A 288,358-nucleotide genomic window follows, 5' to 3' on the forward strand; every position below is an offset into this window, starting at 1 on the left:
GCCCCCCAAAACTTGGGTCCTCATTTTACCGACCTCGGAAGGATGAAAGACTGAGTCAACCTCGAGCCAGGGAGAATTGAACTGCTGGCAGTCGGCAGAATTAGTGATTCTAACTGCAATACTGCATTCTAACCACTGCGCCACCACGGTTCCAAGATATTTAGTTTGGAATTTTCCTCTTGGGTTATCTTAGGGTTTTGCAACACTGTGCCCTAGATTGCCGCTATCTCTCTTCTCTGATTCCACCAGTATTGTTCAGGCTTTGAAGTTCAATCAACATTCGAATCACATGGATGAAAATTGATTTTTACAAAACAAAATGAGAACACTGACATCTTTTCACAAGATGCCTTGTGAGAAATCTAAAATCTCTTGCAAGATCTCACAGAGATTACCAAACTCTTACAAGATTTGGGCATGGATGGAATGCTGTATTTCCCCCACAAAATCTATAAAGCTGTCCAGGGAATGGTCAGGAAAACTTCTGGACCCCTATTTTATGCCAGTTTTTATTAAAGAATGAGAAAAAGGGGCTTGTCCTTATTTTGCTCAACATTATGAAGATGTAATCTATTTCCTCTTTTTTTGCTGCTTCAGGAAAGATAATTTGGGAACCAGAGAGTTAAATTAGAATTCTGTCAGTATTAATATGGTGACTTTCCACTTATACCAGTGGTGGGTTTCAAAAATTGTTCGAACCTACTCTGTGGGTGTGGCCTCCTTTGTGGGAGTGGCTTGCCGCCCATGTGACCGGATGGGAGTGGCTTGCCGCCCATGTGACCGGATGGGAGTGGCTTGCCACCCATGTGACCGGATGGGAGTGGCTTGCCGCCCATGTGACCAGATATGAAGATGCCGACGACACTTGTCAGAACCACCTTAAATTACCTCACACACAGCACTGGCATGCATAAGAATATGATGTAAACTTGTTTTTTAAAAGGCATCTTTGGTTTGCGTTAAAACAACTTCAACACATGCAATGTTCTGATTGCACCACAAAATGCAGTAGTCATCCTTACCTTTCACAGAGGCACTGAGTTTTATAAATATGAGCATGATAGTGTAGAATAATCATATCCAAGGACCAGTGGTGGGTTTCAAAAATTTTTGGAACCTCTTCTGTAGGTGTGGCCTGCTTTTCGGGTCCACTGGTGGAACCTCTTCTCACTGGTTCGGTAGATTTGACGAACCGGTTCTACCGAATAGGTGCGAACTGGTAGGAACCCACCTCTGACTTATATATATTGTAAATACATTATACATCAGAAAAAAAAAATACCACAAGCTTGTAATGATCTCTTTTGAAAGAAATATCCATGAGTGACATGTGTAAATTTCTGACTGTTCATAGAATTGCCTTGTTTTGTTGTACTCTGCTATTATAGTATTGTTGATTTATCCTGGAACGCTTGAACAGAGGAAGAGAAAATGGTTTGATTTTAGAAATTTGTGGAATTATTAATTTTAATTTAATTTTAAATGAATGTTCTAAAGCAGGGGTGTTCAACCACGGGGACTTTGAGACCTGTGCACTCCAGCTCCCAGAATTCCCCACTCAGCCATTGTTGCCTGAGCGCTGAAGTCCACAAGTCTTAAAAGTTGTCAAGCTTGAATAGATAGCCCTGTTCTAAAGCAATGCTCTCTGTTTAGATTGGGTGTTTTATTGTCAAAATGAGTTCCTCGTCTCATGAGTTGAGCGTAAGCAATAGTTAAGCAAAATAAACAAATCCACCCAGCACTCTGTTTCTCAAATCACTCTTTTAGTGAATGTTTGAGAGACGTACCACGCGACACATCTGGCGCAAGCCAAACATTTTCAGTCGGTTGGATTGACAAGTTAATATTTGTCCATGAAATTATGGAGAGGCTTTACGAAGTATTCAAACTAGGAGGAAAGAACCTCAATCAGCTGTCTGGCAGATTTCAATCAAAGTTAGATCTGAGCCCAGGTGCCTGAACAATATAATCTTGGACTTCCAGGGCAGAGTTTGGCTCCTTGAACACTTAAGGCTCACTTAAAGCTTCATGTCTCATTTTCTTTGAACTTTGTCCTTCTTCCTGAACTTACTTTACCACCTGTTCCATTCAATAATCTGCTCTGCAGTAGGGACATTTTCAGACTTAGTTATTCTGAAGCTGCTGTTTTGAGCCAGAATTGATAAATGAATGCATTTGCTGGCATGGACGAAGCAACTTTTATGGATATGAGCATAAGGGCAAACTATCAAATCTCTACCATCTCTCTCTTTCCCTCCCTCAAATCTTCTACTTCTCTAATTTTCTATCTTTATCTATCCATCCATCTATTATCTGTCTGTCTGTCTGTCTGTCTGTCTGTCTGTCTGTCTATCTATCTATCTATCTATCTATCTATCTATCTATCTATCTATCTATCTATCTATCTATCTATCTATCTATCTATCTATCGTATTTGTATTATTTGTATTTTATTGGTCTTGTATGCCGCCCACTCCCGAAGGACTCCGGGCGGCTTACTATAAACAAAGGAAAGGGATAAATAGACAAATAGACAAACAACAAATTAAAATACACAACATTCACAGTTCCCATGGGGCTGGCTATTTCAACAGCCCCCCAGCCTGCCGGAGCAGCCAGATCTCCGTGGCTTTGCAGAAGGCCGGGAGAGTAGTAAGGGTCCGGATCTCCACGGGGAGCTCGTTCCAGAGGGCTGGAGCTGCAACAGAGAAGGCTCTCCCCCAGGAAGTCGCCAGCCGACATTGGCTGGCAGATGGGATCCGGAGGAGGCCTAGTCTGTGCGATCTGATCGGTCTATGGGAGGTAATTGGCAGGAGGTGGTCTCTCTCTCTCTCTCTCTCTCTCTCTCTCTCTCTCTCTCTCTCTCTGTATCTATCTATCTATCTATCTATCTATCTATCTATCTATCTATCATCTATCTATCTATCTATCTATCTATCTATCTATCTAATCTATCTATCTAATCTATCTATCTATCTATCTATCTATCTATCTATCTATCATCTATCTATCATCTATCTATCTATCTATCTATCTATCATCTATCTAATCTATCTATCCATCCATCCATCCATCCATCCATCCATCCATCCATCATCTATCATCTATCATCTATCATCTATCATCTATCATCTATCATCTATCATCTATCATCTATCATCTATCATCTATCATCTATCATCTATCATCTATCATCTATCATCTATCATCTATCTATCTATCTATCTATCTATCTATCTATCTATCTATCTATCTATCTATCTATCTATCATCTATCTATCTATCTATCTATCTATCTATCTATCTATCTATCTATATCATCTATCTATTTATCTATATCTGTCTGTCTGTTTGTCCTTCTATCTTGTCTATCTATCTTTCACCCATCTGCCTAACTTTATGGTGCTGGGTGAGCATATCAGCTATTTTCTTTGGATGATAGCTGAAGCCATCTTAGCTATGAAATAAATCATCCAGCCATGCCAGTAGAAGAGCAGACCAATAGACAAGGTTTCGGGTTGCTTTAAATCTTAAATCTGGCTTGGTAAAAAAAAAAAAGTCAAAATGGCTGGTTGGCTGCACAATACAAGCTGCATTTCTTTTCACCTGCAGGCTTTTCTTGTTAGAAGGAATGATGCTTCAATTGCAATATTAGGCCTGCCATTTTGGCTTTTTTCATCCCCACCCCCTCCACCCAGCTGCCATATTTCTTATCAATTGAGTTTAGTTAGGTTTGTCACTATGGGAAAAACCACTTTGCAAATCCAGTATAAATTAACCTTTAATTTCATTTAATATTCAGCCTCCAAAAATCTTGATTAGCAAGGAAAAAGTCCTTTATTTTAGGAGCTTGTCCTTCTAGAAATTGGTTATGCCATTTCCAGATATCTCATGCCTTCCAAGGAAGGAAACTCCATAGCTTCACAGGGATGGGTGAATGGCTGTTGATGTTTTTCTTTCTTCCATGGGTGGTGTATACGTCAGTAAATGTTGTAAATCAAAATTAGTAACTTTGTTGTGTAACCAGTGAGTAATCTGTAACAGGTTTTTTCCGGGGCACAGCCTTTCATTGAGGCTAAAATCCATCAATTTTATTACAGAACCAGCTGTTGAACAAGCTCTTTCTCTGTTAATCGTAGCAGCTGCATTGCAATCTTAAAGGTACAAAAATCTGAAGGAAGCCCAGCAAAAATCAATACTCCCTCCACACGGCTTTTGGGTTAACTTTTTTAAAAAACAGAACTTTTTTATTTTTCTTTAAAAAAAAAACATAAATATGTCATCATTTGTCAATCATTAAGACATTGAAGTACAATTTTTTTTGTTGTGTGTACCCCTCCCTCCCTCCACCCCCCCACCCCCCTTCCTCCTTCCCCCCCCCGACTTCCCAGAACCCGTACACGGTATGGATTTTTAACTAACACAGTCTAAAATCTATTGAGAAAAAAAGAAATAAAGAAATTAATGACATTCTAGATTGACCTTAGCTTCTTCTTACTGAACTGACTTTTAACAGTTTAAATCATTTCTGATCTTAAGCATAGGCTAACTGGAATTTCTTAGTCCCGTATTTATTTTGTATATAGTCAATCCATTTTTTCCAGTCTCGTTTATATCTCTCATTTGAATGATCTTTGAGATATGCCGATATTTTAGCCATTTCAGCTAAGTTTGTTACTTTCAATGTCCATTCTTGGATTGTAGGCAAGTCTTCCTTCTTCCAATATTGCGCCACCAACAGTCTTGCTGCAGTTATCAGGTGCAGAATCAAATTGGTCTCTACCACTGTAAAGTCCGTACATATACCTAGTAAAAATAACTGAGGACTAAACTTTATCCTTCTTTTAAAAACATTTTGCATGACCCACCATATTTTTATCCAAAATGCCTTAACCTTTTGGCAGGTCCACCATATATGATAATATGTAGCATCGAGAGAACCACACCTCCACACCTCTTGCTTTTGGGTTAACTTTTGACTCCTGGCGACTCCTAATCCCTGTTTGTGTTTTTTTTTGGCAAGAAAATGGTTGGTCCTTGCCTGCTTCCTAGGGCTAAGGGAAAATAACTGGCACACTGGCACACTGCGCCTACGGCAGGACCACAATTCATGATTCTCCTGATTTCTCGCCTGATGCTTTGACCACTACACCACACTGGCTCTCTCCAACAAGTATTTGGTATTAATTGTACAAATATAAGCTCTTGCTATAGTACCGAGGTGGCGCAGTGGTTAGTGTGCAGTACTGCAGGCCACTTCAGCTGACTGTTATCTGCAGTTCAGCTGTTCAAATCTCACTGGCTCAGGGTTGATTCAGCCTTCCATCCTTCCGAAGTGGGTAAAATGAGGACCCGGATTGTTGTTGGGGGCAATATGCTGACTCTGTAAACCGCTTAGAGAGGGCTGAAAGCCCTATGAAGCGGTATATAAGTCTAACTGCTATTGCTATTGCTATTGCTACTTTCCATATTCATGCCATTAAAATGGTTTTCAGTATTCCAGGAATGCTTCATGAGTTTCAGCTATTCTAACACAATATTTTTAGATTGGGTGAACCGTGTTTGTTTGTTTCCTCCTTGGGATTAGGAGTGCTTGTGAACCTTCCATGCCATTAAACTTATGTCCAATGCTACTATCAGCAGCTTCCCTTATGGCCAAAAAGGGCGCACCAGACTGAAGAACCTGGTTTTGATTAGGACAGTTTTTATGACGTCAACTCCAGTACAAGCTCCTCAGAACAGCAGATATCATATTTCCCCCAAAATAAGACAGGGTCTTATTTTCTTTTGACCCCAAAATAAGTGCTTGGCCTTATTTTTGGGGAGGTGTTATTATTTTTGAGGTGCGGAAGGCCCCTTAACCTCAGCCCATGGCCCACAGATCAGCTGGTCCAAAGAGGACCATATGTTCTGTCTCTGTTTCTGGCACACTCTTGCCAGTGCCTGGTCTTGCCACTCTTTTTGTGGCCACCACTAAGAGAAGGGGTGTGGTAGAGTTTGCAGTAGTGGCTTGTGTGAGGCTGTTCCACATGGATGACAGATTCTCCCCTTTCCCTCTCCAGGAAATGACAGGGACCGGCTGCATATGCAGTTAAATATTTTAGGGGAGGGCTTATTTTAGCACATGCACTCAAAAGCCCGATTGGGCTTATTATCTGGGGAGGTCTTATTTTCAGGGAAACAGGGTATTCATCCCATTAAATCTTCCTAGACTAATATTTCATTTATTTCTATGCCTTTATGTCAGTCTTAATTTATGATGTCTACCAGTGGTGGGATTCAAATAATTTACCAACCAGTTCTCTGCCCTAATGACCAGCTGGGTAGGCAGGGCTCGGTGGTCATGTGATCATGTGGGCGTGGCCAAGTCAATGTCACTCAGGTCGATGCGCACTTCGCCTTAGTTGTTACAATGGTAATAAGGGTTAACTGGAGAGGCAGTTTCTGTAAGCAGGGCAATAAAGATTAGGCTAGAAACAACCCCAGAATGTTTCATTCCTGCCTTCCTTACAGGATTAGCCCTGTAAAATGGGAAAAAACAAAAGATTTCTTCCAACAACCGGTTCTCCGAACTGCTTAGAAAGTTACCAACCGGTTCTCCCGAATAGGTGCGAACTGGCTGAATCCCACCACTGATGTCTACATAGCCAACTCTTTGCAATTTCCATGGCAATGTATTCAGAAATGTCTTCCCATGGCCTTCTTAAGGTTGAGTGAAGGGACTGGGTCCAAGTTACCAAGTTGGCTTGTATGCTTAAGGGAGGAATCAAACTTGGGTTTCCTTACATCCTATTATTTATTTATTTATTTATTTATTTATTTATCTATTTATTTATTTATTTATTTATTAGACTTATATACCGCTTCATAGGCTTTCAGCCTTCTCTAAGCAGTTTACAATTTTTTTAGCAAATTGAGTCAGCATATTGCCCCCACAGTCTGAGTCCTCATTTCACCCACCTCGGAAGGATGGAAGGCTGAGTCGACCTTGAGCCGGTGAGATTTGAACCACTGAACTGCATATCACAGTCAGCTAAAGTGGCCTGCAGTACTGCACCCTAACCACTGCACCACCTAATCATTGCACCAAACTTATTCTCTGATCAGTTAACACTGGCACTTCAAATAAAAGTGCATTGTATACAATCTTTCCATACCACAAAAACAAATGGTTTTATTGTGTCACTATTATTTTTTTAAATTGCATGTTCCTTTGGGCAGAAACGGGGTTTATTTGTCTTAGTAAAACGAGCTACTGGATCCTCTCTGCACTATTTTGAAAAAGAAAAGAAGACGCTATCCCTAATTCTAATTGTGCTTCCTATGTACCTTTTAATATAAATTCTTTTCAGAATATAACATTGTTGAATAAACATTAGTAAAAATATTGACATAGATTAATGAGCAAATATGAATATTAAATTATTTGGTAGAATAGAATAGAATAGAATAGAATAACAGAGTTGGAAGGGACCTTGGAGGTCTTCTAGTCCAACCCCCTGCCTAGACAGGAAACCCTATACCAATACACATTAATATTAACGTAAGTTAACAAATGTGAACATTTATGGTTTAATTAGCAAATATGTCCTTAATATTAATACATGTACATTAGCAAAGAAATATTAATATGAAAGTATCATATACTATGCTAAAGTGCTGGGTTACAACTCCTATCAGCTCTAATCAGCATACGCAGTTACTGTATAGAGGTTCTGTCAGGTATGCGGTTGGAGAGAGCAGCTCTGTTGTAACACCAATATTTGCACACTCTTAACCTGAAAGAAAGCTGTTTTGCCCACTGCAAGGCAGGTTGATTGCTACATTCTTTTTGAGTAAAAAAACCACTTCAACTGGTTTATCAGTAACGGACAATCTTGTCAGTCGTTTCTCCTTCCCAGTTTTTCTGCCATTCTGTTGCTTTTGATTTTCTTGTTTTCCTTGCAGATAAGAGCGAATCCAACTGTAAAACATGACGCAGAAGATCGTGGTAAAGCAAGGATTTACCCCTGGCTTATTAGTTGGATTGTTTTGAATCTCCCTCCCCCTCCCCGGTGTTTTCTAAAGGCAGCGTGCTTTTAAAGACCAGCTAATCTTCAGCAGATGTATACTGGAGTATTATGGTTCTTTTATATGGGCTCAACCGCACAACCCAACTGGGCTTCCTTAAAATCAGCGGGAATAAAATCGGGTTTTGATCTGTTGAGCTGCATTAATAGCTCCCTTGAGGATGGTCTTTCTAATTTCCTGACAGTTAGGACAATTAATCAGTAGAACAACTTGCCTCCAGAAGTTGTGAATGCTCCAACACTGGAAGTTTTTAAGAGGATGTTGGATAACCATTTGACTGAAATGGTATAGGGTTTCCTGTCTAGGCAGGGGGTTGGACTAGAAGGCCTCCAAGGTCCCTTCCAACTCTGTTATTCTATTCTATTCTATTCTATTCTATTCTATTCTATTCTGTTCTGTTCTGTTCTGTTCTGTTCTGTTCTATTCTATTCTATTCTATTCTATTCTATTCTATTCTATTCTATTCTATTCTATTCTAATGAGATTCCACATGAAATTTTAATCTTGTTTCTTGCTTTCCCTTTTTTGTAAGGGAACAGAGTTCCATGCCAAATAAAATTACATGATTAAAAATAGGCTATAAAAGATTTAGTTTTTCAACAAGGGGACACCCCTTGATTATTTATTTATTTATTTATTTATTTATTACATTTTTTATGCTGCCCGTTTCCTTTGCAACGTGACTCTTGGTGGCCTACGGTAAATATTATTTGAACCATTTGAGTAAACATTGCTGAAACAAGCAGTCTATTGAAAAAAAATGGCATACAGGAAGTCATCATTTTCATAGTCAACTGAAAATTGCAGGTAGCGTAGAGCCATTCTGAACCCTCTCCCTCAAAATAGCAACAGTACATGGGGGTAGCACCAGGGGTGGGTTTCAACCAGTTCGCGGCGGTCCCTGCGAACCGGTTGGTCGGTGAACCCGGAAGTAAGTAATTTCCAGGAACGCCGAAGGGAACCCGCCCGCCCGCGCTCCTTACCCGGTTTTGACGAGTTCTGCGCTTCCACGCATGCGCAGGACGCATACAGCACCTGCGCGATCCTCCAGGAGCAGCTGGAGCATCGCACAGACGCTAGTATGCATGCGTGCACGAGGACGCTGCCGGCCCCGTTCCAACCGAACCGGTTGGAACGGGGCGAGAAACCCACCCCTGGGTAGCACCTATGTTATTAGAATCAACTGGGGGAGGGGGAAATTGGAACTTTGGTTCTCTAATTCTGACTCCACTGTGACACAAAGACTGCTCCAGCTAGTTCCTCCTTATAAGTCAGAATCGGCCCCTTGATAATAAGCAGGAATTATGAGACTTTCTCTGATGAAGCCTAGTCAGCCAACATGGTCTGCAGTTTCATGTTCTGCTTATTTCGATTTGTTTCTATGCTCAGTGAAAGATTTGTATGATGATGTCAACCAATTGTTAGAAGTATCACTTAACTCCCCTCTCCAAGCCTTAGAAATGACAATTTGGTTTAGTCATACGCCAGGCCCTTCAGTCACACGCACACTTAAATTGAAAGATCACCCCTGAGGAGAAACACGTGAAAAACACTTTATATAAATATTTACTAAGACCATACTTGGAATATTGCACCCAGTTTGGTCATCACGTTACAAAAAAAGATGTTGAGACTTTGGAAAAAGGGCAAAGAAGAGCATGATGATTAAAGGTCTGGAGACAAAAACGTGTGAAGAACACTAGCAGGAATTGTTTATGGCCAGTCTAGAGAAAAGAAGGACCAGGGGTGACATGATAGCAGTATTCAAGTATATAAGGGGCTGCCATAAAGAAGAGAGGGTCAACTTATTTTCCCAAAGCATCCGAAGGCAAGACAAGAAACAATGGATTGAAACTAATCAAGGAGAGAGGCAACCTGGAATTAAGGAGAATCTTCCAAACAGTGAGGACAATTAACCTTGCCTTCAGAAGTTGTGGATGCTTTCATGTTTTTAAGAAAAGACTGGACATCCATCCACTTATCTGAAATGGTATAGGAAGTGTGGGATTCAGCTGGTTCGCACTGGTTTGTGAGAACCAGTTGTTAAAGTACCCATCCCCGCTATCAAAATGGATCCTGGGTGATGTGCCGCAATGGAGAAATGGGCAACAGAGCCGCTGGCGTGAGAGAAGGAGAGGGCCACTTTCCCTCTTTCTTCTCCCTGCTCTTCCTCCTTCCCTTGTGCTGGCTGTTCCATTGTCCATTTCTCCATTTAGCAATAGCAATACCAGTTAGACTTATATACTGCTTCATAGGGCTTTCAGCCCTCTCTAAGCGGTTTACAGAGTCAGCATATCGCCCCCAACAACAATCCGGGTCCTCATTTTACCCACCTCGGAAGGATGGAAGGCTGAGTCAACCCTGAGCCGGTGAGATTTGAACAGCCGAACTGCAGAACTGCAGTCAGCTGAAGTAGCCTGCAGTGCTGCATTTAACCACTGCGCCACCTCGGCTCTCATTTCAGTGCAGCGCAGCTCTCAGGATCCAGCAAGCGGGGGAGGGGGTGTAATTTAACAACCAGTTTGCCCAGGGTCAGGTTGGCCATTACGGGCCATGCCTCCCACGAAAGCCAACCTGACCCCGGGTGAACCGTTTGTTACATTATTTGAATCCCACCACTGGGTATAAGGCAGTGGTGAGTTTCAAAATTTTTTAGAACCTCTTCTGTAGGTGTGGCCTGCTTTGTGGGAGTGGCTTTCCAGCCATGTGACCGGGTGGGAGTGGCTTGCTGGCCATGTGATTGGGTGGGAGTGACTTGCCAGCCATGTGACTGGGTGGGCGTGGCCAACTTGTAAAATGTGGTGAAACTCACTTAACAGCGCTCTTGCTTAGCAGCCATAATGTTGGCTCAGAAACTGTGGCATTTGAAGCACGCAAGTCTTAAAGCTGTCAAGTTACAAGACCCTCACACCCCTAACCCTTTAGAAAAAAATTCCCAGGGTGTTCAAACTTGACAGCTTTAAGACTTGTGGACTTCAACTCCCAGAATTCCTCCTCTCACTTTTCATCTTGATGATGTGCGGACGGGCAGGGGGAGGGAGCTGGAACCGGTTCTAAACGGCACTATAGATTTGTGGAACCTCTTCTATAGAAGAGGTTAGAACTGGCAGGAACCCACCCCTGGTATAAGGTCTCCTGCCTAAGCAGGGGATTGGACTAGAAGACCTCCAAGTTCTCTTCCAGCTCTATTCTGATTGAAAACTGGTCTTACCAATAGTTATGGTAGGCAACTACTTCAGGTGGTAAATCCTGGGACACAACAATGGTATCTCCTGATTTTTCTTGAGAACTTCTTCTCCCCAGCTATATGTCTCTGTCAGAGGGCACAGATTCACTTGCCACCCAATCTATCAAACTCTCATTAAACTAGCCAGCTGCAGGGAAGGAGAACGTCCTTTTCAAAGTTAAAATTGAACTGCCTGTTTATTTCTATATGTGGAAAGTGGGAAAGACTCTACATCCTTCCTTGCTTCATAAAGCTGGACCACCTGTGCCATAATGCATACATCCCTGTTAGGAATTTGAAGCCTTCCTGGAAGTTCTACCAACCATGATGCACATCCCTCAATGCTGCATTTTCTCATTCATGAACCCAAAAGAGTGAAGTAGTTGGGGTAAACTCAGTTCTTAGTTCTTGCCTATGAGCTAATTCTTCTTTTTTTCATAAGGCTGCATTAACAGAATGTTCCAAGTCTGAAAATAAGTTTCTTCCACCCAACCCCCATCTTCTTTACATCCCAGGAATTAGGGAGGATCTCTTCTGAGTGTCTTGCCCCAACCACATTCCTTCTGTTTGACCAATTACATTTTATCTGACTGTTCCCTTGGTTGAGTCTCTGCTCATCTCCCAAGGTCAATCTCACATGCCATTCCATGCAAGTATTGGGCTGGCAATCTTAAAACACTTTGAGCAATGGTGGTATCCCCTTCCCTTCCCTACCAGTTTGCAAATGTGAACATGCGGTCCACGCATGTGCTCACCCTTCCTTCCGTGCATGTGCTTTGGCTAAAAAAAGTGCCTAAATGGGATGCCATAGGTGGGCGGGGCCAACCGCTATTTCTGCTACTGGTTTGGATGAACCAGTCTGAACCAGGAGAACGCCACCTCTGATTTTGAGTCTGGTTCATAGAGATGATGAAGGCATATCATTCCAGCATAAGGTGAACTTTCACAAGATGTAGCTCTTGTCAACGATGCATTCTCTAAACAATGTCAGATATACCACAGGATGTTGAATCTGATTTTTTTTTTTTAACATTTCTAAATAGATGCTGGAAATAACCTGTTTTAAATCTGAGTGCTGCTGTCAGTAAAGGTATAGTCGTCACTTATAAAGCCCTTCATGGTATTGGACCTGGGTACTTGAGAGACCGCCTGCTGCCAATTACCTCCACTAGACCGATTAGATCCCACAGATTAGGCCTCCTCCGAATCCCATCCGCTGGCCAGTGTCAACTGGCGACTACCCGGAGGAAAGCCTTCTCTGTGGCTGCTCTGACCCTCTGGAACGAACTCCCCTTGGAGATTCGAACCCTCACCACCCTCCAGGCCTTCCGCAAAGCCCTTAAAACCTGGCTGTTCAGACAGGCCTGGGGCTAAGAACTATTGCCCTCATCTCGAATTGGTATGACTGTTGTGTATTTTAAATTATGTATTGTGTCTGTGTCGTTTTTAATTTTCTGTTTGTATCCCCCTTCCCTGGTTGAGTTGTGAGCTGCCCTGAGTCCCCTTCGGGGGAAAAGGGCAGCATATAAATAAAATCAACATTCAACATTCAACATATTAGAAGAGCCGAGGTGGCGCAGTGGGTAGAGTGCAGTACTGCAGGCCAGCTGACTGATATCGGCAGTTCAGCGGTTCAAATCTCACCGGCTCAGGGTTGACTCAGCCTTCCATCCTTCCGAGGTGGGTAAAATGGGGACCCGGATTGTTGGGGGCGATATGCTGACTCTGTAAACCGCTTAGAGAGGGCTGAAAGCCCTATGAAGCGGTATATAAGTCTAACTGCTATTGCTATTGCTATATTAAGCCGCAGAGCAGAACAATGTTCTGGCTCTATTTGGCAGCTTTCAGGATCTATACACTATATGTTCATTTCAAAATATCCTTGTTTTGCACAAGAATGGCCTTGGATGCTGATAATTTGGAACCATAAAGTTAAAAATGGGTGGGCTGCACTGAATAAGTGACATATCCTTCTAGGCCCTCCTAATGCTATAATACACTTCTTTTTTATCATCTGATCCTCTTCCTCGATGTGTTCTTTGTACTTGGAATATTCCATCCAGATGTTAGTTATGACATATCTAAATATAGCCAAAGTACTCACTCAAAGAAGTTGTATGGCGTCATTTACCTCTTTTTAAATTAAAAGCTCCCCCCCCCCCCGGCACGCATTTTTTTTCTGCTTTCTTCATACATGTGGTGTGTGGTATTCTTCCATGGAAAGATTCCTTGCAGTTTGATGAGCCAAGTGCCAGTTGCTGCTGTAACTCTTCTGAAATCAGAAATGTTGCACCATCGATGAATATGGCCCAATGTTTTCCTCTTGTGAGTGGAAGTTCTTAACGTCCCCTGAAATATGTGCTTTTGGAATTTTTTTTAAAAAAAGCAGATATTGTACATCATCTAGCACCACTATTGTGATATTCCAACTAAGATGATAAAAGCAATTAAGATGGCTAAAGGCCTGGAGACTAAAATGTATGAAGAACAGTTGCGGGATTTGGGTTTGGCTAATCTAGTGAAAAGAAGGATTAGTGGAGACATCATAGCTGTATTCCAGTATTTGGAAGGTTGCCACAAATAGAAGAGGGTCAACTTATCTTTTTAAAGGACCAGAAGGCAAGACAAGAAACAATGGATGGAAACTAATCAGGGAGAGAAGCAATCTGGAATTAAGGAGAAACTTCCTAACAGTGAGGACAATTAACTAGTGGAACAGTTTGCCTTTAAAAGTTGCAGATGCTTCATCACTGGGTGTTTTTAAGAAGAATCTAGATAGCCACTTATCTGAAATAGTATAGGTTCTCCTGCTTGAGCAGAGGGTTGGACTAGAAGACCTCCAAGGTCCCTTCCAGCTCTATTCTAAATATTCCAGTTCCCTAGCAGCAGCATTCTTGATGGATAACATTGGGTCTTTCAAATGTTCCTGGACTCAATTTCCTGGCTTTCATGCCCACTGACCACATGGCTGGAGTTTCCATGAATTGTAATTTAGTAATATGTGAAGAATACAGATCTCTCATCTCCATTTTATTTTATAGCAATAGCAGTTAGACTTATATACCACTTCATAGGGCTTTCAGCCCTCTCTAAGCAGTTTACAGAGTCAGCATATTGCCCCCAACAATCCGGGTCCTCATTTTACCCACCTCGGAAGGATGGAAGGCTGAGTCAACCTTGAGCCGATGAGATTTGAACAGCCGAACTGCAGAACTGCAGTCAGCTGAAGTAGCCTGCAGTGCTGCACTCTAACCACTGCGCCACCTCGGCTCTTAAGGATTCTTAGCTATGGATTTTCTGAGGGTCACTTATTGGATTAAAGACATTATCCCAAATGAAGTTGATAGAATTCCTGGAATAACCAACAGATGAACCCAGAAGCCAGGGATGCAACACGTCAGTGATTCTAAAAGCTAAGGAGAGTTGGACCAGCTTGGGGTTTGACTGAGTGATTGCTAGGAAATCCAAGAGTGGATAGAATCCTAGGTGAAAGTAACAGCAAACAATGGTCATGTTGGCCAAGAAAACAATGTGGTATTGATACATCCCTAGCAATTGGACTTAACTCAAAAGAGTCTACTTTTGGAGCAACACCTAGCTTTTCAAATTGGTAGAAAGACCTTTTGAGGTTGACAGGTGTGGCAATGATCTACAATCTGGGTCTATATTCTTGTTCACAGAAGCAAGCTTTAATGAGGGCACTGGCCCTTGAGCGTTCTGATAGATGATGCCTACTGAAGGGGAGCTGGAATGAAGGACTACAGTGAAGTGGACAATTTCACTGGGAAGGAAGGAGCACATTCCAGAAAGGGGTAGAAAGATAAGAGTCAGCGTAGATAAGAGTCATCATAGTCCGTGAATGGATAGGTGATAGAAGAAGAGAATAAAGATATAACGACTTCCTAGAATCCCCCAAGGGTATATCCATTAGGCTGAGAGTAGTAAGAGTCTAATCTGACAAGATTCTGTCTGCGAAGTGTAAGCAAATAAAGAACTCAATTCTGAATGAATTGTTCTATGTCACTCTCAGGCTTAGCCCGACAAGCTCACTTTTTATCTTCTGCCATTAGTTGCTCTCTTGATTTAATTTTATATCCTCCTTAGTGATTCTCCAATAATTCCTAGTAGGCATTGGTCTTTGGTTGTTGTTTTCTTTCTATAAAGTGCTTCTTGGGCTGAGTTCCATACGTGACCCGTCAAAACCGCGCTCGACTAAACCGCGCCCGATTAAACCGCGTCGCTGACGTCATCCACAGGGCGACAACAGCCACCGTGGATAAAGAAGGGCGCTTTAAATAGTGCTTTGAAAGCAAGCCGATTCAACTTAAGGTAAGGGTTAGGTTTAGGGTTAGCCTTAGGGTTAGCTTTAGGGTTAGGTTAAGGGTTAGGTTTAGGGTTAGGATTATGTTTAGGGTTAGGTTAAGGGTTAGGTTTAGGGTTAGGTTTAGGGTTAGGTTAAGGGTTAGGGTTAGGGTTAGGGTTAGGGTTAGGGTTAGGTTTAGGGTTAGGATTAGGTTTAGGGTTAGGTTTAAGGTTAGGTTAAGGGTTAGGTTTAGGATTAGGATTAGGATTAGGCTTAGGGGGGTTAGGTTTAGGTGTTAATTTTAGGTTTAGGGTTTACAGCGTGCTTCTGTCTCCGCGCTGTTGTCGCCTGTTGATGACGTCAGCGACGCGGTTTAGTCGGGCGCGGTTTAGTCGAGCGCGGTTTTGTCGGTGAACCAGTTCCATAGCACAAGCTTGGGTTTATATTTCTTCCATATTCTCATTGTGCCACATGTGATAAAGAGGTTTTTAATAATCTACATTAACTTTAACATACCATAAATATCTATTGCCATCCAAACCTCAGATTGTGTTCTTCTAACTCTAAGAATCTTTTCTTTCTCTGCAACCTCATTCTTTCATCCAAACACAAAAGGAAGCAGCAAATACAATTTCAAATCTGGTAAACCTAATCTTTCTTTTTCCTCTGCCTCTGGTAAAACTTTGTATTTAACTTGTGCTGTTTTCCCCCCCTCCCCTCTTCCCATAGAAATTTATGTATATCTTTTTACCATTGATTGCTTGGTACATGATTGATTGTCAAAGCAAGCATTGTCTGAAACAAACAAATAAACATTCTAGGCAAAAAAAAATCATTTTTATCACAGGAATTCGGCCCAACAGCAACATTTTTAATTTTAACCCAGAGTGAGCCAGCCTGTTAAAAGGAACACTTTTGATTTCAAAGAAGTATTCTGTGGACAGTCTTTGCTTAGGAATCATCAGGTTAATTTACTAAGAAATGAAAAAAAGGGAGAACTAAGCTATGAAAAAGATACTTCTGCCCATGTGTTCATTTTCCCAGCCTTGCCTGCAGAAGGAGCTGGTAGGGAAGCTTCATCTTCATTGGTTAGCCATTCAAATTTTAAACCAGAAACTGTTTATTAGATGAACTCTGTAGCAACTGAACCTGTGGTTTCTTGTTCCTAGGTAGCAGACAAGATACTTAGCACGCAGAAGATCAGTCTGGTTCTTCATTCTAGGGATGGGAAAAACTCTGATTGAACTCATGGAGAATGCTGTAAGCCAAGGACTGAGTAACACATTATATTAAGTCATACTTTAGGCACTGCTGTTTGAAGGGAGCTGTAGTTTGTAAGTCGTGGGTTAAGATTAGTAAACCAAGACCTAGTACAATTATGATTGTGTAGATATGTCTGGTAAAGGGATGTGGTGGCTCAGTGGCTAAGATGCTGAGCTTGTCGATCAGAGCTTGAGAGACCGCCTGCTGCCAATTACCTCCCACAGACCCATTAAATCTCACAGGGTTGGCCTCCTCCGGGTGCCGTCTACCAGCCAATGCCATCTGGCTATTACCCGGGGGAGGGCCTTCTCTGTGGCAGCTCCGGCCCTCTGGAATGAACTCTCCGCAGGGATTCGCACCCTCACCTCTCTCCAGGCCTTCCGAAAAGCCGTCAAAACCTGGCTTTGCTGGCAGGCCTGGGGGTGATGAGTTCCCTCCCCTCTCGACATGTATGGTTGTGCGATTGTTGTCTACTTTTATTATTTGTATTTTGTCTTTTATGTTCCCCCTTTTTCCCCCCCTTGAATTGTTCGCCGCCCTGAGTCCTCCCGGAGAAGGGCGGCATACAAATAATAAAATACAAATACAAATACAAATACAGAAGGTCAGCAGTTCAGCGGTTCGAATCCCTAGTGCCACGTAACAGAGTGAGTTCCCATTACTTGGCCCAGCTTCTGCCAGCCTAGCAGTTTGAAAGCAGGTAAAAATGCAAGTAGAAAAAGAGGGACCACCTTTGGTGGGAAGGTAACAGTGTTCCATGCGTCTTCAGCATTTAGTCATGCTGGCCACATGACCACGGAGATGTCTTTGGACAGCGCTGGATCTTCAGCTTTGAAACAGAGATGAGCACTGTCCCCTAGAGTCGGGAATGATTAGCACATATGTGCGAGGGGAACTTTTTACCTTTACCTTTAGATACGTCTGAATGAGATGATTCAACAGTGTAATTTGATATGGGGCAGCTTCTGGAGTTTAAAAAAGATCAACAGAACATTTGATTTGCAAAGAGAAAATCTCATATTTATTTTCTTCTTCTGGAAAATGTCTTCTCTTTTCTTGTCCCGTCACATAAGTCAAATCCTTCATACTAGAATCAGGCTTGTTGAAAGGGTGGAAATGGCTCTCCAACATGAGGATCTATTCAGCAGAATCATGGTATGAAAAATAATATTTCAAGAAGAGCTAGCTTCAGCATCTTTACAGATCATCCAAATGAATCTTCCTTCTTGGGATTCTCAACTGGATTTCCAGAAGATGTGACATGTTGTGATGCAAAATGTGAAATGGTGGATGGATGGTCGGATAGATCGATGGATGGACTGATGGATGGAAAGGTACTTGATTAGACTAATGGCAAGACATACAGATGGGCAGATGAGACTAACAGACAGATGGACCAATGGATGGACAGACAGACAAATGATGGATAGACAGAGTGGATGGATGGACAGACAGACTGATGGTTGGACAGATGGATGAACAGACAGAAGGACAGACAAAGGGACCGTCCAACAGGCAAATGGACAGATAGATAGGCAGATGAATGGACAGACATCCAGATGAAAGAATGATTAGGCAGATGAATGGATGGAGAGATAATAGTAATGGCAGGAATAAAATAGATGTTTCCATAGTTTGACGTAAAATTAGAAGAGTTACTTTAGTAGCTCTTTCAAAGACAGTATGCCTCATTCCCCTGTACAGAATTTCAAAAACTTTTAACTATGAACATCACACATAGTTTTTGCGATCTTCTGAGCTATATTACATCTTGATTCTAATGTCAAGTCATGTTTAACCTAGTGGTTAAAGTTAGAAATTAGGAGCCTCTGGCTCTAGCCCTGCTTTAGCCTTGTAAGCCAGTTGAGTAATCTTGAGATAGTCAATCTCTCTCAGCTCACAGGGTTTTTGTTGTGGGGAAAATAAGAAGAGGAAGATGTGTTTGTTCTAACCTAGGCTTCCCCAAAAAGCATGAGGCAGAGTTCCCCTCCCAGACAAAATCCCTTTTTTTAAACTAATGTGAATTCCCGATCATTCACATTCAGCAAGGCCTGGCAAACAGTCCTTCAAAGGAATATTTATGAGTACAGACCTTATCTATCTTGGAAAGCTGCCATTTAAATATTTTTCCAAATGAGGTTCTGTGCAAGGAAAGACTGGGCACAGAGTCTCTGAGATTCATGGACAGATCTTCACACTCCTGAAACTAACGTCCAAACAAACAAATTGTTTCCTGCAAAAGCCCACTCCCCTTTCACTCCTCTTTTATTTACTATGGGAGGGGCAAATCACCTTCCGCCTGTGACGTTTACTCCCAAGTAAACGTGTTTTTTTCTTCTGGCAGTTCTGTGCATGCGCACACTGAGAACAGGCTCCAGCTGTTCCTCTGCCTCACTGCTGTCTAGCTCCAAAGGCAGCTGAGAACTGCCAGACGGCCTTGGCCCCCTCTCTGCCTCTGACACCGAGCTCTCATCTGAGCCTTCCACAGCCTCCAGGACTGGCCCATGCTCCTCCCCAACCTCCTCACTGTCCGACTCTGCTGACGGGCCACAACAGTGTTGGATATGTTCGTTGCCTTGAGTTATTATTAAAAAACAAAAGCAAAATGACATATAAATAAATAAAATAAAAACAGGGAGTCTGCATTCAGCGGTGTTACCTACAGACAGTGTGTTTTCTGGAATAAATTTTAACGGCACTTCACATTAACATTTGAAAGATACTAATATTTCTTCATCAGCTTCCTGAATATTATGCAAGTATCCTCTTTAACGGAAAAAAATCTCATTTATTGCCTCCCGGTGTCCTGCTTTCTCTTCTGCTCAATCAACCACGCTTAAGGATGGAAACATGCTTCTTAAGAGACCCTGGGGATGGCTCTAAATTTCGCTGGGCCTCTCAGTTCAGGGCTGAAATAGTGCCATTTGCCACATGAGGTGGAACAAACTATGTGGCCCCTTCCCATTTCTCTTTACACAAGCCAACTGGAGTTCTGGGAGTTGACAACATATTGCAGTGGCAATAAAATAGCATCTACCACTGGATCCAACGGCAGAAGACAAGCTACAAGATGCACACAGACCCATTTTCCAACACGTGATGTCAAGTCCATCACCTGCTTTCTGAAGCACCTGCCTCATTTTTGCTACCACAGAGGAACAGCATTAGAAAATGCCCCAAAGACTCTTAAAACATAAAGGGAATCCTGTCAGGTTAGGTCCCAGATGTAATTTGTCCACTACTGTGTTTCTATCCTCTGGCCAGGCAGAGGCTCATGGGAAGATGACAAGTAAAGGACAGGGACAAAAGTCCCATTTGGCTGTTGCTACTCAGCATGGAGTATCCAGAAACAATTGGGGAATCATAGTAAGTACTGAGCAGTGGTGGGTTTCAAATTATTTTAGAACCTCTTCTCTAGGTGTGGCCTGCTTTGTGGGAGTGGCTTGCCAGCCATGTGACCAGGTGGGAGTGGCTTACCGGCCGTGTGCCTGAATGGGAGTGGCTTGGCAGTCATGTGACTGGGTGGGCATGGCCAACTTGTAAAATGTGGTGAAACTCACTTAACAACACTCTTGATTAGCAACCAAAATGTTGGCTCAGAAACTCTGGCATTTGAAGCACGCAAGTCTTAAAGCTGTCAAGTTACAAGACCCTTGCACCCCTAACACTTTAGGAAAAAACCCCTCAGGGGTGTTCAAACGTGACAGCTTTAAGACTTGTGGACTTCAACTCCCAGAATTCCTCCTCCAGTCATGTTGGCTCAGGAACTCTGGAATTGAAGTGTGCAAGTCTTAAAGCTGTCAAGTTACAAGACCCTTGCACCCCTAACCCTTTAGGGGGAAAAAACCCAGGGGTGTTCAAACTTGACAGCTTTAAGACTTGTGGACTTCAACTCACAGAATTCCTCCTCTCGCTCTTCATTTTGATGATGTGCGGACGGGCGGGGGGAGGAAGCTGGAACCGGTTCTAAACGCCACTGTGGATTTGTGGAACCTCTTCTATAGAAGAGGTTAGAACTGGCAGGAACCCACCCCTGGTACTGAGGGAAAATGAATGTGAATGTGAGAGAAATTAACTTGGAACTTGGTCTCTATGTTCAGTCAGGCATGAAAAGGTTAAAAAAATTAAAATGTGGCTTCATTGTACAGGTAGTTTGTTTAGTGACCATCGAAAGTTACAACGGCCCTGAAAAAAGTGACTTATGCCCATTTTTCACTTTTACAACTGTTGGAGAATCCCCATGGTCATGTGACCAAAATTCAAATGCTTGGTAACTGACTTATATTTATGATGGTTGTGATGTCCTGGGGTTACGTATGAGGTCATCATTTGCAATCTTCTCACAAGCAAAGTCAATGGGTAAGCCAGATTCACTTAACAATTGTGTTACTAACGTAATAATTACAATGATTCACTCAACAACCATGGCAAAAAAGGTCGTGAAATGGGGACAAAACTCACTTAACGCTGTCTTGCTTAGCGACATAAATTTGGGGCTCAGTTGTGGTCATATATTGACTAATGGTACAGAGCACAGATTCTCCTGTTGGGTAACCAACGTGCTTTCATATGCAACATAGCAATCACTAGATCACCCAAACAATTGTCTCCCGGCTGTTAATTATCGTAAAACATTTTGGTTTACAGGCATCCCTGAAAGAAAGTTTAGTTGACTCTCCTGCAAATTCCTTCTCACTCAATACAAGGAGAATGCAATTTCCTGCACCTTTATTTCTGGTATCAATCAATCAATATCAATCAATCAATCAATCAATCAATCGCCTCATAACAACAGTCTCGTGAGGTGAATAGTGCTGAGAGAGAAAACAGCCAACCAAAAATTGTTCCACAGTAGTATTCTCCCTCGCAGAAATCCTGTAACTCTCCTCCCCCCGCTGCTTTTTGCACACTGAACTTAATGAACGCGTGTGGGAAATCAATCATAATTAATATCACTGCTTTGAACGAAAACATTTGGAGCCAGGCGAACATTTCAAAAAACCGGATTGTGCTTTGGATTCATCTTCTCTGCAGGACTGATTCTGGTCTGGGCTCTATAAAAAGCTGTGCAAATAGCTGCATTTCCTGTGGCTGTGCCTCTTCTGGGGCACCTCCTTGCTTCCAGTTTTGCTGCAAAAACAGAATAGTCTAACCCCTCTTCTCTTCATCTTTGTCCCATGATCATTGTGGTCACTCTTTCAATTAAAAAACAAGCATGTGAAAAAAAAAATATTCACATATTTCTAGGGTTTCTAGCTGAAGGTTTCCAAAGGTATTCACACATTCTCAGGACAGGTTTCACTGAAGGTTAATTAATATATTAATATCTTCAAGTATTTTTGAATCAGGATAGATAGAGATAGATAGATATAATCTAGATATAATAGAGTGATAGATAATAGAGATTAGATAGATAGATAGATAGATAGATAGATAGATAGATAGATAGATAGATAGATAGAGTAGTTGGTAGATAGACATAGATGATATAGATAAATAGATTAGATAGATAGATGGATTATAGATGAGAGAGAGAAAGAAAGAAAGAAAAGAAAAGAGAGAGAAAGATCATGAATATCCTAAAATGAAGGCATAGATTATCCTGTGAAGCATAAGGTGATGTTATGCTGATGCTTCTGAAATCTCATTTGTTGCTTAGAAATGTAATTTTTCATTCAGGGAGTAAATCATCTTTGGCAATCAGGATCTACTGAAAGTCACAGTTTCCAACTGGAATATCATGTGATCCAGTGGTGGGTTTCAATAATTGTTCGAACCTACTTTGTGGGTGTGGCCTCCTTTGTGGGAGTGGCTTGCTGCCCATGTGACCGGATGGTAGTGGCTTGCCACCCATGTGACCGGATATGAAGATGCCGACGACACTTGTCAGAACCACCTTAAATTATCTCACACACAGCACTGGCATGCATAAGAATATGATGTAAACTTGTTTTTTAAAAGGCATCTTTGGTTTGCGTTAAAACAACTTCAACACACGCAATGTTCTGATTGCACCACAAACACAGTAGTCATCCTTACCTTTCACAGAGGCACTGAGTTTTATAAATATGAGCATGATAGTGTAGAATAATCATATCCAAGGACCAGTGGTGGGTTTCAAAAAATTTTGGAACCTCTTCTGTAGGTGTGGCCTGCTTTCCGGGTCCACTGGTGGAACCTCTTCTAACCGGTTCGGTAGATTTGACGAACCGGTTCTACTGAATAGGTGCGAACTGGTAGGAACCCATCTCTGATGTGATCCACAGAGGACTCATATCACACATATCACACATGTATGGGGATTGCACTTTATTCTGGAAGGCTAGCCTTGAACCCCATATCAAATGGTCTGCTTAGTTCTTCTGAGAAAAGTCTGAACAAACAAATAAATAGGAGATTCTTGAGCCAAAGAGTAAAAGGAGCCAGAGAAAAATGCCAATAATCAACAAATTTTGATAAACTTGGGATCAAAAGGGACTGTGATGTCAAATGTGTCCTATGGTTTTGCTAATTTTGCAATGTTTTGATTTGAGTTTTTTGCAAAGGGAAACAAGTAGAGAAAACGCAGCTTCTCTGCCTTCCAGGAGCCAAAAGGTCTGTTGCAGGAAGAAGTTATTTCACCACGTGGAATTCAGTGACGTGCGGTGAGCTTTATGGCTGGCGAGGCAGCAATTTTTTTAAACTTGTGGACTTCAACTCCCAGAATTCCACAGCCAGGCATGCTCAGTTCCGATTTAAAGTGACAGCGTTTGTTTTTCTCCTTTGCTAAATAAGTTTCTTTCTTTCTTTTTCTTTTTCTTCTCCCTTCCCCTCCTTCCCCCCTCCCTCCCTCCCTCCCCCCTCTCTCAAACACACACACACACACACACACACACACACACTTGCATCAGTAGGTGAGGCACGTCATTCTCCTGCCGCCTCCTGTAGAGGGCGCTTTTTTAGAGGCTTTTCTCAACAGTTAAGCACTAAGCAGAGTCATCCACTGTGACTCTGGCAGCAACTAGCTCAGCCTGACCAGCTCTTGCCTTTTTCCTTTTACATTTTTATTTTATTTTCATGATGACAGTGGTGAGGCTCTGCCTCCCCTGCCTCCCCTAACTGCACGTTCCTGGTGGAATTAGCATTAGATCATTGTTCCATTTAAAAAAAAAACTTTATTCATAAGAGACACAGATAAAATGAAAGTCCAGCTTAGTCTTGTTTGGGGCAGTTTTTTTCTCAACCTTAGGGACTCTTAATAAATGTGAATAAAAATTCAGTGGGTTTTCTCAAACCACTCTGGAGATGCCAGGGCTGAACAAAGTGTTCCATATGTGAAGTTTGTGCCCTTCTTGTGAACTATAGTGCTGACTTCTCCAAAGCCCAAACTGATTTGGATTAACTTTTGGCAGACTCTGTGCCTTTCCTTATGCCCACCTTGCATGGCAAATGCTGCCTAGTTTTCTTCTATGCTCACGTTTTCGCTACATACAACCCCCTTGTGCTTTGAGATTATGTTTTGTTGGCTTTTGTTTTTTTCTTTTTTGCTCAAGAGGATGTTATTGTGGTTATAAAAAGAGAGAGAGAAGAACGATGCTTAGAACCTTTATTGGTGAACTGTATAAAATCAAGTTTGAAGAAATTTTTTAAAAGAAGTAAAACGGGAAATGTGGTAAATTTGATTTATTTCCACCTTCGTTCTGGGTATGTTGTGCTTTGCTTATTTGATGCTTAAAGGTTGGTTGAACAAAAAAAAACCAAAAAACCTTGTTTGATCATCTGGGAATCTCTGCTATGGCATATTTGCGGCTTTCATATTTGGCTCTTCTGCACCTAGTAGATTAAGATGAAGCCTAGAAGCTGAGTTCAATGTAGAAATGTTATTAACTTCTTTTTTTAAATTTCCTTTGTCTCAATTTATTTTAGACTGTGTTTGTTAAAAATCTATACCGTTTACGGGCTCTGGGAAGTCGGGGGGGGGGGGAAGGGAGGTGGGGTGTTAGGGGGGAGGGGGGGAGGGGGGATATATAGTATGTGCTAGATTTTAAAGTAACGTGACGGCACTTGTATACTGTTGCTCTTTAATTTCATTGTAAAAATAGGACAAGCTGAATATATTAATAGATTGTAGAAATACACCGAAGGGAGGAGTAGAGGGATAGAAGAAAGAGGGGTAGCGAGGGTGGGAGAGAGGACTGGAGGGAGGGGGAGAAGGAAGGGAGGGAGTGTATCGGGAGAGAGGAGTGGTAGAGGGGGAGGGAAAGTAGGCTAGAGGGGAATGATGGAGGGAAGATGGAAAGTTGGAGGGGGGGCGAGAGAAAGGGTGTATGGAGGGTCGAAGGGGTACATTGGGTTTCTATTTTGGGGGGTATTGCTGACAAGAGGAATGGCTGTGTTTATTGTTTAATGTTATATGGCCCCAGTTATGCACAATATATATGTGACTGTACGAAAATGAAATGGAAAATAAAAACACATTTAAAAAAAAAAAAAGATGAAGCCTGAACTGCCGAGAAATTTCATGGAGGTGTAGTGTCGTTATGGAAACTGAATGCAACAACCAGCCCAACATTAAAGAGTTTACTCAGCATTCTAGTGGTATTGAAATTTGGTTATAGCCGATGCCTTTTTTTTGGACCTTGGTATGTGATTTTCCTGGAACAATTCCAGTTCAGTAGGCATTCTCTGTTCAGTGCAAAATCATTTTTCAGCCAGTTTCACCTCTCTTCCTATTTTTCCCTTTAGATTTTTGGCCTTCTGGTTTTTGTCTATTTCTGCTGTGAGCAAAACTACTCATATTTTCCTGCCTCAGACTCACAGCTTGTAATTAAGTATTTTTTGTTGGCAGCTTCCTAGATTGCTTGTAATTTTTCCCCCTAAACTAACCCCTCTTATAAGCCGAGGTGGCGCAATGGTTAAATGCAGCACTGCAGGCTACTTCAGCTGACTGCAGTTCTGCAGTTCGGCTGTTCAAATCTCACCGGCTCAGGGTTGACTCAGCCTTCCATCCTCCCGAGGTGGGTGAAATGAGGACCCAGACTGTGGGGGCGATATGCTGACTCTGTAAACCGCTTAGAGAGGGCTGAAAGCCCTATGAAGCGGTATATAAGTCTAACTGCTATTGCTATTAATGATTCTCTTGTGGTATTGTCTCGATAACCTCTTCCAAACTTTCTTATACAGGTTGTCCTTGTTTAGCGACTGTCTTGTCTAATGACATTTGCCCAATGAAGGGGTGGTATTCTACCAAATGATCTCGAACAATCAGTTGGGAGCAAACTGGTTCTTTCCGACAATCTAGTTATTGCAGGTTGTTTTTCTTTAGTGACTACAATTGGAACCAGCAACTTGGTTGTCAAGCGAAGTTGTCATCGTATGAAACATTGTGATTTTGCAACCTTATACTTCAACTTTATTTTGCTTCACAGATCTTTGAAAGTTGTAAAGGTGAAGATCGGTCGAAATGTTATTTTTTCAACACTGGTATAACTACAATTGCTAAATGACGCTGTTCCAATTGCTAGATGATGCTGTTGCTAAACAAGAATTATCTGTAATGTTAATGCTTAAAGGATTGTGCATCACACTGAGAAGCTGCTGGCATGAATCCTGCAAACTTTGAATCGTGGCTCAGACAAGCCATTGCGAAGCCCATAAATGATCTTTTTGCATAGGAAGGAAATACTCTACAAAATAGTTCCATATTATTTATTTACGTATTAAAAAAAATTTAACTGGCTAATAGCTGGAGCCCTTTGGGCGACTTACAACAAAAATTATAATACAAGGAAAAACATATATAAAAAGTCAATTAAAATATAAAATGGAAGCGTCATACAAACTCAGCAGCGAAGCAGCCATTCAAATCGAAACAACCAGAGATGGGTTCCTACCAGTTCGCACCTATCGGTAGAACCGGTTCATCAAATCTACCAAACCGGTTAGAAGAAGTTCCACCAGTGGACCTGGAAAGCAGGCCACACCTACAGAAGAGGTTCCAAACTTTTTTGAAACCCACCACTGGCAAAGATCTTGTAACTTGACAGCTTTAAGACTTGCATGCTTCAATGCCAGAGTTTCTGAATAGCTACTTGGACCGACCTAAGTACTAATTCATAATTTCATATCCGGTCACATGGGTGGCAAGCCACTCCCATCTGGTCACATGGGTGGCAAGCCACTCCCACAAAGGAGGCCACACCCACAGAGTAGGTTCCAACAATTTTTGAAACCCACCACTGGAAACAACGCTAATAAAAATGCAATTAAAAGCCAATGGGGTGGGGGGGGGAAGCAGATAACTGACATATCACCTCTGCTTAGTTGATATTTCTCTTCCTTTGGTATTATTTATTTAGTCATCCTTTCCTTTATTTATTTATTTTTCCCTGAAGGTAGGCAAGGTTTATGGTCTTGAAGTGTTCCTAGGAAATCCTGCTCAGTGGCAAATCTTGATTAGGAAGCTGTTATCATTTTCTTTGAATGACGGGTGAAGTCTCAACAGGCTAAGCATCTGCTTGTTGTTAAAAAAAAAAGAGAGAGAGCAGCTTCTGATGAGTCAGAGCAAAACAGGAGCAGCCAGTTCCTTGGCTCCTGCTGATAACAGAGACCAATAAATGCTTTATCATTCTTTTTACTGATATAAAGAGTCCTATGCCACCTTAAGGCCAACAGATTCATTCTGGCCTAAGCTTTCATAAACTAGACCTCAATTTGTTGTATACGCAGACTTAGGATTTAGGATTTAACTTTATTTGTATGCCGCCCTTTTCCCTGAGGGGACTCAGGGCGGCTCACAATCCAGGGGGAGGGGAAGAACAAAACAAAATACACATATAAAGACATTACATCATTAAAAAGCGCAACAGTCATACTATTCGGGTGGGGTTAAAGTCTTTAGCCCCAGGCCTGTCGGGACAGCCAGGTTTTAAGGGCTGTGCGGAAGGTCTGGAGGGTGGTGAGGGTACGAATCTCCACGGGGAGTTCGTTCCATAGGGTCGGAGCAGCCACCGAGAAGGCTCTCCTCCGGGTAGTTGCCAGTCGACATTGACCGGCTGATGGGATTCGGAGGAGGCCTAATCTATGGGATCTTATTGGCCTAGTGGAGGTGATTGGCAGTAGGCGGTCTCTCAAGTACCCAGATCCTATACCATGAAGGGCTTTGAAGGTGACAACAAGCACCTTGAAGCGCACCCGGAGATCAACAGGCAGCCAGTGCAGCTCGCGGAGGATAGGTGTTACGTGGGTGAAACGAGGTGCACCCACGATCGCTCGCGCGGCTGCATTCTGGACTTGTGTTTTAGTTCCCTCTCTCTCTGACACAATGAAATACCCGCACGCACATACATTGTAAACTAAGAGTGGGCATTCTATAGAATGGCCAGGGCTCCATCCACCTTGCTGGGGATGGAGAGTGAAGGCAACATCCATTTTTCATATCAGTTCCTGTTCTTTGGTTTTCCCCCTCGCTGCAGGCTGACTGATTTGGGGTAATATTAGAATTTGGAGGCATTTTTTAACTACTTCATAGTTAGGGTGGGATTCGAGACCTCAAAAACTGTAGGGTCTTTGGTGCTGTCTGGACTTGATGGTTTTTATACAAACATTTTGTTAAGTTCTGGGCAAATGAATGGAGACGAAGCCAGAGTAAACTTCAACAAACTTGTTTATTAGGCCTCTCCATCTGACAGTGTTGCTTTTATAGGGAGCTATCAGACAGGTAGCCAATCAGGATGAATTGTCTTTCCCGCTTAAACAGCGGACCTGAGAGAAAACTTCAACTATTGTGAATACTTAACACCTTTCATTACCCAAACAAGGTAACATCAACAGTGCTAGCAAGGAGTGGGGATTGCTCTCAGTTTATATTCTAGTGCAGCGATGGTGAACCTTTTTTTGGCTCAGGCGCCATAAGTGGGGGGAAGATGGGGGGGGTTGTGTGCGGGAATGCCGCACCCATAATGCAATGTGTGATCCCCCCAGTGCGCATGCGCGCACTACAGGCACGACCCCCTATTTTTTGCATACTTTTTTTGCCCTCCCCAGGCTCCAGAGGCTTTATAAGAGCCTGAGGAGGGCGAAAACAGCCCCTCCACCCCGCCGGAAGCCCTCCGGAGGCTTCAGGGACCTTCATGAAGCTTCCCTGAAGCCTCCGGAGCAGTCAAAATGACCCTACGAGCAAACCGGAAGTCCGTTCTTGAACTTCCGGTTTGCTCGGAGGGTCGTTTTGAGCTCGGAGGGTCATTTTGAGTGCTCCGAAGGCTTCAGGGACCTTCAGGAGACTTCCCTGAAGCCTCCGGAGCACTCAAAACGACCCTCCGAGCAAACCGGAAGTCCGTTCCTGAACTTCCGGTTTGCCCATAGAGCCGTTTCTTTGCGCTCCGGAGACTTCAGGGAAGCTTTTGAAGCCTCCAGAGGGCCTCCGGGGGCAGCGGGGGAGGCTCTTTTCACCCTCCCCAGACTCCTATAAAGCCTCTGGAGACTGGGGAGGGCAAAAAATGGCTTTAAAAAAGGGTGAACTCAGCTGGCCAGCGCGTGCATGCGTGCTGGCCCGCTAACAAGCCAGCACCTCGCATGTCCTGACAAATGGCTCCACGTGTCACCTGTGGCACTCGTGCCATAGGTTCGCCATCACTGTTCTAGTGGCTTGCCCTATCAAGCACGGGGGGTACCAAAGACCCCTCATTTTAACCCTGAGCTACAAGTATTCTCCTTTATTGGTCCCAGAAAGTGTGTTTAAAAGATCATTGGCGTTTATCGGTCTTTGACTGTAAATGGTGGGGGAAGGTCAGGATGTAACATGTTCAAGTAGTGACAATTTTAATCTGCAATATAATGTTGCAGTGGCTTGATGGGAGGGCTCATTTGCAGAAGCCGATCAGATTTAACAAAAAACTAAAATCGCCAGAGGGGAAAGGTGAGAATAACTTTATATATTAATATCAGGGCAGTGAATTTGGGGGCAGCTTTCAGAAAATGGCTGCCATTCTGAAAGCAAGTATTATAACTGCTGCCTACCATTCCCCGCTAACCCTGCAGAATATCCTCTGCCACGCCTGGTTACTTTTGCTAGACAATTGGGCGCCCTTCCAAACAATGCAGTGGTCAGTAGCCAATCTCTGTTTGGAATGTTAAGATGCTATCAAGAGTCCCAGAGCAGTGGTTGGTTTCAATTTTGTTTACTACTGGTTTGCTCGTGCACATACGCTCGCTCCTGCATATGCGCAACACTGCTGCACATGCGCAGAAGTGTCTGGGCGGAGCCTCCCACCACCGCCACTATTGGTTCGCCCAATCCGGGCCGAATCGGGAGCAACCCACGACTGGCCCAAGGCAGTCTTGAGAATAAAGATGATATGCTTGTTTTGTAGCAAGCCAGCTTCTTGTCGATTTTATTTTAACCAGATGTGTCCCACATTCATTCGAAGGAGAAATTCTGTTCCTTTCATTTGAGTAAAAGGCAACACAAATCTGTACACATACGTTGTGCCTTTAAAGGCTTGTAGGATCCATCCCAATGGGGCGCTCCATGCTTTACAGGCTGATACGTGACATTCCAGTAATGCTTGTGAATGAATAGATGGGTGGCCTCCCTCTCCGAGAGCTGCTGACTACATTATGAGAAAAGCTATAAAGAGGGTTTTTATAGGCAGAACAAATGTATTGCCACACATCTCAATATTTTGTCCACCTTTTTTTTTCCAGATTTGGTAATGTGGAGTCTTGGTGCTGAGCTTTGTTGTTTTCTTGCTAGCCCTGGTGATATTCTTGGATAAGGAAATGTCTGCCAGCAAATAACCAAGCTCAAAGTGTCTACGGAGTTTCTCAGTCATCCAAGCAGTGGTGGCTTTCAAATTTTTTTAGAACCTCTTCTGTAGATGTGGCCTGCTTTGTGGGAGTGGCTTGCCGGCCATGTGACTGGGTGGGCGTGGTTGGCAGTCATGTGACTAGATAGGCATGGTCAACTTAATAACACTCTTGCTCAGCAACCAAAATGTTGGTTCAGAAACTCTGGCATTTGAAGTACGCAAGTCTTAAAGCTGTCAAGTTACAAGACCCTTGCATCCCTAACTAACCCTTTAGAAAAAAAAACCCAGGGGTGTTCAAACTTGACAGCTTTAAGACTTGTGGACTTCAACTCCCAGAATTCCTCCTCCAGTCATGTTGGCTCAGGAACTCTGACATTGAAGTGTGCAAGTCTTAAAGCTGTCAAGTTACAAGACCCTTGCACCCCTAACCCTTTAGAGAGAAAAAACCCAGGGGTGTTCAAACTTGAAAGCTTTAAGACTTGTGGACTTCAACTCCCAGAATTCCTCCTCTCGCTCTTCATCTTGATGATGTGCAGACGGGCAGGGGGAGGGAGCTGGAACCGGTTCTAAACGGCACTGTAGATTTGTGGAACTTCTTCTATAGAAGAGGTTAGAACTGGCAGGAACCCACCACTGCATTAGACTAACAATCAAGAAGCAAACAATATTCCAACCAAGGAATTGCCAAACTAACAGCAAACAGCAGCCTAACAATGAGAACATTCTCACCAATGTTGACAGACCAAGACTTTACAATATAAAATGACAGCACATCCCTCTAGCAGTGATGGTGTTACCTAATTTGGGTAATGAAATATCTTCAAAGAGCACCAAGGATTCCTTATGCTGTATTATAAACGCCACCTCCAGAAACAATACTTTTTATTCTTACACATTTTCTTTTCTTTTTTGTCTGTGTGTCAAATACCAAGGCTGCTCTAGACAGAAGGATGAAATATGGCTTGTTATTTTGTGGCTTGGTACATTATGTGATTTCAGGTACCATGTTGTGGTTAACATGATTCACTGTGCTGCATGATCCAAGCAGCTGCATTAACACTATGAAATATATGTGTAAATAATTCATGAGTTAGTACTAACAAAGCCATGTAGGCATTCGTAAAATTTCTCTATTTTGTTGGTGCAACAAGTAATGCCTTTCTGGGGGTGGGGATGGTAAATTTTACTTGTCTCCTGAGTTTTGATTCCTGTACTTTGAAATTGTATAATAATAATTTTATTTTCATTAATATATTCATTCTATCAATATGATTTTTTATTTTTGCTTCTATTTTGGGGGTGACTTATGTTGTTAATTTTATGCTGTTCTATGACCAAATTAAACTATTTATTTTATAACTATTGTCTATTGTTCCAACAAAATACTTTCCATTATTTTAATTAATACGGTATATGGAAAGGAAAGTTCCCAATTTACCTTCCTTGTAATTCAGATAAAGCAGTGATGTAATGTTTAAAATAAATTTAGTTAGGAGATATTAAGACTTCATCAATACAGACTTCCTACAAAATGTAACTCTGACCTTTGCAAATCAGCCCCAAAGATAAGATCCATTTGACGCTGGAATTAGCCAAGAAAGTATGTCTAGACAATGCAGATAAAATGGCATTGTGTAACAGTTGGGTTCCCCAAAATTGGATGCAAATTGCACCACATCTAGAGAAAAGGTCCGTAAATTTTCCATCTGGGCAATATTGGCAAATGTTTGGTGGCCTTGTATTGGATAATGTAGAAACTTGAGAGACCGCCTCCTGCCAATTACCTCCTCGAGACCCATTAGATCTCATAGATTAGGCCTCCTCCGAGTGCCATCTGCCAGCCAGTGCCGGCTGGCCACTACGCGGAGGAGAGCCTTTTCGGTAGCAGCTCCGACCCTTTGGAACGATCTCCCCGTGGAGATTCATACCCTCACCACCCTCCAGACCTTCCGCACAGCCCTCAAGATCTGGCTATCCCATCAGGCCTGGGGGTAAAGATTATAATTCGCCCCCACCCGAATGCTGAATGAATGTTGCTTATCTTTTAATTACATGTTATGTTATATGTCATTGTATGTATCCCCTCCCATATAAGTTGTTAGCCGCCCTGAGTCCCCTCAGGGAAAAGGGCGACCTATAAATAAACTTATTCTAATTCTAATTCTAACTTTCTTTTCAATGACGGTAATCCATCCTATTTTAAATCTCTTTATTACACCCACAAGACCGTGAAGGAGCCAGGTTGATGAAAAGAGAGCAGATGACCGAAAGAGAAAAGGAACACTCAGTGGCGTGGGAAGAAAATATCTATATGTGAAGGGGAATTATAGAGGAAGAAGTTGCGATAGATAAAAAAAAGAATAAACAATAGAAAATGTGACTGGATGGTATATAGCAGAGAGCTTAAATGAATGACTGCTTGGAATGCTGAATGCAGTCACACATACCTGTCCAGCATGCAAAAATCCCAACTTCAAGCCTTGACAATTTGAAAATAACTTAAGGATGCAGAAGCTGTTACTTTCTGGATCAACAGTCAAGGATGATGGGACTTGTAGCTAGTAATATTAGGTGGGAAAACTCAAGTTACTTCAGTCTCTGAGTTAATGGATTTCAGATGATAGGCTGAGAAAACTACCAACATACACTGATAAAATATTTGGCATATTATGAAAATCCACTTTGGAAAAAAATGAGTTGAATTCCTTGTTTCTCTCCAGAAGATGTGAGAGGGCTAAAGATACTTTAGTTTGCATCCTAGAAGCAATTAAATAAAAGTTCATAAATAACATGAAAAGTTAAAGATACAGCAGGAAATTGATCAATATCTCAATTCAATAATGGCTTAGTGTTCTGACTCCCGTCGTCCCACACCAACACACTCCGAATCAAAGATACTTTACGGAATTTATTAACAGAAAGACAGGTCCTTGGCAGCAAACCCGCACAGATAAGCTTTGGCAGCAATCCAGCCTGCCAGGCTCACAATACTGTTCTCCAACATTCGTTAATGTGTTGACTTCTGCAAAAGGGGTGTGTGCACAAGCATTCCTTTTATAGTCTGGAGAGGAGCCTAATTACCGGCAGTTGAGTGCAATTACCTCCTGTAACTGCACAACTGTTCCTTACGTCTATTAGCTCTCCGGTGCTAGGCATCCAGAAACAACTCACTGCTGACATCAGGATCACACTCCCTTGTCTCCTCCCCACTGGTCCAAGGCCAACCAGCCTCTCTGCACCCTGCTCGGAGTCGGAACCCTGTCCAGGGTCCTCCACATCCTCCAGAGCCGACTCATAGGGCCCCTCGCTGTCGGAGTCTGGTGGCAGCTCCAACGGCTCCTGCTGGGCCACAACAGCTTAGTATGTATAGTTCTCAGGCTGATTAGATTTAGAAAAACACAGTGGATGACACTAAGTAAGTCATTATCTGGCAGAATTTTGTGAAGATACCTATAGGCTTACTGGGTGAATAGGAAATGCTACTACTCTACAATCATGTTAGGAGTGCTGAAGCAATTCCAGATTAAAAGGATTGAATGGTGACATCACTATTGCCTGGGGGTGCCCAGTTGGGAGTTCCTTTACATTCCCATTAAGTTGCACACTGAGGTAAGTACCTATAGGAAATGATGTCAAAAACTCCTGCTCTAGCATTACTGCTCCATTCAAAACCTCTCATTTATGCCTTCAAAAATTTTATACCATGGCATAGATCAACAGACCATAGAGTTGAAAGGGGTTGTTTAGGCTACTGATTTCAACCACCATTGGCAAACAAAACATTTCAGATTGCTTATATCTCAGATAAACACAACCAACTAAAGAGAGTCTATAAATTCTGAGTAATGAGTTCCATTATCTTAGAAGGTTTTTTTTTAAAGATACAGGTAGTCCTTGAGATATGACTGTCATAAAGCCTTCCCATCATAGTCGTAATTTTTGATAGTTGTAAATTGGGTAACCCTCATAACCGAACTGATTTTGCAACCTTTTCTGCAATGGTCATTAGGTGAACACTGAATTCGTTAAGCGAACCCATGCTTCATCATGGGCTACTTTTGCCAATAATCAGAAGGAAATGCTGGTTTGGGGCAAAACCTTTATAAAATGTGGTCAAATGACCACAGGATGCTGTAAATGATCATAAATGCAGCCCAGATGCTAAGTGCCCACAGTGTGATCGCATGACAACAGGGGAGGGCAACCATCTTTGAAGTTCTGAATTATGCCATAAAATCTGTGTCATAAGTACCACCACAAGGTTTGTTGTAATTTAAAACTATTGCTGTCCAACCAGTCATAAGTCAAGGAACACTTGTATTGTATAAGTGTCATTTGCTATTAGTAATCTAAATCCTTGCTTCCTGAATTCTAGAAAGAAGACTAGCTCCACATGATATCATTTCAGGTATTTGATGATAAAACCCATTCCCAATCTCTCAAGGTTTGTAGGAATTAGTTTTTAGTCTTCTGATCATAATTACTGCTCATTCTCAAAATTTATTCATTTCTCTGAACCTTTATTAAGAATGGCTCCAGAACTGAACATAACACTTAAGGGTAGAGTCTGATGTGTATAAAATAAAGTGAAAATCTTAATCCCATAATTGAGAACTTTACCTCTCTTGATGTGGGCTAAAACCAAACTTTTCCTTTTTTGGTGACATCACTCTGCATACAGTGGAACCTCTGGTCACGACCGTAATCCGTTCCAGGACTTCGGTCACAATCTGATTTGGTCATGATTGGAAGGGAGACGGGTTGCGCATGCACGCACAAAAAAATTGGCGGGAAAATCGCTGGGGCTGTGTTTGATCGCCACCCGAGATGTGTTTGCGACCAGAGTTGAACATTTTATAATTTTTTTAGTCAGCACCCGATTTGGTCGTGGTCAGAAACGTTCGTGACCCAAGGTTCAACTGTATTTACATTCAGTTTGCAATCCCATACTATTCCAAGATCTATCCCACAGGTTCTGATACCATCACCCATTCCACATCTATACACCAATTATAATATTTTTTTGTGATTATATCAAAATTATAATCTTTGACAGGGGTGCGTTTCAACCGGTTCGTGGTGGTCCCTGCGAACCGGTTGGTCGCTGAACCCGGAAGTAAGTAACTTCCGGGAACGGCGAAGGGCGCGCCCGCCCGCAGTCCTTACCTGGTTTTGACGAGTTCTGCGCTTCCACGCATGCGCAGGACGCATACAGCGCCTGCGCGATTGTCCAGGAGCAGCTGGAGTGTCACGCAGATGCTAGTACGCATGCGTGCACCGCGTGCGTGCACGAGGACGCCGCCGGCCCCGTTCCAACTGAACCGGTTGGAACGGGGCGAGAAACCCACCCCTGATCTTTGAGTTAGGTTTTCTCATCCATTGATTGTGAACCTAACTAAAGAACCCTTTAGATTTTTATAAAAAAACCACCCTAAGGTTTACATAATGTTTCATGGAAACCTTGGCTTATTTTCGTGAAATAAAACAAAAGAAGAGCCACTTCTTTACTAAATAATCTCTACATTTGTTTATTTTATCATCTAGCCTTCTTTGTCTTTCTATCCTGAATCGTTACAATCTATACCTGTGAGTAAGACTACATAATTCAGAGCTTCAACGATTTCATTTCAATTGACATAAAATATTGAAAACACACAAACGGCATGTATTAGCAAGTCTTAGGTTTCTGCACTGAGCAGCAGATGGTATATAAGACAGACTCAGACTGTCTATAAAATTCTTTTATTTCCCTGTTCCTTTACCATCTGACGGCTTATTCTTTTCTGACTTCACTGATTAGATCCGAGGATAGATATTGGAAATCACATGCTATACTTTTTCTCCATGTAGTGTTTCCTATCTGGACGTCAACTAGATAGCAGTAAAAAGAAAATTCAAGTGCAAGGCTGGGGTTTTTATATGAGATATGTTGGCAAAAATTGGAGTAACAAGGTATGCTGGATTCAAAGATCATCTTGGTTTGAGACTCTATTCCTGGTTTAAATAACCTTGCTACTGTCATTCCTTGAAGAAATCACATTGAAAAGAAACACATACAGGACAATGAAATAAAATTGTAGGAGCCGAGGTGGCACAGTGGTTAAATGCAGCACTGCAGTTCAGCAGTTTGGCTGTTCAAATCCCACCAGGCTCAAGGTTGACTCAGCCTTCCATCCTTCCGAGGTGGGTAAAATGAGGAGCCAGATTGTTGTTGGGGGCAATATATGCTGACTCTGTAAACCGCTTAGAGAGGGCTGAAAGCCCTATGAAGCGGTATATAAGCCTAACTATTGCTATTGCTATAAAATGTAGAAGGCAAGTGGACACCATGTGTTTGCAAGTAATCCCATGAAAGACTTCAGAAGAACCACTAACTAGGTAAAATTGACTATAGGTCTACTTTAGGTCAGACAGCAGGCAAGAGCTGGTGTGAGTTGGTTTTTCATAGTTGCAAAAGAAGGATGTGGACAAATCTGAGAAAATTCAAAGAGGAAGAAACCCCGACATAGTTGCTGGTTTGGAGGTAAGGTTGACATAAGATGACCTTTATCATCAGACCTCTAGATCAGTGTTTCTCAACCTTGGCAACTTGAAGATGTCCGGACTTCAACTCCCAGAATTCCCCAGCCAGCATTCGCTGGCTGGGGAATTCTGGGAGTTGAAGTCCAGACATCTTCAAGTTGCCAAGGTTGAGAAACACTGCTCTAGATGGGAGACAACTAGCAGCCAACTCACACAAAAGAAACAAAGGGAAGGAAGTTGAAGGAACAAAGATCTCGAATGTTAGGTCCCTCAAATGAGGTTGAAGAAACTACTCAGTGTAACTTCTAGAAAACTAATGCATTTCACTCTTAGTTCTTCTCAAGGAGTTGATTTGTCATAGTAGACAGGTGAAACTCCCTGGTTTTTTTTTTGGCAAGACATGTACTTGTACTTGTACTTGACGCCTCTTCACCCATCGTGGGTATAGGCGACTTCCATGGAAATTTGACGCCACTGTTATACGGCGATCCATGGAAGCTGTTTCGGCTGGATATACCCAAGGGGACGCCAGTCCCAAAGGTCGACAGAGCCCGATTGGTGGGAACGGGGGGCACCATGTGAAGGCCGGGTTGTCGTTTGATAGTTGAGAGGCTTTGCAATAAGCGTTGCAATGTATATTTTGCGCATCAACTATCCTTGCCCGCCCTCAACTATCCTTGCCCGCCCGAGCAAGACATGACCATCTGGATCACCTTTTTTCATTACATCTAACTACTGTTTTTTTTAATTGAAAATTTAAAAAAAAAATCTTTTACAAATGTTTACTTCCCTCCCCCTCCCCTCCCCACCCAAACCCCTCCCCTCCCAACCTTCCCCCCCCCCACGACTTCCCAGAACCAATACAGGATATAAATCTTTAACAAAAATATTCTAAAGTAAACTTAAAAGTAAAAAATTAATATCCTCTATCATTTGAGCTTTAACTCCTCTTTGTTGGCTAACTCTAAACAGATTATGTCACTCCTTATTGCCTCAGTCATAAGCTATCTGGAATTTCTTAGTCCCATATTTATTTTGAGTATAGTCAATCCATCTTTTCCACTCCAATTTATATCTCTCATTGGAATGATCCTTGAGATATGCTGATATTTTAGCCATCTCTGCTAAGTTTGTTACTTTTAATGTCCATTCTTGAATAGTAGGCAAATCTTCCTTTTTCCAGTATTGCGCCACCAACAAGTCTTGCTGCAGTTATTAAATGCAAAATCAAGTTAGTCTCTATAACTGTACAATCAGTAATTATACCTAACAAAAATAACTGAGGGGTAAACTTTATCCTTTTTCTAAGAACATTTTGCATAATCCACCATATTTTTATCCAAAATGCTTTAACCTTTTTACAAGTCCACCATATACGATAGTATGTAGCATCAGCACAATCACATTTCCAGCATTTAGGTTGTAAATTCAGATACATAGAGGCCAGTTTTTTAGCATCTAAATGCCATCTATAAAACATCTTATAAAAGTTTTCTCTCAAATTTTGGGCTTGTGTAAATTTTACATTTCTTACCCAAATTTTTTCCCATGTATCCATGTATCTAACTACTGTTGATCTCTTTGAAATCGTCAAATTTTGCTTCTAGTGCTTGCTCATTTCCCCCCTCCCCATATTAAGAAGAGACTGATAACATTATAGGCGCAAATAAGAAAGTGAGAAAGAATTGAGCTGCCTGCCTGTTTGCTCCTTAGGTGATGGCACCAAAGATTGAGTAAGTGAAAATAGCAGCTTCTGTCTTGCCTTTTTTTAATCAATCCTGTTCTCCAACTCCAGAGTGGAGAATAAGCCGGGTGATCCAAACTTAATAGCAGTAAGAGCACAGTTAGCAGTAAGAGTACAGACAGATTTTCTGAATGGGCCACTGTTAGATCCTCAGTAGTTATCCAATTATGCCAAGTGTAATCATGAACTTTGTAGACAATATTTCCTAAAAGCCAGTTTTCTATGAGCAGTTTTCTCATGATTTCATCCAAGCGCAGAAGGAACAGCCTAGCATAATTTTAGATGAAAATAAGCCAAAAAGAGACAACAGTTATGAAAGATGGCTGAAACTATCTCTAAAATGCAAGTAATGTGGTTATCTTCTCAGAATGGATTTAAAAATATGAATATCAGGCATACCAATCTATTTGACATATTTATAATATGTCTTTGCCACCTTTCCTCTAAGAACTTCAGGAAGTCTTTACAGAGAAAATAAGTTTATAGTGTTTCTAGGTTATATTTGATTTGGCTTAGGTATACCTAAATTAGAGTGTATACATATGAAGTACTAATTTAGGGATGGACCAGATTATATTTTATAACTTTGATTTGATTCATTCATGCTTTATACTTTTACTAGAAATCTAAACTTTTATTTGGGAGTACACAAATAAGTACTAGGATGTTGTTTTTTTTTTCTTATTTATTTAAAACCAAGCTATATTTTTAAAAAGGTAACATCTATACTTGGACAGATAATTACTGAGGTGATACACTTAATTCTTAATTAATATCTTTAATTTCACCTTTTTCTAGTTCTTCCATGTGTGCTACTTGGAACAAATGCATGAAATATTAAACATAACTGACCAGGACTGTGCTTTTTGGGGGGGGGGGAGAGATAAGGCGGTTTTCATATTTCAGAGTGATCACAAATTACTGAAGACAAGGAACATTTGTGTGTTAGAAAATTCCCTTTTCTATACAATTATTATTATATTTGGGCACCATTCTTCAGTGGGACAGTAAATATTCGTGTACAGTTTCTTTTGCCGATGTAAGCCAAGTATTTTTATTCAACAAAATAAGACAGCATATATTACTGAAGCATGCATTTGCAGATCCTCATTTTAAAGTAATGTTTAAACACACAATCATACGTTTTAGGGAATGTTGATTGCCTAAATCCAACTTCAGTTACATCCAAAGAGATCATTGTGTTATGCTGCTGGTACTCTGTAACTGTTTAGGTTCCAATCTGAGTCAGTCAATTGTTTAGTATCCCTATTCAATCCCCTCTCCATGTGCTTATCTGAAGGTGAAAACAGACACATAAAAGAAATTCAAGTATACAGTATGAGACCCATTCAAAGTGGTGCATAGAGACATAAGAGTGTTGTAGAAATTTGCTGCAGAAAAAGCAACACAACACACATGGTTTCTGAAACCCACACTGCTTCTCAAAACAAGTGGTTTCCTGGATGAAGTGATGGAAATAGAAAAGTACCTGAAGATATGAGAAGAGTACCAAGCTGGGACTGGCCCAAACTTATCAGAAGTTAGAAAAATGATGGGAATGATAGACTTCAGAATCATCACATAACACACATCATAGTCAATGGAAGTTTAACAGACTCTTTTCAAATTGGAAAAGGTACAAGACAGGGCTGTCCTTTGTCCCCATTATTGTTTATTATAACTGTGGAAGTATTGTTGAATAAAATACGGGGCTTGGATGGTTTAAAAGTGATCAAGATTAGGCAGCAAGAATACAGAGTGTGCGCTTTTGCGGATGATTTGGTTATAATATTGGAACAACCGCAGGAATCCAGTATGGTCTTAATGAATACGATTAATCAATATGGTCAAGTGTCTGGTTTTAAAATAAATTTAGGAAAAACAAAAATATTAGCTATAAATATGAATACTAAACAACAGGAAGAATTAGGAGGGATGCTAGGATGTGAGGTAGTTAAAAAAGTCAAATATCTTGGAGTTAACATCTTAACTTCAAATAGGAAATTATATAAGCATAATTATGAACCACTTTGGCATAGTATACAGACAGAGATGAAAAAAATGGGAGAAATTGCACTTATCTTTGTTGGGTAGTGAAAATGAACATTTTACCAAAATTTTTATTTCTTTTCCAAATGTTACCTATACTTAAAAAAGATGCCAATCTTTTAGAATCAAGAGTACTTTTAATGGTCATGAGTAGATAGCAGCTAGGCAAAGCAAGATCTGAGACAAAAGCGCGCGTAATCATAGATATCAATATGTGACCCAACACCCTCCCCTTGGTAACCCCATCCCATAGTCCAATCCATACACCCTTCAGGTGTCATGTGGGAGACATCTTCAAAAATCATCATCAGGTTGGTATGCCGGACAGTTGGCCTTGGCAGCAACTCCTCTATCTGCAGCATGCGCAGTAGATGGTGAGAACAACTCCCTTTTTACAGTCACTCCTGCACTGAACAATTCCCCCACCCAAATACCATGCCCCCCTCCCCGTTTCAATGGCAGCCGAAAGCAAGCAGCAAAACAGAGGCTGACACATTCTTTGTATAGCAAGTGTCCCCATTCTTCTGCAATTTAGAAAGTGAACAATAAAATGTTGTATATCTGCATTTGCTTCTATGTGCGTGGTCTCTCTAGATAAATAGGAGCAAGTAGGTCTATAACGCTTTCTGTTACAACTACTTTATGGTATCTGTGACTATAAATAGATGCAGCAAAACCTCCAAGGTAGTGGGCATATAAGGGGAGACAAAGGCCAACCTGCCAACTGCATGTAGAGGGGTGATGGTGATATGAATATTATCCACGTATCATCTACCTCAAGATATTGGAATGTCCACCCATAGGGAGACTATATCACATTTTTTCCAGGAGCCCTTCTTGAACTGATTTTTTTGAGCAATGTACGGAAAAAGGACACACGGCTTGCAAAAGTGGACATTGATGAACTCACGACTTGTGGTAGATACCTTTCTTTCAGAATTACTTTGTCATTCAACAAGGCTTTATACAAAATGAAACAGCTCCCAACCCACATCCTATGCCTGCGTTCAGCTTACTTTGATGCTTTAAAAGGTACTGTAGAAGGTATGCGGTTTTTTTTAAAAGCAATCACCTCTATCCGCTATTTCTGGCATAGCCAGAGACTTTTACAGATCTTAGCATATACAATTTAGAAAGAAATCAGATTTGCAGCAACGAAGGCAACTGTTTTATTTTTCCTTAAATTCATTTGAAGAAAAGCTTAGGTTGCTTTGGTTTTGAAATAAATTTTCCAGTCTATGGTTCAAATAATAGTTCTCGTTTCAGAACTTATGTTGAAAATACATAGGGAAAATGCATTTTCTTTATCACGCTTGCTTGAAGGCTGCAAATTTGAAAGAAAGCTTTTGTTTTGTTTGCCATAAGCCTTTCTCAGCTACAAAAAATTGGTAATATTAACTTATGCACATAACAATAATTAACGTAAGAAAAATCCTAAAGCCTGCACTTCATGGAACTAAACTATAAAAATTTGCAAGTGCATACAAAAGCTTCATTGATCAGTTACTAGAAGGAAACATGTTATAGGCGCCTCCCAAATTTAAGAATCTTTCACATTTCAATGGAAAAATATCCCTAGCATTTCTGTTGAATTCAGTGTGATTTAATTATATAATAGAACTTTCACAAACTTGTTGAGAGTTGTAAAAGTGGTGGCAGATTAGACTCACTGGTTACAATGAGTCACAAAGATTAATCATGATCCGTGACCACTAAAAACAATGTCCCACAGTGGAACATTTAGTTCAATCTGACTGATTATTTAGAAATTTCATTGGTTTCAATCTTCCTGCCCTCTTGTAAGCATGGAATCTTTTATCATAAACCAGCTAAACTGAGTGGTAGAGTCTTGTCATATATTTATAAAAAGAATTAGCTCCTAAAGGTGATGATTAATGTCTACACAACACTTAATTCACAAGTGTTCATATGATCTCTTTAAAAAGGTAAATACATTGATGTAAGTAACGCAAAAGCTGTATAACTGACTTCTAGTGGGTTTTCCTTACATTGATTGTCACATGACAGGGAGAATAAATTGGACTTAGAAATAATTATATTAATTGTTGTGGCCCAGCAGGAGCCGTTGGAGCTGCCACCAGACCCCGACAGCGAGGGGCCCGATGAGTTGGCTCTGGAGGATGTGGAGGACCCTGGACAGGGTTCCGACTCTGAGCAGGGCGCAGAGAGGCTGGTTGGCCACCAGGAGGCGCCTGAGCCTTGGACCAGTGGGGAGGAGACAAGGGAGAGTGAGCCGGACGCCAGTAGTGAGTTGTTCCTGGATCACGGCACCGAAGAGCTAATAGGCGTCAGAAACAGTTGCGCAGTTACAGGAGGTAATTGCACTCAGCTGGTGGTCATTAGGCTCCTCTCCAGACTATAAAAAGACTACTTGTGCACACGCCCCTCTTTGCAGAAGTCAACACAGGATTGAATGTCGGAGAACATTGTTAGAAGCTTGGCAGGCTGGATTACTGCCAAGCCTTATCTGTGCTGGATTGCTGCCCAGCTTGTCTGTGCCGGTTTGCTGCCAAGGACCTGTCTGTCTGTTAATAAATTGCGTAAAGTATCTTTGGCTCGGAGTGTGTGTTGGTGTGACGAGGGGGGTCAGAACAATTAACTATATTATTTAATTTAGGAAAAGTCCCTACAGAAATAATGGAACATGATAGACTGTTTCTGCAACAAAGGCAGAAAGAGAAACTTTATGACCATCTAAAAATACATTGTGGGGTATTTTATTTATTTTATTGTCTACCTCACCTAAGTGGCTGGGTGACTAATAGCAACCACCACCTCTGCTGGAATCATAAAAGCAATCATTAACACAGCCTGATGGGCTGTACCACATACTCAGGGCCCCAGGCTTGGGCAGAAGTTTTCAAAGCCATGGGAAGGGCCAGTAGAGTCAAGGCCAATCTGACCTCTGAAGGGATTGTGTTCCAGAAAGTGGACATCATGGCAGAAAAACCACTCCTTCTTGGGCCACCTGCGGACAGTCTTTAGCCAATGGACCTGGAACAGACCTTTCCTATATAGTGACCATACAGCTTTTATTCCAAAGAACAGTCCTGGCATTTCAGAAAGCTGCCCTTTAGATTTATTTTTCAAAAACTCACGTTTGTCCTTAATTTGGCCAAACCATTGAGGAGAGATGCTCTTGTAAATAATTCAGTCTCTGTCCGTGAAAGGTTTGAAAGGTGATTTACTTGAATTAGACATGGAACAAAATGGGAGCCAATGGTAGCAGTTTGTGGAGCAATGATGTCATACCTGAAAATCTATTTCAGCATTACTTTATCCGGAAAGTTCTAAGTTGCCCATCCATGCTTTCAATGAGATATATATTTTTTGTATTGCCCTATATCAGTGTTTCTCAACCTTGGCAACTTGAAGTCCTGTGGACTTCAACTCCCAGAATCCCCCAGCCAGCATAGCTGGGGGAATTCTGGGAGTTGAAGTCCACAGGACTTCAAGTTGTCAAGGTTGAGAAACACTGCCCTATATGGTAAAACTTTTACCTAGTCACTTAACCATAACCTGTTTGGAGCCAATCAGGAGCCCTGATGGCTCAGTGGTTAAGTGCAGAATTGCAGGCAAACTCTGCCCATAGCCAGGAGTTTGATCCAGATAGGGTTCTTTCCCTCCTTCTGAGGTTGGTACAATGAAGGTCCAGATTATTGACAGTACTATGCAGATAATGCTTCTACTTTGTAAACTGGCCAGAGAGTGCTGTAAAGCACTATGTCAGTGGTTCCCAAACTTGGCAACTTTAAGACTTGTGGACTTCAACTCCCAGAATTCTCCAGCCAGTTCTGGGAGTTGAAGTCCACAAGTCTTAAAGTTGCCAAGTTTGGGAACCACTGCACTATGTGATAGTATGTAAGCCTAAATGCTATAGATATTGCTATTCATACTACAACAGCAAAGTATAAGGCAATACATAGATAATTGTATGCTATTAATAGCTGTCTTGCTTAGTCCAACACATAGTCCATTTTCTGCCTTTACCAAGTAAGAATAAATGGAGTGCTGAAAAAACCAACACCTAACTCTCTCACACACATATACATGCACTCACATACCTTCTATAGGAGCTAGAAAGATCAAGTTAATCTTCCATGATAAACAAGGGGAAAGGGTGGGGATGAAAATGTGTTATTTTGTCATAGTGAAATTTGCAAATCTAGCTCTTTAAATATAAGCAATCCTCATTTTGTAAAAGTTGAAATGTTTTGAAAGATTAAACATTAAGGTGTAAGTCTAAAATAAACCTGCAAAGAAAATCATGCTGCTAAACTAACAGGAAATGTACGAAGTAAACCTGTGAAAATCAAGAGTTTGGAGTTGACAAAACCACCTTATTTTGCACCTTTATGGATCTTAACCACTATACTCAAGCAGTCGCCTTCAGTAAATTCCATCCTTTTTATGTGGCTTAATCTCTGAATAGAAAGATTATCCAGAATAAAAGTGCCAGATTCAGAAGTCCTACAATGCAGATTTGGAGAAGCTCACTTGGCATCTGTAGAAGGCTTGACATGGCGGCTTCGTTGTGAAACTAAACCATCATGCAGCTGATCTAAATGCAAATATTCTGAATCAAATCACACATGATTTCGAAAAGCAAGATAAGAATCAGCTGTTGGGAAACTTGTCAAGCCTTTCCGAAATGGCAGGCACGATCAGGAAAGAAGACCTACATGGATTTCTGGAAAGATCTTGCTTACTAGTAAAGAATGGTACAGAATCTTGAAAGCTTATCCAAATAATTATCCACTCTATATATACCTAATATAATTAAGCACTACTTCCTCCTTTAACTGTTTTCTGCCTCTTCTGTGTTCCTGTGAGCTGTTAGACATTCATAACATTCATAATAAATTTGTATATATCCATACTATTCATAATAAAACTCCAAAGTAAGTGTTGACTCAACATTAGGAGAAATCTTTACACAAAACACATTCTTTAAAAATGGAAATATCTTGGATGAAAATGTGCTTCCCATGATTCAGTATTTTCTTGAGATATTAAATTATTTGACATTCTGTTGGTGTAGCAATAAAATAGCATAGATATTCTTCATCTTGAAAAAGTTTAATCTAATGTTGTAAAATTAAATTTATAAAAATAAAACAAGCAACCACATAAAAGTTCTTATTGTGTGTGTGTGTGTGTGTGGTTTTTTTTTTAAACGTGGTATTTTTTAAATACTAAAATACAAAAAAAAGTTTCTAGTTGTTTGATAGATCCAGTTGTGTAACATTAATTGAATCTCTCTGGTCAAAAGAGAAGTGAAGGGATGATCTTCTTATTCTGTAAGTAAAAAAATGAACATAAAAAGTATAAGCAGTATCATAATAAAACATTTATTAAACGTCAAATAAGCAATTTCAAAAACTTGTCCATAAAAATACAAAAATAACACTGATTGAAAATATACATATAAAATAAAGAATATAAAATCTCAGGGATTTCACCTCCCCCCCAATCACTACCGCAACACAAACATGAAAGAGGTGACTAGAATTACTCAAAATAACATCTCTTCAACTAATCTCTCATGCTTTTTCTATCATTAGTGTTAAAATACAGAACCAAGAATAGTGCTCCAGGATCAGCATTAAGTCCATATATCAGTAGTTCTTCGGTTGCAACCTGGGATTGCATTTGTTAAGTGATGCAATTATAAAGTGTAATATCACATGACTGTGCCATTTAGCAGCAATAATTTACAGAAGTCGCAGTTTCTGTTGTAACCCAAAGATGTGTGAGTTGTTAAGTAGCAATAGCAATAGCAGTTAGACTTATATACCGCTTCATAGGGCTTTCAGCCCTCTCTAAGCGGTTTACAGAGTCAGCATATCGCCCCCACAGTCTGGGTCCTCATTTTACCCACCTCGGAAGGATGGAAGGCTGAGTCAACCTTGAGCCGGTGAGATTAGAACCGCTGAACTGCAGATAACAGTCAGCTGAAGTGGCCTGCAGTACCGCACCCTAACCACTGCGCCACCTCGGCTCTTAGGAAGGGGCAGAAGATCCAGAACTAGTGCAGGGGTGCCAGGAAGTGCTGGGGGAAGGGGAGGAGGCTAGGGGAGATCATGTGATCCATGACCCAGTCTATGGGCAAGTGCGGAAAGGCTGGGGGAGGGAGGGTACTGCACGGTGCAAGTTCCAGAAGGATGGAGGATAGAAGATGTGGCACAAGTACAGGAAGATTGGGAGACAGAGGGTGCATTTAGTGACCGTCCAAAGTTATAACGACCCTGAAAAAAACGGACTTATGACTGTTTTTCACACTTAGGAACTCTGTAGCATCCCCATGATGTGATATGAAGGTACAGATGCTTGGCAACTGGTTCATACTTATGAATGTTGCTCTGTCCCAAAGTCATGTGATCACTTTTTGCAGCCTTTTAACCAGCAAAATCAACGGGGAAGCCAGAGTCACTTAACAAATGTGTTACTAACTTATGAACTGCAATGATTCACTTAACAACTGGGGCAAAAAAGGTTGTAAAATGGAGCAAAACTCATTTAACAAATGTATCACTTAACAACAGAAATCTTGGGCTTAATCGGGGTCATAAGTCGAAGACTACCTGTAAGTACCATTCCTCTAGTGCCGTCATAATTTCAAATGATCGCTAAATAAATGGTCAGAAAGCGAGGACTATCCTTTGACTTAAGAGAATTCACGCAACCTGCTCCTGACTTGTTGAAAGTTTGGGTCCAACCATTAAATACCTTATGATAAATTGGAAACTATGGTTAGCCTTAATAATAGTCCTCATTTAGGCTGTTTGCAAGGGGATCTTATATGAAGAGAAATAAGAAGAGAAACACAAGAGAGAGAGAAAAAATTACTGACCAGTGAAGGAGTCAACCACTTTTAAATATTTTTGTCAGACTTTTCAGATCTTCGGTTTCGATACATAATTCTTCCAGCAAGGTAGCAAGGAACTGTGTATATCCTTTGTTTTGCTGACCATGTGCAAAGGCAGGAATATTTTCTGACAAGCTAAAAGGCAAAAATTGAGGGCTTTCAGAAAGATGTAATCTTACTACGTCAAATAGGTAGATATAAATGTCAAATATGAAACAAGAAGTAATCACAATATTAATCATGTTGACAATTAGTCACTTATGGAAACATTTTCTTAATTTTTTTTAAAAGTTCCCCAAACAACTTAATTAGTAACAAATTAAAAACAAAAACAAGACACTTTGAAATAGCAGCAAATACGGTACTTGAGAGACCGCCTGCTGCCAATTACCTCCAATAGACCGATCAGATCCCACAGATTAGGCCTCCTCCAAATTCCATCCGCCAGCCAGTGCCGACTGGTGACTACCCGGAGGAGAGCCTTCTCTGTGGCTGCTCCGACCCTCTGGAACGAGCTCCCCGTGGAGATTCGAACCCTCACCACCCTCCAGGCCTTCCGCAAAGCCCTTAAAACCTGGCTGTTCCAACAGGCCTGGGGCTAAGGAGCTTTTGCCCCCCCCCCTCGAATGGTATGGTTGTTGTGTGCTTTTAAATTGTGTATTGTTTTGTTTGTCTTTTTATCCCTTATCTGTATCCCCTTCCCTGACTTGGATTGTGAGCCGCCCTGAGTCCCCTCCGGGGAAAAGGGCGGCATATAAGTGCAATAAATTCAATTCAATTTAATTCAAATTCCTATTATGTTTTCCAATAGTAATTAAATAGAGAAAAAGGCAACTGGGTGACCTTGGGCCAGTCACTTTCTCTCTGCCCTAGGAAGGAGGCAATGGCAAATGACTTCTCAAATCCTTGCCAAGAAAGCTGCAGGAGCTTGTCCAGTCAGTCTCTGGGATATGAGTGAATGGAAGAAAAAAAAATCAATGGACAGAACAAATCTCTAAATTGAGCCAGCCCCCCCCCCCCAAAAAAAAATCTTGTATGAGATTGTGTATCTATTTCAGAGGATTTGCAATCTCTCTCATACATTTTAAATGTGCAGCCTTCAATTCCTCCTCCAAAATACTCACCAAGAGCAAAATTATTGCTTATAGTTTTCGAAAACTGCTTCCAGTCAAATTGGACTGATCTGGAGGGATCAATTGTATCAATAATTATCATGTTGAATTGTAGCCAATTCTTTATATACAAATTCCTATTCTCACTCCACAATTACTTTTTGGATTGTAGTGTAAACCACAGAAGCAACAACTTACATTATATATTTCCTCATCCTATGAAGCTTTGACTATTTACTCTTTTTTTTTGGTATTGTATGGGTGGGTGCCAGAGGTGGGTTCCTACCAGTTCGCACCTATTCGGTAGAACCGGTTTGTCAAATCTACCGAACCGGTTAGAAGAGGTTCCACCAGTGGACCCGGAAAGCAGGCCACACCTACAGAAGAGCTTCCAAAAATTTTTGAAACCCACCACTGGTCCTTGGATATGATTATTCTATATTATCATGCTCCTATTTATAAAACTCGGTGCCTCTGTGAAAGGCAAGGATGACTACTGCGTTTGTGGTGCAATCAGAACATTGCGTGTGTTGAAGTTGTTTTAACGCAAACCAAAGATGCCTTTTAAAAAACAAGTTTACATCATATTCTTATGCACGCCAGTACTGTGTGTGAGGTAATTTAAGGTGGTTCTGACAAGTGTCGTCGGCATCTTCATATCCGGTCACATGGGCGGCAAGCCACTCCCATCCGGTCACATGGGTGGCAAGCCACTCCCACAAAGGAGGCCACACCCACAGAGTAGGTTCGAACAATTTTTGAAACCCACCACTGGTGGGTGCCTTTGAGTCAGTGTTGATTCCTGGAGACTTCCTGGACAAGTTTGTGCCGTTTTCTCAGCAAGTTATTTTTTTTCCAAAAGTGGCTAGCCATTTGCCTTCTTCCTGGGATTAAAAGGCGTGACAGGCCCAAGGTCACAGGCTTTGTGCCTGAGGCAGAACTAGAACTCACAGTCTACCTACCAGTTTCTAGCCTAGCGCCTTCACCATCTACCCCAAATTTGGTTCCTGCACGAACAAAACTGCCTCCATTCTGTTTTTCCTTACTCAACAGAACAGGCTTTTCTGATCCCTCACTTAAGCTTTCAGGACAAGATAGATGAAAGTCATTTTTCTTCCAAGAGTGATTATTCGATTAAATTTCTTTACTGCTAAAAGTAATGCTGCCCAATACCTGTCTGATTGCCTGCGTTTTATACACGAGGAATTTGAGACACATGAATATGCTGGTACAGAAAAGCACCTTGTGTCTGATTTGGGATGATTCAGTGACGCCCAAACTCTGAGCAGCCAGGAATCTACCCAATACTTACAACGTGGCTCTGCAGAGAAAGATCACTACTTTCCCTAGTACTGATGGAAATGGGTGGCCAGTATTTTGCAGAGCGATCACTGGAAGGAAGAAGGTTGCCTTGTGCTTTCCCTGCTCCTCCCAAAAACCCTTTCAAGGTCATTGGCTACTTGCAACAGGCAAAGAGAACCCTACAAGTCCAGCTCTGATTGTGTAGGGTGTAATTATTGCTAGGTTTCCCCCCCTCCCCAGATGTTTTCTCCATGATTTTCAACAGAGCAGGGGTATGCCTATGTACAGTTGCAAGAAAAAGTATGTGAACCCCTTGGGATTACATGGAGTTTTGCATGAATTTGTCATAAAATGTGCTCTGAACTTCATCTAAGTCACAACAATAGAAAAACAGTCTGCTGAAAATAATACTACACAAACGTTAGATGTTGACATGGTTTAATTGCACATAACATGTAAACATTCACAGTGCAGGGAGGAAAAAGTATGACGACCACACCTAGGGAGAGTAGCAAGAGTGCTAAACTTTCTCCATTTGTAGACAGTCTGTCTTACCATGGACACATGAACATCAAGGCTTTTGGAGATACTTTTGTAACCCTTTCCAGCTTCATGCAAGTCAACAATTCTTGATCGTAGGTCTTCTGAGAGCTCTTTTCTGCGAGGCATGGTTCACATCAGACAGTGCTTCTTGAAACCAGTAAACCCACAACAGGTGTGTGTTTTTAAAGGGCAGAACAGCTGTCAGCAACACATCCAATATCATCACACTGATTGGAGTCAAGGTTGGCTCACTCCTGGCTCCAATTAGCTCTTGGAGACGTCATTAGGCTAGGGGCTCACATACTTTTTCCTCCCTGCACTGTGAATGTTTATATGTTATGTGCAATTAAACCATGGCAACATCTAATGTTTGTGTAGTATTATTTTCAGCAGACTGTGTTTGTCTATTGTTGTGACTTAGATGAAGTTCAGAGCACATTTTATGACCAATTCATGCAAAACTCTATGTAATACCAAGGGGTTCACATACTTTTTCTTGCAACTGTATGCATATCAAAATGAAAGGAAGAAGTGGGCATAATTGCTCCTATATTTTGGAATCTTATAGATTTCAGGGTCAAAACTACATGAACCAAAAAAACCCCTAGAAGATATAAAATAGGGTAATTTCATTATGAGTGAAAAGTACAGCATAATCTCGACATACAGAAATTTGGAATCTATTTTACACTGAAGAACAAAGAGTTCATGCTCCTTTTCCATATCTAGCCAGCTAATCTCAGTTCTCTCTGTATACCCGTGAAACAAAGATTTCTGATTTTTGAACTTGCTTCTTCTGTGTCACAGATTTCTACAAAAAGCTTGGACTCTTCGCCACAGAAGCTTTTCCAATGATTATTTAATTTAGCTTTACCCACTGCCATGGGGCACATAAAATATGAATAGAACTCTCAGAAGCTGCAGGTCAAGGGAAACAAGCGAGTAATCAGAGCAATGCATTTTCTGAGCTGAGCTCCCATTACTTGAAGCAATCAGCAAGTGAATTTAAAAATAAATAAATAAGCACGTAACACATGAGGGCTCTGAACTTGTGGTAGCAACACAAACACCAGCAAATAAGATCTGCAAATCTAGATATCATTTGCTCATCCAGGATGTAGTTCCATAGACCTAGGAGCAAAGATGCCTAGGCTGATTATTTTAAAGAAATCACCTTTTTCTTCAATTAATAGCACACCACTTGGTGAAAAGCTTTTCCAAAGCTGCCTGAGAGTTCAATAATAATTGGTGTAGACAATTAGCTCCTTGGTTAATGGGGGCTGTTGTGCCTAAGAAAGTACACCTCCCGATAAGTATTCCACAGGTGTCCATACAGGTAGTCCTTGATTTACAACCGTTCATTTAATGACCATTGGAATTTACAATGGCACGGAAAAAACCAACTTACGACAGTTTTTCACACTTAAGACCATTGCAGTTCCCAGTGGTCACATGGTCAGAATACAGATGCTTGGCAACTGGCATGTGTTTATGACAGTTGCGGTGTCCTCAGAGTTATGTGATTACATTTGGCGACCTTCTGACAAGTAAAGTCAATGGGGAAACCAGATCCATTTAACAACTGTGTCAGAAAAGGTTGTAAAATGGGGCAAAATTCACTTAACAACTGTCTTGCTTAGCAATGAAAATTTCAGGCTCAACTGTGGTCATAGGTCGAGGATTACCTGTATTAAACTTTGGAACTGTTGTATTCACTGCAGAATTCCATCATATTATCCAACCTGGACCAGAATTAATCTGCACTACTACAATAATAGCAATAGCAATAGCACTTAGGCCATGCTTTATAGCCTTCTGTAAGTGGTTTACAGAGTCAGCCTCTTGCCCCCAACAATCTGGGTCCACATTTTACCCACCTTGGAAGGTAAAATTCTTGTTAGGGATACTTGCCATTGCTCTCCACCATCTTTTAAATGCTTTCCACCGCCTTGCCCACTCACACGTGCAGCTCCAACCCATGTGACCCGGATGTGTTACAGATTACTCATAATTGTAGACAACGCCCTTTCAGCCCTCCGTTGGCCTGCCACTCAGAAGCACACTGGGCACGAAGCATACTGAGCACAGAGGAATCCCATGGTTCCCCTTGGTTGGGCCGTCATCTCAAACTTAAACAGCTTAAACAGCCCCTGAGCAAGACGGGCTGCTCCCACACTGCTGCTGCTATTCCATGGCACCTGCTGATGACATCATGCCCATTTTGCCACCTCTTAGCGGATTGTCTGCTTCTGAGCAGCAGCCCCGTCACCCGCATGCTCTAAGAAATGCCACCACTTCCTCGCCAGCCTGGGAGGTGAATGTGTGTGTGTGTGTGTGTGTGTGTGTGTGTGTGTGTACGATCACCACCGCTGCGCACTCCCCCGAATAGCAGCTCTAGGCTTGTCGGCACACCGGAGCTGACAATCAGATGGACAGAAACCAATCACATTTGTCTCCTTGATCAGGTGATCAAAAGTTGGGTGTTTGGCAACTGCTATGTATAATGGATGCAGTGGCCTGGGGTCATGTGATCATCATTCGTGACCTTTCCAGGTTGGGGGTGGGGGAGGGAAGCAAATTCAATAAGGAAAGCTGGATTTGCTTAACAACCAGGGCAAAAAAGATTTTAAAAAATCAGGTATAACCCATTTAACGACTGTTTCATTGAGCAACAGAAGTTGTGGTCCCAATTATGTAGTAGGTCAAAGATTACCTTCTTCTTCCTAGCATTATCCCCATACTATGGCAGGGTCCACTTAAGTCAAAGACTATAGCAATAGCAATAGCAGTTAGACTTATATACCGCTTCATAGGGCTTTCAGCCCTCTCTAAGCGGTTTACAGAGTCAGCATATCGCCCCCACAGTCTGGGTCCTCATTTCACCCACCTCGGAAGGATGGAAGGCTGAGTCAACCTTGAGCCGGTGAGATTAGAACCGCTGAACTGCAGATAACAGTCAGCTGTAATGGCCTTCATACTGCACTCTAACCACTGCGCCACCTCGGCTCCCTATCTCTATCTCTATCTCTAATACAATAATGAAGGTTACCCAGTTCTCATTTCCCCCTCCAGTATTCAGTCACAGAAAAATGCTGGGAATATTCTGGTACATTTTCACTTCACAGGAAGTTATATAGCAACCCAACAACCTAAGAGCTGAGTAGGTACCTCAAAACAGATCTTTTGTAACATATAGTTCAACTGTACGTAGTCAATCCGGAAGCATTACCTGAAGGTTGAAAATGTGTCAGCCAGCGTGGGCATGATAATTCAATCAGTATAGCAATAGCAATAGCAGTTAGACTTATATACCGCTTCATAGGGCTTTCAGCCCTCTCTAAGCGGTTTACAGAGTCAGCATATCGCCCCCAACAACAATCCGGGTCCTCATTTTACCCACCTCGGAAGGTTGGAAGGCTGAGTCAACCCTGAGCCGGTGAGATTTGAACAGCCGAACTGCAGTCAGCTGAAGTAGCCTGCATTTAACCACTGCGTCACCTCGGCTCTGTGTTGTGACCTTTAGTTTATTTACAAGTAGTAAGGTAATTTGTTTTTCAAATTTGTCTGAAAATAATCTTCCTTTACCTGGAAATGGCACTCCAAGTTTGCATTACGATCCAGTACATCAACGTATATTGCATTGATGTGGTTTTACTCTCTACATCTGATATAAACAATGTTAATTTCATTTCTCAACCTAGTGCCTGCTGATACAGAATGCATAATCCTCCAGTCAATATGGCCTTGTCTGGGCTAATTGGGTATTCTAGGAAATCAAACATATTTGGATAGCATGAGTCTGAGGAATGTTGCTTTATATCTTTCCATGCACCAACCAGATGGAAAATAGGCCTTCACAAAATCGAAAAAAGTTAAAGTCTCAAAAGGTTGTATAGCATGTTATATCCGTAATCAAGCTGTCTACTTCACATATGTTATACAAGAAAAGACTGAGTAAAAATTCACGTAAGATAAGCAATAACAATGGGCTATTATTCAACAAGCCATTAAGTGCCATCTGCTTTACATGAAAGATATTTAGAATCCCTCTTCCTCTCTTCTCTACCAAAATGAAGAAAATGGGAAATAAAAAAATGGTTAATACATTTGTTTCTTTTTAAGCAGAAGCCGATAAAAGCCACGATAATGCGCAATCAAATATTCTAGCAATAGAATATTTGAATCGTTCCTCTAAGAAATAAAAACCCCTGAACGCTTCTGAGCCATTCTCCACAACTGAGGTCCTCATTGGACTAGATAAAACTTGAGTGGCAGTTGCTATAAGGAAGAGCTTACGATCCTTGGAATGGCTGGTGAGAGAATAAGTTAGCTTATATTTTCAAACTGTAGCATGCTATCTATTTCAGGATGTTTGCCTTCCCTCTTATAACGAATCATGGAAGAGTTAATTAGATTTACATCACTTTGAATTCTGGCCTTTTGTTCTAGAAGTTTATGTATTTGTATCCTGCCTTTATTAGAGCCAAGGTGGCGCAGTGGTTAAATGCAGCACTGCAGGCTACTGCTAGATCAGCAGGTCAGCGGTTCAAATCTCACCGGCTCAGGGTTGACTCAGCCTTCCATCCTTCCGAGGTGGGTAAAATGAGGACCCGGATTGTTGTTGGAGGCAATATGCTGACTCTGTAAACCGCTTAGAGAGGGCTGAAAGCCCTATGAAGCGGTATATAAGTCTAACTATTGCTATTGCTATTGCTATTATTTTCATATATAAGGCAGCAAACATATATCCAAAACACCTTCCTTCTCTTATTTTCTCCACAAAAAATCCTGTAAGGAAAATGTGTATGTAACTGGCCTAGAGTCACCCAGCTGGCTTTCATGGCTAAGAAGGGACTGAACTCACGGTTTCCTGCTTTCTAGTCAGGTGCCTTAACAACTACACCAAACTGGTTCTCTATGTTTCTGTTTGATGGGGCTATGGCTTCTAGGGAAAGAAGTATTTTCTTCCTGTGTATTTAAAATTTAAAGTCCTATTTGACCACTGACGGCAATTACTGTAATTTTGGGAGTATAAGACGCACCAGAGTATAAGACGCACCAAATTTTGAAGAGGTAATTTTTTTTAAAAAAAAAAGTTTTTACACTCTGCAGACCTCCCAAACCCTCTGCATGCCTCATTTTTTTGTGAAAAATGGGGCTTGTAGAGAGTTTGAGAGGCCTGCAAAGTGCTCCTGGCTCCTAGGGTGTGTGTGTGTGGGGAAACCAAGCAGAAAACGGCCCAAAAAAGGAGCATGCATAGCCTTTAGGAGACTGCTCCTGGAGGCTGGGGGGGGGGGAATGAGCAAAAATGGCCCGTTTTACGCTCATTCCCCCCCCCCCCGGAGCACTTTGCAGGTCTCCGAAGCCCTCTGCATGGCCATTTTTGTGAAGGGGGCAGAGTTTCAGGAGGCCACAAATGCTGTATTTAGTGTATAAGACACACCCAGATTTTCACCCTCTTTTTGGGGGGAAAAGGGTGCGTCTTATACTCCGAAATATACGGTAATCCACAATGGTAAATGGACTAAGAGAGACAGAAAGACAGAGGTTAAATAGTTGGTAGGAGAGATTGAAGAATTAGTCTGGTGAGAATTATAAACATACATAAGAGAACACAAAAAGTATCTTTAGGCTGATTACTGGTTTGAAATATGTGACTAGCAATTCCAAACTATTGGAAAGTGAATCATAACCATCTAGGGGGCTTTCTACTTGAGTAGGATCAATAAGTTCTTCAACAGTAGTATTCTGGCTTTGTGTGTCTTAAAATAATATGTGTTTTTGTATGTATAAAACCTCAGTTTTATCTCCTGACTCAAGAAAAATACCCTAACAATATCTTCTGTCTTCTATTGCTTAGTCTTAGCTCATTGGTTTAAGGCCAAAACCCACCACAATATAGCAATTAAAGATAAGCTTGTTTTATTAGGCTGAATAAGGCTTCTTCTAGGAAGATACGTTTTATTGTAGAAATACATTATCAAATTCTTATTTAATTATATGTTCATAATTATAATGCCTAGCTGAAATAAAACCATGTTAAATTTCACTGTTTTGCATGCTCCCCTATACAATTTTTAAAATTGCAGTGGCAGCAGTATTAGGGAAAAGGACCAACTTGAAATAGAAAATAATGAAATTCAAGAATTCAGTAGCAGAATGTAGATCAGTATATATTAACACATTTTAGGAAAATCTGTTGTAGTATATATAAGAAACCAATATTTATAAATTAAATAACAAAACACACTCTCTCTCATTCTCTATATTAGATAGAGGAAATATTTAAAAATCCAGGAATAAATTGATGGTAGAAAATATCAAGATTTGGTCTTCTAATAACATTAAAAGAATCCTTAATATTATTGTCAATAAATAATCATTTTAATAATTAGTTAAATAAAATGTAATGAAATTATTGTGCTTATATTATATCCGCATTGGTCCTTAGAATTAACAAAATGCTGCTTTGCCAAATATTTGCATACCCATCATTTTGGTGGATCTCAAACTTCTAGTAAAAAGATAAAAGTTAATCAAATGTGGGAGATACTTCCAATGTAATCTACCGAAACCCCTTCATGGATTGCCCTTGTGGCTATGTAGGGCAGATGGGGAGGAAGCCAGATTGCAAGAACACAAGCGAGCAGTCAGACTTGGAGACGTTAACTCATTGGTAGCCTCACACTGCAATGAAGAAGGACACACATTCAATTTTGCAGCTGCTAAGATTGTTGGACGAGCAGGCACAAAAACAGCCAAGGAAGCGACTGAAGCCCCAAACAGGCCCCTTGTCAGTCAACGGGAGTGCTGATTTACCACCACCTATTAATTAGAAGCCGAGGATTGGGCAGCATAAACAAATGATAGTTTGCCAGCAATCAACACACCCCAATCAACATCTAAAACAACCACTTATAACAGGCACTATAAATACCACATACAGAACAGCACACTCTCTGCTAGAGAGAAGTTGTCTGAAGATGGGCTCCAGCATGAGTCTGAAAGCTCGGTAGACAAAACTTCTGGTCCCAGTGACCGACCCAGATTGGATCCTATTAATCAAATGTATTCAAAAGCCTGCTCTCTTTTATTATCTAGCCACCACTATTTCAACATTTTAAAACGGTTCATGGTTCATGAGCATATGAAATTTCTCAAACGTAATATCCCTCAATAAAAGGACAGGAGTGAAAATGAGCTTTTGTGAGATACACAATACGTAAGTAATCCAAGGTTTGCAACAGGCACAGTTCCTCCAGGAGATGAATGTAGACTGAGCATGTAATGCTGTAGGACTGTTATGACAGGGGACGCAGAAGAGAAAATTGAAAAGGAGTAAAACAGAATATCCTGTATGACATACGGTAATTTAGAGATGTCCCATTCCCCAGCAGAACAAGCTATTCCAACCTTGTAATACTTTAGTGTGTCCTACATATAATAAAATATGAAAATTAGGAGCAAACACTTAGGGGAGATTGCCTGAAAGCACCCGGATGTAGGACAGTCTATCCCGCCATTATGGGATACTAACTTGGAGAGAAAGAGCGAAAACAAAACCAGGCAGAAGAAAGAATGAGGAATTTGGAAGAGAGAAGTACTCTTTTTTTCATTTCATTTTGCTTTATTTGTATGCCGCCCTTTTCCCTGAAAGGGACTCAGGGCGGCTCACAACTCACGGGAGGGGAAAAACAGACAAGTTATAAGAAAACCATACACAATTAAAAAGCACAACAATCATACCATTCGGAGTGGGGCTGCAAGTCTTTAGCCCCAGGCCTGTCGGAACAGCCAGGTTTTAAGGGCTATGCGGAAGGCCTGGAGGGTGGTGAGGGTACGAATCTCCATGGGGAGTTCGTTCCAGAGGGTCGGAGCAGCCACAGAGAAGGCCCTCCTCCGGGTAGTCGCCAGTCGACACTGGCCGGCTGATGGAATTCGGAGGAGGCCTAGTCTGTGGGATCTTATTGGTCTAGTGGAGGTAATTGGCAGTAGGCGGTCTCTCAAGTACCCAGGTCCAATACCATGAAGGGCTTTGTAGGTGACGACTAGCACCTTGAAGCGTACCCGGAGATCAACAGGCAGCCAGTGCAGCTCGCGGAGGATAGGTGTTACGTGGGTGAATCGAGGCGCACCCACGATCGCTCGCGCGGCTGCATTCTGGACAAGCTGAAGTCGCCGAATATTCTTCAAGGGCTGCCCCATGTAGAGCACATTGCAGTATTCCAGCCTAGAGGTCACAGAAAGAAGTCTGTGGGACTTCTTTCAAAAGAAGTACTTGCAGGACTGCAGCTCTAGTTCTACAACGCAAGAGTTGTCAACAAAAACCATGCCTTCAGAGAAAGCAAGCCTAAGCAGTTAATGAGATACCTTTGTGGAAATACGGCATTATTTATTTATTTATTGAATTTATAGGCCGCCCAATCCCGAAGGACTCCGGGCGGCTTACAAAGAAGGAGGAAAAAAGAAAAAGAAAATAAAAAAGAATGGTTTAAAATTCACAACACACATTCGTTCTAATCGGGGCTGGACCTTAACAATAAGGTCAACAGCCCCAGGTCTGCCGGAACAGCTAGGTTTTAACAGCTTTCCTGAAGGCCATTTGAGTGGGCAAGCCCGGACCTCTGGGGGTAGGTGATTCCAGAGGGTCGGAGCAGCCACAGAGAAGGCTCTCCTCCGGAGGCCCGCCAGCCGACACTGACTGGCTGACGGCATCCGAAGGAGGCCCAATCTGTGGTATCTTATCGGCCGTTGGGAGGTATGTGGCAGTAGGCGGTCTTGCAGGTACGCTGGTCCTAAGCCATGTAGGGCTTTAAAGGTGATAACCAACACCTTGAATTGCGTCTGGAGACCAATTGGTAACCAATGCAGCTCGCGGAGGACAGGTGCAACATGGGTGTACCTCGGTACACCCAATATCGCTCGCGCGGCTGCATTCTGGACTAGCTGTAGTCTCCGAACGCTTTTCAAGGGTAGCCCAATGTAGTGCATGTCCTAAAAATTCTGGTCAATTTTTCATGTGTAAACAAACAAAACAATTTACATTTGTTTGTTGCCTAGGCGTTTTAATAAATCATTGCCATAACGTTATAACTGAGCAATCTAATAGGGAAGAGTTTAAGGCTTGTTTATTTAGAATGCATATTTCCCTCCAAAATCAGACACTGTGCATTTGTTAGAAGCATCCCAAGAGGTTGAGTGAAACATAAACCCCCAATGACCCATCATGCCTTGGCTTAATCACGTTAAAAGGTTGTAATGAAAAAGATCCTCTGCCTTGTTTAATGTTTTAGCGTTCTGTTTTTTTCCACAACACTACTCAGCCAAATCTGAAAGAGAGACATACATCATGGCCTTAACCACCCTAAAAAAAGGTTAATTTATATTGTGAAAAGGTAAAGAGCACAACTCTCAAAAGTTACGTGCCACTAAAATCAGAGAGATTCACTCTGAAATATAAAGGGTGGCAATTTGAAAAATTCAAACGAATTGAAGGTCTTTTGTTTTTAGTAAGAAGAGCTTTCTGTTTTTTTCACTTAGGCGAAAAAGATGACTTATGCCTAAAACTCGAAATGTGTCAACCTACGTAGTATTGAATAACAGGATTCCATTCAGAAGGGGAAGGAAGATTTATAGCATTATATTTTTATGTACTGACTGGATAGCTCTGTACCACCAGACTGGTATCCTATGATTTCAACTTCCTTCTACACCAGTGGTTTTCAACCTGTGGGTCGGGACCCCTTTGAGGATGGAGCGACCCTTTCACAGGGGTCGCCTAAGACCATCGGAAAACACATATTTTCGATGGTCTTAGGAACTGAGACACCAATTTTATGGTTGGGGGTCACCACAACATGAGGAACTGTATTAAAGGGTCGCGGCATTGGGAACCACTGTTTTATACCGTGACCCGTCAAAACTGCGGTAGAAAAAAGCACGCTCGACGAAAGCGCGTACCTGACGTCATCAGCAGCGCGACGAAAAAAATTAAAAATAAATTAAATTGAAATTAAAATAAAATTAAAGCAAGCCGATTCACATAAAGGTAAGGGTTAGGTTTAGGGTTAGGGTTAGGTTAAGGGTTAGGTTTAGGGTTACGTTAAACGTTAGGGTTAGGTTTAGCGTTAGGTTAAGGGTTAGCGTTAGGTTCAGCGTTAGGTTAAGGGTTAGGTTTAGGGTTAGGTTTGGGGGGGTTAGGGTAAGGTTTTCGCTTTAATTTTAAATTTACCGCTCACAGCGCAATGTTTTCGTCGCGCTGTGATGACATCACGTACGCGCTTTCGTTGAGCGCGCTTTTGTCTACCGCGGTTTTGTGGTGGAACCGTTTAATACTAATATTACAAAAAAAGTAAAGGGCTCAAGAACCCTCATTAAAGAAATGCAGTTTGAGCATCATAAGAAACTGGTAGGAAAATCTGCCTGATAAATATCTCAGAGATGGTGGCTGATTTTAACATTTTACAGTACATTTGTGAATACTCTCAATACCAATTTCCTTTGCCTTTCTGGAAATGTAAGCGTAGAAGTGTAAAAAGACTTCCCACTTCATTTGTACTGAAAACAATACAAAAATAGGCACAGATAAACACATACACATAGGGTCATGTTTGAAATAACATGATTTCAGGTCCCTATGAAAAACTAAATGTAGTTTATTCCTCTGAATCATTTTATCATGCTAAGCATACTTTTGACTGGGGAGAAAATGCAAGGCATTGAAAATATATATCTTTTTTTTTTTAAGGAAGGCAATCGTTCTACAGCAATGAGGCCAACTCTATAAAAACACGTTTTCTGATTAGTGACTATAATTCTGCCATTTGTACATTTTTGTTGTTATGAGTTAGCTTTAAAAGACTTCCCACTTATGACTTGTGTTCAAGTTTGAAATAAAAGCTTGACAAAACATTCTGACAAAAATCTCGTTAAAAGCAAAAAAGAGTTGCCTCTAGAGAAGATTTTCCATTAGAACACATTAATATTTGATGGATGGTCTTGAATTGGAAGCTTCTAACTTACAACAGGCTGCATGTTTTAAAGACAAACTTGGAACTGGATTGTAGTGCAATTTAATCAACCCAGTTTTATCTGAACAAAGGTAATTAAACTTCTTGAAAAATGTTTACCTTAAATATTTTGCTTAATCAGGACCAAGAAAACAAAAGGGGAACAAGGGAAATGGTTTAGTTATATCACTCCCACCCATTTAGATTTTTATCAACTAGGAATATTTGCTGCTGAATTATAAAAAGAGGTAGGCTACATTTAGAATTTCATAATACCCGTTGTACTAACAGATATTAAATTTCCTTAAAAAGAAAATTCCATTTTACTAATGTTAAATTTCTTTTATCTTAAAAGAAAAAAAAAGCAGTGGGATCTGTGTTTATTTAGATTTTCAATTTATTCTTAAATGCTAATGAATGAATATGGTCTGTCCTGAACTGACATAGGGAGTCTTTTAATCCTATGATTGAAATAAAATCTATCGTTGATGTTGTTTTTGTCCAGTTAAATCAATGAAGAAGATGAGGAAAAGGAAGAGCAGATTTCAGGCTAAGGGTTTAAATTCTACCACTCTTTGAATCTGCAAGAAAGTGAAGTTGGTTACTTGATCTGATTGCTCCCACTGCTGGCAGCGTCACCAGATGCAGCCGAGTTCAAAACCCATTGAATCACACAAATGTCGATTATTTTCAGAACATTCTACAAAGATTAGTTTGTAACACACGCCCAACTCGGAGCAGGAAAGAATAAATAAATTTTCAGAGATTTATTTGGTCTCTAAGCTCCAAATCAAAGCAACTCGAATGATCTGAAAGGACAAAGTAATTAAACTTCACTCTTTATATAAGGCTTTGCAATAGGCTGTTGCAAACATTAATTGCTTAGTAGGAAGGGGAAGGAAACGGCTAAACCGTATCTTCTATATTTGAAATTAACAGACAATCTTCCACAGCCTGCACTGCAGCATCTAATTTTTTTTTTTTTTGCCAAAAATCATTCAAAACAAAATCCAGAAAAATAGGTTTTATGATTTTCAGTTTTAAAATTAGAAGCAACTTGTATTACTCTGAGACAATTTTTTTTAAAAAAACAACTCTTTTTAAAATAAAATTAAAAAACCCAAGGAAAATTCTGACTTGATATCTGCAATTGCTTAAATTGTTCGTAATTCTCAGAGACTGGAAAAAAAAGTTTACATAGTCTTTTATTCATAGAAAACCTGCCCATCCTTGATTATGTCCTAAAGCAGTGATGGCGAACCTATGACACGCGTGTCAGTGCTGACACGCGTAGCCATTTGGGGTGACACACACAGGATTTCATGCGATTCATCCTCGGCTCCTGCACGGCCGCCGAGGATGAAAGAATCTGTGCTGGAGGAAGGAGGGGGGCGGGACGTGTGTTCTCCCACGCCCACACTCACTCACTGTATCACCGCCGCCCCTTTCTGAGCGCAGGGGCTGCTGGTAAGGCGTGCGTGCCGTGCGCACACACGTCATCAGCGCAGCGAGGGAGGACCCGCAGGAGAGGAGCACGGGAACAGTGCGCGCCTCTCTCCAGTCAGGCCGGCACAGAGAGTCTTATGTTTTTGTCGAAGTGACACACAACACGAGTTATGCTCGATTTTTGGCCGATTTTTGACACACCACGCCAAAAAGGTTGCCCATCACTGTCCTAAAGCCTATATTTGAATCTTTATGTCACAACCTCAAAGAAGAATGATAAAAATTAACATTTAATCAGGCACGTGATTGGAGGGAGTTAAAGGGCACATTGTGTTTTTTCACATTCAGTCATTTCCAACTGTATATGACTCATTGGACAATAATTTGCCAGGGTTATCTGGCATAAGGTACTTTTTTGAGTATTTGTAAATTCATGATCTTGAGCTGAGAGTTGGACCAAAAGGCATCCAGAGTCTCTTCTAACTCTGTTATTCTGTACATCAGTGACATCATCTTGCTATCTTGTCTTCCGCCAGTCTCTTTTTTCTATTGCTTTCCGTTGTTCCAAATATGTGGACATTTCTCCTGCCGAGGTGGCGCAGTGGTTAAACGCAGCACTGCAGGCTACTTCAGCTGACTGCAGTTCTGCAGTTTGGCTGTTCAAATCTCACCGGCTCAGGGTTGACTCAGCCTTCCATCCTTCCGAGGTGGGTAAAATGAGGACCCGGATTGTTGGGGGCATATTGCTGACTCTGTAAACCGCTTAGAGAGGGCTGAAAGCCCTATGAAGCGGTATATAAGTCTAACTGCTATTGCTATTGCTATTGCTGTATCCTGTATCCAACTTTTAACTTCATTAGTAACACCTTCTGTGGGTGGGTGGGTTTTATTTATGGCACTGAATGGCCCTTTCTCTTTTCTATCCATGGGACTCTCAACAATCTTCTCCAGGACTAGAGTTTATTATTTTCTTTTAGCCTTTCTGGTGATCCAGATTCCCAAATTACAACTGGGAAGACTATATCCTTGACCACACTGTATTTTATCTTTGGTTGGCAGTTTACATTTCAATATGTTATTTATTTTTATTTTATTTAGAAATCGCTCATCTCCCTCACAGATGTTTGACATTTTCTTTCTCCCAAGAAATTGTTAATATTTCCAGGATTCATTCATTTATTTGCATTGGCTCACAATTTACATTTTCCTTAATGTTGAGCACCAAAACAGCTTCTCCCTCATCTTTCCTCTTCAACAACTGGTTGTCCTCACTCTTCCTCATTTATAGCCACCAAAAGGCAATCATCAGCAACTTATTTCCTATTTTTGAACTAGCATCTTGCTGTCTATTTCATTCTAATTGCTGCTTCCTGATCAACATATAAAATCTGCAATATGCAGATGAGGTGGTCTGTATACCCATTTTTAAGAGGTGTCCACAACTTGTAATCTATGCAGTCAAAAGCCTTAGTATTCTCAATAGAGTAAAAAATAAATGTATTTTGGAACTCTCTTATCTTTTCAACCATCCACTGATGTTAATGGGATCCCAGGTGCTTTTGTATCTACTGAAATCTGCTTGTTTCTCTGATAGTTCTCCTTCCATGTGTCGCAGAAATCTGGATTGTAGAACGTTGAGCTGATTAGCATGTAAGATCAGTGTAAATCAGTTCAGCAGTTGCCTTTTTGGATACAGGAATAGATCTCAATATTTATCCTGACATTTCTGCTCTGACCCATCAAATTTGCCTTCGGTCATGATTCTGACTTTCCATTATCAAATGGCACATACATCTTTGCAACATTATTTTGCCTTTGGGTGCATCAGCAATTGAACATCCTTTCTACTCCAATCCAGCCACATCATAAAATCAGTGTCACTCATATTTGTGCTTTGCTTTTTCCCAGTAGTTCTTTAGATACCTTCTGACCCAATGGGTTCATCTTTCAGTACAATTTAAGACTATTGGGGTTGCAAACATCCATTTGAGTTTCTTAGCAAGTTGGGAGACCTTTATATACCTTTCATTCTATAATGTTTATGGCCTAAAGTCTTTCCCACATTTGAGGATGGAGCATTACTTTTACCCATTTGTGTAGAAGGCAGCAGTTCTATGATAATCTCTTACGACTGAATTACTACAACGCATTATGTTTGAAAAACGTTAATTAACACCTTTCAGAATATTTTGAAAAGCATTTTCAAGCATGTAAAAATGCACTACTACAGATTTCTTTAATAAAGTCATTAGATATAAATTATATATAAAGGACTAAATTCAAGGACACCTGAATATATATGAAATAAATAACTATTCTAATCCAGCTTTCTAAAAATACAAACTTAGCCAATTCAGAATTTTAATCTCAACATTTTTGGAAGATACAAAGTTAAATAAATGATATTCTGGGTGGGCAAGGATAGTTGATGCGCAATATACATTGCAACGCTTATTGCAAAGCCTCTCAGCTATCAAACGACAACCCGGCCTTCACGTGGTGCCCCCCGTTCCCACCAATCGGGCTCTGTCGACCCTTGGGACTGGCGTCCCCTTGGGTATATCCAGCCAAAACAGCTTCCATGGATCGCCGTATCCATTCCAAACAGCCTGGTCCGACCTGGAAACGGCCAAAAGGAGGTGTTCGTCTAACCACTCTGCGTCACTTCAAACGGAAAGCCGAAGATGTGGTCATGCGCCCATTCAATCTTAGCCGAAAATCATATGATAGCGACTGGCTGCACCACCTGACAACCCTAGCCCAGGACCGAAGGCAGTGGCGTCAAATCTCCATGGAAGTCGCCTATACCCACGATGGGTGAAGAGGCGTCAAGTCAAGTCAAGTCAAATGATATTCTACCAAGTTTTACCAGCTGCTAATCTATGCCCAGTCCTACTTTGAAGTCATGATTGCAATCTTTTAAACTCTTAATAAACTGGGCTAGTAATCTTAAAAGCAGTGTCTAGAACTATACTATCAGGAATGTATAGTCTTTCTAAGGCTCTGTCCTTTGCCCCACTACAAAACCCCTAAATGTAAAACAGCATATAACATACACAGTACTTTCTGCTATATGGTTGACAAGGAGAGGCAAGGCAGACTTGCATGATTAATTTTCAGTGTATTTTTGAATACAGCATCTAAGGCTTCGGTTTTTGTGACATACTCAGAGAGCATATGTTAACTGAAGTAAGTTTAGTAATAAATAAAAACACTACGAATTCAGTGGGACAGAATGACAATAGCAGCTGAAAGAATGCTAGACTTAATCCATTTGGATAAATAAATCATTTTGACTTTATGAATTTGCTCACCTGTACCTCAATTACTATGGAAACTATAATCATAACATTGTTCATAGTTCAGTTCACAATGATCTAAAGCAATAATCAAATAATATTTATTTCCTGACACTAATAAACAAATTCAACACTTACAAAGCAGCTGAATAAAGAATTGAAATTGCAGAAACTGAACCAAAATCCCAAACTACTGTATTTTTTGGAGTATAAGATGCACCTTTTTCCCTCAAAAAAGAGGCTGAAAATCTGGGTGCATCTTATACACTAAATACAGCATTTTTGCCTCCCGAAACCCCTCCCTGTTCACCAAAATCGCCGTGCAGAGCCTCTAGGAAGTTTTTAGAGAGCTCTTAGGGGCTGGGAAGGGCAGAAATGAGCAAAAAATGGCCTGAGCACTCTATAAGCTTCTCAGAGGCTACCCATGCCCTTTTTAAAAAAATGAAAAACGGGCCCGTTTTTTGCTTGTTTCCCCCCCCCCCCCGAGCACTCTGCAAGCCCCCTAAAGGCTATTTATGCCTTTTTTTGGGGGGGGGGAAGGCCCGCTTTTGCCTCTTCAAAACCTTGGTGCGCCTTATACTCCGGTGCGTCTTATACTCCAAAAAATATGGCAACCTAAAAAAACCTGTATCCTTTAAAATGAAACCCAAAGAGCATTCAATATCACAAACCACAATATATATTTGATTTACTTAAAAAATACTTTTAGATATTATGTTTAAAAATATTTTATTTTAGTAATGTAGAAAATTCAATTCCACTGAATTTCATTATCACTGGATAAGAGAACAATTTTTACTGAATTATATATTTTTAATTTTATTGCTCAATACTTTGTGGATCCTTTTCTAGATTGAGAAGCATCCCAAGACATAAAACTATTTATTTCAATACTTATAAGATTCTTCTGGAAAAGCTCTGTAAGGACAACTATGCTTCAGGTTAGGTATCACTGTCAAAGAGTCCGTGCAGTAATTTAATTTTATGGGATTGAGTTTCCCATGTTCCCTGGAGAAAAGAAGCAAAATCCAAACCCACTGTTGTGGCCCGGCAGGAGCCGTTGGAGCTGCCACCAGACTCCGACAGCGAGGGGCCCTATGAGTCGGCCCTGGAGGATGTGGAGGACCCTGGACAAGGTTCTGACTCTGAGCAGGGCACAGAGAGGCTGGTTGGCCACCAGGAGGCACCTGAGCCTTGGACCAATGGGGAGGAGACAAGAGTGAGTGATCCAGAAAACACCTGTAAGTTGTTCCGGGATGCACACCGTCGAAGGGCTACTCGGCGTCAAGAACAACAGCGTAATTACAAGAGGTGATTATGCTCAGCTGATGCTCATTAAGATCCTCTCCTGATTATAAAATAGACTGTTTGTGCCACGCCTTTCTGCAGAAGTCAAGGTTAAGGATTAACAAGAAACAAACCTGGCAGGCTGGACTGCTGCCAGAGTTTGTTTGCATTGCTGCCACATTTTGTAGGACTTGCTGCCAGAGTGCTTATCTCCTTGTTTATGTGGCTTGCAGCCAACGAGAGTCTGGACTGATTAAAAGAAACATTCTCATTTACATTGGTTTTGGCTTTCGTTCCTGGACGGAGGAGGGGGGTCAGAACAGCCCACTAATGGGCCATAGCCTGATTCAAACCGGGCCACATAAGTAAGTGTGTGTGCACGAAACTCCACTCGCACGAGCAGCAGGAAAGCACACATGCATGAAGCTCCACTTGTCTGAGCGATGAGCCCTTGTGCTCCATGCAAAGCTCCACTCACACGAGTGGAGGGGGCTTGAGCGGAGGGCACTTGTTCTTGCACGGGAAACTCCACTCATGTCAGTGTAAGTGTTTTATTCACATGAGTGGAGGGCATGTATGCACGCCGCTCGCACCAATGGAGCTGTGCGCATGCGTGTGCCTACCACTCAATCCCCCACCCCAACCCCCTACGACAGGCCCAGCCACCAAGGCACAAAGGTTGGGGACCATTGCTCTAAACAAAATCTGACTGTTGGTAAGTTACACATTCACAAAGTTCTAATTTTTCAATGTGCCTGAAAAGGTAGCGTTTTTTTTTGTAATCTTTGTAATCTGCTGGATCAAATAGGGCTGCTTATAAAGCTTTCAACAGGTTTACTAGAGCCTTTTTCATTCCAGGAACTAAAGCTGCTCTTTATGGCTCACCATTACATATAAAGAGCTATGCAAATTCCCCTGTATCTGTTGCTATACGCCTGCAAAGCAAACCCCTAGAGTCCCTCCGTGTGCAACGCATCTTTCTAAAGTGCATGTCTTACTATGGGTTTTCTACAGTGATCATGGGCATTTTGAGTTGAACTACCAAAGCCCAGTGCTTTACTGTACTACTCCCAGAACATTTAAAAAGTCACTAAAGCTTTTAAGGGGGAAGGGTGGGGGCGGAATCTAGGCAAGTGCTTTGTTAGATGAAGCTGACCACACTTCATTGGAAACCAGCCAGATCAGGTAAATAAAATGAAACCGACATTTCTGGAGCTATCTTGAAAGCTTTCCATTAGACTGTGCCAGGGGTATTCACTAGCAGTAGCCAAGTGCCAACCCTTTGCCAATTCTAGTATGTGTTTCCAAAGACTGTACTTTATTTGTATGTATTGAGCAATGTTCATTTGGTCCTGGGAAAAGGCTCTTTGGGGAATAACTCACATTTGCCTCAACCATTCTGTGAATACGATATAAACACGTTAACAGTATGATACAACACTGGAAGACCATTCAAAAATGAAGAAAGGGGATAATTTTCAGCAAGTAAATTGTTGGAACCAGCTTAGCTGTCTTCAGGAGACCTTGGTGCACTGAGCTTGGTTGTTTTCTTGAGGACACTCCATTACCCAAACAAGGTAACCAGTGGTGGCATTCAAAAATGTTTACTACCAGTTCTGTGGGAATGGTTTGGTGGGTGTGGCATGGCTTGGTTGGCATGGCGGGGGAACGAGCTCCCTGTTGAGATCTGGACCCTTACTACCCTCCCGGCCTTCCGCAAAGCCACCAAGTTCTGGCTGTTCCAGCAGGCCGTGACCCGTCAAAACCGCGGTCCACAAAAGCGTGCTCGACGAAAGCGCGCATTTGACGTCATCACAGCGCGACGAAAAAAATTAAAAATTGAAATAAAAATAAAATTAAAGCAAGCCGATTCACATAAAGGTAAGGGTTAGGTTTAGGTTTAGGTTTAGGGTTAGGTTAAGGGTTAGGGTTAGGTTTAGAGCGTTAGGGTTACGTTTAGCGTTAGGTTAAGGGTTAGCATTAGGTTTAGCGTTAGGTTAAGGGTTAGGTTTAGGGTTAGATTTAGGGTTAGGTTTAGGGTTAGGTTTAGGGTTAGGTTTGGGGGGGTTAGGGTAAGGTTTTCGCTTTATTTTTACATTTATCGATCACAGCGCGATGTTTTCGTCGCGCTGTGATGACGTCACGTACGCGCTTTCGGCGAGCGTGATTTTGTCGTCCGCGGTTTTGTGGTGGAACCCCAGCAGGCTGGGGGGCGGGGGGGGGCTGAGAAGCATTTACCTCCATGGAAATTGTGAATGTTGGTTTTGTTTTTAATATGTTGTCTTTGTCTCGTTTTCCCCCTTTCCCTTGTCTTTTGTGAGCCGCCCGGAGTCCTCCGGGAGTGGGCGGCATACAAGACAAATAAATAAAATAATAAATAATAATAATAATAAGGACACTGTAAAATCTCCATTCCCACCCCACTCCAGGGGAAGGTTATTGCAAAATCCCCATTCTCTCCCTATCAGCTGGGACTCGAGAGGCAGAGAATAGATGGGGGCGGGGCCAGTCAGAGGTGGTATTTGCCGGTTCTCCTAACTACTCAAAATTTCCGCTGACCAGCAGAACTAGCCAGAACCTGCTGAATACCGCCTCTGAAGGTAACATCGTCATTACAAACAAGAAGTAAACAATACCCCAATCAAGGAACTGGCAAACAAATTAACAATAACCAGCCCAACCAAAGAACCTCAAAGACCACTCCCACTGACAGGACAAGCCATTAGAAGATAAACTGAGAGCAAACCTCTACTAGCACCCCTGAGTTACAACTATACTGCTTTATTAGCTGTCTTCTACTGTCTTGGTGGTCTTTAGATGTGTTAGAACTGTAACTGCCAAAACTGGCTCTTAATGGACCTAGTTAAGAGAAGTGAAACATGTGGTACAGGTAGTCCTCGACTTACAATAGCTTACTTAGTGACCATTCAAAGTTACAACGGCACTGGAAAAAGTGACTTATGACTGTTTTTCACACTTATGACCATTGCAGCATCCCTCTGGTCACCTGGTTAAAATTCAAACACTTGGCAACTGACTCATCTTTATGCCCCAGAGTCACATGATCACTTATTGAGACCTTTTGACAAGCAAACTCAACAGGGAAGCCAGATTCACTTAACAACCATGTTACTAACTTGAAACACTGCAGTGCTTCGCTTATCAACTGGAGCAAGAAAGGTTGTAAAATGCAGCAAAACTCACTTAACAAATGTCTCGCTTAGCAACATAAATTTGGAGCTTAATTGTGGTTGTAAGTCAAGGACCACCTGTATTGATGGCCCTGATTGTATGGATGGCTGATTCATTTATTTACTTCGTGAATAAGCCATCAATTATCTCTGTTCCATCCGCCAGTCAGTGCCGACTGGCGACTACGCGGAGGAGAGCCTTCTCAGTTGCAGCTCCGACGCTATGGAACAATCTCCCCGTGGAGATCCGCACCCTCACCACCGTCCAGGCCTTCCGCACAGTCCTCAAGATCTGGCTATCCCGTCAGGCCTGGGGATAAGACTCTACTCTCGCCCCTCCCGAATGTTGAATGAATGTTGTGTTTTTACCGCTAATTATTTTTACTCACATTTTCTTTTGTGTTTTGTCCTGCACTCCCCTCCCCTATTATTGTAAGCCGCCCTGAGTCCCCTCAGGGAAAAGGGCGGCCTATAAATGTTTAATAAAACTAAAAACTAATAAAAACTGTACCTTTTCCTGGCAAGTGGATCTTATTTAACATGCCATCCATAAGAGCAAGGTTGGATTTTTGTTATTTACTACATATACTCTGATCGCACTGGAACCGTCTTGCTAGTTTCCCTTCCTAAATTATATATTCTCTCTTACCTCTATCAGTTCTGTATCGAAAACCAGTTCTAACAGCATTCCTCTTAGTTGCGAATGGCTAGTTAGTGGCTCAAGGATATTTACTTTATTGTATAAGAAACATATACAATCTTGTTGAGGATTACATTGAAAGTACTTTAGAACTGATACTAGAAAAATGAAGAAAAATTTTATCCATTCAATAAAAAAATACCCAACACAATATGAGCCAACCAACTCCATACTTAGTCCTCCAGTTCACTAGGTCACTGTGGACCAATATTGTTTCTTATTCTATTTATTAGACACAAATTTGAATTGGAGATAAAAATAGGTTAATTTCCGTGTACTCCATCTCTTAACATTCTTAAGAAAAACTCCGGATACAAAAATATTTGCCTAGTTGTAGTTTAACATACTGCACTGCTTATTTAGCATTGCTGCCTTTGCTACACAGAGAAAGCTCCAGCAAGCCAATACTGCTTTTAATTCATTAATATGGCAACAAGGGTTATCTGTCCTTAGGAAGGGTAGTCGTTTAAAGCATTTACAATTCATCACCAAGACATACTACATATTTCTGAAGAAATCCAGCACTCTTTTATTAACCGAAGACGTACTTGAAAAATTCATAGGATCTGTTTCGCACATTAGAAACTCAATCAGAAAAGTGTACAGAAAAAGAGACAAAAGATTTGTTCTTACAGCTGATAAAAAATTTATATCAAGGCATTCAAGTAAAGTTATTTTCTGTGTTCTGATTTAATGAATCATTTGAGCAATATCCAGCTAGGGTGACACTGATGTAAGGCTCATTGAAGCCTGCTCTAATGCCCACTAGTATTGCCTTTCCTGGGATAAAAAAAGGCAGAAAAATGTGTCAGACTAAAGCAAGATCAAAGTAAGTGCAGTTCTAGGGACGCAAGGAGTTTGATACATTTCTTGATATATGAATGGCTGGCCCACTATTCTATAGATTTCATTGGTTCATGCAATTCTTAAAGGAGGAAAATCAATATTACAGCAGTAAGGAATTTCTAAAATATTTTTTTGCTATCTTGTAGTTTGAACTGACAACTGGACAATGATTATTTGATGTTTTCTATCCTATAAAAATCTAACAATAATTCTTAATGGAAAAAAAGTAATTTTGAATTTCTAGGCCGCCCAATCCCGAACGACTCCGGGCGGCTTACAGAAATGAAAATATTGAAAAAGAATTTAAAAACAATCGGACACAACAAAGTTAAAAAGAAGCACAACATACACCCAATCAGAGGAGGGCTGGACTTCAGTCAAGAGGTCAACAGCCCCAGGCCTGCCGGAAAAGCCAGGTTTTAATACCTTTGCGGAAGGCCATGAGAGTGGGTAGGGCCCGGATCTCTGGGGGCAGCTCATTCCATAGGGCCGGAGCGGCAACAGAGAAGGCCCTACTCCTAGGCGTCGCCAGCCGGCATTGTCCCGCTGAAGGCACCCGGAGAAGGCCCATCCTGTGAGATCTTATTGGTTTAAGGGAGGAATGTGGCAGAAGATGAATGAATTCTAAGATTTTACAAAATGCTTTTTGATTCTCAGAAACCTTCCCCCCCCCCAATATTTAAAGTTATGGGTGCAATCTGTAAAAAGGAAGAAGAATACTTTTGTTATGCTTTCTGCACCCGCATCTCTTATTATGTAGTTCAAGGCAGGCAAAAACACAACTGCTATTTAAATTTCCTCTAATTCTGCTATTAGAGCGGAATGGCTTTGCTAGATCACGGATCCTCAACCCCCGATCTGTGGACCGGCACCAGTCCACAGCATGCCAGAAACTGGGCCACGGAAACAAGCGAAGCCCCATCTGTGGAATGCAGGTAGCTCGCGAAACCATGCCCCCTCCGGTCCACAGAAAAACCTCTCTCCACGGAACCGGTCCCTGGGGCTCAAAAGGCGGCTGTGCTAGAGCACTGTGTGTGCTTCTTTTGTGTGGGGACAGGAGGTGTCAAAATAGGCAAGATAGCATGTATAGTGGTGTAATTAATACCGGTGTATGAGGTCAATGTGCATACAAAAGGATCAGGGCTTGAGTTGCACAGTCACAACTACCATCTTGCCTGTTCCGACTCCCCTGCAGACATTACAACCAATTGGCTTCAATCCAATTTTGTTCTCAACTGATTAGTTCTAATTTTGCAATCATGTGTAAGCAGTAAGTTGCAAGGTATTTTGATTATATATTTGAAGGTGATAATACACAGTGCAGACTTGTCTGGCGCTTCAGTTCTGGAGGCCTAGGCTCAAGTTAATGCCTATAGTAAGTTACTGTGCTTTTCTTCAGGTGTCAGATTTCCTAGGAAAGTTGGTATATTCCAAATACTAGCCATCATCTTTTGTTTTATATGTTAATTATATATAGGTTTGTCATTTCTTCAGTTCTGTCACACTCCAACGTATTTTTTTTCAGTTACTATCAAAAGAAAACCAACATTAGGTAAATTAAGAATGTGCTAATTCATATAAGAGGAAGAATAAGGTAGGGTCACCGTATTTCAAGGAATCCAGTTGAATACTTACCTAGACAACAGCACAATGGTAATTAAGGTCCATACTGGAGCTTTGTGGATTATATTTGTATTTGTCAACCTGGGGAGGGGAAAGCCAACATTATTAGCAATTCTTGCATTTCTGAAATTGTTAGAGCAGAATGGTTCAATAGCTATCAAACAGTAAAACCTGGAATGCAACAATATAAATGTGTCTCTTTATGTTTATATCCTGATGTACTGATGTATAAGAAAAGATAAAGGTTCCCCTCGTACATATGTGCTCATCTCTGTTTCAAAGCCGAAGAACCAGCGCTGTCCAAAGACGTCTCTTTGATCATGTGGCCGGCATGACTAAATGCCGAAGGCGCACGGAACCCTGTTACCTTCCCACCAAAGGTGGTTCCTATTTTTCTACTTGCATTTTTACATGCTTTCGAACTGCTAGGTTGGCAGAAGCTGGGACAAGTAACGGGAGCTCACGCCGTTATGCGGCACTAGGGATTCGAACCATCGAACTGGTGACCTTTCTGATCGACAAGCTTAGCCACTGAACCACCGCGTCCCATATTAATATACACCAAGTTACTTTAAACAGGATTATAGGCAGGATCAGACTAATGTATGTTGCTGTATAGATTATAAATAGAACTCTCTTTCCACTCCCCATATCAGAAGAAATCTCAAAGGCAAATGTTTCCTTTTTACAGTGTCCAATTTCCTTCTTTACTTGTATTTATTCATTTAGTGTGCTTACTGAGTACATTTGTCTTCCTTCAAAGCAAAGGGAGATACTGTAAAAGTTGCTTCCTTGTCCCCTATCTCCTGATCAAAACATTCTTTATTTCAAGATCAGTTAGCCTGAGACAGTGAATGAGCCCATGTCTGCTCAAGAAATTATATGGCTCAATAGGATTTGATTCTGTCTTTCCACATGCATGCTCAGACAACTGAGGAACAGTTGGTGCTGAACATCACAAATCACCAGGTGTATTTCTATTTGGGATGAAAAGTTTGTAGAAGTCTTAATAGACTGGAGGAGCCAAGAAGAACGAACATAGAAGCATCATGGGTTCTCTCAACTGATGTTAAAACTATCCATGCTGTTCAGGACCTATAGTTCAGGAATATCTAGAAGTCTACAGATTCCCCATCCTTACTTTGAAGAATAACAAAGTAAAGAACCTTTCAGAATTTGGGCTAAATTAAGTATGCAACCGGAAGACTTTTGTCTTATTGGTGCATTCAGACCTTATGCGACTAGAAGCCAATAAGGTAGACAGGGACAAAAAGAAATAATTTCAAAACGCATTGTGGATGAACATTGTCTTGTTAACAATACTAGTTATTTATGAAAATGAGCATGTATTGGTAATCTCGTTATTTTTTTTTAGTGTTGTAATATTGTAAATTAAAAGTTTAACTTATAGTAAAGAGCTCTTTCATTAAAAAAAAAATTCTAATAGGGTTTAAACACCAAATAATAGGTATACATAAATAACCTAATAGCAACAACTTAGATTTACAGTATATATCGCTTCACAATGCTTTACAGCCCTCTCTAAGCGGGTTACAGAGTCAGCATCTTGCCCCCAACAATCTGGGTCCTCATTTTACCGACCTTGGAAGGATGGAAGGCTGAGTTAACCTCGAGCATAGTGAGAATCGAACTGTCAAATTGCAGTCAGCTGAAGTAGCCGGCAATACTGCATTCTAACCACTGGATCACCATGGCTCTTTGCATACCAAGAAACTTCATTAAAATGCATATAATATACGCGGAATTTGAAACGGTTTAATCCCTAGAAGTGTATTCAATACTGAATTTCCATGTGCAGTATCTGTGATGGGCGACTTTCACATTTTCTAAAGATATTCAGGATAAAGATCTTCAGAATTCTCGTGATTTCTTACTCCAACAAGTTTTTTTGTTGAAAGGGAGATCAAGTCACGGTGGCTCTCAAGAAATTCAATGCCCGAAATTAATATTTCGTATGTAGCCTTAATATAGCTAAAGTATTAATATAGTTTATATTCCTCCGAATTCCATCTTCTAGCCAGTGCAAACTGGCAACTACCCGGAGGAGAGCCTTCTCGGTGGCTGCTCCGTCCCTTTGGAGCGAACTCCCCGTGGAGATTCGGACCCTCACCACCCTCCAGTCCTTCCGCGCCGCTTTAAAGATCTGGCTGTCCCGGCTGGCCTGGGGTTAAGATTGTAGCCCCACTCGAATTGTGCGATTGTTGTGTTTTTAACATGCTGTATTGTCTATTGTTTGTCTTCTCCCACTCCTTCTTTTGAATTGTGAGCCGCCCTGAGTCCCCCCAGGGAAAAGGGCAGCATACAAATAAAGGCAAAACAAAACAAACAAAAAACACATTGTTTAGGTGTGATGTAGCACAATAGGATACCTCATAAGAGCTGAGGTGGCGCAGTGGTTAAATGCAGCACTGCAGGCTATTTCAGCTGACTGCAGTTCTGCAGTTCGCCTGTTCAAATCTCACCGGCTCAGGGTTGACTCAGCCTTCCATCCTTCCGAGGTGGGTAAAATGAGGACCCGGATTGTTGTTGGGGGCAATATGCTGACTCTGTAAACCGCTTAGAGAGGGCTGAAAGCCCTATGAAGCGGTATATAAGTCTAACTGCTATTGCTATTTATGTGTCTTTTATGGAATTCAGTTAAGTTGATTTTTAAAAAGCAGCATAGCACAGGACATGAACAACCATAGCTTTTTAAGAATTGCATTAACGGTTCCTACTGACACTTATATCTGTAACAGCAACCTCAAATGCCATCCTACTTTTTACCAGGTTGCAAACATAATAAAATTAGCAGGATTGCAATAAATAATAACCTGCTAAATTGATACCATCCTGACATTACAATTGAGATTTAATCCTTATATTTCCCATCCCCACCTCTCCTCTGCGCAGTAGGGAATCCTTAGTTATAACATTCTTGCTCTTCTATACCGAAGCGATGAAATCAACTATTCTATCTGCAGTTTCAGACCCTGGACTAAAGAGGATTTGCATGAATCTTTAAAAGAGATAAAGCGATCTGCTCTCTATGCAGCTTACATAGTTGGCACTTGCTAAACTGCTCTATTGAGTTTGTGAGTTACTGACAGAAACAAAGGATGAAGGTCTAGATTAAACACTGATGACAGGAGTAAACACTTAAGACAAGATGCCTGACAGAATCATCCTGACAGGCAATTCATATGTAACTTTCCAGTTAAGCTGCCCTGATGAGATGCAGTGGAAGAGACAGGCCTCAAATCACTGGGGAGAACTCTGTCAGACAGGAGAGAGGAAAGCACCTTTGTTTCAATGCCCTACAAGGGGAGCCATTACTGATCATGGATCAAGAAGGAATCGTTGTTGTGTTCCAACTCCAAGAAGTGGTTGTTTGTGTCAATTAACTCTTATTAAATGTCAGTATTGATTGGCAAGGTCTCAACACTAGTTGTTGTCATCAATATGGTACTTATAGCAGAGGAAGCCCGGAGACATCAATAATGTGCTCAGTGGAACTGAATACAGAAGCAGATAGTGAGCTAAGCTATCACTAGGCTGGAGAAGCAGTTAGGACTCCCTGGTCAAAAGCTTTTTGGCTACAATTTCTGTCCCGGATGAAGTTTGCCCGGTCATCCTACAAAATCCCTGATTGCCTGAAGCAAATGACCCACAAACATGAAACCTTAGATCAGTGAATCTCAACCTTCCTAATGCCACGACCCTTTAATACAGTTCCTCATGTTGTGGTGACCCCTAAACATAAAATTATTTTATGTTTTCCATCGGGACCCGACAATTGCGCGATAGACATATGCGCGCCGACAAAATGGCGCCGATTAAAACGCGATGTCAAAATCGCACCCACAAATTCGCAACATCAAAATTGCACCGACAAAAGCGCGATGACAAGCACAATAAAATCGAAAAAAAATTAGGGTTAGGGTTATAACGTATGTATACGCATCCCACTATGTTAAAGGCCCAGCACACTCACTGGGCTATCTATAGTTTGTTGATGACGCGATTTTGTCGTCGCACATTTGTCGTCGTGATTTTGTCAAAAGCCAATTAGCGATTTTGACGGCGCTCATTTGTCCATCACGGTTTTGTCAGCGCGGTTCTGTCAGAGCACATTTGTCGGTGAACTGTTTTCCATATTTTTTTGAAAATATGTGTTTTCCGATGGTCTTAAGCGACCCCTGTGAAAGGGTCATTCAACCCCCAAAGGGGTCCCGACCCACAGGTTGAGAACCACTGCCTTAGATAATCAGCAAAAGAGAGAGGGCAATCACCTTTGAAAAATAAGGTGTGTTGAAGCTGAGGTTTCAAAAGAGAAAAAGAATTGGTCAGGAGCTATGCAGAACGGGTTCACTACAGTACTCCCACCTCTTATCTGCAGATAATGCTTTTTTAGAACAAGTCCACAATACAGATAGTCCTCAACTTACAACAGTTCATTTAGTGACCATTCAAAGTTACAACACCACCGAAAGAAGTTGCTTATGACCATTTTTCACACTTAGGACTGTTGAAGCATCTCTATGGTCATGAGATTTACATTCAGATGCTTGACAACTGGCTCATATTTATGACCGTTGCATTGTCCCAGCATCACGTGATCCCCTTCTGACAAGCAAAGTCAACGTGGAAACCAGATTCACTTAACAAATGTGTTACTAATTTAAATTTACTAACTTAGTAACAACTGTGTTACTAATTTAACAACTGCAGTGATTCGCTTAATAAACGTGGCAAGAAAAGTCGTAAAATGGGGCGAAATGCACAACAATTTCTCATTTGACAACATAAATTCTTGTGGTCATAAGTAAAAGACTATCTGTATTGAAAATGAAAAAAAAATCTACCAATTTTAGAAATGTATGTGTTCTTGTTACGTCAGATAAAAACACATTTTTTTAATATGTAAAAAGTGAAAGACACAAAATGTGAGGGTGTATGGAATGTTCTTGGAAGTTTCCAAACTATGCCAAAAATGAAAACACATCAAGAAAAAAATGTTTGAGGTGATGGAGCTCCTTTTCGTTTTGCATATGCTGATTGACTTTATCAAAGCTTTATCAAGTAGTAAGATAAATTGGGTCTAGGAAAAGATACCCCATCTCAACATATTTATTTGTTTGCATATAAAGTTCATGCGCAACAGAAACCGAGAGCTTTACTCTTGCTACACTTTGCTCTTTTTGCACTAAGTTCATATATGGTCTAAAAAGCGAGGGAAAAAGTGAACCACTCTTACAACTGTCTTACCCCATCCCTACTAGATCTTTACGCTCTGAAAGGAAAAGTAGAATCCTTCCAGAAACAAACACATTTGGGGCTACGTGGACTTTGTTGCTAAGCAGTGCATTCTGGCTCTTCCTTCCTGTTGTTAATATGGAGCTCCAAAGAGTTGCAGCAGTTGGAACAGCCCCGATGCCCATAACATAACAGCAGCATTATCTAATGCAACCTGTCTTTATTGATGCCTTAGAGCAGGGGTAGTCAACTTTTTTATATCTACCGCCCACTTTTGCTGTAAATGTGTTTTTATTTTCCATTTCATTTTCGTACAGTCACATATATACTGTGCATAACCGGGGCCATATAACATTAAACAATAAACACAGCCATTCCTCTTGTCAACAAAACCCCCCAAAATAGAGACCCAATGTACCTCTTCGACCCTCCATACACCCTTTCTTTCACCCCCCTCCAACTTTCCATCTTCCCTCCATCATTCCCCTCTACCCTACTTCCCCTCCCCCTCTACCACTCCTCTCTCCCGATACACTCCCTCCTTCTCCCCCTCCCTCCAGTCCTCTCTCCCACCCTCGCTACCCCTCTTTCTTCTATCCCTCTACTCCTCCCTTCGGTGTATTCCTACAATCTATTAATATATTCAGCTTGTCCTATTTTTACAGTGGAATTAAAGAGCAACAGTACACAAGTGCCGTCACGTTGCTTTAAAATCTTGCACATACTATATATCCCCCCTCCCCCCTAACAGCCCACCTCCCTTCCCCCCCCCCCCGACTTCCCAGAGCCCGTAAGCGTCTACCGCCCACTTTTGTATCTCTGTTAGTAGTAAAAAAAATTAACCACCCACCGGTTCCATATTAATGGTGATTTATAAAATAGAGAAGTAACTTTACTTTATAAAATTTATAAAGCAGAGTTATAGCAAACCTCTACCGCCCACCATGAAAGCTGGAACGCCCACTATTGGGTGGTAGGAACCAGGTTGACTACCACTGCCTTAGAGATACCATACTCTTATCAATCAGAAACCAAACTATCACCAACTGTGCAGGCTGTAAATAATGGAAGTTGTAGGCTAAGATTACTGATTGAAGAATGCTAATCTACAATTGAAGGGGTGTACTTTTTCATCATTTCTTCAGGACCCATAAAACTACATTGTCTTTCAAAGAATCTTATTATGCATTTAGATTTTCTTTGCCAACAATCTGTGGTCTATCATGGAGAAAAGCAGAATATAAATACTTTAAACAAAGCTTTGTTCAAATCTGAAAAGGGAGAAGATTTGGACCACTTCTCCAACAAAATGTTCTGTAGCTGGGTTGAATTACAGAATTACCCCTAGAATTCTCATTCAAAGTGACCCCTGGTCAATCTGTTGGGAATTCTGGGAACTGTAATGCAATATATTTGAAGGATGCCAAGGAGGCCACATTGGAAAAGGCATGAATGAGCACAGAAACACGCCCTTTCCCAAGGCAGATATGCTAATTCAATCAACTAGGCAGTCAACACCTAAAAGAAGTATGTTAATAAAGTACTTGTAAGGTTTAAATATTGACAGTTCTGTCTCAGTGAATACATAACGTCAATCCATGGTTTACTGCAGCAAAGCGATCATCCCACTTCCCAATTAAAATTTCATGCAAATTAAATCTTTAACCAGAAAAACATAGTTTGATCCCAAAAGTCTGTCCCTTCCAATAGCATTTATAAGTATTTAAATGCATTTAAATAGCATCAACCGAAATCACATTTGCCAACTTCTGTATTCAGCCTGGATTTCAATGTTGTCTCCCCCCCCCCCCCCCAACCCTTCCACATCATTTTTCCAGCAGAACACTCTAGACAACCCTGGAGATTATTTGACATCTCAGTTTGTGTAACAAAAGCATACAGGCACTCAGGGACTTGGTTAAAGAACTATAACTATCCTATAATGTCTCCAGAGAACTCTTTAGTGTACTTTCCAGCCGTAGTGACTGAACGAAATGGTGCAGATCAGAAGATGAAATTTTGTGCTCCTTTAAAAAACTGATGGAGCTGAAAATTGCTGCTGCTGAGTTTACCACGTGCTTTTTTTTTAACACGTTATGTTTTAAGGCTGAAACGCTTCCCCCCCTCCAGTCTCCATTCTAGCCTCTCCATTCTTCCAGAAATGACCATGTGTTTCATGTCATACAACAGGACTTTTCTTGAATTTCATCTGAAGTTTTCCAGATCTAATTCTTTTTAAATTTTATTTTCCTGTTCAATAGACAGGATAGTTTAATTTTTCTTTCTCTTTCTTTTTTTTTAATTGAAAATTTTGAAAAAAAACTTTTACAAATGTTTATTTCCCTCCCCCTACCCTCCCCACCCAACCCCCCCAACCTTTCCCCCCCTCCGACTTTCCAGAACCAATACAGGGTATAGATCTTTAACAAAGATATTCTAAAATAAACTTTAAAAAAGTTAATATCATCTTTCATTTGAGTTTTAACTCCTCTTTGCTCGGCTAGCTCTAAACAGATTATACCATTCCTTGTTTCTTCAGTCATAACCTATCTGGAATTTCTTAGTCCCATATTTATTGTGAGTATAGTCAATCCATCTTCTCCACTCCAATTTATTCTTTTCTTTCTCTTTCTTTAGCAAATGGTTGCTACAGTTTTTAACTTAATCACTTCATAAAGACTAACATGCCAGTCTTTCCCAGGGGAGGCAGGAGAAATGTACTGTTGCAGGCAAGCAGGTCACTAGTGAAAGAAGAAATCTGAACAACTAGAGGACCAGACAAGCAGAATTGTTAGTCCTCTATCACCTACTTTCAAGTTAACGTGGCCAAACCCTTCTAGTCTTTTCTTATAGAGGGCAATTCAAAACCTTCTCCGCACTTTTTCCAGCTCTGTTATATTCTGTGGAGCCCAGAACTATCAAGTAAATATTTTAAAATATAGAATGAAACATGAGACAATTCTCAAGATACTAAACTTTGCTTTGTAAAGCCAGAATTTGTACTGCACATCACTAACAGCACAAAATTTTCTATGTACTAGATAAAAAAAATTAGAAATATTATGTTTAATTTCAAGCTATGCTGCCTTAAGAAAATTGGTCAGACAACGTGATCTGTTATTGAATTGTAGGATTCTAATTCTTCAGTCAAATTCTCATAGTGTCGGGCCTGCATTTATATTCCTTTTAGAATTTTGGCCTGCCACACTTTCTCTTATTTCATTATGCTGTTTCTTTAAGTACAGTCGATGGGAGGGGGGAATAGAAGGAGTAGGATTGGGGAATGCATTATTTTCATTCTTTACTAGAAGCCAAGGCCATCCTTTGTCTCCGCACTTTTATACCTGACTGGAAGCAGGTGGCTGGAGACCCCAGCGTGGAAGAAGAAGATTGGACCATGTGTGGACTGTGGGTGTGGGGACAAGATCATGAACTTTTAACTGGGTGGGATTCTGATGTAACTTCCAGAGTTGGAATCCCACAGCACGATGCCAACATGCCTGTCTTATTAAATTGGAACTTTAAGCATAGTTTTGCCTTCGACTCTGATTTAATTCTGCATGGTATTTGGAACGCTGACACATAGTACATCACTCTTTAGTAAGCATCAGCCTATCATTGCTTAATGTTAAACCTTGAGATTCTTTTATATTATTTTATATTTACCTAAATGTCTTTACAAGATTTCTCAGTTCACTATAAACATCACCAAAAGGAATCTTAAGAGGGCCCAAAACAGCAGGCAATCTGAAACACGGAGGGAGAGAGAAAAACAAAACAAACTTAGTTAAGTATTAGAATATGTACTTTGCTTAAATTCCAAATGAAAACTTTCATCTATAAGTCATTAATCATATTTCCTTTACACTTCACCAGATGTCAAGTTAAAGCTTAACATTTTGTCATCTCCCAAACTATCACAAAGATATTAATGCATTTGATTAATGTATAAGGGATTATTTTGCTGAACAAAGAACAATTCTATCTTGTACATGCTCAAAATTACACATTTGTTTTCTTTTGTGAGTATCCAGAAGAAATGTATGGAATATAAAACAAACATGGAATAAATCAGGACTTTGAATTCAGCTATAACAAAGAGAAACAATCCAGGATTTAAATCTAATCTGCAGAAATTAACAGCTTGATTAGCAAAACATCAACACATGTTCATGGTTGCATATGGCATTAACAAGGATTTATTAAACAAACCATGGTTTCAATTTACAGTGGTTAAAAATGTTTTTAAGACAGGTTGATGACATTACAATTAATGGCTCTGAAGCATATTATCCCTTCCAAGTTACCTGTTTCTGTATATTTAGTTTTTTGAATGTATATATATCAACAGCTGATGCAAAAAGATGCTTACGCTTTTTGTAGCTTTTCAAGCACAATCCGTGTCCGTATCTGCTGCTGTGCTTTAGAATCTACAAGTGGCAAAATGGGAGCCCACTGCTCATTGTCCTAGATAATGTAAAAACGGCACAACTATGACAGAGAATATAACATTGAAAAGACTATAACAAATAGTGTATTTTTTGAGCATAAGACACATTTACCCCCCTAAAAGTGGGTAAAAATGTGAGTGCGTCTTATACACCAAATGTAGCCTTGCCCACCCACCGGCCTCCACCCTTTGACCTCTGCCACCCAGCAATTTGCCTCCTTGCAGCAAACTGCGAGCAGCCTGTTTCAGTTTCAGCACAGTCTGAACACAAGCAGCTGATTATCGGTTGGATCGGCCTCCTGATGATCAGCTGTTTCATACTGCAGGGATTGCCATTGCCTATTGCCACCTCTGTGCACATCCTATTTTTGGCCTCTGCATGCCCCGTTTTTGGCCTCCACGTGCCTCATTATCCATCCACTCCAATCCCTGCTGCCTGAAACCAGCAGAAAATGGGGGGTGCGGAGGTCAAAAATGGGACTTGCGGAGGCTTAAAATGGGATGCAGAGGCTGAAAATGGGGTGTGCGGAGGGGGCAATAGGCTATGGTAGTGATGGCGAACCTTTTCGGCACTGAGTGCCAAAAAGGGAGCACACGCGTGGCTCTTTGCTGTCACAACCTGGAAGAGGAGATGGCCAGGGGGCATGCGCATGCTGCAAAATGAACTTCTGGTTTCCGGCGCTCATATGCCGGCCACCAGCCACATAGTTTTCCGGTTACTGGCACGCATGCACATATGCCGATCAGCTGGCTGGTGCGCATGTCCATGCCGAAAAATGGAAGACCAGCTATTCCAGTTTCCAGCATTGCTGCACGCAGAAAAGCCAGCTGATCGTTGCGTGTGCATGCACGCCAAAAACCTGGAATAGGAACGGCCGACTCTACACATGCCAGACGAAAGGGCTCCAAGTGCCACTTCGCCAAGAAGCCGAGGTGGCGCAGTGGTTAAATGCAGCACTGCAGGCTACTTCAGCTGACTGCAGTTCTGCAGTTCGGCTGTTCAAATCTCACCGGCTCAGGGTTGACTCAGCCTTCCATCCTTCCGAGGTGGGTAAAATGAGGACCCAGATTGTTGTTGGGGCAATATGCTGACTCTGTAAACCGCTTAGAGAGGGCTGAAAGCCCTATGAAGTGGTATATAAATCTAACTGCTATTGCCATCATGGGGCTATAGCAATCCCTGCAGCCTGAAACAGCTGATCGTAGGGAGGCCTGACAATCAGGTGCCAATCAGGCTGAACTGAAACTGAAACAGGCTGTTTGTTGCAAGGACACAAATTGCTGGGAGGCAGAGGCAGATTTTTCCCCCTTGTTTTCCATCCCAAAAGCTACATGTGTCTTATACTTCGGAGCATCTTATACTCTGAAAAATACAGTAGGTTAAAATGGTATCTCTGGTGGCAAAATGCCTTTGCCTTTGATAAATTATAAACCAAAATGAATATAGAAGACACTGAATAATTGTGAGATAAAATAATTTACTTCAACAATGGCAAACAAAAAAGCTTTTTATATGGGATCCTTCCAGAATTCATGAACTTGCTGCTATTCTTGGAAAAATAAAAATTAAATAAAAACAAAAGCCAGTTTGATCTACCAGTTAAGGTGTTTGCCTGGAAACCAGGAGACGGTGAGTTCTAGTCCTGCCTTAGACATGAAAGCCGGCTGGGTGACTTTGGGCCAGTCATTTGTTTCTTAGCCCAACCCAGCTCATAGGGTTCTTGTGGTGGTGAAAATAAGAGAAGGATGGAGTATTAAGTGCCTTCTTCGTTTCTTTTATAAATACCTTGTTATTTATACAAATATTAAAGGTTGGATAAAGATAAAGATGGGATAAAAATATTTTTAAAAATCTGCATTACCACTTCAAGCTCAATTTGAGCAGCATACAATCAGTAAACCAACCCCCAACTCTCAAAATACAATTGAAAACAACAAGAGGTAACCAGAACCGAGATTCATATTGTATTCCTCCAGGGAGGAACTCCATTCAGCTTGGCCCCAACACCTGAAGGTTGACATTATAACCACTTCCTTTATTTTCAGGATACTTACTTGAGACTTCCCATTCTGCTGTTCCCTTTCTGATTGCATTGCCAAATCCTCCTCTTCGGTGACGGTGAACTTTCCTTTGTAAAATTCGCTCACCTTTAACTCCAACTGTAATGTCTCTTTTTTCAATTTTTCAAAGCTGGGTAAAGGTTTGGCAGCTGTCCCGGGGTCCCGGAAAGGCAAAGACTGATCTAGGCTGTTTAAAGTGTGTTCTTGGGGTAGAGCTTCACTGCTACTAGCATTTTCCAAATCATCTTCATCAAGATATTCCTTCCCAGAGTCCTGTGGCTGGGTGTGCTGCAGTAGATAACCGGGGGTGCTGCAAGAGCCATGGAGAAGCTTTAGTGTCTCTTCACTTCTCCATTCAGTAAATGTCTGCCAGAGGCTCTCTAACAAGCTATCTTTGGCCACAAGGGAGTCTGCTGGACCTCTGTCAGTCAGTTTTGATTTAGCAATTAACCTTTTAAATTGGTCTGCTCCTTTTTGGCTCACTCCCAGAAACACTACCTGCGAGCATCTAGGGCTATTTCCAAGATTTTCAGAGACCTGCACATTTTCAAGAACGTCCGGAGAATGGCAATGTTCTTCCCCCTGAATAGTACCAGGAAAGCCACCCTCTTCTTGTAGAACATGTGATCTGCCTTGGTTTAGTTGGGCTGAAGTCTCATCAACCGTCTCTTCTGGGGTGAAGAGTTGAGGCTTGGCTCTCTTGGTGGGGCTTTTTTTGAGGATGCTTTTGAGGGGTTTCCCGGCCAATTTCTCTGTATTTGAGAGATTCTCTTGTAGAACAGAGGAAACAAACTCCTGCTCAGCATCACTGTTGCTTTCACTGCCTGAGTTAGAGTCGTGATGGATTTCTGCAGGAGTAGGGTTTTCAATGTCTAAGGCTTCAATTCTTTCGCTGACTAATTTTATTTCCTTCCCATAGTAGCCACTGTCAATACAAATAAAAATGACAATAAGAGGAGGGGGGTCGGGGGGGAGAGGGAGGGACATATATTAGGTTAGACACGATGTGTTAGATCTCAGTGCAATGTGACTTCACATGTATACTGTTTTTCTCTAATTTTTCTTTAAAAATAGGATAAGCCAAATACATTAACATATAATGGAAATACACCGAGGGGAGGAGGAGGAGGAAAGAAGAAAGATGGGTAGAGAGGGATGGGAGAGAGGGTGGGGGGGAAGGCGAAAGGGAAGGGGGGGAGCGGATCTGGAGAGAGGAGTGGTAGAGGGTGAGGGGAAGTAGGGTAGAGGGGAATGATGGAGGGAAGATAGAAAGTTGGAGGGTGGTGGAAGAAAGAGGTGTATGGAGGATGGAAGGGGTATATTGGGCTTTTATTTCCTGGGGCATTGTCGACAAGAGGAATTGATGCAATTACTGTTTAATACTGTATGGGGTATACATGTGAGTGTATGAAAATGAAAATAAAATATACTAAAGGGAAAAAATAAAAAAAAATGACAATAAGATATGCAAAAACGGTAATAAATAAAAGGTCTGCTTTAAAGAAGCATGTTCCTTGACTGAACGCCACAAGTAAATTGTGCCCCGGATGAAGGCCTACTTTCTTCTGTTTAAAGAAGCGGGAAATACATGTGGAAGTCAGATACGCCATCATCCGACCTGCCCTTCCTTGGGTTTCCTGTCATAATTATAATCTACAGCCCTATGTTTAGGCCGGCTAGAGGAGAGGAAGCAAAGACCATGCTGCAGAACAGATTACAAAGAAGAGCAAGGAGGAAAAGAAGGAGCAAATTTGGACCTTTTCTTGTTAATGTAGCAATTTTTTTAAAAAAATCTGCCATTTAGCTAGTTTATACAAACTCTCTCTCTCTCCCACTGTGATGTTCCCATTGTGATGTTAGATAGTTAAAGTTGATGCTGGCTTTAAGTAGTTTGGTTATTTTAATTTAAAATAATTATGAAACTGGACTGTAAAGTTAAAGAGGTTTTTTTTTAAAAAAAATTAATATCTATTTTTCCTAACAAAAATCTTTAATCTTACAAATTGGAAAAAAAAAATACTAACCGAAGATACAAACTACAAAAGAAAAAAAAAGGCATTTTCTCACTAGTGCAATAAGAAAAACATCAACAATCTGGTTCTGTCCATTTCAAAGAGTAATTTTCTTTTCCTTTCCTTCACACTGCCTTTATTTTATTTTCCTTTTGTAAGTATAACTTATATTTTATTGTCTATATAGTACATAGACACTTACTGGCAGATGCTTAAATAAATAATTTGGCCTCTCAGACATCAATAAGCCATCGTTGATAAAAACTTTAGAGATGTAAATATTAAAATTTTATTAAATAAAATAAGTTTGAGATGGAAGGAGTACTGCCAAATTGCTGAGTATAATAAGATGTCTGGAAATTAAATTGGGTAAATTTAATCTTTAAACTCTGCAGACCTTTATAAAAATTTCTCTAATGGCCTTTATGTGAAATGCTTTAAGTGGAAGGATTATTGCAAAATAAATTTGGTTTAGGGATTTCTTTTAACTATTATTGAGAAAAAGGAAAAATGATTGCAAAATTTTTTAAATTCAAACTGCCTCCAGCTGAAATGCTGAGTTTTGAGTTCAGATTCCTTTTTTTTTAGACTTACTACCAGTGCTTCAATGCTATTCTGACTTTGAAACCTAGCTGTTTCAAGCAGGAGCTGTCAACATAAAATGCTTTCAGTAAACTTTGGATAACCTGTTTTGATATAAAATCAGGCTTTTTTTAGGATCAAATATATATTGAACATGAAACATTTTGCACAGGAATACAAAGGAGCTCTTTTATGATTTCGAAGTCACATAGTCACAGCACCCAAGACTCAACTAATCAATTCTCCAGAACTTAGATTTAAGCAAGAGACCATGCAAGCTTTTATTAGGAGAAGCAACATTGAGGAATAATTACCAATTATGGTTAAAAATGCTTTGCTCTGTTTGGTGAATAACAACAACAACTACTACTACTATTACTACAGCAGCAGCAGCAACAACATTCTATCTCTGGGTAACTAGAAATTTATAACTGAAAATCTCTAAAAACCTAAAGAATTTATCCCTATACTAGCATAGGCTATCAGTTGTCTCTATCTAATTTGCCCCTTCTGAGAATAAATCATTCTACTTATTATCTGAATGAGTCAATTCATCCCCACACAGAAATTCAATGGAACTACCCATGTTCACATTAAAAAAAACTTGTCTAAAATCACTCATTCTCCAGTATTTGGACAGAATATTAAGTGCTAAATGGACTGTCTATGGAAAGTCTCATTCATCCAGATCATCGTTGTCCCAAAGGTGTTTTTTCAAGAGGCAACTGAACTTTGTGGGATTTTTTTCTTTGAAGACATTTCGCTTCTCATCCAAGAAGCTTCTTCAGCTCTGACTGGATGGTGGGGAATGGAAGGATTTTTATTTTTTATTTTAATTAATATTTGTATGCCGCCCTTTTCCCCAAGGGGACTCAGGGCGGCTCACAATTCAAGGGGAGAGGGAGACAAACCGAGTTACTGCTATTGCTACTGCTATATTACATATAGGACAATACATCATTAAAAGCACAACATTCATACAATTCGGGTACGGTGAAGGTCTTTAGCCCCAGGCCTGTCGGGACAGCCAGGTTTTAAGGGCTTTGCGGAAGGTCTGGAGGGTGGTGAGGGTACGAATCTCCACGGGGAGATCGTTCCATAGGGTCGGAGCTGCCACAGAGAAGGCTCTCCTCCGCGTAGTTGCCAGTCGACATTGACTGGCTGATGGAACTCGGAGGAGGCCTAACCTGTGGGATCTAATTGGTCGAGTGGAGGTAATTGGCAGTAGGCGGTCTCTCAAGTACCCAGATCCAATACCATGAAGGGCTTTGTAGGTGACAACTAGCACCTTACATTTACAATACATTTATATGCCCTTTGCAGGCAGCTGGTCATTTGCCAGCTTTTACATTTGCCAGAAGGTGCCAGTTACCCTTCCTTTTTTGCTTTGAAAACCATGATTTTAATACACTGGTTTTAATCCTACTTTACAGATTTAGCAGCCCTATTATTTAATCAAAAAGCGCATAAAAAAAAACCATTGCCACAGATTTCCCTCCTCCACCGCTAGAACAGTATGTACCATGAATTGGCTTTGTATTTTAAATGCAGACAAGAAGGACTTCTAGCAAACACAGCCATTCTATTAAAACACACAGATTGCAGATACAGCCAAAGCTTGCTTTAAAAAAAACACACACACACACAGCACCAAATGGACCTATTTATTTAATGGATTATCTAAAGATGTAAACAAGCTTTCAGCACATATAATTGGCCCCGTTTCTTTTGCAAAGAAAGCCATAGACAAAAACTGCAGCAGCGGACTCAAAAGCAAACACTGCACTTGTGTCATGTTTCAACAGGTTCAATTACACCACTAGGGCCAGCTGAAAATCATACAGATCAAACAGGCTTTTCAGACTGGAAGAAAAATACCCCGCTAATCAAGGCAAGCAGCAGGGCTTTGTGGGGATGAGAATAATGGTGGCTCTTTGACAGAGAAGCGGAGAGTAGGAAATCAGAGACTTCATTCAACTGTAGTGCAGCTCTGAAAATGAAATTAAGATTTTGGCCCTACCTTGACTCTTTCTTTAGCAGCTCAATAGTTGGTGGCCTTGAAAGAAAGACAAGAAAAATATATTCTGTGACAATTCTGATTGTGATCATCAACGAACTCATCTAAATTTTGCATGGGTTTGGTTCTGCAACACGCTAATAAACAATATTAATCAACTGTATTTTTAATTAATGGATCAGTTATTCAAATATTATTTATTAGGTTTTGAAATTATTTTTTAAGGTTGAAACAGTATTAAACATTTACCTGATGTAATGAACCTGAAAAAGTGGGGAACTGATAATTAACATTCAGATTATTAAAATGACACAAATTGTAGATGCAATCTAATACATATTTATACAGTAGTAAAGTTGCTTAATAATCAATAAGCTTATTCCCTAACATGCATATTTAGGATTGTAGCCTGAAATTTAGGTTTAAAACAGTTCTGTAGAAACTACTAATACTTCTAATGTTCCAAACTTATTTGTACCTTCTCACATCTCTTATCTGTGGTCTGTCCTGGCCATCTGTTCACTAAAGTTGACTCGCTGAACCCCAGATCATCAAAGACTTGGAAGGACCCGCCCTTTCACTCAAGACGGGAATACCATTAAGTTGTCTCCAACAGATTGCTATCTAGGCCAGGGGTCTCCAACCTTGACAACTTTATGACTTGTGGACTTCAATCCCCGGAATTCCCAGCATGCACTGGCTGAGGAATTCTGGGAGTTGAAGTCCACAAGTCGTAAAGTTGCCAAGGTTGGAGACTCCTGATCTAGGCTTCCCATGATCAGAACCAATTAGAGGTCTGTCATCTCTTTGGTTGATTTTATTTATTGCATCAAATTTACAAAGCTGTCCCAGCCAATCAACTTTGGATACTTACAATAAAAATTAAAGAACAAAATGGCATGAACCAATAAAGCTATAAAAGCCAAAACCATCTGGAGAAAGAGAAGACTTGGAGAAAGAGCCAGATCTTCAAAATTCAGTGAAAGGATACAGGATGAAGGACAATATGAACCTCTGAGGAGATGCCATTTCAGGCGGCAGGCACCATGACAGAGAAGGCATGCCACCTGAGATCCATTAGATGATACTACAGATAGTCCTCATTTTACAACTGTTCTGTATAACAGCCATTAAAAATAATGATGGACCCGAAAATGTAATCTCATGACCAATCCTCACACTTTCACCTGTTGCAATGGTTTTGTTGTCAGGTGATTAAAATGTAGGCATGTACAACTCTCGCAGTATTCTGTAGTTACATGACCACCATTTGCAAGCTAGCTTTCCAGTAGCAAGTCAATGGAAAATCTGGCACTAAAATTGCACCTTGCAGTAATATATTCTCAATCAACAACCATGCTTAGCAGTGGAGTTACTGGTCCCAATTGTGATCATACAGGTAGTCCTTGACTTATGACCACAATTGAGCCCATAGTAATTTCTGTTGCTAAGTGAGAAATTTGTGAGTTTTGCCCCATTTTACGATTTTTCTTGCCACGTATCTTAAGTGAATCACTGCAGTTGTTAATATAGCAACACCGTTGTTAAGTGAATCTGGCTTCCCCACTGACTTTGCTTGCCGGAAGGTTGCAAAAAGGGATCACATGACCCCAGGACACTGCAACGGTCATAAATATGAGCCAGTTGCCAAGCATTCTAATCTTGATCATGTGATCCTAAGGATGCTGCAATGTTCTAAGTGGGGAAAATGATCACAAGTCATTTTTTCCCCAGTGCCGTTGTAACTTCAAACGGTCACTAAATGGACTGTTGTAAGTCAAGGACTATCTGTATTTTGAAATTGGGATCTGAAACATGCCTACTCTGGGAAAAATGAAACATCAGGTAACAAGACTATATGCTGGTTATATATCACAACCAGTGCTCTGAATTGCACCCAGAAGCTCACCTTGGTAACCAATGCATCTTGTGCAATACAGTAGAGGAATCATAGGTTTACCAATGCTTGAACATAAAGGCCCCCTATAGCTAGGGACCGCTTCCAAGTGCTTTTCAAGGGAAGTCCCTTGCAGAGAGTGATTTGCAATGTGAAGTGATTAAGACATGAATGACTATGAGAAGGGAATTCTGTCAAGCAAGGATTAAATCAGCATATCAGGTTAATCTCTTCTGCCTTAGATCTATCAACGTTCTTCAATGTATGAAGGAAGGAAGTGAACCTTTTAAGAAATACATAGCTTCTGAATATTATGATTATCTTGAAATATTTCTGGAACAGTCTAATTGAAATAGATTTTTTTCTCTTCTTCGAACTTTAAATTAAAAATATAATTGTTCCAACTGCATAGGTGTCTAGAAAAAATTAATTATTTTTAATGTTATAATATTTATCTTTGCTTTTTTTGCTATAGAATGGATTTTGAGTTCTATTCATTAAATCCATGTGGCTTTATTTCTTGGTAACAGTTATACGTTATGAGACATTGACACCCAGTGGATACTGGGTTAGTTGCAAGTCATAATTTTTTAGTGTAGTCATAACCCTGTTCTTATATTTTTGGACAGTTTTCTTTGATGTCTTGATCTTGTTTGCTATAAACTGAATCCAAATCAGGGGCATTTAGTGCTACAGGCAAAGCACACTATTCAGCTATATTATTTACATGAAAGGGAAAATAAAGAGCAACAGGAAACATAAAAAGAGAATTCCTAATGGAACAAATATCTAGATCCCTACATCCCCTTTAAAATTATATGAATTATTATATATAATAAATGCTGCTTGTGGAAGCATGTTAAAGATGGCAGTCCTTGTTTGGTATCATCACTAAAATTAGAACAAGTAGTCCAATAAGATTAGGCAAGATAATCCCATTTTCAGGTGAAAAGGTCTTATCTTATCTAGACTATAGATATGGCATGGTTTCCAAATCAAGTAGGACAGTGCTGACTAGCATTTCCCTGATCGCTGTTGATAACAAAAATAAAAAACCCATATTTTTCGGACTATAAGAGTTTAAGGCACACCAAGATTTTGAAGAGGAAACCAAGAAAAAAATATAGTTTTGCCCACCCCAGCCCCCAGGAGCACTCTGCAGGCCTCCCAAGCCCTCTGCACATTTCTGCAAAAAATGAGCCCTTTTTGGCCTCCCAAACCCCCCACGCATCCCGTTTTTGCCCTATCCAGCCCCCAGGAGCACTCTGCAGGCCTCCCAAACCCTCTGCACGCTCTATTTTTGTGAAAAACTGGCCAATTTTTGGTGAAAAAGGGATCCACAGGGAGGGGTTTTGGGAGGCCAAAAATGGCCATATTCGGTGTATAAGACACATCGACATTTCCACCCTCTTTTTCGGGGGCGGGGGGGAGTGTCTCTTATACTCCAAAATGCATGGTACTTTACAGTTCTCTGCATCCTTGGAGAACATTTCTCCCTTGCCTTTTTAATTACGATTAGGCCGATCACCAATACTTAAAATGGGTCCTTCCCATCTGTACTTAACCACAGAACAAACATCTCCTGACTATATAATTTTTCTGCTTTGTCTTCATAACATTGCCTTCATTTTGTTTTCAGTCCATGAATAAAGAAATGCTTAAAATGATCCTTCGATGTGCCAATGGTAAATATTAATAGTAGTATTTTCCCCTATCCAGGACAGGCTGAAGAAGTATACAATCTGCTAAACCTTGGAGGAAATCCAGTTAATAATCTAAAACAAAAGCAATCAATCTAGGATATGGATTGACAAACCATTAAACAGCAGTCTGCTTAGCCATAGTCTGGGGATGCCTTTGTTCAGCCTTGTCTGGTATGCCAGTTATAATCCTGGCATATGAGCCGAGGTGGCGCAGTGGTTAAATGCAGCACTGCAGGCTACTTCAGCTGACTGCAGTTCTGCAGTTCGGCTGTTCAAATCTCACCGGCTCAGGGTTGACTCAGCCTTCCATCCTTCCGAGGTGGGTAAAATGAGGACCCGGATTGTTGTTGGGGGCAATATGCTGACTCTGTAAACAGCTTAGAGAGGGCTGAAAGCCCTATGACGTGGTATATAAGTCTAACTGCTATTGCTATTGCTATCCTAACCAGACCAGGATGCTTTGGAAACTGTACTTCATTGAGCATTGCTCAGTTCAAGTTTCAGGTCTGGGAAAGGAATGCGTGGGTTCATATATCATGTTTCTTAGTAAGTCAGTCTGAATTCACACAACATGCTAAATGAGATCCAATTATGGCTTAAAGTGAGGTAAATCTATGTTAGGAAGCCTGGAAGATTTCTGTCAGACAGAAAAGTACTAGATACTAGTGAAATCCATAACATAATCTGATTTGTCATAAAGCAAATTCGGGGGACTTTTTTTAACATTGTCATGTAATATGAATTTATATGGATCTCCTATTTAAACATAAACATACCTGCTATCAATAGGACACATTTTTATAATATAATAATATGGATTATATTCTTTGACAAATAAAAACTGTTTTTTTCTTATGTTTCTGGTTTTCTTCTATTAACATCCATCAACATCTGTTTTTCCCCATTAACAACAGTCCAGGACATCAAATTTTATAACAGAAAATCCCTAACATTAAAAAGCAGCAGTTGGCTTGAAGAAAAAAAAAATCTAACATACATATTGGTCAGATAAGACAATCTTTACAAATAGTGCATGATCTTTTCAATTTCTAAGAAATCAGAGGAAGAAATATGAGTTGTCTAAGTACCTTTCTTCTTCTCGAAGCCACACTGGAGTTTTGGATATTTGGCCTTCGAAATATTTTGATGCTTTGTAACAAAAATTGCTGCAAAACCGCTGCTCCCCACAGAAAGAATAAAGAACAACAGTTATTTCTTTAATATAACAAAATAGAGATGGTGCAAACTTAAATTGAAAGGTGGATACAAAGACTGAATTACCTTTCTCTCGGTAATATCGTATACTTTGTTTGTTTTTGTGGAAATTTTATACTGTTGTTTTGGCACCTTAAAAGTAAGAAATGGAATGAAGTTAATTGATTAACATAGTTCATTAACGTAGCTAGCTCAGCATTCTTCTCTTTCAAGTAATATATTTATCCCAGTTTAAAAAAACCACTATGCTACCTCATTCAATTACTTGTATTAACTTTAGGCACTCTCTCCCTCACTTATCTTTTTTCTTTATGGTACTGTATTTTTCTGCTGCCTGTATCAGACCGTGACCCGTCAAAACCGCGTTCCACAAAAGCGCGGTCGACGAAAGCGCGTATGTGACGTCATCACAGCGCGACGAAAAAGATCGAAAAATTGAAATAAAAATTAAATTACAGCAAGCCGATTCACATAAAGGTAAGGGTTAGCTTTAGGGTTAGGGTTAGGTTAAGGGTTAGGGTTAGGTTTAGAGCGTTAGCGTTACGTTTAGCGTTAGGTTAAGGGTTAGCGTTAGGTTTTTCGTTAGGTTAAGGGTTAGGTTTAGGGTTAGGTTAAGGATTAGGTTTAGGGTTAGGTTTAGGTTTGGGGGGGGTTAGGGTAAGGTTTTCGCTTTATTTTTACATTTTTCGATCTTTTTCGTCGCGCTGTGATGACATCACATATGCGCTTTCGTCGACCGCGCTTTTGTCTACCGCGGTTTTGTGGTGGAAGCGTATCAGACTGACTGTCTCATTATCTGTATCTAACTTTTTAGTATGCATGTGAAGCATATTATGAGCTAAAGGTCTACAGAGATTTTCAGTCATCCAGGTCATGGTTGTCCCAAAGGTGTTTTTAAGGCGGCAACTGGACTTTCCTGTTTTTCTTTGAAGATGCTTCGCTTCTCACCCAAGAACCATACAGTCAGAGCTGAAGAAGCTTCTTGAATGAGAAGCGACACATCTTCAAAGAAAAAACAAGAATGTCCAGTTGCCTCCTGAAAAAAGCAGCTTTGGGACATATTATGAGCTACTAAATCAATGCCAAGCATCTCAAAATGAATCAGTAGGAAGACAGCATCCTTCAGGAATAATATTACTAGTGTGTTGCATGAAAATTTTTCTTCTGTCCTAGAGATTCTTTCATTTAATTAAACAGGAGTAAGATTTTCTAAAGTGCATCTTGTAAAGAGATTGACTCAGAATAGATTACAGGGGATAAAGGAAACTTCTGCTGCTGCTCTTTTCATTCTTTCTTCGCATGGATTTAATGAGAGGGAAAGAAAAGTTTGCTCTCCTTTCAGTTAACAATGATCTAGTACAATATCTAAACCCTGGAGCATTCTGTTGCTGCTGAAATAAAGCGCCTTAATAACCACAGTTGCTGAGAGTTGTACTTCATTGGTTTCCCATCTCTGAACTGCAATTGTTCTTAACTCTGATTCTGTAAAATAATCTAGCTTCATAAATGACTAAAGTTTGTTTATTGTGCTAATTGAAAAGGAAAAACAGAAATAATAAGTAGATGTTATTACCAAATTGGAAACTTTTAAAAATGGCAAAAAATATGTCTCTCGTTGAATTTAAATTATGTGTAACATGGATTCAATGGTAGGACCCTCAAATCCAATCCCAGGCATATCTACTTAGGAAAAGTTTTTTCCTGAAATCCGGGAAACTTGCTGCTAAAACATAGACATTGTTGGTCTAAATCAGGGCTGTCAAACTCCTGGCCCACGGAACGAGTGCATCATGTGCTGTCCAGCCCACACTTGGTTTAGCAAAGGGTAAAATGTCCCAATAGATCGTGTGACGCCGCTGTGACAACTTCAGCTGGACACCTCTCGTTTAGATGGTGCAGTGATCTAACTTCATCACTGGATTCATACAACCTAAGAAGCTATAATGTGGTTTTGCTGTTTAAGCCTCAGCATGACATGGAAATCCAACCAACCAGAGATGATGTAACAATCCCGATTAAAATCATAACACAATGCCTGAACCCTTGTGGATTCTACAAAATGACTGTTTGTGCATTATATGCATTTGAATAACATCAAATCATTTGGAGCCAAAGATGCTGGGCCCCTCTTTCTTCCAGTCAATTTAATTTAATTAAATTTGGGGCAATCCTAATCTCTACATAGAGAAAAGTGTGGAGAGAGTGAATTTCAATTGATCTCATTTAACCAAATTAAGCAAAAGACTAGTGTGAGACAATTCCCTGGAAGCGATACATTCTGAATGAAAAATGGTAAGAGCGCACACCCCGCGCATAAACTCTTACATTCTGTAGCCTATTTTGACAGAGAGGATAGCCACATAGCTTGACGATAAATCGTTCTTCCACCACATCCAGATAGTGAGAAGGTGTTATAAGCCTCCCCTGAAATGACAAAACCAAGAGGATTCTGTTAAAATTATTTTCATCTGGTAATAAAGGCAAAGTTTTTAGACACTATAGCAATAGCAATAGCAATAGCAGTTAGACTTATATACCGCTTCATAGGGCTTTCAGCCCTCTCTAAGCGGTTTACAGAGTCAGCATATCGCCCCCACAGTCTGGGTCCTCATTTCACCCACCTCGGAAGGATGGAAGGCTGAGTCAACCTTGAGTCGGTGAGATTTGAACCACCGACCTGCAGATAGCAGTCAGCTGAAGTGGCCTGCAGTACTGCACTCTAACCACTGCGCCACCTCGGCTCTTAAAACCAAGGGGATATTTAATATAGCACCATGGTTCTAATGTTTTCAATAGCCAAAATTCAGTTGACAAACCCCCAAAATTTCAGTCTTACTTAAAAAAAAAAAGAATACAAATTTAAGTTAAGGCATTAGGCCTCTCACAGGGAAAAAACACGGCTTAAATCCTCTCACATGAAAACAGAGAGAGGAATTTCCCTCTTGCTTTCTCCAATGACATTTTTATATTTCCTTCTGTAACTTTCAGATGTAGAAAAAGTTTTCTAAAAACACAAGACTTGTTCACAAAAAACAAGTGGAATGGTCTCATCCATTTTGTTTTACCAGCATGAACGAATTTGAGGCACCAACTACTGGTAAAAATCTTGCCTTAGTGTTAGTGAACATGGTCACTATAATACACTTTATATCTTTAGCATTTAGACTTATATACCACTCTATAATGCTTTACCCGCTTCAAAGTGCTAGTCGTTACTTTTAAAGCCCTACATGGTACTGGACCTGGCTACCTGAGAGACCGCCTCCTGCCATTTACCTCCCAACGACCAATAAGATCACACAGGTTGGGCCTCCTCTGGGTGCCGTCGACTGGACAATGCCGGCTGGTGGCTCCCCGAGGGAGGGCCTTCTCTGTAGCTGCACCGGCCTTATGGAACGAGCTACCCGCAGAGATCCGGACCCTTACCACTCTCCCGGCCTTCCGTAAAGCGACCAAGACCAGGCTGTTCCAGCAGGCCTGGGGCTGCTGATTAAAATCCAGCCCCACGTGATTGAATGGATGATTTTATTTTAAATAATTGTTAATATTCTATGTTTTTGCTTTTGTTGTGAGCCGCCCAGAGTCCCTAGGGAGTGGGCGACATACAAATCTTATTAAAGTTACAGCATTCTGAGTGGTTTACAAACATCAGAGCCGAGTGGCGCAGTGGTTAAATGCAGCACTGCAGGCTACTTCAGCTGACTGCAGTTCTGCAGTTCGGCTGTTCAAATCTCACCTGCTCAGGGTTGACTCAGCCTTCCATCCTTCCGAGGTGGGTAAAATGAGGACCCGGATTGTTGTTGGGGGCAATATGCTGACTCTGTAAACCGCTTAGAGAGGGCTGAAACCCCTATGAAGCGGTATATAAGTCTATTGCTATTGCTATCAGCATATTGATCCCAACAATCTGGGCTCTCATTTTACTGACTTTAGTAGGATACAAGGCTAAATCAACCTTGAGCTGATCAGGATTGAACGCAGGGTTATGGGCAGAGTTAGCCTGCAATACTGCATTCTAACCACTGTGCTACTACAGGTCCTCTATCAACTCCACACATGATAAGCACAGTCATGACTTATGACTAAAGGTGAACCCAGAAAATTGACAACATCATCACATTCAAGCGTTTAATATTTAAATCAGCATTTTTCTGGTTTGGAATTTAGGGAGTTGCATTCCTAATACACTTGGGAACACCAAAAATTTAAAGAAAAGTAAGTTTAGGAAAGAACTTACACAATCCACAAATAATTCTTCGGTAATGTTATCTTCCAACAGGTGTTCAACAACTTGCAATGCTTTCCGCTCACACTCAATTTTTTTCCTAATAGCAGCTTCAAGTGCTGCTTTCCTAGAAATGAATAAGGATTTAACAATATAGTGTATATAATATTTTGACAACTCATATCAATTTGCTTAAAAACGTTTGTTTATTTAAATAACGTATATTCATTACATAAAACCATCATTCTGTTAGGTTTATTTTGAAACTTGGTTTGAATTTTCTGTCATGCTTTTGAAAAATGGCTAGCAGCTGAGCACGAAGGGGCCTTGCCAGTTAGAATATATTTAATCTCCCCAAAACTTATTCACAAAAATCATAATAGGATCCAACTATCTTCCTTGTAATAAGCAAACTGGTTAAATAAATGCAAACGATAATCCTATAATCACAAACTTTAGAGCAAGTCTCCCACAGAACTTACAATAGCAGTAGACTTATATACCGCTTCATAGGCCTTTCAGGCCTCTCTAAGCGGTTTACAAAGAGTCAGCATATTGCCCCCAACAATCTGGGTCCTCATTTTACCCACCTCGGAAGGATGGAAGGCTGAGTCAACCCTGAGCCGGTGAGATTTGAACCGCTGACCTGCTGATCTAGCAGTAGCCTGCAGTGCTGCATTTAACCACTGCGCCACCTTGGCTCTTGGCTACAGGGAGCCGACTTTGAATAAATAACCCCCCAAAGACCCACAAATGTATTTGTGTCCTCTGGTAATAAACCATTCTCTATAAAGTCCTTATCTTATATATAAATAATGCTCAAGTTACAATTGCAATGGAACCTGCCCATTATTGTCATATAACAATTTGGTCATGTAACTGACTCACTTTGACCTTTTTTGAGGTTGTTATTAAGCAAATGCAGCAGTCGTAAGTTCGAATGCTGCAGTCATTAAGCGATGTGTGATTTATTTAGTTGTTCACTCATCCATTATTCACAATGACGCAATTTTGCTAAAAACCGTAAGTTTTCAGCAAAATTGTACTAAATCAAGGTCACGTGACCCTAGGGCGCTACAAATTGCTGTGCTGCTAAACACCTGAAGTGTGGTTGTGTGACCATGGAGGGCATATATGTGTGTGTGTGTGTGTGTGTGTGTGTGTGTGTGTGTGTGTGATCAGAATTTCAGATCCAGGTCACAAGTCCTCTTTTTCAGATAGGTTATAACTTTGAGGGGTCTCTAGTGACTGATTGTAAGCTGAGGACTACAGTACTATAAGTATCATGAGCAATAGGGATAGTTAAGACAAGTAAGTCTTGTTATCATGCTTGGAGTTATGATACTTCATATATTATCTCTACAATACTATGATGTAGGTCAAAGAGAGAGGCAATCTGCAGTCCCTAGACCAGTGTTTTTCAACCTTTTTTGTGCAAAGGCACACTTTTTTCATGAAAAAAATCACGAGGCACACCACCATTAGAAAATGTTAAAATTTTTTAACTCTGTGCCTATATTGACTATATATAAAGTAATTCTCCCACGGCACACCTTACACTATGTCACGGCACACTAGTGTGCCACGGCACAGTGGTTTAAAAACACTGCCCTAGACCACTGATAGTGAACCTTTTAGACATCGAGTGCCCAGTAGTGGGTTGCCAATTTTTTCCCTACTGGTTCAGGTGCGTGCGCAGAAGTGTCCGGGCGGGTGGGCGGAGCCTCCTGCTGCCACTACTACTGGTTCACCCAATCCAGGCCGTGTGTGTGTGCGTGCATGCCCAAACTGAAAGGTATGTGTGTACATGCGTGGGCATGTGCGAATGTGTGCATATGCAAATGTGCATGAGCACATGGATAGGCATGCACGCATGCGCAGCAGAGCCCCCAAAACCAGCTGGCCGCCGGGAGGCGGGGTATCCCAACACCGGCAGCGCAGCAAGAGGTAAGATCTTTTCTTTTGTGAGTTTCTGTTCCGTCGTTTGCATAGAAACAGAAGCTCACGAAAGAAACACATGGAGATCAGACCTGGGGCAATGGTGCGCGTGCCAGCAGAAAGGGCTCTGCGGGCCACTATTTTCTCCATCACGGCCCCAGACACTAACTGCAGAAAATTGAATTTTCTTTCACTTTTAAGATTGGAAACAACTCAAAACGGAAGTGTTAAAACTTTTGTCATAGAACCCACAACACGTTCAAAACTCAAATTAAAAACCTGCCTTGTTGACAAATGCATGTGGCCCTCAGATATAAAAGGTTGTCCACTATGATATTCAAGATGAAAGTATCCAGGTTCAATTCCTCAACCAACTAGGGAACTCTGAACCACAGAATCACAGCTCTTTGAATCCCAAGCATCTTCTCTGTTCCAACTCCAAATACCTGCATAGGACACCTTTAAGACCCCTCTGGGCTCTTTTATATAACTGTCGCAAGGATAACATGAGAGGAGATCCCTGGAACTCTTTTAGAAGTTCGGACATATCTATAAGCAAATAATATTTAGAAACGATACCTTTCAGCAGCATCTTCATCTTTTAAAGGTGGTTTGTTTCCTAATATAAAGGACAACAAAAAGTTAAGAACAAATCGCAGAAGCCAGGAGATGGCGAGTTCTAGTCCCACTTTTGGTATAAAAAATGGCTGGGTGACTGCGGGCCTGTCAATGTCTCTCAGCCCAGTCCACCTCGCAGGGTTGTTGTTCTAGGGGCAGGGAACCATGGCCTCTTCTATGACTTGTGGCAATGGGACATGGTGGCTCAGTGGCTAAGACGCTCAGCTTGTCTATCAGAAAGGTCGGCAGTTCGGTGGCTCGAATCCCTAGCGCCGCGTAACTGAGTGAGCTCCCGTTACTTGTCCCAGCTTCTGCCAACCTAGCAGTTCGAAAGCGTGTAGAAATGCAAGTAGAAAAATAGGAACCACCTTTGGTGGGAAGGTAACAGTGTTCTGTGCGCCTTCGAGGTGGCGCAGTGGTTAGAGTGCAGCACTGCAGGCTACTTCAGCTGACCGCAGTTCAGCAGTTCGGCTGTTCAAATCTCATCGGCTCAAGGTTGACTCAGCCTTCCATCCTTCCGAGATGGGTAAAATGAGGACCTGGATTGTTGGGGGCAATACGCTGACTCTGTAAACCGCTTAGAGGGCTGAAAGCCCTATGAAGCGGTATATAAGTCTAACTGCTATTGCTAACTGCTATTGCTATTCGGCATTTAGTCATGCTGGCCACATGACCACGGAGACGTCTTCGGACAGTGCTGGCTCTTCAGCTTTGAAACGGAGATGAGCACCACCCCCTAGAGTCAGGAATGACAAGCACATATGTGCAAGGGGAATCTTTACCCTTTATGACTTGTGGACTTCAACTCCCAGAATTCCTGAGCCAGCCATAATTCTGGGATTCTTGAACTTCACCAGTCATAAAAGGGGCCATCGCTTCCCACTTCTGTTCTAGGGGAAGTAAGGAAGCAAGGAGCATTAGGTATGCTTGCTGTCCCCTACTCTACATGAGATCCTGCTATTAAAGAAAGTGCACATATAATGTAATGTATAATATAATAAGTGTTAAGTATAATAATGAAGTGCATTTGGGAAGATCGAGGTTATTGTTATTATTATTAGAACAAGCCGACCAACCAAAGGCATCTCTTTCCGACCACTACCCTGGGAGTATTATCTGGATGTTGTGATTGTAAGATCTCCTGGAGATCCCCATACTATCTCCTGGCGATCCCCATACTATCTCTTGGGAGATTCCCCATGCTATAGCGCTACACTGCACACCGCCTCCTCCTTCTCTCATCTTGCCATCCCCAATCCCTAGCGCACCCCTCCAGAGCTGCGGAATGGTTTGATCGCCCCGCGGACTGAGTCGAAGGAAGTAGGAAGGAATAGCCCATGTAACGGGGAATGGGGGGGGGAGAGTAATAGACGGTGGTTATTTTTTTTTTTTTTTAATGAAAACGAACCTAAGCGTCTGCGCCCGTTGGAGGGACTTCGCGGCGCTTCTTCCGCCATCATCCGGAGCCTTTTCCGGCGTTGACCTCTCACCTCCCCTCGGCGGGAGGAGCTTGGGGAGAGGCGGGGCTTGGAAAAAAAAGGCGGGGCGGTAGGAAACGCTCATGGAGAAGCTGCAGAGGCTCGGGCTGAACGTGTGACAGTCGGTCCCTCTTTTCTAGCATCCCAAACGGTAGGGAGGAGATAGCGTGGTATGGGGCTGGAAGCGGGGGAGGAGGAGGCTCGCGTTGTCAGCTCAATTATTCTCGGGTTTAAGAGACAGGGATGAAGTGGGGCGGAAAATAGCTACTCCCCGTCGATTTGCACCCTGTTGATGCCAAGTAAAGGGCGCTGCATGGTATCCCCCTCCTAAATAAACTTGCATGGTGGGTTTACGGTGGTATTTATAAGAGACGCTGGAGGGCCAGTCTGGCTCCCGTCGGTAAGCACTGAGTCTTTAATAAGAAATTAAAAGGAAAGTCTTTACTTTCCCATCTATTACTTTAAAAGCGGGGAGGGAAGGGGTGCAACTCATCACATTTGTGGAAATGAGGTTTTCAGAGGGGGGACTGTCTGCCTATGGAGATTCTCATTGAGGTTATGGTTGACCCAAAGGCAACTGGACTTTTGGGGGGTTTTCTTTGAAGACTTTTCAAAGCCTTCAGTTGCCTCTTGAAAAAGCAGCCGTGGGACAGAGGGGGAACTGCCTTTATTAACTGCTTTTTTTTTTCCTTCCTTCCCTATACACTCTGGTTATTCACCAATTTCATTCTTCATAGCTGTTGCTTTTAAAAACTGCTGAGGAGGCTGTTTGCGGTTAGGACACTTTTCATCAAGGTGTGTGGATACAGCTGTGGAATTACAGTAGGAATCCTTGAATTAGTAAAATGCTGGCGTTGGATTCAACTGGTGAATGGTTTTGTTCCGATTTGTCTACGTGTGCATTGATTATGTGCAAAGGAATTGGTTTTCTCATGTAGCTTTGCTTCCCAGAGTCTATTGGAGTTGGATAGCCAATGAATTTAAATAATTATAATAAATAACCCCTTTCAGGGTTTTACCAACCAGCAGAAAAAACTTCCGCCAGTCATATAGACTTGCAGCAAGGTTTGGCTCTGTCCAGTCTTAAGCTTGTTCATCTGCTCCTACCCACATCCCAAGTCTTGTGGTCTTGGGGAAAAGGAGAAGTAAAATTGATTAACTTCTGGGCAGCCTTATTGTTATTCCCAGCTTGGGAGGGGGTAAGAGACTGAAATTGATAAGATTAGTTCAACTTCCTTATTCTCAAAGTGCTGTACTAAGGAATATGTGGGTGGCTGCATTTTATATTAATATACATTTGAAAATATTTTAATGTGGAAGAGTGAAAAGCTTCCCATCCTTTATTCCAGGGGTAGTTAACCTTTTTATACCTACCGCCCACTTTTGTATCTCTGTTAGTAATAAAATTCCACAGTAGGGAAGTAACTTTACTTTATAAAATTTATAAGAGCCAAGGTGGCGCAGTGGTTAAATGCAGCACTGCAGGCTACTGCTAGATCAGCAGGTCAGCGGTTCAAATCTCACCGGCTCAGGGTTGACTCAGCCTTCCATCCTTCCGAGGTGGGTAAAATGAGGACCCAGATTGTTGGGGGCAATATGCTGACTCTCTGTAAACCGCATAGAGAGGCCTGAAAGGCCTATGAAGCGGTATATAAGTCTACTGCTATATTGCTATTGCTATAAAGCAGAGTTGTAGCAAACCCCTACCGCCCACCATGAAAGCTGGAACGCCCATTAGTGGGTGATAGGGACCAGGTTGACTACCACTGCTTTAATCTGAATTAAATTATTAATGCATATTCACACATTTGTGGTACAGTGATATAAATCAAAGGCATTCATTGAATGTTGCAAAGGCTGGGAGAATATGGCTTTGATAAAGACTGGTTAGAGACCAGAGTGGAAGAGTTATGCCTTCCTCTTCCAACACTGCCAAGCCATCCCTTGCATCATGTTTGAAATGGGCCAGCTGACTTTCCCTCTGGAAAAAATGAGTGATTTTACACACCTTGATGTTATTGTTAGATGATGCTGGGCTAAAAAGTAGCATGCTAATTTTGTATTTGTATTGCTACTAAAAACCTATGGCCATGCCATTCGTGGGCTAGGGATGGAACAAGGACTGTGTTGTGGAACCGAAAGGGAAAATTAGTACTATCCAAGTAAGATTGTGTTGTCTTAATGGCAGATGGGAATAGGCCCAAAGAGTAGACTTCATCACAGTTGTAGCTGATATTCCCTTAATTAGCTGCCTTTGCCTTAGTAAGCTTCCATATCTTTAATTTTCGTACTGATCAGGTGAAAGAATTTTTTTTTAAAGTTGAAATTGTGTACATTTCTTTGGTAAAGACATTGTGACTATAATTGACTTAGTAGGCTTATATAAGGCTATTAGCCACTGCTTCCTTGGAAGCATATCCTGTTTAATTCAAAGGTTAAGGCTGGCCTACATTACTTTTCCAAGTGTGAAAATGGTTTCAGATTTCTAAGTGCTTATCAGATGCCGAATCCTGGTTTCTGAAATGAGATAAGTTTTCTTCTGTTATCCCTGCATATCCTTTGAGTGCATGCAATCTTTTGGGTTGTGACATTTGGAAACTTGAGAGGTGGGGTGAGCACACTCACAATTTCCCCAATGTAGGTTTGCATATCCACAAAAGCCTCAGGGTGGGGGTGAGGGCATTGTCAACCATGGAACAATTACTGATTAGAAGGCAAGTTAGGCTCCCTTGGATGCTTTGTAACATTGCATTGTTCTTGCAAATAAATAAATTTGAGATGTTGGATGAGTGGCAAATTTTCTAAATAAGTAAGATAAAAATTATCTTTTATAAATGAATAGGTTATGCTAGATTATTTTGGTTTGCAGCATGGCAGAGACTTGGTGGCACCAAGAGATGTGTCTGAGGACACACTAATTTCCCCAAGCACGTTGTTAACCACAGTTCAGTATTCCTTGCTTAACAATTATTATTATTATTTTACTATTAATACAATACAATAGCAGAGTTGGAAGGGACCTTGGAGGTCTTCTAGTCCAACCCCCTGCCTAGGCAGGAAATCCTATATCGTTTCAGACAAATGGCTATCCAACATCTTCTTAAAGACTTCCAGTGTTGGGGCATTTACAACTTCTGGAGGCAAGCTGTTCCACGGATTAATTGTTCTAACTGTCAGGAAATTTCTCCTCAGTTCTAAGTTGCTTCTCTCCTTGATTAGTTTCCACCCATTGCTTCTTATTCTACCCTCAGGTGCCTTGGAAAATAGTTTGACTCCCTCTTCTTTGTGGCACCCCCTGAGATATTGGAACCTCTAGTCCTTCTTTCTTTTAAACTAGACATACCCAATTCCTGCCAACCATTCTTCATATGTTTTAGTCTCCAGTCCCCTAATCATCTTTGTTGCTCTTCTCTGCACTCTTTCTAGATTCTCCACATCTTTTTTACATCGTGGCGACCAAAACTGAATGCAGTATTCCAAGTGTGGCCTTACCAAGGCATTATAAAGTGGTATTAACACTTCACGTGATCTTGATTCTATCCCTCTGTTTATGCAGCCTAGAACTGTATTGGCTTTTTTGGCAGCTGCTGCACACTGCTGGCTCATATTTAAATGGTTGTCCACTATGACTCCAAGATCCCTTTCACAGTTACTACTGTTGAGCAAGGTACCACCTATACTGTAACTCTGCATTTCGTTTTTGTTGCCTAAATGTAGAACCTTACACTTTTCACCATTGAATTTCATTTTATTAGATAGTGCCCAATGTTCAAGTTTGTCAAGATCCTTCTGTATTTTTAGCCTATCTTCTGGAGTGTTGGCTATTCCTGCCAGCTTGGTGTCATCTGCAAATTTGATGAGTTCCCCATTTATTCCCTCATCCAAATCATTGATGAAGATGTTGAAGAGTACTGGGCCCAAAACAGAGCCTTGGGATACTCCACTGCATACTTCCCTCCATGAAGATGCAGTTCCATTGAGGACTACACGTTGAGTGCGGTTGGTGAGCCAGTTACAAATCCATCTGGTGATTTTCCCATTTCTGCTTCTTTAGGGCTGAGATAGAGTATCCCAAAGTCACCTGGGTGGCTTTGTGCCAAAGTCAGGACTAGAACTCAGATCTCTCAGTTTCTACTTTGATGCTTTAACCACTGTGCTGTAATGTAGCGTGTCCCTAATCTGGTTGCTGTCAAATGTCCCATTTGTAATGTTGGAATAACATCTAGCTGGGAAACCAGTCAGTTTTAGTATATGCAATGCGGAATAGCATTGTTTTCGGTCAGGCTTCACCCCAGGAAATCACAGCTCTGCAGATACTTAAATTTGGTAATTTGGCTTAACTTGACAGAACTGTCTCCAAAGTAACAATGATTAGAATCATTTTGAAAACAAAATGATTGGTCCTCATCAGTGCAATGAAGTCCGTGTAGTTATGTTATCTGTGATGTAGAATTTAAACTTGAGAGTTTTCCTTCTACCTGAATTAATAGATATTGGCTCATTCTCTCAATAGCCTTGAGACACGGGTGAGCTATATTTTATATAATGTTTTTCACCTAAATATGTTGGGCTAGCTGTAACTAGGATGGGGCCCAGTCTGAATCAAAACCAAGCTTCATGTCATAAAATAGGTGACCATGCCACCCTAGGGTACTCTTCAAGGGTGGATTCCGGCAGGTACTACTGCCGGTTCACTCGTGTGCGCCTTAACATGCACGCTGTATGCACAGTGCAATGAAAATTGTTCTGTGCATGCACAGAAGTGAAAAACAAGATGGTGGGGCCCAAAGAACTGGTTCGGGGTTGTGACCCAGACTGCCAAACCACTGCTGGTTCGGCCGAGCCGGTCCGAGCCGGTAAGAACCCACCACTGGTACTACTCCAAGTTAAATCACAGCTTGCCTTATAATACACAACCTTGTTCTCCCACACTTATGAGTATGCACACTAGCTCTGGTTCTTCTTGCACTGCCATTGGCAAGGTCCAAGGGAATTGGATAGGGTTCCACCACAATACCGCGAAGCCCTTATCCGTGGAGACATAAGCGCGAACCCTAATCCGCGCTGTCCGAATCGCTAAAGCAAATGCGACCTTACTGCGCTGACATAAGGGGGGAGGGCAAATCCGCGCCTTCCGAAGCACTCAGCACCCTAAACCTAACCCTAAACCTAACCCTAAAGCAAACCCCTAAACCTAATCCTAACCCTTACCTTAATTTAAATCGGCTTTCTGCTGCCGCGCTGTTTTAAAGCGCCATTATGTCGCCGCGCTGTTGTCGCGGCGGTGATGACGCGCGGTGATGATGTCGCGGCTTTAGCAAAGCGGTTTTATCACCGCTATTTTGACGAGCGCGGTTTTTTTTTTTTCTCAAACATTTTATTTTATTTCATTTTCATTTTCATTTTATACAATCACTTATATACTGTGCATAAAAAAAAAAGAAAAAAGGAAAAAAAAAAAAACCCCACATAACACTTCATTCCCCCATACACCCTCTCTTCTCCCCCTCCAACTTTCCTTTCACCCCTCCAGCATTCCCCTCTTCTACTTCCCTACCCCCTCAGACATCTCCCCCTCCCTCCATTTCACCCTCCTTACATTCCCTCTCACTCCCTCTTTACTTCTCCCTTCTCTTTCCCTCTTCTCCTCACTTTGGTGTATCCATACAATTCAATTTGTTTTTTACAATAAAAGTAGAGAAAGAAAAAAAGAAAAAAAAAAGAAAAACGAGCCACAGTACACAAGTGAATTCTTATTGTTCTAAGGATTGAAACTGTAATTCCCCCCTCCCCCCTCCCCTCTATAATCCCCCCTCCCTAACCCCCTTACGGCTTCGCAGGTCCCATGCCCGGCATAGTTCTTTAACAAGCATTTGAGTATAATAAGGTCAGCTAACTTTAAAATTAAAAAAATAAGATAAAAGTAAAGCCAAAAAGAAAAAGGAAAAATAATAGAAAATAAGAAATAAAAAACAAAAAAGAAACACCCACACTCACACACAAAAAGAAGAAAGAAACAAAAAGGGTCAATAAACCCACTACGTTAACACAGCTTCCCATTATCTGTAAATCTTAAACAATGTGATTCATTCCAAATTTCGATTATTTTGCTACTTGCAGGGTTTCAAACTATATTAGAGCCAGGTAAGTTGATCAATTAGAATTCCCCAACTAAAAATCTCCTTGCTTTGTCTATCTATTCAGACCTTTAATTTATCTCTTTTTTATCCAAATATCCAAATCTTTCTATAACACCGTTAAACTCAAATACTTCTTTCATTTTTCATTTCCAACACCTCCCTTTCTATCCTTACCCACCTCCACATATAAATTTTTTACCTTCCACCCTGCCTTTATCCATATCCACATATATATTTTATCCACATTCATTGCTCCTCCCATGTTTACTCCACTTTCCTGAAGATTCTCCGACCAATCTTTCTTAACCTTATATTGATATAGCAACTCAAACAAACATCAGCTTGCATTCTAGCCCCAGGTAATCTAATTAAACTTTCGCTGCCCTTCCCTCTCCCACACACCTCCCAACTCCGTTCGTTCCAAACCGCAACTCAAAAAGATCACAATTTCCGTTCTCCTTGCCTAAGAAAATAGTTCATGCACAATTTGAGTTAGAGTTCAGACAAAACTTCTGTAGAATATATGTCCACAATCAGCAACGCTTCTTTCAGTCTCCATGTCTCATCATCAATATGCCACTTTTCCATTTTATCCCAGACGGAAATCATAAAGCTTTAAAAACATCGCTTAGTCTTTATTCTTTAGTCTTCTGCCCTTCCGGAAGAGGAAAGCAACACCCTCCGCCTTGTAGCCACGTGTCTCGCTGTTTGTCTTCTCCTTCTCCTTGTCTCTCCCCAGATCCGGATGAATCAGGAAGTCCCGCCTTCAGGGTCTCGTAGTAAAATTTTCGGGCTTCACAGACGGAGTTAATGCGGTGTTTTTGGTTGCCAAATGTAACTGTAATACCATCTGGGACTTCCCATTTGTATGAAATCTGAGAGTTTCTGAGCTCTTCGGTTAAGAAAGCGTACTGTCTTCTTGTTCTTAATATTTGAAATGGTATATCTTTAAAAACAATCAAGTCGTCCCCATCAATTCTCAACCTCTTTCCGTAGAGCCTCTGTATTATCTCATTTCTAGATTCCCTTGTAGTAAAGTATATTATTATGTCCCTCGGAAGCTGTCGCTGTTTTGCTACCCAGGAATTCTGGCGGTAAATTCTTTGAATCTGCCAATCAAAGACCTAAACCTAACCCTAAAGCAAACCCCTAAACCTAATCCTAACCCTTACCTTAATTTAAATCGGCTTTCTGCCGCCGCGCTGTTTTAAAGCGCCATTATGTCGCCGCGCTGTTGTCGCGGCGGTGATGACGCGCGGTGATGATGTCGCGGCTTTAGCAAAGCGGTTTTATCACCGCTATTTTGACGAGCGCGGTTTTGTCGTGCCACGATTGGATAGACCATGTATGATCTTTCACTCATATGTAGTTCCTCATAATACTGGAATGGGCCGGGAAAGGAATACTTAATTAATTTGATTTAATTTTATGTACCTTTATTTTTATAAATAACTAACTGATAATCTGGTGTTGCCCGGGTATTTATTTATTTATAGGGGGAAACCTAATTTCTTTCTTTTTAAATAAAGATTTTTATTAACAAACATGTAAAATACACACACACAAAAGTTAGACGTACACCACATTTATATAATGCAGGAACTTCCTGTTTTTTATAATAGTAATCAATTGATACCGCTCACCTTATATTATTTCCCCTTCTATTGTATTTCATTTGGATTTCACCATTCTTAACCCTCTTATTTTACTCATAACTATTATTTTTGAGTTTTGTTATATTCCTTCATTGATTTTTGTTTCTTTCCTCCATCCACCTATACCATTTATCCCATATCTGGTAGAATTCTCATTCTTCCTTTCCCTGGATTTCTTTAGTTAGTTTGTCCATTTTGGCACAGTCCATAATCTTTCTTACTATTTCATCTTCGCTTGGGATTAATTGGTTTTTCCATTTCTGGGCAAAGACAATCCTTGCCGCCGTAATTATATGTAGTATTAAATACTGGATTTCTTTTTTGTATTTCACAGACATAATTCCTAATTTAAAAAAACTTCAGGTTTCCATTCTATTTTAACCCCTGTTATTGCCTCCAGCCAATTTTTGATCCTTTTCTAAAAAAAATTTGCCTCCTCACAGGTCCAACATAAATGGTAATATGTTCCGTATATTGATTCACATTTCCAGCATTTTGGGGAGGTACTTGTTAAATTTTTAGCTAACCTTGTTGGTGCCAGGTGCCATCTGTAAAACATTTTGTACTGGAGGGGGAAACCTAATTTCTAATGTTGGATTTTCCCCTTTACCAGAGAGAGCCCCCTTGTGGAATACTGTGAAGCCGTTACCATGGCAGCTCCACTGTGCTTTACAGTAGAAGCCAGTATGGCACAACAGGCTGCATCTTAACAGAATACACACCCCAAGGGACGTTAGGGGTGTGTTACCACCACAGTATTTTTCTCCAGAGAGTAAGTCACCTATGTACCAAGTTTGGTTGAAATTGCTCAAGGTGTTCCAGAGTTATGCTGGAACCTACACACACACAGAGCCGTTTTTATATAGATAGATAGATTCAAGGTAGAGAACCATACCTAATACTCCTTCCTCCCATTTTACCCACCAACAACAGCCCTGTGGGGTGGGTTGGTCTGAGAATGACAAAATCACCCATTTGCTTTCATAACTAAGGCAAAACTAGATCTCATAATCTCCTGGTTTCTAGCCTGCTGCCTTAACCACTAAACCAAACTGGCTCTTATTTATTTGATTCTTAGTCCCATAGGTGATTTTTCAAGAGGCAACTGGACTTTCTGGTTTTCTTTGAAGACATTTTGGTTTCGCCGAAGAAGCTCCTTGGATGAGAAGTAAAACGAAAAAACAGAAAGTCCAATTACCTCTTGAAAAATCACCTATGGGAATACCATAACCGGGATGACTTAGAATATCCATAGACATTTGACTCTTAGTCTGCTCTGCATTTGATAGTAGTATATCTTTAAAATTGCAAACAAGGTGATACAGGTAGTCCTTGACTCATGATCATGACCATACTTTCTGTTGCTAAACAAGGCAGTTGCTAAGTGAGTTGTGCCCCATTTTACAACCTTTCCTGCCAGAGTTGTTAAGTGAATCATTGCAATTATTAAGTGAGTAACATAGTTACTAAGTGAATCTGGCTTCCCCATTGACTTTGCTTGCCAGATGTTTGCAAAAGATGATCACATGATCCTGGGACACTACAACGATCATAAATACATGCCAATTGCCAAGCAACCAAATATTGATCATGTGACCATGGGGATGTTGCAATGGTCATAAGTGTGAAAAATGGTTGTAAGTTTAGGACTGCTTGTTCGGCTAGGATAGAGACCTAAATAATAACTGATCCTGGAAGCAAGGCATCAGCTGTAGACACTAGTAAATTATTCAGTATCCTAGAGGCTGTGAAAAATTGTACAGTATCTGAAATCCTGAATATTGTTAAACATAGGCGGAATTAAGCTAAGTGGACCAATATGCCAACTCTGCATAAAGCTATATCCTTTCTCACATCTTTCTTTCTCCTTAACTTTTTCATAATTTTCCTTAAGAAAATTCACAGCAGTGGGGGTAGAGGGGAGGGAGAAGGAAACTTGCACTTGTTCACATCTGTTTTTATTTCATAATAGGATCCTTGAGAAGCAAGAAAAAAATGGCAAAAGAACTTCAAGAAATAATACAAAGATGTGTAAGTACTTTATTGCTTGCCAAGTTATCAAGTTTGAAAATATTGTTTTCATCTTGAAACATAATTAAATCTGATCTTCATTTTTTCAACTTCTAATTTGGGGCTGAATGTTCATTAAACTAATACAAAGATGGAGATTCTAAATGTGTCTAAATGATCTTGGATTAGACCCTGATATTTATTTGTGCTGTTAATAATCTTTGGAGTGCATCTCATTGTGTAGTCCATACTGAAAGAGCATGTTTGTATTAATAGTAGTTTGAATAGAATACTCTGTAATTGAAATATTAAGAGACTTACAAGTTCTTATATCTTCTTTAAAATGTTTGCAATAGAACAATATCAATATCATATGTTTCTGAATACCTTTATATTGTGAATTATAATTAAAAGATATATTCTTTCAGCAATTTCTTGACGAAAAGAATTTTAAAGGGGAAGATTATAACCTTTTTCAAGTTGCTGCACATAAATGTTTCGAGGAAGGGAATATAGCTGAAGTATTGGAAATTGTACAAAATGAAAAAAATGTGGTAAGTTTAAAAAAAACATATTTTTGTTTTATGTCGGATTACAAACATGAAAAAATAGGAATTATGTATGTTCTTACTGTAAAACAGAGGCTAAACATCTTAGTATGTTATTCAATTTGTTTATTCAATTTGGATGCTGCTCAACTCCAAATCTGGTGGCTCAATACATCATCAATACATAACAAAAACAGTGGGATGCCAAACATGAGCTGAAGCAAGTACAAATATAACCAGAAAATTACCACAATATGGTAATACAACGACAAAGCAAACCTGCAGGTAGTCCTCCATTTATGACTGTAATTGAGCCTACAAGGTTGATTATACTTGTGGTAGTCCATAAAGCAGATCACCAAATGACTGCACTTGATTTTACAACCTTTTTTTTGTGGTGGTCATTAAGTGAACAGGGTGGTTATAAAGTGAATGCTGTAGTCATTAAATGGACCATTGTTTGTTATGGGTTGTTATTTGGCCAGAAATCTGAAGTAAAGACATAAACCATGGTTACGTGCTCTACATGGGGCAGCCCTTGAAGAGTGTTCGGAGACTCCAGCTGGTCCAGAATGCAGCCGCGCGAGCGATTGTGGGTGCACCCCGGTACACCCACGTTACACCTATCCTCCGTGAGCTGCACTGGCTACCTATTGGTCTCCGGATACGCTTCAGGGTGCTAGTTATTACTTATAAAGCCCTACATGGTATTGGACCTGGGTACTTGAGAGACCGCCTTCTGCCGATTACATCCCACAGACCCATTCGATCCCACAGATTAGGCCTCCTCCGTATTCCATCTGCCGGCCAATGTCGGCTGGCGACTACTAGGAGGAGGGCCTTCTCTGTGGCTGCCCCGGCCTTTTGGAACGAGCTCCCCGTGGAGATTCGGACCCTCTCCACCCTTCAGGCCTTCCGGACGGCCGTGAATACCTGGCTGTCCCAGCAAGCCTGGGGTTGAGTTCCCCCCCCCCCACTCGAATTTGCTGTGTCTGTTGTGCTTTTAAATTGTTCGTATTGTGTGATTGTCTTTGTCTTACTTTGTGTAATTTCCCCTCCCTTGGCTTTGTTCAGCCGCCCTGAGTCGCTTTGGGGAATAGGGCGGCCTACAAATTGAATAAACTCAAACTCAAACGTGCTTTGGGGCACTGCCAGCAGCCCATAAATTGGGCCAGATGCTGAGTGCCCAAAAGTCAGTCATGTGACCACAGGGAGGGATGTTGGTACTTCAGATCTGAGTTGTACGTCTCTTTTTCGGGGTCCTTACTAACTTCATATTGGTTGTAAATCGGGGACTACCTGTAAAACATCATAAATGGGAACCACTCTACTCCAAGACCTGTATGAATAGCCAGAGTTCTTTGGGGCTTTCTGGAATGTCATCAGGCATTTGATACCCATTCAAAAGGACCAGTGGGAAAGGTCCATGCATGAGATGGATAAATTTGTTTTTAAGTCAAGCTCCTTGGTGGTCTCTGAGCTTAGTTTGTTTTCTTGCAGGCGTTTCATTACCCAAACTAGGTCAACATACTGATGATGTTACCTTCAGTAGTTTTGGGTAATGAAACCTCTGCAGGAAAGTAACCAAACTCAGAGAGTATCAACGACCTCTCATTTCAATCATGAGCTACAAATATTTTCCTTTATATTGTCTTTGTTCCATATGTTTGATGATAGCATGCATCCAGTATGTAAATATTCAGAGTTTTAATGGCATATGGCCAGAGGTGGGTTCCTACCAGTTCGCACCTATTCGGTAGAACCGGTTCGTCAAATCTACCGAACCGGTTAGAAGAGGTTCCACCAGTGGACCCGGAAAGCAGGCCACACCTACAGAAGAGGTTACCAAATTTTTTGAAACCCACCACTGGTCCTTGGATATGATTATTCTACACTATCATGCTCCTATTTATAAAACTCAGTGCCTCTGTGAAAGGTAAGGATGACTACTGCGTTTGTGGTGCAATCAGAACATTGCGTGTGTTGAAGTTGTTTTAACGCAAACCAAAGATGCCTTTTAAAAAACAAGTTTACATCATATTCTTATGCATGCCAGTGCTGTGTGTGAGGTAATTTAAGGTGGTTCTGACAAGTGTCGTCGGCCTCTTCATATCTGGTCATATGAGCGGCAAGCCACTCCCGGTCACATGGCTGGCAAGCCACTCCCATCCAGTCACATGGGTGGCAAGCCACACCCACAAAGGAAGCTACACCCATAGAGTAGGTTCGAACAATTTTTGAAACCCACCACTGCATATGGCCATAGCTAACTAAATATCCATAGCATGTTTCCTATGTTATTTTGTTAGGAAAAATATTAACTAATCTTTTGTTAGGAAAAGTATTTCATGTGAAAAGGGATAAATACATAATGAAGATTGGATTTGCATACTGTAGCAAGCCATGGGCAATTGAATAAATTGTAATTGATTGGGTTTGTACAACATGCTAAGCAATAAACCCTTTTTTATGCAGCTCATTGGTCAAATTGACATAACAGGCTATGGCATAAAACAGATTGCATATTTTAATGCACTGTATAAATTCAATCTATGTTTGAATTTATCACAATAAGTGTATCTATTATAATTAGCCTTCTATAAAAGAATCTTGTTTGCACCTGAGGCTAAAATCTTATCTTAATAGAGCCGAGGTGGCGCAGTGGTTAGGGTGCAGTACTGCAAGCCACTTCAGCTGACTGTGATCTGCAGTTCAGCAATTCAAATCTCACCGGCTCAAGGTCGACTCAGCCTTCCATCCTTCCGAGGTGGGTGAAATGAGGACCCAGACTGTGGGGGCAAGTTGCTGACTCAATTTGCTAAAAAATAATAATCTGTAAACCGCTTAAAGAGGGCTGAAAGCCCTATGAAGCGGTATATAAGTCTAATTAATAAGTCTAATTAATAATGTCGTATGAGCAAACCTGTGAAATTCTGCTGCCCAGCTATAAGTTTATTTGGGAAGATGCAATTTAACTGAATTAACATGAGCAGAATGGCATGAAACAAAGATATTTGTTGACGTTTCCTTTTTTTAGACTCTTAAATGCCAAAATATGATTTTTTTAATGTGCATATTTGGGGTTGAGAGGTAAAGTTTTTGATCTTAGCGTATTCCTCCTAATTTATCACAGGCCTTGAGAACTTGGTGCTTATCATCAGATATTCTGAACTACCACTTCCAAAATATTGTTTTCTGAACCTCAGTAATTAGAGCTAATGAGCTCTGCAACATCTGGAGGGCATTAGATCATCTATCCTTGTAATGGATTTTGGAGAAGCTTCCTGATTGATATGTGACGACATAGAACAGTTTGAATGTAGAGCACTGTGTTTGCCTTTGATGTCTATTTTTAATTTTTTGTCTGCAACTGAATTTTCTCTCTCTACAGGTTATTATAAAAAATATGGGCTGGAATCTTATAGGACCTATGCTCAGATGTATGCTGAAACAAGGGCAATATGATGTTGAGAGACAATATTGTATGAAAATACTAGGCAAGTTGGTAGAAGTAAGTTGCAACTTTTGTGCTGTAAGCTGTTTTGTAGTAGTGTTTTTAAAGATTGTCCTTTGGTTGTGTTCTTTCATGCTGATATAGACAATAGACATTCTCAGATTTGTAGGCAACTGATCAAGAAATGGGTACAGAACTGAAGAAGCTGGAACATTTAATGTCCCCATTTCCATAAACAGAGTGAAAAGTGTTTTGAGAATGTGAATGAATGAAGTGATACTCAAAAGAATAAGAGCATCGTTTAGACGTGTCGGCCACTTATGTTGCACGATCAGGATTTCTAATAGAACATAATGTAAATTGGCCGGTCAAAACCTCTCATTTGAATTGCTATTGATGTTATTTAAATAGCTAAATAGAATCAATTCTGTTTTCATAGAAGTAGAATGGTGACATGTATTTTATTTCACCAGTTATTAAGTAAAAAAGATCCCACAGACTAGGCCTCCTCCGAATTCCATCAGCTGCCCAGTGTCGACTGGCGACTACCCGGAGGAGGGCCTTCTCTGTGGCTGCTCCGACCCTGTGGAACGAACTCCCCGTGGAGATTCGTACCCTCACCACCCTCCAGGCCTTCCGCAAAGCCCTTAAAACCTGGCTGTTCCGACAGGCCTGGGGCTAAAGACTTGCAGCCCCACTTCGAATGGTATGATTGTTGTGTTTTTTAACTGTGTATGGTCTTTATATTTTGTAACTTTGTTTGTTTCCCCCTCCCTTGAATTGTGAGCCGCCCTGAGTCCCTTTCAGGGAAAAGGGCGGCATACAAATAAAGTAAATTAAAAAATAATAATTAAAAATTAACTTCATGTGTAACTTTTAAATATCATGCAAAGTATATCCATATAAAATATCTTTAACATGGTAAAGATGACTATATAAGATAGAAATTAAAAATGAAGTTGCCTTCAAATCTGCTCAATTTCTAGTGGAATAACGACCAGGTAATTATTTTGGCAGCCAAGAAAAGCGGCTTCCCCTTATTTTCCTGCAATCTTAGAAGTTTTGTTCTAGCTTTTCTTCTTTCTTGCAGTTGTGCAGTGCAAAAGAGCTTATACTGGGCTTCCTGGAACAGATTGAACAAGCTTCTAGGGAACAGACATCCTCCGTTATTTTACTTCTGCTTAAACCTTTGCAAAAAGGTAACAAGTGTCTTACTTTTCAAACTGAATTGATAATAGATGGACTGCTAATTTATTTGCAGCCGAAATACTTGGGAACCCTTTGCCTGATAGCTTATCCAGTTGCAGTTAAGTGGTATCACACAAGGTTCTCAAAAGTCTTCCAAGGCTATAACTGTTGGAAAATACTTAGAGCATCCTTTATAAGTAACAGGTATTCAATTTTAGTTTCTTAGAATATGTCCAAATCTACTTATAGGAAGGAGAGGCAATTGAATCCCACTTAGTCAATTAACCTTTTGAGATGGGTGGAAGGAGAAAGTTCTAGGATGCTGAAAATCGGCCCTTGTACAATATAAGTGAAAATCCTGAAGTGTTTTTTAGAAAACAATCTAAAATCACTTCTAAATCTCTCCCAATATTCAGGAAGTGATGAACTATAAGGATGGCAGTATATTTTATGGTACTAGTTTACTACTTGTTAAATCATAATCCGATTAATTCGAAGCCAGAAATTTTCTAAACATATGGCTGGTTTAACACCTCCTGTTTCACAATTTGCTTTAATTACAGTTTGTTGAACAAGACAAAAATGGTTCATGTAAAATGAAGCAGAAAACATAGTTCAGACATAGTGTTCAAATGCGTGGCACGACAAAACCGCGCTCGACTAAAGCGCGCCCAATTAAATCGCGTCGCTGACGTCATCAACAGGGCGACAACAGCGAGCGCGGAGAAAGAAGGGCGCTTTAAATAGCGCTTTAAAAGAAAGCCGATTCAAGTTAAGGTAAGGGTTAGGTTTAGGGTTAGCTTTAGGGTTAGGTTTAGGATTAGGTTTAGGGGGGTTAGGTTTAGGGGTTAATTTTAGGTTTAGCGTTTACAGCGTGCTTCTGTCTCCGCGCTGTTGTCGCCCTGTGATGACGTCAGCTACGCGGTTTCGTCAAGCGCGCTTTAGTCGAACGCGGTTTTGTGGTGGAACCGTTCAAATGTCATGGCAAACTAAACCAAGCAAATCACATTATGACTTGATAGCTTTGAAGCTAGCTAATGGTTGTTCTTTTCTTAGACCTGTATGCCAAAAGTATCTCGGTGTCTATATACTCAAATAATAAACTTGAATGTTCTCTTAACAAGTATTTTGCCTTTTTTTTTAGCACTTTTTAAACTGAATACTAAGAAAGCCTATTCAGTGGGGTTGTCACTGTCTACCATTTTGAGCCAACTTTCCCTTCTGCCCATTCCTTACACAAAACAGCAACTACAAGAAGACCAGCATGGACTTTGCCAGTGCCTCAATGCTCTAGCACAGTTTGTCAGACCATTTGTCCTTGAAATTGTTCAACACGTGGACATCATATCAGCTGGCAATCGCAACGATCTAAAGGAGGAACTACTAGGATTGTAAGTAAACCACTTTCTTTCGCAGGGTCTTTGTAAAAAAATCCAGCACCATAGGTTTTACAGCTACTTGTAAAGTTGCAAGTACCAATTTCAGAGACAGATCTGCAAAAGAAAATGTAGGCTAAAAGCGTTTTGGCTCCTCTTCCACCCTTTTTTCTACAACAAATGCTAATTGTATTGTAAAAGTGCCCAGTTGTCTCAATGACGGGCAAGAAATAGTTCTAGAGGACAGGACCATGTTGATCATAGAGTGTGGACGTTAAAAAACAGGCCACGTTTCGATCATATTGTAAGATCCCAGAATATGTTTAAGCCCAGACAGAGCCAAAATAAGAACTTAAACGGAGGCTTGAGAAAGAATCAGCATTTAATCTTTGATCAAAGTTTAAGTCTGGGTCAACGGTTTCAATACATACTAGAGGATATGCAAGGAAGAGCTACACTTAGAAAAAGTAAGATTCCCCTATAGTTAAAAACATAAGTCACTCCCCCATGGCCAGTGGTGGGTTTCAAAAATTGTTGGAACCTACTCTGTGGGTGTGGCCTCCTTTGTGGGAGTGGTTTGCCACCCATGTGACCGGATGGGAGTGGCTTGCTGCCCGTGTGACCGGATGGGAGTGGCTTGCCGCCCATGTGACCGGATATGAAATTATGAATTAATACTTAGGTCGGTCCAAATAGTTATTCAGAAGTTAGTGGTTAGAAGCAATTGTAAAGCAAGATATGGAATTAAAACCAGAAATATTTTGTTGGCTATTTGAAAGGGAGTATAATATATATTTAATTTTACACATGTTAGCAGCTGCTGGAATTGTGTTTGCACAACAGTGGAAAAACAGAGATATGTAAATGAATAAATATTACAATGTGCAGGAATAAATAAATTGACAATTAAAATCAAGAAAGCTTTGAATACTTTTTCATGTGGGATTGGTTTTAGCAATTGCCAAATAATGGAAACAGAAATTAGAAATCCAAACGTATGAAAGAAAACACCAATTATGTAAGGAAAGGTCCCTAAAATGTATAAGGAAATATTATTAGATCATTATTAATGCGTAGATAAATGCGGGACATTACACACCCACCAGTGGTGGGTTTCAAAAAATTTAGGAACCTCTTCTGTAGGTGTGGCCTGCTTTCCGGGTCCACTGGTGGAACCTCTTCTAACCGGTTCGGTAGATTTGACGAACCGGTTCTACCGAATAGGTGCGAACTGGTAGGAACCCACCTCTGCCCATGGCCCAGGTGTAGGTTTTAGGGATGTGGGGCAACTCCAACCTGAGATACTGTATGTGCTAAGTCCTAGATTGCAGGAAGAAGGTTGGCAGGAAGGAGATTTGATCAAATCTTCAGATCAAATGGCAGGAACTAACGTTTGACAATTACCAGATGCTTTTCAGAAGCCTAATACATCAGGAAGTTAGTTACAGGAAACAAATATATAATATACGATACATGTGTTACAAGAAACAAATGTTTACATACTATATGTGTGTTACAAATACAGAAGTTTACAGAACAACAGGTTTCTACTAATTTTAGTATACCAATATTTTATATTCTGTATTATTTAGTATATCCTTATTATTATTTCCCTACAAAAAGAGCCGAGGTGGCGCAGTGGTTAGAGTGCTGTACTGCAGCCACTTCAGCTGACTATTATCTGCAGTTCAGCGGTTCTAATCTCACCGGCTCAAGGTTGACTCAGCCTTCCATCCTTCCGAGGTGGGTGAAATGAGGACCCAGACTGTGGGGGGCGATATGCTGACTCTGTAAACCGCTTAGAGAGGGCTGAAAGCCCTATGAAGCGGTATATAAGTCTAACTGCTATTGCTATTGCTATACAATATCATCATGGCCACAGTCTTAACTTTTTCTACCATATGTGTAGAAACGCCAGAGGCTGCCTCTTATCCATCATTTTTTAGCTGGAAAAGAAATCAGTGTAAAACCTAATGCTTGAATTCATACTTGTGCTAAACTCAATGCATACTGTTTCACTTAATATGTTGCATGAAATTGTTTTGTAAATCATGATTCATAGTTTAGCGCAGGTAAACCAAGGCAATAGGGCGTATTAAGCAAAACATCAATTCTTGTCTATTTGTGAATTTGTGTTACTTTTTTTCTTTTTAGTCCTTTTTATTGAAGCTCAATTACTTTAGTTCTATTGTGAAATTGCTAGCTTCATTTTCATTATAGCCAAAATATACCAGCTGTGTCTTAACTCATATTTTGGGAGGAGAGAGGGATTGAGATACTGGTCCACAATGTTTCACTAGTTTCATGTTGATTCTGGATAATACTAATAGATTCTGTAAAGAAAAGTTTGAGATTACGTAACTCTTTCTTCTTTGGCCATCCCACTGGTTCTTAGTTCTAAATAGCAATAGCAATAGCAGTTAGACTTATATACTGCTTCATAGGGCTTTCAGCCCTCTCTAAGCGGTTTACAGAGTCAACATATCGCCCCCACAGTCTGGGTCCTCATTTCACCCACCTCGGAAGGATGGAAGGCTGAGTCAACCCTGAGCCGGTGAGATTTGAACAGCCGAACTGCAGATAACAGTCAGCTGAAGTGGCTGCAGTACAGCACTCTAATCACTGCGCCACCTCGGCAATACCTCAAATAACAAAGACCTGTACTGCTGCTCTTATTATTTAGTGTCTTGACTGATTCTCTGATATGCTCTACTTTTGTTTTCAGTTGCCTGAAAAGTTTAAAATATCCATTGCTAATGGCAGAGCTTGATCCATTGCCTGAAGAGATGGCTGAGAATCCGCTAAGGCAGTTTGCAGCTGAGATAGTTGTAAGTACACCTTGGGCGTGTTATCTTCTTTTTCTGCCCCCAGTTGTAAATGGAGTTAACAGTTATTTGTAAAATGATTTGCAAACTTTGGCTTCCTATGTGTATTGATCAAGTTTTATGAACTCCTGAAAGCAGGGTGATTCAGATAAGGGAACTACAAACAGTCCCTTGAGGTGAAGGCTTGTGAAGATAGTTCAAATGAATTTCACTTTACCATGCCGAAAGAAGTCCCGATGAGAGTTTGTTCTATGCAGCTTCATTAGTAGTATCTGCTGGAGGGGAATCACAAGCGGTGGGGAATCACAAACACATGGTTACGCCATCTCAAAGATGTTTGTTTCGTATATAGATGGCATTACATAAGCATGCCATTTGTGCAATGCCATCAGAATGTTATTTTTTTGCATCATTGCTTGCTTCGTGACCCGTCAAAAGCGCGGAGGACAAAATCGTGCTCGACGAAAGCGCGCATGTGACGTCATCACAGTGCAACGAAAAAAATTAAAAATTGAAATAAAATTAAAATTAAAGCAAGCCGATTCACATAAAGGTAAGGGTTAGGTTTAGGGTTAGGGTTAGGTTAAGGGTTAGGGTCAGGTTTAGAGCGTTAGCGTTAGGTTTAGCGTTAGGTTAAGGGTTAGTGTTAGGTTTAGCGTTACGTTAACGGTTAGGTTTAGGGTTAGATTTAGGGTTAGGTTAAGGGTTAGGTTTAGGGTTAGGTTTAGGGTTAGGTCTGGGGGGGTTAGGGTAAGGTTTTAGCTTTATTTTTACATTTTTCGATCACAGCGCGATGTTTTCGTCGCGCTGTGATGACGTCAAATGCGCGCTTTCGTCGAGCGCGATTTTGTCCTCCGCAATTTTGTGGTGGAACCGCTTGCTTATACTGTATTTGCTGCTGATCTGATTATTTACTACAGTATACATTTGTCTATGTGCTTTTTATATCAACATGAGCTTACATATACAATTGACTTACTGGTACTGCCACACCCACAAAGCCACGGCCACAGAACCGGAAGTAAAACATTTTGAATCCCGCCACTGATCCAGTGTGTTTAGGGCAGGTAGTCATTCAATTCTTCAGCTTGGTTTGCGTTCAGTCTGACCTTCCTTTCTAAGCCCAGATTTAGCAGGAAAAGATGCTTGCGTTCATCTCGCAACCTACATGTAGTTTGCAGCTCAGTGACTAAACTAGAATAATAATTATAATAGGGGGTGCATTGGCTCAGTGGTTAAGGACGCTGAGCTTGTCAGCTGGAGAGCTGACAGCCTAGTTTGAGACCCGAGCTATCTCCGTGCAACAGGATGAATTCCTGTTACTTGCCTCAGCTCCTGTGTACCTAGCCACTCGAAAGCATGCAAATGTAAGTACAGCTATGTGAATAAGTCCTGCACGCTTTATGGTTTACAGTTTATGACATTTTTGGACAGGCCATTGATTTTATGATATTTTATGCTAGCTGCTATGCAAATATTGTTATTTAAATAAATACTGGTTTTTAAGTGAAAAGCATAAGCTTTTTGCAATTTGGTGCTGCTTGCATGGGGATTGTGAATTTTCTTGCATGCTTACAATGCATGCTTACAATGACTATAAAAACAGATTAACTGATGCATACCCAGTGGCTTATGTGGTATAGAAGTCTTATAATTTAAATATTAAGCTTGGGGAAGTGAAAAATGAAAGTTCATTTTGTCTTTTTGTAATCAAATGCCCTAAAACTTTGCATAGCTAGAGTAAGACACTTAGCATTGATCCAATCACAAAGGACATCTCCAACATCAGTCTCCTGTAGAACAGTATAGAGAGGGTAGAGTTCCAGTGAAGGTTTAAATATCTTTAAATGGGACAAAATGTATATAAATGGAATTTGCACAAAGGCAAAAATTTCTCTTTTAAAAATCAGATGCAATTTTTGCAAACTGATGGACTAATAACACCAGAAAACAAAATACTATAAACACAAATCCACGTCTAAAATATTTGTTAGAGATAGTCCTTCCTTAGCTTTCTTTTCTTGGCTAATTTTATTTATTAAATTTGTTTGCCACCATCTCTCCACAAAGGTGACTCCATACACTACATCTTTGTGATTCCTGTCTCCATAGATGGCATCCTTCAGGTGAAGCTTCAGAAACAAATTGCTTAAGCTTTTGATGATTCCCGAGAGACATTTAGGTCATATTTCAATGTTTCCCGCATTTCCTATCCCAGGGAACTTTAATTGTAAGAGAAGAGAAAAAAAAGCTCAGGGATAGACTCTGGATTTCTTGGTGCTGTCTGAGCTTGATCGTTTTCTTGCAAACGTTTCATTACCCAACTAGGTAATCACATCAGTGTGAGTGCGGAGTTTGCTGCCTGTTTTGCTTAGTTTTGCTCTTGTTCCTGGCAGTTCCAGTTACAGGCACTCTGCCTAAAGCCTTCCACTTGAGCATTGCTTTTCTCTGCTTCTCAACTTAGAAAAACCAGTTCATCTTTTTACTTTCTGCATTATGCATACAACTTTTCCTCCCCTCCTTTTTCTCCCAAGCATTCTTCTTAAGTATTCTCCTCTTTCTTTCAACCCAAAGTTTTTATCCAGCAACGAGGAGTAAAGGATGTTGGGCATGCTCCAGATTACTTATACTGGTTTTTTAAAAATGCTTGAGAATCTCTTTCACCTCTTTCTCTTTGCTTGCCCTTCTGCAGACATGTACGGTATATCACCATAAGAGGGAGATGTTTCTTCACTTCTCTTACTCAGTGAGACTAGATTCCAAATGAGTGGATTTTGGATCTAGGTAGCTAAAAAAGGAAAGGCCATAGATCTATTTCCCTTATGTCTTGTATTTGAAGTCATTATGAACTTCTTGCTCTGGCATCTGAGCTATGGTGTTTGAAGCCTGAGGATTTTGATTTTCATGAGGTACAAGGTTCCGTGAATGAGAGCTGGCACATTACTACGCTGTTATATGCAGTAAAAACTATGAATGTCCTTGAAATATTATATAAAGCAGTGTTTCTCAACCTTGGCAACTTGAAGATGTCCGGACTTCAACTCCCAGAATTCCCCAGCCAGCATTTGCTGGCTGGGGAATTCTGGGAGTTGAAGTCCGGACATCTTCAAGTTGCCAAGGTTGAGAAACACTGATATAAAGAGATGAGATATTAAATAAGGAAGGCACGTCTATTTTTCTTTATAATAGTTTTAGGGGAAGTGAAATTCATGCTTAGACATTATGTCTGGGTCAATATGTTTCAGTATTCAGTCTTTATTTGCAGTACGAGATATTTTGTTTCTTTTAACAGGGAATTTTAGCGGATATTAAAGAATTATTTCCACAAGTGCATTTTCAGCCAATATGTAAACGTGAAAACTGGAATGATGAAGACATATCGGAAATGACCGAGGAACAATCTTCAGATGCTTTAGCGTGTCTATCTTACATAGTATATGTTCAGGACTGCTTTGGTGTTGACGGTCTCCCAGTAGTTTTCAAGTAAGCACAACATTGCTTTTATTTTTGTTGGCTTGGAAATGACTATTTGGCTAAATGGCTGAGGCATATAAGACTCTGCGTGACCCGTCAAAACCGCGTTCCACAAAAGCACAGTCGACGAAATCGCGTATGTGACGTTATCACAACGCGATGAAAAATATCGAAAAATTGAAATAAAAATTAAATTACAGCAAGCTGATTCACATAAAGGTAAGGGTTAGGTTAAGGGTTAGGGTTAGGGTTAGGGTTAGGTTAAGGGTTAGGGTTAGGGTTAGAGGGTTAGCGTTACGTTTAGCGTTAGGTTAAGGGTTAGGGTTAGGTTTTTCGTTAGGTTTAGGGTTAGGTTTAGGGTTAGGTTAAGGGTTAGGTTTAGGGTTAGGTTTAGGGTTAGGTTTGGGGGGGTTAGGGTAAGGTTTTCGCTTTATTTTTACATTTTTCGATCTTTTTCGTCGCGCTGTGATGACGTCACATATGCGCTTTCGTCGACCGCGATTTTGTCGTCCGCGGTTTTGTGGTGGAACCAGACTCTGTATTCCAGACCAGCTCAGCAGGTAAGATCATTCTCATTGGGGGGGGGGACAAAATTAAGGATCAGGTGATGGACAAGCAGACAAGAACTATTTAAGGCAGTGTTTCTCAACCTTGGTAACTTGAAGATGTCCAGACTTCAACTCTGGCTGGGGAATTCTGGGAGTTGAAGTCCAGACATCTTCAAGTTGCCAAGGTTGAGAAACACTGATTTAAGGGAATAACATTTACATCAGGCCCCATAGGCAATTTTAGTATATACTTTATTTTAAATGTTCAGATTAGTTACCATAGCTCCTTACTTGTTTGATGCATCACCTTTGAACATTCCTAAGAGCAATTATATTTTCTCTGAAAAAAAATCAGTAAAATGTAGTGGTTGGCATACAGTAGCTAACTTTGGTATACCCTGCCTATAGTTTTTGAAAGATACTAATTTTAGTGGATTTTTAAACCATCCCTTCCTTCCATAAGAGCATGAAGACTTGGTTCTGTCAGTTGGCTTGGAGCTCCAATGGAGGGGTATCATATTGAAGGTGGTGTATAGCTTAATAACGGATACAAGGCCCCCTTTGCATCATACTCCCTCTCTCTACCTTTTTAACTAGGTTTATTTTTTATAGTATTACATTTATACATACATACATACATACATACATGCATGCATGCATGCATGCATGCATACATACTTAATATAAATTCACAATATACCCACACATACCCATATAAATGTATTTATATTCGATAGCAACTTTATATAGTTTTATATTGTAGCTGCTCAGAGTTACTGTGCAGTAAGGTGGGTGGCTAATGAATTTTACAAATAAATCAATAATCGCATATAAGTAGTATAAAAATTAGTAATAGTTGAGAAAAAAGGTCATGCCTTTAATTTTATTTAAGCTACTGCTAAGTAAATCAAATGCCTAAAGGTAGAAGTAATATCTAATCTGAAATATTCAATTCTATTGTCAGATATTAAAATAAAGTCAACACAAAGTACAAATCCTAAATTTTTACCTACTTCTTTAGGAAGTTGTTATCGATTCGCATGGTATTAGATTTATTGTAAAAGTATTCTAATCCCAAAATATTTTCCACACAGCTACCGTATTTTTCAGAATATAAGACGCCCCTTTTTGCCTCAAAAAAGAGGCTGAAAATCTGGGTGTGTCTTATACACAGAATACAGCATTTTTTTGCCTCCCGAAGCCCCGCCCCCTTCACCAAAATGGCCATGCATAGCCTTATGGAGACTTTTAGAGAACTCCTGGGGGCTGGGGAGGCCAGCATCACCATATAAACTTCCTAAAGGCTATGCGTGCAATTTTTTGACAAAAAACGGGCAAGTTTTTGCAAAAAATAGACAATTTTTTGCTTGTTTTTGCCCCATTCCCCACCCCCAGGAGCACTTTGCAAGCCCCCTAAAGGCTATTCATGCCTTTAAAAGGGGGGGGCATTTTCACAAAAAACGGGCTGTTTTGGGGAGGTTTGCAGAGTGCAAAAACTTTTTCCCCCCTTTCGGAAAGTTAGAGTGGTTGATGAGAATTACATTACAAGTGCTTCGCCAGTAGAAACAAAGTCTTAGGTGCTGCAAATTGTCAGCGATTTCCTTCTCCACCACATGGATAAATACACCTGGAAACATCTATCTACCTACCTACTCCGTCTCTCTCCCTCCCTCCCTCCCTACTATATTTCTCTCTCTTTCTCTCCACCTACCTACCTTCTCTCTCTCTCTCTCTCTCTCTCTCCCTACCTACCCCCCCTCTCTCTCCCCCTCCCTCCCTCTCTCTCTCTCCCTTTAACTACCTAACTACTCACTCTCCCTACCTACCTACTGTATTTCTCTCTCTTTCTCTCTCTCTCTACCTACTTTTTGTTAAAAAAAAATTGCCTCTTCAAAACCTTGGAGCATCTTATACTCCGGTGCTCTTATACTCCGAAAAATACAGTATATAGTTTCCACAATTTTAAATAAAAATAATTTATAAGTACCAGAAATATAATCAGTATTTAGCACTGACATACATTCAAAATCTGGTCTGCAGTCCTTGAATGTGGCAAGATTGTTTTATTAAGTGTCTGAAAGATTACTTTATTAAAATTAGCAAAAAGTGGGGGCATTCTTGGCATGTGTCCTGTCTCATTTTTATTATCCCTTTAGGATTATCTCCTCCACAATAAAAATGGGACAAAGTTACTTCTTTTTACAGAAATAAATTGTAAAGAAAATCCAATTTCTTTATCACTTGTACCAGAAACTTGAATTACATATTTTCAAAACCTTTTTCTGCATCTAATGATGCCAAAAACTGCTGCTTCATTTTCTTTCATTGTGGAATTATAATAAATCTACTAGTAGTCTGATATGCCCTTTCATAAAGCCAGATTGTGCAGGATGAATTAATGAAAGTAATGCTTTCGTTAAGCTTTGCCAAAGTAGCTGTTTCTGGAAGATTAGCTCTATTTAAAAAGGCTTCCCTCTGGGACTTACAATATTTCCAGAATATATAGTCTTATAAAATTCCAAAAAATGACAATTAGTTTCTGCTTGATCACTATGAATTATCCCTATGTATCTCTTATTGTTGATGTCTTACTTTGTTCCAATTGTTTTAAATGAGAAGTTAATAGTGTAGCAGATTTCTGCTTAATATGCTGCAATATATTCAATTTTTAAAGTATATAATTAATCAAACTCCAGTTAACTTGATCTAAAGCACAATGTGCTTCCAGAATGCGAATCATAGCATACATGGTTAAATTGTCATGTAGAAATCCTTTAAAGGCTCTGTATAGTTGGGAAAAATCCATTTTTTATTGTTGATCTTAAGTTTATCTGTTGTAATATTACTTCCATTAGTTGAATTTTTTCCCCATGATCAGCGATATTACTTGCTTGTGATAAGTAATTGTAATTTTCACTAATTGAGCATCCATCAAGGTCCTTAGAAATAATGCCATCATAAACATGTGTCACACACAAAAAAGTATAGCCTTGCTTGTTTGAATATAACTGCTATTATATATCAGGTAGATTACACTTCTGGATGTAAGCTTGAAAGGTATTCTAACTCTGCAGACTCCCCCCACCGCAAGTCTTGTCTCACTTCACTAACACCCAAAATTAAATCAAATTCCCTAGGAATGATAATCTGCCCAACTTAATAATTCAAATAAATTTGCAAAACAGTTATGTTAATGTGATATCATCTTCAATTTATAAAAATCTTCTCCAGACTTAGTTATGCCTCTGATTTAACCAAAGAAAAATCAACAGTATAAATATTTATTGTGAGGAATGATGATTAAACTAACTTTTGGTTAAAATACAAATATTCTAGCAGTTGAGACCTCTTCATCACTGTCAACAAATATAATGCAAATGTCATATAATACAAACTCCAATTAGGATTTCTATTTATCAGCATGTTTATGAATAGTTATGTATTATGTATTATGGTAGGAACCATAGTCATAACTGAAGAACAGCCTTCCTGTTTTTATATGAATAAACAAAAGAAAGAAGAAAGAGATATTATTATTCTCATTGTTTAGATGTTAAAAGTGACTGCCTTTATCTGATAAATTATTCTTACATGAATATATCTCTCTTTTGTAGCCCATCATATATTTTGCAATGCAACATGGTACATATTAGAGTCCTGTTGAAAAAGTAAGTACGCACTGTTTCTTGTTTATTTCACATGTTTCCAAAGATTTAAAATACAGTGTTAGGGGGAAAAATAGGGCAATTAATAGTAATTTGTTTGGAAACAAGGAACATGTATACTTCAATCTTATTAAGCTAAATTGTGTTTTAGTTCATATATAGGTGAAACTCAAAAAATTAGAATATCGTGCAAAAATTCATTTATTTCAGTAATGCAACTTAAAAGATGAAATTAATATATGAGATAAGACTCATTACATGCAAAGCAAGATAGTTCAAGCTGTGATTTGTCACAATTGTGATGATTATGCCGTACAGCTCATGAAAACCCAAAATCCACCATCTCAGAAAATTAGAATATTACATGCAATCAATAAAACAAGGATTGTACATAGAACAATATCGGACCTCTGAAAGTATAAGCAGGATATAGTCAAATAAAGGAGGGATAATGACAACAACATATATATGTATGTATGTATGTATGTATGTATGTATGTATGTATGTATGTGTACAATATAAGGAAACTGGATGTAAATTGTAAACAGTAATTTGGAAAGGAGGATTAGAAAATTTTGTTCCTAAATATTACGGATGTTTAGCTAGAATAGGACATAACGATTCAGTGTTATTGGAGGATTTTAGAAATAGTAAATGAAATGCCAGTATGTGGTTATGTATTAAATCTTGGTATATTTTATGATGAAGGACATTTAAACAATTATAGTCAAATGAAAATGGAGGTATGATGATGGTAACATGTATAAATATCTGAGTTAAAGTATTTGAGTTAATATGAATTATGCTTGATGACTGTGGAAGAGATGCACGAAAGTCTTTTGCAACCAATTGATAAACTTTCTACAGTATGTAAAGAAGGAAGATTTTTTGTGTTGTGTTTTGAAAATTAAAAATATTTTTTTTATTAAAAATATTTAGTTTGAATTTGCACTGAACTATAAAAGCTCTCTCCTTAACACTTGAATTTGAGAACATGTGTACAGTATTCCATTTCAATAGTTGTGAGAGGACTTGACAAGACATGCTGTCATGGATAGCTGGCCTTGAAAAATATGATCCAATAATCCTGTCCTTACCTCTATAATCTATTCTCAGAATAGGTTTAATTTGAAAGTCTGTGCTGTGTCTTGTTAAGGAACAGACCATATACCTTGAAAACATTACATTGGTGACAAGAATCTGACATTGTTTCTGAAAAAGACAACAAAATAAAAACTTTAACAAACTAGGTGTTATTTATTTTGCAGGACAGAAGAACCTGTTTTATCAAAAGGACTTGTAAGTATATAATATGCATAAATTATTTTTCCTTGAGTTCTCAGAAAATAAAAGTTCATTCCAACTTTCTTTAAAATTGAACACGCTTTATAAGCAAGCTTGAATTCATGTCAGCTTGCTTGAAAATGAATCGGATTGAATTTTTAGGTTCAATTACGCTGAATTACTCTAATCTGACATCTAATTTCATGGGTGGTTAATAAAGGCTCCTCAACTCAAGCTTGACTTCTGGTGCCTATGTAGTTTTTGTAGCAGCAGTATAAAAGTGATTTTACCATGGCCACTGATTTCATCTAGTATGCATTTTCAATTTCCAATTTAACCTGGGATTTTTTTGAAAGTCTCTAGTCCAAATATTCATTACATTCAACCTCACTTAACTTTTTAAAAAAATAGTCCAAGTTAAACCAGATGTTTAGATATATACTACATGGATTTTATATATTGTTACAGTATAACATGAAATTATTCCTAGAAATATAATTTATTGTTAATCGGTGCGGTTGTATAAGGTGTCATATGCCATATGATCTAACAAAGAGTCAAAACAGACTCTTTAGCTGGGTTTGCACACAGCCTGAAGTTATAGTGTAGTTTGAACTTAAGATTTTGAATGAGTTGAGTTATTGGGACTTATAAAACAGATCAAGATTAGAACAATCTATTTACCTGTTATAAAATTAAGCTATAAAGCATGGTTTACAGATGTTGGATTTACGCTATCAACTACATTCTTATAAATTGCTGAAATTGCTTGATTGCAGCAGTTTAAAAATTGGATAATAGCAATAGTTAGACTTATATACCACTTCATACGGCTTTCAGCCCTCTCTAAGCGGTTTACAGAGTCAGCATATTGCCCCCAACAATCCGGGTCCTCATTTTACCCACCTCGGAAGGATGGAAGGCTGAGTCAACCTTGAGCCAGTGAGATTTGAACAGCCGAACTGCTGAACTGCAGTCAGCTGAAGTAGCCTGCAGTGCTGCATTTAACCACTGCGCCACCTCGGCTCTAATGTAAATGTAATGTAAGTAAAGGAGAAGAATTTATTTTTCTCCATAAGGAATCTGAATACATTTAAAAATAAAATACTTCCAGTGTTCTGTTCTATATTTGGGGATTAATATACTGGGAGAAGCGTCCATAGTTTTTAAAATTAATACATCCATTTAACTTATAGGCTCTTTTGGAGAACTGTCTCCTGAGATTGGAAAATAATAGCCTTTTTCGTCAGTATTTGGAATTGGAAGGTTGTATTACAACACCTCAGGTAATGTGGGAAAACCATAAACTTTTAATTATATGAATGCATTGGGTTGATATTTCTTAAGATGATTGTCAATAGTATTTATTTAGTGCTGTAATGGGACTAATTAAACAGACTAATACAATGAGGGTCAAACCCCCCATTTTGTTAAAGAATTTAGTACCTTTTTAATCTTGTGTTGTTACTGTCATTTTAATAGAAAAATCATCTTTACATCCCAAAATTTATATGGAGCAAAAATAAAGCTCTGTCTCCAGACACTGATACTGTACTGCACAATATGCTTTCTACTTAGATAAAATTAATTAATTCTGCTTCTCCTAAAGGAGAGGTGAAAGTGATCAAATATTGTAAGTAGGCACCAATTTTTATTTCAGTATCATACAGAGAACATGAAGTATTGAATAATACTTGAGAGACCGCCTACTGCCAATTACCTCCTCTAGACCAATAAGATCGCATAGATTAGGCCTCCTCCGAATTCCATCAGCCAGCCAATGTCGACTGGCAACTACCCGGAGGAGAGCCTTCTCGGTGGCTGCTCCGACCCTCTGGAACGAACTCCCCGTGGAGATTCGTACCCTCACCACCCTCAAGACCTTCCGCATAGCCCTTAAAAGCTGCTGTTCCAACAGGCCTGGGGCTAACGACTTGTAACCCCACTCGAATGGTGTGACTGTTGTGTTTTTAACGGTGTATGACTCTAAGTTTTGTAACTTGTCTGTCTCCCCCCCCTTCAATTGTGAGCCGCCCTGAGTCCCCTCAGGGAAAAGGGCGGCATACAAATAAAGTATAAATGAAAAATGAAAATGAAAATAAAATATTTTGTATCCACTTTTGGGACATCAGTCCACATTTTTAAGTACAAATACCAGTTGGCATTTATATTGGATGTTAAAAAAATTAAAGTGGCGTGAAAGGCCAAATTGATAGTGTTGTGATATTAGAAGCAAGAGTTTTTGCACACTGTACAATATTTGATTCTGCTTTCTTCTAAACATCTGCTATAATTTTCTGGCTGACTATGGTATACAATATTGGGCTTGATATTTCGAACACTTATTCCACAATACACTTCTTTCTGCCTTTGTTGTAAATCATATTCTGCCTTTCCCTCTCCAAGCAATGTGCTCTACATGGGGCTGCCCTTGAAGAGCATCCGGCGACTTCAGCTAGTCCAGAATGCGGCCGCGCGAGTGATTGTGGGTGCACCTCGGTTCGCCCACATAAACCTATCCTCCGCGAGCTGCGCTGGCTACCTGTTGATCTCCGGGTGCGCTTCAAGGTGCTACTTACCACCTACAAAGCCCTTCATGGTAGTGGATCTGGGTACTTGAGAGACCGCCTCCTGCCAATTACCTCCTCACGACCCATTAGATCGCATAGATTGGGCCTCCTCCGAGTTCCATCTGCCAGTCAGTGTCGACTGGCAACTACGCGGAGGAGAGCCTTTTCAGTAGCAGCTCCGACCCTTTGGAACGATCTCCCCGTGGAGATTCGTACCCTCACCACCCTCCAGACCTTCCGCACAGCCCTCAAGACCTGGCTATCCTGTCAGGCCTGGGGTTAAAGATTATAATCCATCCCCGCCCGAATATTGAATGAATGTTGCTTTACTCTTTTAATTATGTATTGTCCTATATGTCACTGTATGTTTCCCCTTCCTATATAAATTGTAAGCCGCCCTGAGTCCCCTCAGGGAAAAGGGCGGCCTATAAATAAATTTAACCTAACCTAACCTAATATATGTAGTGCAGCTTAAGAAAGGAGTCTTTTGTTTTTGTGAATTAAAGATGGTTCCCATTGTACTTCATAATTACATTGCCTAGCGAGTTTATAGGTAAAGTGTAACATATACTATATTGCTGGAATAATTTTTATTTTGTATTGTTTTTAATGGCAGGATTTGGTCAAGGTTATGACTCAATGCCCTTTTGAATCTCTGGTATGTAATAAAAGTTTTCTATGACTTTTAAAATTGTTGGGTTTAAAATGCATATAAATCTCACCTGTTTCATATTTGTGTTTCTATGTAGAGAAAAAAGACCCTTAAGATTTTGCAGCTGTATTTAGATAAGTTTGATGAAGAGGGAAAATACATATTATTTAGGTATGTCTCATATTACTAAGTATTTTAACCGGAAATATAGCTAATGTGATTGTAGTACTAGTCTTTTATACATTCAAACCACAATCTTTAAGAAAAATTATACCTGATTTAGATTTTCCACAATTTTAGTCTGAAAATTCCATCACTTGGCATACCAATTGTCAGAAATAATGAAACCACGAGGATGGAGAAAAATGAGTTGGAGCATAATTTTTCTTTTCTTTCTTGGGTCTTCTGGTTACAGATGTTTATTGAAGACGAGCAACCATTCTGGCGTGGAAGGACACATTATTCAGAATATTAAAAATCAAATTGATTTGTCCTTAAAGGTGAGGAAAACTAATGAAGGCAACGTAAGTGAAGGAGAGAGATTTAAATCAAGTTTGGGATGTAAGAAGCACAATGTTGTAAATGCAGACTGAGGGAGAACAAATCAATTTTTCATTAGAAGCACAAATGAAATTGCCAACTTATCATACTTTATGATACATTGTATCATAATGGATTGATTTGTTCTATGGGTTCCACCACAAAACCGAGGTAGACAAAAGCACGCTCAACGAAAGCGCGTACGTGACGTCATCACAGCACGACGAAAACATTGCGCTGTGATCGATAAATGTAAAAATAAAGCAAAAACCTTACCCTAACCCCCCCAAACCTAACCCTTAATCTAACCCTAAATCTAACCCTAAACCTAACGCTAAACCTAATGCTAAACCTAATGCTAAACCTAATGCTAACCCTTAACCTAACGCTAAACGTAACCCTAACACTCTAAACCTAAACCTAACCCTAACCCTTAACCTAACCCTAAACCTAACCCTAAACCTAACCCTTACCTTTATGTGAATCGGCTTGCTTTAATTTTATTTTTATTTCAATTTTTAATTTTTTTTGTCGTGCTGTGATGACGTCAAATGCGCGCTTTCGTCGAGTGCGCTTTTGTGGACCGCGGTTTTGATGGGTCACGGTTCTATGTTCCATTTGTTTTCTTCTTATTTAACATTTTCAGTACACTTGTGATGGAATGCAATAGGCTGGATTCCCAGGAGGGAAGGGGTACATTGTAGAGGAATAAGAGGCAGGTGAATCCAGATGTTTTGTGTGAGAGGAAGAGAGGGGAGACAGCTCCTTCCTAATAGTACTCAGAGTCTTTGGTAAAGACAGATGCTAGAGAGCTTAGTCTGGCAAAATTCTAAAAGTGGGTGTAGAGAAAATAAAGAAATGAGCTTGAAAGTATCATCATGTCATTCTTGGGGCTTGAGCCTGACAACACTTCAGTCAACTAATTATTACTGATAATGAATAATGCTACAAATAGAAATACATATTTCTTCTATGCTGTCTGCTAAAATACATATATTTTCAGTGAGTCCAGGTAAATAAAAGAAGAATGGAAGAGCAGAATAAAGTATTCAAGTAAATATTTGTAAAAGGAACTACGATTTATTATCCTTTTTGGTTAATGTGGGTTAACAATACAGAACAAATTAATGTTTAATTAAAACTGATGATAAATAGCTTAACAAATCCACATAGAGCCACATGCTACAGTGTTGTGACTCAGCAGATGTCTGCCGCGAGTCTTTTCAGGATACAAGATTCATTATGCAGCTGGGGCTGGTTAGAGGCAAGTTTGGAGATAAAAGGACGGATGCTGCCACGCCCTAGTGGCAGGAGTCAACGTTCCTTCATGCGTGCCTTGGTTTGTACAACATTGATCATCAGTCGTGGTTTCTGTAAGATTCACTTGGATAAGTGCTCTGTATTTCTGTAACCCTGATTCATAGAGACTTTGGAAGAAGTGTTTTGCTTTCGTTTTGTTCAAATTGAGTTGCCGTAAGAAAGATTTGTTTTCATTACGTTATCTGGTTAAAGACTTTATTTATGTTAGTTTTGGGCTCGAAGCCAGTCAGAGCCGAGAACTGATAAAGAAAAATCCTTTTAAGTTTATTTGTCTGACTGTTTGTTAAGAGCCGTGAAGGGGGGACAGAACACTATAGTATAAAATCCAGATAGATCCACATGCTATAGTATAAAAAAAAGTTCAATTCTCAACTGAGATTTCAACAGAGACTTTAGGTGGTAAGATAATTTTCAGCTATTGCAGGATTGTGAAAAGATCTTTGGGCTTCATTCAAAGATTTGAGAACAAAAATAACTGGATACCTCATATTTAAAAAATTTCTTTGAAAAGTATGATGTATCCTTCTAACAAATGTGTTTCTATGATAGTGAATTGCCTTAACATAATCTGGGCAGAGCATAATACCGGATTTATTCTGTCCTCATTCAAATAAATGGCTAAAGCTTATCAACTGAACAAAAAAAAAAAAAGGAAAAGCTGAAATGCAATGGGGTCTCTAGCAGATAATATTCTGGCAGAGTTAATACTTCCATATATTAGTGCTTCTATAAAAAGCACTAAAAATATTTTTTCCTCTCTTACTCTGAAGCTCCTATCATGCTTAAATTAAACTGAAAAGATTGCTATTCCAACATTATATTAGTTGTAGAATTAGCTGTGAAACTTCCCCAGCCCTCCAGCCAATATAACCATGTTGAGTTGTTTAATTTTGTAGTTACAGAGTGAACATTAGTTTTGATATATCCCCCCCCCCTTCCAAACCCCAATTTATATAAGGCCAGGCATCATGTCTCTGCAATTAGCATTATTATTATTATTATACAATTGTATCACAGCGGCCAGTTGTTTCACCGGATTTGGCATTGGTGACTAGTCGGGCCCCCACCCAGGGGCCTAGGACGTCGTAACGTATTTTAGTAATATGCGTGCAGATCCAAGCAGTGCGGCTTTTTGCATTTGACTGATGGTGATTTTGTCAATTTTTAACTGTTTTAAATGTAATTCCAGTGCTTTTGGAATAGCACCCAGTGTGCCAATTACCACTGGCTTTTTATAACCTGTTCAGTCCCACCTCTCTGTTTCCTGTTCCTGTGTAAGAAATGTATTCTGATTGGTTGTCAGACTCCCATAGGGCCATGCAGGGGCAACTCTCTGGGCTGTGTTTTGAATCCAGGTTTAGTTGAGTTCTCAGATGCCATGTGGTCAGTTGAGTAAAGGGCCAATATTATCATGCCTTTACTCCCACCCCCCCTGGGGCTGCAGTGGAGAAGTCTTTATTATGTAAAAGGGACTAGCTTGGCCTTCTTAATGGCCCATTAACAGTGGGGATGGGCAGGAAGCTACAGGCAACTATTCTGTCTTTTAAAGCATGTTTCTTTATTTTTCATATCCAGAGAAATATTCTGCCTTTTCAATATTTCCTAGGATATTTCATTTTTCTGGGAGAGGGCTGGATGATAACTTCCCACAATAGGTAGTTGGAATAAAAAGTAAATTTGTTTTCAGAAACCTTTTAGCTATAATAGTAATGCAGGCAGCATATGAAGCACTTACTACTGTTTCCTGTGTTATATTTTTTCTCCCCAGAGGGAAGAAGGCAGTAAGTTTTTTACTGGACTCCAGCTGGTCTCTCTGTTGGACATGGTGCTCTCACTTCCTGAAGGTGCTGAAACTGATCTTCTCCAGCACTCAGACAGGTGAGATGTGACAAAGGTCACATAGAAGTATCTCTTTGTAGAGCTAGTCCTCGATTTACGGCCATAATTGAGCTTGGAATTATCGTTGGAAGTCAGTGTGATTGTTAAACAGGTCACCAGGTAACCACAGCCAATTTTATGATTTTTTTTTGTTTTTGTGGCGATGATTAAGTGAATACCATGTTTATCAACCTTCCATCCTTCCGAGGTGGGTGAAATGAGGACCCAGACTGTGGGGGCAAGTTGCTGACTCAATTTGCTAAAAAAATCTGTAAACCGCTTAGAGAGGGCTGAAAGCCCTATGAAGCGGTACATAAGTCTAATTAATTAATTAATTAATTAATTAATTAATTAATTAATTAATTAATATTAAACGAATCCATTTTATCCAATGGGCATTTTTTTTTGCTAGAAACCAGAAATAAAGGCTAGAAATGGCTAAAAACATAGAAAATCATGGTCACGTGATCCTGAGATTCTGGCCATGAAAATGAATTGGTCCCAAAATGCCCAAAATGTGATCATGTGATTGCAGGGGAATGTGTGGCTATTAGAACTTGGAAATCGGGCTTATAAGTACCTTTGGGCGGGGGGGGGGGGGAGGTCACTCTTATCTTTGAACAGTTGCTAAGCTATTGGCCATTAAGAAAGGGCTACTTGTAAAGGGCTGTGAAAATAACCTTGAAGAACAGGACTAAGAACTGCAGCAAAAGCAACTGTCATATTTTTAAAAAGTGAGTGCGAAGCAAGAGTGGAATTTGAGAAAATGTCTCCAATTTGACTCTCCATAGTTCTCGCTAGGATAAAGACAGGCAGGTAGGAGGTACATTCAGGCTTGCAGAGTTCTGTTACTTCAACCCTATAATGAAAATTAGTTTTAGTATCCATAACTTTGGTGTTTAAGCCTGGTCTGTCGCGAAGGGCTGACCTTCTCTGAGGTACTTCATTAAGGTTCTTATAATTTGTTAACAAAATAACTTTCTAAGAGTTCTTTGGCTTATTTGAAGTTTCACTGGAGTTTATAAGCAAATTATGAACTCCTGGTGCCAAAAAAGGCACTATTAAATCAAAAAGATAATCTGTTAAAAATCTCTTGAATAATTGATTCACTAATCCAAATATGTCATTTTGCCTTTGCCATTCACTTAATTAGAACATTTATTGAGATGCTAACTATGAAGCCATTCAAATGTGTTTCAGATTTCAGATTTAATTTATTTGTATGCCGCCCTTCTCCGGGAGGGACTCAGGGCGGCGAACAACTCAAAAGGGGAAAGGGGATACAAACACAATACATATAATTAAAATACACAAGAGTCATACGGCCATACAAGTCGAGAGGGGAGGGAAACTCATCAACCCCAGGCCTGCTGGCACAGCCAGGTTTTGACGGCTTTCTGGAAGGCCTGGAGAGGGGTGAGGGTCCGAATCTCCGCGGGGAGTTCATTCCAAAGGGCCGGAGCTGCAATAGAGAAGGCCCTCCCCCGGGTAGTAGCCAGATGGCATTGGCTGGTAGACGGAACCCGGAGGAGGCCGACCCTGTGCGATCTAACAGGTCTGTGGGAGGTAATTGGCAGAAGGCGGTCTCTCAAGTATGTAGCAGATCTGTTGCAGATGTAATGCTGTATATTATAGATATACATTTGACAACAAGCGTGAAGCATATGTTATTTGTAGGAACTCAACATATGCTCAGCATTTGCCAACACTCTTATTAAGGGTGAAAAATTGAGGCAGGGTACGAGGCTGCTAGGTAAGCCGGGAAAAAAATTCCTAGTAGAATAGTAAAGATCAAAATGTTGTTACTGTTACTGGTCAATAGCAACAAATAAAATATCTGGAGGAATACACATTCATCCAAGGGAAATAATAAGAATCCTATAATACAGTAATTTTTCTGTATTTGATGAAAAATTTATGGAATTGAGAATAGTTGTCACAAATTAATATATCAATGCTTGATGAATAACATTTTACGCAGCTGACTATTTGACATTTCTGATTTTCAGAATAATGGCCTCACTGAATTTGCTGAGATATTTATTTATTAAGGATAAAGAAGATGACAATAAGGTATTGTTTTAAGAAAAACATTATTCTGTAGTGATTGTATGGAAAAAGGTTACGTTGCAAAGATTGATCGTGTCATTGTAAACCTTTAAAAATGGTACAGCTGAAATATATTGAAATATTGGATTATTCTTGAATTTATTAATCAACTTTAAAAACTGCTCCTTTCTCTCACAGCAGGTTTCTGGGTGATGTACAAGTAAAATATAAAAGTGTATATAAAATTGTATTAAAAAGCAAACATAGTTAATATTCAGAATTAAAATACCAAGGGAATGGTGTTATGGGCATTTACGAGCCCCATGGTGCTCTGCTTCTATGGGAGCCCCAAGCAAGGAGGCAGAAATTCTTCCTTTGATTTGCATGTTTTAGAAATTCAGATTACAATTTTATTTGTGTTTTTTGAACAGCCACATATAACAATTCTTTTGAGTGATCCAAGAAACATCTTAAAATCTTTCCGCAATTTGTATCTCATGTAAGGATTTCTGCATGTGTCTTCATTATTATTATTATTATTTTTAAAAAGATATTTCATTATATAGTTAGAATGGAATGCTATATCTTTTTCCAATCTGTGTATGGAGAAAAACAGCATTAGGAGCAGTTTATTCGTGCAAACTTTGTTTCAAATCAATAATTTTTAGTCCCATGAAAAATGATGAAGAACCTTGCTTTTCAAACTCCTGTTGCAACTTCATTCTCTAAACAAGTTCAGTTTGAACTGAATTCCCATGGTATAATTTGCTAAAGAGACCCCATCTGGTGTGGTGATTAAGACACCAGGCTAGAATCTGGGAGACTGTGAGTTCTAGTTCCTCCTTAGGCACAAAGCCAGCTGAGTAACCTTGGACCAGTCACCCATTCTCAGCCCCAGGAATCTTTAGCTTCCAAGATCTTTCCAAGAAAACTGCAGGGATTTATCCAAGCATTTGCCAGGAGTCAACATTGACTCAATGGCCCACACAGAGAGATTTGCTAAAAGGAATAGCATGATTGGTCTGCATATATAAAATATCCATATTTAATCAGTCTATGGTGAATAATTCCTGATACAGAAATCAAAACGCCATCACTGCAGGAGTTTCTTTTCGCTCTCCAATCGATTTGCTCTAATCTTCCCGATTAAGCCTGTTTGAGAATCTGCCCTTCTTTCCTCTGAGAATCATTATAGCAGTTCTTAGCATACCCTCTCTTAGGTAAGATGTAGAATCGAGGATGCCTCAAGACAATACGAAGGGTAAATTTAGCATTTCAAGCATATCTTTTGAAATCACCCAAGGGAAAGAAGAAAGAGGGGACCAAAGGAGCCAGGACACAGCAATATAATTGCTGCTGGTAAATTATGCTTTACCAAACAGTCCTCCAGAGCTAAATCTGTTCTGCTGGAAGGTTGATAGCTGCCAGGAGCCTTTTTTCAGAGTTCAAGTCTGCTCCAGCAGATATTTTATGCCTCTCAAGCAGCAAGGAGGGTATTGCCTCCATTTCTGAATTATTTGCTGCTCTTCTGTACATTCATCTCCTTTTATTGTTGCAAGCTTTACTCCATGACCTGATTTTCAAATGTGCTTCTTTCTGTAACTAGTCAGTCAACATAAACCAATAATGCAAGCTATCTGACATCCCTGTTCTATTAAAAACAAATCACTGTAATTGCCCTGAAGTAATGTTGATTACTGAAGTGTAGAACCTTGCATTCTGATTCTAGCTGCATGTACTAAGAAATAAAAATCTGGCTTTAACTGGATGTTTTCAAGTTTACTTCATCGGTTAGGCATGGCTCAGATTCACTTGGAAACTCTGGGATTCTAATACAAGATTGTACGTTTAATGTTTCATTTCAGTAGCACATGCTGGGTAGCCTGTGTCTACTAGGAAATTAATCTTATTTTTATTTGGAAAACAGGCCTCATCTCCATCCCAATGGGACTGGATCTAGGCAGGTTTGCTGGCTCTGGCTGCCTATCCCGCCTGTGTTTAGCAACAATACTTCCCTCTCTTTCCCTCCAGCTATCATAATTTTAGCCTTGACTCAAGGTCTTACACATTGCTGCACCTAAGAAACCTCCATTAATCTTCTATGCTGTCATCAGACATAATACATCAAAGATATGAAGCTGCTTTTCTAGCTATAGCCAAAGATAAATATAAAGCCTCTATGGGAGCCATGCTGAGCCCGTAAACAGTGGGAAACAGTCACTACCAACAAAAACGCCAAAGGGTTTGCTGTGTTGGTTCCATCTGAGATAAATCCATAAATAGATGTAGGGCTTGCTTAGTGGTAGTTTTACCACTACTTTACTATGGAAAATAAAAGGATTTTCCATAGTAAGAGCGTCTGGAGATTCCTAAGAGATTCTGGATCCAGAAAGAAAAGGGGTGACAGGGAAATTTAAAAATAATTAAATAATTCAAAATGTTTTTTTCCCTTAATCTTGTAAGTCAAGGAAAATAATTTAAAAATAAGATTTCACTTCTGATTACCAGTAGTTTTTACATATTTACAAATAAAGCATAGTAGGTAAATGGCTTTTTTAGGGTGGGGGGTGTATTTATATAGAAATTATTTCAGTATTTTTATATGACACGGTAAGACTCAGCTGCTTTAGCAATTCCATCTTGCATCATTTTTTTTATAATGATGCTTATCCAGCTTAATATTCAGCGGTGGCAGCAGCTTTTCATAATGATTGATCTGTATTTTTTTTCCAAAGCTTCTGCCTTATGCAGCTGGTATATTATGATGGGCAAATGGCTTGTGATAATCAAGGGAACAGTTTATATTAAAATTTTGAAACCAATTTTGATTGGATTTCCTCCCCTAATGTACTCTGAGTTTATGTTGTTCAGTCATTATTCATTAATCATGGGGGGGGGGGGTGTTGTTGTTGTTGCTAATTTAGTTCTTTGTCAGGCTCAATCTGAAGAAAGGGAGTTATTCCAAAACCACCAACGAATTCTATATCAACTTGAGGCTGAACATCTAATTAATTAGGAAATAGCAGGTTAATACTGCACAAAACAAAAAAGGGGAGAACTTGTCAATAAAGTAATATGCATTCTGTTGCACTGTGCATTTTTCCTCTTAATACTGCAAATAGAACATTTATAATAAAACATACTTAGTGTTGGTTTTGAAATATAACATCTATAAAATTTCTTCCTTAAGCTTAACTTGATTTCAAGAATGGAAAATCGCAATTGATGTGATTTTAGGGAGCAGCTGTAGTTTATTTTGCAATTTTGGTTCCATCTGAGATAAATCCCTAAATAGATATAGGGACCCAGATTGTTGGGGGCAATATGCTGACTCTCTGTAAACCGCTTAGAGAGGGCTGAAAGCCCTATGAAGCGGTATATAAGTCTACTGCTATTGCTATCTTTCTTTCTCTCAACAGTTTTTTAAATTCCTTATAGAAAGTTCTAACATGTTTCCTCCTAGTCTCTTCTCATTCTTTGTCAGGTCCCTTTTGTAATGCCAGTGGGGCAACTGGGGCAAATTTCTATTGTAAATGAAATAAAACAAAATAATCCCATTGCTGTTCTAATTTATTATTGGTATAACATTTAAATGTTTAAAACTTTGTCCAATTTCACTTGAAAATCCATTATTTCCTTCTCTTTCTTGTAGCTACAATTTTAAAGCCCATTTGTAAGTCAATTTCAGTTTTATTCAGTGGTGTTTGTTCCTTTTCAACATTCTGATTCCATTATAGAGTTAAATAACTCAGAGATCTACTGTACCCCTTCAGTAAACATTTCTTTTGAGGTAGCCATCTGTTGCCCTCTAGAATCCAACTTTCAAGGATCATATCAGCTTCCCAAGAAAAACGAGGAAATTTCCCCAGGAGAAAGAATCCTTTCAATTAACTTCAGCATCTTAAATCAAGTCCATCTGAGCCCTTAATCTGTTTACAACTTTCTAAGGCCAACAGTAATCTTTTATAATCTCCCTTTTGCTATATATTTGAAAAAGACTTTTGCTGATTTATATGAAAAGATGAGGTTTTAGAGATACGCTTATAGAGAATGGGGTGAGGTATGTAACAAAGAGGCATTTGGTTGTATTTTAAGAGATAGTGATAAGTTGTTGTTAACATTGATTATACTCTCTGGGAATTAAAGAGGAGACTTTTACTTTTACTTTTCTTCTTTTTGCTCTTTTTCTGAACTTTTAAATTTTTAATGTTTCGGTATTATGTACTTGAATTTGTAGTTGATATAATCTTTAATAAAATAATATTATTGAGAAGAAATCCAGTTCTTGCTACCTGAAATGGTACATCAGTTTTATTACATTTATCTAGTAATGGATATAGCACATTCTGTGATTACGGGAGCTACGCTCAGCTTAATGAATCACAATTCTCCAGGTCTGATTTGGAGGACATGTCAAAAACTGTGAAAAGATAATCTGAAGTTCAGTTACGAATAAAAATAAATGTTACATTATGACACTGGATTAACTGATTAAAATGCAGCTTAGCAATGCAGGTTAGGTCTTAAATCCTTTTCTTTTTAAAACCAGCAAATCATGTCATTGAAGGAAATATTTATTAAGACGTATACTGTAAATTATGGTGCCACTAATCTTATTTAATATTTCCTTTTTCACCCGAGACTTGTGTATGGACAGAACTTTACAAAATAGAGAGCAATTTCTTGAAGCCTTTACACACTGGACTTAATATGTCAAGAGCACACTATGAAGCAGAAATAAAAAGGAAGAAAGAAAATAAAAAAGGTTAGTTAACTTCATTATTTTATACATGTCTTAGTTTCTACAGGCACAAAGGAATACTGCACTTTAGACTAAGATATTTGGACTATGTGAAATTTAAGTAATAGATAGAGTAATAAATCTATTTAAGGAGGGTATGTGAAGCTTCTCCTTTCCATATGTAAATAGAGATGCCCAAAGCCTCAAAAGGATCTTGACGTAATAATTGATTTTAGGTTTGAACCAGACACCTTTGGCAAAAGTACTGATATGTCATTAAATGTGACGTTTCACTATAAGAGAGAACTATTCTTTTCCATTACAAAGAGCAGGAATCTGTGACTTTTTAAAAATAGTTCAGAATAGTTTTGTGTATTTTTGTGAGTTGGCTATTTAGCTAATAATACAGGATTTGCATTCTAATTTTTATTACATATCTTAATTAGAAGTCTGGTGTTAAATTCTATTAATGGTCCATTGCACAATATAAAGCGTGAAACACATTTTCCAGATGGGAAAGAGATATTCGTTGTCTTGCATAATGCTTGACTTTAGCATGACAAAATTGCTAATCCCCAGTAACTCTGTGAAAGAAGTTATAATTTTGGTTATTATCTCAATACCTTTAACCTGTTCACTGTATGGAGGATACCATATACTTGGATACCAGTTTTTGTTTTGTTTTGGGGCTATATATTCCAAATTTGAATTTAAAAGTATTAGAGTTTATACTCTAATATAGTGTTGGGTTGTAACTTTGAGTCAGTGTTGATTCTGCAAGTCTCTGACGTTTTCTTTGCAAGGGTAACTATTAATATTTTAGACAGCAAAAACAACTAATTCAATGTCAGATGTAGTAAAAACACCAACTGCTCACTGGAAACAACAATAATGCAATTAAAATATTTGGAGCACATAATGCTAAGATAACAGACATCAGTGAAGGCTGATGGTTGGAAAGTACTAAAAAGAGTCTAACAGAGTGGGCAGCCAATGAATAACAAAAGTAACAAATTAAGTTAAATAAAGGCTGACAGAAAACATGGGGGTTAGTATTCTCATTGAATACACAAGTGTAAATTTACAAGGATTCAAAAAAACTGTTATATGTATCCTGGGGAAATGCTGTGCAAAGAGTTATAGATAAATGACCAACTGAACAAACATTTCTAAAAATAGTATGCATGTAAATCATTGGGTTACACTTGCCTATATTTTGTAAAATTCAAGATGATGTACATAGTAAGTAGCCCAGAGTTACCTGATCAACTTCCATGCCAAAGGGAGCACTTACAATCAACCCATTATTAACTTGCCATCCATTGGGTTGAGATGGATGGCTATAGAAACTGAATGAATACTGCGAATGAGATTCGTACCCTCACCACCCTTCAGACCTTCCGCGCAGCCCTCAAGAACTGGCTATCCTGCCAGGCCTGGGGGTAAAGATCTGATCCGCCCCCACCCGAATGTTGGATGAATGTTGTTTACTTTTAATTACGTGTTATGTTATATGTTACTGTCTGTACTCCCCTCCCTATAAGTTGTTAGCCGCCCTGAGTCCCCTCAGGGAAAAGGGCGGCCTATAAATAAACCTATTCAATTCAATTCAATTCAATGAATGAATGCTATGTTAAGAGTTGTCCTCTAAGGAAGGCCAGGTAAGATTGACGTCAGGGATACTTAAATATAGAAAGTTTGAAGCCAAAGTGTTATATATTAATAGACTTTATTCTTTTCCATAGCAGAGCCTCACAGTTCTAAACAGTCCCTTACTCAATTGATAACTAAAGCAAAGATGTCAGGAATCACAAAGGACATGGAGCTTCAAGTGAGTAATTTGGTTTTAGGGAAACTATTAAAAAGTGTGTCTCCTTTTACTTAAGAATTTGATACATCAGCATTCCCAAGATACTTCTAAATTTATAATGTCGATCTGTTTCAGGCTCTTCACTCTGCACTTTTCACATTTGATTTAATGGAGAGTGTTCTGGCGAGGGTAGAAGAACTCATTGAAAACAAAGGCTGCAACTGAAGAACCCACTGGAGTCAAATAAAATCTTTATCAAGTTGGACTGACCGAAATATAACATGCCAATTTAATGCTGGTCTTGTTGTATCACTATGTAGTTTCACAGTAACATGTAACACTACCTATTTATAAAGGCATACTATGAAATAAAGTAGCAATAAAAAAGGAAGCAAGAATTACAAAAGATATTACTTGGTACAATCAATTTTATTCACAAGATTTATGATTAGATGGATTGTTAAAAATTGAGGAAAACTATTGTTCTGCTTGAATCCCATGAAAATCAGATGCGTAGAATTAGTGACTTTCTCCTGGGCAGTTTGAGAAAGGGGTAGAAAATAATTGGCAAAAGTTGTTTGCTTTTTCTCGATCCTTCCCCTTCTAGACGCAAGTTTCAGTTAGATTGTAATTTGTTCTATGAATAGTAGGGCTGCTTCCATTAACAGAATCCAGCTGGTTCTGGATTTAATCCCATAGAATTAAGTCTCATACTAGTGAATCGATTGACAAAAGCTGCTTATAATTTAATTCCTATTTTTGTCACAGGCTTATATACAGATGTGTTGGTAAAAAGATTCCTGTTACTTAAATTTCAATCGGTTTGATACAAGTCCCCATGGTACAGTAGTACAAAAAGAAGAAGAATAACATTGCTAAAATACAGAATAAGAATTATCAAAAAGCAAAAATAGAAGTGAGTAAACAACTATTGTGATGTAAAACTGTAAAGTTAGAATCATGTCTATCAGCTGCTCTTCTGTACTTTTGAATAATGACCATTCTCCCCTGAAATTAATTAGATGATATTGAGATCCTTATATACAAGCTTGTGGTTTATATCTGTCCTTCTTTTTACTATTGAAAGGAAAATGTATAAGGGTAATATTTCTTTCTTTATACTGGAGATTAAACATCTAACAACAGAGAGTTTTTTTATTTTGAACATATCTACTAAAGTATATTTTCAGACAGGTGTTGATTTTTTTGTTGGATATGTTTTTTTAAGCACAAAATAAACATGGTCAATTTTTTGAATAATTTGGATGGTGTTTAACTTCAGTGCAATTGACTCTGATGAAGCATTTTCCAAACAGGGCTTTGTTCTATAATCTGTGTCTTTGCCATTTGCATTCTGTAGTGAATGTTGTCCAGATAGGATTTTGAAGAAGTCTTCCAATAAGAGAAATATTATAGTTATAGTTGCCATTTATGTATTATGTCATCAACAGTTGAGAAAGATTTGAAGATTTTATCATCCAATATTCAAGCAAAAGTTCTACAAATAACATTATTCAAGTGGTTGAACTCTTGGGCTTAATTCTGATTTTATATTGATATGATCTAAACAGAAATACCAGTAATTCAATACTATCTGCTCTTAAAAGCATATATTAAAATATTCTTGTAACACAATGTTTATAGGCATATTGAGAAGTAAGGTCTGTTGAAGTAATTTGGGACCTGCTCTCAAAATGGATTTTGAATGGGGCTACTGGATTGTAATCCAAAATGACCAGGTGGCATTCTGGGAGGGAGGAGGGAATGGCAGATTGAACTGAAAATGTCTGTGGAAAAGCAGAGTCGACAATTGCAGTATAGAAGACAAAGGGCAATGAGATTTTGTGTATGCTCAGCCCAACCAAATAATTGGGTAAAGACTTAGTATTATTTGTCTGTCTTCATTTTAAAGAAATTTTGGATTGGATGCATTTATAATTAATATTATAAGAAAAAGCTATCTTGAAATCGAAAATCTCTACTATGGCAGCAACCGTGCAGTTATGTTCAGTACTGCACAACAAATGAATCTATTTTGAGTGTAAATATTTATATTTATATATTGCTATAGACATAGAATTTTTAAAATACAAATTCTGCACTTACCTTTGCTATGGTCAACATTAATTTAACAGCTTCAGCACTATTATGGACTGGCACTATTCGTAAATTACTGCCTAAAAATCTTAAGCAGAGATTTTTTAAAATAAATATCCATTTGTACATTACATTTTTAGTACAGATAAAAATAGTATAACATTACATAAATATATATGATAGTAACATTTGGGGACTTCATATTTCTTGGCTAAAATAGTGGGAGGTAGATATGTACATGTTTAAAATGGGAAGTAGGCTGTTTTACTGATTATTTAATAAATGAAACACTAGTTCACCTGCCTCCATTTTAGTATAGTAAATACAATCTGTTGGAAAACTGAAAGGCTTACTTGCACCTTAACCCATGACTATTCTACGACAAACATTTTTGTGCCCATCCTTTCCTAGATCTTTGATCTGAGATCCTTTTGAGTTGTGATGTCAAAAATTGAACAAACATTCATGCAAAAAAATGTTATATTGTTGGATGCTATTGTTCTGGCAATGTTGAATGTTAGCCTATGCTCTAGCCCAGGGCTGATAAACTCACGTTGTCACGGTGGTGTCACGTGACATATGAGGACTTTTTCTCCCATTGCTAAACTGGGCATAGGTGTGGCCCGTGCATAATACATCTGGCCCGTGGGCCAGGAGTTTGACATCCCTGCTGCTGCCCCATCACTGTCAGATGATGAGTTAGAACTCATAGTTTAGTATATTCCTGGACCAGTGCATCACAGAAGACATAGTCTTGTATTTTTTCAGGATAAATGTTATCTGGAAATTATTATTTTCCCTGAAAATGTACCACTCCTTTTGCCATTATTGGCTTTGTACTTGCTGTTAGTAACAAATATGGACACCAATCTTTCACAATTATTTATGAGTTAACCTGTGAAGCAAGAGTTTCCAGCCTTGGCAACTTTAAGACTTGTGGACTTCAATTCACAGAACTTTCTAGCCAGCCATGCTTGCTGTCGAATTCTGGCTATTGAAGTCCACGAGTCTTAAAAAGTTGCCAAGGATGGAGACCCTTGCTATATAGCATAGTCACCCACTCTCTTTCTTCCCTCCTAAAGCAAATAGAGCAGTGGTCCCCAACCTTTTTATCGCCGCGGACCAGTCAGCCTTTGATAATTTTACTGTGGCCCGCTGAGCGCGCGCAGGGGTAGGGGGGCGTTGTTCGCGACGACACATTGATTGTTTATATATCACGTGCGTACCAGCGCGGGGCTCTCTTCCCTGGAGCCTTTGTGCACGGCCCAGGAACTTTTGCGCACGGCCCAGGAGCCTTTGCGCTGCAGCGATCATGTCCCCCAGCCGCTGCAGTGATCATGGCCCCCGGCCGCTGCAGCGATCATGGCCCCCGGCCGCTGCGCGGCCCGGTGCCAGGTACTCCACGGCCCGGCACCGGTCCGCGGACCGGGGGTTGGGGACCACTGAAATAGAGGACCTAGCTGCATGTTCACCTATTAGTTGTAGTTTCTTTTGCTGCTTCGTTATCTTCCCTCTACTGAAACAATGTTAAAGCTTCCTAAATCTAGCAGACTATTGTTTTGGTTATATTATTCTGTAACAAGCCATGTACTTCGATGACATAGAATTACATTTTGTTTCTTCAGATAACAATGCATTCTATAATGAGAACCATAATTAAGAACCAAGTGCAAGGATGTCATGGTTTTACAATGGTTTAAGTTCCAACATTTCTAAATAAAGGGATCAGGAAATTGAAGTAAAATAGAATTTTAAGTAGACTGTCCCTTAACTTCTGCCAGTCACGATACTAGTGAGATAACGAAACAAAAGTTACACCTAATGTGATAAAATAAAAATGCCAAGTTGACAAGTATACAAAAATAAATTCCTTATACATATTGATATTATCTCTGCTAGGGCCAGTCTTCTATGCAGAAGTATTTATTCTAGAATATACATCCTACTTTTCATCCACTATAATATCAGGCTAGTTAGTTTGAGCTGATGTAGATCAATTTAAATATTTCTGTGTTGCTTTTCAGCTGTGAAACTCACAGCTGTTTTATAACAGTAGATTAAGCCCTGGAAAACCTTGTGTGTTTGAACTGTTTTATGAACTAAATTTGCATGTCTAATTGCTTCCCTTTCAACAAAAATATAGAAATGCCAGCTGCTGCAATGAAAATGGTGATTCGGGATTGTACTCTTGCTAGCATAAAACCATGGATGGAGGCTTGAAATTAGGCAAAGATTGGTCATGCTGGCTATGTACATATGATATCTTTCTTATCCTTTTCTCTAACTTTCCATATTCTAAACTAGAATAACTAATAAGTTATATTCCCTTCCTTTTGGAAGGAACTGCATGCCTTAGTTTCACATATGTCTATACATTAGTATTCCTGAATTTCCTAGGAAATATAGCTGTTGCTGTAATACAATTTGCTAGCTGCTAACTTAATTTTAAAAACTTCTAATAAAAGATTATGTTGAATTTCTTGGTGCTTTCCAACCCACAAATTTAAGCACAAATTTGCAACATCATCAGGATATGTTCAGCTCCTGTAATATTCATAGCATGCTCCTCTTGTCATCCTGGATTTTATACTATGCATTTTGATTGCTTCTTAATTGGAAGCAAGATCATCCATTGTCAAACATAGGTAAATGTATGCTGGAAGTTTTGTAAATATTTACTTGGTAGTATATCTCACTGAAACCAGACTCCTGCTTTACATGAATGTATATTTGGGAACTGCTAATTTGTTAAATTTTCTATGCAGGTCTTCACAATCTCCAGAAAGCTCAAGAGGGAGAAAAAGTGATGGCAGGTCTTACTGATTACCTCTACCTGAATGCTCTAGGCAACTAACTACGTCAACTCTTAAAATAATGATACCCCAAATACTTATTAAAAAATCAAGAAAGATAAAAAGTAGAAAATATGGTTCCACCACAAATGCGCGCACAACAAAAACGCGCCTGACTAAACCACGGTGTCTAAAGCGCGGTGACAAAACCGTGCGACGAATGAGCGACGAATTAGCCCTAAAGCGCGCCGACAAAAGCGCGCCGACAGAAGCGCGCTGTAACGTAACCCTATACCTAACCCTAAACCTAACCCTAACCGTAAACCTAACCGTAAATCTTACCTTAAATTAAATTGCACTTCTGTCGGCGCGCTGTTGTCGGCGCGCTATTGTTGGCGCGCTTTTGACATCGCGGTTTTAGCGCCGCGGTGTTGTCGGCACGCTTATGACGTTCGCGCTTTTGTCGGGTCACGGAAAATATAAATGCCCTATGCCCACCATCCGCCCGGGCAAGATGGAATGGATATTTGCAATCTTCAGCTTTACTAAAGTGTAAAAGATACAAAAGATGCCTACATCTGGGAGGGAGTTCCAAAGAAGCAGAGAAGCTACTGAAAACATCTGCTTTGGACACTCTTTGTCAAGTACTGAACCTGGAGGGAATTAACCCTGATCCGGTTCAACAGGCAGATGCACACAGAGGGCAGACCTTTAGACAAAAAGCACATGGGGCTTTAAAAATGCAAGTGGGAAGTCACATCTCGAAGCCACTGGAAACATGTAGCATTCAAGGTAGGAAGGAATAGCCTACAGACATACACACAATTCTAAATGTTCTTTCAAGGGCAGGTCAACGCAGAATCTGTTACAGTAGTCCAAATAGGAAGCTTTAGGGCATGAGTGATTGTGAACAGGGCTTTCTGATCCATGAATGGTCACAATTTAGATAGAACTGTGCAAAAGCCTCCATGCCACGGCTGTCACTTGCTCTTCAAGTAGGAACTATGAGCCTATAGGAACTTGATTATGGGCCATCCCTGAGCAACTGCTCAGAGCCAGAGATGGAGTTTTCCTGAAATAATTAGGTCGCAGATCCAAATCTATCTTGAAGGCATTTAACAGCTTTCAGCCACTGAGCCAGCCCTTTCATGGCAATGCTTTGGCCTGAGAATTAGACTGATCTCTCCCATCATCACCAACTGGCAACACAACTTCAGAAAGGAGGGAAATCGCTGCAGAACAGTACCATCCCCACCCCCAAATCCTTTTAGAGACCATCCAGAAGATTACAATGGTCAATGGGAGACCAAGGAGGACCAGAAATTTTGCATTTTCCCCAATCGCGGCCTCTCCAAAGGTTATCCACAAGAACAAAAATGCAATTTCTATGTAGTAACCAAATCTCAGCTATGACTGTAAAGGATCCAAATGATTGAGAGTCTATATATTATAACTTGCAATCTAATAATGTAAAGTGCTTTTATTATTTGGATTGCTTTCACTGAATGAACAGGAGTTATCTTAAATAGTACGAATCAGCAAATGCTATAGATATATCCGTTTTCCATTAGTGGTAGAGCAAATTTCAAATTTTGATTTATTTCATACCTCTGTTGAATTCTGAACATCACTTCCCATTCTTTTGGTCCATGAAGGGCAGCTGATAAAAGTAAAAATCCATTCCTGTGTATGGTCATGAACTTTTTTATTCTGTCAAAAATGACTTGGCTGTTTGTCAATAGCAAATCTTGAGTGTCGACAAGCAAAAATGCAACACCTAAGCAAAAAGAACTTTTTATTAAATATACTTAACTGTTGATTTAAAAGAGTACACACAGTATATGGTTTGTATATGGTTTGGTATATACAGCTGTTGAAACTGAAAAATCTATATAAAGCTGCATCCTAAATCCACAATACTGAAGATTAATAGATCTAGAAACAAAGATGAAAAATGGCAGTGGGCATTTTGGATAATATTTGTTACGATCGTATTTTATCTTGCAAGTTTTGTGCAGCAGTCCTAAAACTAACGCAACATAAGAGAATTGGCAAGGCTCAAAAAAACAACCCAGAAAAACTGCTTTTCCAATTCAGAACCCCTCATCATCTTTGTATTATTCACTAATCATTTCATTATTATTTATTTTATAATAATAATCAAATCATTTATACTTTTCAAAACATTCTTTTCCGATGTTTGCATTAATATATTTATATGTACACCACCCATATATATGTATTCAAAATAATGTCTTCTTTCCAAGTGGAAATTCTCTCAATGTTTGTATCACTTTTTTTGTGAACTGAACCCATTCCCATTCATGTCACCTAACAGAGTAATCTTTTTACACTGGATCATATTCATTCACAATGTTTTGTAATTTTTCTCCAAATTCATGTTTAATTTATTTTCATCATTCACTGGAGTTATAGCATGTTGGTCCATGAATCTATGAACTGACATTTTCATATGCATCCACAATAATTTATATGAGAACAACTACTTTCTGACATACTGTATTGTACCTGCTTCACTCATATGGGTAGTTCTCATTTAACAAGGGCAATTGGGAGTGGAATTTCTGCCGCTAAGCGATTGTATTGTAAAGTGTGAGGTCGCATGACTGAGTCCCTTAGCGATGTAATCCCACCAATTCCTGTTGCTGTCACCAAATGAGAATCACAGTAATTAAGTAAGGAACCATTTACGACTTCTTGCCAGCTTCCAACAAGCATAGTGAATGGGGAAGCTGGCAAGAAGTCACAAATCCTGGGCAGCTTGCAAGCAGGCTGGTGGGGTGGCTAAGTAGCTGCTTTGACATGATACGAGCCTGGCTGAGGGTGGTGGCAGTTGTGATGGTGCTGACAGGCAGGAGGATGGGCAGATAGCTGGTATTGCATCAACATGGCTAAGTTGGCACATGTTATGGAGTGTGAGTAAGTAAGAGTGCTGCAAGAGGACGCATGCTGTGGAGTGGAGTATGACATCCCTGGATCTTGTACTCCATAGCTAGGTTCCTCAGGAGTGGTTACAAAGGGAGAGACTTACAGGAGTGACTTGCAACCTTCCCTGCCAGCTTACCCACCGACTTTGCTTATGGATAGCTAGCAGGAAAGGTTGCAAATGGCAATTATATGACTGTGGAACATTGCAAATATTGTAAGTGCTGGCTACTTTCCGAGCGTGACCCGTCAAAAGCGCGGTAGACAAAAGCGCGCTCGACGAAAGCGTGTACCTGACATCAGCAGCGCGACAAAAAAAATTAAAAATAAATTAAATTGAAATTAAAATTAAATTAAAGCAAGCCGATTCACATAAAGGTAAGGGTTAGGGTTAGGGTTAGGTTTAGGGTTACGTTAAGCGTTAGGGTTAGGTTTAGCGTTAGGTTAAGGGTTAGCGTTAGGTTAAGGGTTAGGTTTAGGGTTAGGTTTAGGGTTAGGTTTGGGTTAGGGTAAGGTTTTCGCTTTAATTTTAAATTTACCGCTCACAGCGCGATGTTTTCGTCGCGCTGTGATGACGTCACGTACACGCTTTCGTCGAGCACGCTTTTGTCTACCGCGGTTTTGTGGTGGAACCACATAATCACATGGTCACAGGCATGCTGGAACAGCTGGACCTTTGAGGATGGATTATAAGTATCTCTTGCTCAGTGCCAAAGTATCTCTGAAAAGTCACTGAATGAATGGTCATTAACTAAAGAATGCCTGTAATTAAACCTACACTTTCACTTAATGTAGGAATAAATTTCACTCTCGTGAGATCAGTACGTTTTCATTTTGATCTATTATATCCTTTCCATTTCATGGAGAGTAGTTTCAAAATGCATAAAGTACCCATTTTTCTTTCCTTTTTTTCATAAGGTTTGTGCTTGTTAATCATTTATCCCATTTAAAGTAAGCCATTTTGGTGTAGCAATTAAGATGCTGGCTTAGAAACCAAGGGACCATGAGTTCTAGATCTCCCTTAGGCATGAAAGCTAGCTGCTGACTTTTTGCCTGTTACTCTTACACAACCCAAACCTTGCTGTTGTGGGAAAATGAAAAACTATAGTAATATACCAGAAAGTGAGAAAATAATAGATCCATCTTCCACTGAATCTGAATAACGAACTCGGTGTTGCTGGTTTTGTAAGGTTGTTGAAATTTCATGATCCTAAATAAGTAACAAAATGATATATTAAAATACACTTGGTTCCTTAAGTAGAATGGTGGTTATTCACAATAGTTTTAATATATGAAACTACTAATTTTAAAAACCCTGCACTCTTTGTTATGCCGGATCAATCCAAGGCTCATCTAGCCAAGCCCTCTGTTTGCAAAAGCTGATAAAAATGTTTATGGATGTTCCAATCATGGAATAAAACTAATTATATTGTCTTTTCTTGTAGGGAGACATGCTCTCCTTGCATATCAAAGTATAATTTGGATTTGTTAGCTGAGGGTTATCAGATCTACCTGGAATTTTTTTCTAACTTTAAAAAGTAAACAAAATTACTGTCTAAAATTCCACACTGTTGGAAGCAAAGTGTATAATTGAATAATATGCTTCATACAGTGCTTCAATTACTTGGTTTATGAGAAAATATTTTTTCCACACTTTTTAGTTTTAAAAATATATTTTCACCTTATTTTAGCCCACTAAAATAAAATGCTGTGAGGCTGCAGTGTTTTATTTAAAAAGTTGGAGCATTTTATCAACAACACAATTTCATTCTGAGTTGTTTTGAGCTTTCTAAAGAATTCAATATCATTAAAAACATGCAAGCAAACATAGTTAGATGTGCTACATAAGTATTATCATCTTGAGATAGGCTAATTACATTTTCTCATTTTTTTCCTACTTATCTATTCAGAAAGGCCTTTAAAAAAGTATTAGGTATGTTGCCATCTTGGGTTATTTATAAAAATAACTCTGGGATGCAAAGTAAATAAACAAATGGAATAATAATAGAGATAAACATTACAGATGTATCAAACTCCTTGAAAGCAAAAAGAATCTAGATAAATTTTTTTATGCAATTTTCTCCATTGCATCTTTCTCATTAGACTATTCAATGTGCAGCCTGATTGCTATTAGCTAACTAAAGGAAGAATCTATAAGAGAAAAGATGAGAAAGACAACACATAGGTGAGCATCATCTCTATTCACAATTAATAAAAACAAATTATAAACTTTGTCAGGTAGCAAGAATAGTCTAGTGTGCCGTGGAAACATAACCCACTATTCTAAAATATTAAATAGCTATGGCTGCTTCTCTTCTCTCCAAATAGAAGCAATAATGTGATTCTTCAATAGTTATTTGTTTGTTCCAGTAACATAATTGCATCTAACATTGGGATAGGCAATCTGATAATACTTGGGTTGGAGATTCCATATAGGATTAGAAGCATTACAGCTGAAACAAGGATGAGTGTCTGCAGCCCATGACTTAATTTAGATATAAACCACTTCCTCAGAAATAAACAAATAAAAATAAATTATATTGACGAGCATATGTGAGGGCCAGAGAAGGATAAGGAGAAGTAACATCACCAACAAAACTTTTATAAATTAGTGTTTGGTGTCTGGCCTTGCTGTTTCTATGTAACAAGTTTATGAAGAAGCAATCCTTCCAATTAGCCTTTTGGTGAGAGCATTTATGACATATATTACCTGGAAAGATGAACTCAGAATGATTGTAGTAATCCATTGTATTTTTTCTTGACCACAACTTGTAGACATTTTGACAATCACTACTATTCCCGGAATGCAATCCTACTTAAAGTTACCTACTGTTGGACAAAATAGTAAAAAAATATTATTTATATGTTGTAAGGAGCACGTGCATACGTTGTGATCCTTATTTTTAGTTGCCAAAATAATTATAGAAGCTGAGCAACACAAACAAGAAACTCCTCGCTGCCACAATTTTAAATGTGTTTAGGAGTATGTTCCTCTGGATTTTAACAAGATGGTGGTGTTATTTAAAGAGAGAACATCTGCATATCCAGAATTAAGATAACTTCTTGTGGATTAACTTATAATATCTCATGACTATGTTGCTCTTGCAATTAGGACGTTAAGGGGCACAGTAAAATGAATTAAAGACTGGGATTATAGTATAGTTTAGTCTCTCAAGCTCACTGGATGATGTGGGAATAACCACTATTTCTGAGCCTGGTTAAATGGATTCATACATAGAAGCTCAATGAGAAAAAGCCCTCCTCTTACTATCAGCAGCAGTAATGACAGGCAGAAATTCACCAGGTTCATTCGGTCTGGCATGCAGCAAAGAAAATGCCACAGAGTGGAGAAATAAAAAGCATGCACCGTCCATTCCAATTCTCAGTTCAATTTACTTACAAAAACAAGACTGTTAGGCAGCATTAATTAACACGAATAAAAAGTGAGGTAGAATCCAAGGATGATGCAGTGTAAGCTTCGATATGGGCAGTGGCTTAAATCTTTCTAACTCATTTAGTCCCTATTTTCGCTTCAGGCAGTTCATTTTTAAAAATGGAGGCCAGGCCACGATTAGGATCCCTCTCATTCGGCTAAGAAGGGGCTGGAAATTGGATTGTTTCGGGGGCCCTATTTACTTACAGTCGGCCTTTATTATTTTTCAAAATAATGCCAGGCAGCAAACATATCCAACTTTCCTCCTCCTTATTTTCCCCACCATGTCCACCCTTTGAGGTGGGTTGGGCTGAGAGAGAGTGATAGGCCCAAGCTGGATTTTATGGTGAAGAAACCCAACATGGCTGCCTGTGCCGAGTTTTCCACACTGCTGTTTTTGAACTTAATCAACAGAAACCTCCAGATGGATTTCATCTAATATGATATGCTAGTGAAATGAGGTAAATAACAGGTAAGTAGACCATGTAGAATAATGTTTCAATAGAATTTGCAACCTGCTGACTAAGCCTGGAGTTGTTGTTATTGTTGTTTGTTATTATTATTGTTGTTGTTGTTTGCTAGTGGAAGAAAATTGAGTGGATCACTGAAGAGACTCAAAGGTTTTCAAAGTGTGGTCTGCATGAGATTTTGATTGGGTTTTATTGCAAATTAAGCCTCCCCTCTTCATAATAACAATTATGATCTAAACAAACTGAAATCAATCCTTTGCTAACGGTATGAATCAAGCTAGTCAGCAGTTCCACCTCTGGCTCCCAGAGGTACGCATTGTGAATCTCCCAGAGACAGCGAAAAAATGCAAAACTCTCATTTTTATACACAACGAAAGGTGGAGAATGGCTGGAGAATATTTGTGTTAGTGATGGTTAATTACAACAAAATATAATTAAGTTAAATAAAATTTGTCCTAGGCTAAATCAGTTTTTGCTCCCAGCATGCATCTCAGTAACTAAGTGCAACCTTAAGTTAAGAAACAGTTTTACTGACAGAAATCACTTCCATTTGTGCAAAATTTGGCGCCACAATAAAGAGAACACTGCTGGAATTTTCTAGGAGCAAGGAAAGTATCAAAGGTCAAAGGAAGGTTAGCGTAAGCCACTGGGTGCCTCCATGAGAAAGTTTGGAAATCCGCCCAGAGACAGAGAAAGTTAAGGTGTGCTGTGAGGTAAATGTATTCAAACAATCAGATCTGATGAGGTAATCCGAGACCTGCTGTGAGGATACGCGGGGCAATCTTACTTTGTGGCTCTAATCCAGTGGTGGGCTTCAAAAAGATTTCGAATCTATTCTGTGGGTGTGGCCTCCTTTGCGGGAGTGGCTTGCTGGCCATGTGACCTGGTGGGAGTGGCTTGCCGGCCATGTGTTTTCTTTCTTTCTTTCTCTCTCTCTCCTTCCTTTTGTCTCTCTGTTCCTTTTTCCTTTTTTTCTTTCATCTCTCTCTTTTTCTTTCTTTCTTCTTTTTTTCTTTCTTCCTTTCTTTCTCTTTCTCTGTGTGTGTCTGTGTGTGTGTTTGTGTGTGTGAGTGGTGGGTTTCAAAAAATTTTGGAACCTCTTCTGTAGGTGTGGCCTGTGGTAGATTTGACGAACCGGTTCTACCGAACTGGTGCAAACTGGTAGGAACCCACCTCTGCTCTAATCCCAAACATTAGTTCTTGACTTCTGTATAGAAAGAAAGTTCTTAATATGTTCCCACTCATCTCTGTCTGATTATTGGCTAACTAATTCACGCCAGATGAAACGAACCACCCAGTTTTGGCCTGGACTAACCCAAGGGCAATAATAACGATCTCTCAGAAAAAAAATGGAGGATTGGCGTTGTTTGCAATATTTTAACAAAGATTACCAAATGCGAACCTGTGTTAATGGAAGCTGTTGTGTTCTGCCCAGCCTGGCCAGCAGATGGCGCTGTGTGAAGCGCCTCTGATCGGCCAAAATGCGCCTAGCGGCCGGCGGGACAAATAAGGACATTCCATTGGTTCCCATCTGACAGCTACAAGTATAAATAGCTGTCAGACGGGGTTTTGCTCGCTTTTTGCCTGTTGACAGTTCTGTTAATAAACTGTTGCTGTTTACTGTTCTTGCCTCAGTTACTGACTCTCAAGACACAAAAGAAGCAATGGCTTTGGGTACAAAGAAGTACTTTCTGATAGAGTTAAAATACTATTGTACAGGTATGAAAATTTAACTACCAAACTCTGGATCATCAATAGGCAGAATTGTAAAGATAAAGAAAACTCTGCCTTTTTTTAAAGACATGATACAAGAAGTCCTCATCTTACGACCACAATTCAGCCCAAAATTTATGTTGCTAAGTGAGAAATTTCTTGAGTTTTGCCCCGGTTTACCACTTTTCTTGTCACATTTGTTAAGTGAATCACAGCAGCTCTTAAATTAGTAACACGGTTAAGTGAATCTGTTTTTCCATTGACTTTGCCTGCCAGAAGGATGCAAAACATGACCCCAGGACACTGCAACCCTCATAAATGTGAGTCAGTTGTCTGTTATCCAAATATGAATCATGGGATACACACCCAGATATATATATATATGGGTATAACATAAGGAAACTGGATGTAAACTTTAAACAGTGATTTGGAAAGGAGGATTAGAAAACTTTGTTATTAAATATTATGGATGTTTAGCTAGAACTGGACATAAGGATTTAGTGTTAGTGGAGGATTTTAGAAATAGTAATTGAAAGGCCAATATGTGGTTATGTATTTAACTTTGGTATATTTTATGATGAAGGTCGTTTAAACAATTATAGTCAAATGAAAATGGAGATATAATGATGGTGACATGTATAAATATTTGAGATAAAATACTTAAGTTAATATGAACTATGTTTGTTGACTGTGGAAGAGATGCATGGAAGTTTTTTTTGTAACCAACTGATACACTTTCTATAGCATGTAAAGAAGGATAATGTATTTGTTTTAAATTAAAAATTAAAAAAAAATATTAAAAAAAGAAATTATACAGATTTTTATTGATTGTAAATTAATTCTGTAATTTTAAACATTTATTCAATTGGCAAGGTTGACACATTTAAGTTTCTAAATCTTTTCCCCCTGGGTGTTGATATCTGTATCAATAAGCAATTATTACTGCTTGCTTATTAATACTGGCTTAGCATATCTTACATCTCCTGCAATAATTTCAGAGCAGACTTTTCAAATAACAATACTCAATGTTTATAACATTGGAACTGTGTATTGGAAATACTTCACACATTCTATCTCATTATCAATATAAGATTATAACCATGCTATAATATCTTATCTTTAATTAGTTTCCACTACACACAAGGAGCTTTTTTGGATTTATTATAACCGTATCAGTTGTGTAAAAATGTTGAGTTGTCTAGGAACACATAAATCAGATTTCTCTGACATGAAATTTGTGGAAATCTAGTCCAAACTATCTGGATAGTACAGATTGGGGAAAACAAAACTGAAGGGTTTAGAAAAATAACCTTGTTTTTAATATCCTAGAGCTCAAGGCATTAATCCCTGTGCTACAATTATTTGTAGCGGATGAAAATGTGGGGAAAAAAACATATTCAATCATCTGAGATTCAATCATCTCAAACTCCTTTTATGATTTGAAGTGGGAATAGTCAAGATTTAGGTTCAGTGAGTTAGATGAGGCTATATGAATTGCCAGCAACTTTTATAGCTGAGTGGTAGTAGAATTCTCATATCTTTGTGGAATTTTCTAAGTGGAAAGGAGTGGAGTGTTGACTTACAGAATTTAATTATGTACCTTGCTGTACAGTACATGAAGTGGAGACCAATGGGATATTTATGGGTTTATATGTATGTCACAAGCATAATCCACTATTTATAAAGCATTATCATCTAAGCTCACTTCAAAAACTTGCTTCAATATAACTGAGCAAGCGGCAGAGAAACATTTTTTGTTCCCTTCAGTATAAATCTATGAGCCATCCTCTGAGAATAGCAGTACGAATGTGGTATGGTATCATCATAACAATTTGCGAACAATGCAACTACACACCTACACAATTCCACTCCTGACCCCAGAAACCAGTGAAAATAGAATTTTCATCTCTAAAGACTCAAAATATTAGTTGGCATTGATGAAAAAAAGAACCTATCAAACTTAAACTGTGCTCATCTGTAGAAGGAAGCAATAAAACAATGCCTGTAAAAAAGCTGACCATCAGGGACAAGGATTCTAATGGATTATATGGTGCTGTTGGAACAAGTTAAGAATACTTCAAAAAAAATGGACCAAAGCCTTAAGTTATCCTAATCTTAAAAAAACAGTATCTAAAACCTGTACGATTGTTTCATTATCTATCTAGATCTCATTTCCTCCCGTAATAAACATTCAATTAGTCTGTAGTGTTCCAAATTTGGCTCCTGTATTTTTTTAAAGTACAGTTGAACTTAAAAATGTATGCATCCAAGATATGAAAAGCAGAGTTGTTTATAAATATCATTTTGGGCATTAATATTCACTTGTGATACAATTACTATGTCAAATACCACAATGAAGATCACCAACAGAGCTCTCTACAATTTCCTTCAAAAGCACACTGTTGGGATACTGTAGTTTACAATACTTTCATTATAACAACATAGGGAAGCCTAGTAGTTCCATAGAAAGGGAGGAAACCGGTGGACCCAGGAAGCATTCAACATATTGTAAAAGAAATAAACAATTTTCCACACTAAGGGGAGAATACAGCTATATGGCACCAAGCATACATCTTGCCGTAAGTAAGCTGGATTGCAAGTTTCATCCTCAGTGATATTCCAAAAGAAGTCTCTACGAAGTTTTTTAACCATAAAAATATGGTAGCCATATTGCTTTGTTCCTGCACTTGCTCAAATCAATTTCCTGTAGCAAAGTTATCAACTGTAGTTCAAGAGAGACATACATGCGTCCTGTTTGATAATTGCCAGTCACCTTCATTTTCTCCAAAAAGAGGAATTGTTAATTACTGTATGCTCTTTTAACACTACATGTTTTTTCTATAAAATACATATCATACATTCCAATAATAGCTATGTGTAGCCTTATTTTTAAGCAATTTAAAAATTTATTGAAAGTTTTCCGAACAAAAAAAAGATACAAAAACAAGTCAGAGAAAACAAATCTACATGCTGCTACTTATAAATAAATTCATAAACAGTTGCATCAAAACTTTCCTGCAAATTCAAACATAAATAGGTACATGTCTAGGATTTAAAATACCGTTGGCACACATCTTGACATAATCACTGTGAATTTCTTATTTGAAGCTACTAAATGCAGAATGATACAAGAAAAAATTGGTAGCACGACTTTTTTTTTTGCATTCCTATTTTAATTTATTGAGCATCCAGGAAGGTATGACTAAGTGCTAAGTAAGAATACACTAAGCCAAGAGTTTGTCCCACACAGAATTCTTCCTAAGATATCAAGAAAAACCAAAAATGGCTGCAAATGCTTTTTAGAAACATCCACTTAAATGATTTTACCTGCAAATAAATTTTTATTTAGAATTGGATTGTTCATGCTTGACCAATATAATAGTTATCATATGGAAATATTGCAAAATATTTACTTGCAGAGGGAGGGAGAGAAAAAGAGAGGAGTCCTGTATCAAACAGATACCTTAATGATGGGTTTCCAGTTCAAGAATTGTCCACTCCCCATGTGGGGAAGAACAATCTTCTGAAGAAAAACTTGCCACGGTGATACTTGCTGAAGAATCATCCAGTGGAGATATTAATTCAGTCCACTTACTGAAAGTGTCAAACTGTGCTTTACCCTGAGGTTGTGAAGTGTCTCGCGCCAGAAATAGTGTTTGGTTGATGAGATACTGTGCTAAGTTAAGGTCTTCGGGAACAGAATTTTTGATGTCCAAGTTTGATTCCTGGTCAGATAGCAATTGCCTGAGAAGAGTCCAGTCCTGTTCGGCAAACTGGTGGTCTTCAAAATCCATATCTAGAAAATTCACTTCAGACTCCATGCTCTGCTCAAAAGCTTCTCCAACATCCATCTCGTATATTGGAGAAAGGGTTTTTGGAAGCCGATGCTCATACATGCAGGTTTGTGTCAATCTGTCACAATCATCTATGTCTCCTGAAATAATTCATAATACTACACATTGTAAAAATTGTACAAGTTTTCACTTTCTTTGTAGCGCTTCTGTACAGGTTACTTAATTCAGTGCAGGAGGACAATTACAAACCAATAAGAAATAAGAAGAAAATGTAATTGCATACAAAGTTCACAAAAGATTGTAACTTTTAAGTTACGTATTTTAAGAAAAGTTAATGAAACAAAATATGGCTTATACATAAAGTTACCATTGGCAATTAACAATATACTGTACCTTCAGAATTAGAAAAAATTCTAATACAGAAAGAGGTAAGTCGTGTAAACCAACATTTAATGCACATGGATTTCTAAACCACTGAAGCTGCAACTTAAAATAGGAAGAAGTAGAGTATAAAGAGGAAAGTGGAACAAAAGGAAAGGAGAAAGTAAAGAGAAGGAAGACATGTTCACCGAGAACAATGACTTCAGCCAAGTCATCTTCAAAGGTGACAAAAACAAATATTTCCCCTGCTCCCATAAGCTTATACTTAAAAGTAGTATACTGTACATGCAAAGGAGAGCTGCAAGCAAGAACAAGCAAGCAAACAAAAAGAAGAGTTACAACTTGATCAGTTTTATCATTCAGAACACAAATTGTTTTAAATGCTTTGATACACGGAAATGTAAAAAAAAAAAACCACATTCAGGTGCACTTTGTGTATTGGGATATTGAGCTGAATTCCTGTTTCAAGAAACAGAAAAAACTAGACAAGAAGTTAGCTAACTATATGAAGCAAGCGTAGTACATTTAGATATATTTGTTGGTTTCTAAAGCATAGTCTTTCTCTTTCTTAAAAACTGTTCTCCTAGCTAGCATAATTTTAAGAATATCCTGAAAGTATTTCAGGTCGAAGACTAGTTTCCTCTGAAGTCCATGTTAAAACAACAGTACAAGACTAATCCCCAACTTTGTGCAAAACAGAAACTGTAGTAATCAATATATCTATTCAGCTTAACAATGCGGAACACTTTAAATTAACAAATTTATTGCACATCCCACTTTAATAGATTATATATATATATATGTAAGTATATTTAGGAATCATAGTTTTTCAAACAAATGGATAGATGAGCTGCTAATGTCCTTTTGGAAAAAAAAATAGGCTCAAGAATAGAACCGCAGCCTCCTCTTTATTTTATCCAAGATCACATTACCAACTACCCACCGGAACTGCAAGCTACAACATATTCTTGACTATTCAGAATATGAATTGTATAGGTGTCTGCATAAAATCCCCAAGGGATTTACTAGAATTGAAACTCAGTCCCAGCAATAAACTCTAATATTCCATTAACACTTAATATTTCAAGGAATTTAACTTTTTTTTATTTTTATTTCTGTACATTACCTGCAAGTAAAGCAGTGTCAGTGTATTCAGGGGATGCTGACTCTTTCATGGTATCTTCCTGAGCCAGGAAGTGAGTCTTATAAGGATCAACAGGTTTTGTAGAGCTGTTCTGTAAGTCAGTATTATCACGTTGATGAAGATCCAAGTGACAAGGTCTTCCTTGGGTTTTCGTATCATTGTCTAAAAGTTTATTGCACTGAAAGCCATTACTTCCTTCACACTTGACTTCTGCGGAAAGTTGGCCGTCCCCTATTTTCTCAGCTCTCTCCATGCATGTTTGCTCTGTAGCCGAAGTAACTAGAGTATCTTTTAGTGTTTGATCACTGTCCTGAGGATCTACAAAGGGCTTTTCATTTTTGTCATCTCCTTTGCAATCCAGGAACCCATCCTCAATGTCCAGTGAGTATCTTGAATAGAACGTTTTGCTGTGAGGCTCGTGGGAAACGCTGTCAAACACATCAGAAGGCGTCGCCGCATCCAGAGTACATTGCAGAGGAGTATGAACCTCTACGCCATCATCAGATCCCAGTTCTTCACATTCATCCACCGACAGTAGTACGGAGCGCTTAAAATTTTTAGTGGCGGAGAATTCTTGACTTTCAATATCATTTTCCGTCGCATCATCAAATGCTAGATTCACTATCCCATGGAACTGCTGAACAGGAACTTCCGGTGGAGGCATTTTGTCCGCAGCATTTTCATTTTCAGACTTTTCCTCCTCGGTCTCATCCGCCGAAGAGGAGACCTGATCAGCTTCTTGAGGAAATTGTGTGGTGGCAAAATTAGTATTACCACCACTGGATCTACTTGGTCTTTCGCCACCCTGACGCAACCATGTTGTTTCAGGCTTTTTTCTAGGGATTTCCTCATCACTTGTTGATATTACCCGAAAGAGTTCAGAGTTTTCTTTTTTCATTTTTACTTCTATTCTTAGGCTTGTATCATACATTTTTAGTTCTTCAGGTGTACTTGTATCACTACTGCTTCTGCCAAGGAAATCATGGCATAGCATGGTGCTGCATTTTGAAATTCCCCTTTCATTTGATCCCTCATCATCCTGAGATCCTCCCGCGTCATAATCTTCGGATCTTGGCTTTATATCATCCGATGATGTTGTTGCACTGCCAGTATCTGACTCAGGACTTTCTTTTGGATCAAGTCTGCTGGAACTTATATTCCATTGATCGGTAAAAGGAGCTTCTGAATTTTCATGACTTTCTGGAGTTTCTGTAGTGTCAGTATCTTTCGACGAGCATTTTTCTGCCGCTTGCTCTACGTAAGATTTTGAAGCAGGCTCTGATTCCACTGTAGCCAACTGCGAATCAGTCAAGGCAGACTTATCAGACAGTTCATCCGCACTTTCAGAATCTATCAAAAAGGTTTTTAAAGTAGAGGATTTTTTCTCTTCCTGTTCAGAGTTTGAACCATCGGATGAGCCATTCACCTGGCTAATATCCTTTTCGGCTTCCAAGGTATCAAAAGAGACAACTGATTTTCCTTGTACCAAATGGCTCTCATTTTTCCTTAAAGTTTCTAAGGAATTCTGGCAAGCCACAGACTCCGGAAGTGTTTTGCATTTTTCCATTTCATTTAAAGTCAAATGTGTAGCATTTTGGTTAATGTTTCCACGTGCAACACTCTCCCGACATTGAATAGGATGCAATTCAAGGGTACATTGCTCCATCTTTTTATTTATGGGAGATTTATCATCCTCATTTTTATGAATTTGTTCGGCTGCCTCATCATGCTTCATTGACATGTTCCGCTCTGACATGCAAGGTCCCAAATCTCTCTTGCAGGCCATTTCTTCAAGGGGAATATTTCCCCCCAAAATAGGTGTATTCTGCCTTTGTAATTCAGGTAAAGATGTTTCACTATCATTTTTGTCCTCTGGATTGAATTTAGGATCGCCACATGGTTGATCTTCCAAACTAGGGTGTTCAAGTTTAAGATCTGAATTCTTTTGCTCTTCTCCATGTATGTTCTTTGGAAGTAATGATTCACTTCTGGGAGGTTTCTGGCCTGATGGAAGTTTTAGAACACTAACTGTTTTCTGTTTTTGTTCCTTATTGTTTGTCATTTCAGTTTTCTTTGAATGAGTTTGGGTTTTGGTGGTTACTGTTTTTGCAGTAGATTTAACTGAGGTTGCTTGTGAAGATTTAGCTTTTTTCTTCAGGGAAGTTAATGTCATATCTTGTGTCATACCATTCTCTTCATTCTGTTTTGGAGAAAGAGCAGCCTTAAGTGGATTTGACAAATCTCCCTGTAGACCTAAAAAGGCAACATGTTAGACTTACGTTACATTCCATTCATCAAAGTTTATTATTAAGACAACCCCATATATCAAAAGAACCAATAAATTATCAGCTGACAAAAACAGTAATATTTTATGTTCCTCCTTCAAAAAGGGGGAAAAGAGACAAAGACCAGGAAAAAAGGATGTTCAAACAGACAAAGCAAATCAATATTTCATATTCAAAAGAATTAGCAGGCACTGGGCCAAAATACAAGCATGATTAAGAATTATCTTTTTTGAGGTATACATACATTCTGCTTTATAAATCCTAATATAAAGATTCCAGTTGAGAAGCCACCAGAGCTAAAAGCTATTGTTTCAATGGTTTCTTTTTATCAGTGAGTTTGTAAGAAAAAAGACAGAGAGGATGGATATGAGAAGGTAAAGTATGCCAGATGATGTCTATAGCAATGGGCTAAATCATCTCGCACCATGAGATGACCAGCAATGGCATTTTAGGGACTATGAAGAGTAGAATGCATTTAAGGCAGTAGGATATTGGGAGCAAACTCCTTGGGGATCCAAGAGAGAAAAAAATGGAATTTGCTTTGGCCCAGCATTTTGATGATTCCCAAATAATCTTGTAAGAAACCAAACCACTGAACAGATGTTTGAAATTAAATTAATAATTCAAGTAGTACAGTTGTCACATTAAAATACATTTTTTAAAAAAAATATGTAAATATACATAATTATTTTTACATGAATAGGTTTTGTTACAATTTTCTCTTATTTATTGGTTGTGCACTTAGCCTCCTATGTAGTGAAATGTACATTCTTACAGACTTGAGAATATACGACTATGATGTATCCATAATTATTATGCTTTACTGCATAGAATGCAGTTGTCATGGAATCACATTGCTAATTTTTAAAGAATATCCATTGTGCCACATATTCACAATCTCCCTAACTTTTTTAGTAGGTTCCAATACAACCGTGGCACGACAAAACCGCGGTCCACTAAAGCGCGCCCGATTAAAGCACGTACCTGACGTCGTCAGCAGTGTGACAAATATGACCGCGGAGAAAAAAGGGCGCTTTAAGCAGCGCTTTTAAAGCAAGCCGATTCACGTAAAGGTAAGGGTTAGGTTTAGGTTTAGGTTAAAGGTTAGGGTTAGGTTTAGGGTTACGTTAAGCGTTAGGGTTAGGGTTAGGTTAAGGGTTAGCGTTAGGTTTAGCGTTAGGTTAAGGGTTAGGGTTAGGTTAAGGGTTAGGTTTAGGGTTAGGTTTGGGGAGGTTAGGGTAAGGTTTTCGCGTTAATTTTAACTTTACCGCTCACAGCGTGATGTTTTCGTCGCACTGTGATGATGTCAGGTACGCGCTTTCGTCGAGCGCGCTTTAGTCTACTGCGGTTTTGTGGTGGAACCCAATACAACAGCCTGCTATCTTGGAATGGATCCCCTTAATTCTTAACTAAGAAGTTTACGCACACAAAATATACATAACATTGTCCATTCAGTTGTTAGACCATTGTGAACAAAACTTCCAAAATAGAAAACATAGTCAAATCATAGTCAACTTAAATTTACCTTGATTTTTTGTAGCATTAGCTATATTCTTTGTCTTCTGCTGAGGTACAGAACTGCCAGCTTCATTTGCCCTTTTCTTCACAACTGCTTGTGGTATGTGTTCATTGTTGCCTTTCCCAGTACATTTCTTTGTAACACTGAAATTATCAGACACTTTGTTTTATTTGCAAGTTTAAAGACTGGGAAATTTTGGCCTTCTGATTATCGTCAAACTATAGTCCCTAACCAAATGGCTGACTAAATTTTGAGAGAGCTCAGCACCCTTTATATTTTAAAATTATAAATGAGAAAGGAGTTCATAAATCTGCATTTAAAGAGAGGATCCATACAGCCATTGATTTTGTGCTCTGGCTATATGTAAAGGGAGTTATTATTATTTTTTTAGTTTAAACATGACTGAAACAGAAAATTTGGAATTAAACACATGTTTCTACTAGGTAAACTTGATGCGATTTATTTTCAGTAGGGATTTAAAAGCACATGAAAAACAAATAACGTACCTGTTCGTTGGACTATTAGCCTCGAGCTCATTAACGTGTTTTTTGGAAAGGGCTCCATTAGTCATCTTCGTACCAAATTTTGTTTTCAAAGCTACATAATAAATAATAAAAAAAAGAATTCAGGAAGCAATGAGCATTTGCTAAAAGTGTACGTATTTTAGCATGTGTGTGCGTGCGCGCAAAAGTATTTGCATGTGTACATTCTTATTTACTTAATAAACTGTCGTTCATGTCAAGATATGGGACTATGGAGGACCATATACATCTTGTATAAATGTGTATAAACAAGCTTTAAACCTTTTCTTATTCATGTTACAAACACTGATTATCCAAAAATCCTTCTAGCATTGAAGTTATTCCTATTTAATAATATCTAATAATGATTAAGATTTTTTTAAAAATCCTCATATTATTCATTTGATTGATATAACAAGAAAAATATATTTTAACACTAATCAAAAGTATGTTCATGCAGCTTCCAATCTGTCTGTATTTCCTAAGAGGCCATCTATATTTACCATTGCCATTTTTCTTTTTTACTTGTGAATTAAACATAAAAAAATGCGATAATTACAACTTCTTCATAGAGCCGAGATGGCGAACCTATGGCATGCGTGCCACAGGTGGCACATGGAGCCATTTGTTAGGGCAAGCAAGGCACTGCCCTGTCAGCTGGCCAGAGCCCATGCACGCACTGGCCAACTGACTTCACCCTTCTTTTGAGGCCGTTTTTCGCCCTCCAGATACTTCCTTTAAGCCTCCGGAGCATGAAAAACCGGCCCTATGTGCAAACCGGAAGTTCAGGAACAGACTTCCGGTTTGGCCATAGGGCCATTTTCACCCTCCGGAGCCTTCAGGGGCCTTCAGGAGGCTTTCCTGAAGGCTCCGGAAGTCGAAAATTGGCCCTATGGACAAACCGGAAGTCATCATTCCCGAACTTCTGGGTTCTCCGTAGGTCTGTTTTTTGCCCTCCAGAGCCTTCAGGGAAGGTCCTGAGGCCTCCGGAGGGCATCCGGGTTGGGGGGAGGCTGTTTTCACCCTCCACAGGCTCCTAGAAAGCCTCTGGAGCCTGGGGAGGGCAAAAAACCCGTGCCAAATGCGGTGGGGGCAGGGTGTTTGCTGGTCGTGCGGGCATGAGCGTTGGGTGTGTGTCCCCCTCACATAGCATTACGGGTATGGCATGCCTGCACATAACCCCCCTGTGCTCCCCCCACTTTTGGCACAGGAGCCAAAAAGGTTTCACCATCACTGTCATAGAGGAATAAGAAAAGAAAATAATTTCAGTGTAGCGCTGCAGCAAATTAAAAGGGACTCTACCTGATTGCTTTTTGCTCTCATCTCCTTTTTCCTCTTTGGAGTCATCTTTTTCAATGGACATCCGCAGATCTGGACTTGAACTGTTTGATTTGCTTAGAGTATCTGTGCTCACGAGAGAAGGAGATTCCTTTCCAACTGATTTCTTCACAGGTTTTGCTTTAATTTGTACATTTGAGATTCCTGCAAATACTTTGGGGCGGGCACCTGTCGTTTTACCTTCTTGGTTTTTTGACATTTTGCTGCTTCCTGCATTTTTGTGCCCGCTAGAAGGTAAGGGCCGGTCAGAATCTTGTTTGGCCAACAGTGTTTCATTCTTAGCATTTCCATTATTTTCAACTTTGGGCTTTATAACAGCTCTAGCCTTCGGTGAAGGCATTTTCTCTCCTATTTTGGATTCCTTCATCAGCTTACAAACTGCTTTTTTGCTGTCTTTCCCCTTTAAATCATCATGCTTCAAAGCTTTATTATTGCTATTCCGATTGGTAGCTGAGGTCTGTCCAGATGCTCCTAATGCATCAGATTTCATTTTATCCTGATTAGCAGAGGGATCACCACAAGGGTTTTCCTTTTTACTTGCTTCCCAAGCAGTCTGTTTTAGAGCACAAGAACCACCAAAGCATCGGCTTAACTGAAGGAGAAGGGAGGAGAAAAATATAATAAATGATCCAAAGTCTGGGAGGATCACTGTTACTTGCCATAAAAAAACCATTTACACATTTCAGCATGAATCATAATCACAGTATATTCTTATTTTTTGAAAAATTCTGTATTTAATACGCAATGAGTTATTTTGCAAAAAATTACAATATATAATACTACATATTATAACATATGTATAAAAATTCATTCAGCCCTATTTTAAAATAAACTTTGACTACAAGAACACAACTAATCAGTCTTTCCATTAGAGTTCTCAGTAGAGAACTGGTTCATAAACGGAAAGTAAATCCATATCAAGAATTCCGTATTTAAGTCTGGAGTCTCTTTTCAATGTTGAAACATATTTCTCTTCTTCTGCCTCCTATGTTCAAAAGGAAGAACATGAGGTCCTCTGGATGCTGTTGAATTACATATTCCAGCAGTTCCAGTTAGCCCGGCTAATGATTAAAGATTACGCGAGATGCTGTTCAAAATTATTTGGAAGACACAAAGTCGCCATCCCTGTTAGAAGAAACTATACAATAATTCCATGTCTAAAATGCAAAAAACTACTGAAGGGATACTAGTGCACTGTCAAGATGAATGTTTTTGAAAGGAACAGGTAGAATCCCCCCCCTCCACAAAATAAAGCACCAGCTTTAGGTCACCCTCATTTACGCTCTACATGGGGTTGCCCTTGAAGTGCATCCGGCGACTGCAGTTAGTCCAGAATGCAGCCGCGCGAGTGATAGTGGGCGCACCGCGATTCGCCCACATTACACCCATCCTCCGCGAGCTGCACTGGCTACCTGTCGATCTCCGGGTGCGCTTCAGGGTATTGATGACCACCTTTAAAGCACTCCATGGTAGTGGATCTGGGTACTTGAGAGACCGCCTTCTGCCGATTACCTCCCTTCGACCGATTAGATCGCACAGACTGGGCCTCCTCCGGATTCCATCTGCCAGTCAATGTCAACTGGCGACTACACGGAGGAGAGCCTTTTCTGTTGCAGCTCCGACCCTGTGGAACGATCTCCCCGTTGAGATCCGTACCCTCACCACCATCCAGACCTTCCGCACGGCCCTTAAGACCTGGCTCTCCCAGCAGGCCTGGGGATAAGTTCCTAAATTACCCGCCCGAGTGTTGACTGTTGAATGCAAGTTGTGTTTTATTAATTATTTAGTTTACTCACTGTTTGTCTTTTATTACTGCACCCCCTTCCCTGTGGTTGTAAGCCGCCCTGAGTCCCCTCAGGGAGAAGGACGGCCTATAAATCTTAATAAATGTCTAAATGTCTAAATTTACCAAATATTTCTGTTCTAAGTTAAATGATTAACAAATGTAATCAACTACATAGCTCGGTATATTTTCCCCTCTCTCTTCATGCATATATTGAGTTCGATTCCCTTGCAAGAATATCTCTCAAAAGATGGATGACATCACAGGTAAGTAATGGCATGAATGAAGGGAATAAGCTCCATTTACTAGCTATCATACCATTTACTCTGCAACTGAGAGTACGGCTGAGAGTTACTCAGCAGTAGTCTGGAGATGCAGCAAGAGAGTATGCAATAAATTTCTGCTATCTGATATATTGTGAGGTTGAATCTCAACATGATGCAATGAAATATTTCTCTGAGCATGGAAGTCAACAGATAGATATTTGCTTGTTAAAGTTACACAATAATTATATCCGCCTCAAAGCCATGTTCAACTTCCCAAATAATCACACATCATGTTTGAAAAACATATACAAATGTTTACGTACAGAAATGTGAATATCTTGTAAAATTTGAAGTTTTTTTTTTACCTGAGAACTACTGAATATGGGCTTATTGGTAGGTCTTCTGTCATCTCCTTTGTCAACAGCAGCTGCATAAGAAAAGGACATATATTTTTTTTTGTAAATGTGTTTTTATTTTCCATTTTCATTTCGTACAGTCACATATATACTGTGCATAACCGGGGCCATATAACAATAAACAATAAACACAGCCATTCCTCTTGTCAACAATACCCCCCAAAATAGAAACCCAATATACCTCTTCGACCCTCCATACACCCTTTCTTTCGCCCCCCCTCCAACTTTCCATCTTCCCTCCATCCTTCCCCTCTACCCTACTTCCCCTCCCCCTCTACGACTCCCCTCTCCCAGTACACTCCCTCCCTTCCTTCTCACCCTCCCTCCCATCCTCTCTCCCACCATCTCTACCCCTCTTTCTTCTATCCCTCTACTCCTCCCTTCGGTGTATTTCTACTAAAGGACATCTTTTTTTAAGGATATATTTAGAGAAAAGTGATGGAGGAAACCAAAGCTTTAAGAATTTTCTTCTTCAGCAGAAGAAGGACACATACACTTTTTAAAGTGCAAATTAATAAGAAACAAGTCATCCCAAACCTGGAGATTACAACAATGGGAATAATAAACACCACCAAATGCCTACCCTAGGTTCTTGGGAATGACTTAATGGGTAGATAAAAATGTCAAATCCAATTTAAATATCTGGCCGGTTGTACGACAAACAATAATGGATAATTATAAGTTTATAAGAAAGAAAAAATCCTAGTTAGTGGACATCGAAGTGCATGGAAACAGCAGAATAGAAGAGAAAGAACGGGAGAAAATCACAAAATAGAAAAATAATGACAAAATAGAAGTAGAACGACTAGTAAAATAAAACAAAGAGAAGAGTATCAATAGTAGTAGGTGCTTTGGGTGCTATTCCAAAACATCTGGAACATCACTTGAACACCATCAACATTGACAAAATCATCATCAGTCAATTGCAAAAGGCAGCTTTATTTGGAACAACTTATATCCTGCAATAATACTGCTAAAACCATCAAATAAATTCTGCCTATCCCAAGGTTTTGGGGAGGATTGAACAGGTGGATAAAAATGCCAGTCTAAACATTTGGCTTATTGTGCAACCAACCACAATAATCATTCTTTTGATTTATACATCTTTAAATAATGTACACCCCCTGCTCTTTCCACATACAAAGTTGATTGCATGTTGCCAACTGATCTCATGTTTTTAATTTAAAAAAAGAAGGCTTTCCTCTTATATTGATACAGTAATATGCAATAAAATTATCTATGCTTTTAAGCATAACTGAAAATGAAATACTGTTAGTAAGCAAGTCCAGTCTTCAGACAGTCAGTATATGAAATTTTCAGATGGAAATTGATTGAAACTCTCTGAGAAGGCACCCAAAATCAGAACTGATCAGAACTGATGAAGCTTCTTGGATGAGAAGTGAAATGTTTTCTTCTTTCTCAAAGAAGAAGTCCAGTTGCCTTTTCAACAAAAAAAAGGCACCTTTTAAGACAACCATGACTTGGATGAACTGTGAGAATCTCCACAGATATTACACATATTAAATTTCTGCAATGCAACATCTTACATAACCTATACTAGAAAAATGCAGACTGAGGAATATACTGTACATATAACATCCTTTGCCAAAATCCTATTTTTATCTATCCCAAATAATTCTACAAAGCATACAGTTCTACCAACCTATTTATCGTTGCCTGCAACTATTATTTATATATTTTATGAATATAAAACCTGTAAGAGTCAGCTGCATTCCCACCCTGCAGCGAACCTCTGATTTCCTAAGGGATGGCATGAGGCTGAAAATGGCACCTGGGGTGGCTTTTTTATTTTCTTAAGGGAATAAGAGTGTATGTTGCATATGCTGCATGAAATATAAATTAAAAAACATGTTCCAGTGGGAACCAATACCATGCACCAAGTAGTGTTGGAGGCAGCATTTAAGCTTCCTAGTCTAATCTTTTTTAATGTATGGGCACTGAAAAGGAATCTGAAGTAATCCCTAAATGGTGTATTTTTAAATTGCATGCTTCTTTAAAAGTTTATGTACCCAAATAGCTCACATAGAAAAATAGGTCCTGCTCTGATTGTACAAAACAGACATGCAATTACACAAAATGGAATATTTTTTTAAATCTCTCTGGATATTGTAATCAACCTGCAGTAATTAATGCTGTAGACTTTTTCAAGCAAAAAATCATCTGGATAGTTATCACAGCTGCAGTTTGGGTTTCCCAAATTTATCACAATATACTCTAATTAATCATATCAAGGAAAGATAGGAATTCTGGTCAAAATATATGCATGGATTTATATGTATATATTAGAAAGCATTATTTAGAATGACATCATCTAACAACCCAATAAAATTGTATTTTTGGACATGACTGATCTGATTTCGATTTCCAGAAAGAAAGAAAAAAAGCTTAAAATACAAAGCTCGTAAATAACACTTTACAATGCAGGATATTGTGATAAGAATCACACAAAAAATTATTCGTTTATATTACATTGCCATTTTATGTTTTTCTATGGAAATTCTTTACAGTAAGCTATAATCCTGAGCATGTATCCACTTCACCATACTAAAGAAATTACGTGACAACAGCAAAAATATTCAGGGATGCCCTGAAGCCATTTTCAATTATTTCATCTGCAAGATTTTATTCCATACATTTGAAAACAAAGGAGTCGAAGGGGGGGGGGAATGAGGGGGGTAGCAGAGAAAAGTGGGGAGGAGAGCAGAACAAGACTTCTTTTGTTTAGCTTCAAATTGTGCTGCTTAAATGTTTAAAGGCCACTCTGCAGCTTCTTTGATGAATCTTCCACAGCAGTCAGACAGAATCATATCATCATATCAATCACGAATTCAAGGGACCCTTCATTTTCGACACAAATGAGATCGGCTGCTAAGCAAGGCATAGAACACACATTAACACACACACACACACACACCCAACTACCCCAATCATGAAATAAATGTATAAAATTCTATCATTCCTACGTACTTAACCATCCTAATGAATTACTTTTAATCATTCTAAAGGCAAAGAAAAAGACAGCCTACCTATTTATAAGGCTTCCGTATAGCTGCATAATAACGTTCGTTCACAATAGGGAGGTGCAACCAGCTCGGCTTCCATACTTGAAGCGGTCTGTTTATTTTAATTGTTTATTTTTCACAATTCTTACATAATAACCGGGAAGCAGAAGGCTCATCAACAATTCCAGTTAACATTAATTACCAGCTCCGTATACCAGCTTCTCTATAATAAAGGCTCAGCTGTCATGCAAAGCCCTCAGCTCCAGCGATAGCTTGCCTACCTGCTTGTATTCGCTCCTGATCGGCTGCCTTAAGCAGTTTCCAGCCCTCTGTATGTCGAACGGCAAAAAATGACTGGAGCAGAAAGACCCACAGTTTATCACGCAGAGCCTGGATCCTGCACAGAAACCCCTATGAAAAAAAAATCAGCAGCTGGGGAAAAACCTTATTGTCATAGCAACCAGTCATTATTTCCTATAGAAGGTACTTGCTCCTTCAACTGGCTTAGATATTAATTGCTTAGCAATCATTTAGATATTACGATTGCTGAACAGATGTCGAGCTTCGCAGAGGCCAATTGTCCTGCATCATAATTTTGCTCCGCTTGAAGCCAAGCCACTCCCACAGATGCTGTAGCTCAAAAAAAAAAAAAAAATCACACCTACCTACTACTCTCCCCACTCTTCCAATTTTACACACAGATCTCTTTATAGCTTTGTACCCTTGGCTTTGTCACCACAAGGTCAAATCCTCTAGGGCCCAATAAAGCATCTGGTTAAATTTTCACTCCTGCTAAATTAGTAAACAACAGAAGAAATCTGCAACAGTATGGAGAATTTATATGTGTATGTATATGTGTGTGTCTGTGTGTTTGTATGTATGTGTGTGTGTATGTGTGTATGTATGTTTTAAAATATGCCACCTGTCCATTGGGTCCCTATTGCAAAAATATGGTAATTTAATAAAGATAATAAAGTTTTCTAAATATATATATTTTTAGTAGAAAGCCCCTAAGAATCTTTGTTTCCACGGCTGAAAAATAATTATCAGAAATATTCAGTTTCCAGAATATGAAACCAAGGGAATGAGCAATTGCCTGAATAATAATTCCTTATTTTTTATATTGCTGATTGCTATTCACAGATAGAAGCAGTGCTATCACTAGAATATAATTTAATAGAAAGAAAGGCTCCCACTGGCCTGATCAATGTTCTATTTAATTTGCTACTATCTCTCTGGACTGTGATCCTCAACTCTAATTTTAGAGAATATCCATTGAGTTATTGATGGCTCAAATCTTTCATCTCCCTCATTTTGAAGCTGCACTTTTACAGCATGTGCACATACATTTAAAGAGATTACAGCGGGGGGGGGGCAGGATGAAAACACCAATTCCTGTGATTTAGAGCGAATTAATCCCATTTTATTTTTTTAAAAAGCACATGAAGACAGATGTATAAGCAAGCCTGCTTAAATTCGAATGCAAGCGCTAATGATTTCAGCTATCTTCAGGACTAGTTTAGTTTAGTTTATTCTAGTTTATTGGGTTTGTACGCCGCCCACTCCCGGAGGACTCCGGGCGGCTTACAATATTTAGGATGATTACTTTAAGCAGCAAAACGTCTCTTGTCCTACAAATTCCAATTGTTAGGGGCAGCCAGATGATTGTTCATTGTACTTTGGTAATTAAAATAGGACTCGGAAGCACATCAGTATTAGTTCTTACTTTTAATGCTTCTAAGAGTTTCAGCTCCTCAGCTTCCTTTTAAGGATCCCACCCTTATTTTTTCTCAATGTGGTAGCTCTTCCAAAAGCTAAAGAGGTCAGGCTAAAGAGAAATTGTAGTACTGTAAAGATGAAGCATGCAGGAACAAAGAGTGAAGAAGGTGAATTAAGAAAAGAGCAGCGGATGAGGAGAACTAAAGGACTACAGAGAATGGGTGGACAGCACCATCTGGAATGTAAACCTAGCTCCTTAGTAGGGTTCCACCACAAATGCACGAACGACAAAAGCGCGCCTGACTAAACCGCGGTGACAAAACCGTGCCGACAAAACAGCACTGTAGCACGCTGACAACAGCGCCGCGACAGAAGCGCGCTGTAACCTAACCCTAAAAATAACCCTAAACCTAACCCTAACCCTAAACCTTACCTTAACTTAAATCGCGCTTCTGTCGGCGCACTGTTGTCGGCGCGCTTTTGACGTTCGCGCTTTTGTCGGGTCATGCCTTAGTAGACCAATCCTCAACCCATGCTCTGGTTAAGGTGAAGGCGCACAAACACTGGCCCCTTATTGAATTCTTAACAGTGGCAAGTACTGAAGAGATCTACTGTTGGTAACTGGATGTGGGCCAGGAACTGGCAGCTACGTATGGCCTATTCACAGGCATTTGAGCCCCCCCCCCCCGCCCAGCACTCATCATGGAAGTACTTTTCTCTCAGGCACAAGAGTAAAGCAAAGCTTTCACAAGGGATCATCATCCACTATCACTAAAAAAAATATGCTGTAGCAAGGATGTGGCAATGACACCAGCTCCCATCACTCAGTAACACACCACATTTCAGTCCAAAGGAAGAGTACTGAAGTAACCCTCTGTGTCAGACCAGAAGACCAGTTAGAGAAAGCAGCTGGAAAAGGATTCTTACATGGGAAGTGTGAACTGTCTATCTTGCTAGAGGCTTTGGTGAGGACCATTTAGGATAGAAGAACTTGAAATATTACATACAAGGAAATAAAATATGAAACAATAAGAGAAGCAAATCCCAAGTAAGGAGTGTAGGATTAAAACAGTCATATATATAAAATGTAAGTAACAGAAGTCATATAAGATAGGTTAGAAGATGATACAGGAAGGCACTTAGGAAAAGTTATAGTATTATTAGGAAAAACATACGGCAAATACTTATAAAATTTTGAGGGACATGGGTGGTTTAGAAATGTGAAAGATAAAAACAAACAAACAGGCTTCTTATTATACAACTTCAATTTTGGATTCAAATCTTTATTTTGTACAGTTTTCCAATAAAGCCTTTCAACTTAAAAGAATTGCTTTGCCTCCTGACTGGTTCTGTTACCATCTCCTAAAATGGAGGTATTTCCATTTCCATTTCTACTTTATGATCTATGCTGATCTCGAGAGACCGCCTGCTGCCAATTACCTCCAATAGGCCGATTAGATCCCACAGATTAGGCCTCCTCCGAATTCCATCCGCCGGCCAATGCCGACCACCCGGAGGAGAGCCTTCTCTGTGGCTGCTCCGACCCTCTGGAACGAGCTCCCCGTGGAAATTCGAACCCTCACCACCCTCCAGGCCTTCCGCAAAGCCCTTAAAACCTGACTGTTCCGACAGGCCTGGGGCTAAAGAGCTGTTGCCCCCCCACCTCGAATGGTATGACTGCTGTGTGTTTTTTAAATTATATATTGTTATGTTCCGTCTGTACCCCCTTCCCCTGATTTAAATTGTGAGCCGCCTTGAGTCCCCTTGGGGAAAAGGGCGGCATATAAATGTAATCAAATCAAATCAAATCAAATCCTAAAATGCCTTACTTTAAAGACAGTTATTGTGAGTAGGCTAAGAGAGAGGGGGGCTCTTCTCCACAATGACTCCATGCCTCTGGTACTCATGTTTATCTGCAAGGTCTTTCATTGCAAACTTTAATCCTTAACGTTTTATAGAGTTGCAATGGTATTTGAATTTGATATTATTTAATTAGTTGTTTTAACGGCTAGCATTTTAAAGCTGTATCATTATTATTTTATATCATCTATTCATGCTGTAGATCACCTTGGTACAATTTCTGCCCTTAAAGTTTTGGCTTGAAAGGTTCTAATAAAAAAAAAAAACACCCTGAAATCAGTTTCTCTTAATTTTTAAAACCTACCATCTCGTTCACACTTGAAGAACTTAGCAAAGCGTCCACTGCTATAAGAAGGCAACAGCTATTTTCAACAGTAACCTCTTTTTTCACTGCTTCAAGCACTTGATCAAGAAGATCAGGTTTGCTGCTCATGGCCTGAGCCTGGAAGATAGGATCATAAAATCGAGATCAGCTGAAACCAAAACCGAACGACGCATTTTGATGGGTGAATCTAAAAAGGGGACACTTGTGGGACATGTGCTTGTCTCTATGTTCATGGATACTTTATATGCTAGTTCTTCACACAAACACTAATATGCTAGAATATATGGACCAGCCTTAATCTATATACTTGTATCCAGGGGTGGGTTTCTCGCCCCGTTCCAACCGGTTCGGTTGGAACGGGGCCAGCGGCGTCCTCGTGCACGCGCGCAGTGCACACATGCGTACTAGCGCCTGTGCGATGCTCCAGCTGCTCCTGGAGGATCGCGCAGGCGCTGTATGCGTTCTGCGCATGCGTGGAAGCGCAGAACTCGTCAAAACCGGGTAAGAAACGCGGGCGGGCGAGTGGATCCTTCAGCGTTCCCGGAAGTTACTTACTTCCGGGTTCGCCGACCAACCGGTTCGCGGGGACCGCCGTGAACCGCCTGAAACCCACCCCTGCTTGTATCTTACTTTGGCAAACTCTCCTTGACTATTTTCATTTTCTTTTTATTGATTGATTTATTATGTTTGTTTGCCGCTCATCTCACCGTAAGATGTCTCTGGGAGGTTTACAACATTAAAATGAAACCATAAATGTATGAATAAATATATAAAATCACATTAAAATTACAACAGGAAAGAAGTTCTTATTTCATTGTTGTGTTAATCCGATGACGGTTGACTAATAAAAGACTCTTAGGAACATGTATTACAAATTAATTACACCAAATTGAAATGGAGTAATTCCCAGATAAGTGAATACAGAATTGCAGCCTAAATATTGTATCTGCTGGTTAGTCTGGCGGAAGTAATACAGACCTTTTGCTTTCTTCCTATCTACTACAACATAAAAAATAAGTAGAATTTCATATTGAAAAAAATCAAACAACTGTTCTACTTAACATGATATTGTTTACTGCAACTGCTAATACTCTAACTCTTGAAGCAGCCTTCCCCAATGATGCCCTTATGGCCATTATGGGAATTACTGTTCCACAGTTCTGGAAGGCATCAGATTAGGGAAGATTTCTCTGGAGAGTAATTGCTATGTTTTAGGCTAGCAGGCTTCCCGGGGCAACTTGTTGGCAATAAACAACGTGCCGTTAGAAAAATAGGATTCTCATGGTAGATTCTTATGAAAGTTAGAATAACCTGAAAAAGTATAATTTTGATCAACATACTTATATCAGCACAATGTGTTCACATTTCTTTTTAGGGCATTGTTACGTGGAATATTCGCCGTAATTGGGAAAGTTTACCTGTCAAACATGAACAAGCAAGATAAAACCCATCATGTGATCTAGGGCAACGTTTTTCAACCTTTGCTACTTTTAAGATGTGCGGTCTTCAACTCCCAGAATTCCCCAGTCAGCCCACTAATCTTTGCAATGCTACTACCGTATGAATTAGGTGTATTTTACCTGTAAGAGGGCTAAAAAGCTTTCACTCTGTATTATTTCTGGAAAATTGGTCACCATAAATGCCATACACTCTTCCTGCAGTCTAAATGCCAACGTTCGAGCTGTTTCGGTCCATTTCACTTGGGGAAGACTATTAAGTAGCCTGTTGGTTTCCATCAAAAGACGGGCTGCATTCTGGGGGCTCTTAAAAGAAAAAACAAACAAACACATATTCTGAGCAAAAATTTGACACAATTCTGTATGTACCCATTACACCATAGCATTAGCAAATTAATTCTCACGTTAATTATAGGTAAATGTAATTCACACATGCCAATAGGAAGGAAAGTGTTTGTGAGAATAAACGGAAAGCTTAGAAAAATGATTTGACAATCGGCAAGGAGTCAGGGATATGCAACAAACATTAGATTGTAGAGTATAATGAGGTTTATAACTCTGAAAATTAATGTATCAAATTCAGGATAATTATGTTTGACAGGGGAAACAGTCTGAACAATTGAAAAAAAATCAGACAAGTTAGTGGGTACTGTATGGATTTTTTTAAGGGATGTTTATCCAAAGTAGTAAAAAACGCAGTGTTTCTGCTCATTTTGATTTTACAGAAGTGGAAAATATATGTATGAATGAGACTGATATACTAAAGGAGCGCCTGCTAAAACAAGGAGGGAAGGAAAAAGAGAAAGATAGAAAGTTGTTGTGGCCCAGCAGGAGCCGTTGGAGCTGCCACCAGACTCCGACAATGAGGGGCCCTATGAGTCGGCTTTGGAAGATGTGGAGGACCCTGGACAGGGTTCCGACTCCGAGCAGGGCACAGAGAGGCTGGTTGGCCACCAGGAGGCGCCTGAGCCTTGGACCAGTGGGGAGGAGACAAGGGAGTGTGATCCGGACGTCAGCAGTGGGGAGGAGCCAAGGGAATTGTTCCTAGATGCCCGGCACCGGAGAGCTAATAGGCGTAAGGCACAATTACGCAATTACAGGAGGTAATTGCACTCAGCTGGTGGTAATTAGGCTCCTCTCCAGACTATAAAAGGAATGCTTGTGCACACGCCCCTTTTGCAGAAGTCAACGCAGGAACTAATGTTGGAGAACATTATTGTGAGGTTGGCAGGCTGGATTGCTGCCACGGCTTATCTGTGCTGGATTGCTGCCCAAGCTTGTCTGTGCCGGTTTGCTGCCAAGGACCTGTCTGTCTGTTAATTAAATGCTGTAACTTATCTTTGGCTTGGAGTGTGTGTTGGTGTGGGACAAGGGGGGTCAGAACAGAAAGTGTAAAAATGAATGAGTATGCAATTAATGTAGACTAAATGGAAGAATGAGTGGTCAGTAGAAAAATGTGCTTTGATTATCTACTTTAGACAAAATGAATGAGGCTAAATTGGAAACAAATAAAGGAAAGAAGAATGAGAAGACTAAAAAAATTAAAAATGGAGAGGGGTGGGAAATTTAAAGAACAAAATAAAATACAAATTGGTGTACAGACTTTTGGAAACAAGGATGATCTGGAAAGGAAGAAGTATAGTAAATTGTATTAGTGTAAGCCAGATTTTTATTTATTTTATTTATATCCCACCTTTATTGTTTTAACAAGTCCAGGCGGCGAACATATCCAAGACCTTCCTCCTCCTATTTTCCCACACCAACAACCTTGTGAGTTGAGTTGGACTGAAAAAGATGGACCAGCTCAATGCCACCCAGCTGACTTTCATGGTTAAGGTGGGACTAGAACTCAGTGTCTCCAGCTTTCTAGACTGGTGCCTTAACTACTACACCAAAAAGAATCTAATTAGACTTTATTTCCTTTTCTAGAATCAATTGCATTATTTCTTCATTCCTTGGCAGCCTCTCTGACATGTTGCATGATAGTACATTAGGATGTAGAAACAACCAAAATATTTTCAGTCATTACACTGTAGTCCTCAAGTTCCAACCATTTGTTTAGTGATTGTTCAAAGTTACATTGAAAAAATAACCAATGACCATTTTTCAGATTTACGACTGTTGCAGCATCCCCATGGTCCCATGATCAAAATTTGGGATGCTTGGCTACTGCCCTTTATGTATGATGATTGCAGTGTCCCGGGGTCATGTGATTGCCTTTTGCAACCCTCTGACAAGCAATGTCAATGTAGAAGCCAGAGTTACTTAACAACCATGTTACTAACTTAACAACTGCAGTGATTAACTTAACAACTGTGGTAAGAAAGGTTGTAAAGTGGGGCAAAACTGTCTTGCTTAGCAATAGAAATTTTGGACTGTGGTTGTATGTTAAGCAATACTTGTATAAAAAGCAATGGATGGAGGGATTAAGATAAATTTCATTTACAGATATGGAGCACTCTATATTTAATTGGAATTCATTGTGAAACCTGGAAGATTCAAGCAAGTGTGCCCAAGGGGGAAACGGGGGGGGACGGGGACGGACAGACGGACGAACAGACGAAGACTTATTTCTCCAATGCCTTTCAGCAGATGCAACAGAACTGTAAAATTTGAAATAGTGAACATTACTGATTAATTCACTAGATTTCAGTTTTGAGATAATCAATTATTTCAGTTTGAAGTAGAAGGAAATGTATATAATGAAAATAAATTAAATTACTCCACAAATTCAGTTCAGTTCCCCAAGAAACAAAATAATGTCAATTAATAAGAATAACTCAAACCGACACAAACTTACCAAAGAATCAATCAATGTCGTAAGGCAATTATTTTGAAGCTCAGAAGATAAATTAGCAAAGTTCTTTTCTGACCAACACCTTGAAAAATTTTGTATCAGCCACCTGTTAAAGGAAATGTCTTATTTAAATAAATCCATCAAACAGATTTAATAAGAAATGTATCTCTATTAGCATAAGCAACCAATAGCAAGGTGCACTTACGTATTGCATCAAAATATAAATAGCTTTCAAAAACTGTACTCCTAGTTTAAGATTAAGCTGTGAAAATGGAAATCTGTCAAATATTTTATCTCACTTACTTCATGCATGAATCATAAAGGTGCTCTGATCTTGTTGAATAGGCTATAGCCAGACACTCTAAAACGGGTTGGTGCTTCCCGGGCACAGGCTACAATTGTTAGAATATAAGAGAAATTATTATCATTTAATATTTGCAGTAATTCATAAGCTAACATTTCCAACACAAAATTCATTGTTGCTGAAAGTATTCATTTATTAGATTTTTATCCCACCTTTATTACTTTAAAGGTAACTCAAAGTGATGAAGATGCCTAATACTTCTGCCTCCTGTTTCCCCACAACAAGTCTGTGAGGTGGGTGGGCTGAGAGATAGAGTAACTGGCCCAAAGGTCACCCACCAACTTTCATGCCTAAGGTGGGACTAGAACCTACAAACACCTGGTTTTTAGGTCATCACCTTGACCACTACACCAAACTGACTTTCATGTATCATTCATACCTAGATTCTAATGGAGTCAACATTATGCAATTCCTTCTGCAGCTTCATCTAAAGCAGGGGTATCAAATTCAAGGCCCGGAGGCCAAATCTGGCCTTAAAAGAAGGCCGAAGTCAGCTGGGCAGCACACTGGAGCTGACAGGGCAATGCCTCGTGTGCCCTAACAAATGGCTCTATGTGCCACCTGTGGCACGCGTGCCATAGGTTCGCCATCACGGTTGTAGAGGATTCTAATTCCCCGTGACCCGACAAATGCGCGCACGACAAAAGCGCGCCGATGAAACCGTGGCGCGAAAACTGCGACATCATCAACTCGCCGACAACAGCGCGATTTAAGTTAAGGTAAGGGTTAGGTTCAGGGTTAGGTTTAGAGCGCGCTTCTGTCGGCGTGCGGTTGTCACCGTGCTTCTGCGCTCATTCATCAGCGCGATTTAGAACTCACGGTTTTGTCGCCACAGTTTTGTCAGCCGTGCTTTTGTCGGGCGCGCATTTGTCGGGGAACCCTAATTGCCAACCACTAGTTTGAAGTTGGACAAATAACACTCACAAATGTTCCTTAAAATCCTAGCTGTCCCAGCAGACCCGTGGCTGTATGATTGCCATCTGACTGTTTGGCCCTCAACTTGCACTTATGATGGCTATAGCATCCTAAACTCCTTTGCGACTTCCCACAAGCAAAATTAATGGGAAAGCCAGCCAGAAGGATTGCAAGTTGCTCCAGTTAAGTCGCTTGCAAACTCTCACAGCGGCAGCCACCCCCAGCCTCCACAATGCTCACACTGTACCAATGCACCATCCATCCCGCTTGGCAGATGCTCCTAACTCTTCTTCACACCACATTCTCAAAATGTTACAAAATGTAACGTAACTTAGCATTTGGATGAAAAATTCCTTGCAATGACCATTTGTTTAAAACAATTCATCTCCTTATTCAATATTGCTTAAGGCAATTCTAATTCAAAGAATGAAATGTTTCTGTTTTATTCCCATCAGTAAACTTGTAATATTTGATTAACCTCTTATCAACGCAGTATCAAGACAAACAGATACATTAAATACCTTTTGAAAGAAGTTGCAGTAGTCTCTTTTCAGAATGTATATAGCTATTTCTCTTAAACCGTCTAATCCATACATATCTGCGATGCTTAGTATACATCTAAAGTAAAAGCAATAATGAAAATTAGCCATAAAATCATCATGACATAGTCACTTGGAAGTCCATAATGGAATTGTTCTATAATAGTTTACATCCGGGCAAAGATAATATGATAAGGCAAGCATAATTCATTCTAATTTTTGAAAGCCTAGTGAAGTAATATTTTTAATATTTTTCTATTCCAACAATAGCAATTAATAGTTCAAATTAATAATTCATGTTGCAAACATGAGGGACAAGTCTTGATACCTTAAAAGCAACTGTGCTGGGGTATGCATGGAAATATAACTAAAAATTCAAACTACATTTGTTCTTCTATAGTTATGTATTTTAAAAAGTAATAAATTTTAAAAAGTTTTTTTTTTTTAAATTTCACACTAGTTGCCATTCTGTATAAGCTGGTTTGAATTCCTTGAACAAGGTTGCTAATATAACCTGCTTTTGGAAATAAAATTAAAACAATTTTAAGAAGTTAAAAATCTTGGCTATATTGGTAAAGATTATAAATATTATAAATTATTAAATCGTAGTCTCTTTAATAAACCATATCAAAAAAAGAAAGCCAGAATTTAGAAGAATGTTATTGATTCAGAGGCAGATGAATAGAATTCAGTTCAGCATCCTATTTCTCAGTCACATAGCATTTGGCTAAGGAATGCATGACCCGTCAAAATTGCGGTCCACAAAAGCGCGCTCGACGAAAGCGCGCATTTGACGTCATCACAGCGCGACGAAAAAAATTAAAAATTGAAATAAAAATAAAATTAAAGCAAGCCGATTCACATAAAGGTAAGGGTTAGGTTAAGGGTTAGGGTTAGGTTTAGGTTAAGGGTTAGGGTTAGGTTTAGAGCGTTAGGGTTACGTTTAGCGTTAGGTTAAGGGTTAGCGTTAGGTTAAGGGTTAGGTTTAGGGTTAGATTTAGGGTTAGGTTAAGGGTTAGGTTTAGGGTTAGGTTTGGGGGGGTTAGGGTGTTTTCGCTTTATTTTTACATTTATCGATCACAGCGCGATGTTTTCGTCGCGCTGTGATGACGTCACGTACGCGCTTTCGTCGAGCGTGATTTTGTCGTCCGCAGTTTTGTGGTGGAACCAAGGAATGTTTATAAGTAGAACATGATGGCAGTAACTGTCCTCTCCCAAGCAACCAGTATTTAAAAGTGCAGTAAAATTAGACAGATTTTACTGTTTTCAAATTGAGCCTTATTTTTCATATTTATTAAATTATTATGTTCTAATGTGCTGAAGACTGGGCTAAGGCTTGACTAGTTTATCCCTAACATACAGGTAGTCCTCGACTTATACCAGTTTGCTTAGAGACAGTTCAAAGTTACAATCGCACTGAAAAAGTGAGTTATGACCATTCTTCATCTTTGCAGCATCCCCATGGTCACATGATTTACATTTGGATGTTTGACAACTGACTCAAATTTATGACAGCCGCAGTGTCCTGCAGTCGTGTGATCCCCTTTTGCATCCTTCTGACAAAGCAAAGTCAACGGGGAAACCGGATTCACTTAACAATTGTGTTACTAATTTAAGAACTGCAGTAATTCACTTAACAAATGTGGCAAGAAAAGTCGTAGAATGGGGCAAAATCCACTTAACAAGTTTCTCATTTAGCAACATAAATTTTGGGCTCAATTGTGGTCATAAGTAGAGGACTACCTGCATTTAGAGTTTATCTTCTCATAGGTCTAGTTAAAATCTAATTAAAATTCTCTCTGGCCCGCTGTAGTCAACTCAACTCTATTCTATTTAATCTGTTGGGTTGGAATAACCCAAAATATTCACCTTTTTTAATTGAAACATTCACCTTATCCCAGAATAGAAAACTTAATGCTTCCAAATGATCAGAGTATACTTCCTGTAATTGTTTGCCACTGACTAAACTGGCTGGTGCTGATGGGATTTGAAATATAAAATCTTTGAACAGTAGCAGGTTGCTTAGCCTACTTCCTACTTCCTATTACCAAGGCAAGACTTCAATATCTCAAAGTAAGGTTAAGCACTTAGATATACAGGGCGGGGCATAACCTTTTTCTAGGGGGTCACAGCAACACTTGTAATAACAACACAAATAATTCATACACCATTCGAAAGCCCATCAAAAACTGAGTTTATTGACACGATTTAATAGTCAGTATGACCACCATTAGCCCTTCGAACAGCATTCAAACGAGGTGGATAAGAACACAACAAATCTTCAAACAGTTCCGTTCGATTTTCCAGATTTTTCAACACAGTTTCCAAATTCATTCTCAAAGTTTCAACCGAATATCGATTTTGACCTTGCTCCTGAATCATCAGAGCTTCCACTTCATCCTTAATTATGGCCCCAATGTTCTCTGCCGGATTGAGATCTGGCGAATTTCCCGGCCAGACGTCATTGCCCCAAAATTCGACATTGTTTTCGCGAGCCTCTCGAAAGGCAATGCATTTTATTCTGTCAATGATCCTTTGTTCTTCCGAATCGAATTTTCCAGCCATTCTTAAAGCAAATTTAACATTTAATAGCTCATTCAATTCAGTTTTTTATGGGCTTTAAAATGAGGTGTCGCGAAAGTTGTAAACTGCTGTCGATCTTGCTGTGACCCCCTAGGAAAAGGTTATGCCCCGCCCTGTAGTTCCTTAATTAGATTGAAGCTGGTTACAACAAAGTCTGGTTAAGAGAGACAAGAGTGATCTTAATTATTTAGCTGTAGTTTATAATTGATATTAGATTTCACACAGATTGGAATTAGGGAAAATTCACCCTTGAGATGGGATATCAGGGAGTTTACAAAGAAATCATACAATCATATATTCTGCTTAAAGTCCCTTATTTAGTAGCTACGATCTGTATGTAAGAATGTTTGCATGCCTGCTTATTAAACCATAAACCAAACAAACCACAATATAATTTACTGCACTATGTGAACTCATTCAGCAATTTGCTGCAATAAATAGAAACATTCCAGCAAGCATTTTCTATCTGAGTCTTACCTACTTAGCATATGAATACTAAGAATAATTGTCTCAAAAACACAAATACTATTATTCTTGTGCTAAAATGCAGGTTACATTGCAAGGTTAATCATTTCTGGCACTATTATAACTTCATTTCTGGTTCTTAAGATGCTACTTCTGTTTAAATACAGTTTGTTAAGAGTTAGGAAATAGGCATGGAATGTTATTAAAAACAACACATACCCAGGATTTACATTTTTAGGGAACTCCAGAACTGCTCCGTAGATAAAATGCAGAATGACAGTCATTTCTGCATGACGTATGCTAGAAAACCCAAAGAAAAATTAATCACACAAATGAGAATCTGAAGAGTTAGAGTCTTTATATTTTGTACATCCAATTTAACTCATCAAAAACTAGCAACATAATCATATTATGCGAGAACCAATATGATGCTTAAGATGAAAGGGATAGGGGTGATCAGGTTCTTATCTAAACTTAGCCACTGAGTGATTTTGGGCCATTCTTCCTCAGCCTTCTTTACTCGGTTATTGTTGGTTGAGGAATGATAAGCAGAAAACAAATGTACTAAAATAATTTTTATGATGCAAATCTGCTTCAGGATAGAACCCCATCTCTAAAATTTTGCATAAAGTTGTCTCTCAAACTGCCAAAAGATCTCTGTTTGGAGAAACGTAACACTCTATCGGTCCACTAGAACTCTGATATCTTTTGAATGGGCTCTTCAAAAGAGTCAAGGAAGTGCTATCATAATGTTTATGCTCATGAGGTTCAGCTGTTCTTCTCTTGAACGTAGGAAATTTGTACTCCTTCTGAAGTATTTGGAACAAAAACTTCTACAAGATTTTCTGTTCCCTACATGTGTAAAATGTCTTGTGAAGATTTCTCTAGAAACTCGTGGGCAGAGACAAACACAATCAGCTGATACAAGTAGGTGATAGCATACCATGTTTTGAAAATGGTATGCGGGGAACCTAATTGTAGCGCAGTAGCTGCGATCGCGTGGGCGTCGGCACTCCGACCCACACATCTCCTCCAACAGCTGCCTGCAGCCTCGCAGCGCCCATGCGAACCCAGGACACCGGAGAGGCTGAAGATGGTGAAAACGAGCCAATTAAAGGGAAAGGAAACAATTTGCTCATCAAGCCTGCTCACGAAGGACAAAAGGGAACCGAAAGAGGTAAAAAACAAAATTGGAGAGTCCAAGCAATCTGCTAGGAATGAAGAAAAAACTTGAAGCGTGTCCACTGGGATGACTGAATTGAAAAAAACTAGAGACTGGTCAGCACCAGAGGCATGGCTAAAAGTTTGAATTCAGTCCTGGGCAGATTGGCTATATTTAACCGATGCTGGGATTCTCCCAGGAAAATTACTCCATTTTGATCTTCCCTCCTTCCATCTCCTTATGATGCCTTTCAGGAAAGCTTTGGGGGCAGCATACTTCTGCCATGGCTATTCACAAATCATCCTGCATCCTTTTAGAAGAACCTCTTCTAGATTCTGCTAGTTCCCCTGAAATCTGAGCTTCCAGAAAAAGGGGGGGAAATCTTTATTTTCGCTTAAATAGCAAAATCCACACAGTTGTCTGACTGACTATGGAAACAGATATAACAGCAATAAAAACAGCCAAAAGAAGCCGCACGGCTGCCTTGACAGCTGGTCTCCTAAATATCATTTTCATTATTTTGGGATGAGCCATATGTACTCTGCTCTCAAGTGTTTATCAAAATTACACAAAAATTTGCAATTAGTAGGATGATATGAAACCAGCCATTTCTACTGTAGCAACAGCGCAGGCAAACTTTTGATATCGTCACAATTACATCCAATAAATCCCTCACAACAGTGACCAACCTTTGTGACACCAAGGAGCAGCTTTGTGGAATAATTTTTTTTCCACAGACCCGGGGGTGGGGGGAGTGCAACCTAGATTCCTCACATGTGCAGTTTAGAGAAGGGTTCGCGCTTTTATAAGAATCTAATGCCTGATGATTTGAGGCAGAGCTGAGATGATGATTCTAGCGCCGAGTAACGGCTGCAAATACAGATAAAGCTTTGCTTGCTCACCCACTGCTCACCTCTGGCGATGTGGTCTGGTTCATAACAGGCCACAGATCAGTACCGGCTTGGGCATTGGGGACCTCTGTCATGCACACTTTAAACTCCACTTAATCAAATGGAGTTTCTTGGATTAAAAACATATGTAGGGTGGCAACTTTACATAGGTATAAAATTATAAAGGCAACTCTGATTTCCCATTCCTAATCCATCACATAACCATTCTTCACACGACTACCATACAGTTGTACAAAACTTGCTATGCTCGTTGTTCAGGGGTGTCAAACTGGCGGCCCATGGGCCACATGTATCACGCGCAGCCCACCCACCCCGGCTTTGCAAAGGCAAAAATGTCACGTCACGTGACACAATTGGGCTGACATTCATGCTCTAAGTCTAAGCCATCACACAGTACGATTCAGTGTGTGAATCTAGTCAGCCGTGGTTTATTCAACCATGATGGTTAAGCAAACCATCAAAATTGAAACCAGGGAAGCCTTTATACTCATTAATAGATAAATATTGCTGCATCTGCCACTGGAACAAAGAACAATGAAAACAAAGATGCAATCGCAATTAAATGCCAAGCAGACTGCAATCTAGCACAGCACGCTATTTTTACTTTTTTTAGACACCAGTTCTGCAAAACAGATGCTGACTGAATTCACAGATATTTACTCAGAACTCGGGCTCAAATGTATTCATCAAATACTATATCAAGCAGACTTAATATGAATTCTTTTACAGGTAGCTTCGCTTCTTAAAATTTGCAGTGGTTTTAAATTGCCTTTTTTCCACATGATTTGTGAAGAAGTCAGCTTACCCTTGAAGAGTGATGTGCTCTTGAGAGCTTTCTGCCCAGCTCCCATTCAGCATAGCATAAAAGTAACTAGATCTGGCACAAAGAATAGCCCTGTGAGAAAGAGAATTAAATACGAACTATGTTACTCAATAAAAATATTTATTTTAAAAGAATATCTACAGACTATTGAAATTTAATGTTCTTGGCATGCTAATGTATATTTGTTCACTCTGTACAATTCTGTCTAATATCCCTGGTATTTAATCCAATTTGCTAAAGAAAAATTAGGAAAACTCTCTGAGATGCTTCCAGTCAAAACATTTTATTACAGGGTACACACACACAAACATACACACCAAGAGGAAGGGAAATCCCAAGTTCCTTTGGGTACACATTAATAATGCTTTCATGTTTTCGTCCAGAGAAGATATATTTTTAAATTCTCTTTGTACCGGTTTGTTGTACTCCCTTCTTGTTTACCCCCCCCCCCCCTGGGTTTGTTAGCCGCCCTGAGTCCCTCCGGGAATAGGGCGGCATATAAATACAATAAATCTTAAACCTTAAACCATATTCTTTTCATAGATTTACAACAAGGTTGTCAAACTCACGGCGTTACATTGTTGTCATGTGATGTATCATAACTTCCCCTCTTCGCTAAACTGGGGGTGGCCGTGGCCAGTGTGTGATGCATCTGGCCCGTGGGCCGAACGTTGAACACCCCTGGTTTACAATAACACTATTTCAAATATGAATATACTGTAGCCTTAGAGATTTCCCTATGTTCATATTACTAAAACAGATTTTGGGAAGAGGTGTTGGTGATGGAAGGATTTCTTGAAAAAGATATACAGCTTTGTTTTCATTGGCTGCAAACTTTCATTTGAGGAATTTTTAAAAATCCAAATGGATTGGATGCCAGCTCTTAATTTAGTACTTAATTTGCTCTTTCACTCAAGAAAGTAAGAACCTCAACTAGTCTACCACATTATCCTGTTGCACAGAATCATATAATGAATTTTTAACTGTTAGTTTTTTCATTCTGAGCAGCACCCCAAGTTCTTAAATATTTTGAATTAGCGGTTCAACAGTAAAATCATACTATACCGTATTTTTGGAGTATGGCGCACTTTTTTCCTCAAAAAAGAGGCTGAAAATCTGGGTGCGTCTTATACACTGAATACAGCATTTTTTTTGCCTCCCGAAGCCCCGCCCCCTTCACCAAAATGGCTGTGCATACCCTTATGGAGACTTTCAAAGAGCTCCTGGGAGCTGGGGAGGGCAGAAATGAGCAAAAAACAGGCTGTTTTTTGTCCCCCACCCCCAGCAGCACTCTATAAGCCTCCATAAGGCTATGCATGCAATTTTTTGGACAAAAAACGGGCCGTTTTTTGCTCGTTTTTGGCCCCCCACTCCCCAGGAGCACTCTGCAAGCCCTCCCCCAAGGCTATTCATGCCTTTTTTGGGGAAAAAAACAGGCCCGTTTTCATGAAAAACAGGCCGTTTTTGGGAGGTTTGCAGAGTGCAAAAACTTTTTTTTTCCTTTTGGAAAGCTCTTTAACTAAATGTGGAAAAGTACATTGATCAAGTGCTGTGCCAGACACCTACCTATCTACTGTATTTCTCTCTCTCCCTCTCTCCCTCTGTGTGTGTGTGTGTGTGTGTGTGTATATATATATATATATATATATATATATATATATATATATATATATATATATATATATATATATATATATATATATATATATATCTTTATCTGTCTTCTCTCTCTCTCTCTCCCTTTATCTACCTACCAACTACCTACTCACTCTCTCTCCCTACCTACCTACTGTATTTCTCTCTCTTTCTCTCCCTGTCTATCCCTCTATCTACCCACCTTTTTTAAAAATTTGCCTCTTCAAAATCTTGGTGCGTTTTATACTCCAAAAATACGGTATCTATCTGGTTTCTAAAGACTTAGATGTTTTCAATTTCAGCTCAGAAAAACAACAACTGTGCTTTCATAAGCAGTATCCACCAATTATGATTGGAAGGGTTCACACATTATGATAAATCAAAATTTTCACAAACTCTAGCTTAATGTTGTTTGTATCTTATGATTAATTATTGTATACATGCTTTATGATCTATGGCCTATCACTTCATTGTTGTGTACATTGAGAGCTTATGCACCGGAGACAAATTCCTGGTGTGTCTAGTGACATTTGGTGAATAAAGAATTTTTCTTTTCTTTTCTTCTCTTTTCTTCTCTATTCTATTCTGTTCTATTCTATTCTTGCAATAGAATAGCAGGTTTGTATTAGGTATATCCCTCCTCCCTTTCTTCCTGTCATTATGACTCAATAAATAGTTTCCTGGCTTTATTCTTAGCAAGAAAAAAAATGGTGGTATTGAATTTTAGCTTGGCAATAGGATGCTACTGAGTGAACAACAGGCTAGCTTATTAACAGTAGGCCAAAGTTCTCAAAAAAATTCTAGGTTATTGGAGTGGGCAAAAAATATGAATATTTCTCTGTAGTTGTAAACAAGCAACATCTAGAACCCAACATATATTTGCTTTTAAATAACTTTGGCTGTCTTTCCCGTCTCTTATTTATGCCATGGGCTGCAATAGTTCCTTGATATATCAACAAAAAAAAATCCAGAAATAGGTGTTAGAGGTATCTGTGTAGTTTCTTATTTTTTCTTTTCCATTACTGATGATACGTTCTACATTTTGTGTCTTGAAAACTCTGAAGAGTTCCTGGCTCAAGCTACTATACTTCAAAGCTGTCTTCCTCTTTAAGCAAGACATTTTAAATTGTTGATGGATTAATAACTGATTTTACTTTTTTCAATCTTTATAAAGGGTTATATGCATCATCCTCTTTTAACTATCCCATAATCCCTTGCAGGGTGTAGTCTGGGCAACTGAATGGAGCTAGCAGAATGTTTTAATGGCTGGATGCTCTTCCTGTCGCCAATGCAGAGTTTTTTTCAGCAAATATATTCTCAGTTTGCCCAGAGAGAGAAATATCTGCCTCTACCTAGGATCGAACTCACAGCCTCCTGATTCTGCACCTCTAGGCCATTGCATCACTCTTTTTTTTTATTGAAAATTTTTGAAAAAAAAAAGGCTTTTACAAATATTGTAAATGCCATTGCACCACTCTTAAAGGCTGTACAAATATACATTACCAAAATGCGTATAAGAAACAATACTGGATAGATGCAGAAGGCATTACACTACCTGTAACTCTACCCATATCAGAACTAGAAGAAATCACAATGTTTTTCATCTTTACACAGATGCAGTAACTTTTTAGTACACAGTCGTATAAAATGTCTCTGTGTCTAATCCTTCCTTCTCCCTCCTGTACCCATAAAAGCCATCACAAAGTCTTTAACGACAGTACCTGTGCACTTCAAAGGGTTTTCCATCAATCCAAATATTAATATCTGAAAACCAAGAATTCTGGTAGAGCATCAACAGGTCTTTTCCTAAGCCAGACGCGATTTCTGTTTTGGAATCAAGCAGACAAAAAGGGGAAAAAAATCTTTCTAATATATTTTTACTTGTACTGAAATTCAAACATTAATAGATGAAAACATTTTAAAAATGTTCGACTGATATACTACAAATCAGTGTTGGGATTCAAATAACTTAACAACCGGTTCTCTGCCCTAATGATTTCTTCAAACAACCAGTTCACCAAATTGCTCAGAAAGTTAACAACTGGTTCTCCCGAAGTGGTGAGAACTGGCTGAATCCCACCACTGCTACAAATGCTTAAGTTTTTTTATATGAGGGAACCATAACTTAGCAGTGTTCATGCTATACATAAAGTATTACAAAATTCAAACTTGCCAAGAGTAAGATTCTGAATCATGCAGTTCTGTAGCTTATAACCAATATAAATAAATTATTCATCTTTAAGTTTACGTGGCAATCTTTATAAACATGCCACCTTTAAAACAGATTAAACTTAAGTTCTCATTACAAGTAAGTACGAAAAAAGACATACCACAATCCTGGGATTCACAATTCAAAACAATTGAGAGGACTAATTTGGGTAAAGATTTACAATAGTGGTATAAAATATTCTACTTTGCAATAGTGGGAATTCCTATTCTTCCATTCTTGAGCAACAATGAGTTTTGCCGCATTTTATGATTTTTCTTGCCACATTTATTCATGCTATCTATGAGACAAGACATAAATAACTCCTTTATCTGTACTGCAAACTTTCTCTCTTTGCATAGAAAGAAGAAATTGTGACCCTAAAATTCCTAATTATTTAGAATTAAGGTCTAGAATCTAAATATTGTAATTGGAGCAACATTTCAGTCTTTAGTGTTTCTGTATATATTCAGTTATTAAATATAGGTAGTTTTTGACTTTCAAATAAAATGGATTTTCAGCATAGGATAGAGGAAGAATGGCTATATCTGATGTCTAGGCAGGTCTCCACTGGGAATGCCTTTAGAAGTAACTGTTATCATTTTCTAAATTTTTAATTACAATTTTTCCTTCTTCACTTTCACAGTGACCCTTTGTGGGTTATTTTATTTCTCAGAATTATATTAATATAGTTATGGGTTTTGTTTTATTTTTAATTTTATTATTACAAGTTTTGTATTTACATATAATCCTTTTTTTTTCTCAAGCTGGTTATATGATCTTTAGTTGATATACAAGTCAACTAAATTAATCTAAATAAGCACTTTTACAAAAAATGCCATATATCCTAATTTTTTAAAAATTTATTTATTTTAAATTTTAGTATCCTAATTTATAGTTAATTTGTTTGAGAATTACAATATCGCGTAAAAGCATTAGTAGTTATTTGGCAAGAAATATCAAAGTGGTACCTGAAGATATTTTAATATATCATTACTAGATGATTTCAAATTCTGGATTACCAACATGCATTTCGTTATTTTTTCATTAAATAAATGGAGAAAAAAATATGACGATCATATGAGGGTAATTTAAACTTTTTATATAAGTTATGACTGTAGTATATATATTCTGAAAAAAAACCTGAAAGGTTTATATCATAATAATTTAGAGAATGAAGTATGGAAACTTTGAATAAGGAATCATATTTTAGAGTTGTATAATGCTTTTAAATCTGTTAAACTGTTGGGTACTTATCTGATGAGAATACTACACATGATTGCATTCAAATGCAATTTATTTTCCAATATCTATACTTGTCATTACAGTATATAGGCACAGCCCCTTTTATTGTACTTCACAGATATTGTGGTTTTTTAAAAAAAGACCCTCCACTATCAAAATATTATGATTCACTGAAGGCTCAGGTGATGAATAGTGTTTTTAGCAAGAAAGTATTTGTATATATGTATGTATGTATCAGGGGTGGGTCTCAACCGGTCCGCGGCAGTCCGCGGGGACCAGTTGGTCAGTGAACCCGGAAGTAAGTAACTTCCGGGAACGGCGAAGGGCCCGCCCGCCCTCCTTACCGGTCTTTGAAGGCTTCTGTGCTTGCACGCAGGCGCATGGCACATACAGCGCCTGCGCGATTCTCTGCGAGCAGCTGGAGTATCGCGCAGGCGCTAAGACACATGCGTGAACTGCGCGCGTGCATGAGGACGCCGCCGGCCCCATTCCAACCGTACTGGTTGGAACGGGACAAGCAACCCACCACTGGTGTGTGTGTGTGTGTGTGTGTGTGTGTGTGTGTGTATGTATGTATATTTTTAGGTATAATGATATGGCCAACTTAATAAGACTATAGTATTGTGTAAACATAACTTTTATATGCACTGCAGACAAAAAAATTAACATGGTTTGCTTCATCATGATACTCACTTTATCACTAAAGGGACCCATATTTCCGAGATATGCTTGTAAATGTGGTGATACCACTCAAGCAGCTATTAATTTTGAAAATAAAATAGATCGTTGTAAGATTCTCATTTTCATTCAAAGTTTAGTCACCATTTCCAGCATTGCGAGACATTGATTTTATGAAATTTGGGAGGACCACTAGGGTAATTGCATTTTTGAAGAAAGGTATAAAAGCCATAGAGATCTTGGTTCCCATAAAAAAAAAGTTTTTTGAAAAGACTCCATGTATCATTTTATCAGACTTATGTAACTGAATTTTAAAAGAGACTCTTTGGGGCATGAATATTGCAGAAGGTATGATTATTAATAATTAAACCTGCATAATTCATCTTTATGAAAGAATGCCAACCTTCTGGTAATGTTAGAATACTGGTAGATACTTTAACAATTTATTCTGAGAGACTTGAAACTAGACGCAGAAAAAGCTCTTGATATAGTACAAAATAAATTTCAGAAACAAATTATGAAAAAAAAATGATTCGCACAAAATTTTATTTCTTGGAAGCCAATCGTTCTGCAAGAATGCACTACTAATGAACTATTCCCATTTGTTGACTTTTATATTGTACGGGAATGAAAATTATATTGATAATATGCCATTATGGTCTCCATTAGGAAATTATTATTTGGCATCTTCAAAATCTTGGCAAGGCCTTGATTCTAAATACTAGGTGCTCAGTTGCATTACCAGCATTGAAGGAGGTCACATACCTGACCTAAAATTAAATTACAATTTGATTCTTGCTGTTACGAAAAATTGACCTTTCAGACAAATCCTCATTTTAAAACCCTTCCTCAGTCCCTCTGTGCTCATGTCATACTAGACATGCATGTGGGTTGCATGCCGGGTGTGTATGCGTGTGCATGCGTGGAGCATGTGGGGGGGTTACGCGCACATGCACTCTTTCAGCACACGACGCCAAATGTTAGCCATCCAGTCCAGTCTGACTAATGCAAGTCTCATTTACTCAGGAATCAAGTTACAGTTGTGAATTATTCATCTTGTTTGTGGAATAGCTGTAAATTTGTCCGAGGCAGTGAACAAGCACAAACTGATGTCTTAGATAACAATTCACACATTACATTTTAATCTCACCTGACATAGTTACCTCACTCTCAGCATCAATAGCTTCTGTCGGCATGCCACCAGTAGAGAAAGAGGACGCAGCACATTCTGTTTCTACAGCTCTCTTGCATAATATCCAGTGATGGTCAGATGTCCTTTCATGGTTTCCCAGCCTCTGCTCTGTACATTTTTGATCACTGTGTAAACTGTCAACTTTTAACTCTTCATTTTCTTTCGCTAATTCAGGCGTTGAAACTTTTTTATTTAGAATCTCTTGTTCTTCCTCTGTAATGATTCTGTCCGATGAATACGCAGCCCTAGGAAGAGAACATGTCAGGCTCCAATCCATCTGACAGTGTCTTGGCAATAACTTCCATTAATCTTAGTGGGATTTTGCTTCCTTTTAAATTACACCTACATAACATCATCTCACTGTACAACACAACATTGGACATTGCATCATTCAAACGGTTTGACGTAAGAATTTTAAGATGGTTTCTTTTTTAGGAATATGCCCTTCCACATTATTATTATTTTGTTTTGTTTTTCAATGTTACATAGACTGCTTGCCCTTTCAATGGTACATAAGGTCAAACAAGACAAAATAAAAAAGATACATATAATTAAGTAATACTTTGAATTTCCAAGAGGCTTTTCCCAAGGAAACTTGGATTAGTGCTATAATTATTCTCGACCCTGCTTTAATGAGTAAATTCATTCCTTATTTCATCTGAACTGGTCAATTTTTCGCCCCATGTCCCGAGTTAAAAGCTGAAACTCAGCAGCGTACTGAATGTTTACTCCGCCAGAAGTGATGAATATCATGGTTGACAGTTACTTGTTCAACTGGATCTTTGAATTAACTCTCGGGCCTGCTACAAAATTAACATCGTTGTCCAAATTGCAGGCTGTTCTGAATCAGAAGGCAGATGTTGCCCATTTTACAGTTCTCTCTCGGTCACTGGTGACATTTTAGGAAGAGAACCATGACAACATATGACTATTAAAATTCAGAGCACTTTCTGAGCGAAAAGAGTAGCACCTTTCGAGGCTAATAATCTTATTTGAAACATAAGCATTTGTGGATGCATTTGATGAAGTTAGCTTCACCCATGAATTTTAAATAAAAATGGCTAGTCTCAAAAGCTGCTACCAAACCCCTTTTGAATCTCAGCCATGGAGCTAATTTAAAATTCTAAGCTAGTTCTGCCTGCAGGGATGCCATCCAATTTTAAGGATGTATAGTTCCATTAAGCAAGGAAGGTAATTCAGTTGCCTGATTTCTTCTCATATTTGTTAAGCAAAAGTGCTAGTGCTCCCGGATGGGACTGGAGCTACTCTAACAAGTACAGGATGCTGAAATTAGTCCACAGAACACCAGCGGTGGTAGATTTTGTCCCATCTGTAGATTTTGTCCCGTGTGTCCCTAATCCACCAGTTAGCTTTTCATCTGAACTAATTGGTCCATCTGGTCACCACTTGGTTCTGAATCGAAAGCAAGACATTAGCAAACTTTATCAACAGTTAGCGGGACTCCCAGAAGCTGAATCACAGTTCTCTAGATAAAGACTCACCTCCCATATTGATAGCAGTAATTATGGGCAATCAAGCTAGCAATAGCAGTTAGACTTATATACCGCTTCACAGGGCTTTCAGCCCTCTGTAAGCGGTTTACAGAGTCAGCATATCGCCCCCACAGTCTGGGTCCTCATTTCACCCACCTCGGAAGGATGGAAGGCTGAGTCAACCTTGAGTCGGTGAGATTAGAACCGCTGAACTGCAGATAACAGTCAGCTGAAGTGGCCTGTAGTACTGCACCCTAACCACCGCGCCACCTCGGCTCTTCAAGCTGTCCAGATTCACATCTGAGCTCAGTATTAAACCATGACTCTCCAAACCCCACATGCAGGATTGATTAGTCTGGGCAAAAGATTCTCAGACATGACTTGTCTAGCTTATAAAATCTATTGCTGACAAGAATGAAGCTTCTATCCCAATTGATTGTTCAAACGGTGTAATGAAGTCAGAGCCTGTATATCTATAAAACTGTGCTTCATAATTTAAACTCTAGGCTTTTTCTCTCCAAACTCCCAAGTCAATAGATACTTGGCCAGTCTTCTGCTAGCCTTTGGATATGATTGAGAAATGTGCATAAGGGGGGGGGGGGGTTGGCTTTGGTTTCTATCTTCCCAGTCTCTGCTTGTAATTGTATGTTTGAAAGACCTTGGAAGACAGACTTACAAGATTCTTTTACAAAGAAAAGTAGAATCAGTTCACCTGGGCGTGTTTCCTGTCTACACTATGTCTCACGGTTGATATCAATCTTGAAAGTCTGAAAGTTCATTTCTCCCCCCATTGCCCCCAAGGAAACAAGAGAACCACTTCTGAGATAATTGCCATGCCCACATTCCTTCTAAGGGCTAATCTGCCTCTCATCCAATCGGTATCGTGGCTGTAGTTTTTTCCAAGGTCATTCCCAAATACCATTACACTGCCCTTAATATATGAATGCAATTGGATTTATACTTGCTGGGTTCATTACTCAACAGATTTTGGTGAGAACTGTGAATCTAAGTATGACAAGTTTAAATAAAGGTTAACATTTCAAATTTGCAGAAAGGGTAACTAGTTGCGAACATCATTTCTATACGGGGGAAAAAGCTATTTATTTTCAAAAGTTGCAATGCTATACATTTTTTTGTTATTTTTCAAAATAATTTTGAAAATAGCATGATAGCCCTAAAAATGCCTCAAATAAACAATCTCTTTTAGAATACGTAGTTATCTGCATTAATGTTGTTTCAAAAGCATTTTGTGGCTACATTAATAATCATGTATGTTTGCTCAGAGCATTTGAAACTAATAAACATATAACAACAGACTGGAATATCTAAATAAACATATATAGATACTATACATAACCTCATCATGCTATTTCTTTTCAGAGTAAGCAACTTTATATAAAGTACAGCCAACGAGGAGGTACCCGTGTTTCCCCGACATGTCCTGAAAATAAGGCCATTCCAGATTTCCGGGGTGGGCAAAAATATAAGCCCTCCGCCAAAAATAAGCCCCAGTGAAGGGGTGGGTTTAGCCAGAATAGGGGGCAGCCCTTTCCTTCCCCAGTCACCCCCAGGGCTTCTCGGCCCCTTAATTGGAGCAGCTGAGCCGCTCCATCCGCTGATTCACAGGGCCGCTCAGGCGTCTGCCTACAGCAAACACAGGTCGCTTTTGCAGCCAATTGCGGTTGCAAAAGAAGCCGGAGGCCAAGCAACACAACAGAGCCGAGGTGGCGCAGTGGTTAGGGTGCAGTACTGCAGGCCACTTCAGCTGACTGTTATCTGCAGTTCAGCGGTTCTAATCTCACCGGCTCAAGGTTGACTCAGCCTTCCATCCTTCCGAGGTGGGTGAAATGAGGACCCAGACTGTGGGGGAGATATGCTGACTCTATAAACTGCTTAGAGAGGGCTGAAAGCCCTATGAAGCGGTATATAAGTCTAACTGCTATCTATCTATCTATCTATCTATCTATCTATCTATCTATCTATCTATCTATCTATCTATCTATCTACCTACCTACCTACCTACCTACCTACCTACCTACCTACCTACCTACCCACCCACCCACCCACCCACCCAGCAGGCAATTCCGTCCATGGAACAGGAAAGGAAGGCATGGAAATCAATACACCTGGGACATCGAAGAAGACCTGTGAGGAGACACCACTGCTGATGTGCAGGAAATCCACCACCACCACCTGCAAATCGTCCTTTCAAAGAGGAGTTTCACCAGGATGAAGGCGACACAAACGCCGCCTTCAGCCACTTCTTCGTCCTGGTGAAATTTCTCTTTGAAAGGACGATCTGCAGGTGGTGGTGGTGGGGAGATTTCCTGCACTTCGGCAGCAGCGTCTCCTCGCAGAGCTTCTTCCGATGTCTCAAGTGTATGTATTTCCATGCCTACAGGAGGTTGCTTCTCACCAGCATATTCACATTGAAGGCTCGAAATGGGGCGTTTCTGCAAATGGCTTGAAAATGTGGAAGAGGATATTTCTGCCTCTCACCCTGTTCTGAAGTTCAGCACAGACAGAGAACAGGATAAGAGACAAAATCCCCCCTCTCCATTTCCAAGCGGTTTGCAAAAACGCCCCATTCCGAGCCTTCACATTATCCAGGATTGCAGGATTGAAGGATCGGAATGCGGCATTTTTGCAAACGGCTTGAAAATCAGGAGGGGGGGGGGGATTTTGTCTCTTATTCTGTTTTCAGTCTGTGCTGACCTTCAGAACAGGGTGAGAGGCAGGAATATCCCAAACATCCCCCTCCCCATTTTCAAGCGGTTTGCAAAAACGTCCCGTTTTGAGCCTTCAGAATTCCAAGATTGCAGGATTGAAGGCTCGGAATGGGCCATTTTTGCAAACCGCTTGAAAATGGGGAGGGGAGATTTTACTTCCTCTTACCCTGTTCTGAAGCTCAGCACAGACTCAGAACAGGATAAGAAGCAAAATCGCACCCCTCTTTCCTGGCAATCGTTCTTTCCTTGGGATCTCAGCGCAGACGCACATCCCCCAAATGCTCTATCCGAAGGCTTCTCTGCGTCTGTGCAGAGTTCCCAAGGAAAGGATGATGTGTGGGTGTGTGAGAGAGAGATCCCTAACACACACACACACACACACACTCCCAAGGCAGCCACATCCTTCCACTAACCTGATTTCCTGCTCCATTCTCCACTGCCACGTGCAGGGCAAGAAAAGTAGTTTGTGGGACTACTTCCAATTTCGCGAGATTTTTTTTTTTTTTTTTTTTTGCGAGAAGTTGGAAGGTATTTTCTGGTATTTTTTTTTACCATAGGCACACAGTCTACTTTTCTTGTCCTGCACATGGAGCGGAGAATGGAACTGGAAAGCAAGTTAGTGAAGGGATGTGGCTGCCTTGGAGGGTGTGTGTGTGTGTGTGTGTGTGTGTGTGTGTGTTCTGCCAGGAAGAGCCCCCCCGTGAAGCCAGAGCAGCACAGTCAGCTGTTCAGCAGCCAGCAAGCAGGGCAGGCGAAGGCCAGGATGCAAGGAGAACTTGGCTCATTGTGGCCACAGGCAAGCAGGTGGTGGGACAGAGAGGGTGGGGCTGATGGGCTTGTTGCCTCCTGCACCTGGAAAATAATAAGACCTCCCCAAAAATAAGGCCAAGCCCTTATTTGGAGGGTCAAAAGAAAATAAGACCCTGTCTTATTTTCGGGGAAACACGGTAGTGAGATGCAATTAAGGATAGGAAATAAGAGGAAACAACGAAATATAAGCAAATCTATTTTATACCATGTCTTATTATTTATTATTCAAATGTATTTATTTATTTAAAGTTATTAGCTGGCCATCTTACCACAAGGTAAACTCTAGGCAGCTTATAATATTAATTTTTATATTTAATATTATTAGGTGATTTTATATTATTATATTGCAAATCATCAAGGTGTTGGTCATCACCTTTAAAGCCTTATATGGCAGAGGGCCAAGATATCTGCAGGATCCTCTTTCCCTAAGGACATCTAACCCTACCAAATTAGATATAGCGGATGTGCTCCTTTCCCCTAAATATTGCCATGTGGTGGAAGTTAGGAAGCATGCTTTTTCCATGGCAGACCCTGCCCTGTGGTCTCTGCCTCTCATGTTCTGAAGGTCTCTAATCTTCTTAGACTTCTGTTAAGCTTTGAAGACTGGGCTTCTGAAGGTTTGACTTGGCGCCAGGTCTTTGTTGTTTTGAATGATTTTCTCTGTTTAATTTTATAGTTTTAATATGATTTGATATGTTGTTGTAACTGCCCAGAGTTGGCTGGAAGATGGGTGGATATATAAATGTTCTAACCAACCAACCAACCAATCAACTGGCCGACCAGCTAACCGACTGACTAACTGACTTTTACTTCATTTCTTAGTTGATGTTCTTTGCCATTTATTCTTCCTACATTTTAAATTATATTTTTCCTGTGCCATGTTTATAAACAGATGGGCCTATAAATATTCATCTCTATTGCTTGTCATGACTTCATCAATCATGGATTTTATGCAATATTTTTAGTAAGAGAAGAAAAAGTAGCCCAGGTTAACAGCCTTAGTCATACCAATGCTAAATACAGAATTCTCTGCTAATTGTAAGAATAGTATTAGTTAATTTTGGCACACTAAGGCTACTATGGCACAGGGCATTTAAAGACATATTCAGCTATGCTGAGATCAACAATCTAGACACCACTCTGTAGGACAACTTACTTTTATCCAAATTTTACCAATTATAAGATGCATTGGAATATGTGTAACAGGATGTTTTTCAAATTTAAATGTTAATTTTTGGAAAATAAAGCTCCAGGAAACTGCAGGTCAGGGAAAAATAAACAAAAAAAATGTGTCTTAATATGCAACCCAAGGGTTAGATCTATCTTTGCAGTAGAAAAAGAATTCTGAACAATATAACTGGGCGGCTAAATGGGTTTCTTAACTTTCCATACAAAATCATAATTTCTGTTTAAAATGCAGTTTAAAATGCAATGAGAAGAATAAAAGAAACTTACTGTAGAAAAGCTTTAAATTCAGAAGGTTCCAAATATTGCACTTTTAAAGCTTCACAGCTGCTACAAGTATTTAAATGTCTTCCAACAACATGTAGAAAGAAATGTGGAACTCTTGCTAAAAGTACTGCTTTGTGAGCTTTGAAGAGCGTATTGCCCACATAGAAAGTGATGTCAGTTTGGATTTCTTCTCCAAGAAGTCTGCAATAGAATAAAAATAAAACTTCACAAATAAGACAAAGGGGTGCTTGCAGATTGAAATAAACTGCTGTATCTATCTTGCTTTGAAATATAGGGGATTACAAATGATATAAAAGGAAAACAGAAAGAATAAAAAACACGTAAAACTGAAGCCCAATAACAATAAACTTCCTACCCATTGACACACTGTGGAAAACAACTATATAGCATCAAACAGCTGTAATCTACTCAGGAAAATATCTTGCTCTACAATCAATCCCTAGTGGGATTGGTTGTAAATCTGACTTCTAGTGGAGCACTTGTAGGAGAAAGAATGGCAGAATCTGGCAGCAGAGTGAAAGGAAGCGCAGCCTAGAATCCCTACATGTTCACAAGCAGGGCCGGATTTAGATGAAAAGAGGCCCTAGGCTATTCCACTTATGAGGCCCTGTCACCTCCCATTTTTAAGTTTGTAAATTACATGAGAGACAATAAAATACATCATTACTGTGATATATATCAATATATATCAATATATATAGCTGGCCTCCCGACGGAGGGCGGCTCTGCTCTGCGGCAAAGGCAGCGAGGCCAGCCGCCTCCCCTGCTGCGCTCAGCTGCCCGGCTCGGCCCCCTCGCCCTCACCTGCCTGGCCGCTGGTGGGCTCTGTGTCGACAGGGCGGCTACTGGGAGCGGCCGCGCCTCTCGCCCGACCGCTGGTGCCGGGAACATGGGCGGGCTCCCCAACTGCCGCGGCGCTGGAACGATCTTAACCAATACATTTTTATGTTTGTTTATTAGTCATATGCGTAGAATTTCTCCTTATTTTCGGTTCAGTGTTTTAGTGTTCACTGTTTTTAGAATAGTGTAATTTTAATTTTGCTAACAATTTGAATGTAGGCCCCTCTTGATCTTGAGGCCCTAGGCTGAAGCCTAGTTAGCCTATAGGAAAATCCGACCCTGGTCACAAGCAACCCCTCCTTGAGTGCTGTTGACCCTTATCTAATTCTAACCAGATACTGATCATTAGTTGAGGAGATTCCTTTACTTTTAGCAATAAATCAGCTTAACTGAAACCTCATGTCTTTCGCACCTAATAGCACAGGGGTGTCAAATTGAAGGCTCGCAGACCGGATCTGGCCTGTGGGGTTCTTAGATCTGGCCCAAGCTGGAAACAGCAAAGGAGCAGCCCAGTGCCTCTGCCAGCAAAAACGGAGCTCGGGAGGGCCACACGCACGCACCCCAAGCTCCTTTTTTGCTGGCAGAGGCTGGTAGGAGGCCGTCACAGCCGAAAACGGAGCTTGGGAGCACATTTTTGTTGGCAGAGCACTCAGGCCACCGCAAGCACCCTCAACACGAGTGACGTCAAGCTGGCCATGCTCCCTCCCCCTGCGGTCAAACCAGTGATGGGATTCAGCCAGTTCGCACCTATTCGGGAGAACCAGTTGGCAATTTTCTAAGCAGTTTGGAGAACGGTTGTTGGAAGAAATCTCATTTTGTTTTTTCCCACTTTCCAGGGCTAAGCCTATAAGGAAGGCAGGAAGGAAACATTCTGGTGTTGTTTCTAGCCTAATCTTTATTGTCCTGCTTACAGAAACTGCCTCTCTGGTTAACCCTTATTACATTGTAACAGCTAAGGTGAAGCGCCCATCAACGTGAGTGATGTTGAGTTGGCCATGCCCACTCAGTCACATGACCACCAAGCCCCACCTACCCTGCTGGTCATTAGGGCAGAGAACCGGTTGTTAAATTATTTGAATCCCACCACTGGGTCAAACCCAACCCTGATGCAGTCCTCAATGAAATCGAGTTTGACACCCCTGTAATAGCACTATTCTCAAGGGGGACAGCTACAGAAAAAGCACATCCTCGTGGATCCTGAAGACAGCAAGGATGAAATTCAGATGGTTCATTCTCAACTAGATCTTATTAGATAAGGAAAAACTGCTAAGAGATGGTCCCACAGATAACCAGGTCCTGAGCTATGTGGGGCTTTAAATGTGACAACTGGTATCTTGAATTGCATCCAGAAGCCAGTGGCAACTAGAGGAGTTCTTATGATGGTGGCATTACTCAGAGAAAATTAAAAGCACTCTTAACTACTCAATATGATCTTCTAGGGCAGCCCTGTGAGAATGAGTTAACCTCAACTGATGGAAGAGGTGACCAAGGTATGAATAAATAGGGTCTTCTGATTTAGGAATGGTCATGGCTTTGAGAAGCCTCCATAGAAAGAAAAGCAAATTCTAGAGGTTTTAGTTGAATGTACGTGAGTGGTGTGGTATGTATGTATGTATGTATGTACGTACGTACGTACCGTATGTAAAATAAGGTTTGGGTCAGGAATTCTAATGTATATTTTCAAATATTTCATCCTTTCTAGTTCTACCACAAATAGATCATGTGAACATAGCTTCATGTTTGCTCAATCAGGGAAATTACTAACATTAGTAGCAACTTTATCTACCCTCTTATTGGAGCAGCAAAGAGCCTTAAATCAATCATGTCTTCGTTTCTGAAGTTTACCACTGCATCCCCTTTGGATATCCCCTTTTATTTTTTGTGTCCTTTTTGGGGAATTCCTTTACTTGGTAAGGAAAGATAATATTGGGGCAGCCTTTCTTATTCTATTCTATGCATTTGCATTTTTAAAGTAAACTAATATGCAAATTTGCCTTTTAAAAAGTAATGGAAAAAGCATAAAAGAGAGACCAAAACAATTTACCAATTTCTTAATTATTACATAGGCCTTTAGAGGTGTCGCAAAACATGGTCGACTCAAGCTATTTTCAGAGTTTGATATTTACTACACGAGACTATTTGCAAGCTTTCAGGAGGTACTCAGTTCAGCCTGAGCTACTCTCATCTTCTTAGCGCCTTTCAAGTGAGTTATTTTGGATTTTCTAGAGTCTTTATTTTAGATTCTTAAAAAAATGAGATGGGAAGTGAGCAGGCTCCAAAGTCAAGCCCTAACGCATAATCTTTATTTCCTGATACGTTTCTGCCCATTCATATTCTGACAAAGTGAAAATGATGGAGCAAAACGCCACAGTTAGGGTGAAATGATAGAAAGGCTGGTGGGGAGATAATGCACAAGTCTGCCTATTGTGAAAGTAATATATTATGAATGGTCAGGCTCTTCCTGGTCATTATCCCAAAATTCCAAACATCTCATAAGTACAAAAAACCCCACCATTTTGGATTTTTGCCCTCAATATTCCAGAACCGTTAAGAGAATACCATCTTCCATGTGAACCAAGTTATGTGTTCTGATGACAATCTAAATGCGTTTTCAGATAGATTGATGAACCCAACTGTTCTGTACTCAGGGGTGGGTTTCAACCGGTTCGCGGCGGTCCCCGCGAACCGGTTGGTCGGCGAAACCCGGAAGTAACTAACTTCCGGGAACGGCGAAGGGCCCACCCGCCCGCCCGCGCTCCTTACCAGTCTTTGAAGGCTTCTGCGCTTCCATGCAGGCGCATGGCACATACAGCGCCTGCGCGATTCTCCGCAAGCAGCTGGATGGCACATACAGCGCCTGCGCGAGTCTCCGCAAGCAGTTGGAGCATCGCGCAGGCGCTAAGACGCATGCGTGAATTGCGCACGTGCACGAGGACACCGCTGGCCCCGTTCCAACCGAACCGGTTGGAACGGGATTAGCAACCCACCCGTCTGTACTGGTACCCATCCAATGCCAAATTTTATATATAAAACTCTACTAATCTTTTTCTCACCAGGCTTTAACATGGTCAACATTTATCAAATCCTACTGAGCTCTAGGGAGTTTTACTGATGTGTTATTTTACTTCTGCTGCTGCTGCAGGCTTCACTTCTTAAGGCTGTAAGGTGTACTACTCAGTGTAATTTCCAAAGGTCAGTTGCTGGGGAACACACAGGAAGGTACTATTGCCTTTTGTTTTGGGGGTTCCCCTGGGTGTCTTCTTGTTGTTTTCAGAGAGAGACTACTGAGGAATTATCTCCCTTTTGACCAATGTGGCTCCTGATGCTTTAGCAACAATTGGTTGCCAAGCAGAGGAAAACCTTCTGTTTTCCAGAGGTTCCAAGGTGGCGCAGTGGTTAAATGCAGCACTGCAGGCTACTGCTAGTTCAGCTGTTCAAATCTCACCGGCTCAGGGTTGACTCAGCCTTCCATCCTTCCGAGGTGGGTAAAATGAGGACCCAGATTGTTGGGGGCAATATGCTGACTCTCTGTAAACCGCTTAGAGAGGGCTGAAAGCCCTAGGAAGCGGTATATAAGTCTACTTTTTTTTCTCTACACTGTGGCAATAATAGATCCACCATAATCTGAGCCAACACGGTTTCAACTGGCATTCTTTTCCTCCCTCACTCTTCAAAGCGTCACATTGTCTTCCCCCAAAGAGGACCAGGGAAGAGAAAGTGAGCTTCCACAACCCACCCTCCTGCGACTGTAAAATTCGAAGAAAACCCGCGGGTAGATGTCGTGTTTATAGACTGCACGTGTGAATGCATTTGACTCGGTGCAAATCCAGGTTTTTTTTCCACTTCGACTCTGCTGCAGTGACACGCCCACGTGGGTTTCCACAGACCTCCTTTTGTGAAGGGGCGAGATGCAAAACAGCTAGCAATATGTAATATCCCGGCTTTTTTCTCTCTTTTTTTTTTACCTTTCCATATCGCGCCTCAGTTGTTCCGCCACCAACTCTTTCAGCCTCCGCCTTTCCCCGGAACCCCTTTCGCCGCTTTTTCTTCCCGATTCCTCCCGGGGACCTCCGGAGCCTCTGGAGATCGAGTCCCCCCCACAACGCGCCATGGCGTGAATTAAGAACCAGCCGGCGGCGAGGCGGCATAGGCTCTTTTGGCCTGGAGATCGGATGTGTCACCCCAGTGGCGGGGTTTAACTCATAAGGAGACGGCTTCCAAACGCCGACCTTGGAAGGACGTCGGAAACCCCGCTTAAACGCTTCCCTTTGTTGCCCTCTCAAAACACCCACGCCGCTTCGTGTTGGCGGCGATCGCGCTTTGGTCAGGAGAGGAGGAATGGCTTGGAACGGGCAGCAGTTTCACTAACGCCGGAAACATGTTTGTTCCGAGTCCTGTCGAAGATCATCCCGCTTCTTCGTTCTCATTGGGCAAAGCGGAGAGACGTAGACCAATCGCGGCGTGCCGTCCTCAAAAGGAATGACTTAAATCCCCGCCTCCCTGTTGTTTACCGTTCTGTGGAACACATGGCGAAGGGTGGTTCTGTTGCTGTAGCAAGTGATCGGATAGAGAGAATCTACCTACCTACCTACCTATCTATCTATCTATCTATCTATCTATCTATCTATCTATCTATCTATCTATCTATCTATCTATCTATCTATCATCTATCTATCTATCTATCTATCTTCTCTTATCTATTTATCTATCTATCTATCTTATCTCTTATCTATCTATCTTATCTATCTATCTATCTATCTATCTATCTATCTATCTATCTATCTATCTATCTATCTATCTATCTATCTATCTATCTATCTATCATCTATCTATCTGATAAAGGAATAGAGCCTGTGGCTCTATGACTGCCTGATATGTAATACAGCCCAGATTCGATTCCCAGTAAGGGTATGGCTAGCTGATGAGAGCTAAATAGCTTGAAATAGATCTATACTAGTCTCCCTTTATTTATTTATCAGCACAAATGCAACATTAGATAGATAGATAGATAGATAGATAGATAGATAGATAGATAGATAGAGATAGATAGATATATCTATCTATATCTATCTGATATAGATAGATAGATAGATAGATAGATGATAGATGATAGATAGATAGATAGATAGATAGATAGATAGATAGATAGATAGATAGATAGATATAGATAGATATCATAGATATATAAGAGTTGAAATTATAGATCTATAAATCATTTCTGTTTACAGAAAGGATCTTATATAAACAGCTGGACAGGGAAAAAAATGAACACTTGGTAGAGAGAATACTGGATGAACCTGACTCTGGAATAACAATTAAGAGTATGAGAATCTCAATGCATTATGATAAGGTTCCCTAAATGCAACAGACCCATGATTTGTTCAAAGGGATTTTTGTCCATTGTCTAGTTTGGAAGGCATAAAGGATCAACTATTCACACACACACACACACACACACACACACACACACACACACACACACACACACACACACAAACATGGCAAGGGGCAGGAAAAACAAACCACAGACATAAACACTAATTTGAATGCCTTTAATCCTGTATTTACAAGATTTGATGACGGAGCTTGTCTCCGATCTTGTTTCTAAGAGATGGCTTGAGGAAGGATGGGAAAAGCTTTCAGTTACTGATAATTCAACTGTTAAGTTTTGAGTTGAGATGTCACAACATCATCAAAAACATTCCTTAATTCTTGACCTTCCAAGGTGTGTCCTCAGCTATCTTAAAACTGATATGATTGCCTGGCTACGCTTTGCATTAGGTTCCAAACAGGCTTGGATTGTTTTGAGAAAACAATATTTCAAGATTTGTTCTAGATATATACCATTATAATTTAAATGTCTCGGACTCTTTCATTAAGTTTATAGACTGGCCATACTCATTTGTAGATGCAAGTAAAAATTATCATGCTAAGTTATTTTTCAGAAAATCATATTTTAGTATTAAATGGTTACCTCAGGAAACATTATATATATATATATGTTGTATTTGTGCTGATAAATAAATAAAGGGAGACTAGTATAGATCTATTTCAAGCTATTTAGCTCTCATCAGCTAGCAAATGTAACAAAAAAGGCAACAGTAAAAATATTGGGTTTCTGCCTGGATGGTCTCTTGTGACGAGCCGAAGGACAGAGAATGGAAGTAGTGATCTTCCTCCCATATTTGGGCATACCGGGGGTTGTAACAAAATCATATATATATATATATATATATATATATATATATATATATATGTATGTGTGTGTGTGTGTGTGTGTGTGTGTGTGTGTGTGTGTGTGTGTGTGTGTGTGTGCGCATGTATGTATGTATGTATATGTGTATGTATGTATGTATATGTGTGTGTGTGTATATATATATATATATATATATATATATATATATATATATATATATATATATATATATATATATATTAGTGTCACAACCCCTGGTAAGCCCCAATTATGGGAGGAAGCTAACTTATTTATCAGCACAAATAAACACACACACACACACACACACACACACACACACACACACACACACACACACACACACACACATATATATATATATATATATATATATATATATATATATATATATACACACATAGACAGACAAAGTGGTAGTAATAAATGAGGTAAGCTAGTTATTGTGGTAGTGACCATTCAGATAAACCTAGTAATTGTTTAAAGGTAAAGGTTGCCCTTACACAAATGTGCTAGTCATTCCTGACTCTAGGGGGCGGTGTTCATTTCCGTTTCAAAGCTGAAGAGCCAGCACTGTGCAAAGACGTCTCCGTGGTCATGTGGCCAGCATGACTAAACGCCAAAGGTGCATGGAACGCTGTTACCCTCCCACCAAAGGTGGTTCCTATTTTTCTACTTGCATTTTTACATGCTTTCAAACTGCTGGGTTGGCAGAAGCTGGGACAAGTAATGGGAGCTCATTCTGTTATGCGGTCCTAGGGATTCAAACTGCTGAACTGCCAACCTTTCTAATCGACAAGCTCAGCATCTTAGCCAGTGAGCCACCGCATCCCTCAGTAATTGTTTATTGGTTGGTAATGTCCACCTCTTCTGTCATACATACAGAAATCTCATAATCAGAAGATACAGGGCACAATGCCAGTTGCGGTTTATTAGGACGAGAGTAGAATATACAAGTCATGAGTGGTTCTTCATTTTCTATTTTAGTTTTTAAAATACTTTGTGCACACATATTATTATTATTATTTTAATTTACACCACTGCACATGAAGCAATCAATTTTTTTTAATGATTATATCTGATTGATTTCTGGTGTGCCCAATCATTTTTAGACTTCTAAAATTATACATACTTTAGATCAAAAGATCTATTAGCATTTTTAATGATAAAAATCTAGTTAAAAAAATTCCAACCAGTAGAATGAAAATTGATCATTTTACCAATAATTGTTTCTTTTACAACTGGTACCCCTGCACTGAGATAATTATAAATTCATAAAAGGCACCACACATCTTAAAGCAAGTAAGTAACCGAAACTAAGCAACTTTCTATGAGTTCCTTACTGTACAAGCACAAACATTTTAAGGCAAGTGTTCCATGTGCAAAATACACAATACAGGTAAAACCAACATTAATGTTACATAGTCTTACACCACCCTGGTAAGAATATTGGCCTCACTATATACAGTACATTGAAAATATCTTCTCTAGCATAGTTCAATCTAACATTTTGCCATTAATGTGGCCCTCATTACACCGAACTTCGATCTTTTAATATTTCAGTTGTGCTTTCAAAAGAGTTACTCTCTTTTTCTTGACTCTTCTTTTAGAAAAGTCCATATCAACTTGTTCACGATGTCGGGCTGATCTTCTTGGAGCCAATGGCTGGCTTCAGACAAAACAGTAAGTCGAAACTGATTTTTCACGTACATTCTTGTGATTTCTGCCATCTCAACTTCCATAAAAGGATCTTTTTCTCCCCATACCAATAGAGTTGGCATGGTGACTTCATTATGCTGCAGCGGCAAGCAACTTCAACAAGAAAATATTTTTTTTAAAATGAGAATGAGAAATGAGAATGAGAAAAAATGAGAGAAAAAAGTTCAGTTTAGTTATAAATCACACGTTTCCATTGGTAGCTAAAATGGATGCAGATGTGCCCTTGCATTCTTATTGTACTCAAACAAACCCCTCTCCAGGGACACTAATTAATACACACAATGGATCTGGTTCAGACCTTTGTATATTAGAATTAGTGACTGATCTGAAAATTTTACTTTTACTTTTAGCAGAAAGTATTTTGCCCTTTAGCTGTATAGGAAATCAGTAATATTAAGAAGATTCCATTAAGCTGTATAGAAGTTACATCAGAACACATGCACAATTAATGTTTAATGCCTTATGCAAAAATACAGCAGCTTTTAATATATAGGTAGTCCAGTGACGTGCGGTCAGCTTTAGCCCTGGTGAGGCACTTTTTAGACTTGTGGACTTCAACTCCCAGAATTCCACAGCCAGGCATGCTCAGTTCCGATTTAAAGCGACAGCATTTTCCCCCCTTGCAAAATAAGTTTTCCCATTCTTTTTCTTCTCCCTCCCCCTCCTTCCTCCCTCTCTCCCTCCCTCCCCCCTCTCTCAAACAGACACACGCACACAGAGAACTTCGATCCCTCTCTCATTCACTCACTCTCAAACACAAACACAGAAGTTGGATTGGATATATTTTCCAAAGGCTTGAAAGCAGCTCCTCTGCCATACCCCCCCTTCCCCTGCTGCCTTCTGATCAAACTTTTTGAATTCCTCCCCCCTCCCCACACGCACCTTTTCCAGCTGTTTCAGAGACGATTTCAACTGCTTCTCCCTGCCCTGCCCTGCCCTCCCCTCTTGAAAAGCCAGAGCTCTGTCAGACTGAGCTAGTTGCTCCCAGAGAACTCTAAAAAGCCTCTAAAAATGCCCTCTACAGGAGGCGAGAGAATACGTGCCTCATTTGCATAAGGAATTCTTCGCTTGTTAACCCTTGCTTAACTCTTAAAAGGCAAAAAATTCCTTATGCAAAAGAGGCCCCTAGTTCTCTGGCCTCCTTCTAGTTAAAACTGAGAGCAGACACCAAGCCACTGTGACTTGAAATCTGGTAGCAACTACCCTGGCTTTAATTATTTTAAGAAAATTATTTAAAATCCTTTCCTTTCCCAGAGGAGACTGGTGAGGCCCCGCCTCCCTTGCCTCTAGTGACTGCATGTCCCTGAGGTAGTCCTCATTTAGGGCCTGCCTTGTACAGTGATTATCTGAGTAACTTCAGTGGCAAGAAAGTAATTTTATGACCAATCCTTGTATTTATAACCTCTACAGATAAGGAAAGGAAAAGATCATAAGCACAATAATGGTTTCACTTAGCAACTGCTTTGCTTACTAACTGCAAGTCCCAATTGTGGTCACTAAACAAGGGCTACCTTAATGCAAGGGTATCAAACTCTATTTCATTGAGGGCCACATCAGGGTTGTGTTTGACCTTTGGGGTATGTGCGGCCAGGTTTGGCATGGCCAGCTCAATGTCACTCCTATCAGGGGCACCTGTGATAGCCCAAGCGTTCTGCTAGCGAAAATGGGCTCCCAAGCTCTCTTTTTGGCTGCCACAACCTCCTACAACCCTCTGCCACAGAGCTCCGTTTTCACTGGCAGAGGGTTGCAAGAGGCTGTGGCAGTTGCCTCTTGAAAAAGCACCTTTGGGGAAGGTACTATCATACTTAGTTTAAACTTGTAAACCCACATGCATTGACTTGGCTGCTGCAAGATGGCTTGGCACGACAAAACCGCGGTCCACTAAAGCGTGCCCGATTAAAGCGCGTACCTGACGTCATTAGCAGCGCGACAAATACGACCGCGGAGAAAAAAGGGCGCTTTAAAAAGCGCTTTTAAAGCAAGCCGATTCACGTTAAGGTAAGGGTTAGGTTTAGGTTTAGGGTTAGGTTAAGGGTTAGGGTTAGGTTTAGGGTTAGGTTAAGCGTTAGGGTTAGGTTTAGGGTTAGGTTAAGGGTTAGCGTTAGGTTTAGCGTTAGGTTAAGGGTTAGGTTTAGGGTTAGGTTTAGGGTTAGGTTAAGGGTTAGGTTTAGGGTTAGGTTAAGGGTTAGGTTTAGGGTTAGGTTTTGGGGGGTTAGGTTTAGGTTTACGCGTTAATTTTAGCTTTACCGCTCACAGCGTGCTTTTTTCGTCGCGCTGTGATGACGTCAGGTACGCGGTTTTGTCGAGCGCGCTTTAGCCGACCGCAGTTTTGTGGTGGAACCGCAAGATAGCATGCTGTATTTAAAACATGATTATGGCTCTTACTTATATTATTGTGTATCATAAAAATCCAGAAAGTCTTGAAGGCAACAATGTATTGATGAAAAATAAGCCAGATTTATTTGCTTGATGTAAGAAGAGGAACTGACCTGAAAAAATTCCGATAGTGATTAATCGGACCAGTTAGTGCTCCTGGTTGGGAAAATACATAAAGATAAGCTTCAATATCTTCTGTTGTTAACCCACAGCTTTTCTTTCCAATTCTACTAGAATGGCTGGTAAAGATGTTTTTCAACACCTGTATCAATACATAAGCAAATAAATACAAGATTTTAACAGCTGCCCCAAATGATTCAGGGTTGAGTGTAATGTAATCCAAGTGTAACCCCACAAAGGAAAGACGTCAGCAGGTTCGACAGATTTTCAAAATTGACGAAATATATTGCATTGGGGGGGGGAGGATATTTCCACGCAGAAGCTGGTTTCAACCCAAACCCTCAAAATTGCACTTGTGCTGCCCACAGGAATCTTGATTGCTGTGGAATCTATGGTAGTTCAGGAGTGCCCTCTCCAATTAGCCAAAGAGAGAATGTCAATATTGTTTGCCCTCTTAATCCGAATCTCATTGTATTTGTTTGGTTGCAAAGAAAAAACATGTGTGGAGAAAAGACAAAATAATCTCTTAGATCCACCAGGAAGGATGGATGAGGAGGAACCAGGACAAAGCAATAATCCATGCCAGCGGGAAACAACCTGCAGCTCCAGAGGAAAATTTTCAGGATTTTCTCAGTCAGTACTAGAATTAGAAGCTTCATTGATAGTTACTAAAGTTTCACATTAAAACTGTTGTAAGTACAGATAGGCCTTGGATCATGACCACTCATTCAGTGATGGTTCAAAGTTACAATGTCACTGAACAAGGGGGATTTAAGAATAGTCTTTAGAGTTCTGACTGTCACCGCATCTCAAAGTTATGTGTTCATGCTAGCTTCCCACAACAATGTCAATGGGGAAACCAGCACGAAGTTAGAAACTACTAATTTTTTGGCCTGTCTACATTCTGACGCATCTGCTTGTAGCACCCCTTTTCCCCTTCAAGTGAAGACTCATGTAGAACATGCTGTAGTAATTCAGAGGACAGAGAGAGTATGGACTTCTGAGTTACTTATTTAGTCAAACTTATTCTCAAATAAAAGAACAGCAAATTCAGCTGTGTTCATACGAAGTATCTTTATACCCACATATCACAAAACAAATATTTAAGGTATGCATTTTAACTCCAATATTTTAATGACTGTTAACTATTAAAAGCACACTTTTCATATCTGCATGCTTTTCCTTCAAGAGTGCATGGGAACATGGAAAGTCACCCATTCTCTAAATATGCTCACCTTAAAATCATTTATTGAGAATATAAGTTCTGGAAACCATGGCATTTGGAAGAAATAGTAGTTGGCAGATTTAATCATCTGTGATGGATGTCGCACAATGTATTCTTAAAAAGAAAACCATGAGTTAAAAATGAGAAATTATGGTCTTTGAGTTATGTTCCATTATACTAATCTTTTCAAATAAGGTATTCTTAATAGGAGTAGCTCAATTTTGTACAAATTTACCAGGATACAAATCCAATTCTATTCAGTGCATCTTATTATTACTATTATTACTCAATTCTTATGTCAAATATCTTTCTTTTTAGAGAAGCAAAAAGAGCTAAAATGTGTGTGTTTTAATTTAACACAGTGAGATCAGTGGTGGGTTCCTACCGGCGTTCCTACCGGTTCGCTGCGTGAGCATGCACACTTGAAAGAAACTTGCTCGCACATGTTTGCAATTGAAAGAAACTTGTTTGGAAAGCAAGGAAACAGTGGAGGAGTGGCAATTCAATGTGCTGCCCCTGATCATCTGGGCTTCAGAAACTGAAATAAAGGTACATTATATTGCCGAAAGTGTTCGCTCACAACTGCTTCTGATTATGTGGATGGGTGAGCGAATACTTTTGGCAATATAGCGTAGGTATAACCCAAAGGCAGGTGGACAGGCCCACTTTCAAAGCAATAGAGAACCAGTTCGCTCTCTGCTTGACAACAGAGCTACCAGTTCGGTAGAACCAGTCCGAACCAATAGAAACCCATCACTGACTAGATCCTGCACTGGTCTTTTTTTTTTTAACGTAATTTTTATTAAGTTTTTTACAAAAACAAAAACCAAATTCAACATCCATTCTTCCCATTCCTAAGAATGTCCACTTTTGTTTAGCATCTTACATACTTTCCATTCATTTTTCATTTGCGATTTCCTTTTTGTATTTATAATTCCCATAATCTAATATTTACAAATATCAATATTTTACTTTCATTCATTATTCCTATTCTCTAACCACTGATACCATTTGTCCCATACTGTATAGTGTTCTTTTTCTTCTTTATCTTGCAGTTTGAGTGTTAATTGAACCATTTCTGCGCAGTCCATTATTTTTTTTAAATTATCATGTTTTCGGAGAGTATGCCATCTATTTTCCAATTTCGGGCATATGCTATTCTTGCTGCTGTCAGAATATGAATTATGATATAATTGATTTCCTTTGTAAACATTCCTTTAATTATCCCTAGCAAAAAATCTCTTTTTTAAGGAACTGATAATGAAGATAAAGATGATGAGGAAATAAGAATCAAAAAGGAGTTGAGAGAAAAATATAAATTCTTAATCTGGATAAATAATAGTTAAATAATCTTATTTAACTATTCTCAACTGCTGCTCGAATACCTCTTCCATAGGGAAGCATTGGGATTTTTTTTTCTGGAATATTTTACCCTATATTCCTAAGTAGCATATGGACCATTTTTGCATTCAATGTTTCTTTTGCAGACTTTATGCATTATATCAAACTTGGTCCTGTTCTATTCAGTTTTCAAAGTTATACTGCTGATGGATAGGTGGACAGTAGTCCCAAGTGTCTTTCCATAATTTGTTTTCAACGTTATGATGAGTTGGAAGAAATAATAGATTTCAATTACATTTGGGGAAATTTTGCTATTTGAGAGATAGGGAGGGGTGTGACATGCCATATCCCTCAGGAACTAAGTTCCATAGCTGTGTTCTATAGATGTTCCTATGAATTGAAAAAAAATAGCTAATAGGTCCACAATTTCAACCAGATTTCTCTGGGAGACACTTTCAGATCCATGAACTTGGATGCAAGAATTTTCCAATCAGTGTCACCATTCCTAAGAATTTTGGAACTGAGGACTATTGACAGGCATCAAGGTTAGGAAACATAGATTATAACATCAAACTGATAGAAGAAGCAGGAAAAAAGTCAAAACAATGGAACCATGTAAATAGTTAGGTTTAACTGCCTGTCTCTGAATATTTTTATATTATACATACTCCCACATTTGCTTGTTTTCAATATTACTCCCTCCTTTTTTCCCTAGAACAACAACTATGAGATGTGGGAGAACCCAAAGTTGGTAATAGGATTCACAGGTCTTAAAACAATTTCCCATATCTGGTGCCTTCCAGATGTGTTTGGAGGACAGTCCCCCAAATTCTCCATCAGTATTCTGGGAAGTATAGCCTTGGCACATCTGGGAGGAAGACATCTTTGATACATTTATACTCACACATCCCCCCCCCCATACACACATATAGTTGGAAGATTTATACCAGAGGTAGTATTCAACAGGTTCTGACCAGTTCTGGAAAACCGGTAGTGGAAAGTTCGGAGAACGAGTAAATACCACCTCTGACTGGCCCTGCCCCCTTCTAATCTCTGCATCCCAAGTGCCAGCTGATCGGGAGGAAATGGGGATTTTGCAGTAACTTTCCCCTGGAGTGGGGAGGGAATGGAGATTTTACAGTATCCTTCCCCTGGAGTGGGGTAGAGGGGGAATGGAGATTTTACAGTATCCTTGCCCTGCCATGCCCACCAAGCCACGCTCATCAAGCCATGGCACGCCCACCAAGCCATTTGTATCAGCCACAGAACTGGAACTTAAAAAAATTGAATCCCACCACTGATTTATACATACATACAATTGCAGAACACACAGCTTACTAATCAGGAAAAACATAACTTGGAGAAACCAAAGTACTCTACAGTTCTGTAATTTTTCCAAACAAACAAAGATCTTTTGTCAGTTTTTCAACACATTCAAGCAATTATGGGATAAAGCAATATGTATACGCCCTGTATATTTCATTTCTGTTTATTTTGCTCCAGTTTCCTAAACCAAACAATTTCCTAGTTATAATTGTTATATTAGGGCCAGACAGATGCAACTTCAAATTACCACATAACTTTGCATTCGTGATTTTGGCCTAATAATTCTCTCAGATCTACAATTTAAGCTACTTGAAGTAAATGAAGTAAATGAATACATATATAAATGAAGATGATGGCCAAATACAAGCTGCTATTTTTTAGAAATATTTGCACGGAATTTCTTAACGCTGCAGCTTTTCTTTTAAACTCACCTGTAAAAACGGAGGGATGCGGAAAATTCACAACAATAAGCTTTGTCACCATTTCTGGATAACAAATAGCAACTCGCCAAGCAATCATTCCACCCCAGTCGTGACCAATCAGCACACACTTGCTGTATCCTGTTGTTTAAAAATAGATTTTTGACAGATGTTTATCAACAGTTCCACGCAAATAAATTATCACATCAAAGGAAATGACAGTGGATTTTGCAGTATATTTGCAAATATCTCACATTTTTCTCCTTTGGCAAATGATTTACACCCCCAGACGTAGGTGATCTATTAATAAACTTTTCAAGAATCATAGCTAACAACCTAGCAAGAACAAGGTGGGAAATTTCAATGTGTTTTCAAATGTGCCTTAAATTTCTACTTTCAACCTTTGTAACCCAAGAATATTTATAATTCTACTTTACCAGCTGATTTTAAAAATGGTTTGCAAAAAACTAAGAAAACAATGAATTAATGCTAATTATTATTTACTCGTATAATGAGTAGGCTACAACCCCCTGGTTTATGATGATCTAATTCAGTCATGATCATAATTAGATGATTTAGTCAGAAAAAATGTTTGAGATGATCCTTTGAATATTGCTTAAACAATACAAATCCAATGACTCTTTGGAGCATGTTATATTGTTTGGACAATTATATTTTGTCTAAATTTATAGGATCATTAATGATATTAATTGAAGAAATAATACATTATAACTCTTTCAGGCTGCAGAAGTAGTACATTAAGAGTGTATATGCCATCATTCTTGTTTGCCTCTGACTCTCTAGCATTATATTGTTTCAATCTTCCATGTGACTAAAAAAATACCCTTGATTAAATCTCTGTTTTCCAAAGCCATTTATTTTATGGGACTGTAGGGGACTGTAGATGTGGTATGTTTGTAGTAAGATTTAACTGCATCTTTTTAAAATACATATATTTTAGTAGTTTGTTAATAGCCTTTTATTTAAAACGTCTTCAAAATTATTATCTCCCATGATTTCAGATCTGCCGGCTTAATGGTTAAAGATATTAGGAATATTCAGGCATCTAATATGTGTCTTAAACTATGCTTATCTCAATAAAATGTTCTGTGTAGGTCAAAACATCTGATTTTTAACATGTTGACTTCATAGATCAGGGGTGTCAACCCCAAGGCCGGCAGGCTGGATCTGCCCTGTGATGTGGTCGGATCCGGCCCATGGGGCCATCCTGGAAAATGTAAGGAGCCAGCCCACATCGCTTTGGCACAGTCCACCCAATGTGAAGAGGAAACATTGGACCAGTGTGGTCTACCCAATGCAAAGAGGATCCATGCCAACAGTTTGGGGAGTGATGTCAAGCTGGCCATACATACCCAGTTGGCAATGCCCAGTGAGTGATGTCAAGCTGGCCACGCCCATTCAGTTGGCCATACCCACCCAGTCAGCCATGCTCACCCAACCTCCAGAGGTAAACCGCAGCCCTGATGCCGCCCTCAATGAAATTGACACCCTGTCATAGATAGTCTTTAAACTAAGATTACTCACTTGAATAAAGTAGCATGAGCATACTTGATACAACTGGAGTTTGGACCTGGCCCAAAATATGTCAAAACTAATAATTGTATATGTGCATAGGTACAGTTAAGCTAATATATACCTTACTATCTTACTAAAATATATTATGTGGAAATTTCAATTGACCAAAGTAGGTGATGGGCAGCCAAAGTCCATAAGCCTCAGATGATGAATAGCACCTGGGCAAATCCTATCAGCAACATCATCAATGAAGCACTGTAGATATGTGTTGTGGCCCAGCAGGAGCCGTTGGAGCTGCCACCAGACTCCGACAGCGAGGGGCCCTATGAGTCGGCTTTGGAGGATGTGGAGGACCCTGGACAGGGTTCCGACTCCGAGCAGGGTGCAGAGAGGCTGGTTGGTCACCAGGAGGCGCCTGAGCCTTGGACCAGTGGGGAGGAGACAAGGGAATGTGATCCGGACATCAGCAGTGGGGAGGAGCCAAGGGAGTTGTTCCTAGATGCCCGGCACCTGAGACTTACTAGACGTAAAGAACAGTTGCGCAGTTACAGGAGGTAATTGCACTCAGCTGGTGGTAATTAGGCTCCTCCCAAGACTATAAAAGGAATGCTTGTGCACACGCCCCTTTTGCAGGAGTCAATGCATTTATGAAAGTTGGAGAACTGTTGTGTTAGCTTGGCAGGCTGGATTGCTGCCAAGGCTTGTCTGTGCTGGATTGCTGCCAAGGCTTGTCTGTGCTGGTTTGCTGCCAAGGACCTGTCTGTCTGTTAATAAATTCCGTAAATTATCTTTGGCTTGGCGTGCTATGGTGTGGGACGAGGGGGGTCAGAACAGATATGTATATGGCAAAATATATAACAGAAGAATGAAAAACATTACTTTAAATCCAGGACAGTTGTATAACAATTTAAGTTGGTAGGCAAGGAATAAATCAAAGGTGTCCATGCAAATCTGACTTTTAAGAAGAGCATCTTCTTGCCATGGTACATGGCAAGTACATGATGATAAACCTTTAGTTTTATCCTTTGTTGATTTCTTTACATTTTCTACTATCTCCTGCCCTCCTAACATCAACTTCTCACTCTTTTTTATTTTTTCTAATATGCTTTATCATCAAAGAAAATAACATGGTGGATATGCATTTGTGCACCAACTGAACATTTAAGCGCTTGGAGAAATGCTCTAGTTTACATTGTTTCTATGTGAAAGGAATAGCTGTCCTGGTGATTTCGGGTAGCTAGTATACAAGAACAATTATATCACACTGAACTTGTAACTTACTAAATCTATGAATGTGCTCAATGAGAACATTATCCTAAAGTTTGAAGTTTCATTAAATGAGATTCTGACCATAAATAAATATAATTACTGTGTTATAAAGTATTTCCCCTAATTTGCATTCCAATTAGCAAAAATATTCAGAACTTTTTTGTTTTGTTTTTAGCTAACAAGAGATTAATTTGCATTAAATTGAACCTTTTACGGTGGGGGAATTCATCCTTTGGGGAGAGAACCAGAATCCAGCAGAACTTCCCTATGGTGGGAAAATGTAATGAGGTGATATTTGGCTTTTCCCCACAGCCCAAAATGCTAGAGCTTATTTTCAAGAAGATAGCAAATTGGAAGGAAAATGAAATTGTCTATCCTTTCGGTCCCTATCACAATTATCCAATTCACAGCATGACTGGTTTAAGCTCTGGAGCTTCATTATCTGGAAAGACCATTCTGCACCCATTTAAGCATTGGCATCTGAGCTCTAGATATACAAAATCAATTAAAAATCCCCAAAATTTTAAAAAAAGAAACAATAAATTGTAGGAACTAAATTTACAGAAAGAAAAGAATATATGCTATATACATGCACATCAACAATCACCTCAAAAGACTTTGTTAAAAGAAATATATTATCATCTAGCTAATCCCCTTTCCAGGATTATTATTATAAATTGGGCAGCAGGGCTGCTCTTCACACACCAAGAAACTCCAAGACATCCTTTATATCTGTAATCAGACAATCCAGCTTGTAATTCTCTCGGTGGGCGGGAGCATCTGTTTCTCCATAACCTCTCAAATCCAAGGCCACGACTCGATATTCACTCTTAAATTCACGCATTTGATGTCGCCAAGAGTACCTAGTAAAAAAGAAAGTTTTGCTTCATAACTGTTCTGACTGCAAAAACAATTCATAAAGGAAGCACAAAATGAAACCCTAAAACTGAAGACAATAAGACCATTTGCACTGGTTAATAAAATTGAAAAGATATAAAACCCTTGTAAAATCAGAACAGAATCAAACTGTAAAAACCTGAATTACTTGATGCTTTCTTGCAATAATTGTCACTATCAAAGTTTAGGTGAATGTGATGAAATCATGGTCCTTTTCATACATAAACTAAACCAAAGTTTCAAAAATTATGTCTTGTTAAATAAATCACCATGACCTGATTATACCCAGCATGAATCTATTAAACTAATACCTACACATCTCTTTCTAGTTTTTAATGCATACATATTACTAATTGGAACACCAGAGAGAAGCAAGCTGAAACCAATTTGGCAACCAAAAAAAAGAGAACTTTTAAGTTGATCAAAGCAGCTTTCACAGGGCTTGGTTATTTTAGCAGGGTTGGTTGATTTAGCACTAGCTGTAGATGTGCTTCTAATATATTCCCTGGATACAAAATAAATATTGCAATGATACAGTATTTTATCAGGGAGATTCTTTCTGGACTAATAGTTCCCTGTCCCCAAACTACTCTCATGAACTCTCTGAATCATTTAAATAAATATAGCCATAAAGATGGCTAAGTGCTGAGGTATTAATGGCTTTCAGCAGCCCTGGGGATCTTGAAAGAGGGACAGCCGTAAGATGCAAAGATAGCTGTTTTCTTTATCTTTCTTCCTTTCAAAACAACAACAATGGACAAAAAGCAAATATCTAGGCCAGAAATATTTAAGTCTCAAGCATTTTGTTGGGAAGAGAATTATTTTTTTCAGGTGGAAAACAAAAGAGTAACATGTTCACATACTGCAATCAATGGAATGTTGCAGCAAATTGAGGTTTGTAATCTACTTACGAAAGACCAGGACTTGATACCACGAAGGAAGAGAAACAGGTTTATTGGATGCATTGAGTTCAGCGTGTTCACACACCAAAGTCTGAACTGCCTGGGCTCTGCCCAGGTTGCTATTTTTATGCTGTGTTCCATACTGTGCATTCTCAAGGCGTTTCCATACACGAGACAAGCATGACATTTCGAAAAGCAGAAGTTCATTTGGAATGTTACAGCAAAGTACATAGGAGAAATATAAAAAAGAGAAGTTCCTATTTCGTCTTAAGCTGTTCTATCTCTCACCCACGTCTGGCTTCCTGTGCCCCCACTTTACAGGGTCTTGCCACACTGTTCAGCCCTATTTTTAATACTTATGAGGAAGTTGGAGAGAAAAGTTCACTCCAGCTAAAAGTCAATTTTGGGACTCCAGGGCACTAGAATGAAAAGCCAAACTAATATGAATTTATAAGGTCCATTCTATTAAGACCACCTAACCTGGCCAGCCACTGGTGGGTTTACCTGTGCACCCCCTCTTGCATCAGGAATATATCAAATGTGAAATGAATTAACCAGTGCACACTTTCTAAGATTATAATAATAATTATTTAACATTATTCAGTCAATTTCAGCTGTCCTTTTCCCCATGAAATTTCTGATTGTATGTTATGGGAAAATGTCCTAGTGGTCAAGGTGAAATCAATCACCCACAAAAGGACTTTTTACTGTGTGGGTTCAGTTGGAGAATGATTTGATTGGTGGACTGAATCTAAAAGCCACAGTGTACGGTGCCCTTCTGATTCTATGAAGATCAAAACTGTTGGAGCGTTTTTATCACTTGTATACTCGGGAAAAACTCTGTATTGCAAAATAGAAAATCTACTGAGAAATGAATTGCATAAACAAAAGGTGGATGCATTGCTTAATTATTTATTTGCAATATTTATTAACTATTAATGAATAGTTACGCTGTCCTCGTTTAGTAGAATGATCACAATTGAACAAGGCTATAGGAAGGTTGGGATTTATATATCAAGGATATAAGAAATACTTCGGTATCTCTCACAACCTGTTCACTTTCATGTATATAATATTGTAACCTATAGCATGTGTTTCTCTGTAGATATTAATACTTTTGTGCAAATCTCTTTGTAACAAGATAAATATTTCTTATCTATCCCCATTGATAAATTCAGGCTCTCCTAATCTCTTAACTAGGCAAGGTATGGGGCAGTGGTGGGTTTCAAAAATTTTTAGAACCTCTTCTGTAGGTGTGGCCTGCTTTGTGGGAGTGGCTTGCTGGCCATGTGACTGGGTGGGAGTGACTTGCCAGCCATGTGACTGAGTGAGAGTGGCTTGGCAGTCATGTGACTGGGTGGGCATGGCCGACTTGTAAAATGTGGTGAAACTCACTTAACAATGCTCTTGCTTAGCAACCAAAATGTTGGCTCAGAAATTCTGGCATTTGAAGCACGCAAGTCTTAAAGCTGTCAAGTTACAAGACCCTTGCACCCCTAACCCTTCTAAAAAAAAACAGGAATGTTCAAACTTGACAGGTTTAAGACTTTAAGGTTTAGATAGGAGTCTTAGAGGCGGGTGGGCGATTGGTGAGCCAGCCAATCAGTGAGCGGTGGGTGGGGCAAGCATGGTGTGGACAGGCGGGGGGAGGGAGCTGGAACCGGTTCTAAACGGCACGGAAGATTTGTGGAATTTCTTCTATAGAAGAGGTTAGAACTGGCAGGAACCCAGCCCTGGTATGGGGTGTGAGGCCATCAGACATTTTTTATATTCCATCATGCAACAGCTAAAGAAATTCCAAGCCCACAAGTGGAAAATATGACTAGATTGCAGAATTTGGAGATTTCTGGTATGTTCCCAACAACAGTAGATCCATTCTGAAGATGTGACTGGAATCTGATATTGTTCTTTGTGTGGCAATAGACTCATATTCTAGCAAATGTTGGAGACTTGAGGGAATACAGATAATATACAGTGTGTGTCCAAAGTGTTGTTTTCTTGGTTACCATGGTGAATAGAACAATATTCTAGAAGTATATTTTAGAAATGCTTTTGTTTTCTCAAGGAGAAATTGTTTCATGAATACCCAAGGGTGATATTTCTGGAAATCAACTCTTGCTCAATATTGGCATCTTCAACACCAGCGTATTATTATCATCAATATAGTTTTAGTGCAGAATCTTGACATACAGAATACACGTTTATACGGAAGTCACATGTTTTCCCAGTGACATGACTACTGCTGGGAATACAAATGCCATGTAGTAAGCTACTTAAGTCTCAGCCTGGATGAAATATGAACAGCACCAGAAAATGAAGTTTTTTTTCCTACAGGCAGAATCATGAGGTCTGAGTAACATTCTTTACAGCAAGATGCAGAGAAACTGAGCCAAGGGCTTTCTCTCAGCCTGCCTTTATTCTTTGATTTGTTTATGTATCTAAAATAGTCCCATGCTGGCTTTCATTTCATCAAAAATTCATATCCTAATGCAAATATAAGTGTAAAGCAGTAAAGTAATATTTAAATGTAGGTGCCAAGAGAATTTCTTCAGGAAGAATATTCCATAATGGAAGCACCCTAGTGGAATTCCACCCCCACCCCCCACCCCCGCCTTGCTTCCTTGGAACTGAATGACGCACTTCTAACTCAGGGCCCTGTTAGATGACCCTAATGCACGAGCTCCATTAGCACTGCTTTAATAAGATTTTTTTCCTATGAGAACTGTGCATATTCTCCAAAAGAGGTTTCAGAACACACAGGAACAGGTTTTTACAGTTTTGTGGAGCTGCCTTGAAAATAGCTTTCGATAGTTAGCAATAGCAATAGCAGTTAGACTTAGATACCGCTTCATAGGGCTTTCAGCCCTCTCTAAGCGGTTTACCGAGTCAGCATATCGCCCCCAACAACAATCCAGGTCCTCATTTTACCCACCTCGGAAGGATGGAAGGCTGAGTCAACCCTGAGCCGGTGAGATTTGAACAGCCAAACTGCAGAACTGCAGTCAGCTGAAGTAGCCTGCAGTGCTGCATTTAACCACTGCGTCACCTCGGCTCTTCCTGAGGTAGCTGCAGATTTTTTTCACAGTGAAGTCAAGTGGCGGAGCATACACACGTCTAGAGGCAGTGAGAAACACTGTTCAAAGGAACACCTCAGTTTGGAAAAAGACACAATGGCTTTAGAAACTCAGAGTGAGTTGCTTCACACAGGCTTCCACATATTCTGAAGCATTCAGTTTTGAAGGATTTGCCCAGCCCTACGACCCCAGTGGTGGAATTCAGCCAGTTCGCACCGATCCGGGAGAACCGGTTCTTAACTTTCTAAGAGGTTCAGAGAACTGGTTGTTGGAAGAAATCTTCTTTTGTTTTTTATTCCTGCTTTACAGGGCTAATCCTGTAAGGAAGGCAGGAAGGAAACACTCTGGTGTTGTTTCTAGCCTAATCTCTATTGCCCTGCTTACAGAAACTGCCACTCCGGTTAACCCCTATTACATTGTAACAGCTAAGGCAAAGCGCCTATCGACCTGAGTAATGTTGAGTTGGCCACGCCCACATGGTCACATGACCACTAAGCCCTGCCTACCCACCTGTTTATCAGGACAGAGAGCCGGTTGGTAAATTATTTGAATCCCACCACTGAACGACCCCTACGTATTATGTATAAACTGAGCACAGGATTGAGTCTACTGCTCTTGTTATGTACATTGTAGGATAGTTATAAGCAATAGTAAACAGTTAATTTTCATCTTCGCATCTTCTGCAAATTTACTGGTTATTTAGCTTGCCCTAAATTTAGCCTTGGAACATTAGCTTTTAAATCTTGTTACATATACAGGTTGCTGTTGCAAAACTAATTTAATTTTAGATTACTTCGTCTAAAAATGAAGAATTTCTTCCAGGGTTATGTCCTCTTAAAAGGTAATTACTTAATCTTGTAATTTCAGTAATGGGAACTTCTAAAAAAAACAACCTAATAACTACACAAATACTGTGCTTTCAGCAGGAGCATTATATGCTGTGATTTCCCTATAATTATTGTATGTCCTCTTTAACTTTCTAAATTATTTTAATGTTGTCGCTACAAAGGTGTTCAGAAGCAACATAACAGTTCTATTTATATTAATGGCGTGACTAAAAGCATTCCATGCCATTAAATTGGTTAGATAAACAGCAGTGAGGTGGGTGGGTGTTGTTTTCCAGTCACTCAATGGAGCAGGATCCCCAACTGAAAACAGGATTATTGATCCAGTACACAAAAAGTAGAAACACAAGTCATATCAATTAGAATAAGAAAGCAAGCAAACAGGGGATTTACCAGAATTCTGGAAAGCCATGAAGCAGAAGCATAAGAGGTTTACCCCTCTCTCCAGCAGCTACATAGTGGAATCTCAGCCCAGAATCCTGAAAAGGGAATGGAAGACACATTGTATTTTTACATTTATATATAATTAGCAATTTAGCAATTTAATAAATTTGTATGCCACCCAATCCTGTAGGACACTGGGCGGCTTACAGAAACAAGATAAAAAATAAAAATAAAGAGAGATACAATTTTAAAAAATCAACACACCATACATTGCGTTTAAGTGGGGCTGGACCTTATTCAACAGCCCCAGGCCTGCCGGAACAGCCAGGTTTTAGTGGCTTTTCGGAAGGCTGAGAGAGTGGGAAGGGTCCGGATCTCTACGGGTAGATCGTTCCACAGGGATGGAGCAGCTACAGAGAAGGCCCTCCCCCGAGGGGCCGCCAGCCAGCATTGTCTGGTCGACGGCACCCGGAGAAGGCTTAGAAGGCTTAGGAGTTGCGAAGGCTCAGCGATTAAAGAAAGCTGGAAAACTGACAAGTCCAGGTTTGAGACCCGAGTGCTGGCAATGGGGTGAGCGCCCGTTCCTGTCTCAGCTCCTGCCCACTTAGCAGTTTGAAAGCATACAAATGCAATTGGATAAATAAGTATCGCTGGCCAATTGATCATGGAAAACGTCTTCAGACAACATTGGCTCCCTTGATCAAGAAAAGGAGATGAGCGCCATGCCCTAGATTTGGGCATGACGAGACAGGGAAACCTTTATCTTTTATATAATATTTATATATTTATATTCATGGAGAAAAACAATAACAAAAACTAGATTGGCAGCATTAGTAATCAAGTAGCATGCAAATGGATCAAGCATTTCCTTTAATCATTAAGACTAGGGCTGTTAAACTCGTGGCCTGCAGGCCAGAATGTGTCATGTGCTAGCCACGTCCACGCCCAGTTTAGGAGTGGGGAGAAGTTGAGACACGTCACCTGATGCCACTGTGACGATGTGAGTTTGACACCCCTGATTTAAGACCTTAAATGTATTTTGTTCTCAGTCTGTGTCTGTATGTGTGCAGTTTGAACAGGGGTGGGTTTCTCGCCCCGTTCCAACCGGTTCGGTTGGAACGGGGCCGGCGGCGTCCTCATGCACGCGCGCGGTGCACGCATGCGTACTAGCGTCTGTGCGACGCTCCAACTGCTCCTGGACGATTGCGCAGGCGCTGTGTGCGTCCTGCGCATGCGTGGAAGCGCAGAACTCGTCAAAACCGGGTAAGGACCGCGGGTGTGCGGGCGGGCCCTTCGCCGTTCCCGGAAGTTACTTACTTCCGGGTTCGGCGACCAACCGGTTCACAGGGACCGCCGCGAACCGGTTGAAACCCACCCCTGAGTTTGAACTGCAGCATCTGGTATTGGTTTATTGTTACTCCAAGCAGTTACCTTCTTAAATGATGTCCTTAGTCTCCCCTTTCATCTAAATTATAGCTCATACAGCTCTAAATACATATAGATATTTATAATACAAAGGACATTGGAGTGACACGACAGATTTAGTATACTTGCGAGAATATTTGCCCCTACTGCATCTAAAGGAGATACTCCCCAGTTACTAGTTTAATGAGCACAAGTGCTGCTCCCACAAATAAGTTCTCGTAGAAATTTATCAAAGTACCTCCAGAGAGTAAACGAGCAGAAGAGCAGAAGCCCATTGACTGCTATATTGTGACTTTGCACCACCAATGAAATGACCAGATTAGAGGAACTGGTTTAAATAGAAAGGCAGATTGCAAAAGCGCTGTGGGAAAAAAGAGAGCAAATGGGTACCAGTGACAATATTTTGCAAACACTGCCCTCTAGCATTCTGTAACGAGATCTCTGCAAAATTAAACGCATCTGTGATTAACTATTCAGTAGGATGCTGCAACAGCAACAATATTGGCTTCCCGCAAAGGCAACAAGAAGATCTGTGGCATGAAAAAGACCGACACATTTTCTATAGAAGCAGCTTTTGTGAGCTGTCACTTATTTCACAAACCATGTATTGATTCTGATCCATACACCCCATCTACACATCCTCAAATCTGGACTCTTATTTATTTTGCAGCATTTACCAAATGCCTTAATCTGAATGGCTCTGAGCAGCACACAAGGGCAAATAAACACTCAGAAGACCCAAAAGTTTAAATAATACTATAGTGAATGCCAACACATAACTGCACAGGGGGAGAAAAAAATAGAAATTAAGAGGAAGAAAACAACATTCCATCACTGAAATTCAGCAGTAAAATGGCCACATTTCAGCACCCCAAATTTGGGCTGTTTTTGAAGGTTTACACTGGATTTTAAGGATAGAAATAGTGGTATCTTGTCTCATAAGAGTATCCTTGCTCCTCTCTGGACCCTTATTTTAGAGGAGTGGGGGAACCTGCAGAAATCAGTTTTTTTGTGATCAAATATAAATCTAGGGTGCCAGGAGATTGCAAATAATGTCCTTAGTGTGTTTTGTAATCAGCTGTGTGCTTAGATGGGGTAATCAATCCTAGTTTTAAGTTTCTGGTCAGCCATAGTGGGTTTACTGTGGGTCAGTTGCTTTCCTAAATCCCTCCATCTCACAGGGTTGTTGACGGACGAAGAATGAGTAAGATCCTCATATAATTTGCATTGAGCTTTCACAGGAAAGATGGGTATGCCATGCCTACATAAATAAAATCTTAGGGGGAAAAACCAGTGGTGGGATTCAATTTTTTTTTTTTACTACTGGTTCTGTGGCCGTGGCTTGGTGAGTATGGCATGGCTTGGTGGGCATGGCAGGGGAAGGATACTGTAAATTTCCATTCCCACCCCACTCCAGAGGAAGGATACTATAAAATCTCCATTCCCTCCCCACTCCAGGGGAAGGTTACTGCAAAATCCCTATTTCCTCCCGATCAGCTGGGACTCAGGAGGCAAATGGGGGCAGGACCAGTCAGAGGTGGTATTTACCGCCTCTTCGAACTACTCAAAATCTCCGCTACCGGTTCTCCAGAACTGGTCAGAACCTGCTGAATATCACTTCTGGAAAAAACTAAAACTAAAATAAAATAAATAAAAAATAAAAAAAATCTTAGTAACATAAACCACAGCATAATATGAGACCAGAATCCATTCAATATGTGTTTGTTACCTCATAAACACAAGGTTTCTTCTATTCTATCTGGTACCCAGAACCAATAGGTGAGGAAGACAAAAGAAAGAAGACAATGCTGTGGCACAATACTGGAAGAAGGAAGATTTGCCTACTATTCAAGAACGGACATTAAAAGTAACAAACCTAGCAGAGATGGCTAAAATATCAGCATATCTCGAGGACCACTCAAATGAGAGATGTAAACTGGAGTGGAGAAGATGGATTGACTATATTCAAATAAATATGGGACTAAGAAATTCCAGATCGTTTATGACTGAAGAAACAAGGAATGATATAATCTGTTTAGAGTTAGCCTAGCAAAGAGGAGTTAAAGCTCAAATGAAAGATGATACTAACTTTTTTAAAGTTTATTTTAGAACATCTTTGTTAAAGATTTATACCCTGTATTTGTTCTGGGAAGTCGCGGGTGGGCAGGGGGGGGGTGTGTGGGAGGTAAATATTTGCAAAAAAAAAAAATTCTTTCTAAAAATTTTCAATAAAAAAAAGGAGACAATGCCACTCCCCAAATCCAACTCTTTTGACACGTCTCAGGAAACCTCCAAATACCAATCTACTGTATTTCCTTCAAATACTGTAAGCCAACTTCCCTTCTGAATTATTGCAGTGTGAAAACCTTGTAAAAATGTGAAGTGAAATGTTTGCAGAAAATCTGTTTGATCCTTTGGTAGTGGCTCTTTAAAGAATCTGTCAGCAAGGCAAAGACAGTGAATCTTGGTTCACCTCTATTCCAGGAAATCCATAAGGTTGTCCGTGTTATTATCCCAAATTTGTTTTGTGAATAGCTACAGTTCATAAGAGACTCAATTGCCTCCACTTCCTTCTAGTTCATTTATCCCAATGTCACCGTAACATTCCAGGTACTGGATAAAGTTAGCTGTACGCCAGGCACACTCGTGCCATAATAAACATGTAGTGAAACCTGGATGGAAAATATCACTTGATGGGAAAGGAAATGCCCATTTCTTCTGCATGACCATTAAATCTCACAAACTGCCCAAAATGTATGCCCTTTGCATAATGACATCATGATGGGAGTTACCTAATTACACTGTATCGACCTGAAGGATTTAATTTGTAGCTTTTGTGCAATAGTGCCATTATGCAAGGGATACTAATAGCTATGAATGACGAGACCTTGACGTAAAATTAATGTAGATTGATTTACCACATCTGGACTTCTTCAAATGCATCTGTCCATTATTTGGCGGGGGGGGGGGCATGTCTGGACAGAAACCTGGCCCATTACATTAAAAATCCCTTGAAATCCAAGGGTTACTGTAATAGTTTTTAAACTATTGCTGCTGTGGATAAACATGGTTCCTTCTCTGGATGCTTTTTTAAGGACCATCGAGCTGCTCAAAAAGATGCTGTCTCACTCAGCTTGCATGGTTATTTTTCATACTCTTTCAGTTCAAACAAACAAGTTCTCTGCTGAGGCTGCTAATAAGGACACCAACTGGGCACTGTGAATTCTTGTCTGTTAACAATTATCTTAAGAGCTTCTATTCATTGCATGCTGACATCAGACAGCTGTGAGAGGCTACCATCCAGATGCAATGCAAAAATGGGTCTTAGGTTTTTGCTCTGGATAATTGCAAAATATCTAGGCAGCTGACTTCTGCTTTGTTCATATGGCAAGCTGAAGTTTGGGTTACAATTATAGTATAGAACTGTAATTACCACGCCTAATCATTAGAAAGCTAAGACTTAGGAAATCTTTTCAAGAGATTTTAAACAAGATATCCTTATCCTAGCTGCTCCCCTTTGCTGGGTTACGAAGGGGATAACATTTTGTTAAGCATTTATAGTGGTTCCTCACAAAGCTATTTCCTATAAGTCTTTTTACCACCATATTACATATATAATATAGAATGTACATATTCAAGAGCAAACAATACCACTGTTTCGCTCAGTGCATTAACCTACAGTTTTGGTTTATTGCATTGTATGAACTCAGCAAAACGTTTTGAAAAACAAACACAGCTTAGTGTGTATACAAACACAGTCAGACATGACATGAAATATAGCGTATTATGGCAAAATGTGTTTGTGTGAATTCAGCTGTGGTTTATTACATAAACCATGGTTAAAGAAATCATGGCTTCGCAAGTTATTAGAACGAATCAGTGTTAAAATTCATTTTATATCAAGGTAATTCAGTTCTGGATACTTTTTAAAACTGCAGAATGCATTCTTATTATGAAAATATACACAGACTCCACTTTACAGTGCTCCTCCCAAAAAGTATTCAAAATCAGTATTTGTAGTAAACTACACCATTTTGAGAAAAATATCTATTCAGCGCATTAATTTAAATGAAATCATTTTTCTCCATTCGGCCTTGTTCTCAGTTTTGGGTGTATATGGAAGGGCATTTGCAAATTGGAAAGTGTACAACCAAGGAGAAAACTTAGCACTGATGATGTTGCTTCATTTGAGTAATGAAACATCTGCAAGAAAAAGAGAGTACCAAGGACCGTTTTAATAAGTGCCTGGAAGGAAAATGCTACAAGGTGCAATTTGAAGCCTAGGATATGTTTAATCTGGAATAGGAAAAAAAAAACACCTGCAAAGGTTTTGATAACTTTCTTCAAATATTTGAAGGTCACAAAGAACACAGAACAAAAAAAAAAGATTAAATAACAAGTTGATTTTGACTGGATATCAGAAACTATTCCTAATGGTAAGAGCTGATCAGCAATGAAACAAATTACCTCGAAAGTGGTAAACATTCCTGTGCTAAAGGCATTTAAAGAGAGGCTAGGGAGCTATCTATCAGGGATGCTATAATAATATTATACTAGTACATTCTTGCATTGTCCAAGTAATGGACTAGATAATTTCCAACCTCCCTTACCTTCTACTGGTATGACTGTAATAGTATATGAGAAAGGCCTTGAAAGATGGATGAAGAATTCCTGCCTGGAGGACAGTCAAATAACAGAAGGGGCAAGCCCACAGCTGCATAATAGGCGGAGAAAGAGGCTCCGAATGGATCCTTTCTCAGGCTGTAAAAGAGATAGTGGAGATTGCCCCATTTCCGAAGACTCTGACTCTGATCTGTTTCTTGCCCCGAGACAATCACATATATAATTTAAAAAAAAATAAATTGAAAGGAAATCTTAGAAACACTCAGTTTGAAAAAGACACACTTTAGCTTTGCTGGCTGAGGAACTCTGGGAGTTGAAGTCCACAAGTCTTAAAGTTGCCAAGGTTGGAGACCACTGCTTTATATAACTCAATCCATTCAAAAGCTGTAAAATTATGCAATACACATCCTTAATTAACTCAGTTTGCCGGCTTTAAGTGACACCCAGAAACATCAACTAAGCACGCAACTGGAACACACACCAAAACTAAGGTGTAGTTGGCCAGTTTGTATTGTGCTGACTCAGCCATGTAAGTTCTGTAGCATGGAAGATAGAATCCTCTTTCTGGAACCAGATTATCTTTGTCGGCCAACTACTATTGTTAATCTCTTACAATTAATGATTGCAATGATTGCTTATGAATATTAGAGCCAGTTTGGTGTAACAGCAAAGGCATCTGGTTAGAAAGGAGGAGAACAGAAAGCCAGCTCACCGATCTTGGGAAAAGAGGCAATGGCAAACCACTTATCTATTCTTATCCAGGTAATCTCTGTGAATCGAATACAATTGACCTTATCATTTCTATTTTCTTCTGCAGCTCCTAGTAAAAAAAACCTATTGTGACTAGACATTTTTTAAACATGAAATGATGATGTTGCTAAGACTTTAGGATAACAGCAGCGGTTAATGATTAACGACAGAATGAATGGAGTTGGGAAGTGATCATCCTCCAAGTCCACTAATAACTGAGCCGATGATGGGAAGTTTTAATGTGTTTAGAAGGTATGAAGTTGTGGGGGACCACAAAGCAAGACAAAGTAAAGGTCACCTTGGAGCCAAGCATTGTAAGGGGCTCCCTCAAATTTAGCCAGAGATTAGATGACATCACCTCCTTGTGTCCTGTGCTGGGAAAATGTCAGCAATGGCAAGGCAGAAGAATTTACCCACACTAGTGAGTTGGTCTCGTGGTTAAGGCAACAGGCTAGAAAGACAGAGACCATGAGTTCAAGTCCCACCTTAGTCACTCGAGTCAGCAGGGTGACCTTGGACCAGTCACAATAAGCCCACTCAGAGGGTGGTTGTTATGGAGAAAATAGGAGGAGGAAAGTACGTTGGGCATTTTCCTGTCTTGAGTTAGTTGCAAAAATAATAAAGGTGGGATATAAATAAATGAATATTTTAAAAAGCATCTTTCTTGCCTATTATAATTGGAATCAATATTGTACCACAACTCGGTCCACTTAACAAGAGGCAGATCTTGCATTAATTCATGATTGAAGTCCTAAGACAAGTTACAAAGCACATCTGAAAAAGCTGCATAAATATATTTGCAGATCCTATCAACTTCCTGGTATACCTTGTTTAACTCCATCGGTGGGCTCAATTCCCCCCCCTTTTTTTTTAAAAAAAAGAGAAGATATATTTTAACTTTTGAAAAGCATCTATAGAGAGTCTCAGTCATCCAGGTCACGGCTGTGCCAAAGATGCCTTTTCAAAAGGCAACCAGCCTTTGTTTTTTCCTTGAAGTTTGATTTCTTATCCAAGAAGCCTCTTCAATTCAATTGCTGAAGAAGCTTCTTGGATGAGAAGTGAAATCAAGGAAAAAACGAAGGACACTTGCCATTTGAAAAAAGCACCTTTGAGACATTGAAAAACACTATCCCCCTGCCAAACTACGTAGTTTCTCTACAAATGCTGAAGGGGTCATTCTGGAGAGATGTGGCCAGTTTGTGGTCACAGCTCATCAAAACCAAGCACCGATGAATCCAGTAATCCTCCAGTTCACAAGACCAGATCACCCAGCTCATCCTTGCCTTCCCAACACTGAATTTATATTCAGATGGCTGCCTGCAGTCCCATGGCCCAACCTTCCCCCTCTTCCAGGATTTTCACCTTGCCTGACATGCAGCGGGAGAGATTCTTAACACGCACTTAGCACACATCAGTCCATGACAAAGCGAACTGAACTCTCCTCCATTCAGTCTGCAGCGTTGGTTGAGTGTTTTTTTTTTAGTGGCAGCAAAAAAAGGTAGGAACGAAGGAGAAAGCAAGAAACGTAGCAAGGCAGCAGCGTCCAGGACCCACCGCCTAAACCAGTGTTTCTCAACCTTGGCAACTTGAAGATGTCCGGACTTCAACTCCCAGAATTCCCCAGCCAGCATTCGCTGGCTGGGGAATTCTGGGAATTGAAGTCCGGACATCTTCAAGTTGCCAAGGTTGAGAAACACTGGCCTAAACTATAAGTGGCGATCGAGCCAACTGGCCCATTCGCCTCAAGAAGCAAAAGTCGGGTAACCCTCCAGAAAGCCAAGGGTCGGGTTTTGTGTTTTTTTTGCTCCGATTTACCTTGATGCGGACATAGCAGTGAGTGCCCAAGGAAGGGTCACTGAGGCATCCCGGCGGGTTCTCTCGGATCAGCCACTGGAAGGTCTTGCCTGGCCTGGTGCCCAGGCTCCACAAAAGTTTCAGCAGCTCGATGCAGGCGCAGAGACCACAGTAGCTGTGCACCAGAGCCCAGAAGAGCACCGCCTTGATGCTCACCATGAGCCTGGCGGAGATGCACAGCCCAGGGGAAGAAGCCGGAGCGCGCTAGCTCGTTCGCTCTCGTCCTCTTCCAGCAGCAGCAGCAGCGGCAGGAAAAGCGGCGGGCAGCAGCAGCAGCGATGCGCCTTCACTCCCCCTCCCGCGAACTCAAGATGGGCTCCGCCAGCGAGAGGACAGCGCGGAGGAAGCCGAAATCAACCGCAGCATCGCGACGGCGACGGCACGGAGGCGCGCAGCCGATCAGGCAACCCGGGCAGGGGAAGGGAAGAGACACCGAAGGGACAGCCGCCTGCCGCCCTTAACGAGCAAGCCTCCGGTGGGGGGAAAACGCTGGGGTCGCGCCGCCGTGGTCTCCTTGATCGATCGGGCGCGAAGCGAGCACCCGATCCCCCCCCAGAAAGGCGAAACTCTTCGGACGCGCCTCTCCGTTCTCATCCCGCGGTGCGCCCACATAAAGCGTCAATCTGCGTTCTGACATTACATTTCGGGAATGCCGTCAGGAATAGACAAGAGGGCATTAAAAATAAAACACAAAACCCAGAGTTAGGGCGAGACTCCCCGCCAGACGAGGCGTATGGCAGTCATTGCTTGGTTACGGTGAAAAGTCAGTAAGTTTTGGCGTCGAGTATCACAGCCACGTTCTGCGAAGGAAGAGCGTAAATTCGTCGCTTCGCCTCGGGCAACGCGTAATTCTGGGTCGGCCCTCCGTGCGCCTGCGTCACTAGATTAGATTCAGGTCTGGTTCGGGTTGGGGGGGGGGCTCGTTTTGCGTATGAAAATTGCGGACGTGTGAGCGCGTTCGAGGAAAAGCGGGGGATTCGGGTTCTCTTCCCGCGGACGGAACGATCGGCCCGCCCCACCGAGTGTGTTAAACCAGAGCCGTTATAAGAAGAAGCGGCGAATAAAACCATCCATTCGGTGAAAGTGGAAACGGGAAGAACTTTTATTTGAAGTTGTTCAGAAGTCGCGTTGCATTGCACGACGCCTTTGGGAACTGTGGTGAAGGCATCTGGCTGGAAATCGGGAGAGAGTGAGTTCTGATCCCGCCTTGGGTTCAAAACGACGCTGACTGACCGTGGGCCAATCACTTTCCCTCAGCCCAAGAGAACGGACAATGGCAAACTACTTCTGAAACTCCTTGCCAAGAAAATTGCAGGGATTAATCCAGGCAGTCTTTGAGAATCCAACAGAATTGAAGGAAAACTGTTTGTTTGCTTGTTTGTACTATATACACACACACACACACACACACACACACACACACACACACACACACATACATATACACATACACATATAGACATAGACATTATATACACACACACACATTATATAAGATTTTTTTTACAACCCCTGGTAAGCCCCAATTATGGGAGGAAGCTAACTGCTTCCATCATCTGTCCTTCGGCTCGTCACAAGAGTCCATCACGACAGAAACCCAATATTTTTACTGTTGCCTTTGTTATATTTGTGTTTTTTTTATTTGTGCTGATAAATAAATAAAGGGAGACTAGTATAGATCTATTTCAAGCTATTTAGCTCTCATCAGCTAGCCTGAACTTCCACTGCAGTGAACTTCCTCCCATATTTGGGCATACCAGGGGTTGTGACTTTAAATATATACCTTTCTCCCTGGCTCAGCTGATAAGGAGAGGAACTCTGTGGCTTAATGGTTAACACATCTGCCTAAGATGCAATACAGCACAGGTTCCAATCCCAGTAAGGGTATGGCTAGCTGATGAGTGCTAAATAGCTTAAAATAGATCTATACTAGTCTCCCTTTATTTATTTATCAGCACAAATACAACATATATATATATGTGTTTGTGTGTGTGTGTGTGTGTGTGTGTGTGTGTGTGTTGTATTTGTGCTGATAAATAGTGAACTTCCATACCAGGGGTTGTGACTTTAAATAAATAAATAAATGTATGTATGTATGTATGTATGTACGTATGTAGTATTTGTGGCAAAAAGGCAACAGTAAAAATATTGGGTTTCTGTCTGGATGGTCTCTTGTGACGAGCCGATGGACAGAGAATGGAAGTAGTGAACTTCCTCCCATATTTGAGCATACCGGGGGTTGTAACTCTAAATATATACATACATACATACATGTATGTATGTATGTATATATGTACGTCCATGTCAAATGTAGTGGATGCCAAATGGTAACTCTGGGTGGCTTACAGTCATATATGTATACTAAAAACATAAGTTAATGCAAGCCAAATGTTAACTGAACGAACTCCCTGTGTTCAAACAGTAACATGCTCCAAATCAGAGTCTGGCGAGTCTCCTGCTTGGTCGGGGGTTAGACTACAAGACCTCCAAAGTCCCTTCAAATTCTGTTATTCCATTCTGTTGAAGTCTGAAGACCAGGGGAATAAAATGGGGCAAAGCTACAGCTTTAAATTATGTAGTTTGGAATGAAGTATAGATGAGTTGGATGGTGTTTTTTTTTTAAAAAGTCACTGTAGTAGTGTTGGAAAGCAGGACAGGGACTCTGTGACCACTTTATACTGGTGTTAAATTAAAAATAAATAAATTAAGAAATTGAAAGAATTCAAATAAAAGAGCAGCCTTCCAACCTCCAAATGTGTCAAGGAATCACTGCAGCCACAATAATTATACTTCCATTTTAATTTAGGGGAACCAGGTTGAAAATACTGTCTTGGGTTGTTAGTTCCTGATTCCAAAGGTGAAAAGCAGAGGCAGGGCGTCTCGTGTATGTGTACCTGATTCTCTAATATCCTGGATATGTTGATCAACTAGAGGTAGAAATCCACCCCTTTTATGAGAAATACAGGTAATTCTCATTTACCAAATGTAATTGGGTCTGGGAATTCCATCACAAAGGGATGTGGTGGTAAGGCATAATGTCATGTGACTGTTCTGGCAATTCTGGCCATTCATGTTGCCGTCCTTAAGCGATTCCCCTGGTCACGCAATTATTCTTTGCAACCTATTGCTGGTTGGAAGCCAGCAGTAAAGGTTGCAAATTGTGATCATGTGAGAATGGTGCAACATCATAGCTATCACCCAATTGCCAAATGGCCAAATTGCAATTACATGACTGTGGGGATGCTGGGATGGCCACAACTACAAGGACCTGTGATCAAGTACCCTTTGTTCAGTGCCATCATAACTTTGAACAGTTGCTGAATGGGCATTAAATAAGGGCTACATATAACATACGTATTTCCTCAAACTATGTGATATTCAAGCAATCTAGTCATATATTACAAAATTGGTTGGCAATATGCTTATCTAAAATGTAAGTGGCCTCTGTGTAATCTGGATTTTGCCTTTAAGGATAGGCTGGTTACTTTGATTTCCATAATCATCAAGAAAGAAAATATTGCAAATCTTCTTTTTCCTTACTACCTGTTTTACTGCTTTGAGTGTGGTGGTAATATCATGTCTTGGAGATAAGGTGGGATTAAAGCAAGTCCCCCCCCCAATATTAAGTTTGCATCCTTTTTAAAAAAAAAGCTATATGTTGAACTAGCTGGATTTTATCTATGCAGAATTTTAGCAGGATACATTTCTTTCCTGGAAAGTAGGAGATAAATAAGTAATTAGTAAGTAAATAAGCAACAGATTATATGAGATCTGGGCTGCAAAAATCCAGATCCCCACTAGATGGGACCAGATTCCTCTATGAGTGTCTGGATTGTGAAATCTGAATCTGATACTGGTCAAGTACCTTTTAATCATTGCTGGCATTCCCTGCCTCCAGCTTTGGTGGTAGTAGAGGAATGGCGGTTGTTGCCTAGCAACCACTATACTTATTCCTTCCTTCCTCCCGACAGGACAACTATTAAAAAGGAAGAGTGCGAGAAAGATGATGCTCCTGCATGGAGCCATGTCGTTTTCTTCTCCTCTAGAGTGCAAGATTCAGCTGAAAGAAATTATTGAACAATAACAATTTTGTTTTTAAGTGGGAGTGATCTTGCAGGAGACAGCATGTTTTCCGCTTCAGATACCAAAAACGAGTCAGGCTGGGAGGAAAACAGCTTGGAGTAGCAGAGCACAGTGAGATACTGGTGAGTGCTGTTTCATCACTCTCCTTAGTGATGTATTTTTAGTCCGGGGTTGAAGGACCTGTAACTCTCCAGATATTGAATTGCTACTCCTAGCAGACCCAGACAGCATAGCTCAAAATGAAAGGTCCTGGACACCATCATTCAGGAATAATCAGAAAGCGGCGATTTCCCACCCTGATTAAGCATAATTGAGTGTCTGCCCATTCATCCCCATTGCATAATTCCTTAACCTGACCAGCACATCATGTGGTTGGCTCTAAGTTACAGAGGCTTCCTAGTTTTCAAAGTTGCTGTAGAAATGAAGAAGTCCGTTCACCAATAGTCTTCTCCATCTTTATTGCTGATCACTCATTCTCAGCTGCATTCCAGAGCTGAGTATGTTGCAAGCTTCCAAAATCTCTTAATTCCTCTAGCTTCAGAGATGGATAAAACTTGCTTCCCAAGATAACCAGCATTTCAGAGCATTTGTTTTCTTTTGGCAGAAATTTATATTTATTTTTTAATTTATTTAAAACATTTACGCAGCCGACCAAGTCTGGGCGGCTCCCAATCAAAAATTAAAAGACATATAAAATCATTTGAAAACTATGAAATTCAACCAATTAAAACGTTAACAATCTGGGACCAATCTGTTCTACCGTGAGATCATCTAATCTTGCAACCTTTGCTTAGAAAAGTGGAGTCCTCAAAGCCTCAGGGAAGAAGGGTGGAGGCCTGCTGAACTTGGGGAGGGGGGAGGCAGTGTTCCATAGGGGATGGGCTACCATGGAAAAGGACATGTCTTAGTTTCCATCAGATGGTAATGTTTAGGGGAAGGGACTAGAAGAATGCCCACCCTATTTGATCTGTGGGACAGGTAGATGTTCTTAGGGAAAGATGGTGCTGCAGATAGCCTGGACTTGTGCCATGTAGGGCTTTAGAGGTGATAATCAGCACCTTGAATTACAGCCGGAAAGAAATTGGAAGGCAGTGTTAAAGTTTAAAGTTTAATAACATTTATATGCCGCCCAATCCCGTAGGACTCCGGGTGGCTAACAATACAAATAAATCCAAAAGAAGAGAAGGAAAGAAAAGATAGATTTAAGAAACACACCATGCACTCCGTTCTAAGTGGGACTGGACTGTATTTTGGGGTCAACAGCCCCAGGCCTGCCGGAACAGCCAGGTTTTAGTGGCTTTACGGAAGGCCGAGAAAGTGGGAAGGGTCCGGATCTCTGCGGGGAGATCATTCCACAGGGCCGGGGCAGCTGCAGAGAAAGACCTCCCCCGAGTAGTTGCCAACCGGCATTGCCCGGTCGACGGTACCCGAAGGAGGCCCAATCTGTGAGATCTTATAGGTCGTTGGGAGGTATGTGGCAGGAGGCAGTCCTGTAGGTATCCAGGTCCCAAGCCATGTAGGCTTTAAAGGTAACGACCAGCACCTTGAATCGCATTCGGAGACCGATGGGAAGCCAGTACAGCTCGCGGAGGATAGGTGTGACATGGGTGTACCTAGGTATACCCGATATCGCTCGCGCAGCCGCATTCTGGACCAATTGTAGTCTCCGAACACTCTTCAGGGGCAGCCCCAAGTAAAGCGCATTACAGTAATCAAGCCTAGAGGTGACGAGAGCATGAGTGACCATTTGAAGTGCCTCCTGGTCCAGGTAGGTCTGCAACTGGTGCACCAGGTGAACCTGGGCAAAAGCCCCCCTGGTCACAGCCGATAGGTGGTATTCTAATGTCAGCTGAGGATCCAGGAGGACGCCCAAGTTGCGGACCCTCTCTGAGGGGCGAAGGGTTCCCCCCCGCCCCCCAGGCTAAGATTGCACAAAACAGATCTAGGGGAGGTCCATTACTGTGCATGCTGCTACTTTCTGGACCAGTTGAAGGTCTATCAGCTTTAAAAGTGTGTGTCTCCTTAGTGCTTTGCATCAGTCCAAGCTTGGGGGGGAGAAAAGCTATCAAATGCCATTTTGCTTGCATGCTAGTTTATAGCCAAGCAATAATTCTCTCGTTTTTCTGGGAGGAGGACACAGGTAAAGTGTGTTTCTCTCAGAAAAAGGAGGGAGTTGTTGCATGGCTATAAAGGGTAAAGATAAAGCAGGATTGATCTGATATGGTGAGCAAAAGACATTGCAGGCTCTTAAGTGTTTTTGTTAATACTTTCAAAAATCAATCTGTCCTTGCAGTCCAAAGCAGTGCTTTGCAAACCAATAGATGAACACATGAACCGCGTGCATAAGGAGGGAGGGAGGAGCTTACATGCTTATCTTTTTTATAAAGGAAGGAGAAAGGCTGTTAATTAACCCATAGAGTGTAGAAAACTCCAGGGGCCGCACATCCATGAGTTGGGAAATTTGAAGTAGAGAATTGTCCTGGCATTTGAGCCAAGGTGGCACAGTGGTTAGGGTGCAGTACTGCAGACCACTTCAGCTGACTGTTATCTGCAGTTCAGCGGTTCTAATCTCACCGGCTCAAGGTTGACTCAGCCTTCCATCCTTCCGAGGTGGGTGAAATGAGGACCCAGACTGTGAGGGCGATATGCTGACTCTGTAAACCGCTTAGAGAGGGCTGAAAGCCCTATGAAGCGGTATATAAGTCTAACTGCTATTGCTATTGCTATTTTCTGTGCTAGGCTATTTACCAGCTTTGATACCAAATCTGCCAACAAACCCTATAACACACTGCAAGCATTTAGAATATGTGTATGATAAAGAATAAGTAGGGGGATTGTTAAGATATTGAATTTAGAAGCTGGAACAGTAAAACTGGACAGTAGGCTAGAACACAGTTGTAGTTGATTAGTTAAGAGAGTGCTGGCTCATGCATGGGGCAATAGCAATAGCAGTTAGACTTATATACCGCTTCATAGGGCTTTTTCAGCCCTCTCTAAGCGGTTTACAGAGTCAACATATCGCCCCCACAATCTGGGTCCTCATTTTACCCACCTCGGAAGGATGGAAGGCTGAGTCAACTTTGAGCCGGTGAGATTTGAACCGCCGAACTGCAGATAGCAGTCAGCTGAAGTGGCCTGCAGTACTGCACTCTACCCACTGCGCCACCTCGGCAAACTGTCCTATGATGGGTTGCTGTAAGTATAAAGGGGAGGTTCTCCTTTTCCCCCCTCCTTTTTTCTTGTGCGTGTTCGGTATATTGTTTGAGATTGAATTTGGGTCAGTCACCGGGACCAGAGATTTACTCTTCTGAGCTTTCAGGCTCATGCTGGAACCCATCCCCAGAGTACTTCTCTCTACTGGAATACTTGCTTCCGGCTGTTCTGTGAGTTGTGTTTATGGGGTACCTTCCTATTGGCTGATTGGTGTGTTGATGGCTGGCGATTGGCTGTTGTCTTCTTGGGCTGCCAAGCCCTCAGTTACTATTTGATGAGGTGGTGGTAAATCAGCCCTCCTGTTAACTGAACAAGGGGGCTGTTTCCTAGGCTTCAACCATTTCCCTGGCTCTCTTTGTACCTGCATGGCCAAATATCTTAGTAGCTGTGAAATTAAATGTGTGTCCCTTGTTCATTGCAGTGTGAGGCTACCCATGAGTTCATGTCTCGTCTGACCGCTCGCTTGCGTTCGTGCAATCTAGTCAGTGGTGGGATTCAAATAATTTAACAACCGGTTCTCTGCCCTAATGACCATCTGGGTAGATGGGGCTCGGCGGTCATGTGACTGGGTGGGTGTGGCCAACTCAAGGTTACTCAGGTCGATGGGCGCTTCGCCTTAGCTGTTACAATGTAATAAGGGCTAACCGGAGAGGCAGTTTCTGTAAGCAGGGCAATAATATTAGGCTAGAAACAACACTAGAATGTCTCCTTCCTGCCTTCCTTACAGGATTAGTCCTTTAAAGTGGGAAAAAACAAAAGGAGATTTCTTCCAACAATCGGTTACCAAGTTACCAACCGGTTCTCCCGAATAGGTGCGAACTGGCTGAATCCCACCACTGAATCGAGTGGTCAGCAAGGTTCAAAATTAATAACTTCAGTTCGAAAACCTATTTTATTGTCATATGAACGCTGTAAATATAAATGCTCCTTGTTATCAAATAAAGCAAGATGGTATTCAAGACAAAAAAATGTAAACCACAGGGAAAACAAAAGGACAATTCATTTGCAGATTTTACTAAGAAAGAAAAAAGGATTTATCTTTTCAAGTCAGATAAAGTTCTAAATGAGCTAAAAATAATATTAAACTGCCACTTTAAAAAAAATTAACAATCATATTAACTAAAAATCAAAGCCAGACAAAAATTAACCTGAAGGTATCCTTACTAAAATGTTAAGCATAACAAAAATGCATTTATATGTACAGAATATAATGGAGATGTCAAACAGCAGTTAACTTTCCGATTTAAGTTTTCCCCCCAAAATTATATTTGCCTTCATCTCTGTTCTAGATGTATTTAAATGGCAGTTTTGAGCCCTCACATCAATACCTTTCCTTAAATTCTTCACTTCCCAAAATAAAAAGTGGGGTTGATTGTAATGTTGTCAAAACACATTTCAAAACGTTTATAGTTTTTCTATGACAACACCCAGAATACTTCCTCAGAATGGCTGACCAATTATGCCATGGAAGTTTACATGGGCTTTTTTGATTTTAATAAGCAAATGTAATTTTATAAAACTGAAATTATGTTTATACACTAGCTCTTCAAAATAATAATAATAATAAAAATAATAATAATAATAGTGGTACTCCAATATCAAGGATCAATTCTTTTCTGCAATCTATATCCAGTTTTGATATATCCATTTCCATTTCACTGCAGAGTTTCTTCAAATGTTGCCATAACATCACTCTGAAAATTCATGTCAATGGTGCTTTTCAGCTATTAAAAACAACAACAAGGAATTAGGGAGGGAAGAAAACATTTAGATTGAAATAAATGTTACTGGATTCATTAGAATTGGATTCTGAGCAATAATGCAATTCGTGGCACGACAAAACCGCGCTCGACTAAAGCGCGCCCGATTAAACCGCGTCGCTGACGTCATCAACAGGGCGACAACAGCGAGCGCGGAGAAAGAAGGGTGCTTTAAATGGCGCTTTGAAAGCAAGCCGATTCAAATTAAGGTAAGGGTTAGGTTTAGGTTTAGGTTTAGGTTTAGGGTTAGGGTTAGGGTTAGGGTTAGGGTTAGGGTTAGGGTTAGGGTTAGGGTTAGGGTTAGGTTAAGGGTTAGGGTTAGATTTAGGTTTAGGGTTAGGTTAAGGGTTAGGATTAGGGTTAGGGTTAGGGTTAGGTTAAGGGTTAGGTTTAGGGTTAGGTTAAGGGTTAGGTTTAGGATTAGGTTAGGGTTAGGGTTAGGATTAGGTTTAGGGGGGTTAGGTTTAGGTTTAGGGGTTAATTTTAGCGTTTACAGCGTGCTTCTGTCTCCGCGCTGTTGTTGCCCTGTGATGATGTCAGCTACGCGGTTTCGTCAAACGCGGTTTTGTGGTGGAACCAATGCAATTAACTTTTCAACTGTAAAAAGAAAATGTGGAGAAATGACAATAAATTTGTGGGTGCACAACGATTTTAGGATTGAGAGCTATGTTTGATTTTCAGTGGCCTGTTGCAAGCTACATTCTTACAAGTAATTGAGGGCAAAGGGAAAAAAACAGCTAAGATCAGACAAAAAATTGATCCCTCAACTTTCTTCAGCCTCAATTTCTAAGCCAGTTCTTCTGACAATTACATCAATAAGGGTCTGCTGACTTCATTCCAAATAAATAAAGCTTCTCTTTAACTTTTTCATTGTGTTAGGGGACCAGCATTCTTTAAGCTGGCATTTTTCAATCTTGGCAGTGGAATGTGTGTGGACTTCAACTCCCAAACTTCCCCAACCAGCATGCTTGGCCAAGGAATTCTGGGAGTTAGAGTCAACACATCTTCAAGATGCCAAGTTCAAGAGACCCTGCTTTAGGATGATAGCAGTGGCTTACCGCTTCTCTTCTTCTACGTTCTTGCTCCAGTTTTCTTGCCAAATTACGATCTATGACAAGATTTGGTGCTGAGTGTGATTGCTCTCTTCCAGATCCTGTTATATTTGGAATGGGACAGCCTTCTTTTATTGCTGTGGATTTCAAATCCTTTTCTCTACTGTTTCTAAAGAAAAATAATCAACAACTTTTGTATGGGAAGTCAGATATGCAAACTTTACATTTGAATGGAAGACACACAGTGTATTTGTTGCTTACAATCAACAGTGATTTAGTACAGTGATTTACCCATTGTCCCTACAGTGGATGATGGGATGTCTTAAAAATCAGCACACTGGATACATCCACCACCATATGCCAACTGGATGAAAGCATAACTTTAATGCAAGCTCCCTCACCCTCCCAAAATATCCTGGAAATGGAAATAAAGATGTACTAAACTTTCCTGAATTGCTGAAGTAGTCGTTGACAAATATAGAGACATTGCTATTACCCTTGCAGAGAAAAATATGGTTTGGTATTAGAATTGTGACTACCTGGGCAGAGCAGGTCTTAAGGAGATGCTACCTAGCACCCTTTCCTCGGGAAGGAAACAGGATTACCATGAATAATGATAAACATAACAAATGCATAATGAATTGATTGTGGGGAGAATGCCTGTTCGTTGTTTCGGGAAGCTAAAACAAAATTAAATATTGTGAAAGCACTTCATCATTCATCAAATGGTAAGTAATCCAGGAATAATACTCCGAGAGCAATGGGAGAACCCCCTAGAGGACAGCCTGGCTCAGCAGCATAACTCAAGAGTACCGTTGCTTGTCCCCAATTAAAAGTGACAATGTTAAGTATGCATTATTAATGAGTAGTTTGCTTCTTTGAGTCTCACACAAATGCTTGCGTCAGTGTCACATTACTCCAGTTGGAGAACAATTCTATGCTAGTAAGGATGATGAGAGTTAATTCTCCTGAAGCCCATTCAATTTCTGAGTCAAAAATCATAGGATAGGCAATTTATTCTGGTCAGGGAAACTCAGAGGATGATTTTTTTTTAAAAAAGAGCAACTCAAGTGCGTGGTGACATCAACTCACCAATTCAAAGAGTGCTTAAATTTAAAAGTTTTGGAAAGACTTTTTGTTTTGTCAGTCTTGATTTTGCGGATTATTCCAGAGGACAGTATGAAAACCTGGTTGGTGCTTTTATATTTATCATCAGTGAAGCTGTCCCACATTTTCACCAGCTTGAGTGATAGTTTCCACTGTAGGAAGTTATCACCCAGCCCTCTCCCAGAAAAATGAAATATCCTAGGAAATATTGAAAAGGCAGAATATTTCTCTGGATGTGAAAAGAAAGAAACATGTTTTAAAAGACAGAATAGCTGCCTGTAGCTTCCTGCCCAGCCCCACTTTGTCAATGGGCCATTAAGAAGGCCAAGCTAGTCCCTTTATATAATAAAGACTTCTCCACTTTAGCTACAGGGGGGTGGGATTAAAGCATGATAATATTGGCCCCAACTGACCACATGGCATTTGAGAACTCAACCAAACCTGGATTCAAAACGCAGCCTAGAGAGTTGCCCCTGCATGGCCTTATGGGACTCTGACAACCAATCAGAATACATTTCTTACACAGGAACAGGAAGCAGAGAGGTGGGACTGAACAGGTTATAAAAAGGCTAGCAAGCCCCTCCCTTAGCCCTTCTCTTCTTCTCTACCAACATTGAAGCATGTGATCAGCTTTTCTGTTCAGGACTCAAGCCATGTGGTCCTGTCCACCAATAAACCATCTTTCCAAGCAGTCTCCATGTCTCCAGTGTCTTTTTCCCCACTTGGCGCTGAACCCAGAAGGACATTTTTTTCATCACCACAACCATCAATTTGTTCTCTATAAACCCAGTTATATTTAGAAATGGGGGCTAATTCCGAAAAGGATATTCAACATTTGCTGTTTTAACAGCATGTCCTCTTGCTATTAACTTTAAATATTTTTTTTTACATAAGTCTTAAGTTTCACAGATCTACAAAACAATGCAGCTGGAAACTCCTTGCTGCAGTCGGTTAATAGACATGCGAAATAGAGCCTTTCAGTTTAATTCTATGGAATTACCAACCTCTCTTTTTCCTGAGGATGTTTTTTCAACTTCTTCTCCGCTTGTTCCAATCGTTTTTTTCGTTCCTTAGCCCACTCACTTTCTCCTTTTTCCAGCGCAGCTTTTTGAAACTGTCTGAAGCTTTCGTTGGAGGATTTGACCGAGACTGGAACACTTACCATTTTACCCAAACTTGTCCAAGAATCTGCATGTTTGACTTTTATATCCTGCAATTATAACCAGCAACATGGTTCTAAACACAAGCAGATAACTGTCTTCCACATCTGACGGGATTCCTCAAAGATAAATAGCAGGTAGGTTTTTTTAAAAAAATGTAATTATTATATTCCAGTGTTTCTCAACCTTGGCAACTTGAAGATGTCTGGACTTCAAGTCCCAGAATTCGCTGGCTGGGGAATTCTGGGACTTGAAGTCCAGACATCTTCAAGTTGCCAAGGTTGAGAAACACTGCTTTAAGGCCTCCCTCTAACAGTATACTTAGTTTGAAAAACATCTGTAAGAGGGAGGGAATCTTATTTCCATTTAAAACTGGCCCATGATGACTAGGAGTTGTCATTACTTCATTGGATGCTTGTGCAGCCTCGTAGGCTATTTCTGTCCCTCGTTATTTTTTTAATTTTTTTTTCAGTTAGACTTATATACCGCTTCATAGGGCTTTCAGCCCTCTCTAAGCGGTTTACAGAGTCGGCATATTGCCCCCACAATCTGGGTCCTCATTTTACCCACCTCGGAAGGATGGAAGGCTGAGTCAACCCTGAGCCAGTGAGATTTGAACCGCCGAACTGCAGAACTAGCAGTCAGCTGAAGTGGCTGCAGTACTGCACCCTAACCACTGCGCCACCTTGGCTCTCTAACCTTGGTTATCTTCCCTTGGTTTGTTTGTTTTGGGGAACTAAATTACTGCCTTTCCCAAAGAAGCTTCACCTAGGAGATTTGTTTCATATATTTACAAACAACGTTGTTAATTTTAAATAGAGTCAAGTGAGGGCATTTCGATGTGGGTTCTTTTGTTATGAATGATCTCATACCATTATCTCTGTTTTGTTATTTCTGATTCAAATAAAGCATATATAGAATGTCAGAAAGGTCATATTTTAATCTGAGTCCCTGAAGCTTTGGAGAACCTCCAGAGAGGTCAATTTGCCAGGAGCTGTAAATTGTTTCAATTTCCTTCCAGCTCATGGCTGGAGAACAATCACATCCATCTGCCACCATAGGATCCCCATTTCAATGGAGCAACCATGCCTTAGTGGTTTCATTGTACAGCTTGATCTGGATAGCAATAGCAATAGCAATGAAAGAAGTTCCTTTCTTTATTTTATTAACTAAATTCAAACTTAAAAATACAATAAAAATGCAACTTGTCTTGCTTTTAGGAATACAAATTTATCAATAACACTGTGAGAAACAAAATGTGCAGTCATGTGGTGGCCTAGAGATACAGCTCTTGCCTCACTATCAGGAAGCTGTGAGTTCAATCCTAGGTAGAGGCATATATTTCTCTCTCTGGGCACACTGAAAATATATGGGATGAACAAAATTCTGCATTGGCAACAGGAAGGGCATCCAGTTATTAAAACACTCTGCTAGCTTCATTCAGTTGCCCAGACTCCACCCCGCAAGAGATTATGGGTTTGCTAAGTGAAGATGATGACTGTGAGAAGCAAAAGGCAACTAAATGCATAATTATCAGAATAAAGTTTATAATCAAAGTTGTAGGGAACTTTTTTTTAAAAAAATGGATTTCTCATTTCTGAATAAATATAGAGGAATCGTGCTGCTGCTGAATAGTACAGTATCAGCTGATATACTACTGTTTTAATTATATTCACTGTGACTAGTAATAAAACAACTCAGCAGAGTCGAAGAAAATTCTGCATAGATGTGCTTTGGGAGATAAATATACATATGCATCCTACCAATTTCTCTTTGGGATGAGCAAAAAGAAATGAAAGATAGAAAATAAGAGAAAATGAATTCTAACTAGATGAAACAAAAACTGATACACAATGAGGTTGCCAGTGTGACATTTTTGTTGGCTACAAAATATAATTTGTGGAAAGCCATTGTGCATCAGTCCAAACCAGCTTGATGGAGATAATTGATTGTGGCTGAGAACAACTATCTCCATCAAAACGAAAAACATTCCCAAGGTCATGCTAATCAGCTCTTAGAATGCTGTCTGCATCTGTAGGGTATGTTCTGGGCATTATTAAACATGCCTTCCGATCAGTTGAAGAAGCGAACTGAGATTGTACATCCAACAGATCTCTTAGCAGCAGTGCTCAATTATGCCCATCATTTGTTCCTGCTGCAGTGATGAAGGGGTGGTTTAGAGGTGCAGGAAGCCTGGGCTTAGGGTGAAGGAAAGTGCTTGGTGACAATGTAAACTGACTATAAAGGGTGAAGTACATTCTATTCAGGGGTGGGTTCCTGCCAGTTCTAAACTCTTCTATAGAAGAGGTTCCACAAACCTACAGTGCCGTTTAGAACTGGTTCCAGCTCCCTCCCCCTGCCCATCCGCACATCATCAAGAATTCTGGGAGTTGAAGTCCACAAGTCTTACAGCTGTCAAGTTTGAACACCCCTGGGGTTTTTTTCTAAAGGGTTAGGGGTGCAAGGGTCTTGTAACTTGACAGCTTTAAGACTTGCCTGCTTCAAATGCCAGAGTTTCTGAGCCAACATTTTGGTTGCTAAGCAAGAGCGTTGTTAAGTGAGTTTCACCACATTTTACAAGTTGGCCATGCCCACCCAGTCACATGACTGCCAAGCCACTCCCACTCAGTCACATGGCTGGCAAGCCACTCCCACAAAGCAGGCCACACCTACAGAAGAGGTTCTAAAAAATTTGAAACCCACCAACTGATTCTATTTGTTGTTTATGTGGCTCTGAAGCCACATCTGGTAATGTGAGCAGTGCAGTAATGAGCGCCAGTTTGGTCTCATGTTGAGGACACCTGGCTGGAACTCTGAGTTCTAGTCCTGCTGCCTTCGGCATGAAAGCCTGTTGGGTGACCTTGAGCCAGTCACTCTCTCTCGGCCCAATTCATCTCACAGAGTGGTTATTGTGGGGCAAACCGAAGGAGGAAGGAGGAACTCAGCACCTTGAGTGACGTGTAAAAACAACAAAGGCAAGAAAATAAAACAAAATAAAAATAAATGCCCAAAGATATTGCAGAAAATAGCTTGTTTACCTTTATTACAGGCATCTGAGGCTTAGCTTCTCTCTTTTTTTTATCTTCGGAGTTATCAGAACAGTTTTCTGTAATAGTCGCACCTGCAGATTCTGTCATCCTTGGTCGCCAATGGCCATCTGGGAAGGTAGCCTTCATGTCTGGAATCCAAGCCAAGCAGAGACAGAATGAGCTTTCAAAAGGGCAAAGATGTACTCCATTAGTTTTTGTTATTAGATAGAGCTCTTCATTCGAGTGCTATCAATTTCAGCATTCTTGTCTGTTTGAATTACAGGGTGCATTTCCATTTGACAGACTTTGTTTATCCCTTCTTTACTTGGCATGGTTTCCAAGTAAGCCGAAGAATAAGAATGCCCTATGTGACTACAGCTTTCTATTTTCAGATGCCTTCTTGACTGTAGAAGGTACACATTTCCCCCCCTCCTCCCTTAACATGGACCATTTAGCCTCTTGTGATGGTCTTTCCTGGCTCCCCAAGGAAGGAAAAGCCTGGAACCTTATATTTCATATAAAGCTCTCCGTGACAACTGCTACCAGTTTCTCCCCTACATCTAGTGATGCTACAAATTTTAATATATTTTTTGCTTTCCTTGGCTAAAGGAACAAAGAGCAATATGTGAAGTGATAAGCCTTTGAAAAGTCATGACCCGACAAAAGCACGAACGTCATAAGCGCGCCGACAACACCGCGGCGCTAAAACCGCGATGTCAAAAGCGCGCCGACAACAGCGCGCCGACAGAAGCGCAATTTAATTTAAGGTAAGATTTACGGTTAGGTTTAGGGTTAGGTTTAGGGTTAGGGTTAGGGTTAGGTTTAGGGTTAGGTTTAAGGTTAGGGTTAGGTTTAGGGTTAGGTTTAGGGTTACGTTACAGCGCGCTTCTGTCGGCGCGCTTTTGTCTGCGCGCTTTAGGGCTAATTCATCGCTCATTCGTCGCGCGGTTTTGTCACCGCGCTTTAGACACCGCGGTTTAGTCAGGCGCACTTTTGTTGTGCGCGCATTTGTGGTGGAACCTTGAAAAGTATTGTTTTGCTGCAAAACAATGGCGCTATTTTAAATCAAATTGCACTGATATGCATATAAATCCAAGGTAATCAATAGAAAATCCTAAAAATAAAATTAGTAGCAGCTCTATGCTCCTTAACCATTCCAATTATGTTTCATTCTAAGTAGGCACAGTTTGAGGGCAATGGTGGGATTCAGTAACTAAGAGTGGTTAACAAACAATGCAGAGTTACTGCTTCATAGCTTTAATGCACAATGCTCTTACGTTCTTCTTCTTAAATCAACTCACTGGTATATCCCTGAGGCTATAGAATATATATCTGGATATTTCCACGTAGCACTGAATCCCACTCTTATTTCTTTTTGTTCATAATTCTTGTAGATTATCAATTTTAGGTAACAATTGGGAGATAAACCAACAAAACCCAAGTTTCTTGGATTCCCACGATGAGTCAAAAATATTTAGGGTACTTCCATAGGGGCTTGAACACTCAACCTCAACCTGTTCATTCTCGCCCTATCAGCCAAGTGCAGAAGCTGAGCCAATGGCAGACTGCTTTAAGACATAGCGACCCTATTTTTTTCTTTCAAAATGCTGCAGTTCTACAGAACTTCCATTTCTCCCCTTGGCAGGAACTGATCTCCAGCCCAGCACCTTTTTTCCTCCCCCATAGTGGGGATACTTGATTCCGCCCCCACCTGCATATCCTTTATCTGCCTGTAAAATCATGCCCTACATTTTGAAATTTGGGCAGGTGTGATGTAGTCATGGTCAGGGCCGGATTTAGATGAAAAGAGGCCCTAGGCTATTCCACTTATGAGGCCCTTTCACCTCCCATTTTTAAGTTTGTAAATTACATGAGAGACAATAAAATACATCATTAGTGTGATATATATCAATATATATCAATATATATAGCTGGCCTCCCAACAGAGAGCGGCTCTGCTCTGTGGCAAAGGCAGCGAGGCAAGCCGCCTCCCCTGCTGCGCTCAGCTGCCCGGCTCGGCCCCCTCGCCCTCACCTGCCTGGCCGCTGGTGGGCTCTGCGTCGACGGGGCGGCTACTGGGAGCGGCCGCTCCTCTCACCCGACCGCCGGTGCCGGGAACATGGGCGGGCTCCCCAACTGCCGCGGCGCTGGAACGATCTTAACTAATACATTTTTTATGTTTGTTTATTAGTCATATGCGTAGAATTTCTCCTTATTTTCGGTTCAGTGTTTTAGTGTTCACTGTTTTTAGAATAGTGTAATTTTAATTTTGCTAACAATTTGAATGTAGGCCCCTCTTGATCTTGAGGCCCTAGGCTGAAGCCTAGTTAGCCTATAGGAAAATCCGGCCCTGGTCATGGTTGAACTTCCTATTGTTTTGGGAGAGTGGTAATGGTGACATGAAAGCACACTTAATATGTCTGGTCTTTGATTGTAATAAACACTGATTTGACTTGATACTTAATATGTGATGTTAATATTGGTAGCCGATACATACTCTGTTCCTGGTCAGTTGGTGTTACTTTGGCAACTCCCATAGAGGATTTAACCTGGAGAGCAGATGGAAGCCGCTGATGCAATATTGATGGTTTCTGAACATCTTTCCTGTTGTCCAAAGGGTTATTTGAAGAGGAAGAACAAGGTACCTATAGAAAAGTTGTAAAGTCTTAAAGGAACTATCACAATTGTAGAGGTCACCCATCCTATCATGGTTTTGCCTACAGATGGAGAGGCTGACATGCCTTTTTGCATTCCCTCTGGCCATCCCTACCCATTTATGTAGGGTAAGCTTCATCCATGGATGAAACAAATAGAAACTTAAGGTTGAAATGCTCAGAGATGGTGTAATGCTGCTTATTTTCATGACTTCTGGAAACCAAGTTTTTGAAATATAAAGTGATTTCTATCTCTTTCTCTAACCTTCCCACTCCAAAAAGCTGTGTGTTGGGTCAGGGCACTTCTTTCTAATGCAGAAGAAAACAAACTAATACAATTTCTTTCTAATCAAGTAACTTTTAGTAACTCATCATAATTAATTGGATTAAGGGAAATTCTGGCTCCCGCCTGGTATTAACCAGGGATGAAATTCAGCAGGTTCTGACAAGTTCTGGAGAACTGGTAGCGGAAATTTTGAGTAGTTCAGAGAACTGGCAAATACCACCTCTGACTGTTCCCAGAGTGGGATGGGATTGGGGATTTTGCAGTATTCTTCCCTTGCCATGCAAACAGAACCGGTATTTTAAAAAAAATGAATTTCACCACTGGTATTAACCCATGTGTGAAGATACAGCAACTCTGCCCACCAAAACTATCCTCCCTTAAAAGTCTTCCATAAATGCTAATCGCTGAAAATATCAAGTCACTGAAAAGGTGTTTTTATGTATATGTATAATTATATGCATATGTACACGGTATATAATATACTTTAAATAAAGAGCCACTTTCATTTCCCAAAGTTGTCAGTGATATCCACCTCTGAAAGCTTGTAAGAAGAGTTGTGAGAAGCCTGGGTTGCTAATGCATCACTCTGAGCTGTCTCTTGAACTGGCTTGCAGTGCAGGGGTGACACAATGGCGACCATACCTGCAAGAAGGAAGGGAAACACATAGAACAACGCCCATCCCATCTTGCATCTCTTCACCCTGACGGCTTCAATTATAACGCGGCAAACTCATAACTCTGCATTGCTCCAAGTCAATTAGTGCTTTTGAGTTTGATGACCCCGTGTGCAGGACCTCTTTTAACTGGCTCGTCCCAATTCCAGAGGTTTCATTTGAGAAGGAGAGGAGAGAGCTACAGTATATGAAACGTGTCTCCAAGAAGGGATCTTTATTACGGTCAAAGACCAGCAATATACATTTGTTTTTACACTATGTTAAAAAATACTAACATTAAAAAGTATTGACAGTATTGTACCATCTTGTACCAATTATCTGTACCTTTAACAATCTTTGGACCATAATGTTATTATAATTCCTCCGAATTCCATCATCCAGCCAGTGCAGACTGGCAACTACCCGGAGGAGAGCCTTCTCGGTGGCTGCTCCGACCCTCTGGAACGATCTCCCCGTGGAGATTCGGACCCTCACCCCCCTCCAGTCCTTCCGCGCTGCTTTAAAGATCTGGCTGTCCTGGCTGGCCTGGGGTTAAGATCCTAACCCCACCCGAATTGTGTGACTGTTGTGTTTTCTTTTTAATATCTTGTATTGTCTTCATGTTGGAAAATTGTTTGTCCTTCCCCCCCCCCCCCTTTTTGAACTGTGAGCCGCCCTGAGTCCCCCCAGGGAAAAGGCCGGCATACAAATAAAGGGAAATGAAATGAAAAAAATGAAATTATCCACTTTTAATGTCAATACTTTTTAATTATATTTTAATGTTAGTATTTTTTAATATAGTGTAAAAACAAATGTATATTGCTGGTCTTTGACCGTAATAAAGATCTTACTTACTTACTTACTTACTTACTTACTTACTTACTTACTACTCCAAGAAGGGAGGCACATAAAAAATCCACACAATGTACCCAATTTGCTGAGACATAAAGTAACTGTGCACACCTAAGAGCTTCAGGAAGAAACTGAGAAGATGTGTGGAGCAGGGAAGGGAAATCCATCCGAATATTTTCCAAAATAAAAATGGTTTTCGGATGGCAGGCCTGCAAAGAGCTGAAACACGTTTCAGATAGATTGTGAATAAAACACACAATCTGTTGGATGCATGGGGGCATATGTGGCTTCCTTCCATCAGCTGTTTGAACATGGAATGTCTTTTGGGATAGGACTTTCCCTCTCTCTTGGAAAAACAGCAACAGTATTGTACACTTGTTATATATCTATATCTATATATCTATATATGTTGTATTTGTGCTGATAAATAAATAAAGGGAGACTAGTATAGATCTATTTCAAGCTATTTAGCTCTCATCAGCTAGCCATACCCTTACTGGGATTCGAACCTGTGCTATATTACATCTTAGGCAGATGTGTTAACCACTAAGCCACAAGGTTCTCCTCATCTACATCTATATATCTATATATCATCTATATATCTATATATTTATGTTTTTTTATTTGTGCTGATAAATAAATAAAGGGAGACTAGTATAGATCTATTTCAAGCTATTTAGCTCTCATCAGCTAGCCATATCCTTACTGGGATTTGAACCTGGGCTATATTGCACACTAGGCAGAGATCTTAGCCATTAGGCCACAGGCTCTTATCCGTTATCAGTGAAGCCAGGGTGAAAGGTATCTATTAGATTTTTACAACCCCTGGTAAGCCCCAATTATGGGAGGAAGCTAATCATCTTCCATCATATTTATCAGCACAAATTAAAAAACACAAATATAACAAAGGCAACAGTAAAAATATTGGGTTTCTGTCGTGATGGACTCTTGTGACGAGCCGATTGACAGATGATGGAAGCAGTTAGCTTCCTCCCATAATTGGGGCTTACCAGGGGTTGTAAAAATCTAATAGATACTATATATCTATATATCTATATCTAATCTATATCTAATCTATATCTATATCTATATCTAATCTATCTATCATCTATCTATCTATCTATCTATCTATCTATCTATCTATCTATCTATCTATCTATCTATCTATCTATCTATCTATCTATCTCTATCATCTATCTAAATCATATATGTTTACTTTAAAAGTATGTAAGTACTGTGTCTGAGTGGCATACCAATTTTTCCCCTTAATTTAAAAGGCACTTTATAAAATTTATTTTAAAGCACATGCTTCTGTTTTGCTGGTCCATGTTGTTGATTCTGGCAAATGTTCCAAAGATGCTTGTAAGTCCCCAGTGTGCTCTCAGTCAAAAAAAAACAGCAGATCCATTGTGATACCCGCCCTTCTCAAAGAAGCAGGAGAAGAATTTTAAGATCGCCTTTTCACTTTCCCAGTGAACCAAATATGTATTTTGAGCAGCTCTGAAGAACCAGTTGAGTGCATCTTACTGGTGCATGAGAATTCCTGGAAAACATTTTACCTGAAGGAGAAACAATGCTTTGTTCTCGTGGTTTAAGAGGACTGAGCTGCAGAGGCCGAGAGCAAGGCAGTAACTGGTGAGAGGCCCTGGCTTTGGATGCTCTTTGGGGAAGCTTGCTAAGAGGTGAAGGGTTCCATATTTGAGGAACAACGTTGCAGGATATCTCTGGATGATGCAGTGGGATCTGATGTGGAAGGAATGAAAATCATTATGCACATTTTGTAATTCGTGAATCTTTTATGCCAAGGGTTCTATGTAAGAAGCTGCCTTTCAGAGAGAGTGAAATCTGAAGGAGCAGGAGCAGTGGAGAAGCCCAAAACGGAAGAATTTAGGGCTTGAAAAATGAGAAAAGTTTACCTTAAGCTGTTCTCTGCAGAACAAATCCTTTTCCCCATTTCCATGATCTGTTGTGTATGCTTCTGTAAAAAGATGGCAAAAGCCAGTTTATAGCATGCATGTATTTTGCTATCAGACATTGTATTTGTTGTAAAGCCTTATTATTTCATAATTCTATCGTGTGTAGCGTTTCCAACAAGGTTTTCCTCAGATGTTAATTGGGCACTTCTCACAATGCCATCAATTTGTTTCCCACGTTTTGCACATCTCCTCAAAGTTCTGATTCAGATAACTGAAGACATAGCTGACTTCTATGTTGCAGCGAAGAAGCTATATAGGGATTCCTGATGCCTCTAACATCATTGGAAGAGAATATTTCTAGCTGAGGGTTGAACTCTGGGATCTCTGAGTTTGGTGGTTGATATTATCTAGTTGAGTAATGAAATATCTTCAATGAAACAACCATGCTTAGACACCCCCAAGAACTCTACCCCCAATGTCTTCACAAATTGTATTACCAATCCCGTTTGTTCCTTTTACAACAGCACAACTATAGGGCCAATATTGTGGACTTCTCCCTAGAGAAATTGAAGCAGCAATTAGACTAAAAGTTGCCATTAATAGCAAATAAGCCCACAATGATCCATTGATGAATTGGAAAATCCACAAGAAGGAAATTTGTCCAAGGCCTGACAAATCTATTATGAAGGTTTGATACACACGGCCCTGTAGGAGGAAAATTAAATTAATCCACTTAAATATTAATCAGCAGTGTGCTGCAACCACCAAGAGAGCTCACACAGTTTTGGGCTGCAGAAACAGAGGGATAGAATCAACATCATGTTAAATGTTAGCACCACTTTATAATGCCTTGGTACACCCAGACTTGCAATATTCTATCCACTTTTGGCCACCGCAATATAAAAAAGATGTTGAGATTCTAGAAAGAGTGCAGAAAAGAGCAACAAAAATGATTAGGGACAATGGTTGCAGGAATTGGGTATATCTAGTCTAATGAAAAGAAGGACTAGAGATGATGTATCAATACTTGAAGGGCTGTCACAAAGAAGAAGGGGTAATGTATTCTTCACAGCACTTAAAGATAGGACAAGAAACAATGGATGACAAATAGACACACACATTGATTTTTTTTTCACCCCTCTTTCTCACCACTATGGTGGTGGTCTCGCTCTTCTTCAATCTCAGATCCTCTGCCAGAGACCTGGTAGTTTGAGGGTCCTGTGCAGAATCTTAACTGATTCTAGCACTTTAGTGTTTTGGACAGAGAGCTTTGACGTTCCTTAGATTATATATACTATTAGATTATAATGTTATATGTTTGTAAGTATATGTATGTCAGTGGTGGGTTTCAAAAATTGTTCGAACCTACTCTGTGGGTGTGGCCTCCTTTGTGGGAGTGGCTTGCCGCCCATGTGACCGGATGGGAGTGGCTTGCCACCCATGTGACCGGATATGAAGATGCCGACGACACTTGTCAGAACCACCTTAAATTACCTCACACACAGCACTGGCATGCATAAGAATATGATGTAAACTTGTCTTTTAAAAGGCATCTTTGGTTTGCGTTAAAACAACTTCAACACACGCAATGTTCTGATTGCACCACAAACGCAGTAGTCATCCTTACCTTTCACAGAGGCACTGAGTTTTATAAATAGGAGCATGATAGTGTAGGATAATCATATCCAAGGACCAGTGATGGGTTTCAAAAAAATTTTGGAACCTCTTCTGTAGGTGTGGCCTGCTTTCTGGGTCCACTGGTGGAACCTCTTCTAACCGGTTCGGTAGATTTGACGAACTGGTTCTACCGAATAGGTGCAAACTGGTAGGAACCCACCTCTGATGTGTGTGTGTGTTTGTGTGTGTGTGTGTGTGTGTGTGTGTGTGTGTGTGTAGTAAATCAGGACTTTAGCTTTCTAGATCAAAGATGATATATTTTACAGGAAGTCTGCCAAAAGCATTCTTTCTGAAAAATCTTAATAAAAACCTGATTCAGAATTGCTGCTGTCAGATGAACTGGAATCATTGCTGGTGCTTTCAGACACAGAGGACGTATTGCTGCTGCTGCTGCTGCTGCTGCTATCACTCAGTCGGCTAGGCCTTCCGTAGATTTGTGATTCGGCATTTTTTCCAGCTGTTAAGACACAGAGAACTTAAAAGTTAAAGGAGGCAAAAAGTACAGAGAAGATAAACTAATATGATTGAAGGTCTGTAAGACTAAAAACATATGAAGAACGGTTGCAGGAATTGGGTATGTCTAGTTAGTTTATTTGTCTTGTATGCCGCCCACTCCCGAAGGACTCCGGGCGGCTCACAATAGACAAGGGAAGGGGGATAAATAGACAAAGACAACACTTTAAAAATGCAACATTCACAATTTCCGTGGGGCTGGATGTTTCACAAGCCCCCCCCCCCCCCGGCCTGCTGGAGCAGCCAGGACTTGGTGGCTTTGCGGAAGGCCGGGAGGGTAGTAAGGGTCCGGATCTCCACGGGGAGATCGTTCCAGAGGGCCGGAGCTGCAACAGAGAAGGCTCTCCCCCGGGGAGTCGCCAGCCGACATTGGCTGGCGGATGGAATCCGGAGGAGACCTAACCTGTGAGATCTAATCGGTCTATGGGAGGTAATCGGCAGGAGGCGGTCTCTCAGGTACCCAGGTCCGATGCCATGTAGGGCTTTATAGGTAACGACCTAGTCTAGCCAAGAAAAATGAAGGAGTAGAAGTGCCACGATGGCAGTATTCCAGTATTTGAGGGGTTGCAACAAAGAAGAGGGGATCAATTTATTTTCCAAAGTCCCAAGGGCAGGAGAAGAAACAATGGATGGAAACGAATCAAGGAGAGAAGCAACAAGGAATTAAGGAGAAGCTTCCTAACAGTGAGAGCGAATAACTAATGGAATGACTTGCCTTCAGAAGTTGTGGCTGCCTCATCACTGGAGGCTTTTAAGAAAAGACTGGAAAGCTACTTGTCTGAAATGGTATAGGGTCTCCTCCTTGAGCAGGGAGTCGAGACTAGAAGACCTCCAAGGGTCCTTTCTAGCTCTATTTTGATTTATTAATAAAGTTGCTGTGGTGGGAATCAGTGAGAACGGAGCAGTGGTGGGTTTCAATTTTTTTTAGAACCTCTTCTGTAGGTGTGGCCTGTTTTGTGGGAGTGGCTTGCTGGCCATGTGACCAGGTGGGTGTGGCCAACTTGTAAAATGTAGTGAAATTCACTTAACAACACTCTTGCTTAGCAACCAAAATGTTGGCTCAGAAACTCTGGCATTTGAAGCACGCAAGTCTTAAAGCTGTCAAGTTACAAGACCCTGGCACCCCTAGCCCTTTAGAGAAAAAAAAAAACCCCAGGGGTGTTCAAACTTGACAGCTTTAAGACTTGTGGACTTCAACTCCCAGAATTCTTGATGATGTGCGGATGAACGGGGGGAGGGAGCTGGAACCGGTTCTAAATGGCACGGTAGATTTGTGGAACCTCTTCTATAGAAGAGGTTAGAACTGGCAGGAAACCCCCCCCCCCCGCTGAATAGAACTGCCGGGAACCCACCCCTGGAAAGGAGCAACATTTAAGCAAAAGTAACTGATATGGAGTTAACTGGCATTATTAACCTAATAATGTTTGCCACAGAACAGAACCCCAATTCATCTGGCCCGTTTCAGAAAAATATAAATACTGGATAAAGGGCAAGGAGATTATCAAGATCCCCACACTGTTCTTTCACCAGGGAGGGCTCACTTCAGAGGTGGGTTCCTACCAGTTCACACCAGTTCGGTAGAACCGGTTCGTCAAGTCTACCGAACCGGTTAGAAGAGGTTCCACCAGTGGACCCGGAAAGCAGGCCACACCTACCGAAGAGGTTCCAAAATTTTTTGAAACCCACCACTCACACACACACACACACACACACACACACACACACACACACACACTCACTCACTCACTCACTCACACAGAGAGAGGAAGAGAAAGAAAGAAAGAAAGAAAGAAAGAAAGAAAGAAAGAAAAAAGAAAAAGTGAGAGAGAGATGAAAGAAAAAAAAGGAAAAAGGGACAGAGAGACAAAAGAAAGGAGAGAGAGAGAGAGAGAGAGAGAGAGAGAGAGAGAGAGAGAACACATGGCCGGCAAGCCACTCCCACCAGGTCACATGGCCGGCAAGCCACTCCCACAAAGGAGGCCACACCCACAGAGTAGGTTCGAAAATTTTTTGAAACCCACCACTGGCTCACTTACATTTTGCATTTTGCTTGACTGAGCAGAGCAGACCGCTGACATTCAGCAACCTCTGAGCTTGTGGCTTCTCTAAAGTAAATTGGTCTTTGGGGTTTTTTGCTAGATAGAAAAGGAAGAGAAGGAAATCAGGAACAACATCCAAGCAGTTATCTAGAAACAAAAAAAATCATACAATTCCCCCTCCCCTTTTTAAGGCATGTTGTATAACACACCGTAATGTTTCTTGGGCCTTTTTCTCAAGCAAGTCATGACATATTTCTCCAGTGCCCGTAAAGTTGAAGCTTGGAGAGCTTCAAAGTCTATTTCAATTTCTTCAAGATTTGAATGTCTCAGTGATGGCTCCCTTGACTGAATGATATACACGACTCTGCCAAGTTTCTCCCCTGGGAGTTTATTTATGTCTAGGCTTAATTGCCTCTTTTCATCATAACTCATTGGCTTGGCAGCATCTTCCTCCTCGGTCTTGAGTCCTGCAAGTTCTTCTTGCTGCTGGCTTTTCTTGGAATGACTGCAAGAGAGAGAGAATAAACAATCATTAACTCTGGGACCAGCGGCTTTGAGTACAAATTCATGCCAACAAGCAGCCTTACAGGTTCAAAGCCATTTTTTTCTTCAGCTGCTTCATTTTTCTGCTTTTCTGGATCGTGGGCTGGATTCTGGCTTTGCTTTTCCTTTTATCCTTCTTAAATTTCCCTTTCTTCTTCAATCTGGGCACGGTGGTTTTAGCCAAAGCTTGCAATTGCTGGTGAACAGCTTTAAGCTAGAGAGAGGAACGAGAAGAGGAACATGAATTAAAAAAAAACCTGATTTGTTCAAAGTTGCAAATTTTCTGTGAGATTTCCTGAGAGTGCTCTAACCTGAGCAGTGGTGGGATTCAGCCGGTTCGCACCTATCTGGGAGAACCGGTTCTTAACTTTCCAAGCAGTTGGGAGAATCGGTTGTTGGAAGAAATCTCATTTTGTCCCCCCCTCCCACTTTACAGAGCTAATCCTGTAAGGAAGGCAGGAAGGAAACATTCTAGTGTTGTTTCTAGCCTAATCTTTATTACCCTGCTTACAGAAACTTTCCAGTTAACCCTTATTCCATTGCAACAGCTAAGGCGAAGCGCCCATTGACCTGAGTGATGTTGAGTTGGCCACGCCCACACGGTTAAGTGACTACTGATCCCCGCCTACCCAGCTGGTCATCAGGGCAGAGAACCGGTTGTCAAATTGTTTGAATCCCACCACTGAACCTGAGCAATTAGTGAAATAACTTTGACTGTACCAAAGGTTCTTTTTCAAAAGGCAACTGGACTTTGTTTCGCTTCTCATCCAAGAAACTTCTTCATGAACGGCTTTTTTTAAACAGTTAAGCAGAGTCATCCATTGGAGGCTCTGGCAGCAGCAGCTTCTGCCTTTTTCTTTTTACATATTTTACATTTTCATCATGGCAGACAAGAGGAGAGTTGTGACACAGCTGGAAAAGGTATGTGGGTCAGACGGAGGGAGGGGGGAGGAATTCAAAATTATTGTAATTTGTAATTTTTTATTGTAAGCAATTTGTGTGTGTGTGTGTGTGTGCGTGTCTTTGTTTCTTCACTTCACTCAAACAAACTCTCTCTCAATTTGAGAGAGAGTTTGTTGGAGAATAGAGGGAAGGGGGAGAGGCAGGGAGAGCAGCCTTGTTTGAGAAGAGAGGGGCAGCCCGCCAGCAGAGGCGGGTCTTTTACCCACCTCTGCTGGTGGGCTGGAGCTTTTGTTTCTTTTGCCTGCTGTGCCCCCCTTCCCTTTCTCCTCTCCTCCCCACCGGGAGCCCCGTCCTGCTCCCCTCTCCCTTTCCTCCTCCTCCTCTCCCCTTTCTTCGCCGACTGCCGCCTCGCCCCCGCCTCCTCTGTCCCTGCCGCTGTGTCCGACAGAGGCGTCTTGCGTCTATGGCGGACACAGATGTTGGGGACAACGGCAGGGACGCTGCTTCTTGCTGCCGCCGTGCTCCGCCGCCTCACCCCCACCTCCTCCGTCCCCGCCGCTGTGTCCAACAGAGGCGTCTCGCATCTATGGCGGACATAAATGTGAGACACCTCTGTCAGGGACAGCGGCGGGGACGCTGCTTCTCGCCACCGCCGGGCTCTTGCCTCACCAACCATAAACCTCACCGCACGTCACTGATAGATAGTGGATAAGAAACTGCTAGGATCTATGGCTGAGAATCCCCCCCCACCTTTTTGGGTAAAGTTTTCTAAATGTTGGACTAGACCGGGTTATTCAAAAGAGCCACAAATTAAAATTGAATGCTAGTAGGGAAGCTTAGAAAATAATCAAGAAGGCTAGTGGGTGTTTTCTTCAAATTATTCCTCTTATTTGCTTCACGAGCCTGCAGTCCAAGAATACTGAGATGAGATCCCATATAGTGTGGTCTAAATCTTTCATCCCTTCGTTTCCCATTTCTAGTTTTTCTATTTAGAAAGGAATGTTCAGTAATATTTAGGAACTAACACAGTTTCTATGAACAAACAGATGGTGTGCGGGGAAAAATACGGCTCTTGTTTAGCTGGAGAGCAACTTCAAGTATTATGAAACACGTATTTTTTTTAAAAGGGAAAAATGTAACATCTTGCTGGAGAAAAATGCCCAAAGTGATATTTGCTGCCAAAGAGAAGAGCAGGTATCAGAGCAAAGAAAAGGTTTGTTCCAATAGCTACAGCATTTTCTATCTTGGCACCTTCCTCCTAATTATGTCTCCTTGCCAGCATGAAAGGTTAGCACAGAACATAATTGTTTACTAATAAATATTTCAGCTGGAATGAGCCCAAGTAAAGCATTTACTTAAATAAATGTTATTTAAAAACACCTGAACACTCCTTTTGCTTTCCTTCGGTGCGTTGATGTACAAGATAAGGTTCTGAAAATAGCAAAGAAGATGACCTTGATGGAAATATAGAAAATCTGTTACCAAAGCAGGTGAGGTGTGAAACAAACCTTAAGTCCACAATCACCTCTCTAATTCTAGGAGTATAAGAAGGGGCTTCCAACCAGTGGTGGGTTTCAAAAATTGTTCGAACCTACTCTGTGGGTGTGGCTTCCTTTGTGGGAGTGGCTTGCCACCCATGTGACTGGATGGGAGTAGCTTGCCGCCCATGTGACCGGATATGAAGATGCCGACGACACTTGTCAGAACCACCTTAAATTACCTCACACACCGCACTGGCATGCATAAGAATATGATGTAAACTTGTTTTTTAAAAGGCATCTTTGGTTTGCGTTAAAACAACTTCAACACACGCAATGTTCTGATTGCACCACAAACGCAGTAGTCATCCTTACCTTTCACAGAGGCACTGAGTTTTATAAATATGAGCATGATAGTGTAGAATAATCATATCCAAGGACCAGTGGTGGGTTTCAAAAATTTTTGGAACCTCTTCTGTAGGTGTGGCCTGCTTTCCGGGTCTACTGGTGGAACCTCTTCTAACCGGTTCGGTAGATTTGACGAACCGGTTCTACCGAATAGGTGCAAACTGGTAGGAACCCACCTCTGCTTCCAACTTACTGTAGCCACTCTCAATAAAAGTAGATTTCAGCCTTCCTGTAGGGTTGATTTTCTGCTCTTATATACCTGGTTAGGCTTATAACTCATGATGATTAAGTAAGCAAAGCTGTAGTATAATGAGTGAAGTGGCTCTAGTTATATCTTGTTGACTTTTTAAAAAGCTCATGCTATATATACATGATTATGCAATAGACTAGTGATCTCATTGTGTTGTGAAATTACATAAGAAAAGCATAATTTTTTCTCACAAAGTAGGAATGAAAATACAGAAATGCCTTGATTCTATAATTAGACAATGTTAATGTAATTAAATATCTAGTTAATTTGTTATCTCCTATTAGCTATGTTCGATAAGGAAGTGATTTCAACACAGTTCTTTCTCCCTTCTTCCACATTTTTTCTCCCCTTACACCACAAATGATCCCATATTTTTCACTAAGCACAAATGGAAGCAAAATATAGCCATGTGGAACTGTGGGGAGAATTTATAAATGTATATAATTATGTTAGAAATATTGGATAGGGAATCATATTTGTTAACTAATCCAGGTCTCCAAAAAAAAGTGTCTTGTTAAACACTTATTTCAAATTGTAAACACACACAAGCAAGGACACAAAACTCAATAAACACAATATAAACGTAATTATAATGCTCACAGTTCAAACAAAGAGACTCAATCCACATCGCTTGATTTAATCAACCTCTTCTCCAGGGTCAACACATACACACCTCATGTGTCACACACTAGAACCAGGATGCCCATCAAGCCCACACAAAGGACCCCCCTATAAAACAATCCCTCTGTGCTCCATTTTCTCTGTGGGCAAATCTCTTTGATTTGGGGAATAAATAATTCTTTTTTCACAGCTGTCTGGACCTCATTTTTATGTATTCTTGCGCAACCCCTGCTCAATAGCAATAGCAATAGCAGTCAGACTTATATAAGGCTTCATAGGGCTTTCAGCCCTCTCTAAGCGGTTTACAGAGTCAGCATATCGCCCCGACAGTCTGGGTCCTCATTTCACCCACCTCGGAAGGATGGAAGGCTGAGTCAACCTTGAGCCGGTGAGATTAGAACCGCTGAACTGCAGATAATAGTCAGCTGAAGTGGCCTGCAGTACTGCAGCCTAACCACTGCGCCACCTCGGCTCAAGTTGGAACCCCTAATTCTTCTTTTGACAGACCTATGTACACAGCCACTTACTTGATCTTGGAGCTCTTCAAGGCGTTTCGCTTGTTCTTTTTCAGAGCTTTCGTCAGATGAGATGTTAGAGCTGCTATCGCTAGATACAGAAGTGGGGCTCCTTGTAGTGGAATGCAGCAGAGATCTACCAGTAAGTGGTTCATCTGGAATTCTGGCAAACATCATCTCAAATACATCCTTCACAAAAGAAAGGTAGCTAGATTTAAAAACCTTCTCCATGACTGCAGTCTAGGACTTTTAACCCAAAGTGCTATGTTGCACGAGCATCCAAAAAATAAGCAAAATCCAGAAGTGGTGTCTGACACACAATAAAGAATGGAGGACATATAGATGTGCTATTAAGTAGCTAGAGAAGAGATGTGTATGTCAGTGGTGGGTTTCAAAAATTGTTCGAACCTACTCTATGGGTGTGGCCTCCTTTGTGGGAGTGGCTTGCCACCCATGTGACCGGATATGAAATTATGAATTAGTACTTAGGTCGGTCCAAGTAGCTATTCAGAAACTCTGGCATTGAAGCATGCAAGTCTTAAAGCTGTCAAGTTACAAGATCCTAACCCTTTAGAAAAAAAAACTAGGGGTCTTCAAGCCTGACAGCTTTAAGACTTGTGGACTTCAACTCCCAGAATTCCTCCTCCAGTCACGTTGGCTCAGGAACTCTGGCATTGAAGCATGCAAGTCTTAAAGCTGTCAAGTTACAAGATCCTTGCACCCCTAACCCTTTAGCAGTGGTGGGTTTCAAAAAAATTTGGAACCTCTTCTGTAGCTGTGGCCTGCTTTCCGGGTCCACTGGTGGAACCTCTTCTAATCGGTCCGGTAGATTTGACGAACCGGTTCTACCGAACTGGTGCAAACTGGTAGGAACCCACCTCTGGTATATGTGTACTAAGTAGCTTGCCCTTCATTCACAAGCTGATCTTCCCACTCTTGGCTGTAATGGAGGATATTGCATCATAACCAGTATAGAATTTCAATTTAATTGCCAGTTGGGCAGGTTCATATAAATGGAACTCAAGAGGATAACTTAATCTTTATTTCAGGCAGCAACAATTCTCAGCTATATACTATGTTGCACAACAACACTTACTGTAATTTCACTGGGATCCCAGAAATGTATTACTTTCCCCCATAACTCACCTGAAGTTTTCTTGCCATCGACACTATTTCATGATCTGGAGAATGGTATCTATAGTAATTCATAAACATTAGCCTGATGTCAGCAGCAAATTCTTGGGTGTCTTTATATTCACAATTATCCAGTTTGTTCTGTGAAAAATAGAAGAATTCTTTCAGTCAGGTATCTTATAGCAATATAGAGATATCAGTTCTCTGAATGAGAAGGTTGAGTAAGCAAAATCACACAAAGTGTCAAGTTTTATGGCCACCGGGGTTAACATATTCTGTAGCCTCACATTTACAACACATCTTATGTTCCCATAGAATAAATATATTTAATTTTACTTTCCAAGAGATAGTATTTCTGAAGAGCTTCCCAATTTGACATTCACACCTCTATTTCAGCAACAGCTGGAAACACCTTTGGATTACCTATTCCATATCGCCTTATATCGCTTTTCTACTATTTTTTAAAACTCATCTTTTATCAGGCCTTCACTTTCGCAGGATCTGTACCAAGCCTTTGGTTTCTGCACCAGTACGATGCTTGTTTGTTTGTTTGTTTGTTTATTATATTTATATGCCGCCCTTTTCTCCCGAAGGGGACTCAGGGCGGCTCACAACTCAAACCAGGGAAGATACAGACAAAAAATTAAAAACGACACATAACAATGCATAATTTAAAACACACAACAGTCATACCATTCGAGACGGGGGCAACAGCTCTTTAGCCCCAGGCCTGTCGGAACAGCCAGGTTTTAAGGGCTTTGTGGAAGGCCTGGAGGGTGGTGAGGGTTCGAATCTCCACGGGGAGCTCGTTCCAGAGGGTCGGAGCAGCCACAGAGAAGGCTCTCCTCCGGGTAGTCGCCAGTCGACACTGGCTGGCGGATGGAATTCGGAGGAGGCCTAATCTGTGGGATCTAATCGGTCTAGTGGAGGTAATTGGCAGTAGGCGGTCTCTCAAGTACCCAGGTCCAATACCATGAAGGGCTTTATAAGTGACGACTAGCGCCTTGAAGCGTATCCGGAGACCAATAGGCAGCCAGTGCAGCTCGCGGAGGATAGGTGTTACGTGGGTGAACCGAGGTGCACCCACGATCGCTCGCGCGGCTGCATTCTGGACAAGCTGAAGTCTCCAAATGCTCTTCAAGGGCTGCCCCATGCTCCCATATTTTGTTTTAGTTTATACAAAGATAATGCAATGAATAACTACAATGGCATCACCTCTTACATGACAATACTTTGATTCAAATCAGGTTGAGACATTCTTCCAGTCTCACAAATTTTATTGGGTGCCAGACAGTACAGAAAATGAGAGATTGGTGCTAATGCAGAAAAGTGGTGGTTATCCGACTGTTACCTGACACACTGGTTTTAAAATGACATAATATACAGGTGGTCCTTTACTTATGTCATTATTGGAGTCCAGAATTACATTTGTAAGTTGTGCCGTTTGTGGTTGTACTCAAGTTTTATGAGTGGTGGTTTTTGCAGTGATGGTTAAATGAATGCTGAAATCATAAAGTGAATGTGTGGTTTGTTTAAGCATGCTGGTTTCTGGCAGCAAAGGTAATCATAGTAATTTGACTGAAGGATGATGCAAATGACTGTAAACACAGCCTGGTTGCAAAGCAACCAAAATGTGACCACATGACTGTCAAGGAGGACCACCACTGGAACTTTGAATCTTGATTGTAAATACCATTTTTTGGTTCTATCCAGGGGTGGGTTTCAACCGGTTTGCGGCGGTCCCTGCGAACCGGTTGGTCGGCGAACCCGGAAGTAAGTAACTTCCGGGAACGGCGAAGGGCGCGCCCGCCCGCCCGTGGTCCTTACCCGGTTTTGATGAGTTCTGCGCTTCCACGCATGCGCAGGACGCATACAGCGCCTGCGCGATCCTCCAGGAGCAGCTGGAGCGTCGCGCAGACGCTAGTACGCATGCGTGCACCGCGCGCGTGCACCAGTTGGAATGGGGCGAGAAACCCACCCCTGGTTCTATCATAAGTTTGACCAGTCTCTAAGCAACTGGTTGTAAGTGGAGGACCACCTGTATAGAGCAATCAATTCCATTTACGATGCCAAACCCCGCTTACTTTAATTGTTCCAAGATCCATAGGACATTTAATAATATTGAGATATTCTTCAGGGTCCAAGGAAGCGCTCTCTATTGGCTTGTAAAATGGCCAAGCGTAAGCCGCGTGCTGGCTTGACATCAATTCTATAAGAATTTCATTACAGTATTCCAGTGGTTCTATTAGCTGTATGTTTTCTGTGGGTTCAGTTATCTGCCACGAATCTGATAAGGCTTCTTCGGACAGGAACTCTTTTCCGGTGGAGATCTTGGTTATTTTGGGTTCGAGGAGCGCCGGAGAAGATTCGCTGCTTGCAGTGATGGTTGCTGTAGTGGTATCAGCTTTCCTTTTCACACCCTTTTCATTACAGGAACATGGCTTATTAAAGAGAGAATTGTACATTTAAAATCTGGTTTACGATCCTTGGGCTAAGACAGTCAAAATTTAATTATAATAGGTAGCTTTTTAAAAAATCCTCCTCTTGCCCCAGATCAGTGGTGGGTTCCTACCTGTTTGGACCAGTTCGGCCAAACCAGTAGTGGTTTGGCTGCCTGGGTCGCTGGAATCGGCAGTGACCCAGGCCTGCCACGCCCCCGAACCAGTTCCCCAGGAGCCGCCTTATGCCCTGCAATAGGTACCACCATCTTGTTTTTTCAGTTCTGCGCATGCACAGAACAATTTTAACAGCACTGCACATGCATGCCCATTGCGCATCAAGCGTGCACATGTACGCGGTTCCCTCCACGAGCAAACCGGCAATAGTGCCTGCCAGAACCCACCCCTGCCCCAGATGCTATAAGAAACTTACTAATATGTTAGTTGAAGCCATTCATTATTTTTTGTCAAAATAAAAAAAATATTTTTTCAAGTATGTAAAAAACACTTTTTCAAAATGTTCAGATTCATAGACTATTCTTTGGCCTAAACACTGTAGTGTACCATTGTTTCAGAGAGTGAGAGAGTAAGGAGAAAAATACAAAATGAGTATATGAATGGATATAAAATTTCCTCATTGTATACTGTTGTGGCCCAGCAGGAGCCATTGGAGTTGCCACCAGACTCCGACAGTGAGGGGCCCTATGAGTCGGCTTTGGAGGATGTGGAGGACCCTGGACAGGGTTCCGACTCAGAGCAGGGCGCAGAGAGGCTGGTTGACCACCAGGAGGCGCCTGAATCTTGGACCAGTAGGGAGGAGACAAGGGAGGGTGATCCGGACGTCAGCAGTGGGGAGGAGCCAAGGGACTTGTTCCTAGATGTCTGGCACCGGAGAGCTAATAGGCGTAAGGAACAATTACGCAATTACAGGAGGTAATTGCACTCAGCTGGTGGTCATTAGGCTCCTCTCCAGACTATAAAAGGAATGCTTGTGCACACGCCCCTTTTGCAGAAGTCAGCGCAGGAACTAATGTTGGAGAACATTATTGTGAGCTTGGCAGGCTGGATTGCTGCCACGGCTTATCTGTGCTGGACTGCTGCCCAAGCTTGTCTGTGCTGGGTTGCTGCCAAGGACCTGTCTGTCTGTTAATTAAATGCCGTAACTTATCTTTGGCTTGGAGTGTGTGTTGGTGTAAGACAAGGGGGTCAGAACAGTATACTATTTTAATATTTACATTTTTACAGTCTGATCCTACTAGACATATACCTCTTTACCTCTAAAAGACCAGCTACTTCGAGCAATGAGTGCTTATCTAAAACAGTCTTCCTCAGGTGATGCCCTCTAAATCAGGCATGTCCAACTCACAGTATACAGGCTATATGCAACCCTGGACAGCTAATAATGTGGCCCCCAAAGATAATTTAAAAAATGAAAATAAAAGAAGCTTCTTATTTATATACATTAACTACTGGTATAGTATATATTTTGTATGCAGCACAAAATGATTTCTCTTTCCTTAATGAGGCCCAAGCAAGGCAAAGGCTTGGATAATCGTGCTCTAAATCAATTTCAGTCCAGTTCCTATCAGGCGATTCCATACTGTGACCATTTCTACTCTCCATTTCCTAAACAAGAAGTTGAAGTCAACGTGCAATCAACCTCACAGCTCCTAAATATAAAGAACTGTTCTGACCCCCACCTTGCCCATTCAGAAACTACAGCCAGACAGAATGTTCAAAGGAATGTTTTTTATCAGTCTCGGCTCGGGCTGGCTGCGAACCCAAAATAAACACAGATAAAAGCCTCTGGCAAAAAGTTAAGCAGCAAATGCAAAAACAAACTCTTACAGCAAACCACTTCTCCAAGTTGGTTTCTCTGAATCATGAACACGAACGGGGAACGTTGATTAGAACAGGAACGGAACAGAATGGAACGTTGACTTCTGCAACTAGGGCATGACACCATCAGTGTTTTATCCGCAGAAGGAGATCCTAACGAGCCACAGCTGCTTGTTATCCTCTCCTGTGAGTCGGTCAGCCCCGAATCCCGAAACAACTCACAGGAGGTTTCTGCTGAGTCACAACAAAGAACTATATATAAATATATTTCATCTTACTTTGATAACCGCTTCAGATGTTGGTGTGACACTCGAAGAAGGAGAAGGCTCTGCGGTGTGCAGTTGTGGGATCACTGTTTTCATTTGGAACGGCTTGGTTTTTCTGGACTTTTTTGTATGCTGAATTTGTGATTTTTTGGCATCATATTGCTCAGCAGCTAATAAAACAAAGTGATAGTGTACTAGTGATGGGTTCCTAGTAGCATTCACACATAAAGAGGCAAGACTCTCCATTCTGATCCTCCCCCCGCCACTGGCTTTCATAGCCCACAAGACTATACTGTCTTATATAATAACTAAAATGTAAACTATAGCATTTATATATAACCACGGCAATCTGTTTTACTTTAGCACGAAAAATTCTATATTTATTTATACTTAGCTATTTATAACTAAATATTGTTTACCTATATTGTGCTTTATATTCTTACTGTCATTTATTCTCTTACATACAATTATAGGTATACATTCACATAGTTATTCTTTTTCTTTGCCATTCTTATACTGTTGTTATTCCATTTAAAAGGTTATAAGGTACAGTTTGGATTGCTTTGTTTACCATCCCTAGCACCTGTTGTAACATCACCTTATTTTCCCTTTCTTTTCTCCCTCCCTTCCTTCTCTACTTCCTCCTCTCCTTCCCCTTCTTTCTTCCCTTACCTCTCCTCTACTCCTACCCTCTCTCTTCCCCTTCCTACCCTCTCTCCTTCTCTTTCTCTCCCTCCCTCCTCTCCTTCTCTTTCTCTCCCTTCCACCCACCTCTCCTTACCTCTTTCTTCTTCCCTTACCTCTCCTCCACTCTTCCTCTTCTTTTCCTACTATCTCTCCTTCTCTTTCTCTCCCTTCCACCCTCCTCTCCTTTCCCTTCCTTCTTCCCTCCCCTTTTCTATTGTTATAGGTGTCTCTTTCAAATCTCAGTTTATGTTTTCTTGGGGATGGTATTTCCACAAACCCATATAGTTTCATATCATTTCCTTTTTTCTCTTTCGTTCTACAGTCTATATGCCAGCTATCGTCCTGATTTGATTTCACCATTCTTCACCCTCTCATTTTACTCATAACTATTATTTTTGAGTGTTGTTATATTCTTTCATTGCTTTTTGTTTCTTTCCTCCATCCACCTATACCATTTATCCCATATCTGGTAGAATTCTGATTCTTCCTTTCCCTGTATTTCTTTCGTTAATTTATCCATTTCGGCACTGTTTTACTTTAGCAAGACAAGACCCGAGTGCTATAGACTCCAATAGGAATATAACTGTGGATATTTAATATTTATATGACCGAAACAAGAAACACCATTTGGGTCATTGGTTCCTAAATGATAATGCTTCTACCAACAGTATATTACCGTAGTATCTAAAGAATGGCACATTAATAGAAGATAATTATCATGGCTAATTTGAATGCAGATGATTATCTTATAAGTACCAAAGATGTAGTTATATTTTACAAAATGTTAGCAACTAGGGTATGATGTGCAGCTTTATTATGCATGATATCAGGCAATGGGAGAAACCCATGAGAAAGAATTACCAGAATGAGCTAGCAATTGATGCTCTAATGCCAAAAAACCTTTAATACCAATAAGTAAGTCAGACTTTGGATAAAAATAATCTGGTCTCCCTTTAGGAGTTTAGTGTGTAAGAAAGAAGAGAGAAAGAAAAACCAGTTTGACAGAAAGAGAAGAAGAAAGTACCGGTAGTATCCCTAGAATATGTGGAAAACATGGTCTGCTCGATTATTACTGTACAGAATTATGCTCAAGTGATGGAACCAATCCATTCTTTTATCTTAATCCTGTTTAATAACAAAATAATTTAGAGACGTTCTTATGAAAGACACCATTGTGTTTTCAAATGTAAATATACAGGATCAATGTTTAATTTTTATTTATAATCAGGTGGCTTAAAAGTACAATACGTTTCACTGCTCTTCCCTCCATAGCAGGGGTGGGTTTCAACCGGTTCGCGGCGGTCCCTGCGAACCGGTTGGTTGCCAAACCCGGAAGTAAGTAACTTCCGGGAACGGCGAAGGGCGCACCCACCCGCCCGCGGTCCTTACCCGGTTTTGATGAGTTCTGCGCTTCCACGCATGCGCAGGACGGATACAGCGCCTGCGTGATTGTCCAGGAGCAGCTGGAGCATCGCACAGACGCTAGTATGCATGCGTGCACCGCGCGCGTGCATGAGGATGCCACCGCCCCCGTTCCAACCGAACCGGTTGGAACAGGGCAAGAAACCCACCCCTGCTCCATAGGTATATGGTTGCACACCTCAATTTCCTGAGCTATTCAAGAATTTCAACTTTAAAAGTGCAATATTCTTTATCCTTCAGTAATTCAGCAAAAACTGCTAAGACCAAATACCAAACTGTCTACAGTCACCATATACTCCCACCCAAGCAACTACATTTTGAGAGGCTTCTGCCCAGCTATTGGGATTTTAGTAAACCACTTTAGCAAGCAATATAATCTGTTTAGAAACATCAAGTCAAGCATTTCTTACCGTCTGTGATTCCTTCCCCCTTTTTCCCTTTATTGGTCACCACTATTTTCTCATCTGGGGGCATCTGGGCAACTTTCTGCAGAAACACTTTTTCAAGTTCTTGCGCCATGAAAACAATGTCATCACCAGGCTGCAAGATAATGTTGGAGCCTATTACTGTCCAAGATAAAATTGCTCATAAAACTGCTAGATCTTACCACTATACTACTCAGGGTATAGAAGCCCTCAATTCTCTGAATGTGTAAGAAAATATTCTTTATACTAAAAGTTGAAATTTTTTAGAAGTCACTCGGGACTGTAAGTATTTTTCAGAGGGAGGTTTTATTTACACGTTTGAACTTAAGAATCACTGACACCAGTCTAACTTCTCATCCAAACAGTAAGATCGTCCCCATCCATATGCTGAGATAATTGACAGAAATTGGTGGAAAGAGGTAAAAGAGACAGTTTGAGACAAATCATTATGTAGCTTCTGCAAATGCATTTCTCAGGCAAAATGCGCATGTTTTCTTGGTGAATAGGAATGATTAAACAGGCTGCTAGAAAAATAAAACAAGAATTAGAGAAGCAATAAAAGAAATAAAACGGTTAATAGTCAAGTGGAAAAACTAACCAGGAAAAAGGAAAAGGCTTGTTTATTGCTTCAATTTTCACCAATTCATAACGGCAACAAGTGGTGTTGAAGAAGCCCAAATACAGGTACCCTGTTTCCTGAAAATAAGCCCTCCCCTGAAAATAAGCCCTCCCAGAAAATATTGCAACACAGCAGCAGCCATGAGGTGACCACGCTCACTGCCTCCTGCCCAGTGGTGGGTTTCAATTTTTTTTCGAACCTACTCTGTGGGTGTGGCCTCCTCTGTGGGAGTGGCTTGCCAGCCATGTGACCTGGTGGGAGTGGCTTGCCGGCCATGTGCTTTCTTTCTTTCTTTCTTTCTTTCTTTCTTTCTTTCTTTCTTTCTTTCTTTCTTTCTTTCTTTCTCTCTCTCTCTCTCTCTCTCTCTCTCTCTCTCTCTCTCTCTCTTTCCTTCCTTTTGTCTCTCTGTCCCTTTTTCCTTTTTTCTTTCATCTCTCTCTCACTTTTTCTTTCTTTTTTTCTTTTCTTTTTTTCTTTTTTTCTTTATTCCTTTCTTCCTTTCTTTCTCTTTCTCGCTCTGTGTGAGTCTGTGAGTGTGTGTCTGTCAGTGGTGGGTTTCCAAATTTTTTGGAACCTCTTCTGTAGGTGTGGCCTGCTTTCTGGTGGAACCTCTTCTAACCAGTTCGGTAGATTTGACGAACCGGTTCTACCAAACTGGTGCGAACTGGTAGGAACCCACCTCTGCTCCTGCCTCTCAAAAATAATAAGACTTCCCTGAAAAAAGGCCTAGTGCTTATTTCAGTGGCCAAAAGAAAATAAGACCCTATCTTATTTTGGGGGAAACATGGTAGTACTCATTTAGCAACCACAATTTGGACTGGCAGCTCATTTGTTAAGTGAAGTAGTCACTAAATGAAACTGTGACTGTGCTTATAATCTTACTTCAGCTTTCCTTTGTTTTACAGATGTACAATGATTCTAAATATGAGGATTGGTTGCAAAGTTACTTTTTCACAATCATCGAAACTGAGAACAGTTAACAAAGCAGTCACTAAATAAGGACTAACTGTATCCCAACCAAACGTTTGTCACAAATATTTATATTAATAGATATGGTGATCCATTGTAGATACCTTATTGTATAAATAGCAGTTTGCAAACATTGTCTTGAAGTTATCAATACATTCTGCAGCACATGTATAGTATTGATGTTCCAGACGTTTCTGAATTGTAGTCAAATCCATGGGCTCTTTTACAATATTATAATAATCCTGTATGTTTTAAAAAGAAATAAGAAGCAGAGGAAAAACAACAACATATAAGGATTGTAGATTTAAAGAGCATAGTTTGTAAGTCCAAGACTTACATACGTGACATGAAAATATGGGGAGATTGAGAAGGATTTCTCATGTGATCAATGTCATTGCCTGCAATAATTTTTAACATAAAACAATAAATCAACCAAGGTCTTACTGATACCTAAATCATTAGTAAATACAAGGATTAAGAAACATTACATTTATAAAAGGAAAATTCAAGTAACCTCCCTCAAAACAAGCTAATGGCGAACAATCATATAGGGGCTAAGACAACAGCAACTTACCAATATCCAGTAAGATCAAAGTAATGTTTGAACCGGAGAATTTCATTTGTCTCTTTTCCAAGTTTTTTTTTTTTTTTAGATTTGTAAAATCTTTTTAAAATTTCAAATAGTTGTTACATGATCTGTCGTAAGTCAAAGATGATCTGTACTTGAATTCCACCAAAAGGTAATTTCCCAATAAGCAGCAGTGTGGGCACAAAAGATTCTCAAACTGTAATCATGCACATACATCATTTGTGATCAAACAGCAAAGGAACAATGTCACTATATTTCTGTGGCCTTCAGGAGTCTCATTTTAATGATGCTTAAGTGTTGTGGCCCAGCAGGAGCCGTTGGAGCTGCCACCAGACTCCGACAGCGAGGGGCCCTATGAGTCGGCCCTGGAGGATGTGGAGGACCCTGGACAGGGTTCCGACTCCGAGCAGGGTGCAGAGAGGCTGGTTGGCCACCAGGTGGCACCTGAGCCTTGGACCAGTGGGGAAGAGACAAGGGAGAGTGATCCAGAAGCCAGCAATGAGTTGTTCCTGGATGCACGCCATTCCTGCGTCAGGAACAATTATGCAATTACAGGAGGTAATTGCATTCAGCTGGTGGTCATTAGGCTCCTCTCCAGACTATAAAAAAGACTGCTTGTGACGCGCCCCTCTTGCAGAAGTCAACACATTGACTAAAGAGAATGTAACTAACTTGGCAGGCTGGATTGCTGCCAAGGTTTGTCTGAATTGCTGCCAAGGTTTGTCAGACTTGCTGCCAAGGTCCTTATCTGTTTGTTTGCTTGGCTTTCCGCCACCGAGATTTTGGCTTCTTGCTATTAAAAGTACATTCTAGTTAAGCTTGTCTCGGCTTTCGTTGCTGGACAGAGGAGAGGGTCAGAACACTTCAGTATATCCTGAGTTTTGGAAAATTGCAGATTTCTAGGGATTATTAGTGTAGAACAGGGTGTCAAACTCGATTTCATTGAGGGCTGCATCTAGGATGTGTTTGACCTCGGAGAGCCGGGGTGGTGGTGGCCGGAGTGGGATGTAGGCATGGTAAGCGTTTGACACAGGCTCAAGATGTACTTTCCCCCCTACTTTCTTTCCACAGTTCTTTACTATAACCATTTTCCTATCTCTTCTACCAGATATTACTGACAAAACATTTATTACTTATTCTTCATATTCCACTAAACATTTTATTTCTAAATTTGTACCTCTTTGTTTAATAGTAAACTGCTTTTCTAGGCAGAAAAGCTATTTATACTATTTTATTTTTATTATTCAACTAAGAATAAAAATATAATAGGATAAATAACATGATCTAACAGCAGAGGTAAATTTCCCAAGATAGTAAATAGAAAATGCTGTCAATTATAGATACAGAATAGAATACAGAATATAAAATACAGAATAGATTGTTGATTATAGATTAAATGGACCTACAGTATGTAAAATCTGGCGTTAAACTGTAGTATTAACATAGGATGTTGCTTGTTTTCTATCCAGATCGGGCACTTACTTGAGGCCACATAATTGTAATCCAGTCCAAGCCAGACCTCCTGCATTGCTCTGCTGGCTGAGAACAGGCTGTATGGAGGCCCCAGGTAACCCATTTTCACCCTCCATGGTCCTGTAGCAGCCTGCCAGCCAAAAACAGGCCGGTCCTTTGATATTTCCAGACCAGCCCCGTTGACCAGATCTAAGCATCCTGGGAGCTGGATCCGGCATGCGGGCCTTGAGTTTGACACCCCTGATGTAGAAGGTATAGAGTAGGTAGAAAAGTAGTTTTTTTAAAAAAAACATTTCCTATTGTTCCTTTAAGTCTTCTTAAAGGCCCATAGACAAAAAAAAATCTGCCACAGTGAACAAGTCAAGGTTGATGGTGTAATAGTTTTACATCAGTGGTGAGTTTCAAAAATTTTTCGAACCTATTCTGTGGGTGTGGCCTCCTTTGTGGGAGTGGCTTGCCAACCATGTGACCTGGTGGGAATGGCTTGCCGGCCGTCTGTTCTCTCTCTCTCTCTCTCTCTCTCTCTCCTTCCTTTTGTCTCTCTGTCCCTTTTTCCTTTTTTTCTTTCATCTCTCTCTCACTTTTTCTTTCTTTTTTTATTTCTTTCTTTCTTCCTTTCTTTCTCTTTCTCTCTCTGTGTGAGTCTGTGTGTGTGTGTGTGTGTGTGTGTGTGTGTGTGTGTGTGTGTGTGTGTGTGTGTGTGTAGTGGGTTTCAAAAATTTTTGGAACCTCTTCTGTAGGTGTGGCCTGCTTTCCGGGTCCACTGGTGGAACCTCTTCTAACTGGTTTGGTAGATATGACAAACTGGTTCTACCGAACTGGTGCGAACTGGTAGGAACCCACCTCTGATTTATATGCAAAAACAAAATCTTTTAAAGTGTCTGTCTGAGAAATATACAAACAGGCAGAACACGCCCGGTGGTAACTTCCAACCCTAAATTGTTATATTAAGCACAAGTGACAGTTTCTCTAGAGGTCCAACACCAGATATGCAAGGTGGCAGTCACTTTGAGAGCACTTTTTGGATACACTGACAAATTGAATTTGTCAGAAATCCAAAATGGATATGTGTCTGAGGGATTTAGCCTTTACTGGGAGGGGGGGGGAACGAAAGCCGTAGAAAGATTTGTAAAGGCCCAATGGTCCAGATGTATTATGGCACAGTTAAGAACAGACAAGAGAAGCCTGAATATAGATGAACTTCAGAACCAGTTATTAGTAGCAGGGGTGACCTATCTGTATAGATGAACTGCCACATTATATAGGGCAACACATTTTAAGAAAAAAAATACATGTATGGCAGTGGTGGGTTTCAAAAAATTTTAGAACCTCTTCTGTAGGTGTGGCCTGCTTTCCGGGTCCACTGGTGGAACCTCTTCTAATCATTCGGTAGATTTGACGAACCGGTTCTACCGAACTGGTGCGAACCGGTAGGAACCCACCTCTGATGTATGGGCTGAGGAGTACTAATTACTGTACATGAATCACACCTAGGGTGCTGATTTATGGTAACTAGTCTAAGCCGTTACTAATTTCAATGCAGCATAATGCCCGTAAAGAAGAATAAGATGCTTTATTGATGACTAACTGATAACCCAGTGTTGCCTAGTTATTTATTTATAGGGGGAAACTGTCCAGACCAAATGTAATTTCTAATGTTGGATTTTCCCCCTTACTAGAGGGAGCCCCCTTGTGGAGTACTGTGAAGCTATTACCACGGCAACTCCACTGTGCTGTACAGTAGAAGCCATTTTACGGCAGTATAGTAGAAGCCATTTTAAGGTACAGCAGGCTGTATCTTAACAGAACACACACCCAGAAGGGTTTTAGAGGTGTCTTACCCCCCACAATATTTTTTTTCCAGAGAGTAAGTCATCTGTGTTGGCTGTGTTTGGCTGAAATTGCTCGAGGCATTCCAGAGTTATGCTGGTACACACACACGCACACACACAGAGCCATTTTTAAATATATAGATTGGAAGGAACATTCTATTAAGATGCCTTTCTTCAGATCATGTTTGGCGCCACCTGTGATTGCCAGGCATACATATCCTATTTGGATCGCCCTATTGTTAGCTGCCAAGAGCCTATTTGAATGATCCACCAGAAGAACCTAATGGATCTCACTGCTTTCAAAAAGCGTTTAGAGAAATCACCAGCTCTCTTGGCAGAAAGTTCTATTCAGTGCTTGATGAACTAGCAACAGGAGGTGAACGAAGTAGTGAACATTGTTGGCTCCAAGAGGCCTCTTTCTAGGGGAAGATCCCAAATTTTGCCTCAGTTTACTGAAGCCATCCAGGAAATAAAATTCCAAAAATGACACCTGAAGCACTGGTGGAGAAAGACAAGAAGCCAATCTTATCGAGCATGGTAGGTATCCCTGTTGGAATTATGGTGTGGCAATAAGGAGGCAGATTGTATCTACCACTCCTTCCCTATTGTGTTGGAGAGCTATCATCCAATAGCATTGTCTGGCATTAGCAACTCATTATTGGGAAGGAGAAAGATTTGAGATCTCTTACCTGATCCCTGTGATGATAGTAAAAACAAATAAAATGAAATAAACTACCATATTTTTGGAGTATAAGACGCACCTTTTTCTCCCCCAAAAGAGGGTGAAAATCTGGATGCGTCATACACTGAATACAACATTTTTGGTCTCCCAAAATCCTGCCCCCTTTGCAAAAAATGGCCATGCATAGCCTTTAGGAGGCTTCCAGCGTGCTCCTGGGGCAGGGGTGGGTTTCAACTGGTTCGCGGCGGTCCCTGCGAACCGGTTGGTTGGTGAACCCAGAAGTAAGTAACTTCCGGGAACGGCGAAGGGCGTGCCCGCCCACTCGCGGTCCTTACCTGGTTTTGACGAGTTCTGCGCTTCCATGCATGCGCAGGACGCATACAGCGCCTGCGCTATCCTCCAGGAGCAGCTGGAGCGTCGCGCAGACGCTAGTATGCATGCGTGCACCGCGCGCGTGCACGAGAACGCCGCCGGCCCCATTCCAACCGAACCGGTTGGAATGGGGCGAGAAACCCACCCCTGTCCTGGGGGCTGAGGAGGGCAAAAATGAGTGAAAAATGGGAAGTTTGCTGCTTGTTGTTGCCCCCTCTCAGCTCCCAGGAGCACTCTATAAGCCTCCTTAAGGCTATGCAGGCCCCTTTTTTTGACAAAATGGGCCCATTCTCGTTTTTTGTTTCTTTTTGGCCCCCCAGTCCCCAGGAACACTCTACAAGCCTCCTAAAGGCTATGCATGCCCTTTTTTTTGACAAATAATGGGCCCGTTTTCACAAAAATTGGGCCATTTTCGGGAGATCTGCAGAGTGCAAAAACTTTTTTTTTAATTTGCCTCTTCAAAATCTTGGCGTGTCTTATACTCCGGTGCGTCTTATACTCCGAACTGTTAAACCTATGTTGCTTGGCTCTCAGTGACCGATTTGCACAGCATTTTGCTGACAAAATTACTCAGATTCACTCTAGCCCCCTTAATCTCAGCATATAGACAGACTCAACCATAGTTTCAACTGGGAAACTGAGAATCCTAGACCAAGCTAAATCCCAAAAAAAAAAAGAGAAGACCCCCAAACCCCTAGAGCATTCTGGGAAGTTTGGCACTCAGCTATCCCAGCCACATAGAGATAAACCACATTTACACAGCATTCAAAAGAGACAACTAAAAAAGCTAAGAAGAAAACAAAAAGATCAGGACACATCTCGTCCAGCAACCTACAATCAGTTGAACAGGGATTACTATCAGACTAACAACCAAACAGAAAACAATGTCCTAATCAAGAAACTACCAAGGAGACAAACATTCAAACATGTAATCAAACAAAAAATAATACTCTAATCAAAGGACTACCAAGGGGAAAACCATACACCCACCAATACTGCAGGCCAAGTTATAAACAGAGAGCAACTCCACACCCACTAGCACTGATATTACCTAATTGGTTATATCTGCAAGCAAATAACCAAGCTCAGAGAGTACCAAGGACGCCACAGTTCAATGCTGCCCTACAGATATTGTCTTCTATTAATACTGAAGGGACATAGTAATAGGGACATAGTAATAAGAATTAGTTTAATCTTTACTGCAACGGGCTACCCTTGAAAAGCATTCGGAGACTCCAACTAGTCCAGAATGCAGCTGCGCGAGCGATATTGTTACACCTATCCTCCGCGAGCTGCACTGGCTACACATTGGTCTCCGGACGCAATTCAAGGTGTTGGTTATTACCTTTAAAGCCCTACATGGCTTAGGACCAGCATACCTGCGAGACTGCCTACTGCCACATTCCTCCCAGCAGCCGGTAAGATCCCACAGGGTTGGCCTCCTTTGGAAGCCGTCAGCCAGACAATGTCGGCTGGCGGCTCCCCGGAGGAGAGCCTTCTCTGTGGCTGCCCCCGACCCTTTGGAATGAACTACCCCCTGAAATCCGGACCTCACCCACTCTCATGGCCTTCAGAAAAGCTGTGAAGACCTGGCTTTTCCGGTAGGCCTGGGGCTGTTGACCTCATTGTTGAGGTCCAGCCCCGACTGAAATGAATGTATCTGTGTTGTTTTAACTTGTCTCATTTTATTTTTACTTTCTTTTATTTTCTTGATGAGCCAAGGTGGCGCAGTGGTTAGGGTGCAGTACTGCAGGCCACTTCAGCTGACTGTTATCTGCAGTTCAGCGGTTCTAATCTCACCGGCTCAAGGTTGACTCAGCCTTCCATCCTTCCGAGGTGGGTGAAATGAGGACCCAGACTGTGGGGGCGATATGCTGACTCTGTAAACCGCTTAGAGAGGGCTGAAAGCCCTATGAAGCGGTATATAAGTCTAACTGCTATTGCTATTGCTTTCTCTTCCCTTCTGTAAGCCGCCCGGAGTCCTTCGGGATTGGGCGGCCTATAAATAAAATTAAACTTACAAACTTACTTTACTATTTTGCTTCTGTTAAGAATTAGTTTAACTCCTGCTATCTCTCTTCTGTTCCTTGCTTCCCCGCTGATGCTAGACACAACCTTGGAGAATAGATAAGGAGGACAGAACAAAGAACTACTCAGGAACATCCTGCTCAATAAATAGCAAGGGCAGAACAAGGAGCTGCCCAGGGTTGAGTCCAAATAGATAAGGAGAGCACGAACACACAAGGCTACAAGGGATGCTGTATAGATAAGAAAGGCATGGACAAAGAATGCTCTATAGATAAAAAGGACATGAGCCCAGGGTTGGATGAGCGGAGGTGGTGCAATGGTTAGGGTGCAGTACTGCAGGCCACTTCAGCTGACTGTTATCTGCAGTTCGGCGGTTCTAATCTCACCGGCTCAAGGTTGACTCAGCCTTCCATCCTTCCGAGGTGGGTGAAATGAGGACCCAGACTGTGGGGGCGATATGCTGACTCTGTAAACCGCTTAGAGAGGGCTGAAAGCCCTATGAAGCGGTATATAAGTCTAACTGCTATTGCTATTGGATAACTAACTTTTGTCTCTGATTGGCTACATGAATGTATAAGATGTTTGCCACACTCTTCCCAGGTGTGCCCTTTGCTTGCATGCTTGCTGCTTGTATGCTGTGGAACACAGCTGTTTTCTTGGCCAAAATAAAAGCTGTTACTTTCCCCAAGCCTCTGCTTAAACCTCTTTTTTGGCACTTGATGACTTGAGTACATTTTGGACCTTACAGTACCTTTGTATACATTCCTACTTTTTCATACAAAATAAACGAACTTTTTAAAAGGAGATTTAGATCATATGCAGGAGAGTTAAATTTGATTGGATTGCAGATAGTCAAAGAATTAAAAAACTACATCTGGTTGAATGCCACATACTTGTAGTAGGGTTGGGTTTGGGCTTCTCATATCCACGAGAATTTTATACTAGAATTCTGTTAGTAATAAGTTTTAAAAGTGGTACTGTTTTATGGCACATTGTAAAATTATATTAGAAATAGCTCTTAAGTTTTTTACACTCGAAA

General features: G+C 40.3%; 6 protein-coding genes across 6 annotated transcripts; 1 reads left to right on the plus strand and 5 right to left on the minus strand.

Moving 5' to 3' along the window:
• Positions 1-45,639: 45,639 nt before the first annotated feature.
• Positions 45,640-103,689, minus strand: RPAP2 (RNA polymerase II associated protein 2). Its single transcript, XM_087719309.1, has 13 exons — positions 103,594-103,689; positions 102,147-102,186; positions 99,642-99,756; positions 97,730-97,828; positions 95,471-95,536; positions 95,278-95,366; positions 90,593-90,628; positions 85,973-86,903; positions 83,840-83,934; positions 83,134-83,214; positions 74,224-74,292; positions 47,839-47,988; positions 45,640-46,283 (listed from the first exon to the last, which is right to left on the minus strand). The coding sequence occupies exons 1-12, from the start codon at positions 103,643-103,645 to the stop codon at positions 47,850-47,852; spliced, it is 1,812 nt and encodes a 603-aa protein (XP_087575435.1). The 5' UTR covers positions 103,646-103,689; the 3' UTR covers positions 45,640-46,283; positions 47,839-47,849.
• A 48-nt stretch (positions 103,690-103,737) lies between these two features.
• Positions 103,738-148,647, plus strand: GLMN (glomulin, FKBP associated protein). The gene is given in 21 exon segments (XM_087719310.1): positions 103,738-103,814; positions 112,072-112,230; positions 113,431-113,489; positions 113,897-114,022; positions 117,408-117,527; positions 118,561-118,669; positions 119,803-120,049; positions 122,760-122,862; positions 126,152-126,342; positions 130,496-130,549; positions 131,816-131,846; positions 133,028-133,117; positions 135,018-135,059; positions 135,151-135,224; positions 135,469-135,553; positions 138,682-138,791; positions 140,801-140,864; positions 145,482-145,605; positions 147,327-147,412; positions 147,527-147,594; positions 147,596-148,647. Coding segments are annotated over 19 exon segments (1,803 nt in total). The 5' UTR covers positions 103,738-103,814; positions 112,072-112,230; positions 113,431-113,453; the 3' UTR covers positions 147,639-148,647.
• CUNH1orf146 (chromosome unknown C1orf146 homolog) lies at positions 148,606-158,058 on the minus strand. Its single transcript, XM_087719311.1, has 5 exons — positions 157,937-158,058; positions 156,343-156,436; positions 153,889-154,057; positions 149,498-149,576; positions 148,606-148,783 (listed from the first exon to the last, which is right to left on the minus strand). Exons 1-5 carry the CDS (start codon positions 158,003-158,005, stop codon positions 148,670-148,672), a joined length of 525 nt encoding a protein of 174 aa, XP_087575437.1. The 5' UTR covers positions 158,006-158,058; the 3' UTR covers positions 148,606-148,669.
• A 5,671-nt stretch (positions 158,059-163,729) lies between these two features.
• Positions 163,730-211,779, minus strand: BTBD8 (BTB domain containing 8). The gene is made up of 18 exons (XM_087719317.1): positions 211,499-211,779; positions 206,676-206,873; positions 200,147-200,433; positions 196,589-196,691; positions 193,215-193,304; positions 190,556-190,636; positions 187,271-187,367; positions 185,774-185,862; positions 185,474-185,576; positions 182,797-182,979; positions 181,196-181,333; positions 177,594-177,723; positions 174,239-174,300; positions 171,789-172,416; positions 170,472-170,562; positions 169,972-170,108; positions 166,144-168,414; positions 163,730-164,776 (listed from the first exon to the last, which is right to left on the minus strand). The coding sequence occupies exons 1-18, from the start codon at positions 211,642-211,644 to the stop codon at positions 164,307-164,309; spliced, it is 5,304 nt and encodes a 1,767-aa protein (XP_087575443.1). The 5' UTR covers positions 211,645-211,779; the 3' UTR covers positions 163,730-164,306.
• Positions 211,780-214,270: 2,491 nt separating this feature from the next.
• Positions 214,271-240,251, minus strand: EPHX4 (epoxide hydrolase 4). The gene is made up of 7 exons (XM_087719313.1): positions 239,794-240,251; positions 231,190-231,275; positions 225,784-225,941; positions 222,286-222,414; positions 219,198-219,301; positions 217,956-218,104; positions 214,271-215,559 (listed from the first exon to the last, which is right to left on the minus strand). Exons 1-7 carry the CDS (start codon positions 239,989-239,991, stop codon positions 215,328-215,330), a joined length of 1,056 nt encoding a protein of 351 aa, XP_087575439.1. The 5' UTR covers positions 239,992-240,251; the 3' UTR covers positions 214,271-215,327.
• Positions 240,252-248,045: 7,794 nt separating this feature from the next.
• Positions 248,046-280,558, minus strand: BRDT (bromodomain testis associated). Its single transcript, XM_087720750.1, is given in 18 exon segments — positions 248,046-248,852; positions 249,947-250,109; positions 252,052-252,257; positions 255,246-255,385; positions 257,734-257,881; positions 258,709-258,818; positions 261,241-261,424; positions 261,598-261,659; positions 263,585-263,789; positions 265,843-265,922; positions 266,036-266,331; positions 266,414-266,583; positions 270,557-270,733; positions 271,691-271,819; positions 273,763-274,098; positions 276,234-276,391; positions 278,741-278,870; positions 280,448-280,558. Coding segments are annotated over 18 exon segments (2,874 nt in total). The 3' UTR covers positions 248,046-248,783.
• Between the last annotated feature and the right edge of the window lie 7,800 nt (positions 280,559-288,358).

The sequence above is a fragment of the Thamnophis sirtalis genome, unplaced genomic scaffold (assembly GCF_051295495.1).
Source record: "Thamnophis sirtalis isolate CommonGarterSnake01/CBP01778 unplaced genomic scaffold, rThaSir2_p1.2 scaffold_7, whole genome shotgun sequence".
NCBI classification, from domain to species: Eukaryota; Metazoa; Chordata; class Lepidosauria; order Squamata; family Natricidae; genus Thamnophis; species Thamnophis sirtalis.

Bases quoted from the DNA above. Each gene is read 5' to 3' on its own strand.
- RPAP2 (XM_087719309.1), bottom strand. From the start codon at position 103,645: ATGATGGCGGAAGAAGCGCCGCGAAGTCCCTCCAACGGGCGCAGACGC. The intron at 97,829-99,641 runs GTAAGTTCTTTC...TTGTCATTTCAG, and splicing joins AAGAATTATTTGTGGATTGT to GGGAGGCTTATAACACCTTC. The intron at 86,904-90,592 runs GTAGGGCCAAAA...TTGTATTGACAG, and splicing joins CTGCTAAAGAAAGAGTCAAG to TGGCTACTATGGGAAGGAAA.
- CUNH1orf146 (XM_087719311.1), bottom strand. From the start codon at position 158,005: ATGTCTACAAGTTGTGGTCAAGAAAAAATACAATGGATTACTACAATC. The intron at 156,437-157,936 runs GTAATATATGTC...TTACTTATTTAG, and splicing joins TTCTGAGTTCATCTTTCCAG to GATCATGAAATTTCAACAAC. The intron at 148,784-149,497 runs GTAAGTGCAGAA...TCTTATTGGAAG, and splicing joins TAATGTTGACCATAGCAAAG to ACTTCTTCAAAATCCTATCT.
- BTBD8 (XM_087719317.1), bottom strand. From the start codon at position 211,644: ATGGCGCGTTGTGGGGGGGACTCGATCTCCAGAGGCTCCGGAGGTCCC. The intron at 200,434-206,675 runs GTAAGTTTCTTT...TTCTCTTCCTAG, and splicing joins GAATTTAAAGCTTTTCTACA to GGCTGCGTATTCATCGGACA. The intron at 182,980-185,473 runs GTAAGTTTGTGT...TTTTCTTTTAAG, and splicing joins CGACATTGATTGATTCTTTG to AGCCCCCAGAATGCAGCCCG.
- EPHX4 (XM_087719313.1), bottom strand. From the start codon at position 239,991: ATGGTGAGCATCAAGGCGGTGCTCTTCTGGGCTCTGGTGCACAGCTAC. The intron at 231,276-239,793 runs GTAAATCGGAGC...TTCCCTTTTCAG, and splicing joins ACTGCTATGTCCGCATCAAG to GATTCTGGGCTGAGATTCCA. The intron at 219,302-222,285 runs GTGAGTTTAAAA...TTTCTTTTTAAG, and splicing joins GCATCCCTCCGTTTTTACAG to AATACATTGTGCGACATCCA.